We start from the raw sequence: 273,371 nt of genomic DNA, 5'->3' as shown, positions 1-273,371 counted from the left end.
AGGAAGCAACACTGATTGACAATAAATTTCACATGCTGTTGTGCAAATGGAATAGACAAAAGGTGGAAATTATAGGCAATTAGCAAGGGACCCCCAATAAAGGAGTGATTCTGCAGGTGGTGACCACAGACCACTTCTCAGTTCCTATGCTTCCTGGCTGATGTTTTGGTCACTTTTGAATGCTGGCGGTGCTCTCACTCTAGTGGTAGCATGAGACGGAGTCTACAACCCACACAAGTGGCTCAGGTAGTGCAGCTCATCCAGGATGGCACATCAATGCGAGCTGTGGCAAGAAGGTTTGCTGTGTCTGTCAGCGTAGTGTCCAGAGCATTGAGGCGCTACCAGGAGACAGGCCAGTACATCAGGAGACGTGGAGGAGGCCGTAGGAGGGCAACAACCCAGCAGCAGGACCGCTACCTCCGCCTTTGAGCAGGAGGAGCACTAAAAGAGCCCTGCAAAATGACCTCCAGCAGGCCACAAATGTGCATACCTGACCACTGAGTACCTGAGAGTACCTGACCACTGTGACTGACCCAAACTTAAGGAAAGCTTTGACTATGTACAGACTCGGTGAGCATAGCCTTGCTATTGAGAAAGGCCGCCGTAGGCAGACATGGCTCTCAAGAGAAGACAGGCTATGTGCTCACTGCCCACAAAATGAGGTGGAAACTGAGCTGCACTTCCTAACCTCCTGCCAAATGTATGACCATATTAGAGAGACATATTTCCCTCAGATTACACAGATCCACAAAGAATTCGAAAACAAATCCAATTTTGATAAACTCCCATATCTACTGGGTGAAATTCCACAGTGTTCCATCACAGCAGCAAGATTTGTGACCTGTTGCCACAAGAAAAGGGCAACCAGTGAAGAACAAACACCATTGTAAATACAACCCATATTTATGCTTATTTACTTTCCCTTGTGTACTTTAACCATTTGTAAATTGTTACAACACTGTATATATATATATATATATATTTAATATGACATTTGTAATGTATTTATTGTTTTGAAACTTACTTCTGTTTTGAAACATACTTCTGTATGTGTAATGTTTACTGTTCATTTTTATTGTTTATTTCACTTTTGTATATTATCTACCCCACTTGCTTTGGCAATGTTAACACATGTTTCCCATGCCAATAAAGCCCCTTGAATTGAATTGAATTGAATTGAGAGAGAGAGAGAGAGAGAGAGAGAGAGAGAGAGAGAGAGAGAGAGAGAGAGAGAGAGAGAGAGAGAGAGAGAGAGAGAGAGAGAGAGAGAGAGAGAGAGAGAGAGAGAGAGAGAGAGAGAGAGAGAGATGGTAGGGGAAGGAGAGAGAGCCACGGAGCAAGAGACAGAGATGGTAGGGGAAGGAGAGAGAGCCACGGAGCAAGAGACAGAGATGGTAGGGGAAGGAGAGAGAGCCACGGAGCAAGAGACAGAGATCGTAGGGGAAGGAGAAACACACACACACACACACACACACACACACAGGCCCCCAGAGAGGGAGTGTAGTGGCTGCCGTCCCAACACTGTGGGCTGATTACAATCTCAGGTGCAGTGCAGTGTGCTGTGCGCTTGGAGAAGTAAACACACAGCCATTCCCCTGGGCTGGGGGGTCTAGCCTAACAGTAGACAGTAGAGCCCATCAGTAGAGCAGGCGTACCTGCAGAGACTCAACAGTAGAGGGCGCTGTGAGGTGTGGCTGGGCTACAGGGAAGTCACATTGGGGAGGTGGGAGTGTGTCTAGGCATGTTAAGTGAAAGTGGTGAGCTAGCGCCAGTTATCACACCATGTATTGTATAGACGACCAAGATCTGTTTCAGGTGATTCTTAACTTGTGAATTACACAACATTAGTTAGATATTGCACAGTAAAAATAATAGTGTTAATTTAACTCGTATAGAGTTGAATTCAACACTGTTTCAGATAACATTTGGTCCCAGTCTACATAGTGTTACATTTACTCTACAGGTAGTGTCACATTTTCAGAGTTAATTTGACTCAAAATTGTGTTAAAATTCACACATAAACGTTTTTTCATACCACTGAATTGAGTTGAATTTACACTGCAATGACTGCATAATTGTACACTATGATTTATTTCCGACACTAGAGCTCATTTGACTTCTCACAATGTTGAAAATACTCATCCTGGGTTAAAATAAGTCAACACTGAAATTTTTACACCCCTTTTTTACTTTGTGAGGAATAAGTTTACCTGAAAATGGTTTGGATATGTGTTTTGCCTGAAAAAACAAAGCAGTATTTTGCTTTGACCCTGGCCTAGAATATAAGACAGAGAGTAGTGCTCTTCAGAGCCATAGATATACAGTAGTGCGTAGATATATGTCCAGTAGGTCTTACTGGAAGCACCTGGAGAAGTCCTCCAAGTCTACCTACGTGTCCTGTATCATGGGCTTCTCGGACACAAACACATTCTGAGACTTCAGCAGAGCTGGGCTGGGCTCCTAAGCCGATATGGGGCGCTCTGGGCAGGAGCAGGGGACGACTCACACACACTCCTTATCTGTAGAGAGGACAGGTCACACACTGATTGTCATTGAACTGTTAGAGAGCATCTCAAACTGTCACAGATCATGATGTGGAAGCTTTGAGAGCGATATAATTGATTTGTTAGCTGCTTGTGTTATACAGCACATGAGAGTTATCAATATACTGTACAGTAGATCAAACATAACCAATCCCTATAGAAATGGTTGTGGCTAGATGGTATACAGCTATGGTTAAAAAAAGTGAGAATTTTAGAATTGTAGCTAACCCTAACCCTTTTCCTAAGGCTAACCTTAACCTAATACTCCTAACCTGCTGCGCAAGTTCTACTGACCTCTTACAAAAAGTCACTTCTGTCCGAAACTGTATTCCATCTTGTCAAAACCCATTGAATCCTTTACAAATTAAACAAATTAAACACTAAGGGAATGAATCATCATCTTGAGAAGATAGGATATCAACTTATTTATTGCCCATTTTATGGCTGTGAGATAAAGTGTTGCTATTAAATATAAATAGCAGTGTTTTTCTCGTGACTCATAGGGAACTTGGTCTGTGCTGGTCTACAGTGGGTTGTGTGGGGTCTGGGGCTCACACATTAACATATATCCTGGAGACTGAGTTCAACACAGCTCACTCCCACATAATGCTTCCATCTAAACACATATCATTTATCATATATCAGTGAAGTTCCACTGAAAGAGAAGAACCACTGGGCACAGACATCAGTTCAACGTCTAGTTTTGATTTACAGGTGGTCGAGTTCTCAACTAAGGTGAATCCAACGTGAAACTAACATGAATCCACCATTTCATTGGATGCAGGTTAAAAGTTGGGTGAAAAAAATACAAAATGCCCTTAATGATGACTTTTTGAAAATCCAATTAGTTTCCAAGTTGATTTAACGTCGTCATATTGATTTTTGGGGTTGAAATGATGTGGAAACAACGTTGATTCAACCGGTTTTTGCCCAGTGATTCTTGTGGAGCCATGGAGCTACAGACAATGCCCTGTGCTGAGCAATGGTCGTCTTGTTACTCCAACCGCAGGTGTTACTAAGCAACTAAACGAGGGGAAGAGGGAGGCCGGATAATTGGCCTGGTTGTCATGAGGCATAATTCCAGACGCATCTTCAAAGTCTCAGCCAAAGAACAAAGGGAGGGGAGGAGAGAAAGGGGGGAAGAGGATGGAGAAAACAACACATCATTCCTAAACAAAGAAATAGATACACTTACTGTACCATTAATGAATATAGCTTGGTTCATAATACATGTTCTTGTCACTTTGAGTGATATTAAGATCGTCCCCTTTTTTTCAATTTTCCTTTTAAAGGGCATACCCAAATCTAACTGCATGTAGCTCAGGCCCTGAAGCAAGGATATGCATTTTCTTAGTACCATTTGAAAGGAAACACTTTGAAGTTTGAGGAAATATGAAAGGAATGTAGGAGAATATAACACATTAGATCTGGTAAAAGATAATACAAAGAAAAATACAACTGTTCTTTTGTATTTTTTTGTACCATCATCTTTGAAATACAAGAGAAAGGCCATAATGTATTATTCCAGCCCAGGTGCAATTTAGATATTGGCCACAAGATGGCAGCAGTGTATGTGCAAGGTTTTAGTGTGATCTAATGAACCATTATTTTTCTATAAAAAAATTTGAATTAAGACTGCCCAAATGTGCCTAATTTGTTTATTAATAACTTTTCATGTTCAAAACTGTGCACTCTCCTCTAACAATATCATGGTATTCTTTCACTGTAATAGCTACTGTAAATTGGACAGTGTAGTTAGATTAACAAGAATTTAAGCTTTCTGCCAATATCAGATATGTCTATGTCCTGGGAAATGTTTTGTTACTTACAGCTTCATGCTATTCGCATTAGCCTACGTTAGCTCAACCGTCCTGCAGGGGACCCACCAATCCTGAAGAAGTTTTAACCAGTTCCACAGCGGAGGAAAGTAACAGATTTACAAACAGGGATGGAGAGAGTGATAAGGAGATAGAAGCAGAGGCAGAGGGTCTGTACAGTCGCTGCCTATATTAGACAGACAGAGAGAGACAGAGACAGACAGAGACAGAGAGAGTGAGTGAGACAGAGACAGAGCGAGAGAGACAGAGAGAGAGACAGAGACAGAGAGCTATCTGTCATTGGAACACCAGGCAGACATGCCTTAATGTGGCAAGGTAAGGGGACTCCTTCCTCCCTAGCTAAATGAACACTGCATTGGGACTGTTATCATGAACTTAGCTAGTTAACGGTTACAGAGGGCAATGACTGTGTTGGGCTCTGGTCAAAAGTAGTGCACTATCTAGGGATTAGGGTGATACATCAGATGAAAACAGGATATGTATGACATCAAATCCTTCAAATGCCACCTTTTAACTATCCCCATAACAACAGACAAACAAGATGTATCGCAGTGCAAACCAACTCTGATACCATGGTAACAAAGGCAGAATACTGATTGTACCTAACTCATAAAGATTTTTTTCTGCCACCTTGATACGCAATCACACCACTTTAAATATATTCATAGGAAGGCAGGAGTTGCTTCAACTGAGCCAATTTAGTTGTGAATGTCAATTACAGGTTCTTTTGATGCAACTTCAGACCACAGCCTGCTATGTGTCACAGAGTGTGTGTGTGCATGTGTGTGTGTGAATCCCCACTCGTTTGGAAAAGAACGAGGGAACGAGACAAAGAGCTGGGCTTTGTGATGGGAGAGACACACTTGACCTCCTCCTCTCCTCCTCCGACCTAGAGCAGAGAGAGAGAGAGGATAATACAACAGCAGGCGGTGGAGTCCAGACGTGAAAGAAGTCACTCTGTCAAACACTTAGCATATCCTTTTCAACACAAAAGAAAACCATCCACTGACCACAGGGTCCAGACCAGTGTTTCTATGCTAGTAGTGTTCAACAGATACATCTATGTTATTTTCTCCTGGCAGTACAGCTGGCATGGGTACTGTTTTTTAATCCCATCCTTCATGGGGCCGACTCCAATCCAACCGTGAAGTGACTTTGCTTTATTTTCAACAGCGTGTATCAGCCAGACTTGGCCTGTCGTCTTAAGACATGCTTTTCAACCTTCAAGATTCCTACTGTAAGTGACTGCAATGAAAGACTTTATGAAAACTCTAGCGAACTCTAGATGCACTGTGTGAAATGTAGTTGATTGAAGTTCATTTATTGCTCTGTAGTTCAATGGGATCAGTAAGCACGTTTCCATCCACAGTCTTTAGTCAGGAAAGTAAAGGCATACTGTATAAAAGCAAAAAAAACAAAAGCTGTGAGGGATACAGGAACTTTCAGTACAATTTTATAAATGCAGACAGTTCATGTGTTTGTTTGACATGGATTTTTTTGTGTTAGTGAAATTAATCATGCGAGAAATGTTTATTAGGCTACAGATGAAATACAAGTAAATGATGATGAACTTCACAGGTTGGTGAAAGTGCATGGTGATGAGCTTGATGCTCCTTTACAATAAACATCTAGGGCTTGACTGTCGTTATCCATAATCAAATCAAATTGTATTTGTCACATGCGCCAAATACAACAGGGGTAGACCTTACCGTGAAATGCTTACTTACAAACCTTTAACAAACAGTTTTAAGAAAAAATAAGAGTTAAGAAAAGACTTACTAAATAAACTAAAGTAATAAAAAAGCAACGGAAATAAAATATCAATAATATACATGAGTTACCGGTATAGAGTCAATGTGTAGGGGTACAGGTTAGTCGAGGTAATTGAGGTAATATGTACACGTAACGAGTGCGCTGAGAGCCGGGAAGCAAGTTCAGGGAGTGAGTGTTTTAATAAATAAATAAATCAATAAACACGGAACACAAACAACACACCGACATGAAAACAGAGTCAATAACACCTGAGGAAAGAACCAAGGGGAGTGACAGATATAGGGAAGGTAATCAAGGAGGTGATGGAGTCAGGTGATGGAGTCATGAGGCGCTGGTGGGAGAGATGATGGTGACAGGTGTGCGGAATAATCAGCAGCCTGATGACCTAGAGGCCGGACAGGGAGTATAGGGGACAGTATATGTGCAGTACCAGTCAAACATTTGGACACACCTACTCATTCAAGGGTTTTTCTTTATTAACCTGTTGAGGATGGGGGCGCTGTTGTCACTATTTATGCTAATCGTGTAATTTTTGAAACGGCTTCCCACAAAATTCTTGATCGTACAATATGCATATTATTATTATTATTGGATAGAAAACAGTCTATAGTTTCTATAGGAGTTGAAATTTTGTCTCTAAGTGGAACAGAACCCATTCTACAGCAATTTCCCTGACATGGAGTCAGATTTCAGAAATGTTGGCCCCTGATCTGGAGTCAGTTAAAAGGTCACAGTTATTGCTATGAGTATACGGACACTGCTTACGTCTTCCCCTGGATGCCTTTACGTGATGACGATTTGAATGGGGTCGATTGCGCGTTCACAGGCACTACAAATTAAAAAACCCTGAGGCTAGTCACTCTTTTGGAGCTGCGTCATGCGCCTAGAGGACACCGACCCGCACCTGTTCCAAGCATTAGTGGAGGGAGTAATATTACTCTGGTCATGTTTCTACTCGTTATGGGAGTTAAAAACATCATAAGGTAGTTAATTTAAAGCGTTTTATAGCAATTTATATCCGTTTAGTGCGATTTTGGGACATTTATTTCTGAAACGCTGTGAATTGCTGGGCACGCTTCCAGTTCATCCCGAACGCAGTTGGCATTTCCACATGGCAAGAGGACAGCTTTCCACCAAAAGACGATTAGACCCAAGAAAGGATCCTTTGCCCAAGATACTGATGGAAGAACAGCTCAAAGTAGGACATTTTTATTATGATAAATCGTGTTTCTGTCGAAAAATGTTAGTGGCTTAGGACGCCATGTTTTTTGACGTAGCTTCGCTTGGCGCAAACTGTATTGAAAAGTAAGGATAAATAAAAAAATGTAATTCCGCGATTGTATTAAGAATTAAATTGTCTATCAATCCCTGTCCACCCTATATTTTTTAGTCACGTTTATGAGTATTTATGTATAAGAGTAGATCACTGTCTAATATGGCGCACGGACATTTTCTCACCAGCTGGGCTACATTTCACATTGTCTAACCATGATTTTGGTGGCTAAATATAAACATTTTCGATCAAACTCTATATGGATTGTGTAATATGATGTTACAGGAGTGTCATCTGAAGAATTCTGAGAAGGTTAGTGAAAAAATTAATATATTTTGGCGATGTTGACGTTATTGCTCACTTTGGCTAGAATCAATGCTGGGCTGCTATGTGCTATGTGCTATGCTAATATAACGATTTATTGTGTTTTCGCTGTAAGACACTTAGAAAATCTGAAATATTGTCTGTATTCACAGGATCTGTGTCTTTCGATTAGTGTATGCTGTGTATTTTTACGAAATGTTTGATGATTAGTAAGTAGGTAAACACGTTGCTCTATGTAGTTATTCTAGTCCATTTGTGACGGTGGGTGCAATTGTAACCTATGCCATCTACCTGAAATATGCACTTTTTTCTAACAAAACCTATCCCATACCATAAATATGTTATCAGACTGTCATCTGATGAGTTTTTTTCTTGGTTAGGGGCTATAAATATCTTAGTTTAGCCGAATTGGTGATAGCTACTGGTGTTGGTGGACAAATAAAAGATGGTGGATTATGTTAATGTCTTTTTAGGTAATAGATGTACATCTTTACATATTGTGTCTTCCCTGTAAAACATTTTAAAAATCGGACATGTTGGCTGGATTCACAAGATCTGTGTCTTTCATTAGCTGTATTGGACTTTAATGTGTGAAAGTTAAATATTAAAAAAAAAATTTTTTTTTGAATTTCGCGGCACTGGTTTTTCAGTGGGGGTGGGGGGGGAGTGCCGCTAGCGGCACCCTCATCCTAGACAGGTTAAATCAAATGGCTACCAGGACCATTTGCATTGATTATTACGCTGCTGCTACTCGCTGTTTATTATGTATGCATAGTCACTTTACCCCGATCTACAGTATCAGTCAAAAGTTTGGACACACCTACTCATTCAAGGGTTTTTCTTTATTTTTACTATTTTCTACATTGTAGAATTGTCACGCCCTGGCCTTAGTATTCTTTGTTTTTCTTTATTATTTTAGTTAGGTCAGGGTGTGACATGGGGAATGTTTGTGTTTTGTTGGTTTTGGGTGATTATATGGTAAAGGGGGTGTTGGGTGTAGTGTATGGGATTGTGTTGAGTGCATGTGTCTAGCATTGTCTATGTTGGTTTAGTTGTCTAGGAAAGTCTATGGTTGCCTGAATGAGTTCCCAATTAGAGACAGCTGATTTCTGTTGTCTCTGATTGGGAGCCATATTTAGGGTAGCCATAGGCTTTCATGTGATGTGGGTAATTGTCTATGTTATACGTTTGTAGCCTGTGTGTGCACTTCGTTATTAGCTTCACGATCGTTTTCTTGTTTTGTTTAGTGTGTAAATGTTTTTGTTTCGTTTTACCTTCGTATTCATTAAAAGGAATATGGCTTATTTTCCTACTGCTGCGTTTTGGTCCGTCAATCCTCCACACGATCGTGACAGAATTACCCACCAATACAGGACCAAGCGGCATGTAAAGCGGCAACAGGACCCACCTACACAGGATTCTTGGACATGGGAGGAGATACTGGATGGTAAGGGGCCGTGGGCACAACCGGGAGAATATCGCCTTCCTCGTGAAGAGCTGGAGGCAGCTAAAGCCGAGAGGAGGCGATATGAGGAGGCAGCACGGAGACAAGGCTGGAAGCCCGTGAGTACAACCCAAAAATTTATTGGGGGGGGGCCTTAAAGGGAGTGTGGCGAAGTCAGGTAGGAAACCTGCGCCTACTCCCTGTACTTACCGCGAGAGTACGGGCAGACACCGTGTTACGCAGTAGAGAGCACGGTGTCTCCTGTACGCGTGCATAGCCCGGTTCGGTACATTTCAGCTCCACGTATCGGCCGGGCTAGACTGAGCGTTGAGCCGTATGTCATGAAGCCGGCCCAACGCATCTGGTCACCAGTGCGTCTCCTCGGGCCGGCGTACATGGCACCAGCCTTACGCATGGTGTCCCCGGTTCGCCTACATAGGCCGGTGCGGGTTATTCCACCTCCCCGCACTGGTCAGGCGACGGGGAGCATACAACCAGGTAAGGTTGGGCAGGCTCGGCGCTCAAGGGAGCCAGTACGCATGCACGGTCCGGTATTTCCGGCGCCACCTCCCCGCCCCTACCCAGTACCACCAGTGCCTCCTCCACGCACTAGCCCTATGGTGCGTGTCTCCAGCCCTTTACCACCAGTGCATAAACCACGCACCAAGCCTCCTGTGTCCCCAGAGTCCTGTGCGTCCTGTTGCTGCTCCCCGCACTAGCCCTGAGATGCGTGTCCCCAGTCCGGTACCACCAGTTCCGGCACCACGCACTAGGCCTAATGTGCGCTCCCAGGGTCCAGTATGCCCTGTTCCTGCTCCCCTCACTAGCCCTGAGATGCGTGTCCCCAGCCCGGTACCACCAGTTCCGGCACCACGCACCAAGCCTACAGTGCGCCTCAGCCGGCAAGAGTCTGTCGTCTGCACAGCGATGCCTGAACTGCCCGTCTGCCAAGCGCCATCTGAGCCATCCGTCTACCCAGCGCCATCTGAGCCATCCGTCTACCCAGCGCCATCTGAGCCATCCGTCTACACAGCGCCATCTGAGCCATCCGTCTGCCCCGAGCCATTAGAGCCGCCCGTCTGTCCCGAGCCGTCAGAGCCGTTCGTCAGTCAGGAGCCGCTAGAGCCATTCGTCAGACAGGATCTGCCAGAGCCGCCAACCAGACAGGATCTGCCAGAGCCGCCAACCAGACAGGATCTGCCAGATCCGCCAACCAGACAGGATCTACCAGATCCGCCAGCCAGCCATGAGCAGCCAGATCCGTCAGCCAGCCATGAGCAGCCAGATCCGTCAGCCAGCCATGAGCAGCCAGATCCGTCAGCCAGCCATGAGCAGCCAGATCCGTCAGCCAGCCATGAGCAGCCAGATCCGTCCGCTAGCCATGAGCAGCCAGATCCGTCCGCTAGCCATGAGCAGCCAGATCCGTCAGCTAGCCATGAGCAGCCAGATCCGTCAGCCAGCCATGAGCAGCCAGATCCGTCAGCCAGCCATGAGCAGCCAGATCCGTCAGCCAGCCATGAGCAGCCAGATCCGTCAGCCAGCCATGAGCAGCCAGATCCGTCAGCCAGCCATGAGCAGCCAGATCCGTCAGCCAGCCATGAGCAGCCAGATCCGTCAGCCAGCCATGAGCAGCCAGACCTGTCAGCCAGCCATGGGCCGTCCCTCAGTCCGGAGCTGCAGTCCCTCAGTTCGGAGCTGCCGTTCCTCAGTCCGGAGTTGCCCCTTATCCTGGTGCTCTCCCTTATCCTGGTGCTGCCCCTTACCCTGGTACTGCCCCTTAGTCCGGAGCTGCCCCTTAGTCCGGAGCTGCCCCTTAGTCCGGAGCTGCCCCTTAGTCCGGAGCTGCCCCTTAGTCCGGAGCTGCCCCTTAGTCCGGAGCTGCCCCTTAGTCCGGAGCTGCCCCTTAATTCAGTGGGGTTAATGTGGAGGGGGGTCATTTGGAGGAAGCTAAGGAGGCGGTTAGTGACTGTGGTGGGGTGGGGACCACGACCAGTGCCGGAGCCGCCACCGTGGAAGGAAGCCCACCCAGACCCTCCCCTAGACTGTAATGGTAGTAGTTTATGTGTCGGGGGGCTAGGGTCAGTTGGTTATACCTGGAGTACTTCTCCTGTCTTATCCAGTGTCCTGTGTGAATTTAAGTATGCTCTCTCTAATTCTCTCGTTCTCTCTTTCTCTCGGAGGACCTGAGCCCTAGGACCATACGTCGGGACTACCGGCCGTGGTGACTCCTTGCTGCCCCCAGTCCGCCTGGCCTTGCTGCTATTCCAGTTTCAACTCTTCTGCCTGCGGTTATGGAACCCCTACCTGTCCCAGACCTGCTGTTTTCAACTCTTAATGATCGGCTATGAAAAGCCAACTGAGATTTATTCCTGATTATTATTTGACCATGCTTGTCATTTATGAACATTTTTGAAAATCTTGGCTCTCTCTAATTTTCTCCTTCTCTCTTTCTTTCTCTCGGAGGACCTGGGCCCTAGGACCATGCGTCGGGACTGCCACCCGTGGTGACTCCTTGCTGTCCCCAGTCCGCCTGGCCTTGCTGCTATTCCAGTTTCAGCTGTTCTGCCTGCGGTCATGGAACCGCCACCTGTCCCAGACCTGTTGTTTTTCAACTCTTAATGATCAGCTATGAAAAGCCAACTGAAAATTATTCATGATTATTATTTGACCATGCTTGTCACTTATGAACATTTTTGAACATCTTGGCATAGTTCTGTTATAATCTCCACCCGGCACAGCCAGAAGAGGACTGGCCACCCCTCATAGCCTGGTTCCTCTCTAGGTTTCTTCCTAGGTTTTGGCCTTTCTAGGGAGTTTTTCCTAGCCACCGTGCTTCTACACCTGCATTCTAGCTGTTTGGGGTTTTAGGCTGGGTTTCTGTACAGCACTTCGAGATATTATCTGATGTACGAAGGGCTATATAAAATAAAATTGATTGATTGATTGATTGGTGCGCCCGGAGTTCGCACCTTAAGGGGGGGGTTATGTCACGCCCTGGCCTTAGTATTCTTTGTTTTTCTTTATTATTTTAGTTAGGTCAGGGTTTGACATGGGGAATGTTTGTGTTTTGTTGGTTTTGGGTGATTATATGGTAAAGGGGGTGTTGGGTGTAGTGTATGGGATTGTGTTGAGTGCATGTGTCTAGCATTGTCTATGTTGGTTTAGTTGTCTAGGAGAGTCTATGGTTGCCTGAATGAGTTCCCAATTAGAGACAGCTGATTTCTGTTGTCTCTGATTGGGAGCCATATTTAGGGTAGCCATAGGCTTTCATGTGATGTGGGTAATTGTCTATGTTATACGTTTGTAGCCTGTGTGTGCACTTCGTTATTAGCTTCACGATCGTTTTCTTGTTTTGTTTAGTGTGTAAGTGTTTTTGTTTCGTTTTACCTTCGTATTCATTAAAAGGAATATGGCTTATTTTCCTACTGCTGCGTTTTGGTCCGTCAATCCTCCACACGATCGTGACAAGAATAATAGTGAAGACATCCAAACTCTGAAATAACACATGGAATCATGTAGTAACCAAAAAAGTGTTAACAACTCAAAATATGTTATATTTGAGATTCTTCAAAGTAGCCACCCTTTGCCTTGATGACAGTGCCGTGTCTTTGGCAATGCCGGATTAAGTGATATGACATGCTATTCTATAAAATCGTTTCTCCGTAATAACTATTACCTGTTTGAGCTAATCATCTAAATGTAATTAACTAGAAAGTCGGGGCACCACGAAATAATATTTATAGAGCTGTTATCTTCCGAATAAACTCTTACAGACCTAGTAATATTTGACATTAATACAGTCAATATTAATCGTCACCTTATTTCAGTCTCATCTGAAAGTTGTAAATTCTTGGTTATCTTCACGAACCCTGGCTAACAAGTTGAATCAGCAATACAAAATTGGGTTTAATTCTTTATTTACTAAATACCTTACTAATCACACAGAATTACATATACACAGAATGAATCATACCTTGATTACAAATTACGTCATAAAGGAAAACATCACTAGCAGGCGGAACAGCTGGTTACACAAAATAAAAGGGGGCTGGGTTTGAGTGAAAGAGCGGGAAGACTTGAGGAACAAAGAAAGAAGCCATGCTATTGTAAATACAGTATCTTATGCACTCTAAATTACCGCCCATTTGGAAAAGGAAAATGCAATAAATATTTACTCTGAGCTGCGATTCGGTAGGTTGGTGGTAGATGGAAGGCCGTGTTGCCCAACCGAGTCCTTTGTCCTTTGAAGAATGTCTCTGCTGGTCAATTGGATACGTTGTAGTAACGTCGGGGTGTGGTAGACGGGATACTCTGTCTGTCCTTTCTAATTTACGTTTGCAGCTGCTGTTGTTAACTCAACGTCTAGGAGGTATCCCTTCTATAGTCAATAAGAGTTCAAAGTTCATACCATTCGCAACCAAAGCTCACGCTGAGGTTGGCTTAGTTCTGTAGTTGACATGTTAGTCCCTTTTAACGCAGAGGCTGCAGACCTCACGTACTTGGAACAGGAAGGTTACATTTTCGTCAAGGGTTTATATAGTGGAGGGAGAAAAGGGGTGTGTTTCATAATTTACAACCTATGTCTCTTCACGTGGGCGGGCCACTGAGTCGGGCCTAATTCACTCATGAAAACCCAATTCTCACATTTTAGAAGCTAAAATCACATTTCATCCCATCACGAATAATTTCATATTCAAACATTTCAATTGAACAACAATTCCATGTGAATCCGATAACTCTGATGTGTAGACTTTCCACTGTAGAGTTTATGTCATTCTATCATTGATGAGAATGTGCCAGATGACAACCGAACTGACATAATATACATTAAGTACCACCGCATATGTTCAATTTGTCGGATTACCAGAATATAGTTAATTTCCCCCCAACTTCTGATGTTCCCAGAAACTCTATGTTAACCAAGGGGTTTTCTAATGTCACATCAGTAGAATAGAGAGAGGAAAAAGGGGGGAAGAGGTATTTATGACTGTCATAAACCTACCCCCAGGCCAACGTGATGACAACAGCTTTGCACACTCTTGGACTTCACCCACATGCTGAGCACTTATTGGCTTATTGGCTTCACTATTATTCTAAAATGTAGAATAGTAAAAATAAAGAAAAATAGTGAAAATAAAGAAAAACCCTTGAATGAGTAGGTGTGTCCAAACTTTTGACTGATACTGTAGGTCGGGGTAAAGTGACTATGCATAGATAATAAACAGTGAGTAGCAGCAGCGTAATAATCAATGCAAATGGTCCTGGTAGCCATTTGATTAACTGGTCAGCAGTCTTATGGCTTGGGGGTAGAAAGTGTTAAGAAGCCTTTTGGACCTCCGGTACCGCTTGCATGCGGTGACAGAGAGAACAGTCTATGTCTAGGGTGGCTGGAGTCTGACAGTTTTCAGGGCCTTCCTCTAACACCACCTGCTATAAAGGTCCTGGATGGCAGGAAACTTGGCCCCAGTGATTTACTCAGCCATACACACTACCCTCTGTAGCGCCTTGCGGTCGGAAGCTGAGCAGTTGCAATACCAGGTGGTGATGCAACCAGTCAGAATGCTCTCGATGGTGCAGCTGTAGAACTTTTTAAGGATCTGAGGACCCATGCCAAATCTTTTCAGTCTCTTGAGGGGGAATAGGAGTTGTCAAGTCCTCTTCACGACTATCTTGGTGTGTTCAGACCATGATAGTTTACTAGTGATGTGAACACCAGGGAACTTGAAGCTCTCAACCTGCTCCACTACAGACCTGTCGATGTGAATGGGGGCATGCGCGGCCCTCCTTTTCCTGTAGTCCGCGATCAGCTCCTTTGTCTTGATCACGTTGAGGGAGAGGTTGTTGTCCTGGCACCATACTGCCAGGTCTATGATCTCCTCCCTATAGGCTGTCTTATCGTTGTTGGCGATCAGGCTTACCACCGTTGTGTCATCGGCAAACTTGATGATGGTGTTGGAGTCGTTCCTGGCCATGCAGTCATTGGTGAACAAGGAGTACAGGAGGGGACTGAACACGCACCCTTGAGGGGCCCCCGTGTTGTGGATCAGTGTCGCAGATGTGTTGTTACTTACCCTTACCACCTGGGGGCGGCCCGACGGGGCGGCCCGTCAGGAAGATCCAGTTGCAGAGGGAGGTGTTTAGTGCCAGGGTCTTTCAAAGCACTTCATGGCTACAGACGTGAGTGCTGCAGGTCGGTAGTCATTTAGACACGTTGCCTACTGTCATGCATGCTTCAGGGTTGCTTGCCTCGAAGCACACATAGAAGTCATTTAGCTCCTCTGGGTTGCTTGTTTCACTGGGCAGCTCACGGCTGTGCTTCCCTTTGTAGTCATTAATAGTTTGAAAGCCCTGCCACATCCGACGAGTCTGAGATCCGGTGTAGTATAATTTAATCTTAGTCCTATATTGATGCTTTGTCTGTTTGATGGTTCGTCGGAGGGCACAGAGGGATTTCTTATAAACGTCAGGGTTAGTGTCCCGCTCCCTGAAAGCGGAAGCTCTACCCTTTAGCTCAGTTTTGATGTTGCATGTAATCCATGGCTTCTGGTTGGGCTATGTACGTACTGTCACTGTGGGGACAACGTCATCGATGCACTTATTGATGAAGCCAGTGACTGATGTTGTATACTCCTCAATGCCATCGGATGAATCCCAGAACATATTCTAGCCTGTGCTTGCAAAACAGTCCTGTAGCTTAGCATCTGCGTCATCTGGCCACTTCCGTATTGAGCGAGCTACTGGTACTTCCTGCTTTAGTTTCTGCTTGTTAGCAGGAATCAGGAGGATAGAATTATGGTCAGATTTGCCAAATGGAGGGTGAGGGAGAGCTTTATATGCATCTCTGTGTGTGGAGTAAAGGTGGTCTGGAGTTTTTTTCCCCTCTGAATGTACATGTGACATGCTGGTAGAAATGAGGTAAAACGGATTTACGTTTTCCTGAATTCAAGTTCCAAGTGCCGCCTCTGGGTGAGCATTTTGTTATTTGCTTATGGCCTTATACAGCTCGTTGAGTGTGGTCTTAGTGATAACATCGGTTTGTGGTGGTAAATAGACATCTACGAAAAATATAGATGGAAACTCTCTTGGTAGTGTGGTCTACAGTTTAATAATCTCATAATGTGGACTAGCCTACCCGCACAGTTTACCTGCACTGTATCTGCAATGGGCTGGAGTGCAGGTGCTAAGACCAGAGTGTGCACATTTGCTATTTACATGTTGTGTGCATCATGCACTGATTTTGATCAAAAAGTCTGTTTGGTGGTGGAAACATACCACCGGTGGGGAAATGCGCATATTTTTTAAATGCAGATGTTAGAATATTCGCATGAAAAGCTGTGGCCAATTTGATGGAAAACTAGCTAGTGACGTGGACCAAACTACAGGATCATGTGACCTGTAGTACTGAGAGGTCAGTTGAATTTTGGGATCTGTAGTAACGTAGTATTGCTGATCCTGTGTCACTGCAGTGGGTTTAGGTTTTGAACCGCCATTCTTAGCATTCCTGAGGCAAAAATAGCTCTTTGATAGGAGAGTCTAATTCTGCTCTCCTCTTAATTGGCTTAGTGGGCCCAGTACTCCAGAGCATTATGGAGATCATGTGATCGTTACCTTACTAAGGGAGATACAAAGGTTCACTTCACTCTGTTGGGCTGGGGTTGGGGTGGGAGGTTTAATATAGAAACACCCCCTTTATACTTCAAATGACGTATGGCCCTGAACACACAGGAACACACACACACATGCACACACACACACACACCAAATTACCCTGCCTATACAGTGCTAACCTCTCTATAACTGGCTATTGTTATGCAAGTGGGCAATTAATTATTATTTTTTTATTCTGCGGTGGCAGCAAGCAGCAGCTAGGAGTGGAGTGTAATGAACCCCCTAGGAGACAGACACTGATGGCTTACCATCTAATTGAGCTGCTTTTTTTATCGCCAGAGCACACGACCTCTCCCTTTACGTAATAACGTGTCGCTTTCACCACTGACTTTCTCTCTATATATATCTCTATCTCTCTCGATCTCCATCCATCAATTTTTTTCTCTCTATAGTACAGATTTCCCCTGGTCACTGGTCGCCCGGGAGACAGCAGAAGTGACATTGGGACGGTGGGACGTGAGTCTCGCGTTGTCGCTACGACTGAACGTTGCCCCGACGAGCCCTAAACAGACTAGCAGGATAAGAGGGAGAGAGATCGAGGGAGAAGAGAGGTGGAGAGAGTGAGCAAAATAGAGGAAGAGAGAGAAAGAGACAGAGAGAGAGAGAGAGACTGGCCTGAACAGACTAGAGGAGAGAGATATGTGACCCTCTGTAGGCCTAATGCTTTTGGTCAGTGTATGAATGTTTGTTTATTAACAGCAAGAGATCTGACAGGAGAGATCTCTGAGGGGGTTAGGGGGAACAAAGATTATGAGTTAGGTGTTGTCTTCTCTAGCATGCCATGTCAAGTGTAGCTGATTGGCTGTGGTGTCCACTCTATCTCAGCTGTTTCCACTCCATCCAGTGACTTGGTGCTGTGTTGTGCAGTGTCAGTCTCCTGGGTCTCTTGGCTCTCACTCTCCTCTGTCTCGACGAAGGCAGCATGGAGCTGCTAGCACGCTTCCTGTGATTGCTCTGCTGGGCCTCCCTGGGAACATCACACACACACGTCAAACACACGCATCATAACACATCCTACACATCATAACACATCCTACACACCATAACACGTTCTACACATCATAACATGTTCTACCTCATCATAACACGTTCTACACATCCTAACACGTTCTACACACCATAACACGTCCTGCACATCATACCACATCCTACACATCATAACACATTCTACACATCATACCACATCCTACACATCATAACACGTCATGCACATCATAACACGTCCTGCACATCATAACACATCCTACACACCATACCACATCCTACACACCATAACACATCCTACACATCATACCACATCCTACACATCATACCACATCCTACACATCATACCACATCCTACAAATCATAACACATCCTACACATCATAACACGTCCTGCACATCATACCACATCCTACACACCATAACACGTTCTACACACCATACCACATCCTGCACATCATACCACATCATAACACGTTCTACACATCATACCACATCCTACACACCATAACACGTTCTACACACCATACTACATCCTGCACATCATACCACATCCTACACACCCTAACACGTTCTACACACCATACCACATCCTACACACCATACCACATCCTGCACATCATACCACATCCTACACATCATAACACGTTCTACACATCATACCACATCCTACACACCATAACACGTTCTACACACCATACCACATCCTACACATCATACCACATCCTACACATCATACCACATCCTACACATCATACCACATCCTACACACCATAACACGTTCTACACACCATACCACATCCTGCACATCATACCACATCCTACACATCATAACACGTTCTACACATCATACCACATCCTACACATCATACCACATCCTACACATCATACCACATCCTACACACCATAACACGTTCTACACACCATACCACATCCTACACACCATACCACATCCTGCACATCATACCACATCCTACACATCATAACACGTTCTACACATCATACCACATCCTACACACCATAACACGTTCTACACACCATACCACATCCTACACATCATACCACATCCTACACATCATACCACATCCTACACATCATACCACATCCTACACACCATAACACGTTCTACACACCATACCACACCCTGCACATCATACCACATCCTACACATCATAACACGTTCTACACATCATACCACATCCTACACATCATACCACATCCTACACATCATACCACATCCTACACACCATAACACGTTCTACACACCATACCACATCCTGCACATCATACCACATCCTACACATCATACCACATCCTACACATCATACCACATCCTACACACCATAACACGTTCTACACACCATACCACATCCTGCACATCATACCACATCCTACACATCATAACACGTTCTACACATCATACCACATCCTACACACCATAACACGTTCTACACACCATAACACGTCTTGCACATAATACCACATCCTACACACCATAACACGTTCTACACACCATACCACATCCTACACATCATAACACATCCTGCACATCATACCACATCCTACACATCATAACACGTTCTACACACCATACCACATCCTACACATCATAACACATCCTACACACCATAACACGTCCTGCACATCATACCACATCCTACACATCATAACACGTTCTACACATCATACCACATCCTACACATCGTAACACGTTCTACACATCATACCACATCCTACACACCATAACACGTCCTGCACATCATACCACATCCTACACATCATAACACGTTCTACACATCATACCACATTCTACACATCATACCACATCCCACATAACACATATGGGAACATCCCACACACATCAAACACACACAGTATAGAAATCATACACATACACACACACATAACATCATGTACACGCATCATACACACACATCATACACATCAAACACAAGGGTATTGACACTAATACAAACAGTGAGAGACTATACTACAGTATATATACCATAACCACAGTGATAGGTCAGTGAACACTGTTACACACAAATAGAACAAACTATTCATGTGGGACCAATGAAAGTAGTTTGAGATATGGGCTGATTTAGAGCGTTGAGCATTGAAGCATTCAGCATAGATTATGTTTATGTGTGGGCTCTAGTTCATCTAGTAGATGTACAGTACACATGCACTCCTATCTGAGACCTACCGATAACTAGCTATGTCCAGCAGCATTTGTGTCTAAAGGCATTGACTACATACGCCCACGCTACTAAAGAGCCTAGCCAAGATGCTCTCATGCTACAGGTCATGTATACTGTATACATGTGCACACACACACACACCCACACACACACACACACACCCACACACACACACATACACACACATATATACACACCCCGGGGGCAGAGGAATCTGGTCTGTTGGGACTCCACTGACTGCCTCGTTCTGTCCATTCAGAATAAACCCACTGTGTGGTGTAGCTGTGTATAGTAAATACAGCTCTGGGGCAGCAGGCATGGTCAACAGCCTGTAGTTGAGGAAGGGGCTGGAGACCTAGATGAACTGTTCTGGTTTCACTACCGCTGGCTCTGTGCAGAGAACAACGTGTTAAGGACCCCCACATCCACCCAACTACCTAACTTAAACCCCTTCTTACCTCTTACCGTCCTTCCCTCGTCTGTCTCCGCCGTCCTCTCCCTTCACCCTCTCTCACCCCTCACTCTAGCCCACTGTTGCGCAGCATTATCATCCCCCCTCCCATCTACCTTACCCCTTGCACTCCCTCTTAACCAACCCTCACCCGTCCCTCTCCTCCCTCTCTCTCCTCCCTTCCTATTTCACCCTTCCTATTTCACCCTTCCTATTTTCTCTCCTCACCCTGCGGGATCGAACCAGGTGAGGGTACGGGTCACCAGTACCGGGTGGCTGTAGAGCCGAGACAGACCGTAGTGCCTCAGCCGCTCCGATGAATCCATCTGGAACACCACAGGAGATACAGGGTCAGATCTTTCTTTATGTCGCCAATGGTTAACGTCAGGATTGAGGATGTGTAAAATCTGACACTGGATCTGTGGTTGAGGGGGAAGTTCTCGAGAATATAGGGCTGGAAAACCAGGGATGAATCATAGAGTTATAATGGGTTAGTATGGTGTATAAATTATGGAAGACGCGTAGTAGAGGCTAATGATCCAAATAGAGCAGAAAATGCCCCAGCACAAGATCCTTCGTTGGCACGTTTCATCTCCACCGCCACCCGCTGGTTATGAGGCCTGGGTACATTGGTTTAGTGCCTTCAGAAAGTATTCACATCTCTTGACTTTGTCCACATTTTGTTGTGTTACAGCCTGAATTTAAAACTGCTTAAATTGAGATTTTGTGTCACTGGCCTACACACAATACCTTAAAATTGTACAAATTAATAAAAAACATAAAGCTAAAATGTCTTGAGTCAATAATTATTCAACCCCTTAGTTATAAAAAATAATATGTTTCATGGCCTCACTCTGTGTGCAATAACAGTGTTTAACCTGTCTAGGATCAGCGTGGCGCTAGCGGCACACCCCCCCCCCCCCCCCACTGAAAAACCAGTGCCGCGAAATTCAAAAAAAATATTTTTTTAAAATATTTAACTTTCACACATTAAAGTCCAATACAGCTAATGAAAGACACAGATCTTGTGAATCCAGTCAACATTTCCGATTTTTAAAATGTTTTACAGGGAAGACACAATATGTAAAGATGTACATCTATTACCTAAAAACACATTAGCATAATCCACCATCTTTTATTTGTCCACCAACACCAGTAGCCATCACCAATTCGGCTAAACTAAGATATTTATAGCCCCTAACCAACAAAAAAACTCATTAGATGACAGTCTGATAACATATTTATGGTATGGGATAGGTTTTGTTAGAAAAAAGTGCATATTTCAGGTATATGGCATAGTTTACAATTGCACCCACCGTCACAAATGGACTAGAATAATTACAATGAGCAACGTGTTTACCTAACTACTAATCATCAAACATTTCGTAAAAATACACAGCATACACGAATCGAAAGACACAGATCCTGTGAATACAGACAATATTTCAGATTTTCTAAGTGTCTTACAGCGAAAACACAATAAATCGTTATATTAGCTTAGCACATAGCAATTAGCAGCCCAGCATTGATTCTAGCCAAAGTGAGCGATAAAAGTCAACATCGCCAAAAGATATTAATTTTTTCACTAACCTTCTCAGAATTCTTCCGATGACACTCCTGTAACATCACATTACAACATGCATATACAGTTTGATCGAAAATGTTTATATTTAGCCACCAAAATCATGGTTAGACAATGTGAAATGTAGACAAGCTGGTAAAGAAAAAGTCCTTGCGCCACTTAGACAGTGATCTACTCTTATACATAAATACTCATAAACGTGACTAAAAAATATAGGGTGGACAGGGATTGATAGACAATTTAATTCTTAATACAATTGCGTTATTACATTTTTTAATTTATCCTTACTTTTCAATACAGTTTGCGCCAAGCGAAGCTACGTCAAAAAACATGGCGTCCTAAGCCACTAAAATGTTTCGACAGAAACACGATTTATCATAATAAAAATGTCCTACCTTGAGCTGTTCTTCCATCAGTATCTTGGGCAAAGGATCCTTTCTTGGGAGAAATCGTCTTTTGGTGGAAAGCTGTCCTCTTGCCATGTGGAAATGTCAACTGCGTTCGGGATGAACTGAAAAGCATGCCCAACTTTTCACATCGTTGCAAAAATAAATGTCCCAAAATCGCACTAAACGGATATAAATTGCTATAAAACGCTTTAAATTAACTACCTTATGATGTTTTTAACTCCCATAACGAGTAGAAACATGACCCGAGTAATATTACCCCCTTCACTAATGCTTGGAAAAGGTGCGGGCCGGTGTCCTCTAGGCGCATGACGCAGCTCCAAAAGAATGACTAGCTTCAGGGTTTTTTCATCTGTGGGGCCTGTGAACGCGCAATCGACCCCATTGGAATCGTCATCACGTAAAGGCATCCAGGGGAAGACGTAAGAAGTGTCCGTATAGTCATAGCAACGACAGTGCCCTTTTAACTGACTTCAGAAGAGTGGCCAACATTTCTCAAATCTGACTCCATGTCAGGGAAATTGCTGTAGAATGGGCTCTGTTCCACTTAGAGACAAAATTTCAACTCCTATAGAAACTATAGACTGTTTTCTATCCAATAATAATAATAATATGCATATTGTACGATCAAGGATTTTGTGGGAAGCCGTTTCAAAAATTAGCCAAATTAGCATAAATAGTCTAAACAGCGCCCCCATCCCCAACAGGTAACATGCTTTTTGAATGACTACCTCATCTCTGTACCCCCACACATACAATTATCTATAAGGTCCCTCAGTCGAGCAGGGAATTTAAAACACAGATTCAACCACAAAGACCAGGGAGGTTTTCCAATGCCTCGAGAAGGGTACCTATTGGTAGATGGGTAAAAATAAAAAGGAGACATTGAATATCCTTTTGAGAATGGTGAAGTTATTAATTACACTGTGGATGGTGTATCAATACACCCAGTCACTACAAAGATACAGGCGTCCTTCCTAACTAAGTTGCCGAGAGGAAGGAAACAGGGATTTCACCATGAAGCCAATGGTGACTTTAAAACAGTCAAGAGTTTAATGGCTGCAATAGGAGAAAACTGAGGATGGATTAACATTGTAGTTACTCCACAATACTAACCTAAATGACAGAGTGAAAAGAAGGAAATCTGTACAGAATAAAAATATTCCAAAACATGCATTCTGTTTGCAACAAAGCACTAAAGTACAACTGCAAAAAATTGGCAAATACATTTACTTTATGTCCTAAGTACCAACGTTCATATTTTCAAGCATGGTGGTGGCTGCATCATGTTACGGATATGCTTGTCATCGGCAAGGACTAGGGATTTTTTAACAGAATAGAGCTAAGCACAGGAAAAATCATAGAGGAAAACCTGGTTCAGTCTGCTGGATAATAACCTTTCAGCAGGACAATAACCTAAAACACAAATATACACTGGAGCTGCTTACTAAGACCAAATGTTATGTTTGAGTGGCCTAGTTACAGTTTTGACTTAAATCGGCTTTAGAATCTATGGCAAGACTTGAAAATAGCTGTCTAGAAATTATCAACAACCAACTTGACAAATGTTAATGTGCAAAAACATATTTTATATTGTACTGTATAATCCAGATGTGCAAAGCTCTTAAAGACTTACCCAGAAAGGCTCTCTGTGATTGCTGCCAAAGGTAATTCTAACACATATTGACTCAGGTGGTTGAATGATTTTGTAATCAAGATATATTAGTGTTTTATTTTCATAATGTTTATTACAAATGTTAGAATTTCTTACACTTTGAAATTACAAAGTTTTTTCTATAGATCATTGGCAAAAAATTCAAATTCAATCAATTTTAATCCCACCTTGTAACACAACAAAATGTAGAAAAAGTCAAGGGGTGTCAATACTTTCTGAATGCACTGTATAGGTTATTATGGATTGTTATTTACATGGATAGTGATCAGTTTCAGTGTAAAATGTTTAAAATGAGCAGGTCTTAGAGTTACAATGTGACAAGAACCTGGACGTGCTTTAAATGTAAAGAATTTAGACTGACCTAAAGGCTCATTTAATAAGAAATATTATTTAACCACCACAGCTGGATAGAGTGTACCATGTGTCCCAGTAAAGAGGTGTTCTGCTTCAGGTGTAGAGACAGAGACAGAGACAGAGAGAGAGAGAGAGAAGAGAGATTGGGGAATAGTATGTAGGTCTGGAAACATGGAAAATCAATTTGAGTAGTGCATTGTAAATACACAGACACTGGATCTGTGAGGGACGGATATACTGTAGAAGATGCACACACAGATAATTGAATGGAGAAGGAATGACGTGATGAATCAATGCAAGGTTAATAATACAATCTATATGAAAATGCAAGGTAAATGTATCTACTGTATAAATATTAATGTATAAATATAACATTTTAGTGTGTGTGTGTGTGTGTGTGTGTGTGTGTGTGTGTGTGTGTGTGTGTGTGTGTGTGTGTGTGTGTGTGTGTGTGTGTGTGTGTGTGTGTGTGTGTGTGTGTGTGTGTGTGTGTGTTTGCCTCTGGCACAAAAGATTTAGGGATCGGTGCCAAATGATGTAGTATCAGTCAAACGTTTGGACACACCTTCTCAAGGGTTTTTCTTTATTTTTACTATTTCCTACATTGTAGAATAACAGGGAAGACGTCAAAACTATGAAATAACACATATGGAATCATGTAATAACCAAGAAAGTGTTAAACAAATCAAAATATATTTGAGATTTGAGATTTTTTCAAAGTAGCCACCCTTTGCCTTGATGACAACTTTGCACACGCTTGGCATTCTCTCAACCAGCTTCATGAGGTAGTCACCTGGAATGCATTTCAATTAACAGGTGTGCCTTGTTAAAAGTTAATTTGTGGAATTTCTTTCCTTCTTATTGCGTTTGAGCCAATCAGTTGTGTTGTGACAAGGTAGGGGTGGTATACAGAAGATAGCCCTATTTGGCAAAAGACAAAGTCCATATTATGGCAAGAACAGCTCAAATTGTCACGCCCTGACCTTAGAGAGCCTTTTTATGTCGCTATTTAGTTTGGTCAGGGTGTGATTTGGGGTTGGCATTCTATGTTTTGTTTTTCTATCATTTTGTATTTCTATGTTTTGGCCGGGTATGGTTCTCAATCAGGGACAGCTGTCTATCGTTGTCTCTGATTGGGAACCATACTTAGGTAGCTATTTTCCCTCCTTTCTGTGTGGGAAGTGAACTTTGTTTGCGGCATTAGCCCTGTTAAGCTTCACGACGGTTTTTGTATGGTTTATTGTTTTGTTGGCAACATTCCATAATAAAAAGGAAAATGTACACTCACCACACTGCACTTTGGTCTTCTTCCAGCAACGGCCGTGACACAAATAAGCAAAAAGAAACGACAGTCCATCATTACCTTAAGACATAAAGGTCAGTCAATTTGGAAATATTCAAGAACTTTGAAAGTTTCTTCAAGTGCAGTCGCAAAGACGATCAAGTGCTATGATGAAACTGGCTCTCATGAGGACCGCCACAGGAAAGGAAGACCCAGAGTTAGCTCTGCTGCAGAGAATAAGTTCATTAGAGTTACCAACCTCAGAAATTGCGCCCCAAATAAATGCTTCACAGAGTTCAAGTAACACATCTCAACAACAACTCTTCAGAGGAGACGGCTTGAATCCGGCATTCATGGTCTAATTTCTGCAAAGAAACCACTACTAAAGGACACCAATAAGAAGAAGAGACTTGCTTGGGCCAAGAAACACAAGCATGTCACGCCTGCTCCTGCACTCCCTCTCTGGCGCTCGAGAGTGCCAGGCTGCCCTTCATTACATACACCTGCCACCATCATTACATACCTTAAGCGCTCACTGGACTCACCTGGACTCCTTTACTTTGTTGATTGCCCCATCTATATCTGTCTGTTCCTCCGTTGGTTCCCAGTGTCAGCATCAATGTCGTTATGTTTTCATGTCCAGACGCTATCCTGTCCTGTTCCATGTCCGTTGATAATAAAATGTTCACTCCCTGTACTTGCTTCTCGTCTACCAGAGAGACAGGCCTAGTCACTTTACCCCTACCAACACTACCGTTCAAAAGTGTGGGGTCACTTAGAAATGCCCTTGTTTTTCTCCATTAACCTGTTAGTGTGTAGGGGGCGCTATTTTCACTTTGGGAAAAAATCGTGCCCAATTTAAACGCCCTCGAACTCTATTCTAGATCGTACAATATGCATATTATTATTGCTATTGGATAGAAAACACTCTCAAGTTTCTAAAACCGTTTGAATTATATCTGTGAGTAAAACAGAACTCATTTTGCAGCAAACTTCCTGTCAGGAAGTGAAAAATCTGAAATCGAGGCTCTGTTCCAGGGCCTTCCTATTCATTTGCTTGAAATCTATGGATATACATGCACTTCATACGCCTTCCACTAGATGTCAACAGGCAGTGGGACGTGGAATGGGGTGTCTAGCTTGATCTGAGGTCGAACAAGAGCTCTTGGAATGACGTGACCTCAAATTTCCTTTGTCCAGCAAGGCGCGGGAAGGAATCCTGGATTGCCTTCTGAAAAGCTTTCGCTATAGACGGCTAATATCTCCGGCTTTGATTTTATTTGATACATGTGATAATATCATCGTAAAGTATGTTTTTTCAATATAGTTTTATCAGATTATTGAACGTTTATCGGGAGTTTTGGCGTTTTCCGTTCTCTGCGTTTGGTGAAGATGGACAACTTCGCGCCACTTGGCTAGCTTTGGTTGCTAAATCGACAGGAGAAGAGGACATTCTAAAACCAAACAACAATTTATTCTGGACAAAGGACTCCTTGTACAAGATTCTGATGGAAGCTCAGCAAAAGTAGGAACCATTTATGATGTTATTTCGTATTTCTGTGGAAAATGTTTAGTACTATTTTCCGCCCTCATTGCAGGCGCTGTCTCGCGATAACGTAAGCTGTATGTCGTACTAAAGTTATTTTTAGAATTCTAACAAAGTGATTGCATTAAGAACTAGTGTATCTTTTATTTGCTGAACAACATGTATTTTTTTGTAAAGTTTATGATGAGTTATTTGATTAGATTAGGTGAGTGTCAGAAATATATCCGGATAATTTTGTGCAGTTTGGCTACGTATTCACATTGTAAAACCACGATTTGTACCGCTAAATATGCACATTTTTGAACAAAACATATATGTATTGTGTAACATGATGTTATAGGACTGTCATCTGATGAAGTTTGTCAAGGTTAGTGAATAATTTTATATCTTTTGCTGTTTTTTTGCGATCGCTACTTTTGCTGTGAATGCATGCAGTTGTGTGGTTGGCTATTGTGGTATGCTAATATAATGCTATATTGTGTTTTCGCTGTAAAACACTTAAAAAATCTGAAATATTGGCTGGATTCACAAGATGTTTATCTTTCATTTGCTGTACTCCATGTATTTTTCATAAATGTTTTATGATGAGTATTTAGGTATTTCACGTTGCTCTCTGTAGTTATTCTTGCTGCTTCAGTGCTATTTGTGATTGTAGTTGCAATGTAAAACTATGATTTATACCTGAAATATGCACATTTTTCGAACAAAACATAGATTTATTGTGTAACATGTTATAAGACTGTCATCCGATGAAGTTGTTTCTTGGTTAGTGACTAATTCTATCTCTATTTGGGGGTTTTGTGCAAGCTACCTGTGCTGTGAAAGAAATGTCTGTGCTTTTTTGTATTTGGTGGTGAGCTAACATAAATATACGTGGTGTTTTCACTGTAAAACATTTAAAAAATTGGACATGTTGGCTGGATTCACAAGATGTTTATCTTTCGTTTGCTGTATTGGACTTGTTAATGTGTGAAAGTTAAATATTTCAAAAAAGTATTTTTTGAATTTCGCGCGCTGCCTTTTCAGTGGAATGTGGGGGGGACTAGAAAGGTTAAAATAACTTCACATTTATCAGAAATACAGTGAAGACATTGTTAATGTTGTAAATCACTATTGTAGCTGGAAACAACAGATTTTTTATGGAATATCTACAAAGGTGTACAGAGGCCCATTATCAGCAACCATCACTCATGTGTTCCAATGGCACGTTGTGTTAGCTAATCCAAGTTTATCATTTTAAAAGGCTAATTGATCATTAGAAAACCATTTTGGAATTCTGTTAGCACAGCTGAAAACGTTTGTCCTGATTAAAGAAGTAATAAAACTGTTCTTCTTTAGACTAGTTGAGTATCTGGAGCATCAGCATTTGTGGGTTCGATTACAGGCTTTAAATGGCAAGAAACAAAGACCTTTCTTCTAAAATTCGTCAGTCTATTCTTGTTCTGAGAAATTAAGGCTATTCCATGTGAGAAACTTCCAAGAAACTGAATATCGCATTGAAGCTGCCAGTTGAGGACTTGTGAGACATCGGTTTCTCAAACTAGACACTCTAGTGTACCTGTCCTCTTGCTCAGTTGTGCACCGGGGCCTCCCACTCCTCTTTCTATTCTGGTTAGAGACAGTTTGCGCTGTTCTGTGAAGGGAGTAGTACACAGAGTTGTGAGGCCATTTTGAGCCTGTATGTCACGTTGGTATAGGGTCGGGAGACAGGCGCAGGAATGCGTAATAGGGTTTTTTATTTACCCAAATTACAGCGTGCCATTTACAGGCACGGGGACAAAGACAAAACAAACACTATACAAAACACAGGGTTGAGACCCAAACAAAAGAGCGAGGAGTACCTCAAATGAATACACAAGCGCACAATGCTTCCACACAGGACAAGACCCGTAATCTTCTGCGCCATACACGCGGCACGAAAGCCAAAACAACACAGCACAAGTACTCACATGACCAACGGACATTGGAACAATAATCGACAGGACAATGGTGAACAAAGGGCAAAAAATATTTCCGATTTTTTAAGTGTTTTACATCGAAAACACAATATAGCATTATATTAGCTTAGCACAATAACCAAACACACAACCGTATTTATTCACCGCATAGATAGCATTCGCAAAAACCAGTAAAAGATATAAAATTAATCACTAACCTTGACCAACTTCATCAGATGACAGTCTTATAACATCAGGTTATACAATACACTTATGTTTTGTTCGAAAATGTGCATATTTAGAGCTGCAAACCGTAGTTATACATTGTGAATATGTAGCATCGATTCACCAGAAGGTCCGGAGCTATTTTGGACACTCACCTAATCTGACCAAAGAAGTCATCATAAACTTTGCATAAAAATACTTGTTGTATGGCAAATGAAAGATACACTGGTTCTCAATGCAACCGCCGTGTTAGATTTTTAAAAATAACTTTACCATAACAAACAGCTTGCGTTATTGCGAGACAGTGCCCGCAAAAACGGCAGAGAATAGGAATCAACATTTTCCACAGAAATACAAAATAACATCATAAATTGTTCTTACTTTTGTTGAGCTTCCATCAGAATCTTGTACAAGGAGTCCTAGGTCCAGAATAAATCGTTGTTTGGTTTTAGAATGTCCTTTTCTCCTGTCGAATTCGTGCCACAATGCTAGCCAATGTTGATGACGTTCCCAGTTTCTCTCGACGCAAAGAACGGAAAACTCCAAAAGTCCCAATAAACGTTGAATAATCTAATAAAACTCGGTTGAAAAAACATACTTTACGAAGTTATTATCACATGTATCAAATAAAATCAGAGCCGGAGATATCCGCCGTGTATACCGAACGCTTTTCAGAAGCCAATGTCGACGTACTTCGCGCGCCAGAGAAGACAAAGAAATTTCCAGACCTGTCACTCCAAAAGCTCTTGTTCGGCCTCAGATCAAGCTAGACACCCCATTCCACCTTCCACTGCCTGTTGACATCTAGTGGAAGGCGTATAAAGTTCATGCATATCGATAAATATTAGGCAATTGAATAGGCAGGCCCTGGAACAGAGCATCGTTTTCAGATTTTTCACTTCCTGTATGGAAGTTTGCTGCAAATGAGTTCTGTTTTACTCACAGATATAATTCAAACAGTTTTAGAAACTTGAGAGCGTTTTCTATCCAATAGTAATAATAATATGCATATTGTACGATCTAGAATAGAGTACGAGGCAGTTTAATTTGGGCACGATTTTTTCCAAAGTGAAAACAGCGCCCCCCTATTGACAAGAGAACAACAGTTTTCAGCTGTGCTAACATAATTGCAAAAGCGTTTTCTAATGATCAATTAGCCTTTTAAAATTATAAACCTGGATTAACTAACACAACGTGCCATTGGAACACAGGAGTGATGGTTGCTGATAATGGGCCTCTGTACGCCTATGTAGATATTCCATTAAAAATCTGCCGTTTCCAGCTACAATAGTAATTTACAACATTAACAATGTCTACACAGTATTTCTGATACATTTTATGCTATTTTAATGGACAAAAAATGTGCTTTTCTTTCAAAAACAAGGACATTTCTAAGTGACCCCAAACTTTTGAACGGTAGTGTATATGTTCAAACAGTACCTACCTCAATTACCTCGTACCCCAGCACATGGACTCGGTACTTGTACTCCGTGTAGATAGCCCAGTTATCATTACTCATTGTGTATTTCTTCCTAATTTATTACACAATACAATTTAATTTGATTTGTGTATTTGTATGCTTCAAAAGTAACACCAATGACTTCCCTTCATGTGTGTAAAACAAGAGAGACAGAAAAATAGAGAGGGGGCAGGAGCTAGAACAGCCGACAGAACAGTTCCAAACAAATCAACCAACTCAGCAGTGATTTAATGACTTCAATACACCTCTTCTGTATCATACTGTCCAACATGTATCTTCAAGCTAACATAAAACAAAAACCCTATATATTAAATGTAGTTACCACAGAAGTCATTACCTCAACAAGTGCTGCATTATTAGGGTGAATGTTTCTTCTGAGTGCTCTGTCAGACTTTAACCACCCTTGACTGGGGTAGATCTTTAGCCCTGCAGGCTCACCAAATAATTCAGCCTGCTCTGTGGCTCTGTGGCTCTGTGCTATGGCTTTCTCTGTCAGGGGCTGACTGGTTTATTCATGGCTGGGTGATAAACAGATCAAGCTACACTGGGCTGAGCTGGCTGGCTGCATGGATCCATATTGCATGAGAAGAAGGACTATAACAGGAAGTGATGCGTGAAAAAGCAGGCTGGGCCATTTCCTGCTACCTGGGGTGGAGAGGGTGTTTTACAGACCATGTAACCTGACCTTGACCTTGGTCAGGTCACATGTGGTCATGGGGATGGGGTGAGGGGTGAGGGGTGAGTTTTAGGGGTGGTCAATAAATTATTTAGGGTGTAAGGTTATTATTGCCACCATACAGGGTAGAAATATGAATGTGTGTTTTCAAAGAGAATATGGAGTGTTTCTTTATGACAATAAAATATTAATATTCACACTCCTTACTGTCTGAATTATGGATGGGGAAGAAAGCTGGAGCTTTGCACATATACATGTACACCCATACACAAACTAACACACACATAGTAAAACACACACATACACAAACTAACACACACATAGTAATACACACACATACACAAACTAACACACACATAGCAATACACACACATACACAAACTAACACACACATAGTAATACACACACATACACAAACTAACACACACATAGCAATACACACACATACACAAACTAACACACACATAGTAATACACACCCATACACAAACTAGCACACACATAGTAATACACACATACACATATAAACTCAGCAAAAAGAAACGTCCTCTCACTGTCAACTGTGTATATTTTCAGCAAACTTAGTATGTGTAAATATGTGTATGAACATAACAAGATTCAACAACTGAGACATAAACTGAACAAGTTCCACAGACATGTGACTAACAGAAATTGAACAATGTGTCCCTGAGCAAGGGGGGGTCAAAATCAAAAGTAACAGTCAGTATCTGGTGTGGCCACCAGCTGCATTAAGTACTGCAGTGCATCTCCTCCTCATGGACTGCACCAGATTTGCCAGTTCTTGCTGTGAGATGTTACATCACTCTTCCACCAAGGCACCTGCAAGTTCGCGCACATTTCTGGGGGGAATGGCCCTAGTCCTCACCCTCTGATCTAAAAAATCCAAAACATGCTCAATGGGATTGAGATCCGGGCTCTTCGCTGGCCATGGCAGAACACTGACATTCCTGTCTTGCAGGAAATCACACAGATTGAACAGTATGGCTGGTGGCATTGTCATGCTGGAGGGTCATGTCAGGATGAGCCTGCAGGAAGGGTACCACATGAGGAAGGAAGATGTCTTCCCTGTAATGCACAGCGTTGAGATTGCTTGCAATGACAACAAGCTCAATCCGATGATGCTGTGACACAACGCCCCAGACCATGACGGACCCTCCAGCTCCAAATCGATCCCCCTCCAGAGTACATTCCTCGGTGTAACGCTTATTCCTTCAACGATAAACTCGAATCCGACTATCACCCCTGGTGAGACAAAATCGCGACTCGTCAGTGAAGAGCACTTTTTGCCAGTCCTTTCTGGTCCAGCAATGGTGGGTTTGTGCCCATAGGCGACGTTGTTGCCGGTGATGTCTGGTGAGGACCTGCCTTACAACAGGCCTACAAGCCCTCAGTCCAGCCTCTCTCAGCCTATTGCGGACAGTCTGAGCACTGAGTGGAGGGATTGTGCGTTCCTGGTGTATCTTGGACAGTTGTTGTGGCCATCCTGCACCTGTCTTGCAGGTGTGACGTTCGGATGTACCGATCCTGTGCAGGTGTTGTTACACAGGCTCTGCCACTGCGAGGACGATCAGCTGTCCGTCCTGTCTCCCTGTAGCGCTGTCTAAGGCATCTCACAGTACGGACATTGCAATTTATTGCCCTGGCCACATCTGCAGTCCTCATGCCTCCTTGCAGCATGCCTAAGGCATGTTCATGCAGATGAGCAGGGACCCTGGACATCTTTCTTTTGGTGTTTTTCAGAGTCAGTAGAAAGGCCTCTTTAGTGTCCTAAGTTTTCAGAACTGTGACCTTAATTGCCTTCCGCCTGTAAGCTGTTAGTGTCTTAACAACTGTTCCACAGGTGCATGTTCATTAATTGTTGATGGTTCATTGAACAAGCATGGGAAACAGTGTTTAAACCCTTTACAATGAAGATCTGTGATTTTTTTTTTTTTTTTTTGAAAGACAGGGTCCTGAAAAAGGGACATTTCTTTTTTTGCTGAGTTTACATGCCTGACATACAAGCACACAGTCCCACATACACACACTGATGCATGCTTACCCATACACACCATATTTAGACTAAGAGACACTAGACAACAAAGGTTTTTGTATGTGTCTGTATGTACTGTATGTGTACGTGTTTGTATGCATGTGTATGTATGTGTATACAAGGGTGGAAGTAGACTCAATTTCTTCCCGGTGAGGGACCTATGATGAGGGACCTATAGTGAGGGACCTATGGTGAGAGACCTACTGTATGGTGAGAGACCTATGGTGAGAGACCTTGATGATAGAACTACATATAGAATCCCTACTAATTCAATAGGATCTCTGTGAGTCTTAAAGATTTGTCATTTAACTTTTAAAATGTATTACCTTTTACCGTAGCATCAACTCAACCAGTCATGATGTCTTCATCTGATTGTCAAACAATCACTTCAAAGGTCTCAGTGATGTTCATCCACTCACAACATATTTCCAACCTCTAAACAGTGGTGAATGGAAAGAGACATCTTCTACACAACACACCAAAAAGTCTAATGACATTTGGCGATTGTAATTAGGCCCGAATTAATACGCCCACGCTGTCAACGCGTGTCTCGGTGTCGGCGACTAATCTCTGCCATGGCAAAATGTCAGTGTTGTTGTTGAACCACATTGCATTTTGGAGCGTAGGCTTTCCTAATGTTGGAAACAAACATCATTATGTTGTCATCCAGTCACATGTACATTTAACCTTTATTTAACTAGCCAAGTCAGTTAAGAACAAATCCTTATTTTCAATGACTGTAACGGCGGTCCTCCTCCTCTTCGACCGAAAAGGAGGAGTATTGAGGGAACCAAGGCGCAGCGAAGTTTGAACACATATTTATTTAACAAAAGACACGAACTTGTATAAACTAACAAAAACAACAAAACGGTGTAGACAGACCTATACGACGAACTTACATAAAAACAAGAAGAACGCACGAATAGGACAATTAGACTACACAAACCGTAAAAGTCCCTTATGGTGCAAACAATTACACAGACACGGAAGACAATCACCCACAACGAACACTGTGACAACGCCTACCTAAATATGACTCTTAATTAGAGGAACGCCAAACACCTGCCTCTAATTAAGAGCCATACCAGGCAACCCAAAACCAACACAGAAACAGAAAACATAGAATGCCCACCCAACCTCACGTCCTGACCAACTAACACACATAACAAACTAACATAAATAGGTCAGGAACGTGACATAACCCCCCCCATAAGGTGCGAACTCCGGGCGCACCAGCACAAAGTCTAGGGGAGGGTCTGGGTGGGCATCTGACCACGGTGGTGGCTCAGGCTCCGGGCGAGGTCCCCACCCCACCATAGTCAATCCCAACCTCCATCTACCCCTAAAAATGTCCACCCATATCCCACAAAATCCTCTTTGTAACATCCATGACAGGGACAGCACCGGGACAGAGGGATAAATCAAGACAGAGGGATAGATAAGAATCAAGAGGTAGATCAAGATAGAGAGGGAGATCATAATAGAGGGGCAACTCCGGACTGAAAGGCAGCTCCGGACAGAGAGACAGCTCTGGACTGAGGGGCAGTTCTGGGTATATAGCCGTTTCTGGCTGAAGGGCAGCTCATGGCTGACTGACGAATCTGGACGCTCATGGCAGGCTGACGGCTCTCGACGCTCATGGCTGGCTGACGGCTCTCGACGCTCATGGCTGGCTGACGGCTCTCGACGCTCATGGCTGGCTGACGGCTCTCGACGCTCATGGCTGGCTGACGGCTCTCGACGCTCATGGCTGGCTGACGGCTCTCGACGCTCATGGCTGGCTGACGGCTCTCGACGCTCATGGCTCTCTGACGGCTCTGGCCGCTCATGGCTCGCTGGCGGCTCTGGCAGATCCTGTCTGGTTGGCGGCTCTGGCAGATCCTGTCTGGTTGGCGGCTCTGGCAGATCCTGTCTGGTTGGCGGCTCTGGTAGATCCTGTCTGGTTGGCGGCTCTGGCAGATCCTGTCTGGTTGGCGGCTCTGGCAGATCCTGTCTGGTTGGCGGCTCTGGCAGATCCTGTCTGGTTGGCGGCTCTGGCAGATCCTGTCTGGTTGGCGGCTCTGGCAGATCCTGTCTGGCGGGCGGCTCTAGCGGCTCCTGTCTGGCGGGCGGCTCTAGCGGCTCCTGTCTGGCGGACGGCTCTGTAGGCTCATGGCAGACGGGCGGCTTTGCAGGCTCATGGCAGACGGGCGGCTTTGCAGGCTCATGGCAGACGGATGGCTCAGACGGCGCTGGGGAGACAGATGGCTCAGATGGCGCTGGGGAGACGGATGGCTCAGATGACGCTGGGGAGACGAATGGCTCTGGCCGGATAAGGCGCACTGTAGACCTGGTGCGTGGTGCCGGAACTGGAGGCACCGGGCTAAGGACACGCAACTTCATGCTAGTGCGGGGAGCAGGGACAGGGCACACTGGACTCTCAAAGCCCACTCTATACCTGGTGCGTGGTACCGGCACTGGTGGCACCGGGCTGAGAACAAGCACATCAGGATTAGTAGGGGGAGAAGAAACAGTGTGTACAGGGCTCTGGATACGCACAGGAGGCTTAGTGCGTGGTGCCGGAACTGGAGGTACCGAACTGGATACACGCACTACAGGGAGAGTGCGTGGAGGAGGAACAGGGCTCAGGAGACGCACTGGTAGCCTAGTGCGTAGTGTAGGCACTGTAGGTACTAGGCTGGGGCGGGGAGGTGGCGCCGGAAATACCGGACCGTGGAGACGTACTGGCACTCTTGAGCATTGAGCCTGCCCAACCTTACCTGGTTGAATGCTCCCGGTCGCCCGACCAGTGCGGGGAGGTGGAATAACCCGCACCGGCCTATGTAGGCGAACCGGGGAAACCATGCGTAAGGCAGGTGCCATGTATGCCGGCCCGAGGAGACGCACTGGAGACCAGACGCGTTGAGCCGGCCTCATGACACCTGGCTCAATACCCAATCTAGCCCTACCAGTGCGGGGAGGTGGAATAACCCGCACTGGACTATGCACTCGTACAGGAGACACCGTGCGCTCTACTGCGTAACACGGCGCCTGCCCGTACTCCCGCTCTCCACGGTAAGCCTGGGAAGTGGGCGCAGGTCTCCTACCTGCCCTTGGCCCACTACCTCTTAGCCCCCCCCCAAGAAATGTTTGGGTGTTACTCACGGGCTTTTTGGGCTTCCGTGCCAGACGCGTTCCCTCATAACTCCGGTTCCTCTCTCCGGTAGCCTCTGCTCTCCTCAGTGCCTCCAGCTGTTCCCATGGGAGGCGATCCCTACCAGCCAGGATCTCCTCCCATGTGCAGCAACCTTTCCCGTCCAATATATCGTCCCAAGTCCATTCCTCCTTCTTTTCCTGTCCCTTACTCCATTTACTCCGCTGCTTGGTTCTGGAGATTTGGTGGGTGATTCTGTAACGGCGGTCCTCCTCCTCTTCGACCGAAAAGGAGGAGTATTGAGGGAACCAAGGCGCAGCGAAGTTTGAACACATATTTATTTAACAAAAGACACGAACTTGTATAAACTAACAAAAACAACAAAACGGTGTAGACAGACCTATACGACGAACTTACATAAAAACAAGAAGAACGCACGAATAGGACAATTAGACTACACAAACCGTAACAGTCCCGTATGGTGCAAACAATTACACAGACACGGAAGACAATCACCCACAACGAACACTGTGACAACGCCTACCTAAATATGACTCTTAATTAGAGGAACGCCAAACACCTGCCTCTAATTAAGAGCCATACCAGGCAACCCAAAACCAACACAGAAACAGAAAACATAGAATGCCCACCCAACCTCACGTCCTGACCAACTAACACACATAACAAACTAACATAAATAGGTCAGGAACGTGACAATGACGGCCTAGAAACAGTGGGTTAATATGGTTCTCAATCAGAGGAAACGTCAAACACCTGCCCCTAATTGAGAACCATATCAGGCAACACATTGAACCCAACATAGAAATACATAACATAGACTACCCACCCAGCTCACCACGCCCTGACCACACTAAACACATATAAAAACAACGGAAAACAGGTCAGGAACGTGACACACTTTCTGACTAATTAAAATGTTATTTGTGTCTTCTATGTAGCCACAATGATACAGAATACATGTAAAAATAGACGAGTGTTGTGAGTGGTGATCAATGTTATTTAGCTCTGGACATGTTCCATATTAATTAATTACAGGCTTTATTTAGAGACTTCCTGCTGGTGATTCCAACCCAGGCATTTTAATTAGGCTAACTGGATGATTTGGTTGTCATTATGTTTATGATGACTCATTGACAGTAAAATGCTGGTTATACAAAGCCTTTTGACTGTTGTCTCCTCCTGCCTTGGCTGCCTGCTCTGGAGTCGCTGTGAAGATGTGCCTGGAGTTAAAACAGCAACATTAGCTGGCAGTGTGTGTGTTAGGGCTGTCCCCAACTACCTATCCTAAAAATCTTGGTTGACTGAAAGTCGTCTGTCCATTGGTCGACATCTTTAAACGTGTATTTTTACATAGACAGACATTTTAATAAAATTATCTATACTGTACGTACTGTGCTTGTCTGATGCTTAAAGCTTACGGTTTGATGAAATAAGACAAATGCCTCAAGAGGGCGGCAGATACAGTATCTAGATAATCAGAAGAAAACAAACTTAACCTGACCCAACTATTCTCCTCCCGCTCCTGCTGGCTTTTGCAGATTCTACCATTACTCTCTTGAAGTTGCTGGTAATAGGCTACATGAGAAGTCAGCGAACTTTCATGTGGAATGCCAATTTATCTTACCATTTCTAACAATTTGCATGCCAGTTATGGTTTTCATATGCACATTTTTATGAAACAGTTTCATTTAATTTATTATAATGTCTTCATATCTGAAAATCATTGTCAAGTGATTAATCAAAATTCTATCCAAATCTCAATGAAAATTATACAAACTTAAAAAGTAACTTTTATTGCCATTGTCAACTATGTAAAAGTAGCCTACATAAAGCTAACAAATTATCAGAGATCAAGGTAAGACGCAGATACAGACTGTCGAAGAAACAATGTTTAATGTTCCAAAAGTGGCAAGCAGTAGACAGGTCAAGGCAGGCAGAGGTCGGTAATCCAGAGGGAGGCAGAGGTACAGGTCGACAGGCAGGCTCAGGGTCGGGGGCAGGCAGAGTGGTAAGGCAGGCGGGCTCAGAGACAGGACAGGCAGGGGTCAAAACTGAGAGGAATAGCAAAAGAGAATAGAAGCAGGAGTACGGGAAAACAGGCTGGTTGACTGGAAAAACGTACAAGACGAACTGGCAACAAACAGACAGAGAACACAGGAATAAATACACAGGGGATGATAGGGAAGATGGGAAACACCTGGAGGGGGGTGAAGACAAGCACAAGGACAGGTGAAACAGATCAGGGCGTGACACAAATAAAACATTGCAGCTTACAGGTAGAAAATAACCTGATAAAAATAAATATCCTATAAATCACATTGGCTATACATGGCCTGTCTGCAACGAACTTCAAACATTGTATCAACTATTAACTTGCAACATTGTATAAAATATTCTGGGCCCTCAGTTTCCTGCACCAGTGAGCTCGGGACAGACACAGCTGTAGGCTATTTGCACAAGGGATAAGAAGTCATGCTTGACTTGGGTAGGAGCTCACCGGAGCTGAATACCGGCACATCAAATGTTCTACTGCTGGAGCTCCTGTTCCTCATAGAATAGTAGAACACTTCCTCATAGAATACTTGAATGGGTTCCTGTCCGGGTTGGCGCCCCCCCTTGGGTTGTGCCGTGGGGGAGATCTTCGTGGGCTATACTCGGCCTTGTCTCAGGATGGTAAGTTGGTGGTTGAAGATATCCCTCTAGTGGTGTGGGGACTGTGCTTTGGCAATGTCGATGGGGTTATATCCTGCCTGTTTGGCCCTGTCCGGGGGCATTGTCGGACCGTGCCACAGTGTCTCCCGATCCTTCCTGTCTCAACCTCCAGTATTTATGCTGCAGTAGTTTATGTGTCGGGGGGCTAGGGTCAGCTTGTTATATCTGGAGTATTTCTCCTGTCTTTTCCGGTGTCCTGTGTGAATTTAAGTATGCTCTCTCTAATTCTCTCTCTTTCTCTCTCTCTTTCTCTCTTTCTTTCATTCTTTCTCTCCCTCGGAGGACCTGAACCCTAGAATCATGCCTCAGGACTACCTGGCCTGATGACACCTTGCTGTCCCCAGTCCACCTGGCCGTGCTGCTGCTCCAGTTTCAACTGTTCTGCCTGCGGCTATGGAACCCTGACCTGTTCACCGGACGCGCTACCTGTTCCAGACCTGCTGTTTTCAACTCTCTAGAGACAGCAGGAACGGTAGATACTCTGAATGATCGGCTATGAAAAGCCAACTGACATTTAATCCTGAGGTGCTGACCTGTTGCACCCTCGACAACCACTGTGATTATTATTATTTGACCCTGCTGGTCATTTACGAACATTTGAACATCTTGGCCATGTTCTGTAATAATCTCCACCCGGCACAGCCAGAAGAGGACTGGCCACTCCTCATAGCCTGGTTCCTCTCTAGGTTTCTTCCTAGGTTCTGGCCTTTCTAGGGAGTTTTTCCTAGCCACCGTGCTACTACACCTGCATTGCTTGCTGTTTGTGGTTTTAGGCTGGGTTTCTGTACAGCACTTTGTGACATCAGCTGATGTAAGAAGGGCTTTAGAAATACATTTGATTGATTTGATTGATATCTCAAAAGTATTGTGGAGCTCCTGCACCTTAAATATAAACAGTACCAGCACCCAAAATGAATACCGGAACCTATTTCAGTCCAAGTCAAGCACTGATAAGAAGTAATCAGGTAGGCCTATTTTATGACGTTTCTATTGGATCAGAGTATTACATTTTTCCCTTTCACGCTGTGGTTATCGAAAGGGAGAGAGCTGGAAGTACATTGAAGACCTATTGTAATTCTCAATAGATGTAAAAACAGACTTTGTTTGCTTGCTCTTTGAGGTGAAGAAAACATTACTTTGAGATGTTCCACAGGTCATTAGTTGTGGTGTGTTACGCCAATCAGAAATACTATCAGATCCCCAAATGGGCATATTTTTATGCCTACATTTGAGTGCAGGCCAGGTAGCCTAAAGGCCTACTTCTATGCATGCGCGTACTTACTCAAAATTGACAGGAGCACTCTGCAAACAATGTGTCCACTCTGACAATGAGAACGGGAAAACTGGAATAATAATATTGAATGCATTAAAAGAAATTACCTTAACCAAAGTAATGAACATTGTAGATTAGAAATTACAGGAATTAAAACCTCTTAAGGATACAGATCCATGTCCCACCCTCAGAACGGTTGAGCTAACGTAGGCTAATGTGATTAGCATGACATTGCAAGTAACAAGAACATTTCCCAGGACATAGACATATCTGATATTGGCAGAAAGCTTACATTCTTGTTAATCTAACCTCACTGTCCAATTTACAGTAGCTATCACAGTGAAAGAATAGCATGCTATTGTTTGAGGAGAGTGCACAGCTATGAACTTGAAACGTTATTAATAAACAAATTAGGCATATTTGGGCAGTCTTGATACAACATTTTGAACAGAACTGCAACGATTCATTGGATCTACAACTTTGCACATACACTGCTGCCATCTAGTGGCAAAAATGGAAACTGTGCCTGGGCTGGAATAATACGTTATGGCCATTCTCTTCCACTTCAAAGATGACGGTACAAAAACAATACAAAAAAACAGTTTTTTTTTTTCTTTGTATTATCTTTTACCAGATCTAATGTGTTATATTCTTCTATATTAATTTCACATTTCCACAAACTTCAAAGTGTTTCCTTTCAAATGGTATCAATAATGTGCATATCATTGCTTCAGGTCCTAAGCTACAGACAGTTAGATTTTGGTATCTCATTTTAGGCGAAAATTGAAATAAATGGGCAGATCCTTAAGAGGTTGGTAAATGTACTACTGGTGATATATGTAATGGGGAAATGATATACACTAACAATCAAACGCAAACAATTCTGGAGAGAGAAGGGCATTGTGCATCTGGGCACATGGTCAATCCGATGTCTGCATTGGCCATGCAGGATTTATGGTTATATGGCCTCAGCAGAAGTCAGGCCATTCAAACTTCTTGTGCTTCGCAGAGCAGTGCAGAGCTGTTGTCAAGGAAGTGAGTTTGTGTTTATACAAGATGTACCGCCCCCATCTACCGTCAAAAAATCATGTCAATGTGGTGCTCTACAGAGCCCTCTGCATTGTTACAGAAATGTCGGAGGGGAGCACGTTTTGGCCTCTGCAAGCCTCTGGAGGCTCCGCTATTGTGTCACACCCTCCATATGGAGCCTCCTACCACATTTTCGAATCAAGCATAAAATGTCTTTTAGTCTAGGCCTCCGAAATGGATTAGTTGACTGAGATGGGTGAAAAACAATCTATATATATGTGTGTGTGTGTATATATATATATATATTTCTTACTGCTCGACTAAAACAATCTCGGTCGACCAACAGCCAAACGACCAAACAATCGGCCAGTTGACTAATTGGAGTCAGCCCTAGTGTGTGTGCATGTGTGTGTCCTTGTGTACATGCACATGTCCCCAACCCCACAGTACTGTTAGCTGGCAGTGTGTCCCAAGCCCGAACCAGATTTAACATAGAGTAAATTACAATGGGACCTCCCACAGCCCCCTGTAGAGCTGCTGCACTAACATTCGCCTGGTGGGTGTCTGTTTGTCTGTCTGTGATAGAAGAAAGTGAGAGAGAAATTGTAATTATTTGGCTAATAATAATTGTGGCCTCAAGGAAAAAATGGGCCGGTGTCGGACCTCGAGGCAAAAAATGGGCCGGTGTGTTAGAAATGCCAGGGACAATTTCTGGTCCCAGTCCGCCCCTGCACACACCCACACCCTCTCTGACTGTGTTGGCTGATCGAGGCAGAGAGAACAACACCCTCCTAATTCCCCATACACAGTTTCTCCACTTTAAGTTAAGACTCACTGCATCCACTTTAGGCTGCAGGCACCAGGCCTTTGGATACCAGGCTTTAGGTACCAGGCATCATAGGGCAAAATGGACTACATGTTTTTTTAGCAACAACAGCAATAGTTGAGAAGACATTCAATTGTATAAAACAAGCGTCTAATGAAATATGGCTGTGAAAAAATAAAGCTGCAAGTGTGTCTCTTGATGTAGTGGCTATATGTCCTTGGATCTATCCGGTCAGAGCGTGGATGACAGTAAACTCTCCCAGCTCAGTCCTGACACGACACTGCAACACAAACACACACACATTACACCACAATATACATTACACACATTAGAGTAAATCACAATGGTACTACTGTAGTGCGCACCAACACACACACAGACACACACACACACACACACACACACACACACACACACACACACACACACACACACACACACACACACACACACACACACACACACACACACACACACACACACACACACACACACACACACGTGTGTGTGTGTACACGTGTGTGTGTGTGTCCTGGTAGTGTTCTTGTACTGAAACAGATGGTCATGGGTCTAATTGCACCTCGTGGGACACTGTGCCCAACCTGTCCAGTAGACGGTAATGAATCGCAAAATGGAAGTTGATCGATGTTTACCGTATGGCCTTACTCAATATCTAACACTGAAAACTATAAACCATCCAAAAACTCCATACTGTGCTTCACTGTGATTTCTATAAAAAAGAAACCAACCAAAACGGATATGGAAGATTCCAGATTTAGAGAATGCTTTTTATGAGGAGTTGTCCAGACAGACATGGTGAAAGTTCCTTCAGAGCTTTGTCTCCTCTGAACCTTCACTCTGAGCTATAAGATTTCCTGCCTGGGATTAAACGTTTATGTCCCAACCTTTGACATCCATACAACCACAACAACTACATACAGTCGTGGCCAAAAGTTTTGAGAATGACACAAATATTAATTTCCACAAAGTTTGCTGCTTCAGTGTCTTTAGATATTTTTGTCAGATGTTAGTATGGAATACTGAAGTATAATTACAAGCATTTTATAAGTGTCAAAGGCTTTTATTGACAATTACATGAAGTTGATGCAGAGTCAATATTTGCAGTGTTGACCCTTCTTTTTCAAGACCTCTGCAATCCGCCCTGGCATGCTGTCAATTAACCTTTCTCGCCCCGGGGTTCAGCTAGCGGAACACCCACAACATTCCGCTGCCTTCGCAGAGCGCGAAATTCAAAATATATATTTTTTTAATATTTAACTTGCACACATTAACAAGTCCAATACGGCAAATGAAAGATAAACATCTTGTGAATCCTGCCAACATGTCCGATTTTTAAAATGTTTTACAGCGAAAACACAATATGTATTTATGTTAGCTCACCACAATAGCCAAACACACAACGCTATTTATCCACCGCATAGGTAGCTTTCAAAAAAACGACAAAATATAGATATAATTAGTCACTAACCAACAAACAACTTCATCAGATGACAGTCTTATAACATGTTATTCAATAAATCTATGTTTTGTTCGAAAAAATTTGCATATTTCAGGTATAAATCATAGTTTACATTGCAGCTACAATCAGAAATTGCACCGAAAGCAGCCATAATAATTACAGACACCAACGTCAAATACCTAAATACTCATCATAAAACATTTCTGAAAAATACATGGTGTACAGCAAATTAAAGACAAACATCTTGTGAATACAGCCAATATTTCCAATTTTTTAAGTGTTTTACAGCGAAAACACAATATAGCATTATATTAGCTTACTACAATAGCCTACCACACTACCGCATTCATTCATCAAGGCACGTTAGCGATAGCAATAGGCATGTTAGCGATAGCGAATAAACCAGCAAGATATATAATTTTGACTAACCTTGATAAGCTTCATCAGATGACAGTCCTATAACATCAGGTTATACATACACTTATGTTTTGTTCAAAAATGTGCATATTTAGAGCTGAAATCAGTGGTTATACATTGTGCTAACGTCGTGCTAACGTAGCATCTTTTTCCCACAACGTCCGGATATTTTTCTGACACTTTTTCTGACACACATATTCTGACCAAATAGCTATTCATAAACATAACTAAAAAATACATGTTGTATAGGAAATGATAGATACACTAGTTCCTAATGCAATCGCCGTGTTAGAATTCTAAAAATAACTTCATTACGACATCCAGCTTAGGTATAGCGAGAGAGTACCCAAAAGCTGGGCGCAAACGACTAGTTCACATGTACGACAGATATATGAAATAACATCATAAAATGGGTCCTACTTTTGCTGATCTTTCATCAGAATGTTGTACAAGGGGTCCTTTGTCGAGAACAATCGTTGTTTGGATTTAGAACGGCCTTTTTCCCTCTCGATTTAGCAAGCACACTTGCCAAGTGGCACGAATCTCTCCATGTCAACAAACGGAAGAGAACGGAACACGGAAAAACTCCCGAAAAAATTTCAATAATCTGATTAAACTATATTGAAAAAAACATACTTTACGATGATATTGTCACATGTATCAAATAAAATCAAAGCCGGAGATATTAGTCGTCCATAACGGCAGCTTATCAGAAGGCAAATCCAGGTCCCTGCTCGCGCTCTCCAGAAAACAGGAAACTGGTGACACGTCATGCCAAGAGCTATAATTCGAGGCCAGATCAAGTTACACACTCAATTTCTTCTCTCACTGCTTGTCGACATCTAGTGGAAGACGTATGAAGTGCATCTAAACTACTAAACATCAAGGACTTTAATAGGCAGCCCCTAGAAGAGTGCATCGATTTCAGATTTTCCACTTCCTATCAGGAAGTTTGCTGTAAAAGGAGTTCTGTTTTACTCACAGATATAATTCAAACGGTTTTAGAAACTAGAGAGTGTTTTCTATCGAATAATAATAATAATATGCATATTGTATGAGCAAGAATTGAGTACGAGGCCGTTTAAATTGGGCACGATTTTCCCCCAAAGTGAAAACAGCGCCCTCTGTCCTCAACAGGTTAACCTTTATTTAACCAGGTAGGCAAGTTGAGAACAAGTTCTCATTTACAATTGCGACCTGGCCAAGATATCTATATACTAAGAACATGTGACAGATCATGTGACACTTAGATTGCACATAGGTGGACATTATTTAACTAATTATGTGACTTCTGAAGGTAATTGGTTGCACCTTTTTTTTTTTTAGGGGCTTCATAGCAAAGAGGGTGAACACATATGCATGCACCACTTTTCAGTTTTTATTTTTTTAGGAATTTTTTTAAAAAGTTATTTTTTTCATTTCACTTCACCAATTTAGACTATTTTGTGTATGTCCATTACATGAAATCCAAATAAAAATTTATTTAAATTACAGGTTGTAATGCAACAAAATAGGAAAAACGCCAAGGGGGTGAATACTTTTGCAAGACACTGCACTCATTCAAGGGTTTTTCTTTATTTTTAATATTATCTACACTGTATAATAATAGTGAAGACATCAAAAGTATTAAAATAGCACATATGGAATCATGTAGTAACAAAGAAAGTGTTAAACAAATCAAAATATATTTGAGATTTGAGATTCTTCAAATAGCCACCCTTTACCTTGATGAAGAAAAACCCTTGAATGAGTAGGTGTACTAAAACTTTTGACCAGTAGTGTACATCCAATAATCGCACACACAAGTCACTAAATTATAAAGTGACAGACTGGGAAATCGACCCGGTGTATCTGTTTTTGCAATGTTAGGAAAGGAGCCCAGCAGAGTGTGTATGTGTGACTAGACTGTCTGAGTATGTGCTGCTGTAGTGCTTTGTTAACGTTCCTTCCCCAGCATGTACAACAGGGGTTCTTAAACTTTTTCAGCCTGGGACCCAAATTAGAAATTCTTTGTTTTCCTGGGACCCAAGCGTATGAAAACATGCAACTATAAGTAAATATCGGTGTAACGATGTGCACTGAGAGTCGGGAAGCAAGTTCACGGAGTGAGTGTTTTAATAAAATAAGCGGAACATAATACAAAACAAGAAACACTAACAGCACACAGACAGGAAACAGAAACAATGACGCTTGGGGAAGGAACCCAAGGGAGTGACATATATAGGGAACGTAATCAGGGAAATGATGGAGTCCAGGTGAGTCTGATGACGTGCAGGTGCGCGTAACGATGGTGACAGGTGTGCGCCATAATGACCTAGAGGCCGGAGAAGGAGCACACGTGACAATCGGTACATTTCATTGCCCTGATGCTAGTCTAAAACAAATGCAATAAGGACAAATAACAATTCAATTAAATATAAATAGCTATTCATGTTATTTTACTCCATTAAAAACACTGTCTAGGTTGGAACTGTTGCTGTTAAAATATAATAAATAGTTTTCAGTTTTGACAGTGCAACCCTAAGTAACAGTACAGATGAAAAGGCCTGCTGTACATGTACATGTAAAATCTAGGTTGTAACTGTTGCTGTTAAAATACAATAAATAATTTGTATTCTGAATTGGAATAGAGTATTAAAGTCCTGTGTAAGCTAGTGATGGTGTAAAAAAATCTATACAGTTACATATCGCAATAACATTGTCAATGATATTATATCGATACTTTGACTCCAAGTCTAGATTTGTTTTTTGCTAGGTAGAGTTAGCTAGATCTAGTCAGCTGTACCTGTGCCAAAACGCCGGTATCTTCTTTTTAAATAGCGAGCCAACATGTTTTCAGCACTTTCCCTGACTTTCCCTGACTGATCAAGAAAAATGTATCATGGCTCTCTCTTGTCTCTCTACATATGATGAGAAATATGTTTGGAACATCGAATCGCAATAAAATCGCAATATCGGATTGTAATACATCGTGAGAATTTTGAGAATCGTAAAACATATCGGCACCTAATTATCTTGATTATATCGTATTGTGGTCAGATGACGCGGATGCTACGCTACAGGACTGTTTTGCTAGCAAAGACTGGAATATGTTCTGGGATTCATGCAATGGCATTGAGGAGTATACCACCTCAGTCACCGGCTTCATCAATAAGTGCATCGACGACGTCGTCCCCACAGAGACCATGTGTACATATCCCAACCAGAATCCATGGATTACAGGCAACATCTGCACCAGCTAAAGGCTAGAGTTGCAGCTTTAGAGGAGCACTAATCTGGACACTTATATTTAATCCTGCTTACTATGAATCGTCATACAGGCAAAGAGTCAATACAGGACTAATATTGAATCCTACTACACCGGCTCTGATGCTCGTCAGATGTGGCAGGGCTTGCAAACTATTACGGACTACAAAGGGAATCCCAGCCGCGAGCTGCCCGGTGACGCGAGCCTACCAGACGAGCTAAATATCTTTTACGCTCGCTTCGAGGCAAGAAACACAGAAACATGCATGAGAGCACCAGCTGTTCCGAACAACTGTGTGATCAAGCTCTCCAGAGCCGATGTGAGCAAGACCTTAAACAGATTCTACCCCCAGAACATAAGACAGCTGAACAATTAATCAAATGGCCACCTGGACTATTTACATTGACACCCCCCCTTGCTTTTACACAGCTGCTACTCGCTGTTTATTATCTATGCATAGTCACTTTACCCTACATGTACAAATTACCTTGACTAACCTGTACCCCACACATTGACTCAGTACCGGTACCCCCTGTATATAGCCTCGTTATTGTTATTTTATTGTGTTACTTTTTAGTCTATTTTTACTTTACTATTTCTTGAACTGCATTGTTGGTTAAGGGCTTGTAAGTAAGCATTTCACGGTAAGGTCTACACCTGTTGAATTCAGGGCATGTGAACAGAGAGATGCAGGAGGGGGAGAGAGAGGTAGGGGGGGAAGAGATAAAGAGAGATAACAGATTAGGAGAGAACAATAGAGAGAGAGAAAGAGAGAGACAGAGAGATTATCACGTTTCAGGAGAAGACCCAGATGCAGACAGTGTCGAAGTAACAAAATTTTATTACTAGAACAGGTGGCAGGCAAAACGACTGGTCAAGGGCAGGCAGAGGTCAGTGATCCAGATCAAAGTCCAAAAGGTACAGAACGGCAGGCAGTCTCGGGGTCAGGGCAGGCAGAGGTCAATAATCCAGGGTGGGTTGACAAAGTGCAGAGCGGCAGGCAGGCTCAGGGCAGGCAGAATTGTCAAACCTAGGAAAACTAGAAAAAGTGAACTAGAAAAAGACAGGAGCAAGGGGAAAACACCGGTAGGCTTGACAAACAAAATGAACTAGCAACAGACAAACAGAGAACACAGGTATAAATACACTGGGGATAATGGGGAGGATAGGCGGCACCTGGAGAGGGGTGGAGACAAGCACAAAGACAGGTGAAACAGATCAGGGTGTGACAAAGTGAGAGAGAGAGAGAGAGAGAGAGAGAGGAGAGAGAGAGAGAGAGAGAGAGAGGAGAGAGAGAGAGAGAGGAGAGAGAGAGAGAGAGAGAGAGAGGAGAGAGAGAGGAGAGAGAGAGAGAGAGAGAGAGAGAGAGAGAGAGAGAGGAGAGGAGAGAGAGAGAGAGAGAGAGAGAGAGAGAGAGAGAGAGAGAGAGAGAGAGAGAGGAGAGAGAGAGAGAGAGAGAGAGAGAGAGAGAGAGAGAGAGAGAGAGAGAGAGAGAGAGGAGAGAGAGAGAGAGAGAGAGAGAGAGAGAGAGAGAGAGAGAGAGTTAGGATCTGGCTAAAAATACTTGGTTGTGAGGTCTGGGGTCCGCTCACCAACCAAGAATTCACAAAGTGGGACAAACACCAAATTGAGACTGCATGCAGAATTATGCAAAATTATCCTCCGTGTACAACGTAAAACACCAAATAATGCATTCAGAGCAGAATTAGGCCGATACCCGCTAATTATCAATATCCAGAAAAGAGCCGTTAAATTCTACAACCACCTAAAAGAAAACGATTCCCAAACATTCCATAACAAAGCCATCACCTACAAAGAGATGAACCTGGAGAAGAGTCCCCTAAGCAAGCTGGTCCTGGGGCTCTGTTCACAAACACAAACAGACCTCACAGAGCCCCAGGGCAGCAACACAATTAGACCCAACCAAATCATGACAAAACTAAAAAATAATTACTTGACACATTGAAAAGAATTAACAAAAAACAAAGCAAACTAGAATGCTATTTGGCCCTAAACAGAGACTACACAATGGCAGAAAACCTGACTAATGTGACTGACCCAGACTTAAGGAAGCGCTGACTATGTACAGATACAGTGAGCATAGCCTTACTATTGAGAAAGGCCGCCATAGGCAGAACTGGCTCTCAAGAGAAGACAGGCTATGTGCACACTGCCCACAAAATGAGATGGAAACTGAGCTGCACTTTCTAACCTCCTGCCAAATGTATGACCATATTAGAGACACATATTTCCCTCAGATTACACAGATGCACAAAGAATTTGAAAACAAACCCGATTTTGATAAACTCCCATATCTACTGGGTGAAATACCACAGTGTGCCATCACAGCAGCAATATTTGTGACCTGTTGCCACAAGAAAAGAGCAACCAGTGAAGAACAAACACAATTGTAAATACAACCCATATTTATGTTTATTTATTTTCCCTTTTGTACTTTAACCATTTGCACATCATTACAACACTGTATATATATGTAATGTTTACTGTTCATTTTTATTGCTTATTTCACGTTGGTATATTATCTACTTCACTTGCTTTGGCAATGTTAACATATGTTTCACATGCCAATAAAGCCCCTTGAATTGAATTGAGAGGAGGGGAGTTAGAGAGCGAGGGAGAGATAGAGAGAAATTGGAAATTGACAAAGTGAGAACAGGGAGTGTCATTTCCCAGACCATTACAGGAGCAATACTTGCAATGTATCGTTCTTTATTTTTTTGATTAGTTTAGTAGCTACATATAATCTAATTTCCACTGGCCAGGCAGTTAACATTGAGACGCCGACATAATATGGAAGTGTTTACTTCAATAGATTTGCTGTTTAAAACATCAAGGACCAATAGTGACCTGCTCTGTAAGAGCGCTGTGTAAGCAATGCTTTTTGAAACGGAGCCCTATAAGCGGTCGTTATTACATCCACTGTCCATTTGTCATGTAAGTACTGTATTTGATTGCAGCACCCTTGAGTTTGATTCACACACACCTGAGAGCACCACCACAGTTACTAAATACAGAAGGGAAGAGATGAATAAGTGGTGGGCTGGGACTCTTTCGGACAGCACTGTTGCTAAGTGAAAATTGTCCTTTTTACCCCATATATTTTTCATTCCTATAGCTAGCCTATTAAATAGATGTTGATGAAGGAGATTCATACTCCCCCCATTCCATTTACCCTGCCTATCTGCTTCAAGGCATCCATATTTTCCCTTCCAACCAGTGGCAGACTGTCAGTGTATGTTCTCCATGTCCACTGCTTGTCTTTGGGAGTTACACAGTGTTATACAGTGATGTGCAGCTTCAGTCTTTAGACGCACACTGTAATTTGACTGACTGATCACAGCTGTGCCTCTCTCTCCCTCTCTTGCTCTCTCTGTCTCTCTCTCTCTCCTCCCCCCATCCTAATCATCACCCTAAGGAGCTGCTCAACCTCTCTGCAGATGAGACTGGACGTGCTGTGAAGGAGCTAACTTCATTAAAAGACAGGGAAAGATGCATAGGAGTAAAGGAGAGAAAGAGCGGGAGGGAAGTGAAGAGAGAGAGAGATAAACAAGAAGAGAGAGGGGGGGACGAGAGAGAGGGACAACATTAGAGAGAGAGAGGTTGCATATACACTGCATATATATAATATGACATTTGTAATGTCTTTATTGTTTTGAAACTTCTGTATGTGTAATGTTTACTGTTCATTTTTATTGTTTATTTGACTTTTGTATATTATCTACCTCACTTGCTTTGGCAATGTTAACACATGTTTCCCATGCCAATAAAGCCCCTTGAATTGAATTGAATTGAATTGAGAGGGAGAGAGAGAGAGAGAGGAGAAGAGGTAAAGAGAGAGGCAGAGGGAAAGAGAGAGGGGAATAGAGAAACATAGATTTACTGTATATATATAGAAAGAGAGAGAGAGCGAGAGAGAGCGAGAGCGAGAGAGAGAGAGAGAGAGAGAGAGAGAGGAGAGAGAGAGAGAGGGAGAGAGAGAGAGCGAGAGAGAGCGAGAGAGAGAGAGAGAGATAGAGAGGGAGAGAGAGAGAGAGAGAGAGAGAGAGAGAGAGAGAGAGAGAGAGAGAGAGAGAGAGAGAGAGAGAGAGAGATAGAGAGGGAGAGAGGGAGAGAGAGAGAGAGAGAGAGAGAGAGAGAGAGAGAAAGATGAAAAAGGAGCGAGGGGGGAGAAAGAGAGAGTACCCTAGGCCGTTTTGTGTCTCTATATCCATCTGTTGGCATGTCAGTGTTGCCACGAGAGCTGCTACTTCCAATCTTGTCATGCGTGTCAGTGAGTATAACTGTTAGGTTGTTTCTTCCTATATCTATATCTCACAATCTCTCTGTTATTACTGTGTTTGAGCATTGACATAGTCCAGTGTTTTCATTTTCAGAAACATCTACTTCACATCGAAAATCCAACAATTTGATAAGAATGGAATAGGCCTTTCTTCACCACTCAAAACCTGTAGAAAAGACAACACAAGTACAGGAAATAGATGACCATATTCCTAAATACCATTTGCAAATGCAGTCTGACAGAAGTGAGTTCCGTCACAGACCTAACAGAGCAAACAGTGTGTGTGGAAGGCCTATGTGTCATCATACCTTATTGACTACTGACATTGCTTTGGAATTATCCAATTCAGGACGCCCCATAGCAAGACTCAGAGTGCCACCACCTTGCTGTCTTAAAGGTGATATCCCGAGGCTGATGACTCCTGTAAAGCCCTATATATTCATCAGACGACGTGCGAAGCCTCTTCGCATTAGCACAGCTGCGAGACTGATTGATTCGTGCCTGAGTGGATAAGGCTGCCTGCAACTGCGTGCTCCATTCTATGTGCAGCCCACTGAAATGAATTATGGATTGTCTTTTTCTCCCAGTTGCACCGGTGGAAATTAGCTGACCGGTGGAGTTCAGAAGCGGCGAAGATGTCTTCAGGTATGGGGACGTTCCATGATTTAACATGGTATGAACATGAGGGTAAATTCAAACATCTGGAAGCAACAAATAGAGTAGCATTCACTGCATCTTGTAAAGCGATTTCACAGACCCAGATTCACAGACTAAAAATGTGGGTCTATGAAACTGGCTGAAAATGACATTTATGTTGGCTGTATTCATACTTGGTTACTGTATTCATACTAACCCTAGAGGACATCGCTATGACTCACCATCCAGTAAAGTTTGACCACGTACTCCCCATAGACCTTATTTACATTTAAGTCATTTAGCAGACACTCTTATCCAGAGCGATTTACAAATTGGTGCGTTCACCTTATGACATCCAGTGGAACAGCCACTTTACAATAGTGCATCTAAATATTTTAAGGGGGGGGGGGGGGTCAGAAGGATTACTTTATCCTATCCTAGGTATTCATTATAGAGAGGCTTGTGGCCCTTGACCACCTTACACAGTGAGTAGATGTGTTCCCAAGGCTTCCAGACGTCAGACACCTGCTCTACTGACGTCCATTACAGATCTTACACACCATGTAAATCTCACTCACTATCCACCTGAAGAGCTGGGGAGAGAGATAATGGAAAACACAAAGGAACAGAGACCTATAATGGTTTAATAACAAAACAATCAATTCATTAATAAATCAATGAATCAATTACTTGAATGAACCAAATCGATCAATCACTTAATCTATGAGTGTCCCTATCTCATTCATTGTTGTTCATCAGATATCACACAGGTAGAGTACAACAGTGTGTGGCGAGAGCTCACCTCATTGCAGGGCAGGTGCTCATTGGGCTCTGTGCAGTCGATGATGCTCTGAATGTTACTGAACTGCATAATCTGTTTCAAAATGCAACATGACACAGACAATCTTTGTCAAACGGCATTGGGAAGTTTACTAGATTACCCTCTGATAAACAGGCCACCTGTTTAAAATTGAAATATTCATGAAACTCAATAATCTTACTTTTCAAATATGCTTCTCTTAAAGAGTCTGCCAGAATCTATCCAGGACTCCTCAAGAGGGCATGTTTTCAATGAATATTTGATTAGGGAGTTAATAGACTCCAAAAGGCAACTAATCAAATATGAATTAAAGACCCCACCGATCACCTATCGCTTTGGGTCAAGGGGGATTTTTTATTTTAAAAAAATTCTCTCACACTCTCTCTCCCTTCATGGAGCGCCCTTCCATTGTCATGGCAACCGTACATAAAAGCCAAAACCTTGATTCATTCCGCCAATTAAGGGGTTCTAGAATGCGGCTCGTGGAAAGGGGAAGGAAGAGACAGAACAGTATCTGTGCCTGATTGCGTTTGTGATTATTCCTGTGCATTCCCTTTTAATAGGAAATTCATGAAACCCTTTTGACATCGCTGAGTGGAAGACGCCCCATGACCTGTGCTGGTAAGCACTAATTCAAAGAGCAGGAAGCTTAATTGCTTAGTGTTGCACAGAGAGAGAGGGAGAGAGAGAGAGAGAGAGAGAGAGAGAGAGAGAGAGAGAGAGAGAGAGAGAGAGAGAGAGAGAGAGAGAGAGAGAGAGAGAGAGAGAGAGAGAGAGAGAGAGAGAGAGAGAGAGAGAAAGAGGAAGAGAGAGAGAGAGAGAGAGAGAGAAAGAGGAAGAAAGAAAGAAAGAAAGAAAGAAAGAAAGAAAGAAAGAAAGAAAGAAAGAAAGAAAGAAAGAAAGAAAGAAAGAAAGAAAGAAAGAAAGAAAGAAAGAAAGAAAGAAAGAAAGAAAGAAAGAAAGAAAGAAAGAAAGAAAGAGAGGGGGTAAAGAGGAAAGTGGAGAGATGTCACTACAGTGGGACTACATTTGAGAGAGACAAAGAGAGAAGATTCTGTTAATTAGGCCATGTTACAGGGTGGGAAAGAATTACTCTTTGTTAACAGCCACACATTCCTGCTCACTACATGGTGGTGTGGCCTGGTTATCTATGGCATTCTGCTTGAGTAGTTTCAAGTTTCATGTCTTTAATGTCACATGCACAAGTACAGTGAAATGCCTTTCTTGCAAACTCAAAACCCAACAATGCAATAATCCATAACAATGTAATACTAGAAAAAACACAAGAAATATGAAGAACGCAATAGTAAGTAAGCATACTATGTACAGGGTCAGTTCCAATACCATATTAAAATGTGCAGTGATACTGGGGTGATGGAGGTAGATATGTATAGGGGTAAGGTGACTAGGAAACCGGATATAAACAGAGTGGCAGCAGCTTGTGTGTGTGTGTGTGTGTGTGTGTGTGTGTGTGTGTGTGTGTGTGTGTGTGTGTGTGTGTGTGTGTGTGTGTGTGTGTGTGTGTGTGTGTGTGTGTGTGTGTGTCTGTGTGTGTGTGTGTGTGTGTGTTTGTGTGTGTGTGTGTGTGTGTGTGTGTGTGTGTGTGTGTGTGTGTGTGTGTGTGTGTGTGTGTGTGTGTGTGTGTGTGTGTGTGTGTGTGTGTGTGTGTGTGTGTGTGTGTGAAGAGTCAGTATAAATGTATGTGCATATTATGTGTGAGTGAGCAGATAATGGAGTGAGTGTGTGTGTGAGTGTGTAGGGCCATATGAGTGTGCATATATATTATTAATAAAGATACAAGGTTAACTCAGATAGTCTTTGTTAGCTATTTATCAGTTGTGTTGCTATTTTGTTAGCCATTTATTAGTCTTATTGCTTGGGGATAGAGGCTGATCAAGAGCCTGTTGATGCCAGACTTGATGCACCGATACCGCTCGCCGTGCGGCAGCAGAGAGAATAGTCTATGCCTTGGGCGGTTGGAGTCTTTAACAATTTTCCAGGCCTTCCTTCCACACCGCCTGATATAGATGTCCTGGATGGCAGGGAGCTCGGCCTCTGTGATGTACCGGGCTGTCCGCATCACCCTCTGTAGCGCCATGCATTCGAGGGTTGTGCTATTGCCATACCAGGTAGTGATGCAGCCAGTCAATCTGCTCTCATTGGTACAGCTGTAGAACTTTTGAGGATTTGAGGGCCCATGCCAAACTTTTTCAACCTCATGAGGAGAAAGAGGTGCTGTCGCGCCTTCTTCACATGTTTGGACAAGTCTTCGGTGATTTGGACACCAAGGAACTTGAAGCTCTCGATCTGCTCCACTGTGGATGGGGGCGTGCTCACACCCCTGTTTCCTGTAGTCCACAATCAGGTCCTTGGTCTTACTGACGTTGAGGGAGAGGTTGTTGTCCTGGCACCACACTGCCAGGTCACCGACCACCTCCTTGTAGGCTGACCCATCGTCGCCGGTGATCAGGCCTACCACTGTAGTGTCATCAGCAAACTTGATGATGGTGTTGGAGTCGTGCGCAGCCACGCAGTCATGGGTGAACAGGGAGTACAGGAGGGAACTAAGCACACACCCCTGTGGGGCTCCTGTGTTGAAGGTCAGCGTTGGGGAGGGGATATTGCCTACCCTCACCACCTGGGGTCAGCCTGTCAGGAAGTCCAGGATCCAGTTGCAGAGGGAGGTGTTCAGACCCAGAGTCCTAAGCTTGGTGACGAACTTGGAGGGGACAATGGTGTTGAACACTGAGCTGTAGTCAATGAACAGCATTCTCACATAGGTGTTCCTCTTATCTAGGTGGGTGGGGGCATTGTCAAGAGCAAGTGAGACATCGTCATCTATGGAGCTGTTGGGGTGGAATACAAATTGGAGTAGGTTTAGGGTGTCTGGGATGGTGGAGTTAATGTGTGCCATAACCAAAGCTCTTCATGGGCAGTAGTCATTGTGGCATGAAACCTTAGAGTTATTGGTGACAGGAATGATGGTTGTCATCTTAAAACACGGGGACAAGGAGAGGTTAGAAAATGACTGTGAATATGCCTGCCAGCTGTTCTGCGCTATGAGAACACGCCCTGGAATACCAACGGGCCGTGCGGCCTTGTGGGTGCTGACCTGATTAAAGACCTTCCTCACGTCGGCCTTGGAGAGCAAGATCACCCAATCCTCTGGGTCGGTGACGTCCCTCACACCCGGCATGATGTTGTTGTTGTCAAAGCGTGCATAAAATGCATTGAGTTCATCTGGTAGAGAGACATCGTTGGGCGGATCACGGTTGGGTCTTCCTTTGTAATCTGTAATGGACTGTAGCCCCTGCCAAATGAGGTGGGCATCGGAGCCTGTGTAATATGATTCCACCTTATTCCTATGTTGTCCTTTTGCTCGTTTAATGACACTGCTGAGGTCATAGCGGGACTTCTTGTACTTATTACTTTCCTCGGCCGTAGCCTGAGGGTTGTCTACGATAGCTCTGTGTGTAGTAGTCCTGTCCTTTAGTTTAGCGCTAACCAGAAAAGCAGCCTCTGGATGTAGGTTTTCTTGTTGGATTATAGCCTTGTACAGTTCGTTAAGTGGTAGTTTGTTATTTTTCTTGTCCTGAGGTGGAATGTATACAACATTCACGATAACAGCTGAAAACTCCCTCGGGAGGTAGAAGGGTAAGCATTTGACCACCAGGTATTCCAAGACGGATGAACAGTGGGTCGACACTTCCAACATGCTGGAATTAGCACACCCCCCTCGATTTCCCTGACTCCACCGTCCTGTCCGCCTGGTGAATGGAGAATCCATTGAGATTAGCCATGGGCCATAGCCTTGGTACAGTGGAACATTTTGTTCTTGTGCAGTCTCTTTGCAGTGTGTTGAGCCATCACATCACCAAAACTTTGAAAGGGCAATACAGTATGTATGTTGAGAGGGATACTGAATGCCCTGGCCCTGAGTATATCTAGTACTGTGCATCCTCGTGTAACTGCCTAAATAAAGGAAACACTTGAGTTAATGAGTTATACAAAGTATATTGAAAGCAGGTGCTTCCACACAGTTGTGGTTACTGAGTTAATTAAGCAATTAACATCCCATCATGCTTAGAGTCAAGTACAAAAATGCCCAGTTACCCATTATTTTCGCGACCATGGTAAGAAGAAGAGATCTCAGTGACTTTGAAAGAGTGGTCTCAAAGGAGCATAGGGGTTTTAGTGTGTGTGTGGAGCATAGGGGTTTTAGTGTGTGTGTGTGTGTGTGTGTGTGTGTGTGTGTGTGTGTGTGTGTGTGTGTGTGTGTGTGTGTGTGTGTGTGTGTGTGTGTGTGTGTGTGTGTGTGTGTGTGTGTGTGTGTGTGTGTCAGGCCAGCCATGCTGTGGGATCCATAAACCCAAGATGAAAGAAAAGGGATGCCTATATTTATCCATCCTGCTCAAGTAACTCCTCTCTTCGCTGGCATAGGCCTCCAGTGCTTTGTGGAAGCAGGGCATAGGCCTATCTTCAACTGATGATGAATAGCTTTCCTCTGACCTCACAGTTGCTGAAATTCTACCCACAGCACTGTTTAGGCTATGCATATTACTTCTGATATAGACTGATACATTTTCCTTCGTGGTGGTATTGACACAATAATCTGACCCCTTCCCCACACAGTCAGTAGCTTGGATGGGAAGAGCCGATGGGCAGGGATTTCAAAGCAGAACCCTGGCAAGTTGCCCCCTGTACAGCTGGTGCATGAATTCAGTGGTTGGGCGTTTTGGAAATCGAGAGCAAAGTGAACCCTGAAGCTAGAGAAAACTAATGGCAGCTTGCAGGCTTGCTACATGTCCAAAATAACAAGAAGCAGTTATTTTAGAGCAAGCTACCTAGCTAGTGAGAAAGATGCTGAAAATTGTCTAAACTTGTTGTGTCTAAAATTACACAACTTTAACTACATTTCTTCTAGCAGAGGTTCAAATTTCAAGGGCTTAAGCGCAAAGAAGACGAAAGTGACGAATCACGTACAGCAGTAAGCATGGTTGGAGTCCCCACCCCGGTCGCCCCTCCCACACTACATTAACTGAGGGGGACATAATGATTGATTGACAAACGTTCCTCAATCGAGGGATGAAAAATGACTTGTACTCTGAATTGTCCTCATATCCTAACTGTTACACGAGCAGTTGAAATAATGCTAGTTTTACGTAAAATGGTCTTTTTCAAATAAAATAAAATTGTATTGGTCACATACACATGTTTTGCAGGTGTTGTTGCGGATATTGCGAAATGCTTGTGTTTCTAGCTCCAACAGTGCAGTAATATCTAACAAGTAATATCTAACAATTTCACAACAATACACACAATACATACAAATTTAAAGTAAAGGAATGGAATTAAGAATATATAAATATTTGGACGAGCAATATCGAAACGGCATAGACTAAAATACAGTAAAATAAAATATAATACAGTATATACGAGATGAGTAGTGCAAAATAAGTAAACATTATTAAAGTGACTAGTGTTCTAATTATTAAAGTGGCCAGTGATTTCAAGTCTATGTATATAGGGCAGCAGCCTCTAAGATGCTACTGGTGGCTATTTAACAGTCTGATGGCCTTGAGATAGAAGCTGTTTTTCAGTCTCTCAGTCCTAGCTTTGATGCACCTGTACTGACCTCGCCTTCTGGATGATAGCGCAGTGAACAGGCAGTGGCTCGGGTGGTTGTTGTCCTTGATGATCTTTTTGGCCTTCCTGTGACATGTAGGTGTCCTGGAGGGCAGGTAGTTGCCCGCGGTGATGTGTAGGGCAGACCGCACCACCTTCTGGAGAGCCCTGCTGTTACGGGCGGTGCAGTTGCCATACCAGGCTGTGATACAGTCCCACAAGACGTTCTCAATTGTGCATCTGTAAAAGTTTGTGAGGGTTTTAGGTGCCAAGCCAAATATCTTCAGTCTCCTGAGGTTGAAGAGGAGCTGTTGCGCCTTCTTCACCACACTGTCTGTGTGGGTGCACCATTTTCGTCCTCATACTATGTAGTAGGGCTGAGATTTGCCAGAAACTTCACAATGCGATCACAATACTTAGGTGCCGATACAATATGTATTGCAATTCTCACGATTCTATATGTACTGCGATTCAATACTGTGATTATATTGCGATTCAATGGTCCAAACATATTTCTCACCATATGTCTGCTGCAGAGTGACAAGAGAGAGCCATGAGAAAACTAGTTTTGATCAGTCATCAAAATAAAAGTGCTAGAAACAAATTGGCTCCCTAATTAAAAAGAAGAAGGAGAACAAGCTATGAAGGAAAAATACTGGAGTTTTGGTGCATGTTACAGCCAACTAAGGCAAAAACAATATTGAGATATTGTCAAAACGATACGATACATTGTCAAAAACAATATCCCGATACGTAACTGTATTGATTTTTTCCCCACATCACTACTAGGTAGCAGAAGCCAAAGCAGCCATTTTGGAATGGCAGTCAGCCAATCAACTAATTTATTGTTCAACACGAAGTGCCATTCCATAATCGATGCTGTGGCTAGTACTAGCTCATATGAGGACAAAAACAGCAGTTTACTTAAAAACTAGCAGTCATTAAATCTTCTAGGTGTAATAGTTTTGATAATGGGACAATTCGGAGTTCAACGCATTTCTGATCCCTGGATTAAGGTACATGTTTCAGAGCCTTGCGCCGGCTCCGCTGTGTCTTAATCTACACAGGAATGCTGTCTGACCATAGTGCAGTTGTAAGTAAGCGGGTCGGATCTGCTGGTTACCAGTGCTTGACTTATGCTGGAGCTGTCCAGAGCAGTACTGGCACCTCCAATTTTTTGGGGAACTGTGTACCAGCTCCTCTATAAAACAAAGTGACCTATCACTGGCCCTGATTCACACACAGCGTCAAAAACAGGTTGATCAATGCGGAATGAAGGCAGGATCTGCATTGAATAGCAATGGAGAGTGGGCATTCAAATCCTTATTCAAGTTGAATTTCCACTAGTCTGTGAATCTGGTCTATGCGCACAAGTAGACTGTTTGAGTTTGAGCATGTGCAGATTGAAAATGCGCAAGCCTGAATGTGTAGGATGCGCTGTTCCAAATTGTCAAATTAGGGATTTTATGGTTATGAAAATTAGGCCTATACCCTGTGTCTCTCTGTGTGTGCTGTGTATCATCTGTGTGTGTGCCAGTGCAAATGGGCCATTGTCAGAGGAGCGAGAGAGAGACGTTTCAGCAGCAGGTAGCCTATAAAATAATGATAGACTAATTATATAGCATAGCCTGTTAAAACGGCCAGCTTAAGTCAGCTGATTCTAGCCATCCCTTCAGGTTAGTTCTAGTCAGACAGTTTAGTCTCCCAATCAGAGGACCCCCACATTTGTTAGTGTCTTATTGGTCAAGGTCATGCCAAATAATTATCATGACATCTCCTTCAGCCTATCAGTGGTCTTGATTTACGGGACTACAATTTCAGTTAGTATATGACCCCAGCACGCTGTGTGGCCAGAAAACTGCTTTCCCCATGCTGATGAGCACTTCCGCAGTTTTCCCATCCTGCTGAACTTCCTCCTGTGGATTGAGTCCCTGTATGTTTGATGTTTAATTGTGCGTGCATCTAAACGTACGTGCCTTGCAATCTGTGTCATTATGTGGAGCTAAGTTTTTTGGTTTATTGTGTACAATTACCGTGTGTTGAGCTTGTTAGCTAGCTCGCGCTCCCTCTAGCGTTAGCACTATTGTTAGCATTTTGCATTGGAATGCATGAGCATTTTAGCATGACTGTTAGTGATTAGCCGTTTATTAGCATTGCTCATTTATGATGCTAGGCTATTTCCTATTCTATATATATCACGCATGCCCATTGCAATTATATTATGTTTACATTTCAACATGAATGTTTATTTGAGTGCATTTGCCTGAGTTCAATAGGTTGTTTAGTCTATTGCCATGTGACTAGGCCTTATGCCTGCTGTAGTGTATACCCCTTGCTGTTTTATAGTTACCTGTGCTAGCTTATACAGCGATGTCATTCATATTATAGAAGTGCTATGGCCTGTTTCACCTCTTTTCTTTCAGGACCACATAGTTTATGTCAGTTCTCACTGGACATGATTCTCAGTTATCTGAACCCTGAGTGGTCAGATGTGTGTGTGAATGTGGACATCTTATTCCATTAAACTTATCTTATAAAAAACAATCAATCTTCACATAATCACTAGTTAACTACACATGGTTGATGATATTACTACGATAACTAGCTTGTCCTGTGTTGCATATAATCAATGCAGTGCCTGTTAATTTATCATCGAATCACAGCATACTTCAACTTTGCCAAACGGGTGATGATTTAACCTGTCTAGGATGAGGGTGCCGCTAGCGGCACTCCCCCCTCACCCCCACTGAAAAACCAGTGCCGCGAAATTCAAAAAAAATATATTTTTTAAATATTTAACTTTCACACATTAAAGTCCAATACAGCTAATGAAAGACACAGATCTTGTGAATCCAGCCAACATGTCCGATTTTTAAAATGTTTTACAGGGAAGACACAATATGTAAAGATGTAAATCTATTAGGAAAAAACACATTAGCATAATCCACCATCTTTTATTTGTCCACCAACACCAGTAGCTATCACCAATTCGGCTAAACTAAGATATTTATAGCCCCTAACCAAGAAAAAAACTCATCAGATGACAGTCTGATAACATATTTATGGTATGGGATAGGTTTTGTTAGAAAAATGTGCATATTTCAGGTAGCTGGCATAGTTTACAGTTGCACCCACCGTCACAAATGGACTAGAATAATTACAATGAGCAACGTGTTTACCTAACTACTAATCATCAAACATTTCGTAAAAATACACAGCATACACTAATCGAAAGAAACAGATCCTGTGAATACAGACAATATTTCAGATTTTCTAAGTGTCTTACAGCGAAAACACAATAAATCGTTATATTAGCATAGCACATAGCAGCCCAGCATTGATTCTAGCCAAAGAGAGCGATAACGTAAACATCGCCAAAATATATTATTTTTTTCACTAACCTTCTCAGAATTCTTCAGATGACACCCCTGTAACATCACATTACAACATACATATACAGTTTGTTCGAAAATGTGCATATTTAGCCACCAAAATCATGGTTACACAATGACAAAAGTAGCCCAGCTGGTGAGAAAATGTTGGTGCGCCATATTAGACAGTGATCTACTCTTATACATAAATACTCATAAACGTGACTAAAAAATATAGGGTGGACAGCGATTGATAGACAATTTAATTCTTAATACAATCGCGGAATTACATTTTTTAAATTATCCTTACTTTTCAATACAGTTTGCGCCAAGCGAAGCTACGTCAAAAAACATGGCGTCCTAAGCCACTAACATTTTTCGACAGAAACACGATTTATCATAATAAAAATGTCCTACTTTGAGCTGTTCTTCCATCAGTATCTTGGGCAAAGGATCCTTTCTTGGGTCTAATCGTCTTTTGGTGGAAAGCTGTCCTCTTGCCATGTGGAAATGCCAACTGCGTTCGGGATGAACTGGAAGCGTGCCCAGCGATTCACAGCGTTTCAGAAATAAATGTCCCAAAATCGCACTAAACGGATATAAATTGCTATAAAACGCTTTAAATTAACTACCTTATGATGTTTTTAACTCCTATAACGAGTCTTAACATGACCGGAGAAAGATTACTCCCAACACTAATGCTTGGAACAGGTGCGGGTCGGTGTCCTCCCCGCGCATGACGCACCAAGAAAAGAGTTGCTAGCTACAGGGTTTTTTAATTTATAGTGCCTGTGAACGCGCAATCGACCCCATTCAAATCGTCATCACGTAAAGGCATCCAGGGGAAGACGTAAGCAGTGTCCGTATACTCATAGCAATAACAGTGGCCTTTTAACTGACTCCAGATCAGGGGCCAACATTTCTAAAATCTGACTCCATGTCAGGGAAATTGCTGTAGAATGGGTTCTGTTCCACTTAGAGACAAAATTTCAACTCCTATAGAAACTATCGACTGTTTTCTATCCAATAATAATAATAATATGCATATTGTACGATCAAGAATTTTGTGGGAAGTCGTTTCAAAAATTACACGATTAGCATAAATAGTGACAACAGCGCCCCCAGCCTCAACAGGTTAACAAAAGCGCATTTGTGAAAAAAGCACAATTGTTTCACAAATGTACCTAACCATAAACATCAATGCCTTTAAAAAAAAATCACTGCATAGAAGTATTTAGGGTTTTAAACCTGTATATTTAGTTAAAAGAAATTCATGTTAGCAGGCAATATTAACTAGGAAAATTGTGTCACTTCTCTTGCGTTCAGTGCAAGCAGAGTCAGGGAATTTCCAACTGGCTCGTTTGCGAAATGTGCGAAGACCGTAATTATTTTGCCAAAATGTTACATAATTGTGACATAACATTGAAGGTTGTGCAATGTAACAGCAATATTTAGACTTAGGGTTGCCACCCGTTTGATAAAATACTGTCAGCAGCACAGTTACAGTCACCAATGCTCTAGATATCATGAAAACAGCCTAACCAGCTCAGCTAGAGAAAGTAAAACGGTCAGAGTGAGGTGTTCTCTCATTTGTCTGGCATTAGCTACCAAGCTAGCCAACTTTAGCCGGTTAGCTTGGGTGCTTGACTGCCATTGTGAGGTCCGAACGCTTGGATCAACCCTACTCCTCCGCCAGTGTCCAGTGTGTGCTCTGAATGCTTCGAGAACGAAACGCTCTGAATTTATGAATAGACAAGCTGACAATACTCGGAATTTACAAACACACCCTCACTCTTTTTGGTGTCTGTCATTGTGTGATGTGACTCGGCCGGAGGACTACTCATTTTTCTTTGGTGGAGCTTTTGACATTCCGGCTGTCTCTCCTGAACTAGTACCTAAAATAAGTGACAGTGTTAGCTAGCTAGCTAATGTTAATGTTACATGACATGAGAGAGCAGTTTCTTTTGACTGGGAAGCTGGAGAAAGTTTGATATGTTTCTTAGCGACAAAGCCCCAGCCACAGAAGATCAAGGAGACCTTTGGCTGGATCCTCCCTGGTCCCTAGGTTGTCACTAGTTACCACAGCCACAATGCATTGGTCGCGTGTTGCAGGTTTTGGTGTACTTCTATGTGGCATCCCGGCCGCCATGGAATTTTCACTGTGCACTTCTGCTGCTATCAGGGAGTGAGTCAGCCTGTTTCTGAGTGAGTGAGTGAGTGAGTGAGTGAGTGAGTGAGTGAGTGAGTGAGTGAGTGAGTGAGTGAGTGAGTGAGTGAGTGAGTGAATGAGTGAGTGAGTGAGTGAGTGAGTGAGTGAGTGAGTGAGTGAGTGAGTGAGTGAGTGAGTGAGTGAGTGAGTGAGTGAGTGAGTGAGTGAGTGAGTGAGTGAGTGAGTGAGTGAGTGAGTGAGTGAGTGAGTGAGTGAGTGAGTGAGTGAGTGAGTGAGTGAGTGAGTGAGTGAGTGAGTGAGTGAGTGAGTGTGGAGGCCCGGACAGATGTGTGTGTTGAGACTGGGCTTGCAGCAGGCAGCTTAGTCTCGTGAGTGAAAGGAGACAGAAGCACGAGCGCACGTGGTGACAACCTTTTACCAAGTTGTAGGTAGGCTATTTAATGTCATTATGGAGAAACCTATTTCCAACCCTTTTTCGATAAAACATATTAATGCTCTAGAACTGATGCGCATCAAGAAATAACGGTGACAAAGCACAGAAAAGCGATTTTGGCACTCTAGAGCACATTACATAAATTCGCTTGGAGGTGGTTTAAACTGCATTCTAACATCGACTTTGCTTATGGAAACCATATCAAGCCATGGGTTTTACGCATGCTTAGTTCTTACGCTTCGAACACACCGACTGCGTCATTGCATCACTGCTGCATAACATTTTGCGCAGCTAGGCAACTATACTGATGCAGGTACCTTTTGCAAATGGTCGCATGCGGTTGGACACATGGAGGAGAGAATCATTTTCGCAGTATCCTCAAAACCGTGTCTTTTTACACAACTGCTGACAGCTACAGGGACATAAACACAAAAAATGCTGCTTGGAGACAAGTGTCCACGATAGTAGGATTGCCAGGTCAGTTTAGTAGTGAGCTTGTGCTAGATGTGGCTAGTTAGCGTTAGCTAGCTAGCTAACCTAGCTTGCTAACCTAGCCAATGAGGTGTGTGTGAAAGAAATAGTCATACACCTTCCTCAACGTTGGTCTCATTGTTGAAAGAGCCTACTCTGCCTATCTTGACTATTTATTATTGCATTTCGCTCCAAAACTGCATTTTGGAGGGAAATTATATTATAGGCTCTCACAATTAATTTGAGGATGTCATCGAATAAATAATATACTTGGCAAATAAATAAATAAAAAATGTAAAGAAATTATGCAATCAAACTGTTTTTATGTAATCCCACCTTTTTACTGAATATGTGCAAAAAAATAAAAATCTACATTCATATTTTGCTACTTTCTGTCAAGTCCACTCATACAATTTGATGCATACTTTCGATTTATCGAACGTATGCACCACACAGAACGCACTGCAACTGCCTCTGCAACGCAATGCTGCAAGGCAAATGCAGCGTTCCATTGGAAATGAATGTACTTCTGGTGTATCGAAACGCGATGTCGCAGTCGGTGTGTTCGAAGCGTTAGGCCTCGAGCGCTGCGCGAGTGGAAATTTAAAATAGAAGTTATAAAACTCCCTGTTATGGGGAAAAGTCCACAAGGAAACTGACATTAAATGTGGACATTTATACATTTACATCTGTTGTCCATCAATTATCCTATTAATTAATATGCTTATGTAGAGTACTGTAGTCTTCCATTTTATACAATAAATACGTTGAAATGACGATCACTGGAGTCATTGCATATCAATTTGTGCCACTTGTGTAGCCTACCTGGAGCTGGCAAACAGATTGAATAAAAAGCCTATAACTTCAGATTATTGTTCTTGTAGCCTTGTGTTATTAAGCAATTATTAATGGCCATGTTTAGTTAATGAAATTGGAAGTTAGAACTGTGACCTTGATCACAATTGATATCGCAATGTCCATCAGCTGCATGTAGTTCTGTCCTTGAGCTGTTCTTATCTATTGATGTTCTGTATTATGTAATTCTGTATTATGTTTCATGTTTTGTGTGGACCCCAGGAAGAGTAGCTGCTGCTTTTGCCACAGCTAATGGGGATCCTAATAAAATACCAAAAAATCTGTTGTTACAATGCTTTAGATTTAAGGTAACAGTCAATCAGATTAGGCCACAGGTATAAAATCGTTGAAATTGTTGCATGTTGTGTTTATATTTTTCACCTTGCTACAGTACATACATGCATACAGTCTACTACTCAACTGGGGGGGCAACAACAACACCAGGACACAGTGCCCTTCGCTCCCACTTGACAAGCACTACTGTCCGGAAACAGTGAGGGAAGTAGCTACCTTGTAGTAGCCCATAAGCAATATGGGTGACAGTCACAGTAAGCACATGCATACAACGCATGAAGCAACAGTAAACCCACCAGTAGTTTTTATTATTTTAAATTATATTGTCTGTTTTATGACTGGACATTTACAATTATGTGTGAAACTAACAGTACTCAGACTCATCCTCTCGTCTCTAGTCTCAAAAGAGATGACAAACTCTTGCAGTATGGTAAAAATAAATATAACACCACTCAATCCAAACCGTCTAGAACGCTTTTAACACACCCCCTCCTTTCCACACACCCACTACTACTTTCCTTTTAACACACCCCCTCCTTTCCACACACCCACTACTACTTTCCTTTTAACACACCCACTCCTTTCCACACGCCCACTACTACTTTCCTTTTAACACACCCACTCCTTTCCACACGCCCACTTCTACTTTCCTTTCAACACACCCACAACTTTCCTTTCGACACACCCACTTGTCCATACTCCGGTTGCCATATTAGGATGCAGTTACCCAGTCTTGTCAACTGACCTGCATCTGCCCTCATGCATATTTACATTTTTGTAAAACACAGCAATATCCCTTTCCACTCATCCCTTTACCATTTATGGGGGACTTTACTTTTCATACACTGACAATTAGATACACTGAGAAGAAAAGAAGTGTGCATTAAAATAAAATTGCTTTTTAAAATTCTGTATTTGAATCAGTTTTATATAGGCCTTTTGTACTTGTGTGCAGGCCTAATCTAATTTTCCATTTATGTTTGGCTCCTGCTGACTAAAGTAATGTCACTAGTCAAAATAGAAAGAGTGTTTCCTTGTCTGTTTCTGGGTATTGTCATTAATGAGATAAATTTGACTGTTGCTATTTCTTAAATAAAAAGTTAATTGGCTACTTAAAACAGATCCTATAAAGATAACCTTGACTATTTGAGTAGCCAAAGCTATGCATTCAAATCCCAACAGAAGGGAATGTAGCAACTTTTCCTTTTGTATACATTACATTGGGTAGTTAAAAACGTTATTTTTATTACTAAATTAAGGGACACTGCTGGAGTGTGTTTAAGTATCAGCCAACTTGGCATAATGTGAAAACAGCTTTACTGTATATGGGGGAAGTAGCAAGTAGACATACTGTACATTTTGCCTTTATTAAATTCCACTTGTGCCCACTTTATAAAAGTAATCAGTGGCTTAGTTTTGTTGAACTGGCACTGATAGACCAGTACTCAAATTGCATATTTATACTGTTTTACAGTATAAATGAGCGGAAGTCAGTAGTGTGAAAGTGAATGGGCAGTAGTAGACATTGCTGAGTGTGTCTGTGTCCTGGAGGCCTTTGTGATGTTGGTTTCTTTTCTGGTAATAATAGGAGCATGGGAGAGCACGAGCTGCAGCGGTGAGCAGAACAGTCTGATGACTATCACACACACAGCCTGACCTAAGTGATACCGCATGGCCATGCCTGACACACACACACACGAGACCAGGGAATTATGTTGTGAAACATTTTATAACGTGAATTTCCATTTCTCTGATCACATTCAGTTCCTCCTATGTTGAGCCTTGAGGGATCACCTCCTACTAGTGTTTTCATTAACACACTCAATTCCATTCTGTTAAATATTGTCACTAATAAAGGATTAAGCCAAGACGACAAAATATGCAATTAAAATGTTTTATTTTTTGTTCTTGTTCTTGTAGTAGATTCAATGTATATTGTCACATACATTTGATAGACCCAGCACTTTAAAAAAGCATGTACACTTGCCTATGATACTCAACTTCTTGGGCAGAGGGAGGGTTCACTCCCCCGCCTGATGCTTTTTATACATCACAAGGAATTATACATCCATGATCAAACACAATGTTTAAAAAAATACACCTCTTAATACGAAAGAGTACATCTATCACAAAGACATCAAGTGAAAATCCAGCAATTGCAGAAAGAGGAAATTAGGAATATATGTATAATTAGTTAACTACATGCACCATACATGTGAAAGCTGTAAGTAGCAGTAGAAGTATTGTTGAGCAGATAAAGTATTGTTGTCCGTTAGTTTACTCCAATCTGGGGAGGGATGGTAGTGTTGGGTAGAAATAAAGGGGATTAGAAATGACGCAAACTATTAGATTTTAGATTCTATCAAATTATCTGCAATATTAAAACTGATCTATCCTATGGTACCTTCTATGTTCTTTTTTTCTTTCAAGACTTATTTTTGTGTCCATGTCTGTGACTAGCATTGTCTAGAACACTCAAACAATAAACAGATCATCATGATAAAAAACAGACAAAAACGTATTAGTTATGGCACAGCCTTAGTCCCACCTTTGTTCACACCTTAACATATATATATTTTTAAACCTCTTGGCACCATTTATGAAACATGACAGTTACATGCGTGATTGTGACAACAGTGTGAGAACAATGAGAACATAGTGGTAACGGTAAGAGGGTAAGTTTCTATATCTAGTGTGTCACCTCCATCAGGGTGCTCCTCTGTCTTCCAAAACCAGAGCCTGATAACACAGGGCATCAGGGAGGGCACAAGATCACGTCTGGGGGAAAGGAGGGGGGAAACGTGGGGTGTTGGAATGGGGTTGGCAGGGTCCAGAGTCAGTGGGTTGGGGTCTGCTGGGACCCACTCCCTGGACAATACCCCTTCCGCATCGGGGGGTTAGAAGTTAGGAAGTCCATGGTAACGACAGCTTGGAGTGAGATATTGGGTTCAGAGTCACACCCTCCCTGAATAGCAGCCCCTGTTGTGATAGTAGAGACAGAAGATGGGGGCTACGGTGGGGTGGGGGCTCGGAGACCCAGTCCTTGACCTCTAGACCTTCTGTGTGAGGCGGGCTGTGGTGCGAGCCGGAGGGTGGACGCAGTAGGAGTCCTCACTGCTAGCAGCAGCCTGACTTACTCTCGGCAGCCATCGTCTCCTGGTCCAGTTTGATGCGGTCTCCGTTGCTCTCCTCGTACGGCAGGCCCTTGTCATTCAGCAGGATGTTCTCCACCAGGAACCGAGCTGCCTCATCCACGTTGATGTTGTCCTGGGAAAGGTTTTAAAAAATCAACAGGCTTAAGGTTAAAGGTCATTTCAATTCACATGAAAACACGATTACAGTTGCTGGGGGATATTGGTTTAGGCAGTTACCTAACGAGGTGCAACATTGGTGAAACCGGTTTGGCCGCACCCATTTGTTACACAGAACATTAGTCTATAAAAAATATATAAACCACTGGATATTTCTCTAGCTTTCTCCTCTACCCAAGCAAAAGAGGTTATGTTCTCAGCTGTCAACTCAAGATGACCGCCTTCCCCATGACATATGAATGAAGTTTATGGTAGAGGAAATGTAAAAATTATGGAACGATGCAGGGTCTCTCTCTAAGCTGTCCAACAGTTGATGTCCTGACCACAAGATGTCACAGAAAGTCATGTGACCTGTGTGCCTTCCCCAACCTTTAGGGAGCGTAGCCCGAGGCGTGCTTCTGAATGCTTGGCCAACGCTTCACATGGTGACCAATGTTCCCTCTAAGCTGTGCACGCACCCCCGGGACTGCCGCAGAGAAATATTAGCCCATAGAGCAGTGGCGGATTTAGGTATAGGCGACATGGGCAGCCGCCCAGGGTGGCATCTTGCCGGGGGCGGCACGGGGCGCCCGCACAAATAATTTGCTCGATCGGTTTTCTATTGCTCATTTGCACGTCACATCAATGATATCATGTCACCGTGTGGGACTGTGGATCAATTAACCTTGTCGGAGTTGGCGCCCTGATTCTAGTTTGTGAGCTAGGCAGGCTACTGCCTGGCAAGGTCTCCCACTCAGAAGTACGAGATGGGGAGGGGGGGTGGTGATAGGTTGACATTAGGTCTCCCCACTGGAAGCCCGAGGTGGGGGGCGGGGGAATCTATTAAATAGCGCACCTCTAACTTTGTACAGTACAAATGCAATTAGTAATCCAATTAGTTGTGCAATTTAGTTTGTGTTTCTTGTTTGAAGGGCAATAGTGTAATAATCAGGTTCTTTTTATAAGTGTGTTATTCTATTTGTGTTTTTGTGTGATATAGGATTTGTGCAATTTAGTTTTATTTGTGTGTTTTTTGTTAGCAATAGGGTAATAGTGTAATAATTCGATTTGCTTTTTTATTTGTATTTATATACTACAATTTGTTTCTATTTGTCTTTGATACTTCATTTTGATAGGAGTCTTTATGTATATATTTGTATCGTTTTAAATGTTATGATTATTTATTTGTGCTCCAAATGTCTGAATAAAAGTTATTTTTTTTTTGCGGGGGTGGGGGGTGCTGAAGGGGGGCTTTGCCCAGGGAGCCATACAAGTTAGAACTGCCACAGAGAGAAAGCACGAGATTGAACTTCACTCAACTTTCTAGAGCAGTGGTCACCAACCGGTCGATCACGCTAAAAACCATAAAATGCACATTCTTCCTATTTCCACTCAGCACTACAACAAGCACTGCAGCAGTAATGAAAGTAGTAAAGTGTATATTTTATGCTTGCATTGTTATTATTAGCGACTTGGGTCTTTTTTAATATGGAGGAATATTTAACTTTCTCTGTTCAATAGGAGGAGTTGCATGAATTTGTGCGACTCGAGTTTCACCATCATATGGAAGACGGTGTTCCATTTTGGTAAGGGAGAGCGGAGGGATGTTGAGAGGTGGACCCTCAGTCTGCTGCTCTCACCCTCTGCTGAGATACAGGCACAATCAGCCCAATAAAATAAAAAGCTAATTATTTAAATGTATGCTGACTCAGCTATGCTTCACAAGTAATACAACATCAGATCTATTACTGGTGTGATCATATAGCCTACCTCAAATGTTGTAATATAATTTTTTCAAAACCCCGAACAACTATGCATTGGCAGGGCAATTCAAGCAAAGCCAATATGCGGTGGTAATTTATTGTGCCTATAGGTTACTGCACAAACTTCATTGCAACAGTACTGTTATTAATCAGTTAATGTTGCATAGGCTTACGTTTTTAATCATGTTAAAAAAAATCTGAGTGGTAGATCTCAGCTTGCATTTTGACTCAGTGATCTTGACTCAGAAAAGGTTGGTGACCACTTCTATTTTTCCCTGTTACCACTAATCGGCGTTTCCCTTTACTGTGGCAATTGTGATCGAATCAGCGCAATATTAGCCACTTTCAATGCAACATACCAAGACAATTGAACTATGCAAGAGATTTTGTTGTAGGCAGAACGCATTGGAGTGGGATTCTATTGCATTGACATGCACTACTCAGCCCATACTCGTCTACACAGACCAGTGTGGCATAAACAGTTCAGAGCTGCAGTAGGCCTATATGCAAATAGACCATTGCCATATATGGATCTGTGCCATATACATTGAACTGGACTATGTTTACAGCATGAGCGGTTGTGAGTGGATGCACTTGTTTTAAGATCAAAGCGAGAGCTGCATGTAGCCACATGTGCAGATTTAGCTGATACCCTTTACTAGTTCGTGAGTTATTAGCCCAGTTATAGATCATTTGTAGTCAGCAATAGGCGAGTGATTGCTTCCTACAAGAACCTAAAACATATACATTTCTAGACATCTTCGAAAAGTGAGTCAGGTAAAGAGCTTTCTTTTCTTAAAAAGGGGCAGTGTTGTATTTTGAGACTGGCTACTTAGCTTATTCAAGCCTATGGGACGAGGTTAGCATAATTTGTCTGATTCTCTGTAATAATGGTATGGGAATAAAGCATTTTATTTTGTAAAGTGGTTTCTTGCATCAAACACAACATTTTGTCACCTTGTCTGAAAGACAAGTGGATAAACAGGTTAATGTCAAGCTCTGCATGTTTTTTTTCTTCAAAAGTCTCATGGGATGTAGGCCTACATTGAACACCACACATTGGCTGCTACTTTAGGCTGAATGAGAAGAGCTATTTCCATGTTAAAATGTTATGGGATGCATTTTAGGCATTGTTTTTGATGGTAGGCAACACTCTGGTAGGCCTACATTATAATCAAATAGCCACAGTCGCCTACTTGGCCACTGTTAAAACTGTAACTTAAAAGCGGGTACAGCCTCAGTGTTCATAGTAAACGCGCACTGGAAGTTACACAGAATTTTCACAATGTTCAAGGTAGCGAAATGCCTAACACTCAGAATTAGAGGTTATACCAGGTTTTATTCATCCTGATCAGACAGGTTTTTTACATTAATGATACATTGGAGACAATATATGACAACTACTAGAAAAATAAGAAGCCAGGCCTGGTATTCATAGAAGATTTTGAAAAGGCTTTTTATTAATGGATTTTATATATAAATGCCTGGATTTTTTCTAATCTTGGTGAGTCTCATCTTCAAATGTTTAGCAAACCCATGTGTAAAATAGTAAATAGCGGCTACTTCTCAGATAGTTTTGAACTGTGAAGAGGAGTTAAACAAGGGTGTCCGTGGTCACCATATCTATTCGTTATGGCCTTCAAAATGCTAGCTATTAAAATCAGATCAAATTACAATATTAGAGGATTAGAAAACAAAGGTGTCCATGTATACCGTTGACTGAAGTTCTATATTAAGTCTGCAAGTAAGATCTCTGAAATGTCTCATTGAAGAGATAACTTTTCTGGCCTCTCTAGACTAAAACCTAGTTATGATAAGTGCACCATATTATGTATTGTATCTTTAAAAAACACAACTTTTATATTACCCTGCAGCTTACCTATAAATGGGCTGACGGTGAAGTAGACGTACTTGCTATTCATATCACAAAAGCTATAAATAAGCTCTCTACAATAAATTTCAATAGAAAACTGGTAAAAATAGACAAGATCCTGAGGTAAATACCTGTCTATGGGAAAATTAAACAGATTAACTCCTTAGTCATATCTGTTTACTCACTTATGGCGCTGCCTACTCCTGATTAGTTTTTCAAATCATATTTAACTTTATCTGGGACGCTAAACCAGACAAGATGAAGCGTGCTTATCTATATAATGAATATGAACTGGGTGGGCTGAGATTATTAAATGTAAAAGCACTAAACCTCTAAAAGCTTCACATATACAAAAGTTTTACTTTAACCCAAAATGATTCTCAAGTAGATACTAAGAAAAGCTCATTCCTTGTTTAAAAATTGCCTTTGTGCAGATTGCTATGTCTCATTTTCGATTGATTGAAAATGAAACCTTGTTCAAAGTATCTCTTTTTCAAACCAGCAATGCAGAGCAATTTCATCCACCAGAAAATATATTTTAACAAATAATTATTTTGTTTTTAAATGATATTAGAATGGTAGAGTTCTGTCTTTCATGGAGCTATCAGAATTGTATGGGAAGGTCTGCTCAATCCAAGATTACAATCAACTGATTACAGTACTACCCCCCAAAAAACTGTCAGAGGAAAAAAAATATAATAAATAGGAAAGTATACCGGTTTCATTTTGAGGACCAGGATGTTGACGGCTGTGCCATACAAATTGCAAAATAGCTGGGAAGACATTTTTGATGTACCGATTTACATGGCACAGGGTGTATGAGTTGATATATAAAACGACACAAGATTCAAGACTTCGTGCTTTTCAGCTAAAACTATTGCTAGAAAATTCTTGAATATTTGGGGCATAGAATCATCGCAGTTCTGCAGAATTTGTTGTACTGAATCTATAGACCATTTGTCTGGTATTGCCCTCAGGTAGCCTGTTTCTGGTTTCAGGTTCAGGAATGACTGAAAAAGCATAATATTAAATGTAAAATTGACCGTAAAAATAGCATTGTTGGGAGATTTATTATTTGATAGATTCAAATTGTATGTTAAAAATCACAGCATTGTTGAAAGATACACTATATATACAAAAGTATGTGGACACCCCTTCAAATGAGTGGAATTGGCAATTTCAATCACACCCATTGTTGACAGGTGTATAAAATTGCACACTCATCCATGCAATCTCCATAGACAAACATTGGCAATAGAATGGCCTCACTGAAGAGCTCAGTGACTTTCAATGTGGCACCGTAATAGGATGCCACCTTTCCAACAAGTCAGTTTGTACAAGTCAGAATTTCTGCCCTGCTTGAGCTGCCCCGGTCAACTATAAGTACTGTTATTGTGAAGTGGAAACGTCTAGGAGCAACGCCGGCTCAGCCATGAAGTGGTAGGCCACACAAGCTCACAGGACTTGACCACCGAGTGCTGAAGCGAGTAAATATTGTCTGTCCTCAGTTGCAACACGCACTACCGAGTTCCAAACTGCCGCTGGAAGAAACGTCAGCACAAGAACTGTTCGTCAGGAGCTTCATGAAATGGGTTTCCATGACCGAGCAGCCGCACACAAGCCTAGGATCACCATGCGCAATGCCAAGCATCGGCTAGAGTGTTATAACGCTTGCTGCCATTGGACTCTGGAGCAGTGGAAACGCGTTCTCTGGAGTGATAAATCACACATCACCATCTGGCAGTCCGAAGGACGAATCTGGGTTTGGCGGATGCCAGGAGATCATTACCTTCTCCACTGCATAGTGCCAACTGTACAGAGTGGTAGAGTAGGAATAATGGTCTGGGCTGTTTTTCATGGTTCGGGCCCCTTGGTTCCTACAGCATACAATGACATGCTAGACGATTCTGTGCTTCCAACTTTGTGGCAACAGTTTGGGAAGGCCCTTTCTGCTTCAGCATGCCCCCGTGCACAAAGCGAGGTCCATATAGATATGGAGGGGGAGATTTTTTCGGGGGGGTCTCGGTGAACTGTGTGGGGGGGGGGGCACTTGACCCTGGTTGTGCCCTTGGGCGGGGCACTTGACCCTGGTTGCTCTTGTGGGTCGCTCTGAATGGGAGTGTCTGCTAGATGACTAAATGTAATTGTTGAGTGGCAGGCAGCTTGTATGTTTTGAAAATTCAATACAAAGTGTGAATGTCTAGGGCAAATGATTGTGCAAACTGCATGTGTGTCAATGAATGTGGGGTGGTATACTTTGTCTTGTAACAAGTTCAACTAGCGTTTTGTTTGTTGTTTTGAGTCTATTTTTCCTGGTTGCTACAGTATATCTGCTGTGTAGCTGGTCGGTTCCCTAGAGCCAAGTAGTTTTTTCAGAATTCCTCAGTAATTCAGAAACATGAGGCCGGTGAGCTCTTCAGAGAGCCTTTCATGTTAGAGCGGGAGAGAAAGAGAGCGAAAGAAAGAAAGCCGAGGAAGGGAAAGAGAAAGGGAGAGAAGGAGGGGGACCGATGGAGAGAGGTAAATAGAGAAAGACAGTGAGAATCAGAAAGAGAGTGATATTTCCTTTGAGTCTCATATTTAAGGAGATGGTTGTTAGAATAGAGGTTCAGCACAAAATAAGAGCAGACATATCTCTAAAACACACGTGTGGTACGTGCACACACACACCTTCACAGCCAGAGCTCCATGCCAACCATCTGAGTTATGTCCCCTAATAGAGTTATTTATCTCAGGAACATGTGCTGGTGCATGCTGGGTACTAGCACACCTTCTGTCACTCACATGAACACACACTCACATGCGTATGCACAGCTGCAGGTAATGACAGAAAAGTGAATCCAGCAGCGTTTCACGAAGGCTGAGATTTCCTGAAGGCTAATGTTTGCCATTCTGTTGAACTGTTTGACAGAAGTGCTCACTGCATACAATCCCACACACTAAAACACACACACACACACACACACAATTCTCAAGGCTTTGAACAAACATAGATAAAGTCTTTCTCACAATGAAGGTCAATAGGTGATCCTATGAGAAATTACACAGGAAATCAAGTTTAAAGCACAGAACCTTCTACAGTACATCAGTATTTGACCATCAAGCTGTTGCAACAATCAGGGTGGCTTTATGAAGGCCATTTTACATTGGATATGAATATGGATTGTGCTACAAGATTCAACACATGATGGCCTATTATGAGTATCTGTATAAGGTTGGACTTGACCGATTCTGCAGAGAGGAATTCTCTCCTATAGCAGAGATGGGGCTGAAATAGCAGTGGCCTGCTTTAGTTTCTAGTGGCACACGCTATGATCAGTCAAAGGACATGTCTATGCTCTTACAGGTCTAACAGCTCAGGATTAGAGCTGGGAAACGCTGAGGGTATCACATCCTCAAAGCTGATAAAGACACAGAGTTTGTGTGGCTCTAAAAGGTCTCCCCATGGGCTAGGGCAGTGGTTCCCAACCAGGACTACCTATCCACTGGGGGTACTTGAGAAGACTCATGAGGCCATAGACCTACTGGTAAAATGCACAGGAAGGGGTACTTCAGGGGTTCTCCATGCAGATAAAAACATCTGTTGGTGGTACAGTAACCTAAAAAGGTAGGAAACCACTGGGCTAGGGAATGGGGATGTCCCTGGTGTGTGTGTGTGTGTGTGTGTGTGTGTGTGTGTGTGTGTGTGTGTGTGTGTGTGTGTGTGTGTGTGTGTGTGTGTGTGTGTGTGTGTGTGTGTGTGTGTGTGTGTGTGTGTGTGTGTGTGTGTGTGTACATGCGTAAATGCTACAACTGTCTAAACAAACCCTGCTGAAACACATACACCATATTGTTTCATTGGTGTGTGTGACCCCTTGCTCAGACCTGGTACAGTGTCTGTCTGGAATGGTGCTACTGTGTGTAGGGGACAGGGGCACTGCAGGGGGACATGTGTGAGAGGTACCTGTCATTTACCCAGGGTTGGGGGCTCGTGGGGGCATTAGAATTGAGGTGACAGGGGTAGGCAGAAACCTAAAGACCCAGTGAATTGAGGTGCGCACACACAAACAGAGAGAGAGAGAGAGAGAGAGGGAGAGAGAGAGAGTTCCCTCCAATGCTTCATGACAGGCAGACCCCAGTTGACCTAATTTTCACACAGAGAGCCGATTGCAGTACATTCGGAAAGTATACAGACCCCTTTTTCCACATTTTGTTACATTACAGCCTTATTCTAATATGGATTAAATTATAATTTTTCCTTATCAATACACACAATACCCCATAATGGCAAAGTTAAAATGGATGGCATTGTGTTGTGCAACATTTTATTGTAACCAGCACAAGGTGTACCTGTGTAATGATCATGCTGTATAATCATCTTCTTTATATGCCACATGGATGGATATGCCAGGGGGATGGATTATCTTGGCAAAGGAGAAATGTTCTCTTACAGGGATGTAAAGAAATTTGTGCACAAAATCTGAGAGAAATAAGCTTTTTGTGCATATGGAACATTTCTGGGATCTTTTATTTCAGCTCATGAAACATGGGACCAACACTTTACATGTTGCGTTTATATTTTTGTTCAGCATACATACTGAACATACATACACAAACTAACTAAATCCTGCTCCCTAATTTAATTTCTCCATAAAGACCTTGCCTAACAACCTCCAATAAAAGAGGATAAACACTCAATTGAAGGCCTTTAACATATCTTGGAATGGCCTTGAAGACAGCTTCCATTTTCGTTGTTATTGTGATGCTGGCTGGAACTGTTGGCGAGCATGCTTCTGTCTCTCCTAACTAAAAGTGCTCAGAGTGGCACGGTGGGGTATGCTTGTGTTTCCCAACTCTGCTCCTTTCAACAGCACAATGACCCACAGGACAAATAGTTAGATTAGTAGCACGAGGAGTACTGCTACCAAATGTTTTGATTAAACTCCCCCCAGTCAGGGCTTAAATCACCAGTGACTTAACACGTGTGTTACATTACCTTTTCATGCTATTCTTGCCTTTGACTTTTCCCCATCTATTCAGTGTTCGATGTCCAACACTGCCTTTTCCCACCTGAACAAAAGGAAGGCCTATGTCAGAATGCTGTTCATTGACTACAGCTCAGCATTCAACATCATAGTGCCCACGAAGCTCATCACTAAGCTAAGGACCCTGGGACTAAACCCCTCCCTCTGCAACTGGATCCTGGACTTCCTGACGGACAGCCCCCAGGTGGTAAGGGTAGAAAACAACACATCTGCCATGCTGATCCTCAACACTTGGGCTCCTCAGGGGTGGGTGCTTAGTCCCCTCCTATACTCCCTGTTCACCCACGACTGCGTGGCCAAGAACAACTCAAACACCATCATTAAGTTTCCTGATGACAAAACAGTGGTAGGCCTGATCACAGACAACGATGAGACAGCCTATAGTGAGGAGGTGAAAACCTCTCCCTCAATGTGAGCAAGACAAAGGAGCTAATCGTGGACAATAGGAAAAGGACGGCCAAATACACCCCAATTAACATAGACGAGGCTGAAGTGGAGCGGGTCGAGAGTTTCAAGTTCCTTGGTGTCCACATCACCAACGAACTATCATGGTCCAAACACACCAAGACAGTTGTGAAGAGGGCACGACAACACCTTTTCCGCCTCAGGAGACTGAAAAGATTTGGCATGGGTCCCCAGATCCTCAAAAAGTTCTACAGCTGCACCATCGAGAGCATCCTGACTGATTGCATCACCGCCTGGTATGGAAACTGCTTGGCATCTGACTAAGGTGCTACAGAGGGTAGTACGTACAGCCCAGTACATCACTGGGGTCAAGCTTCCTGACATCCAGGACCTATATACTAGGCATGGTCAGAGGAAGGCCCAAAATGTGTCAGTCTCCAGTAACCCAAGTCATAGACTGTTCTCTCTGCTACCGCAAGGCAAGTGGTACCGGAGCGCCTAGGACCAAAAGGCTTCTTAACAGCTTCTACCACAAGCCATAAGACTGTGAACAATGAATCAAATGGCGACCTGGACTATTTACATCGACCCCACCCCCTTTTGTTTTTACACTGCTACTACTCGCTGTGTATTATCTATAAATAGTCACTTTACAAATGACCTTAACTAACCTGCACATTGACTCGGTACCGGTAGCCCCTGTATATAGCCTCCTTATTGTTATGTCATTTTCTTGTTACTTTTATTATTTTTTTTACTTTAGTTTATTTAGTAAATATTTTCTATATTTATTTCTAAGGTAAGTGGTACCGGAGCATGTGACCAATAAGACTTTATTTGACAATCAGCTGAAACAACCTACATTTACCTTCCATTCAAGCTGATAAAAAAAGCCTAATGCACACACTATCTATAATAGTATTTGTAGTACTATCACTGTAGTTAATGCTTCCTGATTAGGGGAGATCTAATGGCAACAAAAGCACACTGTTATAGCAGAGGAGGCTAGTGAGGGGAGGACAGCTCATAATAATGTCTGGAATGGAGTGAATGTAATAGTATCAAACAAATGGAAAGCAGGTGTTTGATGTGTTTGAAACCATTCCATTCCAGCCATTACTATGAGCCTGTCCTCCCCATTTAAAGTACCACCAGCCACCACTGTGTTATAGTCTTATGGTGTAGGCATATTTATTTGTGTGTGTGTGTGTGTGTGTGTGTGTGTGTGTGTGTGTGTGTGTGTGTGTGTGTGTGTGTGTGTGTGTGTGTGGTGTGTGTGTGTGGTGTGTGTGCGTGTGTGCGTGTGTGTGTGTGTGTGTGCGTGTGTGTGTGCGTGTGTGTGCGTGCGTGTCTTACCTTGGCCGAGGTCTCGAACCAGCCCAAAAAGCCAGTCTCTTTACAGAAGTTGTCCATGAGGGAAGTGTTGTTGGAGGTCTCATTTTTCTGGTCACACTTATTGGCCAGCAGCACCGAGGGGATAGGGCTCCCATTGGCCAGCTTCACCTTGCTGTCCAAATCGTGTTTCCATTTGGACACGGCCTCAAACGTGGAGCCCCTCGTCACGTCAAACACCACGAATGCCCCCACCGCCTCCTTGTAGTACACCCGTGTCATGTTCCCAAATCGCTCCTGACCTGCATGGGGACAGGGAAGCAACACAATCAGTAACTCAATGGTACAGTACACAATTAAACCTAGTAGGCCTGCGTCAAAGTAACTAAGGAGATGGACTAGTTAGTAAACAAAAGGCTGTTGGGTCAAATGCTCAATGGGTTACAGAGGCAGAGATTATGTTACAGCCCATAAGAGGACATCAGAAAGGGGTCAAGGAAAAACAAGACATCTGAATGTACAAAACACAGGAGCAGGCCTATAGAGGGGTGGAAGCGACTGAGCCTTTGAGTGTTGCTAATGAGACAGCAAAGCAGGGTCTGTTCCTTCTGTACACACACAGATAGGCCTGTGACAGGACATTCCACAAGCCCCATTACCCAGCGCAGTGAGTACAGCACAACAATGACCACTTGTGAGATCGATTACTCCACTAAATCACTCACCACACTCCCATTTGAGACATTTAAAGGTGCCAGTTTGGGGAGAATTATCCCAGTTTACCAGGAATATGTACATGATTTAGACATGGATATAAAACTGAGTGAGGATTAGCCAGTGTTTCATCAGATGACAGAGGAAGTTAAGTCTGTCTCAGGTAAAATAAATGTGTTATCTTGAGGCTGCATTCAGAAGACAAACATATTTTATTCTCCTGCTCTAAAGTGCTGTGTGAGAGTAGTGTTTTGCCTTAATTTTGGTTCCCCTTCCCCACCAAATGACAAAAACGGATCTTGACCCACTTTTTCTAATCTGTCATGACTCTAATCCAAAGACTCAAGCCAAGGAAGAAATCTGCCTCCTCGATAATGAACCCATTCTCCCCAGTCTTACAGGGAAACATCTGGAATGATGCTTTACAAAGTGAAAGCAAGGGGAATTACCACCAGGATCCTGGGTGTCACTATCAATCTAAGCAAGGCACTACTCATAATACAGTCACAACGATGGCAAGACTATTATTCCATAGCCATATTATCAGTCTGTGTATTAGCTATTAATCTCAGAAAGGAGTGAAAATGCAAACACTGATAATGAATGGCCAAAAGCCTGCGGCATTGATTAACAATTTGCATGCATAGGATTTCGATCTGCAAGCTTTAGTTGAGTACAACCCACCCATGCTCCATGTCAATAATATGAGGATGATTCTCCTATCTAAATCATACCCTTCGGTTTCTCACTTCATTTCTATGTATACCTTAATTTGTAGTTTGTTCAGTTCTATTTGTGTCAGATGACAAGTACAATAAAATTGATATTATGCTTTCAAGCATTTCCTCTATTGTATATGTGTCAATTTGTTTGAGATATTGCAACAAAATTTACCCTAACAATTTTTGGTATTTCTCACAGAGTTCCATCAAATTACATTAATGAGCACTGGACAAAACCTTTAGAGCAAACAGATTTGAGGTGGAGCCCCATCTTCCACAAACTATTTCCAGGACAAGAATTTATAGAACCTTCAAGACTGCTGAAATCAATCAACCTGTGAGTGATTGTTCACTGAGGCATACCTCAATTAAAGGTGAATCTTTGGTCGGGGGATTAATGGGAACTTTACCTCTGCTTTACCTATTTGGGGTCCAGGATCACACCCATGCAGCAATTCTCTCTCTCTCTCTGATCCAGCCCTCTTCTACATGTTACGTCATTTGCAGATCATAAGGCTTCCTACAGTTGTGTCAGGCAGGTTGTGTGAGAGACTGACAGCCATATCAGGGGATGAAAGAGCTTCTGCACTCCACTGAACCCTGAACACTGCTGCCTGCCCCACTGCCTCACAGACACAGTCCAAAAAGAGAGGAATAAAGTGGAACACACAGAGCTGTGATCATCCTCCCATATCTGAGCTCTTGCGAATCCACACCTCTGCCGTCTCTCAGCAGAATACTTAGTCGGAATGGAACATACAAGACTTCAGATTGTTCTGGGGTGTTCTGTTCAAGCATCCCAGAATGTTCAGGAATCATTTTTAGAATGCTAGAAGGCTCTCAGTTCCATGTCCACATGTCTGTAGGGATGTTTACAACCATGTCCAAGTGTCTGTACGGATGTTTAAAACCATGTCCAAGTGTCTGTATGGATGTTTAAAACAATGTGGGCACAGATGTAGAGACAGGCAGAGAGAGAGGAGACAGACAGAGATTATCTATTCTAATGAGATCACTCTGGGTTCTTTACCCTTTCACTATGACAAAAGAGTCTCATTAGAACATGACAGAGCACCCATGTTATGTTATTGAAGAGATCTGGCAGGCTGCGATGCTAATATGGCAACAGCTCAGTTGGTTTTGATACATCTAACTGAGCCTGGTGAATGATTGTTTTATGGTCTAATTGCCAGTTCCACAAACAACAAACCAGTATGTACCAGCTCTGAGAGCAGGTGGCCAATGCCAAGATATTTAAGGGGTTGCATGACTCATGGTTACCTACTCACCTAATTCTAAAATTACCATCCAAGAAATAACTTTGTGTTGGAATGTGGACATCAAATTAGAAGGATAATGCCGTGGCAGTGTTTAAAATGGTTGCACTGTCTGAACACATGTAAGTTACAACAGAAATGGACATTGCTGCTGCTGCAGCACACAATCCAATTAAAGAGTGAGGAGTAGCTCACCTCACTGCACAGCACTAGTCTCCACTGCATCCAAGTTAAACACTGAATAAAGAGAGCTGTTTCAGGAACCGTGACAGCAGTTTCTCCCCCTGCAGTTTCACTTCTTTACAGGTACTTACCCAGCTACGTATGGAAACTGAGTGGCGTGTCGCAGTGCGGGTGTGATTGAGGGAGTCAATACACTGAGGGGCCTACAGGCCTGCTCAGTAATTGCTCATAATTGACGGTCTAAATTTAGTCGGTTTAACTCCAGGTGAATTCACTGGGGACACGGCACAGTGGGAAGGCGAGATGATGGATTGAAATAAAGGCTTTCATTTCCAGGCCTTTTGGTGTCCAGAGATCCAAGAGAAGAAGTCTTAGAAGAGGAATACAGAAATAAAAAACACAGAAAAAACATAACCTCACTTTATTAAACGTTTTCCGAGCATGTTTCTTGGGTATCACTTTATTTTAAAGGGTAACTAACACAGGTGTCAAGCCCTCAGATGTCCTTTATAAAAGAAATATACTTTTTTTGTAAAAAATTGATCGTTTCTCTGTAATACCACTAGCCACCTAGCCATTTTATGAAGTTGGCTTTAGCTTTCCCAGAGACTCCCAATGTAGCAACCTCATAACTAGCTACCAAGAAGCCATTTCAGGCTATCAATCAAGTTAGAGTAGCTAGCCTGTCTAACTATTTTATTCACACTAACTATGCTGGCAACGACTTTAGAAAAGAAAGCAATTACTAAATAAGACTCACATTCCTTTCAATCTTTTACCCAGATTCAGAGAAGCAGATTCAGTTAAAAATATATATATGTTACACACACACACACACACACACACACACACACACACACACACACACACACACACGTCAGGTGGATACAGACGGCTCAAGAGGTATGCTTAGATATGCAGAAAAATAAACATTTTTTTACATAGAATTAAGCACGATGATTATGTCTCTAGATTGCAGTAAAAATGTGTTTCAGGTGTTCGAAAAATGCTAAATTCCTACAACTTCCAGACCTAGCCCCTCATCGAACCACCCTCCAGCCATCCTCACATACTTTGCGCACCCTCAGATTTTTGGGGTGCATGACACCCCTGGTACCTAATAAACCATTTATAAACACATTTATAAATTGTGTTCACCATTTATTAATCATTACTCCCACATTTGTAAAATGTCAGTAAGCTAGTTAGTCACCCATGTATATGCAGGAATGTATCCCAATGACATGCCCATCCTTTTGTGAGAAATCACACTGTTTAATCAAAACATTTATAAAGTATAAAGCACTCACTTTAGATTAGGGACTGCAAAAATACTTAAATGATTAGTAAATTGTTTGTGGGAGTACTGATTAATAAACGGTGAATAAACCATTTATATAGGCCTTATAAATGGTTAATTAGGTACCCTTAAAATAAAGTGTTACCATTTATTGGCTTTTATTCGATAGGCTCCACACACACTTAAGGCTCAGGCTCAGTCCGAGCTCGAAGGAAGAAATACTTTTCAGTGTGAATGGAATAAACTTGTAGTTTGGGTAGTCAATAGAGTCAAATATTGACAGAAGTGCTCTAATACTTTCAAAATGTCAGCTATTTGTTGATGAGAGACGAGAGAGGATTGGTACATTGAGAAGCTTCTGAAGGCTACTCTCTTATTATTACCTATCCTGATGCCTAGTCACTTTACCCCACCAATACCTCATACCCCTGCACATTGATCTGGTACTGCTACACCTCATAACCCTGCACATTGATCTGGTACTGCTACACCTCATACCCCTGCACATTGATCTGGTACTGCTACACCTCATACCCCTGCACATTGATCTGGTACTGCTACACCTCATAACCCTGCACATTGATCTGGTACTGCTACACCTCATACCCCTGCACATTGATCTGGTACTGCTACACCTCATACCCCTGCACATTGATCTGGTACTGCTACACCTCATACCCCTGCACATTGATCTGGTACTGCTACACCTCATAACCCTGCACATTGATCTGGTACTGCTACACCTCATACCCCTGCACATTGATCTGGTACTGCTACACCTCATACCCCTGCACATTGATCTGGTACTGCTACACCCTGTATAGTCCCATTCTTGTGAATGCTTTTCCTCTGAGTTACTATTTTTTGTCCTCTGCATTATTGGGAAGAGCACGTTGTATTCGGCGCATGTGACAAAACATTTTGATTTGATTTAATGTGGTTTTCACTCCCAACCTCGAAATATATACATACTGTACATACCGAACTTTAGAAGTCTGTTTTCGCAAAAACATAACTTTCTAAGTTTGGTATGTATAGTATGTGAACCTGTTTCCAGGTTGTGAGTGACAACAAAGCAGTGAAACTCCTTTTCATTGTTCTTCCTCTTTTCACCACTGTGCAAAAGTCAATTAAGATGTTATGAAATGTTCCCTGCACATGGCCTTGTCTCTCTCTATTCACTGTAGTCAGACTACAGTGAGCTCTCTGCTACTTTTAAAGTTCTGATACATTTTATGAGCACCACCAAAACAGTGAATGGGAAAATGGATTGTCTGATTCGTCCCAGAAACTGATGGGTTTGACCAGAGCCAGAACACACGTAAGTAAAGCAACGTTTAGAAAATTCTGATACTCTGATTGGTTAGACGATTCAAATCGCTGATGACTGTTTTGTACAACGCCCCTCGTCAACACAAACGACTTCAATGATGGCAGATGCAGCGATAGATGGAGCAGTGGAAGAATTCAGTGTGTCCTCAGACAAACTTGAATAATAAAAAAAAAAAAAAAAAAAAAGAGTGATACAAATGTAAAAAGCATGTTTAACATCCTGCCAACATGCAGTTGCCATCCTGTTCAAAAAAAGACACTCCTGACTTTATATCGAAACTACAAAGTATACCAGTTATTAATTAAGGAAATTTGCCAGTCATTCTGTGTCTCATCATTATACATACACATGGTTAGCAGATGTTAATGCGAGTGTTGCGAAATGCTTGTGCTTCTAATTCCGACAATGCAGTAATAACCAATGAGTAATCTAACCTAACAATTCCACAACTAGTACCTTATACACACAAGTGTAAAGGGATAAAGAATATGTACATAAAGATATATGAATGAGTGATGGCACAGAACGGCATAGGCAAGATGCAGTAGATGGTATCGAGTACAGTATATACATATGAGATGAGTAATGTAGGGTATGTAAACATAAAAGTGCATAGTTTAAAGTGGCTAGTGATACATAAAGATGGCAAGATGCAGCAGATGATAGAGTACAGTATATGCATATACATTATATTAAGTGGCATTGTTTAAAGTGGCTAGTGAAACATTTATGATCAATTTCCATCAATTTCCATTATTAAAGTGAGCTGGAGTTGAGTCAGTATGTTGGCAGCAGCTACTCGATGTTAGTGGTGGCTGTTTAACAGTCTGATGGCCTTGAGATAGAAGCTGTTTTTCAGTCTCTCGGTCCCTGCTTTGATGCACCTGTACTGACCTCGCCTTCTGGATGATAGCGAGGTGAACAGGCAGTGGCTCGGGTGGTTGTTGTCCTTGATGATCTTTATGGCCTTCCTGTGACAACGGGTGGTGTAGGTGTCCTGGAGGGCAGGTAGTTTGCCCCCGGTGATGCGTTGTGCAGACCTCACTACCCTCTGGAGAGCCTTACGGTTGTGGGCGGAGCAGTTGCCGTACCAGGCGGTGATACAGCCCAACAGGATGCTCTCGATTGTGCATCTGTAGAAGTTTGTGAGTGCTTTTGGTGACAAGCTGAATTTCTTCAGCCTCCTGAGGTTGAAGAGGTGCTGCTGTGCCTTCTTCACAACGCTGTCTGTGTGGGTGGACCAATTCAGTTTGTCCCTGATGTGTACGCAGAGGAACTTAAAACTTACTACCCTCTCCACTACTGTCCCATCGATGTGGATAGGGGGGTGCTCCCTCTGCTGTTTCCTGAAGTCCACAATCATCTCCTTTGTTTTGTTGACGTTGAGTGTGAGGTTATTATCCTGACACCACACTCCGAGGGCCTTCACCTCCTCCCTGTAGGCCGTCTCATTGTTGTTGGTAATCAAGCCTACCACTGTAGTGTCGTCCGCAAACTTGATGATTGAGTTGGAGGCGTGCATGGCCACGCAGTCGTGGGTGAACAGGGAGTACAGGAGAGGGCTCAGAACGCACCCTTGTGGGGCCCCAGTGTTGAGGATCAGCGGGGTGGAGATGTTGTTACCTACCGTCACCACCTGGGGGCGGCCCGTCAGGAAGTCCAGTACCCAGTAGCACAGGGCGGGGTCGAGACCCAGGGTCTCGAGCTTGATGACGAGTTGAGGGTACTATGGTGTTAAATGCTGAGCTGTAGTCGATTAACAGCACTCTCACATAGGTATTCCTCTTGTCCAGATGGGTTAGGGCAGTGTGCAGTGTGGTTGCGATTGCATCGTCTGTGGACAAATTGGGGCGGTAAGCAAATTGGAGTGGGTCTAGGGTGTCAGGTAGGTGGAGGGGATATGGTCCTTGACTAGTCTCTCAAAGCACTTCATGATGACGGAAGTGAGTGCTACGGGGCGGTAGTCGTTTAGCTCAGTTACCTTAGCTTTCTTGGGAACAGGAACAATGGTGGCCCTCTTGAAGCATGTGGGAACAGCAGACTGGGATAAGGATTGATTGAATATGTCCGTAAACACACCAGCCAGCTGGTCTGCGCATGCTCTGAGGACACGGCTGGGGATGCCGTCTGGGCCTGCAGCATTGCGAGGGTTAACACGTTTAAATGTTTTATTCACGTCGGCTGCAGTGAAGGAGAGTCCGCAGGTTTTGGTAGCGGGCCGTGTCAGTGGCACTGTATTGTCCTCAAAGTGAGCAAAGAAGTTATTTAGTCTATCTGGGAGCAAGACATCCTGGTCCGCGACGGGGCTGGTTTTCTTTTTGTAATCGTGATTGACTGTAGACCCTGCCACATACCTCTTGTGTCTGAGCCGTTGAATTGCAACTCTACTTTGTCACTATACTGACGCTTAGCTTGTTTGATTGCCTTGCGGAGGGAATAGCTACACTGTTTGTATTCAGTCATGTTTCCGGTCACCTTGCCCTAGTTAAAAGCAGTGGTTCGCGCTTTCAGTTTTGCGCGAATGCTGCCATCAATCCACATTCTGGTTTGGGAATATTTTAATAGTTGTTGAGGGTACGACATCGCCGATGCATTTTCTAATGAACTCGCTCACCGAATCAGCGTATTCGTCAATGTTGTTGTTGGACGCAATGCGGAACATATCCCAATCCACGTGATCGAAGCAGTCTTGAAGCGTGGAATCAGATTGGTCGGACCAGCGTTGAACAGACCTGAGCGCGGGAGCTTCTTGTTTTAGTTTCTGTCTGTAGGCTGGAAGCAACAAAATGGAGTCGTGGTCAGCTTTTCCGAAAGGAGGGCGGGGGAGGGAGGGCCTTATATGCGTCGCGGATCCAGGGTTTTCCCAGCCCTGGTTGCGCAATCGATATGCTGATAGAATTTAGGGAGTCTTGTTTTCAGATTAGCCTTGTTAAAATCCCCAGCTACAATGAATGCAGCCTCAGGATATGTGGTTTCCAGTTTACATAGAGTCAAATAAAGTTTGTTCAGTGCCATCGATTTGTCTGCTTGGGGGGGAATATATACGGCTGTGATTATAATCGAAGAGAATTCCCTTGGTAGATAATGCGGTCGACATTTGATTATGAGGAATTCTAAATCAGGTGAGCAGATGTTACGAATGATGGAGGCCCTCAAATTCTTCCTCTCCAACCACAGAAGCCTTGTGTCTTCAAATTATATATATACAGTGTGTGTGTGTGTGTGTGTGTGTGTGTGTGTGTGTGTGTGTGTGTGTGTGTGTGTGTGTGTGTGTGTGTGTATATATATATATACATACACACACACACACAGTGGGGAGAAGAAGTATTTGATACACTGCCGATTTTGCAGGTTTTCCTACTTACAAAGCATGTAGAGGTCTGTAATTTTTATCATAGGTACACTTCAAGTGTGAGAGACAGAATCTAAAACAAAAATCCAGAAAATCACATTGTATGATTTTTAAGTAATTAATTAGCATTTTATTGCATGACATAAGTATATTGCGCAACTAATGCTCACTAAAAATTATTTTGTATTTGACAAATATTACTGAAAAAGGTTTGTATCTACACACTGAAGGTGTCATGCTGGCATGGAATCAACCTGGAGCTGACTTAATAACCTTCACTTTATTGAAAGCCATGGGAAATTGATTTCTTCAATGCAATCATAAAATGAGGTAAGAAGCTTAGGGGAAGACGATGTCAGAAGGAAATGTCACTTTTTTCCTTCAACACCTGGCTCAATATTCAGTGCCACTCAGATGGTGTGTTCGATATGTAACCGTTGCTATTCTGCTGGAGTAGCCCTCTAGCCTTGCTGACACAACCCATGTGACCACACAGCGAGGAAGAGCTGTGACTCACTGGTCTGGACAGAAGGCTGTTTGTTAACGAAATATTTGTGCAGAAATTGAGCGGACGCATTGATTGGTTATCTCAAACATTTTTTTTTTTCTCGGATTGAGACCTCTCGTTGCTTGGAATTGAAAATCCAACCGTTGTAATGGAAAGGGGCAGCGCTTGGAGGCTGTATGTGGCTGTGCCTGTGGGTGTTTGATTGAGAAAGACACAAAGGAGAACCATCATGTAAAACCACAACCCCCTTTCATTATCAATGCATCATGCTGACAACATCAAAACAGCCTTTCAAAACTCTGAAGTCAGGAGGACTTCTAGTTAAGTGCTAGCCAGACTAGTAGCCCCCACCTTCCCAGGGGGGGAAAAGAGTCAAAACGCTTCATAGAGATTGATTAAAGCGTTCAATAAATCCAACACACACAACATAGTGATGATTTTAGTTTGTGCTGAGGTGTTAGGCCATTAGAGGCAGGATGAGATTCAATGGTTAGACAATAGACGGCTTGCTATCTATCTATTATACTGCAACCTCCAAGGCAGTCTTGTAAATAGCTCTAATCCCCAATGGCATTACTTCGATGTAGGCAGCAATTCAACATTGTTAAGGTAGAACAGGATAACACTTAGGGTTGCAAAGGGTCGGAAACTTTCCGGTAAATTTTCCATGGGAATTTGAGCCCAGGAATTTGGGGAATTTTGCTTAAATTCATCAAACATTAGCTTATTACAGTGAACCTTTTTTGTGGGATACAGATAAGGCAATTCTAGGTCTTGTGGCATATTTTAGTTAAATTATCCCCAATTCGATGGAATTGCAACCCTGCATGCACAGTGTATTCTTCCATCACACCTACAGCTGATTCTCAAGATCTTGCACACTAATGAGATGCTATTGAACCCACAATACTACACTGTCTGAGCCAAGAACTACATGCTTTCTGGTAAATTCTGATTACAATACTGGGTAGGGTGAATATATTTTATATGACATACATTTTATTTTAGTAAATAGTAGCCTACAGCAAAGTGTGTTTAAATATTTTCTAACTTTACTAATTTTTCTAATCTTTACAGGAAAATGCCACGGGCACTATCTGATGTGTGGAGACGTCTCACTGCAGCTAATGTTGAAGTAAAAGCTGTGTACATTTGCAAATACTGTGCCAAATAATGTGAAGAATGCAACAAAGATGCAGAATCATCTGGCCAAGGCATCAAGTTCCCTCCGCCCTCACAACAAGCAACCTCTGACAAAAGTCCCTCTACTTCTATTGGAGGTGAAAATGATGAATAAGACACCTTATCGATAGAAACAGCTGATGGTCCTCCTGTAATCAGAAGTGTTTTTGACTCAATGGAGGAACATAGTCAGAGAAATGCTGATGAATGTCTTGCTAGAGTTGTGTATGCAACTGGTTCACCTCTGATGCTCACAGGCAATGTGTATTGGAAGAGATTTCTGAATGTTCTTCGCCCAGCATACACCCCTCCAACCAGACATGCTTTATCTACTCATTTGCTGGATGCAGAGTTCAAGTGAAAGTCAAGCAAATCATAGAGAAAGCAGACTGTATTGCAATCATCTCTGATGGGTGGTTGTATGTTCGTGGACAAGAAATAATTAACTACATCATCTCCACCCCTCAACCAGTATTCTACAAGAGCACAGACACAAGGGACAACAGACACACTGTTCTCTACATTGCAGATGAGCTGAAGGCAGTCATCAATGACCTTGGACCACAGAAGGTATTTGCACTGGTGACAGACAATGCTGCGAACATGAAGGCTGCTTGGTCTAAAGTGGAGGAGTCCTACCCTCACATCACACTCATTGGCTGTGCTGCTCATGCATTGAATCTGCTCCTCAAGGACATAATGGCACTGAAAACAATGGATACACTCTACAAGAGAGCCAAGGAAATGGTTAGGTATGTGAAAGGTCATCAAGTCATAGCAGCAATCTACCTCACCAAGCAAAGTGAGAAGAATAAGAGCACCACATTGAAGCTGCCCAGCAAGCTGCCCTGTGTTGTCCTCATGTTTGACAGTCTCCTGGAGGGGAAGGAGTCTCTCCAAAAAAATTGCCATATCACAGTCTGCCGATATGGACAGCCCCATCAAGAGGATCCTCCTGGATGATGTGTTTTGGGAGAGAGTGGTAAGCAGTCTGAAAATCATGAATACCTATAGCAGTAGCAATTGCACGGATTGAGGGAGACAATGCCATCCTGTCTGATGTTCAGACTCTGTTTGCAGACCTAAGAGAAGAAATCCGTACTACCCTGCCCACTTCAATGTTGCTCCAAGCAGAGGAAACTGCAGTTCTGAAATAAATCAAAAAGCGTGAAGACTTCTGCCTGAAGCCCATACATGCTGCAGCGTACATGTTGGACCCCAAGTATGCTGGCAAGAGCATCCTGTCTGGTGCAGAGATCAACAAGGCCTATGGTGTCATCACTACTGCGTCTCGCCACCTTGGCCTGGATGATTGCAAGGTTCTTGGCAGTCTGACGAAGTACACTTCCAAGCAAGGGCTTTGGGATGGAGATGCAATGTGGCAGTTGTGCCAACATATCTCATCAGCCACCTGGTGGAAGGGACTTTGTGGATCTGAGGCTCTTTCCCCTGTTGCCTCCATCATCCTCCAAATCCCACCAATATCAGCCGCCTCAGAGCGCAACTGGTTGTTTGGGAACACATACACCAAAACACGCAACAGGATGACCAATACAAAGGTTGACAAATTGGTGGAAATCTGGGCAAACTTGAGGCTTTTAGAGCCTGACAATGAGCCATCCTCATCAAGGTTGGACAGTGACAGTGAAGATGAGGCCTCAGAGTCTGATGTTCAACAGGTGGACATTGAGGAGGTCCAGGGAGAAGACATGGAAGCCTGAGAGGAAGACAACCAAAGCCTTAGTTTCTAGACTATCATTTTACCAATGTGTTGAAAATGTTTTTGGGAGATGTGATGCTTCCATATACCCTTTCTTTGGTTGTTCAGTGAAATCATCCCATGTAAAGAGTCAACTCTTTTAATTAATGTTAAATTTTTAACTAAATAGTTATTTCTATTGGAAGGATTTAATCATTTGCAATTTTCTACTTATGATAAGGTAAAAGGTTTATGTTTCTTTCCATATATGGTAAATATATATACTGCAAAAAGCATCTACATTTAAATGGTATTAATATTAATTTGCATATATTTCCGTTAATTCCCATATATTCCAGGTAATACCCATATATTCCCTTTAATTCACACGGAAAGTTTCCACTTCTGAATTTTCCCCAAAATTCCCCCTAATAACACTGTGAGCTTATGGGGAGAAATAGGAATCATGTGCTGTAAGAGAAATTCTGTGTGTAATGTTAACTTAATTAGCATTCAACGGGCAAAGGGTATGAGTGGCTCGCTGTGTAGGCTACATTAAAGCTGGAGACAGTAATGACAATAGTGAGTTAAGACAGGTCGGCCATTTTGCCATTTACTAATAAAACACACACACACACTATGTTTATCACTTGCTGAAGTGAAGGAATGAATGCCAAGTCAACATACAGCGAGGAGAGAATATCATTAAGGAATTCAAACTGAAACTGCATTGCTTGGGAAATACTTGGGGCGGCAGGGTAGCCTAGTGGTTAGAGCGTTGGGCTAGTAACCGAAAGGTTGCAAGTTCAAATCCCCGAGCTGACAAGGTACAAATCTGTCGTTCTGCCCCTGAACAAGGCAGTTAACCCACTGTTCCTAGGCCGTCATTGAAAATAAGAGTTTATTCTTAACTGACTTGCCTAGTTAAATAAAAAATAAAAAGGTAAAATGTAAGTCGCTCTGGATAAGAGCGTCAGCGAAATGACTTAAATGTAAATGTAAAATGTAAAATACTACGAGATGATGGATATTAATAAACTCAAGCAAAATAAAATATCATTCATTGCTTAAGATCCTATGAGACCATTCTCATAAAACTTACACAATGTTAATTCCTAGCATCAATGTCAGTAATTTAATATATTTTATAGCGGAAATGACAGCGTTTTAACATATTTGCAGATATGAAACAAACAGATATTCATAATATTAGTAAAAAACATAAAATTCCCAGTTTATGCTTCAAAAACAACTTTATAAAAATAGGTTATATTTAGCTCAAAATTCCATGACGTACACTAAGGCATTGTTGGCAGAATAGATGGATGTAGTTCAATGCATGATTAATATAATTCACCAATACATTTCTTGATAGTCCAAAAAATATTACTATCAGGTTGCAAATCACAGCTGACCTGGTACACTTTTTGCTACCTCCACCCATTCAGGATGATGCACTGTTTCAGTTTTAATGACTCAATATTCAGAATAAAAACTGACAACTGTAACTAAGGCTGGGAATGTCAATACAATCAAACTAGCAAGGGCAAGGATCACAAGTCAGTCACAACATGGGTAATAGTCTAGTGCACGTGTCAAACACAAGGCGTGACACATTTCTATCCGGCCCGCACAATGATTTGGGTTGTCAATTCATTTTGGCCCCCTACCATAAAGCCAGCGTTGCACTACAGTCACAGCAAGCACTGCCAACATGCTGCACACCAACGGCAGTGTGTTGCCACACGCACAAACAACCCTTCTCCCAGAGCCACAAACACATGAGCAAGCCAGTGCACTGTATCATATCATCACGAATAGCACTGACCGAAAGTTCTACCGAACCGACAGTTTAAACATGCTGTAGGCTAAACGTCCATGCCAAGTTTCGTGTTCCAACAGCTCATTGCTGTAGCCTACAGAAAATGCAATAAAATCTAATTGTATGTCACATGTGCCAAATATAACAGGTGTAGCTAGACCTTACCGTGAAGTTCTTACCTACAAGCCCAACAATGCAGTTCAAGAAACAGAGTTAAGAAAATATTTACTAAATAAACTAAAAGTAGAAAATAAAATAAAAACACAAAATAACGAGGCTATATACAAGGGGTACCGAACCGAGTCAATGTGCAAAGGTACAGGTTGTAAATATGACATCAGTTTTTTTATTTATAAATTAAAACCAGTTCTTGCTTTGTCATCATGGGGTATTGTGTGTAGATTGAAAAAAACAATTTACTCAATTTTAGAATAAGGCTATAACGTAACAAAATGAGGGAAAAAAAATCAAGGAATCTGAATAATTTCTGAATGCATTGTAAATTACTACTAAAGGACAATAGGACACACAAGCCAGTATAAATTAGTCAAAGGTTTATGAAATTACAGCCTGATGTGGTGAATTCAACTTCAATTGTGATGCTTTCATGTGTCCCGTTTACAGCGCGAAGTAGAGGGAAAGTGTACATACCACAGTCCTAGCTAGGCTACTAAAATGTTGCAGTCTGGCTTCGGTTTGCTTGACAATTAATAACAACAAAAAAACTAAACCTGCATCAAAACACCATGCAAAGGAGAAATATGTAGGCCTATTACAGCGACAACTGAGCGGTAGCCTAGGCTGGCTACTCAACTACAGTACAAGACATCGAGTCCACCATACAGCAATGCTGTAGCCTAGTGGTTAGAGCGTTGGGCCAGTAACCGAAAGGTTGTTGGATCAAATCCACAAGCTGACAAGGTAAAAATCTGTTGTTCTACCCCTGAACAAGGCAGTTAACCCACTGATCATTGTAAATAAGAATTTGTTCTTAACCGACTTGCCTAGTTAAATAATTAATTAACTAGGCAAGCAAAAATTATTTTATATAATTATTTAGCAAGCTAAAAACACAGAGCCTAACATTAGCTAACTAGCTGCTAGGATGATGTCATGTCATTGGATTGTTGAGTGACCAACTTTTCCCCCTCAGATCATTTTTTTGGGAGCAACAGTTGAAGTCGGAAGTTTACATAAACTTAGGTTAGAGTCAATTAAACTTGTTTTTCAACCACTCCACAAATTTCTTGTTTACAAACTATAGTTTTGGCAAGTCGGTTAGGACATCTACTTTGTGCATGACAAGTAATTTTTCCAACAATTGCTTACAGAGAGATTATTTCACTTATAACTCACTGTATAACAATTCCAGTGGGTCAAAAGATTACATACACTAAATTGACTGTGCCTTTAAACAGCTTGGAAAATTCCTGAAAATGATGTCATGACTTTAGAAGCTTCTGATAGGCTAACTGACATCATTTGAGTCAATTGGAGGTGTACCTGTGGATGTATTTCAAGGCCTACCTTCAAACTCAGTGCCTTTTTCCTTGACATCATGGGAAAATCCAAATAAATCAGCCAAGACCTCAGAAAAAAATTGTAGACCTCCACAAGTCTAGTTCATCCTTGGGAGCAATTTTGAAATGCCTGAAGGTACCATGCTCATCTGTACAAACAATAATACACAAGTATAAACACCATGGGACGACGTAGCCGTCAAACCGCTCAGGAAGGAGACGCATTCTGATGAAACAAAAATACAACTGTTTGGCCATAATTGCCATCGTTATGTTTGGAGGAAAAAGGGGGAGGCTTGCAAGTCGAAGAACACCATTCCAACCGTGAAGCACGCGGGTGGCAGCATCATGTTGTGGGAGTGCTTTGCTGCAGGAGGGCTGGTGCACTTCACAAAATAGATGGCATCATGAGGGAGGACAATTATGTGGATATATTGAAGCAACATCTCAAGACATCAGTCTGGAAGTTAAAGCTTGGTCACAAATGGGTCTTCCAAATAGACAATGACCCCAAGCATACTTCCAAAGTTGTGGCAAAATGGCTTAAGGACAACAAAGTCAAGGTATTGGATTGGCCATCACAAAGCCCTGACCTCAATCCTATAGAACATTTGTGGGCAGAACTGAAAAACCGTGTGCGAGCAATAAGGCCTACGAACCTGACTCAGTTACACCAGCTCTGTCAGGGGGAATGGGCCAAAATTCACCCAACTTATTGTGGGAAGCTTGTGGAAGGCCATCACCAGCGCTTCTGCTTCTGGGTGAGCATTTACTTGTTGGCTTATGGCCCTATGCAGCTCATTGAGTGCAGTCTTAGTGCCAGCATCAGTTTGTGGTGGTAAATAGACAGCAAAAAAATATATAGATGAAAACACTTTTGGTAAATAATATGGTCTATGAGGTATTCTAACTCAGATGAGCAGAACCCTGATACTTCCTTAATATTAGAGATGGCGCGCCAACTGTTAACAAAGAGACGCACACCTTTCCCCTTGAGCTTACCCGACACTGATGTTCTGTCCTGACGATGCATAGAAAAAGCACCTAGATGTTTATTATCCATGTCCTTGTTCAGCCACGACTCCAAGAAACCTAGTATATTACAGTACTTCAGGTCCTGTTAAGAGAATGGCGGCCACGCTGAGGAAACAACATTGGTGAGTGCATAAACCGCCTCTACCCTCAGTTCTATTGGTGAACGTACAATCACTGGAGAACAAACTGGACGAGCTCCGTTCGAGATTATCCTATTAAAACGTATTTTTTTTTAGTCTACGGGATTAGGGCCTGGTCCGGGATGAGCAGTATGAAGTGCGCCTCCGCCTCGTTGAAGTAGAAATCTTCATCCAAATCAAGATTAGTGATTGCTGTTCTGATGTCCAGAAGCTCTTTCGGTCATGATGGAAACATTATGTCCCCCAAAAAATTTGATTAGCGCAAAAAAACACAAAACAGCAGAGTTGGTCAGGAGCCCATAAAATGGCTGCTTTCCATTACAGACCCTTTCTAGTTGTTTGGAGGCTCGGGGCTGTGAACCAACCCCCACAGAATTATATTCAAATGCCAGCCAAACATTTCTCTGGCGGAGATACTGTACATATGGTGGTTATTACGAGACAGCTAGGGCCAATAGGAAGTTGCTACATGCAGAGTGAGTTGCATAGGAGAAGCTGTAAAACAAAGACCATAACTAAACCACATGACTCACAGTCACATTCCACTATGGAGCATGCAAACCTAAGCATTACTCTCTACAGTCATTAAGACTATGAACATTGCCACATAATCCAATACTGGTAATACCCTTGTTGGACAATTGCCCCTCCCTCCCTTTCACCCATTCTGCTTTTCCTTCCTCACCTCCCCCCTTTAGTGAACCAGTGAGGTGCCCTTCTCAGGATGTCTAAATCCTTGGCACAAGGTGCTGGCTTATTTACTTCACCACCATCACCTCATGGTTGTAATTATCCTGTCCACAAGATCAGACAAGCCCAGAGAAGGGGCAGCTATTCTGGGCCACAGGGGCGGGCGAGGCCCTGGCTTCACGCTGACTTCCAACGTACATCCATCTTCCACTAGGCCCTGATTACCATCATTCCATCCCAGATTGTAATCATTATGGGAGAGTAAAGACGATGTTGGTTTGACTTTGGTTGGTCCTTATCGTTGCCATGAGGACAAGCCCACCCCTTTTTTCTGCACAATTAAAAGGCTTAACGACTGTTCTTAATGACACAGTTAACCCACTGTTCCCAGGCCATCATTGTAAATAAGAATTTGTTCTTAACTGACTTGCCTAGTTAAATAAAGGTAAAAAAAAAAAAAAACTCTCACTTTCTCTCCCTCATTCCTTCTCTTCTCTGACTCATTGTCATCCTCAATGTCTCCAGAGTAGGCCTTGGTGTATAGGTGTGTATATGTCTGTGTGCGGGAGGGTGTGTATAATGTATATAATTGTGTATGTGTGTGTGATCCCCCTCAGAGCTCATCCGATGTGATATCTGTGGGTGTGAGTTTGTTCTCTCTCACAGCTTGTCTCTAGCAATGATACAATCAGTAAATATGAATGAGGAAGTGTGTGTGTTTTGTGACAGGCCACCTTTCCCGGTACGTGCTAACACCCATGTCGGTGTGTATCTGCACGTTGTCCTACTCTCTCTCTGTGTCACCTCATTGTCTTACATCAGATAGCACATCTATTCTGCCTGCACTGTCTCGTATCTCGCAAAGGGTAATGGGATAGACAAAAAGTAGTCTGGCGACAATGGGCTGCCATAACATTAGAAAATATTACCTAGGTGACATCGTCTGCTGAACCCGATTTCTGCCTCAAAACTGTTTGAATGTATCTATGTTAAAACAATAAAAATGTCAATTATTATGTTTTTTGGGTGAGAAAGTGTCACCCCATTTTACATCTAGCTAAGGATTCAAATAGCAGTATTTCTGAAGTTTGACTATGGGTGCGGAAGTTAGCATAAACATGTCTAACAGCTGAGCCAGTCACTGAAATCATCTTTAACTGAAATGCTGCTACTGACCAACTAGCTACCTACTTAGTGCTGTACACACAATGTTGAATCTTCCAACAAAAGCTAACTAGCAAGCTACTGTACCTAGTAGTGCTAATGCTTACATTATTAGTGGTTTTCATGAAGCAGATGATCTTCTGCCACGAGGCATTACAGTAGCCTCCCGAGTCAACTGCTGTGCTCAGCTGACCCAACGATACGATCGTGGAGAAACATGCTGATCTACGGACTGATTTCTGAGAACTGCCCGTGCCTCTTAATTGTGCATGGGCTGCACGTCTACAACTTCAGGGTAATTTAAACAGGCTAAGCAAGCTTTTTATGTCAGTGAAGGAAGAGCTACCTAGCTATCTATGTCAGTAAGCTAGCTAGCTACAACAGTTAGCTACACAGCTGATCAAGCCACTGCACTGGCGACCAACGTCCCTGCACAGAATTTGTGCAGGAGATAGCCACTAGTTCGTTTTTATTTTCTCACAATTGCAAACTATTAAATCACATCATTTAGCAAGCTAGTTATTCTGCCTATTTCAAACGAGCGCAGTGATATCAACAATGTGGAACGATGTTTGCAATTTTTTAATGGTGGATGCTCAATATTTGAATGTCAGTTCAAAGTCTTAGAAGAAAGATCAGTTGAGGGACCAGCGTCACGGAGGAGTGACGCCATCTGATTTGAGACAATGGTGTCACCTATCAGAGCTAGTGACAGACGATGGTTGTCGTGACGACCTGTCTCATAGCGCTGCCAGTGTGTGATGAGATCAGAAAGACTGTTGAAGGCTGTTTTATTGTGAAGACTGTGTCCGGTCTGTCTCTGTCCATGTCAGTCTGCCACCCTACATGTCAGACTTGTCTTCTCAGAGTGGTTTTCCCTAGTCCTCTATCTAGTTTCAAATTCAGCCTCATTCATAGTAAATTTAACATCTGTCACAACAGAATTCACAAATTCAAATCATGACAGTTATAGACTACAGTGCATGTCCTGATCCCAATCCCACAACCTCATGATTGGCTATAAAACCAATAGATCACTCTCCCGTTATCTCTCTCTCACACACCCCTTTTTAAGACTGAATCACAGAGCTTTTACTCCTGGCCTGACCGTGACTGCTGGCTAATGATTAACTTGTAGCCTCTCTCTCAGCTGCTAGGTGTATAACAGAGTCAGCTGTGCCCATATGGCTGCCTGTATTCCTGCCTGGCCTAATAAATGACTCACATGTGACGCATAGTGGAAGCCAATACTAAATGTATCCATTCATTGAGAGTCCTGTTGGCAGATTGCATTATCGTAAGTTCGGAAGAGTCTTTGTATCTGGGACTGGGGGGGGAGAAATATGTGAGAAGAAATATAATTACATATAGGATCATGTGAGCTGTGTATTGGTCATGGTAGGAGGCTGAGGTTGGCCTTTAAGTCAAACTAATTGATTTATTGTGGTGATGATGGATGATGATTTCTTCCCATGAATCCCTGACCGAATGCCCCCCACTAGAAGTAAGGCCTCATATGGCAGTGAAGTGCCTTGAGGTCATAGAACCAAAACCCATTGTAAATGTTTGCAGAGTCACAACTCAAAAGTGTAATGAGGATCTTTTTAAACACAGTGTAAACAGTTTCAACTGGCCTGTGGCAATCTGCCTCCCAATCTAATTTTATAATCTTAATTCTAAGATCCTGAATGGAGGACTTGTCATGAGGTTTCCAAAATGGGTTTTCATAAGGTTGACAAAAGAAGAATGGAGGGTTAGAGAGACTGGAAAGAGAACAGAGAAAATGTGCTGGCATGCATGACTGAGTTTGGAAAACACCCCACAGACTAGATTGTAGGCTATTCTTAAGTTTCTCTCTCACTCTGTATGTGGACTGGGCCAACTGAAACTTATTCAACCTGTAGAAATATGATGCCAATTGGCAAAGGTTGGATTCCTCTCTCCTACTGGGTGGGCACTCAGGCGATCAGCCCATGACCTACATTGCGTTGTCAATTATATGCGCTAACCTGATCATCATACCACGGGGGGAACAAAACAGACCAGTCTATACAGGAATTTTAAATTCAATCGGAATGTTCTCCTACGTACTTAGGTAAAAAGTTAAACAAATACACGTATTGCGATTGTGCGAACATCGTGATTTCACAAGCGCCTGTGATTTACAAAACTTCCCCTTTAGAAGTGCGCAGTCACTGCACTCAATCACTTTTCAGTGCATAACATTTAATTCTAAAATGTTTGTAACATAATCTAAAAAATATTGATGAATGAAAATGTGCATCCATGTCCTACCTGCGATATCCCATAGTTGTAACCGCACCAACGTTTTGCTGTCCCAGTTGATCACTTTGAGTGCAAAATCTACCCCAATAGTCGCTCTGTAGTGTTGGGAGAATAGCTGGTGGACATATCGTTTGATGATGCTGGTTTTCCCCACACCTAACTCCCCGATGACTAGGACTTTGAACAAGTATTCCTTACACTCCGATACCGAGCCGCCTGCCATGGTGTAAACTCTGAGTGACAGTGACAACTTTCTCAAACTCAACAACTTCCTTTTTTTCTCACTAGATGAGGAAAATATGAAACTGTCCTCTCTGTTTCTGTGTTGTTTGGAAATATGGTAACTACAATGGAAAGCGCTCTACTTCCCTCCTCCTAGTTGCTCAAAACCACCTGATAAGTCATAGGACCCGGAAATGTTTATTTTCGGTTCAACTTTTTTTTCTCTACTCCAGTGTTTACATGGTAACCATGGCGAGTCTGACAGAGAGACGCACTTTCACTTTTATTTTTATTTTGTGCGGCTCTGCTCATGCTGATTCCTCAAACGCACTAATTGCTCGTAATATATGATGTTTTCTGTTCATGCACATTTGACCTGTAATCAAAACGTCCAAACAAATGGTAGGGACCTATTTGTACCAAATGCATTATAAAGTGCATCGGGACTGCCATTTAACTGGTGAAAAAATGCACCGATTAACCCAAATTAAAGCACAATGAAATCATGCAATCAACAGTCATCTTACTATAAAATATTTTTATTTTACAGCATTGTTCACCTTGCCAAAAACATGTAGGCCTATCTCATTCAAGCTGAGACTGTGTAAAACGTGATCTTTCTGTTACTTTACATTTAAGAAATGTTAAAATCTTCAATCAACTTACACTAATAGACTAAATATAACATTTTGTAATAACAATTACAATACTATAGTACTATACATACTGTATATTCATGTTTATATACTTTGGATTTTCATTCTTACAGATAAAGTACTAATAAACTTATGATCAAGTAAACCAACTGCAATTTTATAGTACAAGATCTAAGCGAGATTGAAGCGTGTATAATCTTACCACAAGAAGCAACTAACTACCCATTGGTAAGCTTTACATCTTAATATTTCCAAGTGGATACAGTTGACTTGTAAAGTTTATCTGAAAAGTTACCCAGAATCAATGTCAACACACAGCTCTTTCACAAGCATCTGTAAGACAAGTTTTAAAATGTATAAATAGTTTAACATTCTAAATATATAAACATTTACTGATATTACAAACATACCATCCGTGTGAAAAAAACGAGAGATGGCTCAACAGTATTACAAACTTTGAAAACATACACAAGTAGATTCCCATTACAATGACACAGCGACCTCAGAAAGAAAAAAAAAATCATCACACACACAGTATAGGGTGTCCAATCAGAAACGCATATTTTGACCAATGGGTGAAATGTGTTAATTGTGTAGATAATCCTCAAAGAAAACCAATGGTCCAAACCTCATATCTCTATCATAATCTGTTCAAATGTTATTGTAGTATTTACCCTTATAGGATGGCCAGAATTAGGGTGACTAAATCAATGGAGGCTAGAGAAAAAAGTGGTACAAAAATCAGGAAATGTACATTGTGTCAGATAGGCTGGATTATGTGCAAGAATTAAGGCTATGGTTACCTGACAGGTTCACTTTCCTGTTGAACTCGTCATTTTTCTTCTCGAATCTGCAGGGCTTTAAAAAAATATAGAGGTAAGATGGATATCGATTTTGAGACATGTCATGTAGTATTTTCATATTTTAGTATACGCTTTACATATTCATTCAAAATTCCTGTAATTTTTTAAGTTTGTTACCAAAACATGCTTATCTCTGTGAAATGTCAATGAAGCACATACCAAGCTTTTTATTTTCAATGCCCTTTACGTTTAATTCAGCTCGTCATGCATATTTTGCTTTTTGCGACCCGCGTAAACAACTTTGAAGACGACGACCACAAAATGTTAAATCCTCAAAAGTTGTTAGGAGAAACTTGCAACGTTACTGTATGTCAACGGAGCTCTGTGCTTATTATCGAATGTTTTAGGTTAAGAAATCCGGCTTTTTGGTAATAATGTTAATGATATGTTAGAGACAGACCCCACTGAATTATTCAGAACATGAAGAATAATATTTGTCTTGGTAAAATGTATTTTTTAACATAACGAAGTTAAATTTCATTGCCAAAACATGTTTTCAAACACTGTGGGCAATGTGGGTGGACACCCTACACAGTATGGTAAACAGAACCATATCTTCGTAGCGTTCTGTGTGAACCTAACATGTCTCAGGATTTCATAGAATATGTTTAAACCTGTATCATAACATTACTGTCGCCTACAATCAAACCCACCATATAATGTAGAATACTGTACACAATCTCAGAATCTCCTGAAGATGCCTTATCACCAGTCTCTGCAAAGTGCGATCAAAGAGCTATACAGTAAACATTAATGCAGAGAACTGGAAAACTACTTTCATTGGCACAATAACAAAACATGTTGCAAAGTATCTCACAGCGCAAATACTCCATCTCCAACTAAAGTATACTATGTTACAGTACCTTTGGGCCCTGTATGCAATGTCAGAGACACATAATACTGCATGAAAACATCAGTCTTATATAAAATACTGTAGCATATCCTGCGGTTCATAAAGAAAGTTTATTTCCTATCAGAGAGCAAATGTTTGAGCTGCAATGAGGTCAGTAGTAAAAGTACTGGTAAGCTGAGGTGAATGCTTCTTATTGACGACTAAGTCTATGAAAAAGGCAAAGAGTCTTGAAACAGCTGCGTCTGCTACACATAATATTATGAACTGCACAGGTACAGTATTGGACCAAACAGGCAGTGCATTCTGTGATCTGTAGTCTTTAGCCGGCTTTGTCCCTGTATCTCACTGAAATCATAGAAGTCCCAAGCACCTTATACACAGCAATAGGGCTTCCCTCCATTTGTCTCATAGGATATGTTAAATGCACAACAATAGCAAAACCAAACCATATAGCTACAGCCATCATTGTGATTGCCAATCCATTTGGCTCAAGAACCAAGTAGTTTGGGCACTGTTCCCAGTCTCAAAGTTTGCTGAAAGGCTGGTGGGGACTCACAGCCCTTCAAAACATGATTGCTACTATTCCATTTATTTATTTATTTCTCTCACTTAGACTCCCCCTTGATGTAAAAAGTATTGTATAATCCAAGCAAGCGAATGACAGAGCAAATGGAGAAATGTATAAATAAATAAATAATAAAATTGTTGATGTTACCTCTTAGTAACATGGTGTCTCTGTGTGTGAGTCTGTGTGTGTGTCAGTGCCTGGTAGCTCTCACAGTGTCGAGGAGCTCTGTCTGAAGTCCTGGAGGATGACGGAGGAGTAAACAGAGCTCGGGGGGCTGCTGAAGACCAACTCAGAGACAGGGGAGCCGGGAACCGACCCGGCAGAACACACTGAGTCCCTGAAGGGGGAGGGGGGAGTCAAAGCCAAGGAGTCTTCCAGAGTCAGCTTACTCTGAGCCAGCTCCTCCTTCTCATCGTCCTCTTCCTCCTCCTCTGTGTAGCTGTGTAGGAGGTCCAGTGCCTCCCCCTCAGCACCCTCCAGGGAGGAGATGAGGTCCTCCTCTCCAAAAGAAGCCATCCCTTGCAGGGGATGAGAAAGCTGAGAGAAGGTGAAGCTTTGGGGTTGGTTGGTGGAGCTGGCCTGAATGCCGGAGGCACCCTTTGTGTCATTAAATCCAGGGACATTGGAGCCGTGCGTGTCCACCATCGCCCCCTGCAAATGCTCAGTGGTACAGTCCGTTAAGTGAGAATAAGAGGGTGGCTCCTCCGACTCCTGCCCGTGGAGCATTCCATAGTGGGAGTGGGAGGGAGTACAGAGAGGGCGTGCTTCCCCCCCCCCGTCCTCCTCCTCCGCCAGGTTGTACAGAGCCTTGGTGCCGGGGTGGGGATGGGGGAGGTGGGGGTCTGTGCCAGGGCCATGGTGGTGGTTGTGGGGGTCGCAGCTGTGGGGGTCGACGGTGGCGTTAGTTAGGGGCCTGATGACCGCCGTCTGATTCGAGCCGGCTTCCTGTTTCCTCACATGCACAGACAGTCTGTGCCACACATTCCCCCCCCTCTGAGGGTGTCTTGCACCTGGTTCAGACCATGACACAGACTTGCCATTAGAACTATGAACGAGATAAAGACTGCAGTTACTAACTGAGACAACCCGGGGGAAGGGTTAGACAACAACAACAACAACAACATAGCACAATAGAACATAGCAGCAGCATTTCAACATTTCTCTATGCATGTTAAAATACTGTAAAGACTTTTTAACGACATTAATAAGCAACAATGCTGTGGGTCATTCATTCATTCTAAGAGCCAATGCTTTTAATAATCATTCTGCGCACTTAACTAAATACTTATTGATTCATCATTTCATAATGTTCTGTTTGAACAGAATTATGAACCCTAGATGGCTGAATTCAAAGTATTTTGAGCCATCCACCAAATGTAGACCTGTCTATCTACAGTAAGTGCTTATCAAGTTGAGATGGGCAACATGCACTTGCAAAATGTGGTGCCTGTACTGTCTGACACAAAGTAATGACACAAGGTTTTAGTGCTGTGCATAGGTTAGATTTGTCTCTCTTATGTGATTAGTGAGGGAGACAGAGAGGCATTCATGCTTCGACACTGGGATAAATGTGAGGGCAATTCAGGATAAACCTAAAGCACCTAAACCAGGGGTGTGCACATCTTCTTCCCTTGAAGGCTGCAGTGTCTACTGGATGTCATTCATACCTTGTAATCACCAACCAGTCTGGAGCTATAAAGAAAGATTAGTAGACCCTCCTACTAACCACTGATACCTTATTTTCCGAAGACACTGCAGCCCTCAAGGATAGGAGTTTGCCACGCCCTGTGTCTAAACATTAGCCTGTCAGAGTCAACCTCTGTCCGTTGGAAGAGTTTGAGAGGAGCATATTAGAGCAATGGTGAGAGACAACACTCAAAGACAACATTCTCTCATCTTCCGTCTCAATCCTTACTGTCAGTGTCTTTGTGGAACGCCTATTAGGAATCTACTTTAAATCTATACAATCTATTCTTTAATCATCACACATAAAGTATACGCTACCATTATTTAGTGCTAATCTTGCAATCGGACTTTGAAGATACGCCCAGTTCTGAGTTAAATCAACATATATTACCTAAAGATGACATATGTTAATATCTATCACATTCTGTTTATAATTGGCTAATCTACCAAAAAAATGTATAGTCAAACACTCATTATATGTCATCATATTTGGGCAGAAAACTGTGGAATGAAAGAGTAGGGTCTACAAAAAATTGTTAATTGTAGTCACAAGACAACTTTTGGATCTAAATACGTGCGCAGGCCCTATTCTATCCTTCTATATGCCCTCCTCTTTAGGCCCTGAGTTCTGACCGTCACTGAAGGTTACTCACTTGGTGCTTCCGTTTCTGTTCTTCTTCCTACGGAACATGTTGAGAATGCTCTTGCTCTGCTGAGCCGCCTGGCCATCTCCCACATGCATCCTGACTACATCGGACGTGGTGAAGGCGCTCCTCACGTTCCTCTCTGGCTTGGCGATGATGATATACATCTTAGGCGAGAACATGCACCCCAGCGCCACGGTGACGCTCAGGCTCACTGAGAAGGACGTGGTGATGATCTTGTAGTTGGAGCCGAAGTAGATGGGAACGAAGGCCAACCAGATGATACAGGTGGTGTACATGGTGAAGGCGATGTACTTGGCCTCGTTGAAGTTGGCCGGGACGTTGCGCGTCTTGAAGGCGTAGTAGGTACAGCTCATGATGAGCAGGCCATTGTAGCCCAGCGGGGCCACCATGCCCACCGTGCTGGTGTTGCAGATGAGGTAGACCTCGCGGATGCTGGGGTAGTACTTGACGGGCATGGGAGGCTCCAGGATGATCAGGGTTATTTCCAGGATGAGTTGCAGGCTGATGAGGAAGAAGGAAATGAATACCTGGGCCCAGGCCGACATGAAGCGGGGCTTCTTGGTGCAGATCTTCTTCTTGCTGCCAGCCAGGATGCGGGCGATGCGGTTGGTTTTGGTGACCAGGGCGGAGTAGCACATTGCGGCTGAGAGGCCGACTAGGAGGCGCTGCAGGTAGCAGGATGCCACAGTGGGATAGGCGATCAGGGTGAATGGGCAGATGTAGCCCAATAAGACGCCCACCAGGATGATGTAGCACAGCTCACGACTGGACGACTTGACCACGGGCGTGTCGCGGTACACCACAAAGATTAAGATGACCCAGAGGGTGACCAGGATGCCCACGCAGGACAAACACACTGCCACGATGGACTCCACGTCTGACCAGTCCAGGTAATTCAGAGGCAGGGGCACACAACCTGCAGATGACAGAGGAAAGGAGAGATGCTGTTGTCTATCTAATCATTGAAGCGTGTAAATTGTGGAAAAGAAATAGGAAGCTCTGTAAATGGAAAAGAGGGGAACATGGGTAGACTAAAGAATTACTCAAGAACACACACATACTCTCCAAATCTGTCAGATTTTCCTCCCATGCTTATGCTGCAGCGTAAATTGTGTGTGTGTGTGTGTGTATGTGTGTCTCTGGGTGTGTCTCTGGGTGTGTCTCTGGGTGTGTGGCTGTCCATCATGCCTCATTGGTGGTGATTTGTCATCGGACACACACTGAGAGTCGCAAGGGCTTAATGGGAGGAAAGTGACGTCCCCAGACTCAGCTTAAAACCCCTGTATTACACAGTGCTAAATACATTACAGCGCCACCACAGGCTAGGCCTGCCTACGTCTATGCCATCACAACCAGCATAATTTAGTCCTCAAACCCAAATCACAAGAACTTTAACATTTCTGGCCTCCAAGCTTAGTTAATCAGGCTCACACACCGCCAATGGAAAAGGGAGGAAAATATGAAATGCACTTATCATCATCCTCTCTCTCAAAAATCTTCAAATCCCATATTTCTCTTCCCTACACAATCCTGTCAGAGCTTTAAGAAGACCTTTGAATAATTCCAACATTACTTATAAAAGATTCACTCCCTCCTCGCTTCTCAAGTTCACAACACCTTCCCTTCTCTAAATGTTGGTTTCCCCAGTAAACAAGAATGACAGAGCTATGGGACCAAAACAACGAGTCATAAAAATATCCACCTTTCCACTTTTCCATTCGGATGTGGGAATGATATTCCCTATTAGTATTCCCCAGACATCCTTAGGAAATCACAGGAAAGGGAGCAATTTCATCTCAGACGACAAACTGTTGGAAATCTATCTGTGTCCTCTAAAATAGCTAATAAGATTTTTCCCCTAGCAGCTGTGAGAGAAGAGAGCTCCCCTCAGCCCGAATCGCTGACAAAACAACTCCTAGGTCAGGGAGAAGGCACAGAGGGGAAGGGGGAAGACAGTGGAGAGAGAGAGAGCTGAGAAGAGAAGGCAAGAGGGAGGGGAAGATGAGACAGACAGACAGACTGATAGAAAGCAGGTAAGAGAGCAGGAGGTGAGATGAAAGGAGTTGGGGAAGGCAGAGCACATGACGGAGAGAGTAATGTCTTTAGGTGATAACAGTATAGAAATTAGATATTAAAATATTTTCTAAAATTCTGTCATCCCTTCTTGAAACTTACTAACCCAAATTGGTAAAAAGCTATTGTTCTCAGAAACTCCGTTGTCTATTACATATAGACATGGGCAGTTCTATCTCTTGATGCAGAAAAAGCTTTTGATAGACTAGAATGTTCATATCTTTGGTTGGTTTTGGAACCTATGTGACTTGGCTTCAATTTCCTTAATATGATTAAAATACTATATACCAATCCCTCAGCCATAGAAATAATGGGCAATACCTGCTCTGTTCCGTTCAGAAAAACTAGAAGTAGCAGGCAAGGTGATCCCATCTCACCTCTGCTATTTTTTTTGTTTCTGGAGCCCCTGGCCCAGTTAATTCGACAATCAAAATATATTACACCAATATCTCTAAATTCTACAGATCACGTCATCTCATTATACGCTGACAATATCTTACTTCATCTAGACCTTAGATAAACCATTGTTAGAAACTTTAACAGAACGCTCAAATCAATTCAATCCCACCTCGGCAGATGGGGTAACATCCCAGTTGCTTTTACCGGCAGAATATCTATTGTCAAAATGAATATATTGCCACGGCTGAATTTCTGTAGTTCAATGTTTCCCTTGACTCCCCCTTCTGGCTATTGGGATAAAATCCATAGTTAGGTTTAAAAAATGTATATGTCAAAGTAAGTGATCCCGGATAAAATTAACAAACTTACAAAGAGGGAAAGACGTAGCCAAAATCCGTACCAACATTTTCAGTCTGTTTCCAGGCATTTAATCCCATCCTGAATTGGTTTAGACATGATCCTTCCACCCCCTGGCTGAGTATAGCAAGAAGTATGGTGTCTCCTATTGCCCTGGGAGCAGTGGTCTTCACTGATCTATTCCTTAAACAATGTAAACTACAGATTGGTTCTATTATTGCTTATACAATCTCTATTCGGTGGAAAATTTAAAAACAATGTAACTGGGGACCAAACGTATTGGGACAAATTTATTTGTGTGTACTAAAGTAGTAAAAGCGTAAGTATTTGGTCCCATATTCATAGCACACAATGACAACATCAAGCTTGTGACTCTACAAATTTGTTGAATGCATGTGCTGTTTGTTTTGGTTGTGTTTCAGATTATTTTGTACCCAAAATAAATTAATGGTAAATAATGTATTTTGTCATGAATAGAATGTCACTTTTTTTCTTTACATACTAAATGTATTGTTACTTTTTGGCTCTGTGGTATGATCATTTGTATTTGTGTACTTTTTAAAACTTCTTATTTTTGAGTGGCATTTCACGGGTGGGTGCAAGCTATGAAATTATATGAATTTGTGTATTGTCTGTAGCCCCCCCAACAAGAAAATGACTAAATTCAAAAATGTTTGGTCACAAAATAAATCAGTATATCAGCAAGGAATGGGGAAGAATAGACAGACATTGGCAGTCCCTTCACAGGGAGAAGAAAGCAGAGTGCAGGCTGCAGGGAGTTGGGGACTGGGTTTAAGCAGAAACCTGGGATATATTGTCAGTATGTTGTGGTGGATTGGGAGACTAGGGAGGTGGGTGTTAGAGTAGATGAGGGCGGGCCAAGGCTGGGGGAGGTATAGATAGAGGGGATAGTGACTGGGACGGACATACAGGTTAGAGAAGATGTTAGGGTTAGAGGGGGTAGGACCTGGAGGAGATACAGCCAGGTAGATCCATGTAGTCAGTCATCATGGCTCATAAATACATAGTTCCCAGTTAGTTAGTTACCTTCCAGCTCGTCATCGGGCCACCAGCCCAGGTCACAGGCTTGACAGGTAAACTCATCCCGGACAATCTCATTGTCCTTACAGGTAGTGCAGATCCAGCAGCAGCTCACCTCGCCCTTCCTGATCACCTGATCACACAGAGGTCAGGGGTCACAGGCTATCAGTCAAAACAGTAACAATACCCAAACCACAACAAATCACAACCCCCACACCACTAACCCCAATCAGATATAAAGACGGGTATTAGTGTCTAATATGGCCTTGATGGTGCAAGTTTAGGCCCTTTGCACCACTAGGAGCTAAAATGAATAAGTCAAGTCAGGTGCATAATTATTATTAGTATTTTATTTTTTTACCCTTTATTTAACTAGGCAAGTCAGTTAAGAACAAATTCTTATTTACAATGACGGCCTACCCCGGGCCAAACCCTAACCCAGACGATGCTAGGCCAATTGTGTGCTGCCCCATGGGACTCCCAATCACAGCAGGGTTGTGATACAGCCTGGAATCGAACCAGGGTCTGTAGTGATGCCTCTAGCACTGAGATGCAGTGCCTCAGACTGCTGCACCACTCGGGAGCCCATTTTATAAGAAGCTATATGGTATAACAGTTTTCCTTAGCGGTACACAAATTATATTCCAAAAGACAAGCTCAGCTGCATTTACCTTGTCCTGTTCCCAGAGTGTATGTTACCAGAGCAGTGATATGTAAAACAGGGTGATGCACAGCACAGGGCTGTAAACAAAGCTGTAGCAGGCCCAACTTAAACAGACAGGAGAGTGTGCATGCTCCCTATGGTGGGCTTATGGCCAGGCTGAATAATACTGGCCCTGGTTGAAGAGACTCAAGGTGTTTCTACACCTGCATTGCTTGCTGTTTGGGGTTTTAGGCTGGGTTTCTGTACAGCACTTTGAGATATCAGCTGATGTAAGAAGGGCTTTATAAATACATTTGGTTTGATTTGATTTGATTTGTGTTTCGTCAAGATAATATAGGCTCCACTGCATTTTGTTAATACACAATGAGACCTTTTCAACCAGGAATGGAATCTGCTCATCAATTCCTAAGCTAGGGATCAATTTACAGAGCAAACTTAGTTCAAATAAGATTAAACAAAAGCATTAAAGCAGAAAAATAGTCAAAGTAGTTGTGCACTAAACTGAGTTCTGGGTATTCCTGACTGACTGGTTCAGGACCTATCCCAATCCAGCCTGGCCAAGCCTGGCCCAGCCTGGCTCAGCATGGTTTTTCAGTGTATGTACCTTGATCTGTCCCCTGGAGCAGGGCTCGCTGCAGACGGAGCGGACCATGTCACTGTTGTTCATCCACAGCTTCCAGTCATCGATGTTCAGAATGCCCTCGTGCCACGAGCCCACCTGCTGGTAGTCATAGCTACCGTCTCCCACACTTTGCAGGTTCATGATGTCATACCTGAGGGGGAGAGGAGAGGGTGAATGGGTGAGAGAGAGAGGGAGTGAGGGGGGAGAGACATGGAGAGGGACAGGGAGAGAAAGAGAGAGAGAGAAAGACACAGAGCAAGGACAAAATGGAGAAAGAGAGAAATTAAGAAATTAAGAGTGAGTTAGTGGTAGGTGTTTTAATGATAACCCCTAAATACCTTGCTTAGAGCAGACCCCTTTATTCAAAATCACTAACAGTTTACAGACTATATAGTTGGAAGTTTTGCCAAGCAATTTCAGGTAAAGCCACTCAGAGGGGTACAGAACATCACCTTTGGGCTTAGAACCCAGATCTATTTTGATTATGAGGCCATGCCTAAGTACTAGCTCTGACCTCTGGCTGAAAAACAGATGACTGGGGGTGTTTTTCACCTGTCTTTTAGGGACTGTCTGTAGCTGGCTGGCAACAAGATCTCATATTCTCTCTTCGAAATTCAACGTATTATTTTCGATGCATTAATTCCACGTGGTTAAAGGGTTAAATCCGTGTGGTTACAGGGTTAAAATAAAAACAATTCAAAGGTTAACAGTTCATGCATTCATTCTGAGTGGTTAAGGTGTGTGTGTGTGTGTGTGTGTGTTTGTGTGTGTGTATGTGTGTGTGTGTGTGTGTGTGTGTGTGTGTGTGTGTGTGTGTGTGTGTGTGTGTGTGTGTGTGTGTGTGTGTGTGTGTGTGTGAGTGAATACAGCGTGTAGTGTGTACGTGTGCCCATGCATATGTTTTCATAGTTATTTCAAACAAAATCTGCTCGCCGACAATTCTCCATAGCAACCCCCATCCCCCTCTTCCTCCTCCTCCTTCTCCACCTCCCCTACATCCTTCTTCTCCTCCTCCTCTCCTCCTACTCCATCCATCGCCCTCACCTGCCCGGAGTGTCCCCGTTCTCGTCGAAGTACACATCCTCCCCTGATACCCCTCTGAAGGTGATCTTGAGCAGGTAATCCAGCAGCTTACTGCCATCGATGGGGTCCATGGCCTCACACAGGCCTGGCTGGCCAGGGCACAGCTCACTGTGCATGTCATGGAGACCGTGGGCCATGGCATAGATGGCATTAATGACGAAGCCCATCTTACTGTCTTGGACGTAGTTCTCATGAAGACTCTCGTTGCCTAGGGATTGGTGAGAAATTTACAGAAAGTCAAAATGGGGGATTGGTTGATGTTGTTTTTCTAAGAAGGCAAACATTTTGTTTGTTTGTGCTGGATTTATAGTGTCGTATCAATGTGAACATTTTATCACACAGAATATTGTACTACAAGAGAATTATACAACTTCTTTCTCCAACCCATGAAGAACTGAGTTTTGAATTATAATTGGATCAAAACGTACAACAAAAACATCTCTCTCTTTTGCAGCACAATAGAATTGGCACACACCATACAGTAAATCACAATAAGGTGTCCAAAGGCTTATTTTTTCCAAAGGATACAGAACTTGGAGGAATCTTGAGGGAGAAAGAGTTAAGTCTGTGGACACCATATTGTGTAACAGGCATTTTTGGTCAGCCAGCTGAAAGCATTGTCAGGCAATACAACTGGCAAATCAAAGGTGGACATTAACAAAGCACAGGGAATAGGGCAACCATAGCACTAATAGTGACATTTTTTTAAAGATACATTAATTCACCTTATAATCATACTGTACCTGAGGTGCTACTCCATGAAATGTTTAACTGCTTAAATCTCAAACAATTTTCTCGCCATATTTTCCTATTGTTTCTTTATTAATTTACAAAATGGCCGTATTTTGTCTGTGGTGATCATGCAGATAGGCAGCAATGGGGTATTCTATATAGAACACATCGCTCTCATACTCTGGTGTTCTACTGAAAGGGGTCGTGAACAGTGTGTTTCAGTGACTCATTCTTCCTTGTGCTCCCTCCACATTGCAGTACTTTCAAAAAACCGACCCAAGAGCTTGTACAGTAGAGTTTGACTGATTTCACCCTACCCTAGGCTCTCTCCAAACACAGCAGCCAATTTGAAGCTTTCTATTTATTTCACTGGTCTGGAGGTAGAACAAGGGGCCAACATGATCCTCAGAGATGGCACCAGTCAAACTCTACAAGTCTTGCCGAAGTGAAGTGATGTGTTTATACAGTACGATGCAAGTGCAGGAAAAGTCATCCTCTTCTTAATCCTGAAATATACACTTACCACCTTGGAGATCTTTAGGAAGAGAACATAACATGAGATACAGCAAACTATCATAGATCAACCCATATTGGTTTAATAAGTCTTCAGAGAGTCGGGTATTAGAAAGTAGTACATGTATAACACCTAAATGTTGAGGTGAATATACTCACAACAGCATCGATACTTGGAAAAGCTTTTCTAACAAAATGTTTGAAATCATGCTTATTGAGCATTGTTTCAGGTGATACATCTAATCGGGATGTTAATTGTGATTTGTTGTGAATAATATCCATTAAAAAATGTGTTAGTGATTTTGGTGGGGCAACAACTCAGTTTACCTAGATCACCTTTTGTTCGAAAGCAGAGAGAGTATTTGGAAAGGGGGAAAAAGGGAGACATCAATATCATTATCATACAATTGCTATTTCAAAACATTGAGATTAACTATTCATGTTATCCCGGCCTAACTCATCATGTATTGAAATTGCAGTCAATATATAACCTCCTTTTTGTGATGATTTTAGATAATTTTCTTCCGATTGCTTTCGTTGATTTAAAGATGTATTTCCTTCCTCCTCCCAATGTAAACCCTGCTAATTCCTCATGACTCTGGGTAATGTAGTTTATTAGTGATTCTCACCGGAGCAGACTTTCTTGTATTTCTTCATTTCCTGTGGATGTCCGGCCAGCCGGCACTGGAAGCGGTACTGCCAGAACTCTGGGAACCACGGGTTCCGTGAGTTGGTGTCCAAACGCAGCTTCAGGAAGTAGTCATCAAATGACTTCACTTCCTCTGACTGCAGCTTCATCGTGATCCCACCTTCAGCTTCCTGTTCATACCCCTCTACCACTTCATCACGATCTGCCCATCCATCACTGGAGAGAGAGAGGTAGAGAGGGAGAGAGAGAGACTTTGTAAAACAATGAAAATAGCGCTGATCGGGCACTTAGTGGTAAAACCCCATTTCACTTAACTCCCAATTACACTTAAATCGTGCATGGTTAACTAATCAATTATCAAGAAAGGCTATTTATACTACAGTATAATGAATGTTTAATGTAATAGTTCAATCAGGGCCCCGATACACAGTCAGTTCAATATTTTGGAGAGGGAAGAGAAAGTTCATTCTGAAGAAAAAAGCTTTCAACCCAACAGAAAACCAATAAAATAATTTACTAAAGAATTATGTCTGTGTTACATTTCCACATTAATTCATAAGGACGACTTCCGGCATTCATCCAGTGACACTGCTAGCCGTAGCAATCGTGTTGCTAAATTCTGGCTCCTTACAATTCTGAGGTGAACAATTAGAATAGTCTCACTGTCTTGTCATTGTTAAGTTCACTGACAATATCCTTTCAGACAAGGCCACATTAAGAGAGAAGGGGAAAAAAGTGTAGCAGAGCTTAGGCCATGTGTCAAATCTTCCCAACAATCAGATTCCACTGCAAAGATCCATCCTTTGCTCTTCAAGCTAATAGGCAGTGACCTTCAAGTCTACTATAGTTTCTATGGTCTCTGTAGGGATCACTAGCCCCTTAGCTTTAGCTCTGTGGCCATTGATTAACCCCAATGTGTAAGGACCGACGCCGGACAGGAGAAGTAGGTACGGGGAGTCAAACATTTATTCAGAAACGGACATAGAACACGGCAGGAACAGCGTCATCACACGGGAAAACAAGGACATATGACAAACAATCCCGAAGCAGGGAACAGAGCTAGGAAACAGACAGATATAGGGAAGGAAATTACACAAGTAATTGAGTCCACGTGAGTCCAATGAGCGCTGATGCGCGTGATGGGGAAAGGCAGGTGTGCGTACTGAAGGTGGCTTGAGTGCGTAATGTTGGGCAGTCTGGCGCCCTCGAGCACCAGAGGAAGGAAGAGCCGGCGCAGGCGTGACAGTACCCCCCCCCCCCCCCTCTAGGGGCGCCACCCGGCCTCCCACCTGGGCGAGCCGGCCGAGACATGGGAGCCGGGCAAGCTGGCTGGGGGTAAACTCCCAACGAACCGGCAGGGGCGTGGGAGCCATGCGAGCCGGCTGAGGCATGAACGCCTGTCGATCCCGCTGCGACGTGGAAGCCTGATGATCCGACGGAGACGTGACAGTCTGACGAGCCGGCTGGGAGATCAGGACCTGACAATCCGGCTGAGGCCCGACGTGGGATGGGCTCCTTCTGAGCCAACCGGGGCAAGGAAACCTCTTGAGCCAGCTAGGGAGTGGAAGCCCAACGAGCTGGCTAGGCACCCCCGGGTTTCATCGGCGGCAACCCAGAACCGACATCACCACCAAACGGAACGCCAGTACTCTCCGATGCTTTGTGTGATGGCTTCGGGATTCTGTAAGGAGTGACGCCGGACAGGAGAAGCAGGTACGGGGAGTCAAACATTTATTCAGGAACGGACATAGAACACGACAGGAACAGCATCAGCACACGGGAAAACAAGGACATATGACAAACAATCCCGAAGCAGGGAACAGAGCTAGGAAAGAGACAGATATAGGGAAGGAAATCTGGTGCCACCACCATGCTTCACCGTAGGGATGGTACCAGGTTTCCTCCAGACGTGATGATTGGGATTCAGGCCAAGAATTCAATCTTGGTTTCATCAGACCAGAGAATCTTGTTTCTCATGGTCTGAAAGTCTTTAGAGGCTTTTTGGGAAACTCCAAGCAGGCTGTTATGTGCATTTTACTGAGGAGTGGCTTCCGTCTGGCCCCTCTACCATAAAGACCTGATTGGTGGAGTGCTGCAGAGATGGTTGTCCTTCTGAAAGTTTATCCCATCTCCACAGAGGAACTCCAGAGCTCTGTCAGAGTCACCATCGGGTTCTTGGTCAACTCCCTGACCAAGGCCCTTCTCCCCCGATTGCTCAGCTTGGCTGGGCAGCCAGCTCTATCAAAAGTCTTGGTGGTTCCAAACTTCTTCCATTTAAGAATGATGGAGGCCACTGTTCTTGGGGACCTTCAATGCTGAAGAAATGTTTTGGTACCTTTCCCCAGATCTGTGCCTCAACACAATCCTGTCTCGGAGCTCTATGGACATTTCCTTTGACCTCATGGCTTGGGTTTTGCTCTGACATGCACTGTCAAATGTGGGACCTTATATAGACAGTTGTGTGCCTTTCAAAATCATGTCCAATCAATTGTGTTAACCACAGGTGGACTCCAATCAAATTGTAGAAACATCTCAAGGATGATTAATGGAAACAGGATGCACCTGAGCTCAATTTCGAGTCTCATAGCAAAGGGTCTGAATACTTATGTAAATAAGGTATTTCCTGTTTAACGTTAATACATTTGCAAACATTTAAAAAAAAACTGTTTTGCTTTGTCATTATGGGGTATTGTGTGTAGAATGCTAAGGAGATTTTTTTTTTTTATCCATTTTAGAATAAGGATGTACTGTCATTTTGGGGGGGGGGGGGGGGGGGTCAAGGGGTCTGAGTACTTCCCGAAGGCACTGTATACAACGACCTGTTTGTATGTGGTTGCTATGAAAGTTAACTTTGTGGGTGTGTGATCAGGGGTGTATTCATTGCGCCGATTTTGGTGAAAATTATTTTTTTGTTTGCAGCTGTTGGACTAATGATTGCACCCTAGATCACCTAGGTGCAGGCAAGTGTGTGCAAGGTGGTATTGAATGTTTCACTGTCACATTGATTACTCAAAATTCTCTCGACCTGTGCACCTACGTTGTAAACGTTTAGTCATAGGCTAGGTTGTAGCAACCTCATGATGGCTACAGGGGAAATTTGAGTGTCATGTAGTAGCCTAAACCTATCTTACATTGAACTGGGTGAATGGAATATGAATGTCAGTCATCCAACACGCTGTAATAGAAACAGGCCATGCTCATTAAAAATGTAATGTAATAATAATTAAAATGTAAAAATGTAATAATAATTAAACGGCACTGACCGCCACTGTCTACTACAGTCCCCCAATGTGCCTCTTTGTTTGTTTTCTTTCCCTCTGTGTTAGTTTCCCCATTAAATGAAGCTCATTTAGACATGCATCTGAAGCCTGGAGACCCTTAGAGGGATGAAGAAGAAATACTAGAGACAGAGACAAAGAAAATAAATGACTAGATATACAGTGCTCCTCTAAGCTGTGCTCTTCTCTTCTCTGGCGTGTTCGTTTTGGTGTGGCTGTCCGTGTTTGTGGGTGGTGGCTATACTGTCTCTCTCTCCATCTGTAATGTGGCTAGACTCATTGGCTCTTATTTTCTCTGTGCTGCTGGCTGCAGCATCCTTGAATACCTGTACTGTTGACAGCTATCCTCCAATTAGAGAGTGAGTCAGCCAGTAGCCAATTACCCCTGACAAGAGCAAACACTGAGTGTACAAAACATTAAGAACACCTGCTCTCTCCATGACATAGACTGACCAGGTGAATCCAGGTGAAAGATATGATCCCTTATGGGTGTAACTTGTTAAATCCACTTCAATCAGTGTAGATGAAGGGGAGGAGACAGGTTAAAGAAGGATTTTTAAACCTTGAGACATGGATTGTGTGTGTGTGTGCCATTCGGAAGGTGAATGGGCTAGACAAAAGATTTAAGTGTCTTTGAATGGGGTATGGTAGTAGGTGCGAGGTGCACCAGCTTGTGTCAAGAACTGCAACGCTGCTGGGTTTCTCACGCTCAACAGTTTCCAGTGTATCAAGAATGGTCCACCGCCCGAAGGACATCCAGCCAACTTGACACAACTGTGGAAAGCATTGAAGTCAACATGGGCCAGCATCCCTGTGGAATGCTTTTGACACATTGTAGAGTCCCTGCCCTGACAAATTGAGGCTGTTCTGAGAGCAAAAGGGGGTGCAACTCAATATTAAGAAGGTGTACCTAACGTTTGGTATACTCAGTGTGTATGTGTGTGTGTGTGATGAGTTTGTATGAGAGGAGTGTATGTGGATGCCATGTCAAACCATTTTAAGGGTCTATACCTACGAGAAAGGAAGCATAAGGAGTGATATAGTTGGCTGCTTGAATGTTTCGTAGTGTTATCGTTTTAAGCACTGATAGAGACACAGGGAAATGTCTCCCCATATTTTCGAGCTCACTTAGGTTCACCACACCAATATTGTTAACACCTAATTATCCTCCACTGACTCGCTTCTGAATTCTGGGTGTTTTTGTTCAATTTTTTAGAAAGGTTAGCCAACAAAATCCTATCTTCCCCTCTCTTAATTAAGTTCAGGCCAGAAACATGTGAAATTGATTAGTCACAGTTACTTTTGCCTCTGAGGCTCTATGTGCATTTCCATGCGTATCCCAAACCACCGTCATTCTTCCTCCCATCAGATATTCACAACCAAAACAACCATCATTACTGTGCACTGTGCCTTCCACCCCACCCTCAAACCCCTCCCTTCCTTCCACCCCACGCTCAAACCCCTCCCTCCCTTCCACCCCACCCTCAAACCCCTCCCTCCCTTCCACCCCACCCTCAAACCCCTCCCTCCCTTCCACCCAACCCTCAAACCCCTCCCTCGCTTCCACCCCACCCTCAAACCCCTCCCTCCCTTCCACCCCACCCTCAAACCCCTCCCTCCCTCCCTTCCACCCCACCCTCAAACCCCTCCCTCCCTTCCACCCAACCCTCAAACCCCTCCCTCGCTTCCACCCCACCCTCAAACCCCTCCCTCCCTTCCACCCCACCCTCAAACCCCTCCCTCCCTTCCACCCCACCCTCAAACCCCTCCCTCCCTTCCACCCCACCCTCAAACCCCTCCCTCCCTCCCTTCCACCCCACCCTCAAACCCCTCCCTCCCTTCCCCTCACCAGTCCATGCTCAGGGCCAAGGTAGCTAACTGCATTTGCAGTGCTATATTTGATACAGTGTTATACAGGGGCCTCCAATATGTGTCCAAACAGAGACGTGGATTAGTGCAACGGCAGGCTGTGGCAGAGACAGATTGGGTTTGGGAAATAGACTTGTGTGTGTGTGTGTGTGTACTTGTGTGCGTTTGGGAAATAGACTTGTGTGTGTGTGTGTACTTGTGTGCGTTTGGGAAATAGACTTGTGTGTGTGTGTGTGTACTTGTGTGCGTTTGGGAAATAGACTTGTGTGTGTGTGTACTTGTGTGCGTTTGGGAAATAGACTTGTGTGTGTGTGTGTACTTGTGTGCGTTTGGGAAATAGACTTGTGTGTGTGTGTACTTGTGTGCGTTTGGGAAATAGACTTGTGTGTGTGTGTACTTGTGTGCGTTTGGGAATTAGACTTGTGTGTGTGTGTACTTGTGTGCGTTTGGGAAATAGACTTGTGTGTGTGTGTACTTGTGTGCGTTTGGGAAATAGACTTGTTTGTGTGTGTGTGTACTTGTGTGCGTTTGGGAAATAGACTTGTGTGTGTGTGTGTACTTGTGTGCGTTTGGGAAATAGACTTGTGTGTGTGTGTACTTGTGTGCGTTTGGGAAATAGACTTGTGTGTGTGTGTGTACTTGTGTGCGTTTGGGAAATAGACTTGTGTGTGTGTGTACTTGTGTGCGTTTGGGAATTAGACTTGTGTGTGTGTGTACTTGTGTGCGTTTGGGAAATAGACTTGTGTGTGTGTGTACTTGTGTGCGTTTGGGAAATAGACTTGTGTGTGTGTGTACTTGTGTGCGTTTGGGAAATAGACTTTTGTGTGTGTGTACTTGTGTGCGTTTGGGAAATAGACTTGTGTGTGTGTGTACTTGTGTGCGTTTGGGAAATAGACTTGTGTGTGTGTGTGTGTACTTGTGTGCGTTTGGGAAATAGACTGAGTGTTAGGAGCATTTATTTAACGCCCCCATAAATTATTAATGAGCTGTTGCCAAGGTAGACATGCATTGCTATGTTCACATCAGAGTTTGCAATAAAGACAAAAATAACACTCTGTCTTCATGCTGTCGCTGTACCCTGCTGTACATACCTTTAAATACAGTGTATTCAAAAAGTATTCAGACCCCTTGACTTATTTCACATTTTGTTACATTACAACCTTATTCTAAAAAGGATAAAAAACTAAAATACAGTTGAAGTCGGATGTTTACATACACTTAGGTTGGAGTCATTAAAACTAGTTTTTCAACCACTCCACAAATTTCTTGTGAACAAACTATTGTTTTGGTAAGTCGGTTAGGACATCTACTTTGTGCATGACACAAGTAATTTTTCCTATAAACTATCAAAATAAAGAAAGTCGCACAATCCATGTATAATCTCCCAGCAATTTAATGGGTATTTACCAACGTTTCGGCATCACTGTGCCTTCCTCCTCCTTATTCTGGGTGTGTGCCAGCTCATGTTTTTTTATCTACAAGTCATTTTTCCAACAATTGTTTACAGACAGATTATTTCACTTATAATTTACTGTATCACAATTCCAGTGGGTCAAAAGTTTACATACACTAAGTTGACTGTGCCTTTAAACAGCTTGGAAAATTCAAAAAAATGATGTCATGGTTTTAGAAGCTTCTGATAGGCTAACTGACATCATTTGAGTCAATTGGAAGTGTACCTGTGGATGTATTTCAAGGCCTACCTTCAAACTCAGTGCCTCTTTGCTTGACATCATGGGAAAATCCAAATAAATCAGCCAAGACCTCAGAAAACAAATTGTAGACCTCCACAAGTCTGGTTCATCCTTGGCAGCAATTTCCAAACACCTGAAGGTACCACGTTCATCTATACAAACAATAGTATGCAAGTATAAACACCATGGGACAACGCAGCAGTCATACCGCTCAGGAAGGAGACACGTCCTGTCTCCTAGAGATGAATGTACTTTGGTGCGAAAAATGCAAACCAATTCCAGAACAACAGCACAGGACCTTGTGAAGATGTTGGAGGAAACAGGTACAAAAGTATCTATGTCCACAGTAAAACGAGTCCTATATCGACATAACCTGAAAGGCCACTCAGCAAGGAAGAAGCCACTGCTCCAAAACCACCATAAAAAGCTAGACTACGGTTTGCAACTCCACATGGGTACAAAGATCGTACTTTTTGGAGGAATATCCTCTGGTCTGATGAAACTAAAAGAGAACTGTTTGGCCATAATGACCATCGTTATGTTTGGAGGAAAAAGGGCGAGGCTTGCAAGCTGAAGAACACCATCCCAATCGTGAAGCACGGGGGTGGCAGCATCATGTTGTGTGCAAACTATGTCCCTCCTGCATGCTTTGCTGCAGGAGGGACTGGTGCACTTCACAAAATAGATGGCATCATGAGGGAGGACAATTATGTGGATATATTGAAGCAACATCTCAAGACATCAGTCAGGAAGTTAAAGCTTGGTCGCAAATGGGTCTTCCAAATGGACAATGACCCCAAGCATACTTCCAAAGTTGTGGCAAAATGGCTTAAGGACAACAAAGTCAAGGTATTGGATTGGCCATCACAAAGCCCTGACCTCAATCCTATAGAAAATTTGTGTGCAGAACTGAAAAAGTGTGTGCAAGCAAGAAAGCCTATAAACCTGACTCAGTTCCACCAGCTCTGTCAGGAGGAATGGGCCAAAATTCACCCAACTGGTGGAAGCTTGTGGAAGGCTACCTGAAACGTTTGACCCAAGTTAAACCATTTAAAGGCAATGCTACCAAACACTAATTTAGTGTATGTAAACTTCTGACCCACTGAGAATGTGATGAAAGAAATAAAAGCTGAAATATATATATATATATATTTTCACCTTTATTTAACCAGGTAGGCTAGTTGAGAACAAATTCTCATTTGCAACTGCGACCCGACAAGACAAAGCAAAGCAGTTCGACACATACAACAACACAGAGTTACACATGGAATAAACAAACATACAATCAATAATACAGTAGAAAAGTCTATATACAGCTTGTACAAATGAGGTAGGATAAGGGAGGTAAGGCAATAAATATGCTATGGTGGCGAAGTAATTACAATATAGCAATTAAACACTGGAATGGTAGCATGTGCAGTAGATGAATGTGCAAGTAGAGAAACTGGGGTGCAAAGGAGCAAGATAAATAAATAAATACAGTATGGGGATGAGGTAGATTGGATGGGCTATTTACAGATGGGTTATGTACAGGTGCAGTGATCTGTGAGCTGCTCTGACAGCTGGTGCTTAAAGCTAGTGAGGGAGGTAAGAGTCTCAGCTTTAGTGATTCTTGCAGTTTGTTCCAGTCATTGGCAGCCGAGAACTGGAAGGAGAGGAGGCCAAAGGAAGAATTGGCTTTGGGGGTGACCAGTGAGATATAGCTGCTGGAGTACGTGCTACAGGTGGATGCTGCTATGGTGACCAGTGAGCTGAGATAAGGCGCGGCTTTACCTAGCAGAGACTTGTAGATGACCTGGAGCCAGTGGGTTTGGTGACGAGTATGAAGCGAGGGCCAGCCAACGAGAGTGTACAGGTCGCAGTGGTGGGTAGTATATGGGGCTTTGGTGACAAAACGGATGGCACTGTGATAGACTGCATCCAATTTGTTGAGTAGAGTATTGGAGGCTATTTTGTAAATGACATCGCCGAAGTCGAGGATCGGTAGCATGGTCAGTTTTACGAGGGTATGTTTGGAAGCATGAGTGAAGGATGCTTTGGTGCAAAATATTGTGACATTTCACATTCTTAAAATAAAGTGGTGATCCTAGCTAACCTAAGACAGGGAATTTTTACTAGGATTAAATGTCAGGAATTGTGAAAAACTGAGTTTAAATGTACTTGGCTAAGGTGTATGTAAACTTCCGACTTCAACTGTATCATCAATCGACACACAATACCCCATAATGACAAAGCAGAAATGTTTGCAAATTGATTGCAAATAAAAAACTTTAATATTCAGACCCTTTACTCAGTATTTTGTTGAAGCACCTTTGGCAGCAGTTACAGCCTTAAGTCTTCTTGGTTATGACGGTACAAGCTTGAAACACCTGTATTTGAGTAGTTTCTGCTACAAGCGTGGTACATCTGTATTTGGGGAGTTTCTCCCGTTCTTCTCTGCAGATCCTCTCAAGCTCTGTCAGGTTGGATGGGGAGCATCGCTGCATAGTTATTTTCAGGTCTCTCCAGAGATGTTAGATCGAGTTCAAGTCCGGGCTCTGGCTGGGCCACTCAAGGACATTCATAGACTTGTCCCGAAGCTATTCCTGCAATGTCTTGGCTGTGTGTTTAGGGTTGTTGTCCTGTTGGAAGGTGAACCTTCGCCCTAGTCTGAGGTCCTGAACGCTATGGAGCAGATTTTCACCAGCTCTAGGAGGAGTCTTGGTGGTTCCAAACTTTTTCCATTTAAGAATGATGGAGACCACTTAATTTTTGAGGACCTTCAATGCTGCAGACATATTTTGGTACCCTTCCCCAGATCGGTTCTTCGACACAATCCTGTCTCGGAGCTCTACGGACAATTCCTTCGACCTCTTGGCTTTGTTTTTGCTCTGACATGCACTGTCAACTGTGGGACCTTATATAGACAGGTGTGTGCCTTTCTAAATCATGTAAAATCAATTGAATTTACCATAGGTGGACTCCAATCAAGTTGTAGAAACATCTCAAGGATGATCAATGGAAACAGGATGCACCTGAGCTCAATTTCAAGTCTCATAGCAAAGGGCCTGAATACTTATTTACATAAGGTATTTCAGTTTTTTCTATAAACCTGTTTTCACTTTGTCATTATTGGGTATTGTGTGTAGATTGATGATGAAAAGCAATCATTTACAGTTTTTTTGGATTGCTTACTCACAAAAATTAAAAGTAGTACACTATTAGCAAAACCTTACACTCAAGAAGCAAAACATCAGCCCATATTTGCACAACTATAAGCACATTGTCAACCTCACACTTGTTGCAAAACTCTACACACAGTGATTTGCAAAACACTAAACACACTTAACATACATTACACACAAAAATCTATCATGAAGTCACGTCCTTGCAATACCAAAGCACCGACTGTCAAATTACCACACCGTCCAACCAATTGGTTCAACACAGTCATCAGGTGTGCAAACACTCGTTTGCTTAATTGTAGACACACCAATCAGGTGTATAAGCACTATAAAAAGCAGCAGGTGAGTTCATCGGTCTTCAAGCACAATGGAAAGAGTCAGAGAAAGAGTAAGACGAGGAGGAGGAGGAGGAGGACGACGAGGAGAACGAGGAGGAGGACGAGGAGAACGAGGAGAACGAGGAGGAGATGAGGAGGACGAGGAAGAGGAAGAGGAAGACAAGAAGGTGCTCAAAGAGGACCGAATCTGACAAATGAGATCCGCGCAACACTGGTTGACCATGTTGTCAACCACGGCCTGACGCTGAGGGAGGCTGGACTGCGAGTACAGCCAAATCTAAGCCGATATACAGTGGCAAGTGTGATGAGAACATTTAGACTGGAAAATAGGTATTGTAAAAATATCATATCAAAAACATTTGCACGGTTTCAGTAACTGCTTACAGTGCTGTATTCTATGCACTATCAGCACTTCTGTTACCTTTTCCTGTGAAATTACTGTACTATTGTATACTGTTTTTTTTTCTACATAGGATTGAGGGTCAGGGACGACAAGGGGGAAGGCCTCCTATGTTCACAGAACAGCAAGAGAGGGAGATAGTAAACATGGTTTTGGCCAACAATGCTATAACACTCAAGCAGCTCCAAGCTAACATTGTCAATAACCACGCCATTTTCAACGATATCCATCAGGTCTCAACATCAACACTGGCACGCATTAAAAAAAAAAAAAACATATTCAAATGAAGGAAATTTATCGAGTGCCTTTCGAGCGCAATTCCGAAAGGGTGAAACGACTGCGGCATGATTATGCAGAGGTATGTATTCACTTTAGCAGTGTGATCTTGCATACTGTCTCATAATCTTTTACTGTACTGTAATATGTATACTAGATCTACACTGAACTACACAATTTTGCCTGACACTGTTTTTCAGAGAGTTTTACGAATGGATGGAGAGGAGATCCAGCATGAGTTCATTTACGTAGATGAGGCTGGGTTCAACCTGACGAGAACACGAAGGAGGGGAAGAAACATCATTGGCCACAGGGCTATAGTCAATGTCCCAGGGCAACGTGGGGGTAATATAACACTCTGTGCAGCCATTACACAGAATGGGGTCCTCCACCGCCATGCCCATATGGGCCCTTACAACACAGCACTCATACTTACATTCTTGGACCAATTGCACAACATAACAGCAGCAAATCAAATCGATCATATGCAATACATTGTTGTCTGGGACAATGTGTCTTTCCACCGCTCTGCTCTGGTTCAGAACTGGTTTCAGCAACATCCACATTTCACCGTCCTATATCTTCCACCATACTCTCTATTCCTCAACCCTATAGAAGAGTTTTTCTCGGCATGGCGGTGGAAGGTATATGATCTCCGTCTCCAGGCTGAGGTACCCCTCATCCAAGCCATGGAGGAGGCCTGTGACCAGATGGAGGTAGCAGCAATGCAAGGATGGATTCGTCATTCAAGACGTTTCTTTCCAAGGTGTCTTGCTAATGACAACATTGCCTGCGATGTTTGAAATTCTCTGGACAGATCCAGCTAGGCGAAGAGACAATGTCTATTTATTTTGTTTATTTTTTTTTAACTTACAATACGTAAAGTGACGTTTGGTTACAGTATTATGAATCTCCATGTCAACATTTTGGGCGTGTTGAGAAATAAATGAGTTTCTTCAGTATGCAACATTGGTCTTGTGTAGTGTTTGGTGAATTTACATTATATTTGTACTTTGTTGATAGTAGCCTACTCTAATCATAGGGAAGTAGAAGTGCTAAAAGTGTTTTAGGTTTATCACAGCAGAGTGTAACTCGTGCAAACAGAGTATAGTAATGTGAAATGTATGTGTTTCATATGGTAACAAAGTGTGGTTTGTAAAAAGAAGTGTATAGTTTTTACAAGAGTGTTTAATTTTGCAAAGGATCTGTAGTGTTTTGCTAATTGGGTGTGTGGTTGTGCTAATTGTGTGTAGTGTTTTGAAAACACGGGCCCTGTTTTGAAAATCGTGCTTAAGCAATCAAAAAAAACTGTAATACATTTTAGAATAAGGCTGTAACGTAACAAAATGTGGAGAAAGTCAATCGGTCTGACTACTGAATGCACTGTACCTCATCATGAAAGCACAGGCCTAACCACAGTTAGACTAAGACTGTTCAACACCTACCACTGCTACTACTATTAGTCCAACCACATCACAGCTAGGCTAGTTGAATCACTGGAGGCAGCCCCCTTTTTATTCTTACAGAAATATATTCACGTCCAAATTACCACATGCATCAAGTGGTCAATTAGAGATCCGTGTGTGTGTGAACACTGGCTAGGTGATTGACTGATCCTCAGTGTTGTGAGACATTGCTGTGGAGGAGCTGCGGAACCAACAGTTAGATAATTCATGTCTAAAACACAACAGAGCTTTCAGCCGAGTGCCAGGAGAGAGAACAAACGAACGAATCCCCTGACTATTTCAGATGATCTAGTTCCAGTTGGATAGCTAACACATTTGTATATTTATGAAGCCATGAATTAATTGGCGGGGTAGAATCTTAATCACATGCACCGTATCCTGAGGGAAAGAATGGATTTTACAAGAGTTTCCAAAAAAGTTCAAAAGTAAGAGATTCATTATGCGTTCCCTTGTTTTGATCCATTTGACACAAGCAGACAGCGGGCATGGCCAATGGCGCGGCTCCCACCAAAAATGTAAGAGTCTGTGTTCTTGGCCTAAGAGACAACATTTTGCTATTTTAAAGCTAATTTTCTGCAACTCTACACATTTCCCACATAAGGAGAGAACATTTTACAGTTAGCGTGTGTGTGTGTGTGTGTGTGTGTGTGTGTGTGTGTGTGTGTGTGTGTGTGTGTGTGTGTGTGTGTGTGTGTGTGTGTGTGTGTGTGTGTGTGTGTGTGTGTGTGTGTGTGTGTGTGTAACTGTGTGTGTGAAACTGTGTGTGTGTGTGTGTAACTGTGTGTGTGTGCAACTGTGTGTGTGTGTGTGTGTGTGTGTGTGTGTGTGTGTGTGTGTGTGTGTGTGTGTGTGTGTGTGTGTGTGTGTGTGTGTGTGTAACTGTGTGTAACTGTGTGTAACTGTGTGTAACTGTGTGTAATTGCTTAATTGTGTATGTGTGCAAATTATAAAAACAGAAAATAAGCAAGAGGGCCATCATAACAGGGACATTGTTTCAACCTCAGCGTGTTCTGTCACAACGACATCCAGATGCCAACCCATGGATGCTCTTCTGATCATTTCAATGTCCTTCACCAGTTCTAGAAAAAAAAGCACGGCATCCATGTTTTTCTACTTTCAATTAAAGTCTGTGATATGTTAAGAAAATTCAAATTCATCTTTTAAAGCCTCTTGTTCAGTGAAACATAAAGAGATGCAATTTAGATGCATAAGTCAATTGTAAAAGACTTTGTGGAACTACTATTGAGTATAATCACCCAGAAAAGCTGTAGACCTATCGTTGCCTTCTCTGTGACATTTTATGTGATATATGCTAGAATTAAAACTGTGGACATTCAGAGGATTGAGCTATTTTCCTTAGAGGCTATTGTTTGACTGACAGGTCTAGACTCAGAGCCAATCAGCCAAGCCTTCTAAGCCTCTCATCAAACAAGACCAAATCTCCATGGTGATTGTAACGTTAGCAACATGCTAACGTCAGGGAGCAAAATTGACTTTCTCTATAAAATCACAAATCCCAGTTATAACAGGAAAGGGACATGCTGTAGTGTACATATCTGTGCAGTATCACCCGACAAGCCAATGCCCCAGAACGTGCCCTAATAAACTGAATCTAGTATCACCCGACAAGCCAATGCCCCAGAACGTGCCCTAATAAACTGAATCTAGTATCACCCGACAAGCCAATGCCCCAGAACATGCACAAATAAACTGAATCTAGTATCACTCGACTAGCCAACGCCTCCACAACGTGCCCTAATAAACTGAATCTAGTATAACTCGACTAGCCAACGCCTCCACAACGTGCCCTAATAAACTGAATCTAGTATAACTCCACTAGCCAACGACTCCACAACGTGCCCTAATAAACTGAATCTAGTATCACCCGACAAGCCAATGCCCCAGAACGTGCCCTAATAAACTGAATCTAGTATCACTCGACTAGCCAACGCCTCCACAACGTGCCCTAATAAACTGAATCTAGTATAACTCGACTAGCCAACGCCTCCACAACGTGCCCTAATAAACTGAATCTAGTATAACTCGACTAGCCAACGCCTCCACAACGTGCCCTAATAAACTGAATCTAGTATAACTCCACTAGCCAACGACTCCACAACGTGCCCTAATAAACTGAATCTAGTATCACTCGACTAGCCAACGCCCCCACAACGTGCCCTAATAAACTGAATCTAGTATAACTCCACTAGCCAACGCCTCCACAACGTGCCCTAATAAACTGAATCTAGTATAACTCGACTAGCCAACGACTCCACAACGTGCCCTAATAAACTGAATCTAGTATAACTCGACTAGCCAACGCCCCCACAACGTGCCCTAATAAACTGAATCTAGTATAACTCGACTAGCCAACGCCTCCACAACGTGCCCTAATAAACTGAATCTAGTATAACTCGACTAGCCAACGCCCCCACAACGCGCCCTAATAAACTGAATCTAGTATAACTCGACTAGCCAACGCCTCCACAACGTGCCCTAATAAACTGAATCTAGTATAACTCCACTAGCCAACGCCCCCACAACGTGCCCTAATAAACTGAATCTAGTATCACTCGACTAGCCAACGCCTCCACAACGTGCCCTAATAAACTGAATCTAGTATAACTCCACTAGCCAACGACTCCACAATGTGCCCTAATAAACTGAATCTAGTATCACTCGACTAGCCAACGCCCCCACAACGTCCCCTAATAAACTGAATCTAGTATAACTCCACTAGCCAACGACTCCACAACGTGCCCTAATAAACTGAATCTAGTATAACTCCACTAGCCAACGCCTCCACAACGTGCCCTAATAAACTGAATCTAGTATAACTCGACTAGCCAACGCCTCCACAACGTGCCCTAATAAACTGAATATAGTATCACTCGACTAGCCAACGCCTCCACAAAGTGCCCTAAAAAACTGAATATAGTATCACTCGACTAGCCAACGCCTCCACAACGTGCCCTAATAAACTGAATCTAGTATAACTCGACTAGCCAACGCCCCCACAACGTGCCCTAATAAACTGAATCTAGTATAACTCGACTAGCCAACGCCTCCACAACGTGCCCTAATAAACTGAATCTAGTATAACTCCACTAGCCAACGCCTCCACAACGTGCCCTAATAAACTGAATCTGGTATCACTCGACTAGCCAACGCCTCCACAACGTGCCCTAATAAACTGAATCTAGTATAACTCGACTAGCCAACACCTCCACAACGTGCCCTAATAAACTGAATCTAGTATAACTCGACTAGCCAACGCCTCCACAACGTGCCCTAATAAACTGAATCTAGTATCACTCGACTAGCCAACGCCCCCACAACGTGCCCTAATAAACTGAATCTAGTATAACTCCACTAGCCAACGCCTCCACAACGTGCCCTAATAAACTGAATCGAGTATCACTCGACTAGCCAACGCCCCCACAACGTGCCCTAATAAACTGAATCTAGTATAACTCGACTAGCCAACGCCCCCACAACGTGCCCTAATAAACTGAATCTAGTGTAACTCGACTAGCCAACGCCTCCACAACGTGCCCTAATAAACTGAATCTGGTATCACTCGACTAGCCAACGCCCCCACAACGTGCCCTAATAAACTGAATCTGGTATCACTCGACTAGCCAACGCCTCCACAACGTGCCCTAATAAACTGAATCTAGTATAACTCCACTAGCCAACGCCTCCACAACGTCCCCTAATAAACTGAATCTAGTATAACTCCACTAGCCAACGCCTCCACAACGTGCCCTAATAAACTGAATCTAGTATAACTCGACTAGCCAACGCCCCCACAACGTGCCCTAATAAACTGAATCTAGTATAACTCCACTAGCCAACGCCCCCACAACGTGCCCTAATAAACTGAATCTGGTATCACTCGACTAGCCAACGCCTCCACAACGTGCCCTAATAAACTGAATCTAGTATCACTCGACTAGCCAACGCCCCCACAACCGTACAACTGGCGACCGTGTCAGTGTGCATGCTGCCGGCCCACGAGAGGAATCGCTAGAGCACGATGGGACAAGGACATCCAGGCCGGCCAAACCCTCCCCTAACCCGGACGATGCTGGGCCAATTGTTCGCCACCTCATGGGTCTCCCGGTCGTGGCCGGCTGTGACACCGCCCGGGATCGAACACGGATATGTAGTGATGCCTCAAGCATTGCAATGCAGTGCCTTAGTCCGCTGCACCACTCGGGGGGCCTGCTGAGTCTACCTTTAAAAAATGTTGGATTGTTAAATAAGTCTAGTTAATCTAGCCAGCTGTCTAAACTTGTAGTAATCATGGCCGAATTACCGACCGGGCACACAGGGCACATGCCCAGGGGCCTTAACCTCCAGGGGGCCCACATTGATTTTGTTAATCATTCTCACTCAGATAACATATTAACATGGCATAAGTCATGGCAAAATGTGTAGAGTTGTAGGAAAAACAGCACCCTTCACTTCGCAGCCTTTTCTGAGAAAAGGGTATAAATATAAGCTGTAAGGCAGGAATCGCAGGCTGGCCTCCTCTGTCCCACTATACTGACCTACTTCACTATAATGCACCCCATGCTGGTAGCCCAGGCTGTCCTAGGCTGTCCTAGGCAAACCCAAGCAACACTGGGGATGAGGGATGCCAGTACAGGAGTAAATCCACCAAGAAGGTGAGAAGTCTCCCTATCAAATGTTCATAATGTAGCCCTACATTACCTGACTACCTAGGTCCTTATTCAATCTGAACCATTATCAGTGATTGCAGAGTCAAGTCCTAATCTAGTGAGAAAGTAGCCTATTCATTTAGGGAGATAATGAATCTGCTCACTCCATTCTGTTCTGGCTGTACAATAATGGAAATGCAGGAATGACTTCCTGTTCTTTCATTCCTCAGAGATGGAGATAGGGAAGAGAAGAGATAAAAGCCTGTGAAAAGCAGGACACAGCTAAATATGTCGTCGTACTCCTCTCTCTCTCTCCCTCTCTCTGGCTCCTTAAATGTTTCATTTATTTAAGCTGGGAGAAAAACCAGAGTCCAGTCGTTAAGGAAATGGAAAATGCACTGCCTCACATAGAGAGAGGAGAAGAGAGAGAGGGGAGAGACAGAGGGAGAAGAGAGAGACAGAAAATACTGATTCACCTCCATCTCTCAGACACAAAAGTCCCTGGGCTGCTAATGTGCCTGTCTTCCTGTCTGTCTCATTGCCTGCCTATCTCCATTTTGCAAAATAAAATTGAAGTGAGTGAGGAATTTATGGTTGCCACACAAAATAGGAAACAGACAAAAATCTAAATGTAAAAAAAATTGGGGCTAAAATGAGTGAGTACAACAAGTGGAAAAGCAGCTTATGCAAATGTCTGTAGTAATAACAGCATTGAGGCAGGCAGCATTAGAGGGGTAGATATAGGAGATGAATGGTACTAATTGCGAGCAGGTGGGTGGGACGGACTCGGCTCCCCATACAGTCATTCTAATGGGGGGGGTTGGGTAATGGATGGAACAGGCGCTGGTGGTGATGACTAAAGGTAGATATGATGCGACTAACAGTCAACACTGTTGAGGGGAATAGTCTCTTAGCAGTGTTTCATCACCCCACTAATCACTACTTTGTGTGTCAATCATGATCAAACAGACAGATTCACCGCTGAGTTAACAGAACTGTACTTTACCCCATGGATAACGAAGTCAAATCAGTAAGAAGGTCAGGCATATTATTCCATACAAGAAAGAGATATACTATGAGTGAAAGGAGACAGCTCACAAGGGTTCTAGAGTCACAGATGTTCTTCTCTCCACAGCTCTCCACAGCTCCACAGACCAGTGTCTGCAGCTCACTCCGGGGTCAGAGCTCAACGTCCGTCCCTTCTCCCCAGATCTATGATTCCATCTACGGGACGTCCCCTGTCCTGACATGAGGTGTTTGTGCCTCCTTGTGATGCGACATCTGTTCAGTATTCACACACAACCACACCCTTGGTTCAAATATACAGTTCCTCTCACATGCCTCCCTCCAACACCACCCAAGACATCACGCCATCAGTCATCAAATCTAACGCCAAGTCACTAATCAGAACCCTAAACCCCCAAGGTCTGGTCTGAACCTGGGACCCATGTCTGTGATAGAACTACTACTGAACCATGCATCTCTTTAGACCAACCACACAGCAGGCAGCATCAAATTCATTACTTTTCTTTCTACTGACGGCCAGGGAACAAAATGTAATTGAATAAATAATAATGCAAGTAATATACTTTCATCCATTCAGCGAGAGAGGAGCATTCATTCTTGTTTAAGCTCAATGGAAACCTGTAAGCATCCTGAATGCTGCAATGGCCTGCAACTCACAAATTTCTTCCTCGCTTCAATATCGGCTCAAACTCACTAACCTCTGTGAGCGTTTTTGAGGATTGTGTTTTGTAAGATAGAGTTGTTTTGGTTCATTTTCTTTGAAGGAATCACTTGTTCATGCTATTGCTAGGCACAATGACAACCCAGACAACCCGCTTTTAATGGGAAATCCATGGGTGACACATTTTCAGCAAAAGCGCTGCATGTAAACGCTGCTCCACTAAACATTTTTTAAGAAAGTAAATACTTGAGTTACCGAAGATGATCCTGAGGAACGTTTTAATGTTCAGCCAAAAAGAAAGGGGGTGACTCATTTTCTGGGCTGTCGGATGTCATCAATGAAAAATTGCTAATTTATTGTGATCTAGTGCTGCATACGTGTATGACAGTCAGAAGAGAGAGATAGAAGGGGATATTAAGTACGTAACAAAGAGCTCCCAGACAATGAGAGACATTCACCATAGTGACATGGCATGCAACACCACACCCAACCTAACTACTTTCCACTTTTGCTTAGCTGTGCCTTGAAACATAATACAATTGCTTACAAATCACATTCTCTTTCTGAATACATTTATCTATCTATGCTGATATGAAACTGGCTGAAGTCATGAAAAACACTTTGATTCAAAGTACAGACCAAGGCATTTGTTTAATCCCCAGAGATCTCTACAGACAGACCTGTCATGCACAGATTGCGACAGGACTCAAAAGATTGACATAAATGGCCAGAGCAAAAGATACAACGCTCTGTAGTGAAACCATGGAGATGATCAATCTGCAACAGACTGATTCCTTCCCCCGCTAGCTACCCTCTGCAACATCACAGAGAGACGGAGACAAAGGACGAGCCATATGACTGAGAATAGAATAGAAGAGCAGAGGAGAGTGAGTTGCAGAGATAGGGTTGTGGGGCAGGCCTAGGGCTGCAGGAATAAAGTGTTCCCGTATGAGAGTGCACCTGGCCCTCGTCTGAAGAGCAGGCGAGTGTTCAACAGCAGAGATGTAAAACAAGAGTTCTCAGATTCTAAACCTGCCCATCTGCCTGTCTGTATCTCTCTCTGTCTGATTCTCCTTCTTTCTCTCGGGCCCTTTCTCTTTCTCACTCTGTGATTTGATGTATTACTGTCAGCCATAGAGAGAGATCATCTACCCCCTCACTCTCTCTGTCTCTCTCTCTCCATTTGTTGTCCTCTCTATGTCTCACTCAAGTCACTCTCCCTCTATCACACTCCCTATTTCGACTATGAGCCCTTCTAACCTTGTTTCATCTCTGTCTCTCTGCCCGTCTTTCACACTCCCTCTAAAACCCTAAGCTCTAAATTAAATCTCTCTCTCTCTCTCTCTCTCTCTCTCTCTCTCTCTCTCTCTCTCTCACACACAAACACACATACACATCAACAGCTTCTCACTCTGCTGGCAGGCGAGGGCACAAATTAGCATGGAATAGCAGGCTGTATTTTGATGAGCTAATATCTGTCAGCCAACCTCCAAGCCTGTGACTATGACACTGTAGCCAAGCTTTACACACACACACACACACATGGACACACACAGAATGTTTGGCGTATGTGATGCTCCACCAGTCTTTCTTTCTCTATCTATCTCTCTCTCTCACTCCTCTCCCTCTCTGTCCTCTCTCTCTCCACTCTCTCTCTCACTCACTCCTATCTCTCTCACTCCATTCTCCATCTCTTTCACACTCCTCTCTCTTTCTCTGTCTCTCCTTTCTCTCTCTCACTCTCTCCTCTCTCTCTCTCACTCCTCTCTCTATCTCGCTCACTCCACTCTCTCTCTCCACTCTCTCTCTCTCTCCTCTCTCACTCTTACTCCTAGCTCTCTCTTCCACTAATTTCTCTCTCTATCTCTCCCCTCTCTCCCACACTCCTCTCACTCCTTTCTCTATCTATTGCTCTCCTCTCTCTCTCACTCCTCTCTCTCTCACTCCTCCCTCTCACTATCACTTTCGCTGTATTTATCTCTCTCTCTCACTCCTCTCACTCCTCTTTCTCTCTCTCCTCTCTCTCTTACTCATCTCTCTCTCCAGTCTCTCTCACTCCTGTCTCTCTCTTTCACTTTATTTATCTCTCTCACTCCTCTTTCTCTCTCTCTCCTCTCTCTCTCAATCTATCTATTTCACTTTATTTCTCTCTCTCAAGGATCTCACTCCTCTTGCTCTCTCTCCTCTTTCTTTCACGCCTGTCACTCCTCTCTCACTCCCTTCTCTCTCACTTCTCATACTCCTCTCTCTCACCCCTCTCTCTCTCTCACTTTCTTTCTCTCTCGCACTCCTCTCTCTCTCTCTTTCACTTTGTTTATTTCTCTCTCTCACTCCTCTCTCTCTCTCTCTCTCACTCCTCTCTCTCACTTTATTTCTCTCTCACACACACTTTCTCTCTCTTTCCCACTCTCTCTCTCACTTTCTTTCTCTCTCTGACTCCTTTTTCTTTCTCTCTTCACTCTCACTCATCCCTCTCTCTCTCCTCTCTCACTCCTCTCTCTCTCTCCCTCTCTCTCTAACTCCTCTCTTTATCCCCTCTCTCTCTCTTTCACTTTATTTATCTCTCGCTCACTCCTCTCACTCCTCTTTCTCTGTCTCATCTCTCTCTCCCATCTCTCTCTCACTACTCTCTCACTCCCCTCTCTCTCTTTAACTATATTTCTCTCTCTCTCACTCCTCTTTCTCTCTCTCCTCTCTATCTCTCTCTTACTTATCTCTCTCCTGTCTCTCTCTCACTCCTCTCTCTCAGTCCTCTCTCTCTCACTCCTCCCACTCCTCTCTGTCTCCCCTCTCTCTCTCACTCCTCTCAATCCTCTTTCTCTCTCTCCTCTTGCTCTAACTCCTCTCACTCTCTCACTCTCTCACTCCTCTCACTCCTCTCTATCTCCCCTCTCTCGCTCACTCCTCTCTCTCTCAATCCTCTTTCTATCTCTCTCACTCCTCTCTTTCTTTCTTTCACTCTCTCTCTTCCTCTCTCACTCCTCGCTCTCTCTGACCCAGAAGCATGTGGAGCTAAGCCACCAGTTTCATTCCCTCCACATCAGTTAAAAAAAGACCCACTCTCCTATTGAGAGGAGAGAGAGAGAGCAAGGAAGGACTAGGGAAGGAGCGAGGAGAGAGAGTGGGAAACACTGGAGCTTCATTAGGATGGATAATTAATATGGAAAAGAGAGAGTGCCTCTGTTTCCCCTCCAAAAACAACTGAATTCCCATAGAATAGGATATGACACAAACAACACAAAGAGAACCTGACGAAGGCAACTGATTTCCCTTCATCCCAGCTTTTTAGACATAACAGCCTCCATCTCTAGAGCTGTGAGAGAAAAGAGGAGCAACAGAACGGCTCTCCACGAAGATGGCCCTGATGATGGAGCAGCGTTTGGGCAATGTTTTGAGAAGTGTTTGTCAAATCCACTAAGAACGGAACTTACCCTGGCTTAGAGTCTACTGCCCCCCCCCCCCCCCCCCCCGCCCTATCACTCTGCCTGCCTCATCAATGTCCTCCTCCTCAGACCTAAGCCTGACAGCTAGAAGAACCAATGTCCTACAACCAACCTCCACAACCCAAAAATCCCCAATAAATAGAGAGGATGTCATGCAACATGAAAGGAGACAGTGGAGGTCAGGTTTGAGACATCACTTTTGATGACAACAGAGGATTGTCCTTGTCCTTGAAGGTCTTGATTAGGGTTGCAAAGCTACCGGTAATATACCAAAGTTACCGGAATCTTCTGAAATGTTGGTAATTAACATGTAATCTATGGCAATCTATGGTAACTTTGGTAATTTAAACTTGAATAACTTTTAATAAATGTATTCATGGCTACGTTTTTTTTTAAATCATCTATTTTTACATGTAATAAGGCCACACAAAGGGACAGAGATAATTACAGACACCTGTGATCATCTGAAGTACCCCAAAAGACTACTAGATATCATCTTATAAAATTCCCCCCAAAAACCGTGAAAGTTACCAAAATTCGGGTACTTTACTGTTAAACTAAAGTTTTTAGTAATATACCCTCCCTTTGCAACCCTAGTCTTGAGGGTGTACTGGATGGTTTTCACACTGTGAGTGTATCTCTCCATTTCTCCCCTTCCTCTTCTTCTAATGGGAGAGATTACAGCTGGAGTCACCCAGCGTTGACACACAGAGAGCCTCTCAGACAACGATGGCTGTGCCCTCTGCCACCAGGATGGGCCCATCAGAAGAGAGAGAGGGTGGGGGAGGAATGAGAAAGTGGGAGGGAGAGAGAGGGGTAAGGATTGTTTTGACTTCAAAAGAGCAGCTGAAAGCCCTTTTGTCACATCTGCTCCTGCAACGCCCTCTACTGCCCATCCTGTGTCTCCTTGACCTGCCGCCACTCCCCCAGTACTCTATACCCCCCCCCCCCCCTCTCTCTCTCTCTCTCTCTCTCTCTCTATGTGTGTGATTGTGTGGGCAGAGACAGGTGTGCTGGAGTCAGAGCAGATCCCCACCAGCTGCAACCTGTTCCATAATCAAGACTTCTACAAATACTCAGCCCTGCCACTTCCACGCTGACAGATCGTAATCTCTGCTCAGTCAGTCTCTGTTTCCAGCTGTTTGTTACTATTCAGATCCTGTTGTGCCTGTTTTCCCTTGCCTGACGCTGTTTTCCTCTCCGCTACAGTTCTGCCCGCTCTGACTCTGGTCCCTGTCTCCAGTCCCACATCTCGTCATCCTCCTACTCTGTCCTGGCTTCCCCACTCTACTACTCCATTGGACTCCCCTCCGGACCTGCTTACCCTGTCTCAACCCCTCTCGCTCCAGCCTCAGCCTCCGCACCTGGTTTCCAGCAACCCGCCCGAGCTTCCCCTGACCTGCACTCCATCTCCCCCCTGTGTGTCAATAAATACCTGGGTTACTTCATCCCAGTCTCCTCATGTGAGTCTGCTCTTGGGTTCCCCTCTTCCACTCCGTGTAACACCTTGGAAGGCTTTGTGGATGTACTTGTAAAGATCACTTCAACAAATCATTATTTTCATACCGGTACGCATATAGCTACAGTATGTAGCTAGTATGTGATACTGGTAGTTCCTCGTAGTCTGTGGAATGTTTTATGTAGTGGATATAGGTGATTATCCTACAATGCCCTTGCCAATTCTTAAGGTCTCCAAAAGCTACACATTGAAACAACATATGAGGAGACAGCGCTTCTTCTCCAGTTTTGTGTCTTTAACAGATAAAAATTATTAATTACTGGTAAACAGTTCTCACTGACACTAGTGGTATCTGCTTTAATTCCACTTGGTTCCACTTAGTTTAATTCCACTCCAATTTGCATACCGCCCAAACAGATCCACAGATGATGCAATCTCTATTGCACTCCACACTGCCCTTTCCCACCTGGACAAAAGGAACACCTACGTGAGAATGCTATTCATTGACTACAGCTCAGTTCAACACCATAGTGCCCTCAAAGCTCATCACTAAGCTAAGGACCCTGGGACTAAACACCTCCCTCTGCAACTGGATCCTGGACTTCCTGACGGGCCACCCCCAGGTGATAAGGGTAGGTAGCAACATATCTGCCATGCTGACCCTCAACACAGGGGCCTCTCAGGGGGTGCATGCTCAGTCCCGTTCTGTACTCCCTGTTCACCCACGACTGCATGGTCAGGCACAACTCCAACTCCATCAAGTTTGCAGACGACACAACAATGGTAGGCCTGATCACAGACAACGAGGAGACAGCCTATAGGGAGAAGGTCAGAGAACTGGCCGGGTGGTGCCAGAATAGCAACCTATCCCTCAACGTAACCAAGATTAAGGAGATGAGTGTGGACTACAGGAAAAGGAGGACCGAGCACGCCCCCCATTCTCATCGACGGGGCTGTAGTGGAGCAGGTTGAGAGCTTCAAGTTCCTTGGTGTCCACATCACCAACAAACTAGAATGGTTCAAACACAACAAGACAGTTGTGAAGAGGGTACGACAAAGCCTATTCCCCCTCAGGAAACTAAAAAGATGTGGCATGGGTCCTGAGATCCTCAAAAGGTTCTACAGCTGCAACATCGAGAGCATCCTGACTGGTTGCATCACTGCCTGGTACGGCAATTGCTCGGTCTCTGACCGCAAGGCACTACAGAGGGTAGTGCGTACGGCCCAGTACATCACTAGTGCTAAGCTGCCTGCCATCCAGGACCTCTATACCAGGCGGTGTCAGAGGAAGGACCTAAAAATTGTCAGACCCCAGCCACCCCAGTCATAAACTGTTCTCTCTACTACCGCATGGCAAGCGGTACCAGAGTGCCAAGTCTTGGACAAAAAGGCTTCTCAACAGTTTTTACCCCAAAGCCATAAGACTGCTGAACAGGTAATAAAATGGCTACCCGGGCTATTTGCATTGTGTGCCCCCCCCAACCCCTCTTTTACGCTGCTGCTACTCTCTGTTTATCATATATGCATAGTCACTTTAACTATACATTCATGTACATACTACCTCAATTGGCCCGACCAACCAGTGCCCCCGCATATTGGCTAACCGGGTTATCTGCATTGTGTCCCGCCACCCACCAACCGCCAACCCCTCTTTTACACTACTGCCACTCTCTGTTTATCATATATGCATAGTCACTTTAACCATATCTACATGTACATACTACCACAATCAGCCCGACTAACCGGTGTCTGTATGTAGCCTCGCTACTGTTGTAGCCTCGCTACTGTATATATCCTCGCTACTGTTATTTTTCACTGTCATTTTACTGTTGTTTTTATTTCTTTACTTACCTATTGTTCACCTAATATCTTTTTTGCACTGTTGTTTAGACCCTGTAAGTAAGCATTTCACTGTAAGGTATTCGGCGCACGTGACAAATAAACTTTGGTTTGATTTAGTTGCCTTGGTGACATGCGTGTCTGGAAGCAGGCGGCACAAAGCCACCCTTCGCCCAAAACTACCCAGAAGTCAGTGCCTTAAAGGTTTGTGCCTTACCTGCCAATGAGGAGGAACTCTCCTCCAGCCACACCCAGACGTCTCATGGCCATTAGGAGGCCGCGTACAGTCATTCCCTCACAGAAACACACCACCACGCGAGCCTTGGGTAAACGATCACGGAGCTTCTTAAGCAGGCGGTCAAAGTGCTTCTCCCCAGCGTTGCTGTAGATCTTGTCAGAGTGGGCGATGCACAAACCCTCCTGGGTGGCCAGCTCCTTGAAGGCCTCCATGCCACTCTCCCCATAGTTTCCTAGGGTTCAGAGAGAAACAGAGGGGTAAGTCACCACTGCAGACACAAAATGGCCAACGAGGAGTCACCATTTTGGAACAGAAAATGCTCAAGTCCCTCCAGGCTGATAGTGACTGGATTCAGCCATACTAACAACTGTGGTAGTCTGATGACTTTGAGTCGTCAGGCCGTGAGTGTATTGTGACTGTGCTGCTGTCCTGATCCATCTTCTGATATAGCCAGATAGTCTAGTGCCTACTGATTGCAATCAGGGATGCTGAATGGGGTGGAGAGGACTGCGCTACATTTTCCCATGATAACATCCTAATCAGTTGTACAAGCTTTTGCAATGCTGTCTTATTTTACATACATAGACTGTGTCTGAAATGGCATCATGTTCCCTACGTAGTGCACTGCTTTTGACCAGAGCTGATGAAGCTCTGGCCAAAACAAGTGCACTGTAAATGAAGGGTGCCATTTGGGACATAGTCCTAGTAGTGCATAGAGGATGCTGCATAGAGGATGCTGCATAGAGGATGCTGCATAGAGGATTATGTATATTCAAAGTGCTGGCTTCAATCAAAGATGTGTCTGCAATGTTAATGCAGTGCCTTTGTTTACACAATCATTGTCCTCATACACACCTGTCTTATTCTGAAAAATGAGAAAGGGCTGAATTGGCAGCACACTAATGCATTACTCTGGCATGATATTATAGACTAGGCCCCAATTGTTAGTTTGCCAGTATAGCAGTTCTATCTGAACAGGTGAATTCACATAATGGTTGATCAATTATAAACCCCTTAGATTCATAGCATTTCAATGTAAGGATTTCAGTGTTGTATTTCAGTCAAATTTTTCATATCAATTAACACATTCACTTAATTTTCATCTCACTGCAGATACCACACTTTTAACCAATCCAAAAGCATTCCCAAAGTGCAGAAAGACCATTTACCCAATACACATAATATTCTAAACGTCAAATAGGCAAGTAGGCCTATAGTTCGAACTGAAGAGATGTGTTTAGTTAGATCCAATGAATCCAATGTCGTGGCCATCACATTGGGCAAAATCGTCCTTGTAGGAGATCAAAACAGTGGCCCTGTACTCTGACTGTGGCTACTACAAATACTGTTATCCTCCACTGTTTTCCTTCACATACAACACCCTTATTATGCCAACACTCCTATCTTTGTTCCCAGTGGACTGCTACCTACCGGGTCTGGTGACAGTCAGATACCTGGCACCCCCTAGCTGAGCCTCATGGCACTTCACCTCCACTCTCTTCTGGCCCTGCCTGCCCCTCAACCTGACCGTGACCTGTGAACTTTGTGACTCCCCTACAGGTTTCTAGTCTTGAAAAACCAGACCCTAGGTAACACAGTAACTAAGGTCTGGTTTCAATGATGGACTCTTTTGGCATAGAGGAACTACGTCACTGCCTCAATGCTACGCCAATAAGGGGAATAAAAACCTTCCGAGGAATCTCCAGACAAATCACGATGCAGACATGCCAGAACGTCATGATTCAAAAGCGACGTTTTCAGGCACAACCTTTACAGTGGTTTTGGTTAAGATAGTTGATGCATACTAGCCACTTGTGAAAAGCATTCATTAAAAATAACCTCTGTGATCTCCATCTTGCTAGCGACTATTTTGTATTTTATTCAAGCAGATAAAGTAGTAACGTAGGCAGTGACGTAGTTCCTCTATGCAAAAGAGTCCATCATTGAAACCAGACCTTAGTCACTGTGTTGCCTAGAGTCTGGTTTTCCAGACTAACTGGTTTCTAGGTTCCACCTTTACAAGCTGATCCAAAGTTCGACCCTCCCTTTAGGGACTGTCTATCACATATCCCTCTAACAACTCCCAGAATTCCTTAGTGGCCATACACTCCGCCTGTCAATCATTACCCACTCTCATCATTAGGTACATTTCATTGAGGTTTACGCTGAGGAGCCTTGGCTAATTGCTAATGGCAGAGATTTACTTGTAGTAACTACAGTTTAGCTATCTCCACATCTCATTCTACCCTCTTCCACTTACAATAGTGGTAAACTGGTTAAAGAGTTTTATGTGATTGAGTTACATGGTGTGTGTTTGCATTGTGGAGTACTCTACTGGTATATTAACAAGTTCAGCACCCTGGACAGCGCACTCACACACAGCCGATAACACCTTCAGACAGGTGCTGCTGAGAAGCTATGTGGGCTGCTGTATTGATGTGCTGGTATTTCAGGTATTGAGGGGCATTGCCAGAACCCCTTTGCAAGCTGTGCTTAGACTACACATCCCTCCCAACCAGGGGTTAGATAGGATGGAAACACACTCAACACAGTAATTCCGCTACATCTGAATAGCAATAACAGAGATGGGAGTTGATTTCTATCAATACACATGACAGGGGAATTTTGGATGTATTAGTTACACACATAGAATTAGAATTACTAGTATGGATGGACCAGCGGGATTCTATTTCTATGATTCCGCCCAGAGATACTTTAAATTACTATTTAATGATGTGGTTCCACCACCTGTAACCCCAGCCTGATAGTAGGATACACCGCACAGAGCAGAGGGGAAACAGTCCATTAGTGCCCCTGTTGAATATGGATAGGCTGATTGATTAATTAAGACATGCTTAGGAATAATGAAGACGATAGAGCATGCCTGTTATTTTCTAATGGAATAGAATTAGCATCAAATGTAACATCCTGGGAGACAGAACATCTAGCATCCCATCTAATTCCCTTTTAATATAAATAGATACAAATAGACACCAAAATGCATTTCCATTCTGATAACATTGACAACAATTTGACTGAATTGTGGCTTGAGAGATTGGATGTGTTGCTGGGGTGTGGGTGTGATGAACGGCTAAAGAACCAACTTTGCCAGTGGTGTGTGAATACTTATACTGCACCAGATGTATAGTTCTGTCTGGAGAGAGGGAATTCCATTACACAGCAAGTTTCCCTCCAATGCAATATTGCACATAGGAGCACACCCATAGGGAGGAGGACAGGGAGGAGGACACACATACTTGCTAGCAAGTACTTATCTGTGTACAAACCACATTAACAATTTATCCACCACCTCTATAGCTAGGCATATTTATCTTAAGCATTGATTTCTTATCTCAAACCCAAACACATACGAGACAAAATCAACTTGACAGCATGTAAAAACCCTCTCCAAAGCCGAGCCAGTCCTCCTATGCCAACTGGGCCTAATCCTATCCTACCCCACACACAGCTTTCAGGACCCCTGTGTTGAGTGGGTTGAGTGACTCACCCTCCGTGTGTACCGCAGACACGTAGGTCCAGTTGTAGCGTTTGACTATGTCCAGCATGGCCCGGGCCTGGAGCGTGTCAGAGGGCACGACCCGCAGGAAGTACTTAAACAGAGTCTTGTCGCTCAGGTCGATACTGGTCGCTGAGTAAGCAATCTGGGGAATGTTGAAGAGCTGTAGGAGGTTCTGTACCTGGATGGCAACAGAGCTGGAACCCGGCCCAATCACCCCCGCAATAGGCTTCTTGGAGGGCGGGGGTTGGTTGGACGGCGTGCCGTCTATGCACCACTTGGAGCCGTCCTTGTCATCCCGGATCGAGATGAGGGAATCCCGGATGAACTCAATGCTCTGCTCCAGGGCCACGGAGGAGTGCCAGCAGGAGTCCCGGATCTCACAGCCCAGGCTGATGTTGGGGAGCAGGAAAGGGTCGGCATTGATTCTGTCCAGGGTGTGGAACATGGCCTCTACCCGCTGGATGCCGTACTGCTCCCGAACATCCCCACACTTTCGGTCAGCCACTTTTTCAGCAGACGGCTGGTGGTGGACGGAGAAGAGGGCACCGATTATCACATCTCCATCCATCCGGGCCACGGAGCGGGGTGCGGCTCGCGGGACTGCCGACCTTTCATAGATGTTGCTTTTGTGGGACAGCACGAGGACGTCGAAGAACAGCGTCGGAAGACACAGGATCGCGAGGAAACCCATATTTACACGTGCCATATTCCACATCGCGTGAGCGGTGCCAGCTGCACGGGCATACTATTCGCTCCGGGCAGTTGAGCAGAAACGTTGACTGTCTCTCAGTATATCCACGTTTAACCCAGTGACCATAGTTTGGAAACACAGCGCCCTGAGCATATCCAAACAGACCTGGAGAGAGATCATAAAAGATCAAGCAAGATTGTGAAGGCAGCAACAGATATGCAACGTCTTACAGTTATCATATAGTCTCTAAATTACATGGTTTTGAAAATAATGGTGTCCCTCGCAATAAACACGAGCATATTCTTATTAAATTGACTAGGTTCATAGCCCAAACACAACATGCCTACTAGAAATAAGGCTAATTCAGTATCCCTTTGCAAACATGAACTGCAGAACATAAAACAAGAATTCGATTAAATTCAATATACTTTATTTATCCCACAGGGGGCAATTATCTTTACACGTTCATTGAGAATAACACTGAAGTCAATTTTTTTTGTCGTTCGATTGTCGCAGACAGGTAACATGAATTATAGCATACTTAAAATTCGAGACAGTTTATCATCGTTTCCCCCCATAAGAGCATATGGCATCGCTCCCTCCGTCCATTGACAAACCGAGTTGCCGAGAAGGCCCTTTCAGCACAATGGACAGCGCACTAACGAACTCATACGATAATTGAAGAAACGGCTTCGTACAGGTGCTGCTGATGTAGGCTACTGCCTAGTGAAGCTATGTGCTGGTATTTCCACGGTTTAGAAAGTATCTAATTGAGTTCCTAAACCAATCAATGTTAATTTATATTCCCTTCATTAGTCACTACTGAACAAATCCTTGATACCCAGTCTGATGACATGGAACATCGTTGCACTGAGTGGTGTGAAATTATATTTGAACATACATCAGATTTCCACGCTGTCTCTAGGTATATAAGCCATATATCATGCTCTGTACGATGCAACGCACAGCATGCAATATTTTTCAACCTCATCTGCCCGAATTCATTGCTCACAAACCTCAGTGGCCTGATTCCAAACATTCAATGATATTTCATTATCGAACAGGAGAGAAGCCCATACATAGTCCTTACACTTTAGCTGTCCTTGTCACGAGCATATCAAAACCGACACCTGCCCTAACCTGTACATCTCTTCTTTCATAAAATCATTTGGTAGAAAAACTTGGACGTACCTGAATCCGCGAGACATATCGCGTGTCTTGCTCGGTCTTCTGTGCAGCGCGGTCCTTGGCTTTGATAGTTGAGTTTGTATCGCTCGAACGGACGTTTTTTTCTTGCTCCTCCAGTGAGAGCACGAGAGCCCCCCACCCCTCCTCTTCTTCTTCTCTCGCTCTGACAGTTTCTCACCACATTTCATAAACCGGGTCATAAAAGCTGCAGCCTTAATAGGGCAAAACGCTGAACGTTTAAAACCCCACTACATGTCACTTATTCTAAGACAATAGACAATAGTATCATTCTTCACACGAGGGTTAATCAGCCTCAAACAGTGGTGCCGCATTGGAGAGTTGAGCGGTCCGCGAGCCGCCTAGACAGGTAAGATAAATGGTATTTGTCTACAGAATTGTGACCCTGCCATTACCCCATGCCACAACGGGACCCGTCTCACAGCAGAAACACATTCACAAAAACACACATTGAGAATACCCCAATGTTTTTGTAAATGGTTGACCAGGCAATGGAGGAATCATCAATCAAATGTAATTTTTTCTATTAAGGGTTGAGAGACCATCATCGTGGTCCACCCTAGCTAATCCACCTATAGGCTATACATTGTACATTTTGATCCACACTATCTGACCTTTAAAAGCGGGGGGGGGGGGGGGGGCACTGGATGGATGCCAGAAATGCCTGCTGGTTGCAGTCTGACTTAAATCGAAGTAGTAACCTTTTAAGCAAGCACCTCAAGGATCGAAAAATCTGGGCTTCCCACCTATATTTGAAGTTGAATACCTTAACTGGTAAAGCAGAAGAGGTAGATTTAGTTTATTGGTAAAAGTCAACTGGTATTTTGCAAATGCGAAAGTTCTGCCATTTTTGGAGGGGTGCTTGGTTTAGAGTTGGGTCATTTCTGTGCCCAAATGGGTTTGGGCGACAGCAGAGGAAGAACTGTACATAATATCAAACAGCGTTTGGAAAAATTATTAGAACTAACAAGGACTTCACGAAGCTAGAAAGGGGCTTGTTCCGTGGGCACGCGGGGAGCCAGTAGCAGAAGGCGTTTAATCAGTAAACAATCGGAACGTGTACTAGGACATGTCTCCCTGATACGCACCCCGTGGAGTGTGAATATGGAGACCGCGTATAATTATGTGTGTGTCTGAGAGAGAGAAAGAGAGAGCGAGAACACTTATTAGGAATGGTTGACACACGGCGTTAGTCTACTGTTGTAGCCTGCCTACCTCTTTGGTGGTTGTGACTAGCAACGACCGGAAGTTACTTTTCGTTGCAGGTTAGGAGAGCATTTTAGCTAACCCGTACCCTTTTCCTAACCTTAACCAAATTATCCTAACATACTATTCTAATTTTCCTAATCTGCTATGAAAAAGTCACTTCTGGTCGTAGCGATATACCACATAGTCAAAACCCTATTTGATAGCCTACCGAGAACAGTCAATGGGATCAGTGATGTAAAGTACTTATGTAAAAAATACTGTGAAGTACTATTTGTCGTTTTTTGGTGGTATCTATACTTCACTATTTATATTTTTGACAACGTTTACTTTTACCCCACTAGACGCATAAAGAAAATAATGTACTTTTTACTCCATACATTTTCCCTGACACCCAAAAGGACTCGTTACGTTTGTAATGCCTAGCAGGGCATGAAAATGGTCAAATTCATGCACTTATCAAGAGAACATCCCTGGTCATCTCCACTGCCTCTGATCTGACAGACTCACTAAACACAAATGCTTCGTCTGTAAATTATATCTGAGTGTTGGAGTGTGCCCCTGGGTATCCGTAAAAATGTTTTTAAAAATGGTGCCGTCTGGTTTGCTTAGTATGAGGAATTTGAAATGATTTATTCTTATACCTTCAATACTTAAGTATATTTAAAACCAAATACCTTTAGACTTCTACTCAAGTAGTAATTTACTGGGTGACATTCACTTTTACTTGAGTCATTTTCAATTAAGTTATCTTTACTTTTACTCAATAATGACAATTGGGTACTTTTTCCACCACTGAATGGAATTTAAGATACTGAAGGCTATAGCAGATGTTACCTGAGCACAATGACAAGCGTGACCATAGGCCAGACAGAACCGTGTGAAAATGCACTAAAATAACATTATAAGTCACTGACTGTCCCACTCAACCATATCCAAATATGCCTATCAGTCAAGACAACCTGAGGCCCTTACAGTACCAGTCAAAAGTTTGGGCACACCTACTCATTCCAATGTTTTTCTTTATTTTTACTATGTTCTACATTGTAGAATAATAGTGAAGACATCACAACTATGAAATAACACATGTAGAATCATGTATTAACCAATAAATTGTGAAACAATCAAAATATATTTTATATTTGTAGCCACCCTTTGTCTTGATGACAGCTTTGCACACTCTTGGCATTCTCTCAACGAGCTTCACGAGGTAGTCACCTGGAATGAATTTCAATTAACAGGTCCGCCTTGTTAAAAGTTAATATGTGGAATTTCTTGCCTTAATGCATTTGAGCCAATCAGTTGTGTTGTGACAAGGTAGGGGTGGTACACAGAAGATAGCACTATTTGGTAAAGGACCAAGTCCATTTTATGGCAAGAACAGCTCAGATAAGCAAAGAAAAACAACAGTCCATCATTATTTTAAGACATGAAGGTCAGTCAATCCGGAAATGTTAAGAACTTTGAAAGTTTCTTCAAGGGCGTCACAAAAACCATCAAGCGCTATCATGAAACTGGCTCTCATGAGGACCACCACAGGAAAGGAAGACCCAGAGATACCTCTGCTGCAGAGGATAAGTTCATTAGAATTAACTGCACCTCAGATTGCAGCCCAAATAAATGCTTCACAGAATTCAAGTAACAGACACATCACAACATCAACTGTTCAGAGGAGACTGCGTGAATCAGGCCTTCATGGTCGAATTGTTGCAAAGAAACCACTACTAAAGAACACCAATAAGAAGAGATTTGCTTGGGCCAAGAAACACGAGCAATGGACATTAGACCGGTGAAAATCTGTCCTTTGGTCTGAAGAGTCAAAATGTAGATTTTTGGTTCCAACCACCATGTCTTTGTGAGACACAGAGTAGGTGAATGGATGATCTCTGCATGTGTGGTTCTCACCATGAAGCATGGAGGAGGAGGTGTGATGGTGTGAAGGTGCTTTGCTGGTGACACTGTCTGTGATTTATTTAGAATTCGAGGCACACTTAACCAGCATGGCTCCACAGCATTCTGCAGCGATACGCCATCCCATCTAGTTTGCACTGTTTTTCAACAGGACAATGACCCAAAACACACCTCCAGGCTGTGTAAGGGCTATTTGACAAAGAAGGAGAGTGATGGAGTGCTGCATCAGATGACCTGACCTCCACAATCACCCAACCTCAACCCAATTGAGATGGTTTGGGATGAGTTGGACCTCAGAGTGAAGGAAAAGTAGCCACCAACTGCTCAGCATATGTGGGAACTCCTTCAAGACTGTTGGAAAAGCATTCCTCATGAAGTTGGTTGAGAGAATGCCAAAAGTTTGCAAAGCTGTCATAAGGCAAAGGGGTGGCTACTTTTAAGAATCTCAAATATAAAATATATTTTGATTTGTTTAACATGTTTTTGTTACATGATTCCATATGTGTTGTTTTATAGTTTTGATGTCTTCACTATTTCTCTCCAATGTAGAAAATAGTAAAAATAAAGAAAAACCTGTGAATGAGTAGGTGGGTCCAAATTTTTGACTGGTACTGTATGTTGAGCCAGAGAGCAATGTAGGCCTATTGCAACCCCCCTCAATCAGAAATAAATTCACATAGACTTGATGGGAAAATATAGCCTGCGTCAATGGTAAAATAATGAATTAATAAACATATCCACAAATTCAAATAAGTGGCACACAGCATCATGCGTTGGACAGCTTCAGCACCAAGGACAGTGACTCCAACCAACCTTCTTTTTTAAAGCAACAGACTGCCCTCTGGTGTTTGCCGAATATCTTTTTAAACATTCTTATAGTGCCTTCAGAAAGTATTTATACCCCTCGACCTATTATGACAAAGTGCCCCATAATGACAAAGTGAAAACATGTTTTTAGACATTTTTGCAAATTTATTGAAAATGAAATACAGAAATATCTAATTTACATAAGTATTCTCACCCCTGAGTTAATACATTGTAGAAGCATCTTTGGTAGCGATTGCAGCTGCGAGTCTTTCTGGGTAAATCAAGCTCTTTCAAATGAGTTGTTGATCATTGCTAGACAACCATTTTCAGGTCTTGCCATAGATTTTCAAGTAGATTTAAGTGAAATCTGTAGCTTTGTCACTCAGGAACATTCACTGTCTTCTTCATAAGCAACTCCAGTGCAGATTTGGCCTTGTGTTTTGGGTTATTGTCCTGCTGAAAGGTGAATTCAAATCATATCAAATTTTATTTGTCACATGCGCCGAATACAACATGTGTTGACCTTACAGCGAAATGCTTACTTACAAGCCATTAACCAACAATGCTTTAAGAAGTTTTAAGAACAATTTACATGTAGGTAGAGTTGATCTCCTAGTGTCTGGTGGAAAGCAGACTGAACCAGGTTTTCCTCTAGGATGTTGCTTGGGCTTAGCTCATTCTGTTTATTTTTTATCTTGAAAAACTACCCAGTCCTTAACGATAACAAGCATATCCATAACATGATGCAGCTCCCACTAGGCTTGAAAACATGGAGCGTTCTACTCAGTAATGTGTTGGATTAGATTTGCCCCAAAAATAAAACTTTGTATTCAGGACAAAAAGTGAATTGCTTTGACAAATTCTTTTGCAGTATTACTTTAGTGCCTTGTTGCAAACAGGATGCGTGTTTTGGAATATTTGTATTCTGTACAAGCTTCCATCTTTTCACCCTGTCTATTAGGTTAGTATTGTGGAATAACTACAATGTTGTTGATCCATTCTCTGTTTTCTCCGATCACAGCCATTAAACTCTGTTACTGTTTTAAAGTCACCATTGGCCTCATGGTGAAATCCCTGAGTGGTTTTCTTCCTCTCCATGAAACTGAGTTAGGAAGGACACCAGTATCTTTGTAGTGACTGGGTGTATTGATACACCATCCAAAGTGTAATGAATAACTTCATCATGATCAAAGGGATATTCAATGTCTGTTTTTTTATTTGTACCCTTCTACCAATAGGTGCCCTTCTTTGCGAGGCATTGGTAAACCACCTTGGTGTTTGTGGTTGAATCTGTGTTTAAAATTCACTGCTCATCTGAGGGACCTTACAGAAAATTCTATGAGTAGGGTAGAGAGATGAGGTAGTCATTCAAAAATCATGTTAAACACTATTATTGCACACAGAGTGAGTCCATGCAACGTATTCTTTGACTAATTAAGCACATTTTTACTCCTGAACTTATTTAGGCTTGCCATAACAAAAGGGCTCAATACTTATTGACATTTTAGCTTTCCATTTTTAATGAATTTGTAAAAAAATAACTAATTATGTGGTATTGTGTGTATGGCCAGTGACCAGAAAAATCTACATAATCCATTTTAAATTCAGGCTGTAACAACAAAATGTGGAAAAAGTCAAGTGGTGCACTTTCTGAAGGCTCTGTAGGTCTAGTAACTTTGTAGTGCAACTTGTCTGAGCAAAGAATCGTTTATGAAACAATTTCGCCCTCTTGTGGTTATAGCTTCAACCAGCATGATACTTGATAAAAAATCATCACAGGTCTCACTATCTGACATTGCAGGTGTTTAAGGCTTCATTTACACAGGCAGGATAATTCTGATATGTTTGCCACTAGTCTATGTTTGCTATGTTTGCCATTAGTCTTTTGACCTATCAGATCTGATATTTTGCCTATAATTGGGCAAAAAAACAGATCTGTGTTGCCTGTGTAAACACAGCCTATGTAGGCCTAGCCTATGAATGTCATGAAAATGTGTGAGGTCGAATTAAACCAGTTTTTACTGAAAAAGAAGGCCTACGCCTAAACATCAAATAGACTACATACAGATAGTTCTTTGCTTGCTAGTCCTTATTGATAAGTACTCTGGGTCTGTGGTTTGTCTCGACCAAGTTAACAAAGTAACTTTTAATATTTATATTTTTAGGCTACATCAGTACATCAGTCTGCATCCCGCGCGAGCATCCCACGCAGACTCTAGACAGATGCGACCCGGACCCTGGGGCATGACCGCGGCCTCTTTACATTATAGGGTCGAGGTGTGAGTCAACTCCGTCCGGCGCTCCACAACACAAATAAACATTTATGGAGACTAGACGCTATGAAACTGCCACTGCTGCTGCCCCAGGATCGTGAAGCTGATATTGATCCAGACTAACAGTGACATTTTGAGGGGTAGGGAGACGTCGTGCAGTAGGTGCTTGGGGGGACCTCAGTGTTTATCGTAGAGTTAATTTGAGATATAAGTCGGACGTAGCCTAGATACAGGTCCTATTATTTAGAAGGGTCTCCCTAAATATTCTCCTGCTATAGCTTGGGCTATATGCGGTCTCTGCAAGGTGCAAATTATGTCCAAGGATAATAGCTAAGAGTGCCTTCATCAGGGAATGCACAACTGAATGTTATTGCCAAGCCTTGGTAGTGTTTTATCCCTCTACAATATTGATGTCTCTATCATGACCGGACATTGTGACAAATGGTGTGATCTCAAAACGAGTTAAGGGTACTTTAGTTCCATCTCCAGAATAATAAATGCCCAAGTGACGGCCTGTTGCTCAAGTATCGTGGCCAGACAGAACACGTACTGTGCTAGCTGCACAAACAAGGAGTTGTTAGATCTAACCACCGTTTCGAAGTCGACCCCACTTACCGCTGTGTCCCTATGTAAGGCTGCAGTGACGTGTATTCATGGATGCCAAGGAAAGCCATGCTTCCACCCAAAAATGTCGAATAAAAAAAATAAACAAATAAAAAACGTATCTTTCGTCTCACTGCGTTTCATAATTTCCCTTCAATTCACAAGAGGCTGAATGTATCTCAACAGAGAAAGCATATGTCTCTGCATGTGTAGGCCATATATCTGATGCTGTCTGGTCAAAATAAGTATGGCATTGAACGCAAGGGAAGCCAGCGAGCATTTGGCCTCACTTTATAAAAAAGTGTAAAATAATAGCCAATCAGCATTGAGCTAAAATGAGTGCGCTCAGCTCTGTAAACAGTCCTGGAACACCAAAATAGTGTCAAGGGAAGACAGTTTGGGTTTGGCTTCACTCCAATCACATCAAGAGCCAAACATCATTGACAGAAACAACTTGAATTGTTGCACCTTGTTGTGTTGTTGTCCTCCGGTAGATAGCTAGCTAGCTAAAATAGGATATTTCCTAAATTAGCCATGGATGGAGATAGGGATTTGGACTTGTGGTTTCACTTCATTCTCCGTACTGGCCAATGATTATAATGGCGATTCTGGTCCAACCATAAATTCATACATTGTGCCCCTGGCCTGGTAGGATGGAAGTTCAATATGTAGCAAAATGTAGAAGGCTGATGTTAATTTAACTAGCTGACTCAACTTGTACTGTATGACAGAGTCATAGACCGTTTCATCAACATAAAAGAGAGGAGGATGGCATTGAAGTTTCTCTACAAGTAGGGTGAGTCAACATGTTTTTTTCTACTTGCACGAATGCACACACACACACACACACACACACACACACACACACACACACACACACACACACACACACACACACACACACACACACACACACACACACACACACACACACACACACACACACACTCACAGAGAGAAATCATAACCATGGACAGCCACATATTTACACTGAACAAAAATATAAACACAGTGTTGGTCCCATGTTTCATGAGCTGAAATAAAGCTGAAATAAAAGATCCCAGAAATGTTCCATATGCACAAAAATATGATTTCTTTCAAATGTTGCACTCAAATATGTTTATCTCCCTGTTAGTGAGCATTTCTCTTTGGTCAAGATAATCCATCCACCTGACAGGTGTGGCATATCAAGAAGTTGATTAAACAGCATGATCATTACACTGGTGCACCTTGTTCTGGGGACAATAAAAGGCCACTCTAAAATGTGCTGTTTTGTCACACAACACAATGCAACAGATGTCTCAAATTTTGAGGTAACGTACAATTGGCATGCTGACTGCCGTAATGTCCACCAGAGCTGTTGCCAGATAATTGAATGTTCATTTCGCTACCATAAGTCACCTCCAAAAGTTTTTTTGAGAATTTGGCAGTACGTCCAACCGGTCTCACAACCGCAGACCACGGATAACCACGCCAGCCCAGGACCTCCACATCCGGCTTCTTCACCTGCGGGATCATCTGAGACCAGACACCGGGACAGCTGTGGGTTTGCACAACTGAATAATTTCTGCACAAACTGTCAGAAACCGTCTCACGTAGCTCATCTGCATGCTCGTCATCCTCACCAGGGTCTTGACCTGACTGCAGTTCGACTTCGTAACCGACTTCAGTAGGCAAATGCTCACCTTCAATGGCCACTGGCACACTGGTGAAGTGTGCTCTTCATGGATGAATCCCAGTATCAACTGTAACAGGCAGATGGCAGACATGGTGTATGGTGTCAAATAGGCGAGCGGTTTGCTGATGGTGTTGTGGACAGAGTGCCCCCCCCCCCCCCCCCCCCCAAAAAAAAAAAAACTCTATGTGAAGATGTCGAGCTTCATGAGACAAATGGTGATCACACCAGATACTTACTTATTTTTTATAAAAGTATCTGTATGCCCAGTCATGTGAAATTCGTAGATTAGTGCCTTATTTCTTTATTTCAATTGACAGATTTCCCTATATGAACCAGTAAAATCTTTGAAATTGTTGCATGTTGTGTTTATATTTTTGATCAGCGTAGCTTACGTCAATTGGACTAAATAGTTTTCGGTATCTTTTAGTTGTCACTGTATTAGATTAAGCATTGGTGATTTGATGATGTTGAAATGTTGAAGTTGAAATGGTGCTGGAATAGTGGAGGCAGCTCCTATTTTCTTTGGGACTTGCGGTAACTCAGTGGTTCTAAATCAATAGTTATTTAGTAGTTGTGAAAATGTCGGAAACATTAACTTACTTGACCATGCTGTAGGTGTAACTGTTTGTTACATGCATGTTTGTTACATGCAATATGCTTTGTGGACTTCACTGGACAGAGTTTGCTCTACGGTTTTGTGATGAAATATAGGTGTGGTTGAATTTATTCTGCCACTGTGTCTCCTTATTGTCTCAGCCTTAGGCCTATATATCACGGTCGCAAGGCATTTGAACTAACAGGTAATAGAGCAAACAATGCAACTATCACAACACATAATTTGTCATATGGCTTTTTTTCTGGCTTCCCCACGCACCGCTACTGGTAGGCCTACCAGATACATTGTAACAGTGGATGAAATCAAATGGAGCAACTCCCCGCTGTGAAGTCATTATGCACGCGACCGCTGCAGTGATTACTGAAACGTAGCCTCCATCCGTCAGTGGCCTTAAAAGTCAACTGAAAACTCAGCAGACAATGAAATCAATGAAACGCTGTTGGCAAACCTAACATTTCAACAAAACCGTTCGAGTGCAAGTTTGCAGTTTGCATGAAGTGAAAACTTTAAAAAGTTGTTGGGAACTTTAGGAATTTCCTGTCAATGAGAATCTATAGGCTAGAGGCTATTTCAATCAAAGGCTATGTATATGAAAAGCACACACAAAAAGAGAAAAACCTATATGGACATTCTGTCTCATTCATGGTAGTTATGCACTGATATCATTGACAGCCTTCCCTGTTACTTTTGAATTAGCTGGCGGTGACAACATTCCATGCATTTTATAGTAGGCATACCACCTCTGCTTGCCATGCCAGAAAGTCCTCCAGAAGTACTGCCAGCTCTTTTGGTGAAACCGCCTTTCGTCCTAGTCAAGAGGACATGAGTTAAGCATTAAACATTTGTATTATCATATGCAAATGAAGAGTGAGTCAGTTTGCTCTTAGATTGGGAACATGGCGTCTGACGGCATGAAGAGAATGCGTCATCTTGTCATGGGAGGAGGGGGAGATGAAGGGAGAGCAAAGGAGCATTACTCCAAGCAGTGGGGCCTAAGGGAAGGGCTGCTGGGCAAGCTAATTGCCTTGTCTCATCTGCTGTACTTATCCACAACAAATCCAAATTGAGTCTCGAAAGGTGTCTTTTCCAGTTGATTAGTAAACATCTATAACATTCTGTGGATCACAATGAAAATTCACTCTGTGGGGATTTCTCTAAATCTTATTTGGGTAGTGCTTATAAATAATGCAATATGTGTACACTGTACAGTAGAGGAGCACCATAAACCAAATCAGTACACTACAATAAATACTTTATTTACAAAACTTAGGCAAGTAAAACAAATAATTTGTATGAAATTGTATAGTATTTAAACAGTCTGAACATGTATGTAAAAAATATCAATGAAAGGTCCAGGAAAGGCATATACAGGAATCCCAGAGTCTTTGTCACGATATCAACTATGTTTTCCTGAGATCATTGATTATAATGTTATCTGTCAAAGCTATGAATATGGCTTGATTAAAACCCTGTGTTGTAAAGAAATCCCCTCTTTCACTGTCTGCTTGATGATGTCCTTCTTGTTAGACAGGTTATACCGGGGGCACATCTCAAACACCTAAGAGAGATCACACAATGGAAGATAATGATCTACACAAAAATATTTTAAGGACAATTCCACCCTTTTTCAACATCAAATTCATCCTCTCCAGCACCACCCCACCATTAACATATCATATCCAGCACCACCCCACCATTAACATATCTCCAGCACCACCCCACCAATAACATATCTCCAGCACCACCCCACCATTAACAAATCATATCCAGCACCACCCCACCATTAACATATCTCCAGCACCGCCCCACCATTAACATATCATATCCAGCACCACCCCAACATTAACATATCTCCAGCACCACCCCACCATTAACATATCATATCCGGCACCACACCACCATTAACATATCATATCCAGCACCACCCCAACATTAACATATCACATCCAGCACCACCCCAACATTAACATATCACGTCCAGCACCACCCCAACATTAACATATCATATCCAGCACCACCCCACCATTAACATATCATATCCGGCACCACCCCACCATTACCATATCATATCTGGCACCACCCCACCATTAACATATCATATCCAGCACCACCCCAACATTAACATATCAACTCCAGCACCACCCCACCATTAACATATCAACTCCAGCACCACCCCACCATTAACATATCACGTCCAGCACCACCCCACCATTAACATATCATATCCAGCACCACCCCACCATTAACATATCATATCCAGCACCACCCCACCATTAACATATCATATCCAGCACCACCCCACAATTAACATATCATATCCAGCACCACCCCACCATTAACATTCATCTCCAGCACCACCCCAACATTAACATATCATTCCAGCACCACCCCACCATTAACATATCTTATCCAGCACCACCCCACCATTAACATATCATATCCAGCACCACCCCACCATTAACATATCTTATCCAGCACCACCCCAACATTAACACATCATATCCAGCACCACCCCACCATTAACATATCATCTCCAGCACCACCCCACCATTAACAAATCATATCCAGCACCACCCCACCATTAACATATCATATCCAGCACCACCCCACCATTAACATATCTCCAGCACCACCCCACCATTAACATATCTCCAGCACCACCCCACCATTAACATATCTCCAGCACCACCCCACCATTAACATATCTCCAGCACCACCCCACCATTAACATATAATATCCAGCACCACCCCACCATTAACATATCATATCCAGCACCACCCCACCATTAACATATCTTATCCAGCACCACCCCAACATTAACACATCATATCCAGCACCACCCCACCATTAACATATCATCTCCAGCACCACCCCACCATTAACAAATCATATCCAGCACCACCCCACCATTAACATATCATATCCAGCACCACCCCACCATTAACATATCTCCAGCACCACCCCACCATTAACATATCTCCAGCACCACCCCACCATTAACATATAATATCCAGCACCACCCCACCATTAACATATCATATCCAGCACCACCCCACCATTAACATATCATATCCAGCACCACCCCAACATTAACATATCGCATCCAGCACCACCCCACCATTAACATATCATATCCAGCACCACCCCACCATTAACATATCATATCCAGCACCACCCCACCATTAACATATCATCTCCAGCACCACCCCAACATTAACATATCTTATCCGGCACCACCCCAACATTAACATATCATATCCTGCACCACCCCACCATTAACATATCATATCCAGCACCACCCCAACATTAACATATCAGATTCAGCACCACCCCAACATTAACATACCATATCCAGCACCACCCCAACATTAACATATCTCCAGAACCACCCCACCATTAACATATCATATCCAGCACCACCCCAACATTAACATATCTTCAGCACCACCCCAACAGCGGATTTTTGTTTTGGAGTAAAAAATGATAGAAGATAAGTGTTTCCGATGACATCATCCGGAGAGAAGGATTACATCATCTGGTGTGCAGAATGTGATTTTAAGTCAAATCTGGACATTTGAATAACGTTGGATATATGTCCTCTTACTCTATTGTAGATGTGCTTCATTGTCACATCCGCCAGGTCTGTGTATTTCAGCAGTGTCTTCACTCTCTCGCTCAGCTGGCAGTCTGTTGGAGGCTTCCTGATCATCTTAACCAATGGCTCGTAGTCTGAGCTGTCACCAGACTCATCCACCAAGCCTGATTATCAAATTACATAATTACATCAAATTAGATTGCAAATTCATAAATTGTAACATAGTTTCTAAATCACAGGCCTAATCCTAATTCCTACAAAGCACGCCTGGCTCTGGCCTGGGACAAAGTCCCCTTATTTGAGATTACAAGGGGAAAATGTTAGATGGGATGTGCACTGTATTCTGACTGACACGGGGATATGTCAAGAGCTTGACATTAACTTTTTTAGCCACTTGTCCATCGGACAAGTAGGACAAAAGCTGAAGTTACTTGTCCCAAAGAAACAAAAGGTCTGTAATGCCAACGGCCAAAAGGGTGACTGAAAATTAGTGAAGTACATAGGAGGGATCTGAAATCATTTTTTGTGCTTGCTCATTGACGGTGTTATCGCCTCTAGCGGCCATTCCAATTTTATTTTATTTCTGTACAAAAAAAAGTTGAGCTCGCATGTTACGTACGCTATCCTGCCTCTCGTGGGCTCATGAAATACTCAACGAATTGTGTGATGGGTGGGAATGTGCAGATTTCACCATTCCTTTCTCCGGCCATTGTATTGGGCAGTTTAATGTCTCAGTCCCTGGAGCAAACACGTTGTGCTATCCATGAGCATGAGTACAGGACATCAATAAGCTGCTCCCAAACAATTTAAACCAGCGTCAGGAAATTGAGTCTATCATAGTTCCCGTGGGATTCAATGACATTATGAAGGGCAGCTCAGAACAGCTGAAAATTGATTTTAGAGAACTGATTGGGCCACTACTTGACACCAACAAATGGCCCATAATATCTGTCTCGCTGCCTAAATCGTGGCATTGAATGGTTCAGCAGACTTTTAGCCCTCCATAACTGGCTTCGAGACTAGTTGTCATAATGCTACAGCAAATGTACATTATCCCAGGGGCGTTGGAAGACACAATGTAAGTAACCTAATTTATTTCCCTCTTACTGCCCTGAATGCCTCTGCTGATCCCACAGCTTATGTATGCAGTAGTCATGTGCCTATGAACCAGAGTGATACTGTTAGCACTGAGGCAGTGTGCCCTAGTTGGAAGTCCACTGTGTGCAGCTCACCCTGCACTAACATAAATAACATGAGCATGTCTACCTCTGCTAAGCTTCCCAGTAAAGCAAGAAAAACAATCAAGCATCCAAGAAAAGTGCAACAAATAGCCCACGTTAACATATGTGCTGAAGAAACAAGGTTCATGAAATCAATAATTTGCTAGTAACAGGTGACATTCATATTATGACAATATCTGAAACTCACTTAGATGATACAGTGGTAGCAATACATGGTTATAAGAGCTACAGAAAATACGGAAATGCCAAAGTTGAAGCTGTGGCCGTTAATATTTAGAACCCCATTTCTGTAAAGCTGAGAGGATCTCATGTTAAATACTGTTGAAGTAATATGGCTACAGGTTCATCTGCCTCGCCTAAAGCCCATTCTGGTGGGAAGCTGCTATAGACCACCAAGTGCTAACAGTCAGTATCTGGATAACATATGTGAAATGCTTGATAAGGTATCTGATATCAACAGAGAGGTATATTATCTGGGTGATTTAAATATTGACTAGCTTACATCAGGCTACCCACTCAAGAGAAAGCTTCAAACTGTAACTGGTCCCGTGTGGCTCAGTTGGTAGAGCATGGCGCTTGCAACGCCAGGGTTGTGGGTTCGTTCCCCACGGGGGGACCAGGATGAATATGTATGAACTTTCCAATTTGTAAGTCGCTCTGGATAAGAGCGTCTGCTAAATAACTTAAATGTAAATGTAACTAGTGCTTGCAACCTGGTTTGGGTTATCAGTCAACCTACCAGGGCAGTTACGAACAGCACAGGAATGAAATCATCAACATTTATTGATCACATCTTTACTAACGCTGCAGAAATGTACTTTAAAGCAGCATCCAAATCCATCGGATGTTGTGGTCACAATATAGTAGCCATATCTATGAAAACCAAAGTTCCAAATACTGGGCCTAGTATAGTGTTTAAGAGGTCATACAAGTTTTGTAGTGATTCCTATGTTGTAGATGTAAAGAATATTTGTTGGTCTGTGGTGTGTAATGAAGAGCAACCAGACACTGCACTTGACACATTTATGAAATTGTCGTGAGGTTGTGTGTTCGAATCTCATCATGGACAACTTTAACATTTTAGCTAATTAGGAACTTTGTAACTCTACAAATACTTTTAAACTACTTTGCAACTATTTAACATGTTAGCTAACCCTTCCAATAACCATTTTAACTAACCCTTCCCCTAACCTTAACCCTATAATTAACCAAAGCAACAATAAATTGGAATTCGTAACATGTCCTACGTTTCACAAATTTATAGCAAAATGTATACGAATGTTACATATTGTACGAATTTCAATTCGTAACATATCCTACGAATTGCAATCACAAGTTAATACATACCATACGTAACATATCACACAAAATCAAATGTTTCGGATTTATGTACAGAATAATACAAAATGCTCTGAGACCAGGTTGCATTGGCTATCTGTGTGTATGTTTGCTGAAGAGGTCGCAGATGGAACGAGTGACTCACAGTCAACGAGCCTCGCTGGTTGTGTGTCTTATGGGTTGTAAATCATCGTGGGCTGCAGAGCAATTGTGCTGTCCTCAGAACTGGATAATTATAAATTGATTTACATTTTTGCCTAGGCTACTATATGCGTTGTAGGTTGCCCATTGACATAATATGAAAATTGGCCTAGCCCAACTACGCATTATTTATTTCATAACCTTTCGTCAGTTGTAGGCTAACTTTTCTTTTGACTCATTCGATTTTTCCATCTTGGTATCGTTTGCTCAATTTCACTTCTTGTGGCCTAAAATATTGCTCATTCAAAATAAATCTGATTGAGAATAGTATAGACTGCAACTTTAGGACATTAAACACTGTATTAGAATAGTTTGGAAAATACTCATCATTTTAATTGTCTTAATGATTTTATGATATTTTAATTAGTAAGATTAGGCTTTTGGTCGGTGGCAAAAGGAGAATTTCCTTCCCTGCCTCGCATGCATGTAATGCTTTGCTCAACTATACGGTTTGTTAAAATGTCTAATTTGATTTCTATATCTTGCTATTGTTTCTTATATCCCTTTCATTATTACCTTAGGCCTCCCATGTTTTGGGGTTATTCAAAAACAACTTAAAACTTGTTTGACCATGAACTAGCGCGGCAGGAAAAGTCTAGCATGCCTTAAACTGAAAGAGTGGCTTAATAGGCCAAGTCATGTTCATATCAAATGGAGAGAAAATATCAAATATGGGCTTCTATAACAATAAAACACCAGTGTGCGTTATAAAAATAGATTTTGGCTATTGGCCCAGATCATCCAACATTCTAGAGAGCGAAAAAACACAATATATTTTCTGACCGGATATTCTGCGCTGCTTTGATGAGACTCTTAGTATCTACATTCTTCTCTTGCTTTGTGTAAATATAACATATTTATTGAAATAGGCTATAGCAAATAGGAATATAAGCAATTTAGTGAGAATGTCAGAGCAGCTTACCGATCACTGTACCTGTACACAGCCAATCTGAAAATAGCACACCCAAATACCTCATCCCCATATTATTACTTACCCTCTTGCTCTTTTGCACCCCAGTATCTCTACTTGCACATCATCATCTGCACATCTATCACTCCAGTGTTAATGCTAAATTGTAATTATTTTCGCCTCTAGGGCCTATTTATTGCCTTACCTCCTTACATTTGCACACAATGCATATACATTTTTCTATTTTTCTTTTCTGTTATTGATTGTACGTCTGTTTATGTGTAACTCTGTGTTGTTGTTTTTGTCACACTGCTTTGCTTTATCTTGGCCAGATCGCAGTTGTAAATGAGAACTTGTTCTCAACTGGCCTACCTGGTTAAATAAATTAAAATAAAATTTAAAAAACATGCACTGCCCTGATGTGTGCTGCCTTTTCCAATTCTGATCAGAATTAAAAGCATTAAGAGTGTTTGATATTGTGATTTTTTTTACTTGTCCTTTCGGACAACTGAAATCTATATTCTGGTTGCCCAACAGGTTTTTTAAATTGCCCCGGAGAAGCCATAATGTCGAGCCCTGTATGTATTGTTTACTCACTTCTTGTCAGCATGAAAAATATATAATTGAAGCACAACTTAAATCTCTGTAGTAAAGGCATAGATGAGCTAAAAATTTAAATGAGACCATTCTAACCTGTGTTTCTGTGGTTAGACACTTAGATTGGGCCCAATAGTGCAATTAAAAATGTTTCACCATGAGGTGACTGTTTCTCTGGCAGCAGTGACTTTGAAGATGCTTTTCCTCTCACAGCTTGAGAAGTTTCAGGTAACTGCAGCAAAACAGAGATAAACACATGTGTATGAACAGAGGCTACATTCTCCACGTTTTACAATAGATTCTGATGTTGGTCTTAGAATTCTGTTCCATATCAGGCCAAATGATAAGTACCTCTTCTTCTTCGTCAACGTATTCTAAATCTGTTTGATGTCAAACAATTCATCAGGGCCATCTGATAAGTCTGAAGAATCGTCTGTTATCTCCTGTAACGCTTCCGATATATAGTCAGGACCCGAAGTCTCATCCCATCTCTCAATGGAGTCACGGCTGTGATTTCTTGGAAACTGCTGCAATGAAGTCATCAGAACAGAAAAATTATGAAGGCTTCAATGTAAAACTTCTAATTACAAACTGCTAACATAATAGAAATGACAAACACACTTCAATTGAACTATAACTGGCTCTTGTGATCTCCGTGGGTATATGAAAAGTGGAGCATGACAGTCTTTCCTTGATAATGGTCATCTAATGTTGATTATTGGCATTATTCAAAATATTTGGGTCTATTGCAGATATGTCTGACAACATTCAACTCCTCCTTAATTTCCTCCTATTTTTTTACCACATCTAATTTCTCCTCTTTCTTCACAACATACTCTGATGGCAGAGAAACTGGCAGAAACGACCAAGGCAGCACCGGTCTGGCGTCAGATTCCACCTGTAAATCATAAGATCAACATGTACCAATACAATGGTGACATGATGTTATATTAATTTTGTGTAAATTAATCACGGGATATTCCGAGACTCAAAGTAATTATTATAGAGAACTTGCCTTAAATGCAGACAGTCCTTCACGGGGAAAAAATAAATAAATGATACCACCCTTTGAAAAATGTTTTGTCCAAATCCCCAGTTTCAGATGAGTAGTGGAACACTTCATCAGGGTAAGCTGAATCAAATAAGTTGAGGTTAGACATTTGGTCTGACACTTTGAAGAAGACGCTGGATGGTATAGCATCTGCAGCAGCGTTGTAGCAGGCCATTAGTGAACATTTGCCCTGTCTGCTTGACCTCTGCCCATCTGGAGACAACATATTTTACAGCTATAGATTTGTCTGGGTTTAAGCTTTAAATTGTATGACTAGGGTCACATCAAGGAGTTTAAAGTAGCGGGTGACTAGAGGAGAGGTAAAGAGTGCTTCGTCCCTTGAGCTAACAGTAGTCACTATAGCACTTCCGGTCAACTTAAGATATTTCCTTTGGGTGCAGTGTGCTTTCTTTCTGTAATGTAACGTAAAGTCTATTAAAACAATAACCAACAACCCCAAGTCATAAAATAACCATATACCTCAAATACATAGCTAGGTTGGAGTTATAGAGGCGGCAGATAGCCTAGTGGTTAGAAAGGGTAGAAATGTTGCTGGATTGAATCCCCGAGCTGACAAGGTAAAAAATCTGTCGTTCTGCCCCTGAACAAGGCAGTTAACCCACTGTTCCCCGGTACGCCGCCATTGTAAATAAGAATTTGTTCTTAACTGACTTGCCTAGTTAAATAAAGGTTAAATAAATAAATCAAATAGAATGACTTGAAGAGATTTAATGCAGTGATTAAAAAAAGATATATATTTTTTTTTATTTCCCCTTTATTTAACCAGGTAGGCTAGTTGAGAACAAATTCTCATTTACAACTGCGACCAGGCCAATATAAAGCAAAGCAGTGCGACACAAACAATAACACAGTGTTACACATGGAATAAACAAGCTTACAGTCAATAACACAATACAAAAAAAAGAATGTCTATATACAGTGTGTGCAAATGGCGTGAGGAGGTAAGGCAATAAATAGGCAATAGTAGCAAGTAATTACAATTTAGCAAATTAACACTGGAGTGATAGATGTGCAGATGATGATGTGGAAGTAGAAATACTGGTGTGCAAAAGAGCAGAAAATTAAATAAAAACAATATGGGGATGAGGTAGGTAGATTGGATGGGCTATTTACAGATGGGCTATGTACAGCTGCAGCGATCGGTTAGCTGCTCGGATAGCTGATGTTTAAAGTTAGTGAGGGAAATATAAGTCACCAGCTTCAGCGATTTTTGCAATTCGTTCCAGTCATTGGGAGCAGAGAACTGGAAGGAAAGGAAGCCAAAGCGGATGGCACTGTGATAGACTGCTTCCAGTTTGTTGAGTTGAGTTCCTGTACTCCCTGATGAAGGCCATGCAGCCGAAACGCGTCGGTTTTTAAACAACTTTGTTTCTATTGAACATGCCATACTAATAAAGGCATTTTAATTTATTATATGAAGAGTGCCTTGGTCCTCCTTTCTTTTTGATGACCTATTTACACCTTTTACCAAAGAGGACCTTCTATCTACCAAAATATACTATAGTGTACCTTAGTAGCGCTTCCCTTCCTCCTCTTTCTACTTGTTGAGTAGAGTGTTGGAGGCTATTTTGTAAATGACATTGCCGAAGTCGAGGATCGGTAGGATAGTCAGTTTTACCAGGGAATGTTTGGCGGCGTGAGTGAAGGAGGCTTTGTTGCACAATAGAAAGCCAATCTAGATTTAATTTTGGATTGGAGATGTTTAATATGAGTCTGGAAGGAGAGTTTACAGTCTAGCCAGACACCTAGGTATTTGTAGTTGTCCCCATATTCTAAGTCAGAACCATCCAGAGTAGAACAGGAGGGCTTCTTAAAGAAAAACTAACAGGTCTGTGAGAGCCGGAATTCTTACTGGTTGGTAGGTGATCAAATACTTATGTCATGCAATAAAATGCAAATGAATTACTTCAAAATCATACAATGTGATTTTCTGGATTTTTGTTTTAGATTCCGTCTCTCACAGTTGAAGTGTACCTATGAAAAAAAATACAGACCTCTACATGCTTTGTAAGTAGGAAAACCTGCAAAATCGGCAGTGTATCAAATACTTGTTCTCCCCACTGTATATACAGAGAACAGAGTCGGCCCGAGAATTGAACCCTGTGGCACCCCCATAGAGACTGCCAGAGGTCCGGACAACAGGCCCTCCGATTTGACACACTGAACTCTGTCTGAGAAGTAGTTGGTGAACCAGGCGAGGCAGTCATTTGAGAAACCAAGGCTGTTGAGTCTGCAGATAAGAATACGGTGATTCACAGTCGAAAGCCTTGGCCAGGTCGATGAAGATGGCTGCACAGTACAATCTTTTATCGTTTAGTACCTTGAGCGTGGCTGAGGTGCACCCGTGACCAGCTCGGACACCGGATTGCACAGCGGAGAAGGTACGGTGGGATTCAAAATGGTCGGTGATCTGTTTGTTAAATTGGCTTTCGAAGACTTTAGAAAGGCAGGGTAGGATGGATATAGGTCTATAACAGTTTGGGTCTAGGGTGTCACACCCTTTGAAGAGGGGGATGACCGTGACAGCTTTCCAATCTTTAGGGATCTCGGACGATACGAAAGAGAGGTTGAACAGACTGGTAATATGGGTTGCAACAATGGCGGCGGATAATTTTAGAAAGAGAGGGTCCAGATTGTCTAGCCCAGCTGATTTGTACGGGTCCAGGTTTTGCAGCTCTTTCAGTACATCTGCTGTCTGGATTTGGGTGAAGGAGAAGCTGGGGAGGCTTGGGAAAGTAGCTGCGGGGGCTGCGGAGCTGTTGGCCGGGGTTGGGGTAGCCAGGAGGAAAGCATGGCCAGCCTTAGGGAAATGGTTATTGAAATTCTCTGTGGTTTATTTATCGGTGGTGACAGTGTTACCTAGCCTCAGTGCAGTGGGCAGCTGGGAGGAGGGGCTCTTGTTCTCCATGGACCTTACAGTGTCCCAAGATTTGGAGTTAGAGCTACAGGATGCAAATTTCAATTTGAAAAAGCTAGCCTTTGCTTTCCTGACTGACTGTGTGTATTGGTTCCTGACTTCCCTGAACAGTTGCATATCGCGGGGACTATTCGACGCTATTGCAGTCAGCCACAGGATGTTTTTGTGCTGGTCGAGGGCAGTCAGGTCTGGAGTGAACCAAGGGCTATATCTGTTCTTCTCTGGAGGTGGTATTGTCTATCACGTGGTCTGGTATACCGCTAGAAAAAAGAGAAAAAAAAGATAGTTGAGATGTTTTAAAATCCAATGGCTATTCTGTAGAGATTTGACTATGAAAGTCTGCAATTGGGCAGCTGGCTTTCCTGAATTGGCTCGCTCGACTAACGTTTAGCAGACAGACTCGTTCTCAAGACTATAGAAAGCTGCATTCATCACTATCGTATAGATCTAGCCTTTATTTTTTCTTAATCCTTCGAAATGAATTTATTTGTCGGTAGAATGATAGTTCGACATGCAATTATATTTGATTTTGCAATGTATAATTAATTGATCACTGTACTTACATTGCAAAAAGCCATGCCCGCTCCTGAATCTGTTGTTGACGATTTTATCATTACGTGCCTGCTGCGTGATGACGACATCAACTAGCGTCTCAGCTAACGATATCAAAATGATACAAGTTGCTAATTTCATGTTGCTAATCAAGAATCGCATTACTACCTAATATCAAAAAGTAGTATGAAGATATGGTATACGATTACTTAGAGATGTAATAAGAGTAGTTTTATGGAAACTTCACTGGCCAAACTTCCCAGGTTGAAGATGTATTAATTTTTTTGACCTATCTCGCAAACTTCTACAGGAAGGAAGGAACACCCCGACCCACATGACAACCATTGTCCAATGGGAACACACATCCCTAGGATCATCTCTCAGTTTAGAATAGAGGGAGAAGCAACAGCGGACAAAGCATAGGGAGGTTGATTGAAAGACAAGAGGAGAGATGTATAGGAAAAAAGTAGTTTACATCCATTTGTAACTTTAATATTAACGGACAAGTAGCTGGATTACTATAGTCGTGGAGTTTGAGCAATCGAGTCACGTCAACGCTACGGTAATTAGCCAAGAATTGAAGTTTCTTGCTGAGTTGTTGTTCTTGGGACAGCTGAAAGTTAGTGGCTCTTTCGTCACTCAGACTGCGACACGGTCTTCTTGCTATGTTAGGAGTTGTCTTAACAGCTACACAGAATCCTACCATCAGCATGACCAGTCTGTGAAATCAGTCCCTCAAATAGAATTTCTTCATTCATTAGGTTTGCTTTTGGTTTATCAAACTGAACCTTACTAGCTGGCTTGTTTTCCTTTGCTGACAAAGCTGGCTAGCTAGCGGCTAACTTAGGCTAAGTATCTGGTCAGCCAAGTTATTATTAGGCTATTGGTGTTACAAATGACTCAACATAGCTAAGCTAGCTTGCTCTTTAGCTTAGGTATTGAACTGAGCTAAGCTACTGTAGATAACCCATTTCCTATCCAAGTTATTACTTGCTACACTGTTGCTACTTGAGGAATGAATGGCTGGGTTTGATATTTTTCAACCAAATTGAAAGGACTAGTGTACTGTATTGTATGCATCCGCTTGTACACACGAATTAACATTCATTCCTGTGTATATTGTCTCCTTTTCCCTCTCAGTGTTGTGGACTCTCCCCTTCCCACCACTACACCCTCCTGCTCCACCTTACACCCCTCCAGAAACTCCACTGCCCATCTTCTTAAAGATGGAGCTGCAACATACCCACTGTGTGACCTGCCTGAGTCAGAGGTGTATGACCAGGCCTGAACCTGGTATCTCCTGTGACCTGGTCACCTGCCCCTTGCTCTGCGGGGCCATCTTCCACACCTGCAAAGGACCCGAGCACCGCCTCCTCTGCCCCCTGGAGAGGGTGCCCTGCCTGAACAGTGGCTTTGGCTGCCCTGCCACCCTGGTACGGACCCGGATTCCCGCGCACCTGGAGGTGTGCCCAGCGGGCGTGGTGTGCTGCACCATGGAGTGGAACAGGTGGCCGATCAGCTGCCTGGACTACACCTCATACGAGAGCCTGAGCTGGGGGGTAGAGGAGACAGAGCAGCTGGACATGGCGCTCGCCCTGCAGGACCAACACACGCTGATCGAGTCCCTCAAGGTGGTCGCCATGGCGCCCACGGCCGAAAGACAGCCAACGGTTGTCGCCGTAGAGAGCGAGAAGGACACTGCTTCGGACTCAGCTGTGCTGGTGGTGGCCGACCCTATAGCTGCCACTTCTGAGTCACCGCCACCATTGATGCCGCAGTCACCACCACCAATGACGACGCATTCACCACCACCATTGACACCACCGCTGGGCTCAGCGAATGATAAAATTGCTAACGGAATAAACGGTTTGAACGAGGAGCGGTATAGCAAGCTGTACGAGGCCACAGTGGAGACGGCGAGGAGCCTTGCCGCCGCATTGGACGTCCTCAACAGCGCTAACAGCACCTCTGACAACAACACAGAGCAACACATCAACGGAGGAGCAGTGCTGGAGCCTCAGCGTAGCGAGAACAGCAGTGACAGGAATGAGGAGCTGCTGCTTCACAACAGACTGGAGGTCAAAGGTCCTGTAGCTGAGGGTGTGAATTTGAAGGAGTGCTATGGACAGCTGCACCAACTCCACCAGGCTACAGTCCAGCTAAGGAGGAGCCTGGTCACAGCCCTGGGTGACCTCGGCAACACAGTCAAATACACAGACCCAATCAACGGAGCCCCCTCTCACCCTCAGGCGGAACCTAACAGCAGCTTCCATCAATTGGAAGATGCAGACTCAATGAATGTTGAGATGAAAGATGCTGAGGCAGGATCATCAGTCGGACCGCTGAGAGTGGTCAGCAGAACCGACAGTGAGGTTGCCATGAATGTTGTTGCTGATGGCAACATGCAGATGGAGCTTTTAGGTAGGGCCTCAAAGAGTGTTGAGGGGATGGATGGACAGAGCCTATGTAATGGTTGTTTGAGTGGGAAAGGCTCCCAGAAGAGGCCACAGGAGCAGGTCTTAGGTTCAGATTCAGCAGACCAGCAACAGCCTGGAACCAGTTGGTCCTCCAGTGAAACAGTATGCCTCGTCAAGGTGGAAGATGACTTGAATCTGTCACCTGTGCCTCAAGGGTCCTGTGTGTCTCAGTCACAGCCACAACCCCAGTCTCACCCAGACCCTCCACTAGCACCACCCCTGGATATCCACCAGGGTATTGCACACAGGGCCGGCCACGTGGTCCTAGAAGACAGAGGGCTGGAGAGGAAGTTCCAGAACCACCAGTTGCTCAGAGGCTTGGGCCAGTTTGCTCTGTCCAATGGACGAAGGGTTCGGGTTAGGTTTAGACCCAAAATGGAGGACAAGGCAGTAGATACGTCAGACCTGGAGCAGGAGGACGACCCCATGGGCCTGGGGGAGATCGACCTGATCACCGCAGCCCTCCTCTTCTGCCTGGAGGAGTCTCGCAAGTGCCGCAGGATCTCTGAAACTACCTATGTAGACGGCTTCCACGTCGACTTCGGCACGCAGACCTTCACTTTCCCAGCGGCCATCTTGGTGACCAGCACAAGGGTGGGCGACGTAGCGTCTGCGGCTGCCTGCGACCACGCGCCCCAACTATCCTACCCCAGCCCCTTCCGCACCCTCCGCCTGGACCTGGTTCTAGAGGAGGTTCCACAGATCCGGAACATGCCATGTAATCGTCTCCAGCAAATGTTCTCCTTCATTTGTGGCCAGCTGTTCCGCAGGGATGAGTACTCCTCCCACTTCAAGAATGTCCACGAGGACATCCACGCGGGCCTCAACGGTTGGATGGAGCACCGCTGTCCCCTGGCTTACTACGGCTGCACCTACTCCCAGCGCAGGTTCTGCCCCTCATCCCAAGGTTCAAAGGTCATCCATGACCGGAACCTTCGGTCATTTGGGGTGCAGCCAAGCCCCGTTGGGGGGGAACCGTTGGGCGAGTCCCAATCAGACCAGTTCAGTGGGCTTCCCTTTGAGGTGCTGGAACATGTGGCCCGCTTCCTAGACGGCTTCAGCCTGTGTCAGCTGTCCGTGGTGTCGCGGACCATGAGGGACGTGTGTGCTAGCCTGCTGCAGTCCCGGGGGATAGTGGAACTACGGTGGGAGAGGAGGCAGTACCCAAACGGAACCTTCTCATGGCAGATCAAAGACAGGGTAAATAACTCACATTTGTTGGCTGAAACTGGACCACCAGGTGTAAGATGTGCAAAAGTTAGATTTTTAGACCGCCAGTATTATAGTTTACAGACATATTTACAACCACATCTGAGGATTTACATTCCCAGTCTAGGATTTTAGCGTGCCACTGCCACGATAGGGTCTTATTTCGGCACTGACACATGTACAATAGCACTGATGTTAAATCCCTTACCCTATACCCCATTTAAATGTTTGCATGTATAGGCTAATACTACTGGATTGAACTCTCTTGCCCTCTTATCAATACTCTCTTGTTCTGTTTGGGCAGGTGTGGCGATTCAGCACTGCCTTCAGCCCCGTTAGTGAGTGGCGGTTTGCCGAAGTCTCCAGCATGTCCGACCACCTGAGGACGTGCCGCTACAACACCGTAGAGCGCAAGATGGAGGCCGTTCCACTGCCGTCCATGTGCACAGCCAGAGACAGATCCCTCCTCTCCATCTTGAAACTCCAGGAGCAACACATGACCTAACCTCTGTTAGCTACACTGTGTAATTTAATACCATAGGTTTTGATGTTACATGTATTTTTTATATTGAAAAGGAATGTGGGAGAATCTCAATTGCATACTACTCGTGTCCTCTCCTCGCCTTCTCAAAACCCATTGGAGGAGTAGGTCAGAGAGGAGGGACCTCTGGCTTTCTCATCCAATGGGTTTTGAGGAGGAGAGGGTGTCAGCAGTATGCAATTGAGGATCTCCCTGTGTCCCGTGTTGTATGACGGTTGAAGAAGAGCCTTAATGTATGAAATAATACTTGATCTGCTTGACACACGGTTACAGTAGGTTTCTTGACCTGCAGTGTATCCATACTAGATGTAAATTAGTACTATTTAACAATTTAACTTGCATGGGTTGTTGGTGTTTAAATTGTGTCCCTATTTTGGTAACATGATTTTCTTGGACAAATACTGAGTATACATAGAAAGAAATATAAATATTTTCACTGTCTTGCCTTTCAGCGAGTTATTTTCCATATAGCACTTTAATGAAATGTGCAAGGCCCTGGTCACTCTTACACCAATGTACCAAAAGCATCCTCATTTAAATGAATATGGTGGGGATCAATATGTGATATTTGCAAACTGGACTTGAAGGACCAGTGGGTTGGACCAGAAAGTGACCACAACACACAAAACAAAGGAAGAGAAGTCATGCGTGGTCACATGGAGCTGTCCCAACAATGCATGTGATTTTGTTGCTGTTTAATAAAATGAATCTTCAATAACACCTTTCATGATCTTCCTTGTGTTTGTCTAGCTCTTTGTTTTTTTTATCAGCACCCTAGAGCTTCAGTGAATCACACAAACTTTTATTTATTTGATAATTCAAAGTACATAAAGCTGCTCACTACCACATGTTAACTTGAGAGGAAGTGCAATAGAACATGTTCATTGAGATCAAAGAAGAAAAGATGGAGTCTATTTACATTCTCCATCTTTCCAAAGGTTAAATAAAATGTTCACTTGAATGCTCATAATTAGTAACAGATTTGCATAGCTCTGGTCATTGGCAGCAGGGTATACTGTATTCTTTGGACACACTACTACGCCCTGTACTACAGGGCTTGCAAGCATCTTTGCATGCTCAATCATTATGGTAACATGAACCGGCTCACATAGATACGCTATTCTCCATCTCGGCAGGGTTCAGGTAGTTATAAGGTGGTGTAAATGTGGAATTCCTCTCAGTGATTGACTCACTGAGGTAGGATAACTCTGCCTGGAAGTGCTTCATCATCTGCTTGGTCACGTCAAAGTATCCATCAGTCTCGTCAAAGTATTGATTTGGGTATGAGCCAAGGGGGATCTGAGGAAAACAGACGATATTCCAATTTATTACTTTGTGGGAGAAGAAAATCTCCAGATATAAGAAGCAAATGAGTGAGTCATGTATTTGTGATGATTAGGCCTGTTGGGTCATTGGAGCAGTGCTGTAAGTACTTAAGTAAGAATACTTTAAAGTACTACTTAAGTCGTTTTTTGGGGTATCTATACTTTACTTCACAATTCATCTTTTTGATAACTTTTACTTTTAGTCCACTACATTCCTAAAGAAAATAATCTACTTTTTACTCCATTATTTTCCCTGACACCCAAAAGTACTCGTTACATTTTGAATGCTTAACAGAACAGGAAAATGATCCAATTCACACACTTATAAAGAGAACATCCCTGGTCATAACTACTGCCTCTGACTTGGCGGACTCACTAAACACAAATACTTCATTTGTACATTATGTCTGACTGTTTGAGTATACCCCTGGCTATCACTAAATAAAAAAACAAGAAAATCGTGCCGTCTGGTTTGCCTATTATATTTAGCAATTACATTTACTTTTGATACTTAAGTATATTTAAAACCATATACTTTAAAATTCTTACTCAAGTAGTATTTTGCTGGGTGACTTTCACTTTTACTTGAGTCATTTTCGATTAAGGTATTTTTACTCAAGTATGACAATTCTACTTTTCCCACCACTTCATTGGTGTCGGGTATAGACTAGACTTGAGCAACAATGTCCCTGTTTGAATACTTTCAAAATGCACACTTCTTTTCTTATTTCCTTAAGGAAATAGCTGATCTGTAACTAAGATTGGTGAAAGCAATGGGGTGGAAACCAGGGGAGGCTGGTGGGAGGAGATAAAGGAGGACGGGGTCACTGTAATGGCTAGAATGGAATAATTGGAACAGTACCAAACACATCAAACATATGCAAACCACATGACTCCGTTCTATCCCCATTCCAGCCATTACGATGAGCCCATCCTCCTATAGCTCTTCCCACCAGCCTCCTCTGGTGGAGACAATGTTTTCACCTAACCCACACACAGACCTGTGATTACCTCAAGCAAATAGGGTGGGAAGGGAGAAAGGAAGAATGCAATTGTATTCGAACAGGGTCAATGACTGCAGCAACAGTGACCGCAGCATATCACAGACATGACTAAAAATACCATATCTAAGAGGGTCAAATCATTGAGGTCAAAACTCACAAAGTCTGAGTATTTCTTGCTGAGCAGCCATATGGAAGCCATTCCCCTCACTGTTGAGCCGACATCTGGCAGTGTCTCAAAAATGGTGCTCATGCTAGAGCACCCCTTAGTGGTGGGAGGAGCTTTGCAAAGAAATATGGGGCTGTTGGGTACCCAGCTGCAGTAGTCAAACTAGGAAAGAGAAAGAAGTAATATGTTTAAAAATATATATGTATACACTTATCAGTCCTGCAATGTAATTTGTTAACTTGTTTTGCTCTCTTCCTCATCTCACTTGTCCCATGCTGACAGCGGAATGTTGTGCTGACACAGTGAAGATCACCATGGTGATGAATTTGATGACCTCCTTCACTGTGTCAAATCGTTGAGGGATTCCTGGGAAGGAGACATCAGTGGACGAGGAGAAGGATCTTAAATAATAGAACTACAACAGTGACATTTCATCTGTTAATTTGATGAGTCATCATACCTGACTTTCCGTTTCCAAGGAACCCATGGATGAAGATCTCGTTGATCCAGTCCTGAAGCTCAGAGTCCCTGGACACTTCACTGTCAGAGGAGTAGAAGTGCTCCACCATCCCCTGGACAAAGCTTCACATCACAACAATCAAGCACTTATCTATGTTTGTGTTATTTTTACAATACAATTATTTAATTGGCCATTAAGGTTACTAAGGTATTACTGATACGTCCATCAGTGTAGCCATAGCTCCACCTGTTGATGACGTTCCACAGCTTCAGGCCGTCCTCCCTGTAGTAGAATTTGGGGATGGACTCCAGTCCTCGTGCAACAATGTTCTCCGGCAGACAGAGGGAGCTGTAGGTGATTTCTGAGTGTGCCCTTTTCAAGAGTTCCTTCAACCCCTCCAGTCCTAAAGTGGTGTCCTGGATAAATGTTTGCTTTTTTGTAATTTTTTGGGACACTTCAATAAAATATGCATTTGTTATCGTTAGGGTAGCAATGTCTATTGGATTAGCTTTTAAGCTGTTTATACTTTTTCTGTATTTAAATACCTTAGTTAAGCCTTCTTCGGGTCCAAAAAGTATTTCACGGCTAATGGTGTTTACCGGAAAGGTATAACGGAAGTGGGAAATCAGCAACTGGACCAAGTAAAGACAATTAGGAAGAGGGAAGTAAATAAAGTTACAAATATACATTGAAAAATCTTTGTTAAAAACTTATTCGGGATCGGTGTCCCTTCTACGGGACGGTTGAGCTAATGTAGGCTAATGCGATAAGCATGAGGTTGTAAGTAACAAGTACATTTCCCAGGACATAGACATATCTGGAATATATTCCGGAGACCTTCTACCTTACCTCACCTCGCTCATCAACTCATCCCTGACCGCTGGCTACGTCCCTTCCGTCTTCAAGAGAGCGAGAGTTGCACCCCTTCTGAAAAAACCTACACTCGATCCCTCCGATGTCAACAACTACAGACCAGTATCCCTTCTTTCTTTTCTCTCCAAAACTCTTGAACGTGCCGTCCTTGGCCAGCTCTCCTGCTATCTCTCTCAGAATGACCTTCTTGATCCAAATCAGTCAGGTTTCAAGACTAGTCACTCAACTGAGACTGCTCTTCTCTGTATCACGGAGGCGCTCCGCACTGCTAAAGCTAACTCTCTCTCCTCTGCTCTCATCCTTCTAGACCTATCGGCTGCCTTCGATACTGTGAACCATCAGATCCTCCTCTCCACCCTCTCCGAGTTGGGCATCTCCGGCGCGGCCCACGCTTGGATTGCGTCCTACCTGACAGGTCGCTCCTACCAGGTGGCGTGGCGAGAATCTGTCTCCTCACCACGCGCTCTCACCACTGGTGTCCCCCAGGGCTCTGTTCTAGGCCCTCTCCTATTCTCGCTATACACCAAGTCACTTGGCTCTGTCATAACCTCACATGGTCTCTCCTATCATTGCTATGCAGACGACACACAATTAATCTTCTCCTTTCCCCCTTCTGATGACCAGGTGGCGAATCGCATCTCTGCATGTCTGGCAGACATATCAGTGTGGATGACGGATCACCACCTCAAGCTGAACCTCGGCAAGACGGAGCTGCTCTTCCTCCCGGGGAAGGACTGTCCGTTCCATGATCTCGCCATCACGGTTGACAACTCCATTGTGTCCTCCTCCCAGAGCGCTAAGAACCTTGGCGTGATCCTGGACAACACCCTGTCGTTCTCCACCAACATCAAGGCGGTGGCCCGTTCCTGTAGGTTCATGCTCTACAACATCCGCAGAGTACGACCCTGCCTCACACAGGAAGCGGCGCAGGTCCTAATCCAGGCACTTGTCATCTCCCGTCTGGATTACTGCAACTCGCTGTTGGCTGGGCTCCCTGCCTGTGCCATTAAACCCCTACAACTCATCCAGAACGCCGCAGCCCGTCTGGTGTTCAACCTTCCCAAGTTCTCTCACGTCACCCCGCTCCTCCGCTCTCTCCACTGGCTTCCAGTTGAAGCTCGCATCCGCTACAAGACCATGGTGCTTGCCTACGGAGCTGTGAGGGGAACGGCACCTCAGTACCTTCAGGCTCTGATCAGGCCCTACACCCAAACAAGGGCACTGCGTTCATCCACCTCTGGCCTGCTCGCCTCCCTACCACTGAGGAAGTACAGTTCCCGCTCAGCCCAGTCAAAACTGTTCGCTGCTCTGGCACCCCAATGGTGGAACAAACTCCCTCACGACGCCAGGACAGCGGAGTCAATCACCACCTTCCGGAGACACCTGAAACCCCACCTCTTCAAGGAATACCTAGGATAAAGCAATCCTTCTGCCCCCCCCCCCCCCCCCCCTTAAAATGATCTAGATGCTCTATTGTAAAGTGGCTGTTCCACTGGATGTCATAAGGTGAATGCACCAATTTGTAAGTCGCTCTGGATAAGAGCGTCTGCTAAATGACTTAAATGTAAATGTAAATGTAAATATCTGGTATTGGCAGAAAGCTTAAATTCTTGTTAATCTAACTGCACTGTCCAATTTACAGTAGCTATTACAGTGAAAGAATACCATGCTATTGTTTGATGAGAGTGCACAATTTTGAACATAAAAAGTTATTAATAAACAAATTTGGCGTATTTGGGCAACCTTGATACAACATTTTGAACAGAAATTCAATGGTTCATTGGATCAGTCTAAAACTTTGCACATACACTGCTGCCATTTCCTGGCCAAAATGTATATTGCACCTGTGCTGGAATACTACATTATGGCCTTTCTCTTGCATTTCAAAGATGATGGTACAAAATAAATACAAAAGAACGTTTGTTTTTTCTTTGTATTACCTTTTACCAGATCTAATGTGTTATATTCTCCTACATTCCTTTCACATTTCCACAAACTTCAAAGTGTTTCCATTCAAATGGTACCAAGACTATGCATATCCTTGCCTCAGGGCCTGAGCTACAGGCAGTTAGATTTGAGTATGTAATTTCAGGTGAAATTTGAAAAAAAGGGGCGGATCCTTTTATTAACAGTCCAACGCAGCCATTTTATCTCAATATCAAATCATTTCTGGGTAACAATTACGTACCTTACTGTGATTGTTTCAATTAAAATGGTCAAAAAGAAACACAAGTAGCTTCTTAGCAAGGAGCAATTTCTCAAGCAAGAATTTTACTAGGACAGTCTGGGAGTGGTCTGAGTGGGGAGGGGGAAACTAAAAACTAAAAGGTTTGGAACGCTCTTTCTTATTGGTCTATTAATTAATTTACCACTTTATGATGTCACCAGGCAGGTCGAAACTCCTTCCCATCAAAACAAACTGAAATTTCAGTCTGTCTTTTCAAACACCTCTTACACTTAAAGAGCATTATCACTGTTTTCACGGTATTATTCCAACCTCATAGTTTCGAAATATATATAAAAGACAGGATAATCATGTTTTTGACTGGCCCCGGCCACATTTAACATATTGACATTCCATTATTCTAACATAGTAAATTGAAGTAAAAAATGTAATCATTAATGGTGAAACTGCCACATGCATTTGGGATATTATAACAACAAAGAAGTTACTGCAAACAACAAACACTGTGTTTTTCCCTCGAATATCATTGCACACGCGACATAACAGAAGAATATGTACTGCAATTTGTTTTTACCACACTGATCGACGCACTTCACGTCCGTTTCGTCCACAAAACAAAAACAATAACAAAGGTGCTGGGGCGGACATTGGTGCTATTTCCCCTAATGAGGATTCAATCTTGAAACAAGACACTTTGTGATAGTGTTATTGTTTGGTGGGGACCACAGTCTGTGTCAGGCTGTCATACCTTGTGGAGAGGGTGCATGATAGGAAGGCTCCGGAGGGTTGCCATGGCAAAGGCCTCAGCCAGTAAATGAGTGCCCAGCAGATGGTAGCTATTCTGGTGTTCAATGAAATCCGCGTTCCTCACAAACATCTTGGCTAGCAGCCAGTCGTGCTCAGAGTCGCTAGGCAGAAATATGGGGTTCTGCTGAGAGGGCTGCTGCTCCAGCTGTGAGGTCAGAGAAACCCAGAACCAAAGGAATAAAGGCAAGTTTCAACAAAAACAAAACTTTTGTGACAACATTGTTCAGGTACAATTCTCAGTACACAAACATGTAGCATTTTAGCAAATAAACATATTAATGTCATATCAACATTCAAATATGGATCCAAACATACTTCCCCTTCTCAGATCTATAATTTAAATAACTTTGAATACTGTAGATACATGATATTGATTAGGGGCTGTGATGTAATGATAACTGTGGAAAGTAGCTTTGTTTTGAGTAGAAGCGTTTTACATTTTTTTTCCTTTCTTTTCTGTTAACAAGACTTTCTTTCTCTTGTTTTTAAATAATTTTTTTATGGTTGTTTTATTCTTCTTTTTTTATAACGACATTTGGTTGAGTTTTGTGGAACAGTTAGGATGGTACTAGAGATGTAGGATCTTAATTTGAGCGAGTTTGCTGCAGGGAGGAAAATAATCCTTCAGCAACAGGAAATGTGAATTATTAAGTGGATTATAATTAATGGACATTTTTGTAGGGTTTGATACATTTTTGGTAAGGGAAAATCCAGTCTGAAATTTCAGAGTGGAAATTACAAACTTCAGAAGTCTTTTTAAACCTCAAATACACTAACAGTTTTCCTGCAACAGGGTGATCAAATTAAGATCCTATATCTGTATTTTTAGCTTTATGCTGAATTGTCTAAAAAAAAATCTGAAGACAGTTGCATGTTTTAGTTTACCATTTGACCCTAATGTCTATGTCACTTAAGTATGCCATTGGTGCAGGTGTATGTACCTGGATGGCGATAGGTGTCAGATTGTCCTCTGGGTTATTGTAGAACAGGCAGAGAGCAGCAGTGAGAGGCAGTGGTTCACCGTTTACCACCCGGGTTGGCACACCCTCAAGCCTCTTGTAGTCACAAATAAATATGTTTCCTTTCTGTAGGGAGGACAAAAGAAGATGGAAGTTAAGGCATTTGTGGTCTACATTTAATTTACTTAAAGTATTAAGGTATCAAGGGGTTGTATAAGGGAACAGCAGGGGCACAAGCAATGAACCCTGTGGAACACCAAATAAAATTTTACCACCAGTTTAGAGGAAGAAGCCCTTCCCCTAACTCCATTGTATTGTTAACTAGCACCACCCACCTGTGATAATATACAAATCTATACAGCATATATAGAGATACAAGGCGTGGCTATTACCAACTTGTTTTTCATACCTTCATCTCTGTCTCCAGGGAACTCCCGTCCTCCAGGGAGGGCTGTACCATCTCATCTGTGACAGGGAAGTTGGGGGGAAGCGTTGTGCAGCGCTGGATCACATTGGGGTTGGTTCCATTCAGAAATTGGGACCCAAAAAAGTCATCCTCCTTCCAGTGCTCAGAGACATATTCTAGGATGGAGGTATTATGTTCATGTAAGCTTAAACAAATCTCTAGATTGATTCAACAAACAAGTCTTACCAGGACAGAGTTATGGCAGTATGCACTAGCCTAATAAGTGTATGGTTTTGAAGAACAAGGACCTGGGTATCATTTTTAAGCTGGTAGGGCCCACTGTAAGAGCAAGTTGCTGTTTACTGCAATTACATCTAATAATGCACCCTATGTTTGATGTTGTAACTTGAGGGGTCTGCTCTTTTACCTGAGATGGGTGTCTTTCTGAACCAGAAAACCTTTTTCATCTTATCAAAGTCTTCCCACTGCTTGGTGGAGTCTGCAAGGCCCTTCAGTTTGAGCTCAAACATTCTGGAAGAGGGTAGATGGGGTTAAAGGGCGAAAGGTGAAAGGTTACAGGAATATTTCCTTCATGTTATGTTATTACCATCTCACAGTCTTAGGGATGGTTTTGTGTTTGCATCTTCAGATGGAAGAATGCTACCCTGGTGGGTTTTATATTAGTGGGTTTTATATTAGTGGGTTTTATGCACTGCTTTGAACCTACCCTGATTCTCTTGTGTAGATTGTCTCTACCTCTTTGGAAAAGGAAAAGAGAACTTCAGCAGGAAGGGCTGAGAGTTCTTTGGCACTGTTAATGTGGGGAAGTCCCTCAGCAAACTCACTCCACCTGAGGGTGGGACAAGAACACACACTTATTGAAACAAAGAAATGTGAACAGTTACACAGGCATGTGTACATATACTCACAGTAATCTACAGCATTATACAGATGGACAGGTATGTCAGTGTGTTGAGCTGGGAAGTAAAAACTTACTGGAACAGTTTCTTGTGACGCTCCAGCTCCTTTTTACGATGGTGCACCAGTAGAGGGAGCTCATCCTCAAAAACCTTACTGGCTGTGAAGTGGAGTGGCATAGGATGACAGAGGATGAGCAAAGAAGGTCAAAGTAGGCAAATGTATCACATCTTAATTACATTCTTGTAATGTAAGTTATACAGCTATGCAGAAGTTATATGATAAATAACATTGACGAGGGTATTTTATTCCCACACCTTTTCCCCCTCTCAGCTCCACAACCTCCCCTCTGGACACCCATTTGTAACAGGGGAAGTAGATGACATCATGCTCAGGTGTCGTCACGACAACCTTGGAGCAGAACCACTTGTTTTCTGGCAGGAACAGGTACTGCTCTTTCTCCAGCTTAACCAGGAGGAGGCGCCCCAGAGTTGAGGGGGTGGTCACAGTGTAGGTCCCTGTCTGTAGAGAATGGAGACGTGGCAGTTTAAGCCTACATCAGGCAAGTCATTTTGACCAAAATATTTTGTATTTTGCCCAAATGCCTGTTTGTCCCACATGCCATAATTTTACAGCAGAGCCAAAGAGTGTAAAAATCCACATGAGCAAAAAAGTTCACTTTTGTGGCTGTCAAGGTGGCACCTGGAAGTGAACTAACCTTTTAAAAATACTATAAAAATGTTTTAGGAGACTATCCTCCTTGAGGCCTGTCACATTGTACATGTCACTACTAGTATAGAATGCCATCATCCTCGAGACACTAAAATGATGGTGAGTGAATATGAAAAACACTCCAACTCACTTGCATGACAATCTTCATTTCCAGTCACGGTCCGAGAAAATGGCTGATGCAAATGTCCCACATGTGCTTAATAAGATACCCAAATGTCTCACCGTATCAATATTTGACATACATACTGCAGGCTACCTCTAATGAATGAACATAAATTATTTTACCAATTCTGTGAACATTTTCCTATCAACATTATGTATAATCCTGTATATTGTTTGAAGTTGCCAGTTTTGTTTTAGGTGAAATCACACTTTTAAAAGCAGCCTTGAAAGTGATATTTTAGGAAGGTCTGCCATCTCTATGGTGCCTCTACCACAATCAGTCGTCTATACTTTCAGTAAATGGTTATTACACATATTTGCAATTCTTAACTGCAACAACTCAGTTATTAATTCGCTTTTATATTTGTTTCACTGCAGGGTTTTAAAAAAAATATGCAAAAAAGACAGACAAAAAAAGACAATCTGTCACTGTCAAGCAACGTGAGGTACGCAAAGCTCATAACTCACCTTTCCAGTCATGAAATCTAGGACAGAGTTGGCCAAGTTTGTGCGCTCACTTGTCCAGTCCGTTCCAATCAGTGTGGCATATATACTGTCAGAGGTAGAAGAGTGCAGAAAGTCACCAGTATTCAGATCTATTTTGTACTGGTGTTGTACTAGTATTGCCATGGTGAGTCAACGGCAAAAACAAACAAACCTGAGATAGGCAAAAATGTACTAGAAAATATACCACTCTTTAGTGAATGTAGACAAGTGCAGGTGCATTATGTTTCTCTTTTGCTCTCTCTCTGAACATTCATTTGACTATTTTAAGGGGGTGTGTCTGAATCAAACAGGAGTATGGTTCCATGCAAGTGGACAGGGCAAATTATAGCATGAGGATTATCTATCAAAACTTTCCATATCTTCAATGTCCTTGGGCCTTAATCATCATTCATCTCAAATATGTGCTGCATTCTGATCAACAATACAATGCTACTCAGTATGGAATGAGATACAAAGAGGACAAATTTCATTTGTAATCCACTTTATTAATGCATTCTTTATAAAGACAATTAATTGCAAAGTTCCATTTTCTAAAGTTGGTAGCCACTTCTTGCGACTTTAATCCAGGACTCTGTGGTACTCAGTGACTTCAGGACTTCAGCTGCCTTCTAGATCTTCAATTTGGTTATCCATTTTGGCTATCATTGATGATTGAAGTGATGCTCCAGAGCCTGTGTATAATTTCAGCCAGTAGTTTTGAAAGAGGTGCTCATAAGAAAAAACAGGTCCCATTTTTCGTGTACTCCGTCATCAAATTGTTTACTACGCCATACATTTTTTATGATATGTTATGTTTTGTACAATTCGTATGATATGTTACGAATCCAATTCGTAAAAAGAAAGAAAGTCGCATACTCTATGCTCCCAAACATTTAATGGGTATAGCAACCAGTGCCTTCTTCAATAAAATGTGTACTGTTACATTCTAATTCTCTGAGTAAAAAACTATATGGACACTATGAAAGCTTAACCAAGTTTAATTCTTCCCAGAGGATCAATACAGCTGCATTAGACAAAAACATTTTCACACAAGCACTGATATTTAACACAAGCACTGATATTTAACACAAGCACTGATATTTAACCCTTCCTCCTGGGCTGAGTCTCCTCCTACACATCTGTACAAACATTGTATTTTTACTGTTAGGCAGGACACTATGTGATAAACTTGTATTTCTCCCTTTAAGTGACCTGACCTGACCTCGACCCCGCTTCATCACTAATCCATGGCTCTCTCCCCTTATCAATGCCTGCCACATGTGATCGCTTCCCTGCACTCAATATTTCAATAGGATACCTGATATAATGTTTACGTTATACATTAACCTCTCTCCCTCAGTGACATGAATAAGTATATTTCATTTTCTCAGAACCCAACAGCACAATATGTTAATAGTTTGTTTAAGTAAACAGTAATCATTTGAATACCCTGTTCAGTGCAGTTGTACATTCAATTTGCCCAGCAGGTTGCAATGATATGGGCATAAGATCAATCATATGGATACACTATTCTCCATCTCAGCAGGGTTCAGGTAGTTATAGGGTAGTGTAAGTGTGGCATTCCTCTTAATGATTGATTGACTGAGGTAGGACAACTTTGCTTGGAACTGCTTAATAATCTGCATTGGGATAGCCTCATCAAAGTGTTGATCTGGGTATGTACCAAGGGGAATCTAAGGAAGACAGAACAAACATGATTTAAGTGACGTATATTTTAGATTAGAAGTGAACAAATCAGACTCGTATTTATGAATGGGTTTGTCAAAAGCAACAGTGACTGCACCATATTACAGACATGACTCTAAAAACATAGCGGATCTTGACTTACAAGATTAAACAATTAGGGGACAAACTCACTATGTCTGAGTATCTCTTGCTGAGCAGCCATGCGGAAGCCATGTTGTTGACAGTAGTGCTGATGTTTGGCAGTACTTCCAAAATGGTTTTCATGCTAGATCTCCCCTTCATGGTGGGAGGAGCTTTGCGCAGTAACAGGGGGTTGTTGGGTACCCAACCACCGTAGTCAAACTAGGAAAGAGAGACATCCTTGTATAAACCAATGGTCAGAAGGCAAAATAAGTAACTTTGAGTTTAAGTAACAAAGCTTTATTAAAACAAAACATGAACTATGTGATTATAGCCTAAATTCACACTATAGTGTGTAGGTGGCTACTTTAATTGCTCTCTTCCTTAACTTACCTGCCCCATATTGAGGGCACAATGTTGAGCTGACACAGTGAAGATAATCATGGTAATGAATTTGACAACTTCCTCCACTTTGTCAAATCGCTTAGGGATTCCTGTGGAGGCAACATCAGTGGATGAGAAGGATAGGTAATACAACACGTCACAACAGCGTAGCTTTCTTGGTTTTATTGACTGATACTTCATAAGTAAAGTACCTGACTTGTTGTTTCCAAGGAACCCATGGATGAAGATCTCGTTGATCCAGTCCTGAAGCTCAGAGTCCCTGGACACTTCACTGTCAGAGGAGTAGAAGTGCTCCACCATCCCCTGGACAAAGCTTCACATCACAACACATTTTTAATGGCATGTTCAGTAAACCAAGCTAGCTACTAACAGTATTGATTTCAAGCTTCAGCCCATACTGTTGTGTTATTTAGAATAATAGAGAAGTGTTATTAAAACTTTTCCATTAGGGGTTATTCAAATAAATAGTGCAACCTGTTGATGATCTTCCACAGCTTCAGGCCGTCCTCCCTGTAGTAGAAGTTGGGGATGGACTCCAGTCCTCGTGCAACAATGTTCTCCGGCAGACAGAGGGAGCTGTAGGTGATTTCTGAGTGTGCCCTTTTCATGAGTTCCCTCAACCCCTCCTGTCCCATAGCACCCTAAAGAAAGGAAAAGTTTACGTCAATACAGCACGCCAAGTGGTAAACATGGAATTGTATCGGCTGAATCAATGCATTTAAGGTACGTACATTTGCTAAGGGTCCATCAGGACTAAACAGTCTTTTTCGCGCAAAAAGGTTGATCTGCAGGGTGTAACGGAAGTGGGGTATCAGCAACTATGCAGAAACAGAGGGGAAATAGAAAGAACAAAAGAAAAATAAGCAAAGAGAAGGTGAACAATTTGTTTCATGACTGAATTTACAGCTCAGGGATTATAACGTGCATTTTCTTGCTCTTCATTGTTTGGTGGGACCCCAGTCTGTGTCAGGCTGTCATACCTTGTGGAGAGGGTGTATGATAGGAAGGCTCCGGAAGGTTGCCATAGTGAAGGCCTCTGCCAGTAAATGAGTGCCCAGTAGATGGTAGCTGATCTGGTACTCGGAGAAATCTGCGTTCCTCACAAAGATCTTGGCTAGCAGCCAGTCGTGCTTCGAGTCGCTAGGCAGAAATATAGGGTTCTGCTGAGAGGGCTGCTGCTCCAGCTGTGAGATAATATATGCCATTTAGCAGACACTTTTATCCAAAGTGACTTACAGTCATGTGTGCATACATTTCACGTATGGGTGGCCCTGGGAATTGAACCCACAACCCTAGCGGTGCAAGCGCCATGCTCTACCAACTGAGCCATACAGGACCAAAACAGAGAAACCCAGAAGTCAGAAGTAATCATCACTTCTGAGGAACATATTTACTAAGCATTTGCAACATTGTAACTTCTGCCCCTGTTTCCAGGTATGTGTACTGTACCTGGATGGCGATAGGCAGCAGTTTGTCCTCTGGGTTCTTGTAGAACAGGCAGAGGGCAGCCGTGAGGGGCAATGGTTTACCATTGACCACCCGGGTTGGCACACCCTCAAGCCTCTTGTAGTTGCAAAGGAATATGTTTCCTTCCTGTAGGGAAGAAAGAAAACAGAGGTAAAGACTTTGTGGGAACATAGAATTTAAAGTACCCACTGGCCAAAAACTGGTTGAATAAATGTTGTTTCAACAAAAATATTCAGTGGGATGACACTGAACCAACGTGAAAAGTCATCAACATATGCTATTTTTGTATTTTTTCACCCAACTTGCAACTTAAATCCAATGACATGCTGAAATTGTTTGTTGATTTCATGTTAGTTGACAACTCAACCAAATGTAAATCAAAGGTAGAAGTTGAACTGACGTCTGTTCCCTGTGGGTAGTTAAGCAGTAGCTCATGCTATAACAGGACAAAGAAAAAAAAGAACGGATGTTCAGGGATGACGTTACAAAAGGGTAGCATGTATAAAGTGAACAGAAGGGATCCAAGCACTGAACCTTAGGGAACATCACATCCCACTTCAGAGTTGCAAGAGAACTTACAATCTAACTGTTCATAATTCATACCTGCATCTCCATCGCCAGGGAACTCCCGTCCTTCAGGAAGGGCTGTACCATCTCATCTGTGACAGGGAAGTTGGGAGGAAGCGTTGTGCAGCGCTGGATCACATTGGGGTTGGATCCAATCAGAAACTGGGACCCGAAAAAGTCATCCTCCTTCCAGTGCTCAGAAACATATTCTAGAAGGGAGGATTTTTTTTTTATCCCTTATTTTTGTAGGAGTTACTTTTTACTGATATCTCAAAATGACCCTTATAGTTGATATACAATTCAATGGATCAGGTCTCTTACCTGAAATGGGTGTTCTATTTTTCCAGAAAACAGTTTTCATCATCTCCAGGTCTTTCCACTGCTCGGTGGAGTTCACCAGGCATTTCAGTTTGAGCTCAGCTATACTGGTAGGGGAAGATGGGAAGAGACAGGTTATAGGCTATGCTTATTCCCTCACAGTCATAGGAAAGGTTCTGTGCATCTGGATGAGCATCAGCGGTGGCACTTAAAATCAAAGGACTGGCTCATAGTTATGGCTGGAATGGAATGAATCAAACACCTGGTTTCCATGTGTTTGATACATTCCATTCACTACATTTCAGCCATTATTATGAGCTGTCCTCCCCTCACCAGCCTCCTCTGTCAAACATACAGTATGTTACACTGGTACTGTTGTGGGAATTTAAACTGCTTTAGGTGTGCCGTCTGCTTTGAACTTACGCTGCAGCTTTGGTGTAGATAAACTCTGACATTTTGGAGAAAGAAAATTGAACTTCAGAAGGGAGGGCTGAGACTTCAGTGGCGTTATTGATGTGGGTGACTCCCTCGGCATACACAAGCCACCTAATGGTGAGACAAGAAGACACACACACAATCAATCTAAAAGTGTTGTACAGACAAGTTGACTGACTGTTGTCTGCTGTGTGTTGAGCTGTAGACAGTCCTACAAAAAACAACTGGTAAAAACACTCACTGGAACAGTTTCTTCTGAAGCTCCAGCTCCTTTTTACGATGGTCCACCAGTAGAGGGAGCTCATCCTCAAAAATCTTCCTGGCTGTGAAGAGGAGAGGACAAGATGTATTACACACTTATAGTAGCAGCAGGATTATAAATAACATTATCTGAGTATCCTCAGAACAAATGTGAATCAGGACACACCTTTTCCTCCTCTCAGCTCCACAACTTCCCCTCTGGACACCCATCTGTAACAAGGGAAAAGGATTACGTCACCCTCGGGCGTCGTCACGACAACCTTGGAGCAGAACAACTCATTTTCCGGCAGGAACAGGTACTGCTCTTTCTCCAGCTTGACCAGGAGGAGGCGCCCCAGAGACGAGGGGTTGGTCACAGTGTAGGTCCCTGTCTGTAGAGAATGGAGAAGTACAGGGTGTTGAATAGCCAGCTACTTGCTTGGGCTGAAGAGCAAGATCACATTCATTATGATTATCCCCTAAACATTAAATGGAATGTTTAGGGGGTAATGTACAGATAAGAACATATACAGGTAAGTTGACAGAAAGGATTTTAAGTGTATTTTTTAACAATCTGGACAAACGAATGTTCTTAAAAGGGAAACCAGTGAGCAGTGTAAACTGGTTCTGCTGGTCCTCAAAGATAAGCCATAGCACCTCAAGATAAGATCACTTCAAAATATCTATTCACATGTAAATATCCCTAGAATGTGCCCAGTGCTGACAGTAGCGCTGCCGCCCCAAAACAACATATTGCTCCTGGAGGCATAGGTTGAAACACAGACTGCACAACTTTCCATTCTTTCCATTATATGTTCCATTCTTTCCATTATACACTGCTCAAAAAAATAAAGGGAACACTTAAAAAACACAATGTAACTCCAAGTCAATCACACTTCTGTGAAATCAAACTGTCCACTTAGGAAGCAACACTGATTGACAATAAATTTCACATGCTGTTGTGCAAATGGAATAGACAAAAGGTGGAAATTATGGGCAATTAGCAAGACACCCCCCAAAACAGGAGTGATTCTGCAGGTGGTGACCACAGACCACTTCTCAGTTCCTATGCTTCCTGGCTGATGTTTTGGTCACTTTTGAATGCTGGCGGTGCTCTCACACTAGTGGTAGCATGAGACGGAGTCTACAACCCACACAAGTGGCTCAGGTAGTGCAGTTCATCCAGGATGGCACATCAATGCGAACTGTGGCAAAAAGGTTTGCTGTGTCTGTCAGCGTAGTGTCCAGAGCATGCAGGCGCTACCAGGAGACATGCCAGTACATCAGGAGACGTGGAGGAGGCCGTAGGAGGGCAACAACCCAGCAGCAGGACCGCTACCTCCGACTTTGTGCAAGGAGGTGCACTGCCAGCGCCCTGCAAAATGACCTCCAGCAGGCCACAAATGTGCATGTGTCAGCATATGGTCTCACAAGGGGTCTGAGGATCTCATCTCGGTACCTAATGGCAGTCAGGCTACCTCTGGCGAGCACATGGAGGGCTGTGCGGCCCCACAAAGAAATGCCACCCCACACCATGACTGACCCATCGCCAAACCGGTCATGCTGGAGGATGTTGCAGGCAGCAGAACGTTCTCCACGGCGTCTCCAGACTCTGTCACGTCTGTCACATGTGCTCATGTGCTCATGTGCTTTCATCTGTGAAGAGCACAGGGCGCCAGTGGCTAATTTGCCAATCTTGGTGTTCTCTGGCAAATGCCAAACGTCCTGCACGGTGTTGGGCTGTAAGCACAACCCCCACCTGTGGACGTCGGGCCATCATACCACCCTCATGGAGTCTGTTTCTGACCGTTTGAGCAGACACATGCACATTTGTGGCCTGCTGGAGGTCATTTTGCAGGGCGCTGGCAGTGCACCTCCTTGCACAAAGTCGGAGGTAGCGGTCCTGCTGCTGGGTTGTTGCCCTCCTACGGCCTCCTCCACGTCTCCTGATGTACTGGCCTGTCTCCTGGTAGCGCCTGCATGCTCTGGACACTACGCTGACAGACACAGCAAACCTTTTTGCCACAGTTCGCATTGATGTGCCATCCTGGATGAACTGCACTACCTGAGCCACTTGTGTGGGTTGTAGACTCCGTCTCATGCTACCACTAGAGTGAGAGCACCGCCAGCATTCAAAAGTGACCAAAACATCAGCCAGGAAGCATAGGAACTGAGAAGTGGTCTGTGGTCACCACCTGCAGAATCACTCCTGTTTTGGGGGGTGTCTTGCTAATTGCCTATAATTTCCACCTTTTGTCTATTCCATTTGCACAACAGCATGTGAAATTTATTGTCAATCAGTGTTGCTTCCTAAGTGGACAGTTTGATTTCACAGAAGTGTGATTGACTTGGAGTTACATTGTGTTTTTTAAGTGTTCCCTTTATTTTTTTGAGCAGTGTATGTTCCATTCTATGTTTCAGTCTGTTATATCTGGAGTATTTATCCTGTCTTATCCGGTGTCCTGTGTGAATTTAAGTAGGCTCTCTCTAATTCTATCTTTCTCTCTTTCTTTCTCTCTCGGAGGACCTGAGCCTTAGGACCATGCCTCAGGACTACCTAGCATGATGACTCCTTGCTGTCCCCAGTCCACCTGGCCGTGCTGCTGCTCCAGTTTCAACTGTTCTGCCTGCGGCTATGGAACCCTGACCTATTCACCGGACGTGCTACCTGTCTCAGACCTGCTGTTTTCAACTCTCTTGAGACAGAATATGTAAATATATATACAGTGCATTCGGAAAGTATTCAGACCCCTTGACTTTTACAAATTTTGTTGCGTTACAGCCTCATTCTAAAATGGATTAAATACAACATCTTGCTCATCAATCTACACACAATACCCCATAATGACAAAGCAAAAACAGGTTTTAAGAAATGTTTGCAGAAAAAACGTATTTACATCCACTACCCTTTTATTGCTCATTTAATAAGCACAACAGTTTACAGCTGTGCTAACATAATTGCAAAAGGGTTTTCTAATGATCAATTAGCCTTTTAAAATGACCAACTTCAATTAGCTAACACAACGTGCCATTGGACACAGGAGTGATGGTTGCTGATAATGGGCCTCTGTACGCCTATGTAGATATTCCAACTGTGCAACGGTGACAGCGCATTTTTCGCGAATGCACTTGTTAAATCGTCACTCGTTTGGCAAAGTAGGCTATGATTTCGATGATAAATTAACAGGCACCGCATTGATTATTTGCAACGCAGGACAAGCTAGTTAATCTAGTAATACCAGCAACCATGTGTAGTTAACAAGTGATTATTTTAAGATTGATTGTTTTTATAAGATAAGTTTAATGCTAGCTAGCAATTTATCTTGGCTCCTTGCTGCACTCCCGTAACAGGTGGTCTCCTCGTGGAGTGCAACGTAATCGGCCATAATCTGCGTCCAAAAAATGCAGATTACCGATTGTTATGAAAACTTGAAATCTGCCCTAATTAATCGGTCGACCTCTACTCCAGAGCGCTCAGGACCTTAGACTGGGGCGATGGTTCACCTTCCAACAGGACAACGACCCTAAGGACACAGCCAAGAAAACGCATGAGTGGCTTCGGGACAAGTCTCTGAATGTCCTTGAGTTGCCCAGCCAGAGCCCGAACTTGAACCCGATCGAACATCTCTGGAGAGACCTTAAAATAGCTGTGCAGCGACGCTACCCATCCAACCTGACAGAGTTTTTTAAAATGTATTTTTATTTTACCTTTATTTAACTAGGCAAGTCAGTTAAGAACAAATTCTTATTTTCAATGACGGCCTAGGAACAGTGGGTTAACTGCCTTGTTCAGGGGCAGAATGACAGATTTTTAGCTTGTCAGCTTGGGGATTTGATCTTGCAACCTTTCAGTTACTAGTCCAACACTCTAACCTGCTGCCCCAGCTTGAGAGGATTTGCAGAAAAGAAGGGGAGAAACTCCCCAAATACAGGTGTGCCAAGCTTGTAGCATCATACCCAATAAGACTCGAGGCTGTAATCGCTGACAAAGGTGCTTCAACAAAGTATTAAGTAAAGTGTCTGAATACTTATGTAAATTAGGTATTTGCAAAAATGTTCACTTCATCATCATTTTCACTTAATCATCATTCAAAAAAATCTATTTTCGAATAAGGCTGTAACGTAATAAAATGTGGAAAATGTGACGGGGTCTGAATACTTTAAGAATGCACTGTATATACAGTACCAGTCAAACTTTGGACACACCTACTCCTTCAAAGGTTTCTCTTTATTTTTACTATTTTCTACATTGTAGAATAATACTGAAGACAACAAAACTATGAAATAACACATATGGAATCATGTAGTTACCAAGAAAGTATTAAAGAAATCAAAATATATTTTATATTTGAGATTCTTCAAAGTAGCCACCTTTTGCCTTGATGACAGCTTTGCACACTCTTGGCATTAAAGAAGGTGTAACTTACCATCCCAGTCATGAAATCTAGGCCATAGTTGTCAAGGTTAGTGCGCTCACTTTCCCCCTCTGTTCCAATCAGTGTGACATAAATGTAGTCAGATGAGCCAGAGAATAGACCGTCCCCTGTAGTCACCTTTACTTTGTATTCAACCATGGTGAGCCAACGGGAAAACTGGAAAAGCCCAAAAAATACTTAACACAGACAAAGGGGTTCTATTGTTCAATGCAATAAACACTTTTTGCCAAACAATATAATCATTACAATATTTTCTGAGATACTGGAATTTGTGATTTCTGTTATAGAGTATACCACAAGCATTGTTTTCTAGATAATATCCAAATGAAGACGTTCTCGGAACCCCAAGACGTTTCACAATTTTATTGTAGCCCTGAACTAGCTCACCTGATTCCCTTAGTCAAGGACTTGATAATAAGTTGACAATTTTAATCAGATGTGTTAGCTCTGGAGTAGATCAAATACATGGGACGGCTGTGGGTCCTCAGGAGAAGTCTGAGAACCACTGGCCTATGGGATGGTTCTACATACAAGCTTTTAGCAATATGCAATATTTTAAAGTCAACATACCTTATCAACGAATGGAGATTATGGAGTCTCTCTCTCGCTCTCTGTATGGACTTTGTCTCACCGGTTACCTGTACTGTATTTTAAGGGCTGCCCCCTCACCTTGGTCTAACAGGTTCCTCGGTTATAACCAGCGGATCGCCTTGGTCTAACAGGTTCCTCGGTTATAACCAGCGGATCGCCTTGGTCTAACAGGTTCCTCAGTTAGAACCAGCGGACCGCATTGGTCTAACAGGTTCCTCGGTTAGAACCAGCGGATTTTGTGTGCAAATGTTGATAATGTACAAACAATCAACAATCCATCTATTTTTAAATCCAGAATGTAGCATATCACCAAGACCAGAACAGAAAAACAATGCGTATTGAGCTCATCACCAATACAGCATGTAATGATGGGTACAGCCAAATTCCTTTGGGGATGTGTCCTTCCCCTATTCCAGTATTTCCAAGGGTTTTAGGTCTTGCAGAAACAACTTCTTCTTGTCTGGGCAAGCGAGTTGTGTTAAGAGAATGCTTTAAATAATAGTGTTCAGTTTCCTGTACTAGCCTGCTGTTGTCACTTAATGCTGGTGGGTAAATCCTGAACAGGGGCTTGTGCAAGCATCATGAAACAATTACACTACCGTTCAAAAGTTTGGGGTCACTTAGAAATGTCCTTGTTTTTTAAAGAAATGCAAAAACATTGTCCATTAAAATAACATCACATTGATCAGAAATACAGTGTAGAAATGTTTAATGTTGTAAATGACTAGTGTAGCTGGAAACGGCAGATTTTATATGGAATATCTACATAGGCGTACAGAGGCCATTATCAGCAACCATCACTCATGTGTCCCAAAGGCACGTTGTGTTAGCTAATCCAAGTTTATAATTTTAGAAGGCTAATTGATCATTAGAAAACCCTTTTGCAATTATGTTAGCACAGCTGAAACTGTTGTCCTGATTAAATAAGCAATAAAACTGGCCTTCTTTAGACTAGTTGAGTATTTGGAGCATCAGCATTTGTGGGTTCGATTACAGGCTCAAAATGGCCAGAAACAAAGACCTTTCTTCTGAAACTCGCCAGTCTATTCTTGTTCTGAGAAATGAAGGCTATTCCATGTGAGAAATTGCCAAGAAACTGAATTTCAAACAGGCTCTAACCAGAATAGAAAGAGGAGTTGGAGGCCCCGGAGCACAACTGAGCAAGAGGACAAGCACACTACAGTAGGCTATGGTCCTTAGGGATAGGTTTCCTTACCCTGTTAGCAGTCTATGGACAAGTTATGACAGATGTCCATGCTCTAGTTTAGTGTCTTTGGCAATACGTGTTTCCACATGCTAATGGCACAAATCCCATTCAAGTCATGGGACCGAAATGAGCATTTTTCACACATCATGTTCAAAACAGTGACTTTGTTGAGCTTCACAATTCATTTGAGATACTTTCGGATGATTTAGACATGTGTAAAAAATGCTAACATCGGTCCCATGACTTGAATTAAATTTGTGCCACAAACAGTTTCAGGGGAACTAAAACAAAGCATGGATTACTGTCATAACTGCTTACAGGGTAAGGAAACCAAAGTGTCATTTTTGTAATTTGGGTGAACTATACCTTTAAGGACTATAGCCTATTGAAAATGGAAGCTAATGTAATACAAGTAGGTTAATTATTTTATACACTGCTCAAAAAAATAAAGGGAACACTTAAACAACACAATGTAACTCCAAGTCAATCACACTTCTGTGAAATCAAACTGTCCACTTAGGAAGCAACACTGATTGACAATAAATTTCACATGCTGTTGTGCAAATGGATTAGACAAAAGGTGGAAATTATAGGCAATTAGCAAGACACCCCCCAAAACAGGAGTGATTCTCCAGGTGGTGACCACAGACCACTTCTCAGTTCCTATGCTTCCTGGCTGATGTTTTGGTCACTTTTGAATACTGGCGGTGCTCTCACTCTAGTGGTAGCATGAGACGGAGTCTACAACCTACACAAGTGGCTCAGGTAGTGCAGTTCATCCAGGATGGCACATCAATGCGAACTGTGGCAAAAAGGTTTGCTGTGTCTGTCAGCATAGTGTCCAGAGCATGCAGGCGCTACCAGGAGACAGGCCAGTACATCAGGAGACGTGGAGGAGGCCGTAGGAGGGCAACAACCCAGCAGCAGGAACGGTACCTCCGCCTTAGTGCAAGGAGGTGCACTGCCAGCGCCCTGCAAAATGACCTCCAGCAGGCCACAAATGTGCATGTGTCTGCTCAAACGGTCAGAAACAGACTCCATGAGGGTGGTATGAGGGCCCGACGTCCACAGGTGGGGGTTGTGCTTACAGCCCAACACCGTGCAGGACGTTTGGCATTTGCCAGAGAACACCAAGATTGGCAAATTCGCCACTGGCGCCCTGTGCTCTTCACAGATGAAAGCAGGTTCACACTGAGCACATGAGCACATGTTACAGACGTGACAGAGTCTGGAGACGCCGTGGAGAACGTTCTGCTGCCTGCAACATCCTCCAGCATGACCGGTTTGGCGATGGGTCAGTCATGGTGTGGGGTGGCATTTCATTGTGGGGCCGCACAGCCCTCCATGTGCTCGCCAGAGGTAGCCTGACTGCCATTAGGTACCGAGATGAGATCCTCAGACCCCTTGTGAGACCATATGCTGACACAAGCACATTTGTGGCCTGCTGGAGGTCATTTTGCAGGGCTCTGGCAGTGCACCTCCTTGCACTAAGGCGGAGGTACCGTTCCTGCTGCTGGGTTGTTGCCCTCCTACGGCCTCCTCCACGTCTCCTGATGTACTGGCCTGTCTCCTGGTAGCGCCTGCATGCTCTGGACACTACGCTGACAGACACAGCAAACCTTTTTGCCACAGTTTGCATTGATGTGCCATCCTGGATGAACTGCACTACCTGAGCCACTTGTGTGGGTTGTAGACTCCGTATCATGCTACCACTAGAGTGAGAGCACCGCCAGCATTCAAAAGTGACCAAAACATCAGCCAGGAAGCATAGGAACTGAGAAGTGGTCTGTGGTCACCACCTGCAGAATCACTCCTGTTTTGGGGGGTGTCTTGCTAATTGCCTATAATTTCCACCTTTTGTCTATTCCATTTGCACAACAGCATGTGAAATTTATTGTCAATCAGTGTTGCTTCCTAAGTGAACAGTTTGATTTCACAGAAGTGTGATTGACTTGGAGTTACATTGTGTTGTTTAAGTGTTCCCTTTATTTTTTTGAGCAGTGTATATATACACACTGAGTGTACAAAACATTAGGAACACCTTCCTAATATTGAGTTGCACCCCCTTTTGCCCTCAGAACAGAATCAATTCGTTGGGGCATGGACTCTGCAAGGTGTCAAGAGTTCCACAGGGATGCTGGTCCATGTTGACTCCAATGCTTCCCACAGTTGTGTCAAGTTGGCTGGGTGTCCTTTGGGTGGTGGAACATTCTTGATACACATAGGAAACTTTTACGAGTGGGAAAACACAGCAGTGTTGCAGTTCTTAACACACCCTGGTGTGCCTGTTGTATCTTGCAAAAATATTCCCAGTGTGAAATAGTTCCCATCCAAACGACTGTTGTGATTATGACGTCATGTTGTAACTTTTCTCACAGCGTGAAAATGTTCCCAATTCAATAATTAATTGCACGCGCGACCGTTGTGTGGATGGCTGAGCTTGCACCCCATAAAATTGCAATCATTCGATATAATCTAGAACTATTATCAGAAATCACGCCAGGTTCAAATCAACGTTTCATAACGTGGTGTAGATGTACTGTATTGACTGACACAATCACGCGAGATCATATTTCCAGCTTGGCCGCCAATGGAAGCAAAACGGTAATAGATAAATAAGTGAGCATTGCATTTGCAGCTCCTAAATTAATAAAAACATGTCACCTCTGAATGAGATCCGGCAACTCGTGGCCCAGCTGGCTATCTTGACTGACATTGCTAGCCCTCCAGCGCGTTGCAGTTCAACATGGGTGCATTCATTGCTAGGCTGCGGGCGCGTTGCAGATTGCTTCTTAATTTATGCGTGTATTACAACGCTTGAAAATGTAACATATCATAAATCGTTCTGATTATTTGATGATCTATTGGCCTCTAATTTTATTTTTTACAAATCCCAAATCACTATTGCAGGGCTGACCAACTCTGTTCCTGGAGAACTACCATCCTGTAGATTTTTGCTCCAAACCCAGTAGCAACTAACGTGATTCAGTTTATCAACCAGTTAGTTAGGTGCGCTAGATAAAGGTTTGAACAAAAACCTACACTCTCATTCAAACCCAGAATCCTATACTGGATTTCTCCAGACTTCCAACACAATTCAATGAGACAAGATTTGGAAGGATGGCCACGCAAGGCTAGTGTTGAACATTTCAACTAACCACATACTGGTGGTGTACCTGCCCAGTGTTGCCAACTCATTTTCAGGGTAAGTTGCTAGAGGCAGGCTGATTTGTTGCTAAAAGTTGCTAAATAACGTTGTGATGTCATTACGTGATAACGTAAAACTACGTCATTACGTAGAATACACAATAATGTTACTCAAAGTGACTGGCCATCTCGGCAAAAAATATGATTTGTCCAGGTACAGACTCCCACTCTTTTCTGTACTTCTGGCTGTACAATTTTGATTGACTCATGTTGATTTATTTTGTAAGTTTTGTTCAAGATCAAACATTCGTGACCAACTATATTCATTGGGTTTGGCTCATCGAATCCGTACTACTGCTGCTGCAGTCAGCCAACAATGATTTGCAATTTGTTGAAATTGCTGCTGGCCTGCTGCTGCCTGTTTTTTGTGTATTTTTTTTATTAACATCAAATCAATACAGAAAGTACATGAGGGAACACAAGTGTATATATAGATTATATACAATTGACAATCGAGCTAGGGGGTACAATATCACATTACAATTACACAAGCACCTTAAGGGACATACATACACTTACAATTCTAACAGCTTTTTGTTAGTAGAGTATTTAACTGTCTTAAAATACAGTTCAATTTCTTTTTGTAGGGTAAGAAATGTGTTTTTTTGTTTGTAAATTTACATTTATGTATATGAAATTTGGCCAAAAGAATAATGAAATTAATTACATAAAAATGTTTCAGCTTATTTCTATCGCATGTAAAGAATCCAAGCAGTAAGCAGTACTCCACAATTGTCACGCGGGACTGGGTGGGTGAAGAAGGAATCAGGCGCAGAGAGTTCCACTGGGAAAAAGTGCTCTTTAATATGGCACAAAATAGACAAGCCCAAACAACACAGGGCGCAGACAGAAAATATGACTACCCAAAACACAGGGTGTCAAGTCCTGAAAATAACCACCTCTACCTAAACGCACACACGTAACAAAAGACAATCCCACACAAAACAAGGGCGGGTACACGTCCTTAAAATAAGGAAGCTCATTAAGAACATACAACAGGACACAGGTGAAACTAATAAGACAAAACAAACAGACAAACGAAAAAGGGATCGCTGGCGGCTAGTAGGCCGGTGACAACGACCGCCGAGCACCGCCCCAACAGGCAGGGGAGCCAACTTCGGCGGAAGTCGTGACAACAATAGTGTAAAATCTTCATAAATGTGTTCAATTATAAATCTACTGATGTCTTGCCACAGTTCTCTTACATGAATACAATGCCAAAAAAGATGCAACACTGTTTCTGGGTGGTCATTACAAAAGGATCAATTTGAGTTGATGTTTTCCTTAAACTTCTTCATATAGTGGTTGGCAGGATAGTATTTATGAATAATTTTAAAGGAAACTTCCTTAATTTTGTTAACAAGTAGGTATGTGTGTGGCAACATCCAAACTTTTTTCCAACAGATATTATCAATAAATCCATTCCAATAAGGCATGACATAAGGTATAGATACAACATTCTGCTGAAACAAGGTTCGTATCGAATCTGTTGTTGAATGGACCAAAAGAGAAACAAATCTTTCCTATTGATGAGTCAACAGGGTCAATAGAAGGTAGGCTCTGAGGCTCAGGTCTTGACACGTTCCTGAATAACAGAGCAACACCTGAGGGAATGGCATCTAAAACAATTGCAAAATCTTTAGGTGTTACAGGGACCTTGTAAAGTGATAAGAATTCCTTATAACTGAGTAAAAGACCATCTGCATTAACCAGTTGGCTCACCAATAGGATATTATTTCAGAACCAATATTCTAAAAACAAATTGTATTTTTATACAATATATCCCGATTATTCCATATATAATATCTGTGTGGAGAAAAATTGTGTTTATAAATTAAGGACCATGACAACCTGCCGATGAAAAGCAGAAAGTTTCACTGGAATTTTGTCAATATTATAATTGCAAAACAACATTAAGTTAAGGCCACCAAAAGTAGAGAAGACATGATGAGGAATAAAATTCCAGATAGAAGTGGGTCTTCTTAGGAATTGTTTTATCCAATTGATCTTAAAAGTATTATTTAAAGTAGTAAAGTCCAGAAAATTCAGTCCAGCATTCTCATAAATGTTCATTACAACAGTTTTCCTAATGTAATGGGTACGGTTTCTCCAAAGAAAGGTGAAAAGCATCTGGTCTATCTCCTTGCTTATTTTACTGTCAAGATATAAAGATAGAGCGCCATATGTTAGTCTAGAGATACCTTCGGCCTTGGTTATTAGGACTCTACCTTTTAAAGATAAGTCCCTCTGTAGCTATTGATTTAGCTTCTTCTGGGTATTTTTAATAAGAGGGTTAAAATTTAGTAAGCCTCTAGACTTCTGATCCTTTGTAATGGTTATACCTAAATATGTAAGTTCTTCTTTTACTGGAATACCATAATATGAAGGTGTCACACAATTTTTGACAGCTATGAGTTCACATTTATTAATATTACGATATAGACCAGACGCTTTGGAAAAGGATTGCATCACATTGATCGATATGGGAATTTGGTTAGCGTCTTTCAGAAAAAGTGTAGTATCATCAGCCAGCTGGCTTATAATAATTTATTTACCAGCTATGGAAATACCTTGTACAGGACTACTATTTAAAGAATTTGCAAGAAGTTGGGTGATTAATAAAAACAGGTACGGGGAGATAGGACAACCTTGCCTAATTCCTCTCTTTAACTCAAATAGGTGAGGTGCCATATTTCAATTTGATAGAGAGTTTACATAGAGTCTTTTGCATAGAGAGTCTTAATAGCCTTACAGAAAAAATCCCCAAAGCCAAGTCTCTCAAGGGAGTGGAAGAGAAACTGATGCTCTACTGTGTCAAATGCTTTATAAAAATCCAAAAATAACATGAAGCTCTCCTCAGTTATTAGGTCTCAGTAGTCAAGTATGTCTAATACTAGTCTGACATTGTTAGAAATATGTCTGTTCCTCATGAAGCCAGACTGTGTTTCATCAGTGATTGCATCCAGGACTTAAGGCTAATATCTTATAGTCATTATTAAAAAGACAAATTGGACGCCAGTTATCAATGAGCAGCACTTCTTTTTTAGGCTTAGGTATCAGTGTTATTAACCCCTGACTCATTTTAGGAGGGAGAACATTGTTTTTAATACTCTCTAAAAAGACTTCAAATAGGAAGGGAGCTACTTGTTCAGGAAATCATTTGTAAAATTCTGATGTAATTCCATCAACACCTGGTGATTTATTGTTCTTTAGATGTTTGATAGACTCTATAATCTCTTCAACTTTGATGGGTTCATCACACTATTTAGATTCTATATCACTGAGAGTGAACATTATTCAGTGACTTAAAAAACATATCTGTGGATTCCTGACAGTACGTAGAGCTATACAATTTTCTGTAAAAATTGCTACAGTATTTAGCGATTCATTTTTGGTCATCTGTAATAACACCATCAATGTTTAATTTATGGATAGTGTTATTTTTAGAATGACATTTCTCAAGTCTAAAGAAATAGGATGAATTCTGTTCTCCCTCCTCAATCAATTTTTTCCTAGATCTAGTAAAGGCTCCTTCTGCTTTTAATCTATATACACTGCTCAAAAAAATGAAGGGAACACTAAAATAACACATCCTATGTCACGACTTCCGCCGAAGTCGGCCCTTCTCCGTGTTCGGGTGGTGTTCGGCGGTCGACGTCACCGGCTTTCTAGTCACTACCGATCCATTTTTCTGTTTCGTTTTGTTTTGTCTGTATTACACACACCTGGTTTCAATTCCCCTATCATGTTCCCTATATAACCCTCTGGCATTCATTTCTGTTCTGTCCGTGATTGTTTATTTCATTAGTGGTTGTTGTTTGTGCTTGTGTGTTTATTATATTCCCATTGTGGAATTTTTGCTTAAGTTTTGAGTAAACGCCGTTAATTTTGCTCAACACTTGTGTCCTGCGATTGACTCCCCTACATCTCTGCACACAACCCTGACATCCTAGATCTGAATGAATGAAATATTCTTATTAAATACTTTTTTCTTTACATAGTTGAATGTGCTGACAACAAAATCACACAAAAATGATCAATGGAAATCAAATTTATCAACCCATGGAGGTCTGGATTTGGAGTCACAAATCTGGAAAACCACACTACAGGTTGATCCAACTTTGATGTAATGTCCTTAAAACAAGTCAAAATAAGGCTCAGTAGTGTGTGTGACCTCCACGTGCCTGTATGACCTCCCTACAATGCCTGGGCATGCTCCTGATGAGGTGGCGGATGGTCTCCTGAGGGACCTCCTCCCAGACCTGGACTAAAGCATCCGCCAACTCCTGGACAGTCTGTGGTGCAACGTGGCGTTGGTGGATGGAGCGAGACATGATGTCCCAGATGTGCTCAATTGGATTCAGGTCTGGGGAACGGGCGGGCCAGTCCATAGCATCAATGCCTTCCTCTTGCAGGAACTGCTGACACACTCCAGCCACATGAGGTCTAGCATTGTCTTGCATTAGGAGGAACCCAGGGCCAACCGCACCAGCATATGGTCTCACAAGGGGTCTGAGGATCTCATCTCGGTACCTAATGGCAGTCAGGCTACCTCTGGCGAGCACATGGAGGGCTGTGCGGCCCCCCAAAGAAATGCCACCCCACACCATGACTGACCCACCGCCAAACCGGTCATGCTGGAGGATGTTGCAGGCAGCAGAATGTTTTCCATGGCGTCTCCAGACTCTGTCACGTCTGTCACATGTGCTCAGTGTGAACCTGCTTTCATTTGTGAAGAGCACAGGGCGTCAGTGGCGAATTTGCCAATCTTGGTGTTCTCTGGCAAATGCCAAACGTCCTGCACGGTGTTGGGCTGTAAGCACAACCCCGACCTGAGGACGTCGGGCCCTCATACCACCCTCATGGAGTCTGTTTCTGACCGTTTGAGCAGACACATGCACATTTGTGGCCTGCTGGAGGTCATTTTGCAGGGCTCTGGCAGTGCTCCTCCTGCTCCTCCTTGCACAAAGGCGGAGGTAGCGGTCCTGCTGCTGGATTGTTGCCCTCCTACGGCCTCCTCCACGTCTCCTGATGTACTGGCCTGTCTTCTGGTAGCGCCTCCATGCTCTGGACACTACGCTGACAGACACAGCAAACCTTCTTGCCACAGCTCGCATTGATGTGCCATCCTGGATGAGCTGCACTACCTGAGCCACTTGTGTGGGTTGTAGACTCCGTCTCATGCTACCACTAGAGTGAAAGCACCGCCAGCATTCAAAAGTGACCAAAACATCAGCCAGGAAGCATAGGGACTGAGAAGTGGTCTGTGGTCACCACCTGCAGAACGACTCCTTTATTGGGGGTGTCTTGCTAATTGCCTATAATTTCCACCTGTTGTCTATTCCATTTGCACAACAGCATGTGAAATTTATTGTCAATCAGTGTTGCTTCCTAAGTGGACAGTTTGATTTCACAGAAGTGTGATTGACTTGGAGTTACATTGTGTTGTTTAATAAGTGTTCCCTTTATTTTTTTGAGCAGTGTATATTATCCAGTTTATTTTGTAACTCAATTTGTTCCATCTTCTCCTCCCCCGAGAGGCCGGCTGGGGACCTCTGAGAAAGGGAAGTTATCTTAATGATCACCTTTTCCTCCTCAGCTCTTCTGGTCTTAGCAAGATTACTACCTCAAATGTAAAGCGCTCCCAGTTCTTGCAATAAGATTTTTCTTCACAAGCCCTTTCCCAAAAGTGTGAGAGCAGATCTTTAACCTCAAATTTAACTATATCATTATTTAATAATGAGCTATTTAGCTTCCAGTAAGATGCTCTGCCAAGGTTAGTATCAGGGGTAAATATTTTGATACCAATGTAAATGGCCCTATGGTCTGTGAGGGGAGTAGTGCAGATATTTGTAGTAACACACTCACTATCAATACATTTGGATATAAGCCTGCTGCTGCCTGTGTAAGAGCTGAGCGCCTGCTGCTGACGTCACTCACAATGCACTTTTGCAGCCAGGCACGTGTGTTGTTACTGAATGTGTGACAGAGAAAATCGTTTTTGTGTCATTTAGAGGGAAAATGCATGCATTTTAGCGTTTGAGTCTCTTTTCAAAAGTTGCTAAAAGTTCCAAATACATTTTTAAAAGTAGCTAAATTTGTTGCTAGGTGCTGTTTGAAAAAAAGGTTGCCAGGGTAGTCTGAAAAGTTGCTAAATTGGCATCACTGTTCCTGCCTGATTACATTGAAGACGTTGCATTGCATCAACCAATTGTTGTGCGCCACGTCATTGACTATCGGGCATTACATCACTATATCATATGATGTGGTTAGCTGATATGTTATGTGATGTGTTGTGTGTTTTGTTCTATATTTTTATTTTTAATCCCAGCACCCGTCCCCGTAGTTTGCCTTTTGGTAGACCATCATTGTAAATAAGAATTTGTTCTTAACTCACTTGTCTAGTTAAATAAAGGTAAAATAAACACCTATCCAAGCTTTGCGAGATCTGGCAGGTGTCTGAAATGTAGTCTGGCAGGAATGCCACCCATATGATATAGCGGTATAGCAATCTAATGCTCGACTGCGCAGTCGATGACGTGGCATGCAAATTATGTACTTTGTAACTATTGGTTGATGCAATGCATTATCTGCAATTTGGTCAGGGCCTGGAACATGACCCTAGACTAGCTGAATCAGGTATGTTAGGTTAGGGTTGGACTGAATACCCACCGGATGGTAGATCTCCATGAAGAGGGTTAGGTAGCTCTATTGTAACTTATGGGGCGGCAGGTAACCTAGTGGTTAGAGCGTTGGACTTGTAACCGCAAGATCGAATCCCCGAGCTGACAAGGTAAAAATCTGTTGTTCTGCCCCTGAACAAGGCAGTTAAACCACTGTTCCTAGGCGTCATTGAAAATAAGAATTTGTTCTTAACTGACTTGCCTAGTTAAATAAAGGTAAAATCAAAAATAAATTATGTAAGTACTAGGTTGTATTTATTGGTGTGGACTGTAGCAAAACTCCCTTTTGCAATGGAAAACTAAAAACATATAGGACAAGTTCAGGTAGTCCCTTGCAGTTTCAGTCCGTTTTCATTCTGTTTAGTGCTTAGTGAATACAACCCTGTACTGCCTCCAACCAAGTCCCAGGCTTTTGCGGACACACTGCCCCACGACGGCTCATTTGCACTTCTATACTTTCAGTTTTGTTTTTGTGTAGAGAGCAGTCTCCCGCATTGGCCGTTGACCGACCCAGATTGAACTTTATGAATTCAGACAGACTGCCTCTGCTCACATGAAAGATAAAAAGGAATGATGTGACGGACTGGTTGTGGTATCCCATCTCGTCTGTGTGTAGTGTCTTTAGATTTGTCTGTTACACTGGTCGCAGCAATACTTTATTGCCAAACAGAGTTGGTGGTAATTACTTTTGGTATAGCATGATAGGCAAAAACTCCCACAAAGTTTGAATTTATTAGTAGACAAGTAGAACATTTTAAGGCACATTATGAATTGCATAGACTCTTGAGTTGCAAGAGACAAAACAATATAGAACAGCAACATGAAAAAAAAAACATTATACAGCTGTGCCAGGAAAATAACTTTTCTGTCAACAAAACAAAAGAGCTAATCGTGGAGTTCAGGAGACAGCAGAGGGAGCACGCTCCCATTCACAGACGAGACCGCAGTGGAGAAGGTGAAAAGCTTCAAGTTCCAAGGCGTACACCTCAGTGAAAATCTGAAATGGTCCACCCACACAGATGACGTGGTGAAGAATGCACAACAGAGCATCTTCAACCTCAGGAGGCTGAAGAAATTTGGCTTGGCCCCTAAGACTCAAACTTTTTCAGATGCACCATTGAGAGCATCCTGTCGGGCTTTATCAGTGCCTGGTACAGCAACTGCACCGCCCGCAACTGCCCAACGCATCACTCGGGGCACACTGCCTGCCCTCCAGGACACCGACAGCACCCAATGTCACATGAAGGCCAAAAAGATCATCAAGGACAACAACCACCCGAGCCATGGCCTGTTCACCCCCTATCATCCAGAAGGCAAGGTCAGTACAGGTGCATCAAAGCTGGGACCGAAAGACTGAAAAACAGCTTCCATCTCAAGGCCATCAGACTGTTATATAGCCATCACTAGCCGGCCTCCACCCAGTACCCTGCCCTGAACTTAGTCACTGTCGGTAGACGTCTACCACACGGTTACTCAACCCTGCACCTTAGAGGCTGCTACCCTATGTACATAGACAGGGAACACTGGTCACTTTAATACTGTTTTACTAATTTCATATGTATATACTGTATTCAATTCTACTGTATTTTAGTCAATGCCACTCCGACATTGCTAGTCCTAATATTTCTTAATTCCATAATTTTAATTAGATATTTGTGTGTATTGTTGTGAATGGTCAGATACTACTGCACTGTTGGAGCTAGGAACACAAACATTTCACTACACCTGCAATAACATCTGCTAAATATGTGTATGCAAACAATAACATTTGATTTGAATATATCATAGAATCATGTAGAAGTTAAATGTATCTCTACCAGTATAGTCTGATGGCAGAATATAGGAAATGGTTGGAATGGCTTTGTCCTATAGCAGGTGGAACTGAGAAGCTGTGAACTGTCAGTGCTCTCTGAGTGGAGGGAGGTCGTAAAGGTGGTGCGATGGATCTCACATGTCTTTGAGGAGTAAAATTGTGGCTTCATATCTACATTCCGTTAAAGTCAACATCCATTGTCAAAAATGTAAGGGTAGAGCTGGGGAGCAGGGTGGCAAAATATAGCCATCTGCATTGTACTCACTTAGATATTATTGCATGGTCGGAACTAGAAGCACAAGCATTTCGCTACCCTCGCATTAACATCTGCTAACCAGGTGTATGTGACCAATAAAATTTGATTTGATTTTCAAGCTCCTTCTCTAGCTCTTTGGTGCAACTCACAAGTTAAACATCACCCTACTCCAGTACAACATACTTGAATACATACGCCCTTGTAATATTGTTATAATGTTCTTATCATCTATATACTGTATATCAGCACCATGTCACCAGGTCAAATTTCTGTTTGTTCAATGTTCTGATTTTACAGCCCATTGTTACAAGGTTACTTACCAAAAGAAGCAAAATCACCATGTCAATAACAACACAGTAACAGAACAATAGTGTACCGCATAAGCCAACATATCATGGAAACTACCTCACTAGTAAGTCCTAACAATAATCAGTGGAGTAGGCTTTTAGTGTGTTAATGGCTAAGGGCACAAAGCTTATACTGAAACATGCCTTATTGCATCTATGACTGGATGTGAATAATGTGAAGTCAGTATCATCTGCCACAGGGCTTGCCTTGTGTGTAATCTTGTATTATGCCTTTGTGATTTCTTAGCTGATTATGGTCCACTTCTCATATGAAGTCTGTGATATGAATACTGATCCATATATAACACTGAATTAAGATACAGTACCAGTCAAAAGTTTGAACAAACCTACTCATTGAAGGGTTTCTCTTTATTTTTACTATTTTCTACATTGTAGAATAATAGTGAAGACATCAAAACTATGAAATAACACATATGGAATCATGTAGTAACCAAAAACAGTGTTAAACAAATCTAAATATACACTGCTCAAAAAAATAAAGGGAACACTTAAACAACACAATGTAACTCCAAGTCAATCACACTTCTGTGAAATCAAACTGTCCACTTAGGAAGCAACACTGATTGACAATAAATGTCACATGCTGTTGTGCAAATGGAATAGACAAAAGGTGGAAATTATAGGCAATTAGCAAGAGACCCCCAAAAAAGGAGTGATTCTGCAGGTGGTGATCACAGACCACTTCTCAGTTCCTATGCTTCCTGGCTGATGTTTTGGTCACTTTTGAATGCTGGTGGTGCTCTCACTCTAGTGGTAGCATGAGACGGAGTCTACAACCCACACAAGTGGCTCAGGTAGTGCAGTTCATCCAGGATGGCACATCAATGCGAGCTGTGGCAAAAAGGTTTGCTGTGTCTGTCAGCGTAGTGTCCAGAGCATGGAGGCGCTACCAGGAGACAGGCCAGTACATCAGGAGACGTGGAGGAGGCCGTAGGAGGGCAACAACCCAGCAGCAGGACCGCTACCTCCGCCTTTGTGCAAGGAGGTGCACTGCCAGTGTAACGGATGTGAAATGGCTAGCTAGTTAGCGGGTACGCGCTAGTAGCATTTCAATCAGTTACGTCACTTGCTCTGAGACTTAAGTAGGGTTTCCCCTTGCTCTGCAAGGGCCGCGGCTTTTGTGGAGCGATGGGTAACGACGCTTCGTGGGCGACTGTTGTTGATGTGTGCAGAGGGTCCCTGGTTCGCGCCCGTGTCGGGGCGAGGGGACGGTTTAAAGTTATACTGTTACACCAGCGCCCTGCAAAATGACCTCCAGCAGGCCACAAATGTGCATCTCTCAACCAGCTTCATGAAGTAGATAACTACTGGATATTAAGTACAGTGCAGTAGGTGCCAAAGCAGCAAAGATTCAGTTCAGTTTTCATCAACAGTCTTATGGCTTGGAGGGAGAAACTGTCTCTGAGCATGGTGCTGCTACACTTGATGCTCTGAGACAGTTTGCAAGATGTTAAAGGAGCCAGATGTCTGTTGTCTTTGGCATCATTAAACTGAAGATGAATCTTTATCAAAAATGCTCTGTAATTATTATTACGTGATTAAACTACTTAATCATGTAACTGTAATTAACTAGGAAGTCGGGGCACCAAGGAAAATATTCAGATTACAAAGTTATAATTTTCCTAATATAACTTTCAGGTATTTTAATATCTGATCACTTAGTCTTCTGATTAATGAATTATTCTTTACCTCACGTTAGTCTCATTCAAAACGTCGTAAATTGTTGGTTATCTGCACGAACCCAGTCTTCACTATGAGTCATCAATTGTCTTCAAATAATTTATTTGCTAACTAAGTACTCACAGAAATGCATAACACAAACAAAGTAGATATGGTTACAAAGAAATGATAGGGGGATGTGCCTTAGTGGGCTAAACCGGCATGGCTGCTTGTTAGACAGGGACTGATAAGGGCGCCAAAGATAAGAGACACTACAAAGTTGATAATTATAACAATTGAAATGCTAATCCTTTGCACATGAACGCTCACTCATTCGGGAATAATTGCAATCAATATATATATTTATGCTCAGTGTGTCGTCGGGATCTCTGTTGAAAAGTTTGTTTCTGTTGGAGAGTTTGTCCGCCCTCTCTCTGTCGTGGTTAGAATGGATAGTTCAGAGTGACATTCATTCATGTCGTTATAGAATAGATGTTTCAGCGGTTGTCGGTCTTCGCGTTCAATGATACCGAATTCCTAGCTGCAGACTAGTAATTAATATCAAAGACTTGTTCTTATTCTGTCGGTATCGATAGTCTAAGAGTTTAACCACATGGGATGGTTAACAGATTCAGAAATCTACATAAACCTTATTTACCTCTATGATAGAGGTACTGGTCTCGTCTCGAACCCTTAGCCCCCTCGAAACCTTGGCCCTCTCGTTATCGAGGTAAGCTGGTCTGATGATAGAAAACCCGGATGGGGGTTTTATTCGGGAAGAGCAGAAAAGGGCCTGTCCCATGACGCAAGACCATAACTGTGATCATGGGTGGTCCTCTGATTTAGTTAAACTCCAAAGGGAATTGGAGTTTCCTTCATTAAACAGTCCAAAATCACATTACACAATTTCACAAACAGTTCCATCCTCACTCATTCATTTTATACAACAATTAGATGTATTGTATAAACAGCGTTATGGTAATGTGGCCGTATTGTCTCATGAGTTTCGCAAAATTGTACCAAACGGACCAGTTCGTAGCTGGATTCTTCACCGATCTTTTATACATTCTCCAGAACATAAATACTGTTCGGACCTCCAGTTCTGTGAGGTGGAAGAAATTCCTTTGTTCTCTCTATTAAAACTCACTCTCTCTATACTGTCTGGCCATGAGGCAGGATCTTCCCTAGGAATTTGCGACCTCTTCTGACCACAGCAGCCTGGGTGTGGGAGACAGAGGTAGGGGGATGGTGAATAGAAAAGAGCTGGTGCAGAGGGAGGGGGGAATAGTGCTCGCTGTACCCAAAGAGGGCAACGTCATGACATGTCTTAGTTTACAATTTTGATATAAGGCCTACCTCTAAAGTCAACAACAGTCAGAAGACGGTTGTACTGGCTGTGACAGTCATGGTCATCTTGTCTCCCCCACTCCCATCGTAGGCCCACCGGGACACATGGGATGAAAATCCCTGACTAAGACAGACAGACACACAAAGTTGTTGTAGAACAGACTACAATAGCTGCAGATTTGAAACTACACTATCAAGGGGATATTTCATTGCAGAAGTTGTTAGAAAACCCCAAAACCAACTATGTGCTTGGCACAACAGATTTTGTCACATTTCCCTAACTTTTATAGAAACTGAACTGTATGTACATGATCAACATTTTTGACTGGGAAGCATGAAGTTGACAGGTTTGTTGACATGCATTACCATTCATAACTCCAACTAGTGGAGAATGTTAAGAGTGCTGTGTGTTCTCACAGAAATATTTATCTGAGCCACAATCCCCAAGGGCCATACAGTAGCTCAGCCTCTGCCAAAACTACACACACAATGGAGTTGGGTGGAGGACATTCCAGCTCCACTGCAGGCATGTACAGTAGCTCCCTCAACATTGCTGCCTTCCTTTAATTTATTTTTCTGATGGAGGAGGTGCATCACTGCAGCTGGGCACAACTTCTGCTGCAGAAGGAACCAGCTCTGTTCTCCCAGTACTCCCTAGACTAGAGAGTAGTGACAATTGTTACTGAGTGGACTATCCTGGTTAAATTAAGTTGAACAGAACTGAACAGAGCAACTTTCTCACCGATCCAAGTTGACGTGCTATCACGCCTCTAGTCAGGTCTCTGTAAACCAGCGTGGCTCTTTTTCTTCTAAAAGATGGCATCTGTAAAGACAAACAAGACAATAACAACTAAGTTTGATTCATTCTAAATTAAGATATAATATTAATTACATTTAAATGATCTGATTACATATGACACATATTTACCAACTGTATCATACTGCATGACTAGTGGAGTTACTTTGCTTAAATGCAATTATTTTCTTATAGGGAATCTAAAAGGCAGTTATGGGTAGGAAGTTGTGCTTCGCATGGACATTAAGTAGTCTGAAATGGCTCCAGACAGGTGATGACATCTTTTGGCTTCAACAAGCATGGGACAGGAATATATTGGGCATCTTGGCTCATGGATGATTATAGTTGGAATTGCTATCATGTACAATCTAATACCTGCCTAGTCCAGCGGTTCTCAACCTTTTGGGGTTATTGTAGGCCCAATCACATCTTGCTCTGCCCATAGTATCCCCCATATCATATAAAATTTGTCTTTCTAAGTACCCTCTTTGGATATTGGTTCCTGGTTATATGAATGGTGTAAGCATTGGCTGGAGAGTTTAAATCCATGCAAGAAAGTGAACTAGTGCTCACATCGGTAAAAGTATGGAGATTCATGAGACAGACAGGAGACGCAGCAAAATTATTTAGACGCAGTTTAGCACCGAAAACGGTAAATGACACCGTGCCATGGTAAGCCGAAAAGACTGCTAATGCAAAATTGCAAATCCTTTTAAATTGATTATATATTCAGATCGAATTGCACTCAATAAATATTCTCCCCTACTATTGGTCATATTTGCGGGCTATCCAGAGGTAAACACGTATTTTTAAAATCATTACATTAGCTTTGTAAATCATGTAGAATATCTTCTAGTTTTAGTTACACGTTTTAGTTGCAGCACAATAAAAATGATCATTACCGCCACCAACATATACGGGGGTGTAAAACAGCAGTGTTTTTTTGTTTACTCTGAAAGTACGATATGAAACGTTGATTTGAACCTTCTGACCAACTAGTGTGTCAAGCGGCGCCCCACTGTCTGATTCATATCTCGTGATTTCTGATAATAGTTATCGATTATATCGACTGATTGGTTCTGTATGCGGTGCATGCACCTTTACATGACACAGCGCACCAAGGAAAATTGTCCTCACCCAGCCACTGTAGGTAGTCCCAGCTGTTTTTTTTCCAACCTAGGTTTATTTTTAGGGCAAATGAATATGATAGTCTGCCCAAAATTCAACGCAGTGGTAATGTCAAGTAAAGATAGCCTACACGTTGGAAACTATTGTACGCAATGGCATTGCTGTGCAGACTTTATCGCAAAGGGAGTAGCGCCGCGATTTAGCCTAGTAATTTACCAGTAGGCTACTAAACCGCGACAATATTGTATCTCGTAGTGACCTTTTAGTTTAGGGGGATGTTATACAGGTTCGGCGTCATTCTCACTCCGGAGTGCCCGGACGTAGAGGTGTTTGTGTTAGGGTCCCGTCCGGAGATGGGTCACTGGGACCCAAACAATGCGGTTCTGATGAAACGGACGCAGGTGGTTTTGTCCATGCGCGAACCTTGCCTCTGGATCGCCGACGTGCATCTGGCAGAACCGTGCCAAGAGAGCCTGTGGTTGAAGTTCATCAAACGAGTGGGGGGCAATTTCATCTGGGAAGGTATTATAAAATTAATAGTTAAAATTTAGTCAGTGATTGGGTTTATAGCCAACAACTGTTTTTGATAATCGAATTACTTAGTTCAGCATTGAGCATGGCCTACAGTAGCCTATTTCAATCTGTTTCCATGCCATTTACCTAGACCGAGGTAAATTTTGTTTTATACTGGATATTTGCTGAATATTCGGTTCTCTCTCGTCAATAGCTATTGAACTAAGCTAGAGGGTAGCATACCTGCGGATATCATTGTAGCTCAGTCGGCTGCGAGACGATGTAGGGATGAAAATATTTTAGTTGTCCCTCAGATTATTTGGAAACTGTTGATTTTCTGCTTTGTATGCGTCAGCCTAAACCATTGTATTAAAAGTACATATTTGTTGCATAATTCACACACAATCAGAATTCGCTGCTTCAACTTCAGTATCCTCTTTCCTCCAAATGGAGTTTTCCTTACATCCACCAACAGCAGTTAGGGACCGTCAACATAGTGACAAATCAAATTTGTCAAATTTCAATAGGTCTTTAACCATTACTCCTAAAACTTTCTAAACTGGTTCTAGCTAACCCGATGGCATAGACACACATTACCGATGGCATAGACACACATTGCACACAATTTTTTGTCGATTTACATCTCACACAATTTTTTATTATTTCCATTTTTGAATTTCAATACCTCATTGGTCATATGACCTAATGACTTCAAACAAGGTTCAAAATGTCCACTGACTGCCCTTCTATATTGCACGCCCTTTAGTTTGTCAATTTTCAACTCACAAGATTTTACATAAATTTTTCAAAATGTAAAATTTCAATAGCTCCTTGGTCATGTCAATTACACACCTAAGAAGCATGCAGTGGATATACAGCCATATTGCATAACCTCTAGTCATGTATCTTCTATATTGTTGTACATTAATATTAGTTTGACAATTAGGGGGTTCAGTCCAGTGTTGTGTTTACCCTTTTCTTTAATATTTATCTATAATAATTGGTAGTTCTAAGTACTTATTTTCCCTGTTTTTTTTCCCCACCGTATTTAACAGGGCTACACAATAGGAGAGAAACAGATAATATCTCCTTTCGTCGTTAATATCAACCATAAAGGAAAAGGGCAAAGTACTAGTGTCATGTTATTAATTGTCCAAAGCAGGGATGGAGAGTGAGCTAGTGAGGTAGGCTGCAGTGGGTTTCCTGGTCAATACATATACTGAACATGTAACCACAGTAATGGTGGCCAGTAAATAAATGATTAAAAATGTAATATTGACAAATTAAACAGAAATTGTAGATTTTGTCTTGAATTAGCCATCCATTGTGTTATATCATAAATTGTCTTACATGTCGTCACTGTTGTCAAAAGATTATAAACATGTTAAATAAAGTTACTAACCCAGTCAGTCTTTGGGCCACATCCAGGTTCTTTATCAGTGGCACACCTGAAGCAGTTGTTGGCTCTGTTAAACTCTGAAATCATAGGCATGAACTGAACATATGGCTGTCCCACACAACTACATAAAAATAAAGAATTTACATTTACTTTGAATTAAATGTCATTACATACCAGACATTTTTAGTATATCCTCAGCCATTTCTTTTCGTAGTTGCTCCATGTGTTTTTGAAGGTTCCATATCAATTTGGGAGGAGTTTTTGACCTAATTGTCACATAACAGCTAACCCATTCATTATTGAAAAGATAACTATCAAACCTGCATTACAAAGTCCCTGCAGCTGAAGGTGTGTTATTTCCCCTCCTTTCCACTTTATGTCCACCCAGTCGTCTTTTCCATGGCAGGATCTTCTCATTTTGAAGTATTATTTTTTTTTAATGTAAACATAATGGAATTCTGATTAGTTATAGGCAAATGAATACACAGGCCAAATTTGTATGCTGTTTTCCTTATCACTATAATCTAGTAGTAATTTAGTAGTAGAGGTAATTTCCTTTATGCCCCATTCTACACACAGCCTAAATTATAGGCACTGACCCATTTACAGGACAATAATAAAAGTAGCATATAGGATCCAACCCTATCACAGAGTGAATAAATGTAGAGCGTTTGTAGACTTTAAGAAAAAAATATGAAGTGACAGTTTCATCAGTACTTGCTTAAAGAAAGTCACATCACAAAGATCACAGATGACAGTGCCCACCAAATCTATGACAACAGAGAATGAATTGTAAGCACCAAAGTGTTTGTCAAAATAATATCTGAAAATGTCAGTTGTTGAACATAACACTTCTATTTGCAATAGCAATTTATGATATATGCAGTTGAGGAATATTCCATGTACCAACACTACATGTAGGATGGACATAAGACATTCCCACATATAGTATTTTTTTATTTCACCTTTATTTAACCAGGTAAGCCAGGTGAGAACAAGTTCTCATTTACAACTGCGACCTGCCCAAGATAAAGCCAAGAGGTGGTACGCAAACAACAACAGAGTTACACATTGAATAAACAAACGTACAGTCAATAACACAATAGAAAAGTCTATATACAGTGTGTGCAAATGAAGTGAGATTAGGGAGGGGATCCAATAAATAGGCCATAGTTGCGAAATAATTACAATTTTGCAAATAAACACTTGAGTGATAGATGTGCAGAAGATGAATGTGCAAGTAGAGATACTGGGGTGCAAAATAAATAACAATATGGGGATGAGGTAGTTGGATGGGCTATTAACAGATGGGCTATGTACAGGTGCGAGTATCTGTAAGCTGCTCTGATAGCTGATGCTTAAAGATAGTGAGGGAGATATGAGTCTCCAGCTTCAGTGATTTTTGCAATTCGTTTCAGTCATTGGAGAACAGAGAACTGGAAGGAAAGGCGGCCAAAAGAGGAATTGGCTTTGGGGGTGACCAGTGAAATATACATGCTGGAGCGTGTGCTACGGGTGGGTGCTGCTATGGTGACCAGTGAGCTGAGATAAGGCGGGGCTTTACCTAGCAAGGACATATAGATGACCTGGAGCCAGTGGGTTTGGCGACGAATATGAAGTGAGGGCCAGCCAACGAGAGCATGCAGGTCGCAGTGGTGGGTAGTATATGGGGCTTTGGTGACGAAACGGATGGCACTGTGATAGGCTGCATTCAATTTGCTGAGTAGAGTGTTGGAGGCTATTTTGTAAATGACATCGCCGAAGTCGAGGATCAGTTTTATGAGGGTATGTTTGGCAGCATGAGTGAAGGATGCTTTGTTGCGAAATAAAAAGCAGATTCTCTATTTCATTTTGGATTGGAGATGCTTAATATGAGTCTGGAAGGAGAGTTTACAGTCTAACCAGACACCTAGCTATTTGTAGTTGTCCACATATTCTAAGTCAGAACCATCCAGAGTAGTGATGCTAGTCGGGCGGGCAGGTGCGGGCAGCGATCAGTTGAAGAGCATGCATTTACTTTTACTTGCATTTAAGAGCAGTTGGAGGCCACGAAAGGAGAGATGTATGGCATTGTAGCTCATCTGGAGGTTAGTTAACATAGTGTCCAAAGACGGGCCAGAAGTATACAGAATGGTGTCATCTGCGTAGAGGTGGATCAGAGAATCACCAGTCGCAAGAGCGATATCATTGATGTATACAGAGAAAAGAGTCGGCCTGAGAATTGAACCCTGTGGCACCCCCATAGACTGCCAGAGGTCCGGACAACAGGCCCTCCGATTTGACACACTGAACTCTATCTGAGAAGTAGTTGGTGAACCAGGCGAGGCAGTCATTTGAGAAACCAAGGTTGTTGAGTCTGCCGATAAGAATGCGGTGATTGACAGAGTCGAAAGCCTTGGCCAGGTCGATGAATACGGCTCCACAGTATTGTCTTTTGTCGATGGTGATTATAATATTGTTTAGGACCTTGAGCGTGGCTGAGGTGCACCCATGACCAGCTCGGAAACCAGATTGCATAACAGAGAAGGTACGGTGGGATTCGAAATGGTCGGTGATCTGTTTGTTAACTTGTCTTTCGAAGACCTTAGAAAGGCAGAGTAGGATAGATATAGGTCTGTAACAGTTTGGGTCTAGAATGTCTCCCCCTTTGAAAAGGGGCAGACACTCCGCGGCAGCTTTCCAATCTTTGGGGATCTCAGACGATACGAAAGAGGTTGAACAGGCTAGTAATAGGGGTTGTAACAATTGCGACGGATAATTTTAGAAAGAGAGAGTACAGATGTCTAGACCAGCTGATTTGTAGGGGTCCAGATTTTGCAGCTCTTTCAGAACATCAGCTATCTGGATTTGGGTGAAGGAGAAATGGGGAGGCTTGGCAAGTTGCTGTGGGGGGTGCAGAGCTGTTGACCGGGTAGGGGTGGCCAGGTGGAAAGCAAGGCCAGCCGTAGAAAAATGCTTATTGAAATTCTCGATAATCGTAGATTTATCGTTGGTGACAGTGTTTCCTAGTCTCAGTGCAGTGGTCAACTGGGAGGTGGTGCTCTTATTCTCCATGGAATTTACAGTGTCCCAGAACTTTTTGGAGTTTGTGCTACAGGATGCAAATTTCTGTTTGAAAAAGCTAGCCTTTGCTTTCCTAACTGCCTGTGTATTTTGGTTCCTAACTTCCCTGAAAAGTTGCATAGCGCGGGGGCTATTCGATGCTAATGCAGTAAGGCACAGGATGTTTTTGAGCTGGTCGAGGGCAGTCAGGTCTGGAGGGAACCAAGGGCTATATCTGTTCCTGGTTCTAAATTTTTTTGAAAGGGGCATGATTATTTAAGATTGTGAGGAAAGCACTTTTAAAGAATAACCAGGCATCCTCTACTGACGGAATGAGGTCGATATCTTTCCAGGATACCCGGGCCAGGTTGATTAGAAAGGCCTGCTCGCTGAAGTGTTTTAGGGAGCGTTTGACTGTGATGAGTGGTGGTCGTTTGACCGCGGACCCATTACGGATGCAGGCAATGAGGCAGTGGTTGCTGAGATTCTGGTTGACGACAGCAGAGGTGTATTTAGAGGACAGGTTGGTCAGGATGATATCTAAGAGGGTGCCCGAGTTTACGGATTTGGGGTTGTACCTGGTAGGTTCCATGATAATTTGGGTGAGATTGAGGGCATCTAGCTTAGATTGTATGACGATCGGGGTGTTAAGCATATCCCAGTTTAGGTCACCTAACAGTACAAACTCTGAAGATAAATGGGGGGCAAGTAATTCACTAATGGTGTCCAGGGCGCAGCTGGGGGCTGAGGGGGGTCTATAACAAGCGGCAACAGTGAGAGACTTATTTCTGGAAAGGTGGATTTTTAAAAGTAGAAGCTCGAACTGTTTGGGCACAGACCTGGATAGTATGACAGAACTCTGCAGGCTGTCTCTGCAGTAGATTGCAACTCCACTCCTTTGGCAGTTCTGTCTCGGGGGAAAATGTATACACATACAGAGGCATTTTTCAGCTATGATTTTACCACTTAGAATCCAGAATGGATATGACAATGGGACCAGCACAGTAATACACCCTTACAAAAATCTACTTTTTGATCTTCTTGACCACTTATCTGGTAAACTGCTACAGTGTGTCAAGAAAAGAGCCCCAATTAGGGGTTAGTGTACTCCAGTAAAAAAGGGCTGGTTTAGATTAAAAACTATTGCCCTGTGTCCCCGTTCATAGGGGCATGAGAGACTAGTCAGTGGTAGAATTGAGTTGACACTTTATTGGCCCAAACACCCATAGACCCACAAGGTTGAGGTTACTCATGGACAGTAATTATTATTATTATTATTTTTTTGCATTGATGCATTGTGTCTTCTAACTGTCCAAGAATAGGATCAGAAGTGTTAGGAAATATTTGTTCCCATAAATACAAAGGAGGATGTCTCTCCTCATACCTCTGGCACTTTAGTCAGACTGCCAGACTGTGCACAACAGAGCCAATCAGGAGAGAATACATACAGGTCAAGGGGTGTGTCTGTGCCTTTTGGATTACTCTCTCTTTACAGAGAACCACTGTGGTTCAAGTCAAGAGCTACCCTTCCCTTTTCAGTCTGCTCTGCACATCTGAAAGTGACATCTGAAAGTGACAGAGCCAGCAACCAAGATAGTTTTTCACAGTATGTCCTAAAAAATGATTACACTTATGAATGTATGTAAAAGGTATTAGATCCAGTACAATGGAATAACTAAGACCTGAATTTGAATGCAGCGTCTTAAGATTCCTCCTCTTTCTATTTCAACCAAAAACACTTGGCCTGGTGGTTCATGCAGATACTGGGGAAGCAATATAGAAATGTATTGATCCGTTAAATGATTTTACTATTAAATGACCCATATCACAACCCTCATACCTCTTCACAAAAATGTACATAAATCAATTTTGGAAAAAGGATTTTACTCACAAAAGACGTAGGAATTAATTTTTCCAGTTAGAAATAGTAGGCCATGCATCAAATAACTATTTTCATCAGAAAAACTAACCCTCAAATGCACTATTGCATTTTGTAAGTTGTCTGCAGGTGGCTTGTTGTGAATGCACTCAAATATCAAGTCATTATCAGGTTCTGTAAACTGCGTTCTAATACTCAACGTAGAAGGATTTGTCTTAATGTACAGTATATGAAAGTGATGCTATGAAAAGCATTCTTTCACCTTATCAAGCTCACTCTGACTGACAAACCACTGCCTATTACTGTGATTAAAAAGAGCATATGAAACAGTGTTTTTCATGAGGCCTACCTGTGCGCCTTCCTTTAAACACCTCTGTTCGAACACCTCTCCTGTCCTTGATCCATACCACATATAGCCATTTGCGGATCTTTTCAGTGTCCATGTGAAAGATAGTTATTGCGAGGCTGGAACGTTTGTTAACTTTAAAAAAAAAAAAGTTTAATACCCATGTAAAATGAAGGCCTGCAAGCTTACAGATTTAAGTCTAATAGCATGAGATGAAAGTAGACAAACATCAGAGTGTGCGATATGAAGGTATAGTCAGTGGACATTCTGAACCTTGTTTGAGGTAGGTCACATGACCAAGGAGCTATTGAAATTTTACATTTTGAAAAATACATATAAAATCTTGTGAGATGAAAATGGACAAACTAAAGTGTGTGCAATATAGAAGGGTAGTCAGTGGACATTCTGAACCTTGTTTGAAGTCATTAGGTCACATGACCAAGGAGCTATTGACCTTTTGAAAATTGTATGTAAGTGTGACATGAAAATGGACAAACTAAAGGGTATGCAATGTATAGGCCCACTCAGTGGACATTCTGAACCTTGTTTGAAGTTACTAGGTCACATGACCAAGGAGCTATTGAAATTTGAATGTAAAACAAGTTTGTACTTTCATCTAGGAATACAAAATGCTGCTCACATTTCCACGTGTTTATTAGCTTTGGAAAGCGAATGAATGTCCAAATCATGAAAATAAGACCTGTGCAATGTTGTGCGCAATTATTCTAACATCATGACACTTATTTGGAGACTGTGGTTTGAAAACGTGAATATCCTTTGAATATCCAACTTGAAACTGTCTTTACCTCAGTTCCGAATTGGGGGTGCGAGTTCAAGTGTGTCTATGTGTGGTCTCATTGAAATAGAGTAGGGCAGGCAATCACGTGGCAATTAACTGAAATATGAAATTAACTACAATATGTAAATACATATTGATAATAGAAAGAAGTGGTGGGCGCTCAACCAACGTGAGTTGAAGTGCAATCAAAAAGGAAATGGTACAATGCTTTTTAATTTTCAATAACTATTGATTACCTATTTGTCTCTGCCTGCAAATTGTCCACCTAAAAGGTAGGCTATATCCTATATGCAAAACATAGCAAGTGTCGCTGTCGTCATTCTTGCTGCTTCTTGTTCAGTAGCCATACCTGCCAGATCAGGTGTGCATGTGGTCTCAATGAAATAGAGTAGGCTATAGCCTATACATGGTTGCAGATGCAAGGGGCAGTTGTCTTTCCAAGAAAATGTACTCCCTAAATATGACTAGGCTATAGTTTACTACATTGCCTAAAAATAAATATTGATCACCCATATTTCTCTGTCTGAAATTTGTCCCACTACTAAAAGGTAGGCTATAAAAATAGCTCAAGAGAGTGCAAGTCTATCCAACTCTGCTCTCTTCAAACTACATCTAGTATATTGGCTGATATAGCCCAGTAATGCAAACAACCTAATATACAGCACATTCCGAGAGTATTCAGACCCCTTGATTTGCTCCACATTTTTTTATTTTACAGCCTTATTCTAAAATTGATTAAATTGATGAGGGAAAAAACTATCTATACACAATACCCTATAATGACAAAGCAAAAATAGTTTTTTTGAAATGTTTGCAAATGTACTAAACATAGAAAACGTATATCACATTTACATAAATATTCAGACCCTTTACTCAGTACTTTGTTGAAGCACCTTTGGCAGCAATTACAGCCTTGTGTCTTGGGTATGACGCTACAAGCTTGGCACAACCGGATAGGGGAGTTTCTCACATTTGTTGCTGCAGATCCTCTAAAGCTCTGCCAGGTTGGATGGGGAGCGTTGCTCCACAGCTATTTTCAGGTTTCTCCAGAGATATTTCATCGGGTTCAAGTCCGGGCTCTGGCTGGGCCAGTCAAGGACATTCAGAGACTTGTCCCGAAGCCACTCATGCGTTGTCTTGGCTGTGTGCTTAGGGTTGTTGTCCTGTTGGTGAACTTGTCCTGAAGGTGAACTTTCTCCCCAGTCTGAGGTTCTGAGCGCTCTGGAGCAAGTTTTAATCGAGGATCTCTCTGTACTTTGCTCCGTTCATCCTTCCCTCAATCCTGACTAGTCTCCCAGTCCCTGCCACTGAAGAACATCCCCAAAGCATAATGCTGCTAGCACCGTGCTTCACCATAGGGATGGTGCCAGGTTTCCTCCCGATGCGACGCTTGGCATTCAGGCCAAAGAGTTCAATCTTGGTTTCATCAGACCAGAGAATCTTGTTTCTCATGGTCTGAGAGTGCTTTAGGTGCCTTTTGCAAACTCCAAGCGGGCTGTCATGTGCCTTTTACTGAGGAGCGGCTTCCATCTGGCCACTCTACCATAAAGGCCTGATTGGTGGAGTGCTGCAGAGATGGCTTTCCTCCTTGAAGGTTTTCCCATCTCCACAGAAGAACTCTGGAGCTCTGTCAGACTGACCATCGGGTACTTTGTCACCTCCCTGACCAAGGCCCTTCTCTCCCGATTGCTCAGTTTGGCCGGGCGGTCAGCTCTAAGAAGAGTCTTGATAGTTCCAAACTTTTTTCATTTAAAAATGACAGAGACCACTGTGTTCTTGGGGACCTAAATGCAGGAGACATTTTTTGGTGCCCTTTCCCAGATCTGTGCCTCAACACGATCCTGTCTCGAAGCTCTACGGACAATTCCTTCGACCTCATGGCAGCACAGACCCCTAAACCAAGCCTGCAATGACTATGAAGATGGCATATTCTGAAACAGGAGTGGATGCAGAACAATCCACACGGAAAAATATATAATAGTAATAACAATAATGATAATATTTTGGATTTCAATCTTCAATATCTGTTACATAAAGTGTGCCAGGACTATGACAATTATATATTCTGAATCAGGGAAGGTTGGAGAAAAATCCAAGGCTTTTCTTGTTGTTTAAATTTCGATATATACAGTATATATATATAGTTGCTTGTTTATTACAACAGAAAAAAATCTCCATCCTTCCCTGATTCAGAATAATTTTCATAGTCATGGCATGCTTTGTGTAAGACCTATTGAAGATTGAAATCAAAATCAGTACCATTCAATTTACAGTACCATTCAAAAGTTTGGACACACCCACTCATTCAAGGTTTTTTTTTTATTTGGCACTATTTTCTACATTGTAGAATAATAGTGAAGATATCAAAACTATGAAATAACACATATGGAATCATGTAGTAACCAAAAAAGTGTTAAACAAATCTAAATATATTTTATATTTGAGATTCTTCAAAGTATCCACCCTTTGCCTTGATGACAGCTTTGCACACTCTTGGCATTTTCTCAACCAGCTTCACCTGGAATGCTTTGCTTGAGATGTGTCTGTTACTTGAACTCTGTGAAGCATTTATTTGGGCTGCAATCTGAGGTGCAGTTAACTCTAATGATCCTTGTGCAGCAGAGGTAACTCTGGGACTTCCTTTCCTGTGGCGGTCCTCATGAGAGCCAGTTTCATCATAGCGCTTGATGGTATTTGCGACTGCACTTGAAGAAACTTTCAAAGTTCTTGAAATTTTCCGGATTGACTGATCTTCATGTCTTAAAGTAATAATGGACTTAACTTATTTTAGCAGTTCTTGCGATGTGGTTTTTAACCAAATAGGGCTACCTTCTGTATACCACCCCTACCTCACAACACAACTGATTGGCTCAAACGCATTAAGAAAGAAAGAAATTCCACAAATTAACTTTTAACAAGGCACACCTGTTAATTGAAATGCATTCCAGGTGACTACCTCATGAAGCTGGTTGAGAGAATTCCAAAAGTGTGGGATGAGTGAAGGAAAAGCAGCCAAGTGCTCAGCATATGTGGGAACTCCTTCAAGAATGTTGGAAAAGCATTCCAGGTGAAGCTGTTTGAGATAATGCCAAGAGTGTGCAAAGCTGTCAAGGCAAAGGGTGCCTACTTTGCAGAATTTGTTTAACACTTTTTTGGTTACTACATTATTCCATGTGTGTTATTTCATAATGTTGATGTCTTCACTAATATTCTACAATATAGAAAATAGTAAAAATAAAGAAAAACCCTTGAATGAGTAGGTGTGTCCAAACATTTGATTGGTACCTTTTATATATACTCTTTATAATATATCATGTTTTTTTAGTTCTGGATTCTCCATCCACCCGATTCAGAATATACCATCTTCATAGTCATGGCATGATTGGTTAAATAGCTATTTTCGAGAGAACCAAATATCCAATGTAATTCTTTTTTACCAAGGTATTGCCTAGATGACTACAAGTTCAGTATGAATTATTCTGCCTCTCTTTCATCTGTAATAAGCCATTCAACCACTTGATGGTGGCAAAGGCACATCTTTGAATTGCACAGGCTCAGGGGTTTGGCACTTTTTGACAGAAAGGGCGGCGCACGGTGATTATAGCATGCTTGTCCCATTACTACATTAATGAATACCAGGACGGAAGGAACGTCTTACAATGGCCCACCAAATTGCAATATCTCGTCCATCATTCCCTGCAATCTCATTCATCTGCTGTATCTCCTTTAAATAAATATGTTTTGGGGAGGTATTTTGAAGTTTTGTTGAAAGATAGATTAGAATATGAGATGGATGAGAGGGACAGTTCAGAAAGTGAGTGGGGGATCTAACCGTTGCAGCACTACCAGTAGATCAGCCCCCGGCACCTGCTATATCTTCTTGATAAAGATACACATGTGAATGGTTTCCATGAAGCCTAGCTCGAAGTCCTCTAGGCCTATTTGCAAATGATTGGATTAACAGTGAATAGGACTAATAACTTCATGAATAACTTTTTTTATAAGCTTACTTGAAGGGCTATTACAGTACCTACCAGCACACATCACCTTAAAGTGAGAAGAGAATTTCCACCGCCTAAAATCTGTCTTCGTGATACAAGCCTGTTTTTGTATAGAGGTCTATTCTATGAGAGTGTCGAATTACATTAGGTTTATTTGATCGAATAGAAGTTTCGTAATGTTAAGCTGTTACAAATGTACTAATATAAGTGGATGCACGTGGTATTCTGGCAACTTTGAGAAAAACAACTTAGACTTTGTTCACACAGGTATCTGACCTCTCATTGGCTAAAATGGTCCCACCTGATCTCGACCTGCCTTCAATCATTAAGGACATGTATTTCCATTGTTAGAGCGGTCACTGGCTATCTTGTCAATATAATAGATCATCTTTGCCTTTAATACAAACATGCTTTATTTGCTTTATTCCCAGGCAACGGTTCCCACCACGACAGATGTTGTGTGTACGACCAGAGCAACCTGGTGGACGGGGTGTACTGCCACCCTATTGGCCACTGGATCGAGGAGACAGGTCATACGGACGAGATGAAGCACACGACTGACTTCTACTTTGGTGTGGCCGGCCAGCAGGCCATGCATTTCAACAGGTAACATAATACCTGACCCCATTGTCTTCCCACAGGTGGCATGACTCCTTTGCAACGCTCATGAGTGTTTGAGGTTGTCTGTAGCCATCCCACGTGCGAGAGAGTTGGCTATTTGCATTATTCAAATAATCAGTTTCCTCCTTCTTTTCTTTGAGGCATCAGTGGATAGCTGTGCCTCCAAGCAAACACTAGAGACAGACTTGTATCCTAGTGAGTTTAACTACAGCACCCCTTCCCCCAGTAATGAAATGAGATGATTGTTGTAAGTTATTGTTTGCCTGTCTTTTGTGATGTGAAAACTGGTGTGTACATAATTTGATAATGCTGTAAAAGTTAATGAGTTCCCCTGAGGGGGTGTGTTTCCCTGGTAAGTGGGAAGGCTTTTTTAATGGAGCTCTCTTCCACATTCTGCCAATTTAAGTTGCCCCTTTCAAAGCAAAAGAGCTTCTTTCAATAAGATGTAGATTTTATTTTGTCTTGGTATTATTTTGTCTTGGAATAATTTATGACTATTAACTTAATGTTCCCCAAAATGTGCTCCCTGTAACTTCAGTGCAGTAACTGCCAAAATAAAGGAAACACGTTGTAAATGAGTTATACAAACTATATTGAAAGCAGGTGCTTCCACACACGTGTGGTTCCTGAGTTAATTAAGCAATTAATATCCCCTCATGCTTAGGGACATGTATAAAAATGCCCAGTTGCCCATTATTTTAGCTACCATGGCTAGAAGAAGAGATCTCTGTGACTTTGAGAGGAGTCTCAAAGGATCATAGGGGGTTTAAAGGGTGTGTGTGTCTCAGTCACCAGATCTCAGCCCTATTGAACACTTATGGGAGATTCTGGAGCGGTGCTTGAGACAGCGTTTTCCACCACCATCAACAAAACACCAAATTATGGAATTTCTTGTTGAAGAATGGTGTTGCATCCCTTCAATAGAGTTCAAGACACTTGTAGAATCTATGCCAAGGCGCACTGAAGCTATTCTGGCAGCTTATGGTGCCCCAACACCCTATTAAGTACCCCAAGGCTCAATCCTAGGCCCCACACTCTTCTCAATTTACATCAACAACATAGCTCAGGCAGTAGGAATCTCTCTCATCCATTTATATGCAGATGATAGTCTTATACTCAGCTGGCTCCTCCCCAGATTTTGTGTTAAACTCTCTACAACAAATCTTTCTTAGTGTCCAACAAGCTTTCTCTACCCTTAACCTTGTTCTGAACACCTCCAAAACAAAGGTCATGTGGTTTGGTAAGAAGAAGGCCCCTCTCCCCACAGGTGTGATTACTACCTCTGAGGGTTTAGAGCTCAAGTTAGTCACCTCATACAAGTACTTGGGAGTATGGCTAGACAGTACACTGTCCTTCTCTCAGCACATATCAAAGCTGCAGGCTAAAGTTAAATCTAGACTTGGTTTCCTCTATCGTAATTGCTCCTCTTTCACCCCAGCTGCCAAACTAACCCTGATTCAGATGACCATCCTACTCATGCTAGATAATGGAGATCAGCAGGTAAGAGTGCTCTCGAGCGGCTAGATGTTCTTTACCACTCGGCCATAAGATTTTCCACCAATGCTCCTTATAGGACATATTACTGCACTCTATACTCCTCATCTCTGTATAGATGGTCATCTCTGTATACCCGTCGCAAGACTCACTGGTTAATGCTTATTTATAAAACCCTCTTAGGCCTCACTCCCCCCTATCTGAGATATCTACTGCAGTTCTCATCCTCCACATACAACACCCGTTCCGCCAGTCACATTCTGTTGAAGCTCCCCAAAGCGCACACATCCCTGGGTCGCTCCTCTTTTCAGTTCGCTGCAGCTAGCTACTGGAACGAGCTGCAACAAACACTCAAACTGAACAGTTTTATCTCAATCTCTTCATTCAAAGACTCAATCATGGACACTAACTGAGAGTTGTGGCTGCTTTGTGTGATGTATTGTCTCTACCTTCTTGCCCTTTGTGCTGTTGTCTGTGTACAATAATGTTTCTACCATGTTTTGTACTGGTACCATGTTGTTTTGCTACCGTGTTGTTGTCATGTTGTGTTGCTACCATGCTGTGTTGTCATGTGTTGCTGCCTTGCTATGTTGTTGTCTTAGGTCTCTCTTTATGTAGTGTTGTGTTGTCTCTCTTGTTGTGATGTGTGTTTTGTCCTATATTTATATGTTATTTATTTTTTATTTTTAATCCCAGCCCCTGTCCCCGCAGGAGGTCTTTTGCCTTTTGGTAGGCCGTCATTATAAATAAGAATTTGTTCTTAACTGACTTACCTAGTTAAATAATGGTTAAAATAAAAAAAATAAGACACTTTGTTGATGTTTCCTTTATTTTGTCAGTTACCTGTATTTATCCTGAGGTGAATGGCTCCTCCCACCACATCCTCATGTCATGAGTGTGATGCTTCACCCTCTTCAATCTCCAAGCAGCGACAGCCAGCCATGATTACTCTCCTCCTTCCTTTTTAAGCTTTGCTCTCTCACACACCATTTTAATTACTATGGGAACTGGGTTTTGTAAGGCACTCAGCAATTAATTCAGTGGGACAACGCATTCAAGGGCTCTTCAGAAGTTAAACCATTAGTGGTTGTATCGCATCAACCCCATGACCTTCTCTTTTCACTTGTTGGAGAGATGGGGAGGTCAATATTTAGTTATGTCCTCTGGGCACCTCATAGATAGCTCATTTCGTTAACGATAGCTCGCCAAATCCATTAGAGTAACGAAAGATTAAAAGTGTTAAAGACCTTAAATAGATTGTTGTAAAGAGGAGGGCAAAGCCTAGGGGAGGTCACTGATAATAATCCTTTCCAATGTGACAGCCAGACTGTCACCATCATTTATTTTCTTATTTCTGTTCCCTCCTTCTCTTCACAAACTGTGAGAGAGATGGCGAGTCATTTCATTTGGCTGTGTCATAACAATTCAGTGGCACGTTGGACTAAATTAAGTAATTTACTAACAGCAGATTGAGAGGTTGTATTCAGTGTAGTCATCCAATGTTCTGATTGGAAATAGAGTTGAGCAGTACATTTTTGTGCTGGATGTGTGATTCTTTGACTTTGATAATTATGGGTGAAAGGGAAAGGGGGGATACCTAGTCAGTTGTCCAACTGAATGTATTCGACTGAAATGTGTCTTCTGCATTTAACCCAACCCCTCTGAATACGGGCAATAGGAAAAAGTGGGGTGAAATAAATGGCAAAGACCCATTACAGTAGCAAATACGCACGCACACATTTGCCCTCTTTGCTCAGGTAACACACACACCCTGCGCTGAGCTGCAGGACACAGCAGAAATTAGCCTGGTCCCCCTGAAGCTCTGGACACACACCTTGCATGAAAATGAGAGAGAGGGTGGCCACTGGCTAGGTCCAGCTGGTTTTAATTTGTAATTTGTGGCCCATGACCTTACAAGATTTTGTCAAGGACCTCTGTGCTGCAGGAGGCAAATTAGCTTTTTAAATGAGAATTCCAGGCTGGTATCAGTGTAGTCACTGGTATCATGTACACCTCATTCTCTAATACATGTATCCTTGTTTATCTGAAAGAGAGGTTCATGCACTTTACAGGAGCATTGTCTGCTATGCATTGATCAGAGGTGACTCCCAATGACTTTACTGTTGTCTTGCTAATGACATTCAAACATGTTTGTACAGTTGGGCTTTTTCAATAGTTTAGATATGTTTGTTTCTGTTGTAATCTTCTGTTTACTGCCATGCCACGGCTGGCCAAGTTTACCCAGTGGGAAAGAAGATGATCTCACACCAGCCCACACCTTCATCTGTACCAAATGGGCCAGTTAAGCCTTTAAACCATGTTTTAAAGCTGATTCACAGTGAGGAGAACACGAAAACCTACTGTAGATGCTACTAAATACAAAACTACACACTTGGGATTTTTGAGAGAAGTTTACACTGTACCCTTGTGTTGAATCAATATGCCCATTTCTATGAGAGATGTGAATCACTCAATTCCACTGGATTTTAGCAGAACTGAATAGTGTTTCCGGATGTAGAGAGAGGCTTTCTTAGAAAAACAACCAGCTCTAAATCTAATGTGGAGGCAGAAGTTCCTGAATAATCTCCATTGAGCCTTTAATCAAATCAGCAGCATCTGTCTTTGAGTGCCACAGCCCTGGTTTTCCATTAAAACCCAGAGGTCTGTGGGCACCAGCCACCAGCTGCTGGCTCAACTAGAGCCATCCCTGTGATGTCATCAGAGACGAAAGAGGAAGCGAGACACCTCACTCTGTTTATTTCTGGTTCAATAAAAGTCAATGAACTAAGTAGACCAGACCAGCTGCTATTGCATTGGTGTCTATGGGAGGCACACCCAGTTAAGTAGACCAGAACTGACTTTTTCTTTCAATGGTTAACGGCCTGTGTGAACTATCTTCATTTATCCACCATCTTTGGTGTCACTCGAGAACATCACTCTGTGAAGCTGTCCATGCTTTTATGTGTCACCCCTTCCACTGACTGTTGATTTTAAGCATGCTAATGAGCTCTAAATGGAGTCTGGCTGAGAGTGACAGGGCAGAAAATGAAGGGAGGAGGTCAGGGGACAAAAACAGCTGGGGAAAATGACAGGAGAGGGACAGAGCGATGAGATGAAGGACAGAGATCGCTTGTCCGAGAAGTGGGGAATTTTTTTATCTTTTGTGTGGAGAAAGAAATTTGATGAGCGAAAACAGCTTTAGATCACTTGCCTGTGGTCTGTCTGGGAGAGTTTCTAAAAAATACCACCGCTCTCCCCAGGAATCAGACTAGTGCCTTTTAGCTCTCTCTCACCCCCTGGGCATATTACCTTCCACATTCCAACCCCTCAACCCTCTGCGCTTCTCTTACCTCCCCATACTACACTCCCTCAACCCCATCAACCCCACTCCCTCAACCACATCAACCCAACTCCATCAACCCCATTCCATCTACTCCATCAACCTCACCCCCTCAACCGCACTCCCTCAATCACATCAACCCCACTCCCTAACCCCACTTCCTCAACCTCATCAACCCCACTCCCTCAACCCCACTCCCTCAACCACATCAACCCCATCAACCCAACTCCCTCAACTCCATCAACCCCACTCCTTCAACCCATCAACCCCACTCCCTCAACCCCACTCCCTCAATCCCATCAACCCCACTCCCTCAACCCCATCAACCCAACTCCCTGAACTCCATCAACCCCACTCCATCAACCCCACTCCCTCAACCACACTCCCTCAACCACATCAACCCCACTCCCTAACCCCACTCCCTCAACCTCATCAACCCCACTCCCTCAACCACATCAACTCAATCAACCCCACTCCCTCAACTCCTGTGCCCCTATCTGCTACCAGGGTCCTTCACCGGGTATGGCTGAGCATCAAGCCAACTCTGTCACCCCCTCTTTGTCTCCCTCACCCCACTGTTCCCTCTGCTCGTTTTCCAGAGTCCTGCCCCGGGTGTTTCTGGGTAGCTGCCCTCGCCAGGTGGAGCATGTGACCCTCAAGCTGAAGGAAGAGCTGGGTGTTACCGCAGTGATGAACTTTCAGACGGAGGGGGATATGGTCAACAACTCGTCCGGCTGCCGCCGCGACCCCGGGCAAGAAATGACCCCAGAGACCATGATGCACCTGTACAGGGACTGTGGCCTGGCGTACGTGTGGATCCCAACACCAGACATGAGCACTGAAGGTGAGGAAGGAGAGGGGGGTCTGGGGTATGTTCAGGACTGCAACTGTGTCTCTCCAGGAGTGAAGTAGACAGTCATGAAGCCCTCATTTATGGATCCTTGTATGGATCTGGGAAATGTCCAGGATTAGTATAGAATAGTCAGAAAGCCCTCCTCTGACATATGTATGTCGCCCTCTGCAGGCCGGACTAGGGTGCTTCCCCAGGCTGTCTTCCTGCTGCACGGTCTCCTGGAGAACGGTCACACGGTCTACGTTCACTGTAACGCTGGCGTTGGGCGCTCCACCGCAGCCGTGTGCGGTCTTCTTATGTACGTCCTGGGCTGGAGCAAGAGGAAGGTGCAGTACTTTGTCACAGCCAGGAGGGCGGCGGTGTACATCGACGAGGAGGCACTGGTAAATGCCCAGGAGGACTTTATGCAGAAGTTTGGACGCCTGCGCACCTCTGTTTGCTACCCGCAAACATGAGGGTAGAGCCCCCTGTGGTGTGGAGTGTTGCTGCCTAGCTGTGCATGGCTGTCTGCCAGTCTGCCATAGAGACAGTGGAGAAAATATGTTTAGTTGAAGTACTGCATTAATCATCTGTACACCCGGCATGATTTGTGCGGAAGATGCCAGAAGGTGAAATAACTTAAGTGAATATCAACCTCTGCACTGATTTGATCCAATGCAAATTACCAGTTTAGTTGAGTGGCTGTCATAAACTGGCCAATGACGAGGAACCCGGAGGGAATTCTACTAGCTGCTGCCAACAGGTTCAGAAAGCTATTAATACTTGTGATGTGTTTGTTTTGTAGCTTTGCGGTTGTTTTTCATTTATTTATTGAAGGTATTATTTCTAATTGTGTCGTGAAAAGGCAGTTGAGTCCAGAACATTGTCTGTAGATTTCTGTTGTTGTCTGCTGGGGTTTTATAAGGACCTTTTGTTCAACCCTTGTTTTTATTAATCAATGAACAGAGCTGACATTTCAAAAAGGCACCTTGAAGCTGTTGTGGTGACTGCAGAGCTGCTAATGGAATACTTATGACTGACTGAGGCTTGTAGCTCCTGCAGGATCCAGCCTGAGTTGCGGATCCAGACAACAGTAAATATAAACTGGGTCAGGCACAAAGTCGGTGGCAAGGTGAGAATTTCACTGTCATGAGGGTGAGTTTAGGAAAGAAGAGAAATATAAACTGCTCCTCTTTTGCTCTCAGCCTATCTTCTCTCTACATTATACTCCTCAGTAAGAAGGGATTACTGCTGTGTCACCTCCGCTACCTTCTGAGAGAAATTGTGTCTTTTCATAGTCAATGGTGGCTCCCTGCAAATACAAATGATGGTTGCTTTTGTTATGTATAAGCCTTAATGCTGCTGCAAATAGGAAAATGTAATTTCCTGCAAAATAAAAATAAATAAAAAGCCAGCCTGCACTGTCTCTCTCTCCCTCTCCGTCTGAAGGAAGAGGCTGCTGCCAGAGGAAGAATAAGACTCCTCCAAACTTCTTTTTAGAAGTCATATTTGTTTACATATCCCAACAATGCAATATTATTCAGGTCCTTATGTGTAAGTAACAAAACAACATTTCCTCCAGACCACTTCTAATGCATGAATAATAAGAACTGAGTTCATGTGGAGACTCGCCTCTCTGTGGCCAACTTCAAAGGAGCTGAGAGTGCTGGATAGGTTTGAAGCAGCCAACTTTCTCCCATGATGCCGCCAGGGGCGGAATGTTGTTGTTTACCCATAATGCTCTGTGGTACAGAATGTTATTTTACTGAGTGGTTACTTGGTGCCCAGAACGCACAAACAACAGAGGTGCGTTGAGTTTGTTTGGACATTTTCTACGTTGCAGAACGGTTTGTATTGAACACCACGTTTTCCCAAAATGTTTTTTGGACGTTCTTGAACAGACTTTGAGGTATGTTTCTTCCCGTTTGGTGGGTCTGGCGAGATGTGGCTTGAAGCAATGAGTGGTGTATTAAATGGGCAGTGGCCATGCTGTCAGTGTTCCACAACCCAACCCATCCCCGTTTTTCAACTGGTTGTTCCATACAGCTTTCCTTTAATTGAACATTCCAGAACTTAAAAACATACTGAATACAGCCCAGGTGACCCTACCTAGACCATACCTTACCCATACCAAGCTATACAGTAAAACCTTAGACCAGTTGTTATAGGGCCATAAAGCATCGCTACTGTAGTGGTCAGAAGTGTGTGTGAGTGAGAACGAGAGCCAAGAGAAACATTTAGAATTTTAAAAGCTGTGTGTGTTTGTGAGGGCGAGAGCCAAGAGAAACATTTAGAATTTAAAAAGCTGTGTGTGTTTGTGAGGGCGAGAGCCAAGAGAAACATTTAGAATTTAAAAAGCTGTGTGTGTTTGTGAGGGCGAGAGACAAGAGAAACATTTAGAATTTAAAAAGCTGTGTGTGTTTGTGAGGGCGAGAGCCAAGAGAAACATTTAGAATTTAAAAAGCTGTGTGTGTTTGTGAGGGCGAGAGCCAAGAGAAACATTTAGAATTTAAAAAGCTGTGTGTGTTTGTGAGGGCGAGAGCCAAGAGAAACATTTAGAATTTAAAAAGCTGTGTGTGTTTGTGAGGGCGAGAGCCAAGAGAAACATTTTAGAATTTAAAAAGCTGTGTGTGTTTGTGAGGGCGAGAGACAGCGTGGAGCAAATCATAGTAATGCTTTTGTGAAATTTAATCCATAAATACCTTAAATTAAGAGTTTGTGTTTATCTTGTTTCTGTTGCCTGTTCTAGGCAGTTGTCCCTGGCAGCTATCAGCATGTATTTATTATTTCTGCATTAATTTATGTGATTTAATCCATAACACAGATCCATTCTTCTAATTCGCCTTCCAAATGATTTAGTGGTGGAGCCGCAGTGAAGATGGATCCTTTCCTGTTCGCGCTCCAGTAAAATGTTATTAAATCAAATTCAAGGCGGAAAACACCCACTGGGTCAAATACACAGTTTATGGACCAACCAAACCCTCCAGCAGCATTTACGGGGGCTTGGTGATATTTCCTAGGCGGGAGGGTAAGATAGAGGGTTGAAATTGACCTTTATTCTCAACGATAGCCCAAGGGAATCTTATGCATTTATATCACAACCATTAACATTTATAGGATGATCATGTTTATATTTCAATTTTGATCATTGGTCAAAATAGAACAAAACTTTTTCTTAAATGTGTCTACAGCAGAGGTTCACAATCCTCGTCCTAGGAACGCAAAGGGGTGCACATTTTTGTTTTTACCCTGCACTACACACTTGATTCAAATAATCCAAGCCTGATGATGAGTTGATGATTTGAATCAGGTGTGTACTGCTATCGCAAAAACGTGCACCCCTTTGGGTCCCCAGGACCAGGATTGAGGACCACTGGTCTAACAGGGTTGCATTTCTCAGACAGAACACAGACTGTGTTCAAAGTCGAGGATAATATTGTCATGTATCTTTAAATAGCCTAAATGTCATGTGAAACAAAACAACTTTGTCATCGACCGATGGTTTTCAGAAAACAAAACAAAAGTCTGTAGCACGGTTTGTAGTTTCGTGTGAGGCAGGCAAATTTATACAAATATATACGCCTTCACAGTAGGTCTATTTCAATTAAGGACTTCTCATCCCATGACAATTTCAATTTCACAAATTATATATCCATAGAATCATAACTACTTGGCCAGCGGATAGGCCTAGGCTATACAGTCATTACCTGCTGGTGAAGTATTCATTTCTTTCAAGCTGTAGACCGACCAGCAAATCAGAAAACTAATTCGCCTGAGGGGAACCACATTGCCTGTGTGTGAAAGAAAGGTACAGCCAGCCACTAACTTCAATGGCTCAGCAGCCCATAGTTTAACTTCTTATCTCATTCTTTCACCCTCTAGTCCTCAGTCCTTGTGAGATTGACAGGCAGACTAAATACAAGATGGATTTCAAAGGTTTTCTGTGACAAATCAATGATCTCTTAACCCACCAAATTAACATAATAGGCTATATGTCACACAGCAATGGCATAAGGTGCTGCCATACTATGAAACGGGAATGTTTCTTTCTAATTTTAACCTCAGTCTGACTTTAAGGAGAAAGGTATATTTTGTTGACAGGCATTTGGGTCATTTCAGCTGGGTAGTATGAGCTTTTCACAATCGTCTCATTCATCTTTCACTGGGCTCTTCTAGCTTGCGTCTGTCTTCTGTGGGACAGTCATTCATCATCACGAGAGGTAGAGCTTTCGTACCTGCAATGGCTCTTCCTTGCCTGTCGCTCAAAAAGCCATCCATGTTATATATTTATCACATTAACTTCTGGACTCCTGAATCGATTATAAAGCTGTCTTATTGCTTCAGTGATCCCACATGTATGTCCTATGGTGTGTGTTTGGAGAGCGGTGTTGTGGTGACCAACCTGGTCTCATTTTGTATTATTCTGTACGTAAATCTGAGACCCTCCATTTAGTGTGATATGTTACGTTTCATATGGTTACATAAGACCGATGGTTACTTCTGTAACGGTAGTCCTCCTCCTCTTCATCCGAAGAGGAGGAGCATGGATTGAACCAAAACGCAGCTTCTGAAGTTGACATATTTATTTACAGAAAAGACGAAAAAAGACGAACTTCACTATAACCTAACAAAACAACAAAACGGAGTAGACAAACCTGGACATGCGAACTCACATACAACGCAGAACTCACGAACAGGAAAATAGACTACACAAAAGAACGATATACAAAACAAACCGAACAGTCCCGTATGGTGCGACAAACACTGACACAGGAGACAACCACCCACAACGAACACTGTGAAACAACCTACCTAAATATGACTCTCAATTAGAGGAACGCCAAACACCTGCCTCTAATTAAGAGCCATACCAGGCAACCCTAAACCAACATAGAAACAGACAACATAGAATGCCCACCCAAACTCACGTCCTGACCAACTAACACATACAACAAACTAACAGAAATAGGTCAGGAACGTGACAACTTCAGGCAAAAACGAAATTAGGGTGGGTGGTTGACCGTATAATGCGAACGTCTGGCAACCCAAAGGTTGCAAGTTCGAATCTCATCACAGAGATTCGAACTTTAGTGAACTTTAATGAGTCCGACGCGAAGGATGTACTATTTCTCTGAGACCAAATCCCTGTCATTCACGTGAAGAAAAGATGGAGGTACAGGGGGCGGAGATCGGGGTGCCTTGTGAGAATTTTTCGGCGAGTGAGTAACCCGCCTCTACCATCTGTTCTATTGGCCAACGTGCAATCACTGGAGAATAAACTGGATGAGCTCCGATCGAGACTATCCTACCGACCAATAATATACAGTTGGCTGGACTTTCCGTGCATCAGCAGGACAGAACAGCTATGTCCGGTAAGACGAGGAAGTCTCAAGGTATTGATCGCCTGAGGTAGAGTACCTCATAAGAAGCTGTAGACCAGCGGTCACCAACCTTTTTTTCAACATGGACCAGTCTCATATAGACAATATTTTTCCGAACCGGCCGTCGGGGGGGTGGGGGTTCACGACACAGTCAGCGGTGACTTTTTTTCTGAAAGAAATCTCTGCAGTGGCTCTCGTAACTCAAACTCTCTGGCAAGCGATCTCCCCCTGGATAGCCGTCTGACTTCTGTGTATAAGAGAAGGCGTTTGTGTTCTGCATCCATTTCCTCACAAAGCTGCCCAAACAGACGCAAGTTAAGGGCGTGTGCTCTGATGTGATTTATAATTTTAATAACATCCATCAATACGAAGTTAAATTCAGGTGACATTTTTCGGCTAGCCAGCATTTCTCTGTGAATGACAGCGCGTAGACTCACATTCAGGCGCAACCTATTTAACCCAGGTAGTGAAACCAGACAGCCATTCAGTCATGGCAGCAGCCCCATCTGTGCTTACACCAACACAGAATGACTAATCCAATTTTCCTGACATGTAGTCATCCAAAGACTTGAATAGTTCTGTGGCCGTTGTGTTAGTAGGCAGGGAAGCACACACAACATATCCTCATGCACATCATCCTGAAATATATATCGTACATAAACAAGCAGTATTGCCTTGCTGTCGACGTCGGTATATTCGTCAACCTGGATTGCATACCACAGTGACTCGTTAAGCCTCTAACAATTATGCCTCAACGTCCTCCGCTATTTCATCAATTCGCCTAGTGACGGTGGTAGCCGAAAGAGGAACTTGTGCTATCTTTTTAGCTGCAGCCTCTCCTAAGAGTTCACGGCAAATGTCCTTAGCAGCAGGTAGAATCAACTCCCCGCTAATAGTGAAAGGCTTCTTGGCCTTAGCAATACGGCTAGCCACTAAGTATGACACTCTCAGTGCAGCCACATTTGTTGATGCGGTGGCTTTCAAGACTTGCTTCTGTTCTTCTTGTTCACGTTTTCTTCGTTCAAAGAATTCATCAGGTTTGTCGTTAAGTGCAGGGTGCTTGGATTCGATGTGCCGAAGCAGTTTTGAGGGCTTCATTGCCTCGTTAGATTGCCTATCTCCACATGCTACGCATAGGGGGCTTGGAGCATGCGAGTCACCTGTCGCAATAAAGCCATATTTTATGTAGGACTCATCATATTTGAATGAGGCTTTCTTTTTTTTGCAGTCTCTGGCTCTGCTGTCTCTGCATTATCAACATCGTTGTTGGGACTTTTATCTCCCTTACCCCTTCCTGTAGAAGCTCTCCAGTGACGTTTGTTTGTTTTTATTCATGTCAGCTAACATAGCTAGCTAGTACAAAGTTGTCGGGTAACACAGCTCACGCAGACCGTGATGAACTCGCGGCGTGCACATTACTCAAGTTCAAAATCTGTAAACTGTTGTGGGCGTGAGATATTAGAGTGGTGAGGAAAAACTGGCTAGGAAAAACTCCCTAGAAAGGCCAAAACCTAGGAAGAAACCTAGAGAGGAACCAGGCTATGAGGGGTGGCCAGTCCTCTTCTGGCTGTGCCGGGTGGAGATTATAACAGAACATGGCCAAGATGTTCAAAATGTTAATAAATGACAAGCATGGTGAAATAATAATCAGAAATAAATGTCAGTTGGCTTTTCATAGCCGATAATTAAGAGTTGAAAACAGCAGGTCTGAGACAGGTAGGTGTTCCATAACCGCAGGCAGAACAGTTGAAACTGGGACAGCAGCAAGGCCAGGTGGACTGGGGACAGCAAGGAGTCATCATGCCCGGTAGTCCTGACGTATGGTCCAAGGGGTCAGTTCCTCCGAGAGAGAGAAAGAAAGAGAGAAGGAGAGAATTAGAGAGAGCCAAGATGTTCAAAATGTTCATAAATGACAAGCATGGTCAAATAATAATCAGGAATAAATGTCAGTTGGCTTTTCATAGCCGATCATTAAGAGTTGAAAACAGCAGGTCTGGGACAGGTAGGGGTTCCATAACTGCAGGCAGAACAGTTCAAACTGGGACAGCAGCAAGGCCAGGTGGACTGGGGACAGCAAGGAGTCATCATGCCCAGTAGTCCTGACGTATGGTCCTAGGGCTCAGGTCCTCCGAGAGAGAGAAAGAAAGAGAGAAGGAGAGAATTAGAGAGAGCATACTTAAATTCACACAGGACACTGGATAAGACAGGAGAAGTACTCCAGATATAACCAACTGGCCCTAGCCCCCCGACACAAACTACTGCAGCATAAATACTGGAGGCTGAGACAGGAGGGGTCAGGAGACACTGTGGCCCCATCCGATGATACCCCCGGACAGGGCCAAACAGGAAGGATATAACCCCACCCACTTTGCCAAAGCACAGCCCCCGCACCACTAGAGGGATATCTTCAGCCACCAACTTACAATCCTGAGACAAGGCCGAGTATAGCCCACAAAGATCTCCACCACAGCACAAACCAAGGGGAGGTGCCAACCCAGACAGGAAGATCACGTCAGTAACTCAACCCACTCAAGTGACGCACCCCTCCTAGGGACGGCATGAAAGAGCACCAGTAAGCCAGTGACTCAGCCCCTGTAATAGGGTTTGAGGTAGAGAATCCCAGTGGAGGGGAACCGGCCAGGCAGAGACAGCAAGGGCGGTTTGTTGCTCCAGAGCCTTTCCGTTCACCTTCACACTCCTGGGCCAGACTACACTCAATCATATGACCTACTGAAGAGATAAGTCTTCAGTAAAGACTTAACCTGTCTAGGATCAGCGTGGCGCTAGCGGCACACCCCCCCCCCCCCCCACTGAAAAACCAGTGCCGCGAAATTCAAAAAAAATATTTTTTTAAAATATTTAACTTTCACACATTAAAGTCCAATACAGCTAATGAAAGACACAGATCTTGTGAATCCAGTCAACATTTCCGATTTTTAAAATGTTTTACAGGGAAGACACAATATGTAAAGATGTACATCTATTACCTAAAAACACATTAGCATAATACACCATCTTTTATTTGTCCACCAACACCAGTAGCCATCACCAATTCGGCTAAACTAAGATATTTATAGCCCCTAACCAACAAAAAAACTCATTAGATGACAGTCTGATAACATATTTATGGTATGGGATAGGTTTTGTTAGAAAAAAGTGCATATTTCAGGTAGATGGCATAGTTTACAATTGCACCCACCGTCACAAATGGACTAGAATAATTACAATGAGCAACGTGTTTACCTAACTACTAATCATCAAACATTTCGTAAAAATACACAGCATACACGAATCGAAAGACACAGATCCTGTGAATACAGACAATATTTCAGATTTTCTAAGTGTCTTACAGCGAAAACACAATAAATCGTTATATTAGCTTAGCACATAGCAATTAGCAGCCCAGCATTGATTCTAGCCAAAGTGAGCGATAAAAGTCAACATCGCCAAAAGATATTAATTTTTTCACTAACCTTCTCAGAATTCTTCCGATGACACTCCTGTAACATCACATTACAACATGCATATACAGTTTGATCGAAAATGTTTATATTTAGCCACCAAAATCATGGTTAGACAATGTGAAATGTAACTCAGCTGGTCAGAATTTGTCCTTGCGCCACTTAGACAGTGATCTACTCTTATACATAAATACTCATAAACGTGACTAAAAAATATAGGGTGGACAGGGATTGATAGACAATTTAATTCTTAATACAATTGCGTTATTACATTTTTTAATTTATCCTTACTTTTCAATACAGTTTGCGCCAAGCGAAGCTACGTCAAAAAACATGGCGTCCTAAGCCACTAAAATGTTTCGACAGAAACACGATTTATCATAATAAAAATGTCCTACCTTGAGCTGTTCTTCCATCAGTATCTTGGGCAAAGGATCCTTTCTTGGGAGAAATCGTCTTTTGGTGGAAAGCTGTCCTCTTGCCATGTGGAAATGTCAACTGCGTTCGGGATGAACTGAAAAGCGTGCCCAACTTTTCACATCGTTGCAAAAATAAATGTCCCAAAATCGCACTAAACGGATATAAATTGCTATAAAACGCTTTAAATTAACTACCTTATGATGTTTTTAACTCCTATAACGAGTGAAAAGATGACCGGAGAAATATAACAGGCTAAACTAACGCTTGGAACAGGTGCGCGCCGGTGTCCTCTAGGCTCATGACGCAGCTCCAAAAGAATGACTAGCTTCAGGGTTTTTTCATTTGTAGGGCCTGTGAACGCGCAATCGACCCCATTGGAATCGTCATCACGTAAAGGCATCCAGGGGAAGACGTAAGAAGTGTCCGTATAGTCATAGCAATGACAGTGCCCTTTTAACTGACTTCAGAAGAGTGGCCAACATTTCTCAAATCTGACTCCATGTCAGGGAAATTGCTGTAGAATGGGCTCTGTTCCACTTAGAGACAAAATTTCAACTCCTATAGAAACTATAGACTGTTTTCTATCCAATAATAATAATAATATGCATATTGTACGATCAAGGATTTTGTGGGAAGCCGTTTAAAAAATTAGCCAAATTAGCATAAATAGTCTAAACAGCGCCCCCATCCCCAACAGGTTAAAGGTTGAGACCGAGTCTGCGTCTCTCACATGGGTAGGCAGACCATTCCATAAAAATGGAGATCTATAGGAGAAAGCCCTGCCTCCAGCTGTTTGCTTAGAAATTCTAGGGACAATTAGGAGGCCTGCGTCTTGTGACCGTAGCGTACGTGTAGGTATGTACGGCAGGACTAACTCGGAAAGATAGGTAGGAGCAAGCCCATGTAACGCTTTATAGGTTAACAGTAAAACCTTGAAATCAGCCCTTGCCTTAACAGGAAGCCAGTGTAGGGAAGCTAGCACTGGAGTAATATGATCAAATTTCTTGGTTCTAGTCAGGATTCTAGCAGCCGTATTTATCACTAACTGGAGTTTATTTCGTGCTTTATCCGGGTAGCCGGAAAGTAGAGCATTGCAGTAGTCTAGCCTAGAAGTAACAAATGCATGGATTAATTTTTCTGCATCATTTTTGGACAGAAAATTTCAGATTTTTGCAATGTTACGTAGATGGAAAAAAGCTGTCCTTGAAACAGTCTTGATATGTTCGTCAAAAGAGAGATCGGGGTCAAGAGTAACGCCGAGGTCCTTCACAGTTTTATTTGAGACGACTTTACAACCATCAAGATTAATTGTCAGATTTAACAGAAGATCTCTTTGTTTCTTGGGACCTAGAACAAGCATCTCTGTTTTGTCCGAGTTTAAAAGTAGAACGTTTTCAGCCATCCACTTCCTTATGTCGGAAGCACAGGCTTCTAGCGAGGGCAATTTTGGGGCTTCACCATGTTTCATTGAAATGTACAGCTGTGTGTCATCCGCATAGCAGTGAAAGTTAACATTATGTTTTCGAATAACATCCCCAAGAGGTAAAGTATATAGTGAAAACAATAGTGGTCCTAAAACGGAACCTTGAGGAACACCGAAATGTACAGTTGATTTGTAAGAGGACAAACCATTCACAGAGACAAACTGATATCTTTCCGACAGATAAGATCTAAACCAGGCCAGAACTTGTCCGTGTAGACCAATTTGGGTTTCCAGTCTCTCCAAAAGAATGTGGTGATCGATGGTGTCAAAGGCAGCACTAAGGTCTAGTAGCACGAGGACAGATGCAGAGCCTCGGTCTGACGCCATTAAAAGGTCATTTACCACCTTCACAAGTGCAGTCTCAGTGCTATGATGGGGTCTAAAACCAGACTGAAGCATTTCGTATACATTGTTTGTCTTCAGGAAGGCAGTGAGTTGCTGCGCAACAGCTTTTTCTAAAATTTTTGAGAGGAATGGAAGATTCGATATAGGCCGATAGTTTTTTATATTTTCCGGGTCAAGGTTTGGCTTTTTCAAGAGAGGCTTTATTACTGCCACTTTTAGTGAGTTTGGTACACATCCGGTGGATAGAGAGCCGTTTATTATGTTCAACATAGGAGGGCCAAGCACAGGAAGCAGCTCTTCCAGTAGTTTAGTAGGAATAGGATGATTATTTTCATCATTGTGTCAAGAGATATAGTACTAAAACACTTAAGTGTCTCTCCCGATCCCAGGCCCTGGCAGAGCTGTGCAGATCCAGGACAGCTAAGCCCTGGAGGAATACGCAGATTTAAAGAGGAGTCCGTAATTTGCTTTCTAATGATCATGATCTTTTCCTCAAAGAAGTTCATGAATTTATTACTGCTGAAGTGAAAGCCATCCTCTCTTGGGGAATGCTGCTTTTTAGTTAGCTTTGCAACAGTATCAAAAATACATTTTGGATTGTTCTTATTTTCCTCAATTAAGTTGGAAAAGTAGGATGATCGAGCAGCAGTGAGGGCTCTTCGATACTGCACGGTACTGTCTTTCCAAGCTAGTCGGAAGACTTCCAGTTTGGTGTGGCGCCATTTCCGTTCCAATTTTCTGGAAGCTTGCTTCAGAGCTCGGGTATTTTCTGTATACCAGGGAGCTAGATTCTTATGACAAATGTTTTTCGTTTTTAGGGGTGCAACTGCATCTAGGGTATTGCGCAAGGTAAAATTGAGTTCCTCAGTTAGGTGGTTAACTGATTTTTGTCCTCTGACGTCCTTGGGTAGGCAGAAGGAGTCTGGAAGGGCATCAAGGAATTTTTGTGTTGTCTGAGAATTTATAGCACGACTTTTGAGGCTCCTTGGTTGGAGTCTGAGCAGATTATTTGTTGCGATTTCAAACGTAATAAAATGGTGGTCCGATAGTCCAGGATTATGAGGAAAAGCATTAAGATCTACAACATTTATTCCATGGGACAAAACTAGGTCCAGAGTATGACTGTGGCAGTGAGTAGGTCCAGTGACATGTTGGACAAAACCCACTGAGTCGATGTGATGGCTCCGAAAGCCTTTTGGAGTGGGTCTGTGGACTTTTCCATATGAATATTAAAATCACCAAAAATTAGAATATTATCTGCTATGACTACAAGGTCCGATAGGAATTCAGGGAACTCGTCTTTTGAACTGTAAACAGTAGCTATAAAAAGTGATTGAGTAGGCTGCATAGATTTCATGACTAGAAGCTCAAAAGACGAAAACGTCATGTTCTTTTTTGTAAATTGAAATTTGCTATCGTAAATGTTAGCAACACCTCCGCCTTTGCGGGATGCACGGGGGATATGGTCACTAGTGTAACCAGGAGGAGAGGCCTCATTTAACACAGTAAATTCATCAGGCTTAAGCCATGTTTCAGTCAGGCCAATCACATCAAGATTGTGATCAGTGATTAGTTCATTGACTATAACTGCCTTTGAAGTGAGGGATCTAACATTAAGTAACCCTATTTTGAGATGTGAGGTATCACGATCTTTTTCAATAATGGCAGGAATGGAGGAGGTCTTTATCCTAATGAGATTGCTAAGGCGAACACCGCCATGTTTAGTTTTGCCCAACCTAGGTCGAGGCACAGACACAGTCTCAATGGGGATGGCTGAGCTGACTACACTGACTATGCTAGTGGCAGACTCCACTAAGCTGGCAGGTTGGCTAACAGCCTGCTGCCTGGCCTGCACCCTATTTCATTGTGGAGTTAGAGCCCTGTCTATGTTGGTAGATAAGATGAGAGCACCCCTCCAGCTAGGATGGAGAGCACCCCTCCAGCTCCGTCACTCCTCAGCAGGTCAGGCTTGGTCCTGTTTGTGGGTGAGTCCCAGAAAGAGGGCCAATTATCTACAAATTCTATCTTTTGGGAGGGGCAGAAAACAGTTTTCAACCAGCGATTGAGTTGTGAGACTCTGCTGTAGATCTCGTCACTCCCCCTAACTGGGAGGGGGCCAGAGACAATTACTCGATGCCGACACATCTTTCTAGCTGATTTACACGCTGAAGCTATATTGCGCTTGGTGACCTCTGACTGTTTCATCCTAACATCGTTGGTGCCGACGTGGATAACAATATCTCTATACTCTCTACACTCGCCAGTTTTAGCTTTAGCCAGCACCATCTTCAGATTAGCCTTAACGTTGGTAGCCCTGCCCCCTGGTAAACAGTGTATGATCGCTGGGTGATTAGTTTTAAGTCTAATACTGCGGGTAATGGAGTCGCCAATGACTAGGGTTTTCAATTTGTCAGAGCTAATGGTGGGAGCCTTCGGCGTCTCAGACCCCGTAACGGGAGGAGTATATATATATATATTTATCCTTTCCGTGCGGCCTGGCAGATAATGTGGTTGGGGACCGCTGCTGTAGACCACACTATCTACCGAGAGAGCTGTCTATTTAGCTGTCTATTTAACACCACAAACCGATGCTGGCACTAAAACCACACTCAACGAGTTGTATAAGGCCATAAGCAAACGAGGAAATGCTCATCCAGAAACGGCAGCGCTCCTAGTGGCTGAGGACTTTGTGCTTCTACATCTGCATTGCTTGCTGTTTGGGGTTTTAGGCTTGGTTTCTGTACAGCACTTTGTGACATCGACTGATGTAAAAAAGGCTTTATAAATACATTTGATTGATTGATTTAATGCATGCAAACTTAAATCTGTTTTACCTAATTTATACCATCATGTCAAGACCACCTTTACACCACACACAGACACATACAAAGCTCTCCCTCACCCTCCATTTGGCAAATCTGACCATAATTATATTCTCCTTATTCCTGCTTACCAGCAAAAACTAAAGCAGAAAGTAGGTACGTTAGCCTCTGCGGTAGTTAGGTACCTAGCTAGCTAACAGTTTGCTAATGTAACCTAACGAAGCTAACGTTAGCTTGCAAACTTACAAATCACATCCCCAGATAGCAGCTGGCTAATTACATTGATATGCTTTGGAATGTCTAGCCAGCATATTATGAAAGCTAGCTAGCTAGATTTTGGTTTAGATAGGTAACATTAGCTACATTACCTCAGCTTGACTTATTTTCTGTTGTTCTGATGTTGGCTGATTGGATGCCTTCCTCTAATTAATTAATTGTTTGGTGAATTAAGGTCAGTAATTAGTAAGGAACCCCTCACCTGGTCGTCTAGGTCTTAATTAAAGAAAAAACCTGCAGACACTTGGCCCTCCATGGAATGAGTTTGACACCCCTGATCTAGACACTTGTGTGTTTGTAAATTCACATACACATTACACTCAAAATACACATTTAAGCCAACACTGTGACGACCCTCCCACTCTGTCTGCCGTATTCTCTCTTTGTTCTTGTTTCCTTATTAGGATGCCGGTGGGCGGAGTTGGGAGGGTCGTCAGCTACATGGGAAACACCTGGGCCCGCTGTGTCATAGAATAAATACACCACTTCCCCATTCATGGAAGAGACTCTCTCCAAGCAGACACCTTCATAGATTTTGTTGTGTATCTTGGTGGTTTTTGGTTGTTTGCTTTGGCACCTTTCAACACCCTGCATTATCACATTCATGCATGCTAAACACTCACTTACACTACTGATTACACACACCATTGTATATTGTACTTAGTTTACTTTATTTAATAAATATATGTTTTGGTATTCCTTATCTCCACGTTGTCTCCCTTTTGTTACGGGCTTTGAGCCGGTTCGTGACAACACATAAAGAATCTCTCTCCTAAAAACACACAAACACGCACACATTCTCACACACCTACCCTTACGTAGGCACAACACAAACAAACTAGTCACTGCAAACTGCAGGGATCAGTCAGTCGCCTCTCACGTCCATATAGGACATTTTGTGTAAGACGAAGAGGACCACAGACAGCTATTGAACCACACACAGCTATTGACAAGACAGATTCTCCACAGGAGCCTAGCTGGGACTGACAGCAGTCAGCCACTGATTGGGGGTAGAAAATAACTTGCTCTATCTATTTATCCCCCCATTCTACCACACTCTTTCATTTTCCTTAGATGAACAGTTATGTATTTCAAACGAGCTGAGCACTTGAGCAATGAAAATAATCTTGGCAGCATAAAAATTCTGAAAACCTGAAAGAAAAGGTATTTTTCAACAATGGATCCTTTGTGTTGGACTTTTTGCTGTAATATTTTTCACAAATGGTCCTCTTTAGAAAACAGGTCCTGGGATTTGATATGCAGAAGAGAAATGCATTTTGAAGTTCCTAGGCAGAAAGACAGAATATTATGTGCCTGGGCCCAGTTTCCCAAAAGCATCTTGAGGTTAAGTTAATCTTAGAACCATATGTTTCTAAAATGAATTTAGAGGCTTTTGGGAAACCGGGCCCTGAACTTGTCATCTCCAGCTGTCCACATTAAAAAAAATAAGTATTTGGATCTACTTAGTTCAGTTTTGGACCGCAGTTACCAGAGGTGTGGACTCGAGTCACATGACTTGGACTCGAGTCAGACTCGAGTCGCAAATATGATGATTTGCAACTCGACTTTGACGTTAACACCAATGACTCGTGACTTGACTTGGACTTGAGCCTTATGACTCGACCTGACTTGATACCCTCCCCAAGCCCAAATATAAAAAATTATGCTATTAAAAAAACTGTAGTAGTCACAAGGGTGGAGCGCAGACATTTGGAACTCCGTGGAATGAGTTTGACACGTGTTCTAGATTTAGATAAATCACCCTTCCCCTGCTGTATACAGTTTGCATGAGAAATGAAATTATGCTATGTTGAATCACATTCACATTCACTCTGGCTGACATGTCATTTGTCCTCACCAAGCCAGATTAGACAGCACTCTCACTTTGCAGGTTGTGCTGCAGTTCATTGACCTTGGTCTCTAAAAATAAAGATGTGTCAAGAATCGATGAATTCCATTTCTTACCTGGGAGCCATAACTGTATTTGGCATCATCCAATAAGTGTACTAGCTCTTCCTCTCCCTGTACAGTTTATACGACCCAGAGTCCTCTGTTTATTATTGTCTTATGTTACATCTTCTGCTCCCTGTGGATCGTAAGGCCGCCCGGTGTTTATCAAAGCTATTGAATTTCTCCTGTAAAAGAAGGGCCATAAACTGATGAAAGCTTGCTGCTGATGTTGTTGACTATGGCACCTCTGAGTCACTGCTCTCTCTCTGTGACCTGAGTGGTGGAAAAGGCTAAATAGCCAATCAGAGACAGACAGGGAAGTAAAGATAAAGGGTGACCTCAGAAATTATTACCTTGACCTCCAGTTGACCTTAATGGAGTGTTCAGAGAGAACTGAGACCTGTAAGGGCAACTGTGGAACACACTGACACTCAATGGCACTCAATCTTCTATCAAAGATCTGTCTTTGGATGTTATGCAGTCCATGCTTTTGTAATCAATTAAATGAATGAAACAGGTAACACATTAAAAACAAAGTTTATATGCGTCCTCAAAGTGCTTTGGGATTTGATTTCTTAGGTAATCATCATCAGTTATTTACTTGAAACAAATACAAATTTCAAGCTTGGGATGATGGTGTTTTATTTTTGAAAAGCGACGCGTTTTGTTCCTATAAGAATTTTGAAGTGAATTATTCATTGTTTTTTATTTTGAAAGCGAGCAGCTCAGTAGCCAGAGTGTAGCGGAAATGGTGCCGACTGGAACATTGGCTTGAGAGAAAAACATTAGCTGAGGGAGGAGAAGGTAATTATTTTAATGAAATACTCTGTTGCTTTTATCTCATACTGTGTTTCAGAGAACAAAACATTGGGCTCCAGTGAAGGGCAATTTGACAAAATTACAGCAAACCACGTGCATTGTTTTCTGCATTTTAATCCAACTAAAAGCTGGCTTTAAATTACAGTAATGTTAATCAAATAGGGCTGCTTTAAAGATGTTTTAATGAATCAGGTGCTAGCTCTCTATAGGCCTTTTGGATTTACTACTGTGTAAATCCCAAGCCCTGGATGTGTCACGCCCTGACCATAGAGAGCTTTTTATTCTCTATGTTGGTTAGGTCGGGGTGTGACTAGGATGGGTCATCTAGGTGATTATATTTCTATATTGGCCTGGTATGGTTCCCAATCAGAGGCAGCTGTTTATCTGATTGGGGATCATGTTTAGTCAGCCATTTCCCCTTTGTGCTTTGTGGGATCTTGACTATGTATAGTTAGTTGCCTGTGAGCACTACAGCGGCTTCACGTTTTGTTGTTGCATTTGTTTGTTTTCTTTGAGTTTCAATTCCAAATAAAGAGGAGGGAACCATACCACGCTGCATCTTGGTCCACTCATTATACCGATCGTGACAGGATGCTATAAGTTGGTATCATTAAACTGTTATTGCTGCTACCAATCCAAACAACTCCTCGCCTCATCCGCCCCGGCGAGAGAGAGAGGCGGACGTTTGACAGGTTTATCAAAACACATCAGTCATGTTTCTCTAAATCATTTCTCGCATTTTAATTTTGCACTTAATTTTGGTATATTGTGGCCTGTCTGTCCCGCTGATCCTCACACTACTTCCTGGGAAGGAACACAATGGCTGGGAACATCACACAGGATCTTAATGATATATTAAACATGTCTCAAGGGTGTGGGTGGGCTCACTCTTGCTTTCTCTCTCGCTTTCTTGAGCAAGGCACTTAACTCATTGCTCTTGTAAGTCGCTCTGGATAAAAGCTTCTGCTAAATGACTAAAATGCTAGTGTGTGTGTGTGTTTCTTTCCACATCATTGTTCAATGTTCAGCTAGGCCCTACCATAGTTTAAAAATGAAAGTGTGAACATTACAATTGGACAGGCATGTATTCTGGGAGCATTAGCCTGTTTTTACCAGGTAATTGAGCTGGCTGAGGTATAGAAACAGAGAAGAGGAAGGAGAGAGGCTGCATGGCTGTGTTTACCTCTCTTCTTTCTTTCTCCCTGGCTGAATCACTGTAAACTCTAGCTAACCACCATATACTAAAATATCCACACAAGCCACTAGCGATATATGATGAGTTAGAAGATGATGACTATGAAGTTATTAATTAAGAGCATTGAAGATAAATCACAATCAGTTTTTTTTTAAACGAGCTAGCTAACTAGCGGATTTACATCACTCATGAACATCAATGATCAACTGACAGCCTACCCCCTTTTCCTGATGTCAATCATGTCTTTAGAAAGCACCATATCTAGCTTACTTACAATTTGTGATGAGTGAGTGTGTTGTTGCATAAATAAATAGGCCTATGTTAAAAAAGTATAACATGTTCACTACAGAGGCAGTTAGTGTGTTATGAATTTCGTTTTGAGCACCTGCCCTCTGAAAGTTGTGCACGGCCCTGCACTGACGCCAGATGCCAGAGCTGACAGCTCGGTTAATATGGTAATCATGAGATCAATGGGAGCTAAACAATTCAATGAGAGAGACGTCCATCATCCTGCTATAGTTCCATAGGGGATAGCTAAAATAAGATACACAGTGCATTTGGAAACTATTCAGACCTCTTGACTTTTTCCACATTAAGTTACGTTGCAGCCTTCTTCTAAAATGGATAATATAAAACATTTACCCCATCAATCTACACACAATACAACATAATGACAAAGTGAAAACAAGTTCTTAGACATTTTTGCAAATGTATTAAAAATGAAAACAGAATACCTTATTTACATAAGTATTCAGACCCTTTGTAATGAGCCTTGAAATTAAGGTCAAGTGCATCCTCTTTCCATTGATCATCCTTAAGATGATTCTACAACTTTTTTGGAGTCCACCTGTGGTAAATTCAATTGGTTGGACTGTCCAATACTTCTAAATACTTATGTATATGTGATATTTCTGTTTTCATGTTTTCATGTTTTCATATTTTTTTAATAAAAACCTGTTTTTGCTAGGGGGAAAAAACAAGTTAATCAATTTTAGAATAAGGATGTAATGTAACAAAATGTGGAAAAAGTCAAGGGGTCTGAATACTTCCAAAATGCACTGTATATCATAGTCAGCATGGAGACTTTTAAAACACTAGCTTTAAAAGTACCACTGGTTAGGAGGAGCTTATGTTAAGTGATTGAATGTTCATAATAAACTAATAATAGTTACTATGAAGTGTACACACATCCTATTGAATGTTCATAATAAACTAATAATAGTTACTATAAAGTCTACACACATCCTATTGAATGAAAGGAGCATTGACCTCTGATCCTGGTTAGATTTGAAAAGTGCATTTATCTATCCAATATTCTGTCATATTCTTATCCAGAGTCTAATCTCACACACAAAACAAAGTGTAGTCTCTCTTCCCTCAACACCTACCTACTTCCTGTCAAGCAGGATGTGTGTCAAACAGAGATAGAGCCTCAGGGAACTAAGATGCCCACCTTATGACCCCAGTCAGTCTGATGTCCCAATGTTCTCCCTGCTGTCCTGTCAGTGATGGAGTTGGGAGGCCGCGGAGACAGTGAGATGTAAGGAACCCTGACAGGGACAGAGAGTGGACTTGGAGCTTCCTCACCCTCCCTCCTCCTCCTTACCCTACTCACCCCCCTCTTTCACCCTACTCGCCATCAGTGTGTTAAACACAGAGACCCTGCCAATGCTGATAACACTCTGCACAGTAGAGATGAGCACAGCACCGCTTCACAGGAGGTAGCACTGTCAATATTGTTTTCTGGACCACTGACACATAAGCCCTGTTTATACTTGGTGCTAACATGCAAACTTTGTCTTGATTTTGTCCACATTCTGATTGTGCCCTCATTTTTACACAGGTTTAGATGATACAGAGACGCATTGTCATCTGATTGTGATCAGATCTTCCTGACCACCTCTGGAGGTAGTTAGGCACGCATTGTGTGTAGATGGATCTGAACAGCAAAACAATTTAAATCGTCATTACCCCGCCCTCTAAAATCGTTGGCAGGTGACACCATTGACTTATGAGAATCAATATGTGTTTTGAGATAAATAATTAAACATTATTATGAAAGAATAGCTGTCAAATAATTTGCATACAAGGAAGGACCAGGAAATATGGTCACGGTGCAGACACAATGGACGGATATGAGACACATGTTAATGCCATGTGTAGACACATTTCTGAAAATGTGGGCACAATCAGAATGTGGACAAGATCAGAACACAGGACGTGTGTTGGCACCAGGTATAAATGAGGCTATAGACATCAGCACAGAGAAATCCCAAACCTGATGCTGTGCAGCTAACCATCTCCATGGTATGCAAGGGGCTAAATAGATAATGAACCACTGAACATAATGGGAGAAATATTGAGAGTGGTCCCAGCTGAATGGGCTTCTTCAGGTGTAATGTGATAACTACATTAACATGATCTGATACAAAGCTGGCGGACGCTCAACACAGAAAAGGGAAAAGGCAGTTTTTGTGTTGCAGTTTGGGAAGTGCAATAGGCCCAGAGAATTGCTACACATAGCTTATTTGCTTCCAAATCATCATATTGTGGGTTTTGCTAGGTGAGCAATGTCGGATGAGTCAGGAGAGAAACTGAGGAATATTTGGTAGTCAATGCCATTAAAAGGTCATTTGGAGTATTTAATGTGTCTTTGGATGATGCATCCAATAATCAAAGAGGTCCCAGTGTGGGGACATTGGGATTGGCAATTTCTTTGTCATGTGTTTTTGTTTTTATAATATTTTGACTATGTTTTACTGTTAGTTCGCAAGTGCACGTCATGTACTCTCTCTCTCTCTCTCTCTCTCTCTCTCTCTCTCTCTTCTCCTTATTTTTGAAAGAAATGTGTTTGTTGGAAACTGTTCAACTATTGTCTTCCTCTCTCCTCAAGATTCCTCCAGAAGTTGTCATAATTACTGTGTAAGTCTTTGGAAGGGGGTGAGAACCATGAGCCATGAGGTTTTGTATTGAAGTCAATGTACGCAGAGGAGGACGGAAATTAGCTGTCCTCCGCCCACACCATGGTGCTACCCTACAGACTGCTTCTGAGGCTTCTATAGACCTTCATGGCAAAACAGTGTGTTTTAATCAATTATTTGGTGACGTGAATATATTTAGTTTAATCTAAAAATTATAACTTTTTTTTAATGTTTCCCTATTTTTATGAAATTCACTGAGGATGGTCCTCCCCTTCCTCATCTGAGGAGCCTCCACTATTGTATCATTATCAAACAAGACGATTGGTATTCTTATTTTTGTCCTGTCTACTGTATCCATGTGGAAGAGAGGAGTTGGTGCATAGGGGCAGCACAACATTTCATTTATGGATGATGTTTGTTTCTTTATCAGAGAATAAAAGATTAACACCAACCCTGATCCTTTGGTCATACAGTATGTACGCCGATCAAAACACAATGCAGAGGCAATCTACACCGGTTACACTGCTTTGTTGACAACTCCAACCACCTCGCGTCCCGGGTATTCAGCCAATCAGCAGCTGCCACTGCTTAATAGGTAACATTATCAAGGTCAGGAATAGGAACAAATTGGGGTAGGGATATGGTTGCCTGTCAAGGAAACTCTGGTCTCTAAAGTTGTGTCTACACTTGACACTTACAGTACATGCGACTTCTGCTATCAGAATACTATCAGAACAGAATACGAAGACGGGTCTAGATGCACAAAAGTTGCTTTGTGGTCTGATTGTGGAAGGGGTCAGGGATGCATTGGGTGCAGATTTCTCCTTAGTCTTGGCGCAATCAGGAAACCGAAAGTGCAAACAGTGGGCGACGTCATCAGCACTCCTCCCACAAGTCTCCAGAAAACGTGTGTTTTAGGATCGAAAGACACCTTTTCATTATAACGTTGGAGGAAATACATTCCTAGCGTGCGGGGAACATGTTTGCTAGCTGGCTAGCATTTTTTTTTAAATGATACAAAAATGTTTGGTTAGACTTTTGCTAAATCGTTTGCAATCCCTTTAGCAATGCTTGCTAGCTAGCTACAGAGCTACAGTAGTCATTTACATTTAAATGTAAATGTAGATGTATGACGTGTTTGGAATTCCATGATCAGAACTCCATTATCAGCAATACAAAAACTGCATGAACTATCAAGTCTAGACACCGCCTAATTTTATGCATCAACAGTGCATTCACAATGTATTCAGTCCCCTTGACTTTTCCCACATTTTGTTACGTTACGTTCCCCTCATCAATCTACACACGTTACCCCATTATGACAGCGCAAAAACAGATTTTTGCAAATTTCTTTAAAAAAAACGGAAATATCACATTTACATAAGTGTTGAGACCCTTTACTCAGTACTTTGTTGAAGCAACTTTGGCAGTGATTACAGCCTTGAGTCTTCTTGGGTATGACGTTACAAGCTTGGCACACCTGTATTTTGGGAGCTTCTCCCATTCTTCGCTGCAGAACCTCTCAAGCTCTGTCAGGTTGAATGGGGAGCGTTGCTGCACAGCTATTTTCAGGTCTCTAGAGATGTTCGATCGGGTTCAAGTCCGGGCTCTGGCTGGACCACTCAAGGACATTCAGAGACTTGTTCCAAAGCCACTCCTGCCTTGTTTTGGCTGTGTGCTTAGGGTCGTTGTCCTGTTGGAAGATGAACCTTCACCCCAGTCTGAGGTCCTGAGCGCTCTGGAGCAGATTTTCATCAAGGATCTCTCTGTACTTTGCTCCGCTCATCTTTCCCTCAATCCTGACTAGTCTCCCAGTTCCTACCGCTGAAAGACATCCCCACATCATGATGCTGCCACAGCCATGCTTCACCGTAGGCACGGTGCCAGGTTTCCTCCAGACGTGACGCTTGGATTTCGGGCCAAAGAGTTCAACTTGGTTTCATCAGACCAGAGAATCTTGTTTCTCATTGTCTGAGAGTCCTTTAGCTGCCTTTTGGCAAACTCCAAGCGGACTGTCATGTACCTTTTACTGAGGAGTGGCTTCCGTCTGGCCACTCTACCATAAAGGCCTGATTGGTGGAGTGCTGTAGAGATGGTTGTCCTTCTGGAAGGTTCTCCCATCTCCACAGAGGAACTCTGGAGCTCTGTCTGAGTGACCATTGGATTCTTGGTTACCTCCCTGACCAAGGCCCTTCTCTCCCGATTGCTCAGTTTGGCCGGGCGGCCAGCTCTAGAAGTAGTCTTGGTGGTTCCAAACGTCTTCAATTTAAGAATGATGGAGGCCGCTGTGTTCTTGGGGACCTTCAATGCTGAGGGAATGTTTTGGTAGCCTTTCCCAGACCCATGCCTTGACACGATCCTGTCTTGGAGCTCTACGGACAATTCCTTTGAACTCATGGCTTGGTTTTTGCACCGGCATGCACTGTCAACTGTGGGACGTTATATAGACAGGTGTGTGCCTTTCCAAAATGATGTCCAATTAGTTGAATGTACCACAGGTGGACTCCAATCAAATTGTAGAAACATCTCAAGGATGGTAAATGGAAACAGGATGCACTTGAGCTCAATTTCGAGTCTCATAGCAAAGAGTCTGAAAACTAATGTAAATAAGGTCTTTCTGTTGTCTATTTTAAATCAATTAGAAAAATGTATAAAAATCTGTTTTCGCTTTGTCATTATGGGGTATTGTGTGTAGATTGATGAGTGAAAAAACAATTTCATTTATTTTAGAATAAGGCTGCAACGTAACAAAATGTGGAAAAAGTTAAGCGGTCTGAATACTTTCCGAAAGCACTGTATCTCTCTGGGGGCCTCTGTTGCCAAGCTATCTCTCTATCTGTCCTACCCTTCATAATCATTCATCCACAGCACATCTGGCCTGTCACACATAGACATATGAAAGGAGATGAGGCTCATCCAGAGGCTGGGGAGCAGTTGTATTTTTTGTAGTATCTGTACTTTACTATTTATATTTTTTACTACTTTTAATTTTACTTCACTACATTCATAATAAAAATTACTTACTTTTTACTCCATGTATTTTCCCTGACACCCAAAAGTACTCTTTGTATTTTGAATGCTTAGCAGGACAGGAAATTAACCAATTCGTGCAGTTATCAAGAGAACTTCCTTTGTCATCCCTACTGCCTTTAATCTGGCGAACTCACTAAACACAGATGCTTCGTTTGTAAATGATGTCTGAGTGTTGGAGATAGCCTGTGGCTATCAAATAAACAAGAAAATGGTGCCGTCTGGCTTGCTTAATATAAGGAATTTGAAATGATTTATACTTTTACTTTTGATACATATGTATATTTAAAACCAAATACTTTTAGACTTTTTCTCACATAGTATTTTACTTGAGTAATTTTCTATTAAGGTATCTTTACTTTTAGTATGACAATTGGGTACTTTTTCCTCCACTGCTGGGGACCAAGCATGTCTTCAATACCCAGTCACAACACAAACTCATCCATCCCCTCCATGCCCAAAGGACACCAGTCAATGTCTTTCAAGCTTCTGTGGTGGAAGTAGCTTACTGGGCAATGTTCTCTTGATATGACAACCATACCTGAGTCCTGAAACGTGTAAGCTTCTAGAGGCTTTAGCTCAACAGGCTTGATACCCGGGTCAGCTATACTTCCACCATGGATAGTGTGATGCTTTCTGTCAGACTAAGTTGAGAGAGTAAATCTGTTCTCAAAGTTCATAAAGTATTTAATAAAAGTACAAGTTACTTACCCTGCCAATCACTCTGCAAATATGTAAGGAGTCCATTACCCCCTTGCAAATCAGCCTGTAAAGAGAGGTCTGATGTTATGCTCAATCACTCCAGAGAGAATGTTCCATTCCTTGCTGACTTTTAAAGTCAGTTCATCACTGCATGAACATAGGGGAGGGTATACCATCACACACACAATGGGCCTCAATGGGTATCTCTGTGCATTCAAATTGCCATTGAGCAAATGCTATTGGGGCCTGCCAGTGGTCTAAGGCACAGCATCGCAGTGCTAGCTGTGCCACCAGAGATTCTGGGTTCGAGCCTAGGCTCTGTCGCAGCCGGCCGCGACCGGGAGGTCCATGGGGCGACGCACAATTGGCCCAGCGTCGTCCGGGTTAGGGAGGGTTTGGCCGGCAGGGATATCCTTGTCTCATCGCGCACTAGCAACTCCTGTGGCGGGCCGGGTGCAGTGCACGCTGACCAGGTCGCCAGGTGTACGGTGTTTCCTCCGACACATTGGTGCGGCTGGCTTCCGGGTTGGATGTGCGTTGTGTCAAGAAGCAGTGCGGCTTGGTTGGGTTGTGTTTCGGAGGACGCATGGCTCTCGACCTTCGCCTCTCCCGAGTCCGTACAGGAGTTGCAGCGATGAGACAAGACTGTAACTACTACCAATTGGATACCATGAATTTGGGGAGGGAAAAAAATGATAAAATGCTATTGTGTTCGTTGCCGTAGCTTATGCCTGTCCATCCCATAACCAAAACCACCATGAGGCACTCTGTTCTCAACGTTGACATCAGTAAACCGCTCGCTCACACAACTCCATACATGCTGTCTGCCATCTGCCCGGTACAGTTGAAACCGGTAAGAGCACACTTTGCTAGCGTGCCAGTGGCCATTGAAGGTGAGCATTTGTCCACTGAAGTCGGTTATGACGCCGAACTTCAGTCAGTTCAAGATGCTGGTGAGGACGACAAGCACTCAGATGAGCTTCCCTGAGACGGTTTCTGACAGTTTGTGCAAACATTCTTCGATTGCGCAAACTCATAGTTTCATCAGCTTCCCGGGTGGCTGATCTCAGACGATCCCACAGGTGAAGAAGCCGGATGTGGAGGTCCTGGGCTAGCGTAGTTACACATGATCTGCGGGTGTGAGGCCGGTTGGACATTCTGCCAAATTCTCTAAAACGATGTTGGAGATGGCTTAAGGTAGAGAAATTAACATTAAATCCTCTGACAACAGCTCTGGTGGACATTTCTGCAGTCAGCATGCAATTTGACCTTTTATTGTCCCCAGCACAAGGTGCACCTGTGTAATGACCATGCTGTTTAATCAGCTTCTTGATATGCCACATCTGTCAGGTGGATGGATTATCTTGACAAAGGAGAAATGCTCACTAACAAGGATGTAAACAAATTTGTGCACACAATTTAAGAAAAATAAGCTTTTTGTGCATATGGAACATTTCTGGGATATTTTATTTTAGCTCATGAAATATGAGATCAACACTTTACATGTTGACTTTATATTTTTTGTTCAGTGTAATTTTTTTAATCGCAAATTTGCTTAGAGATATTTAGATTTGTTTCACGTTCAACAAATCTGAATACGAGGTAGGAAATTACACCTTTCTCTGAATTCCACAGCTTTTTGTTGTACTGGCTTGACTGTTTCAGCCACATTAGCCAATAACACACTGTCACTACATCTTGAGCCTTGTATGGATTACTTTGTGTACATTTAGACAACATTTTTTATGACTATCTAATAGGGGTGAATGGAATCTTTCTCTGTGGTGTTTTTGTGTCCTTGGGTCACCTTGAGGGGAAATAAAAGCTTTTAGCTTTTGGGCTAGGTGTTCCGCTAGCGTCCCATCTCGACAACATCCGTTGAAATTGCAGAGCGCAAAATTCAAAATTCGTAATATTAAACATTCATGAAAATACAAATGTCTTACATCGTTTAAAAGTTTAACTTCTTGTTAATCCAACCGCATTGTCAGATTTCAAAAAGGCTTTATGGCGTAAGCATACCATGCGATTATCTGACGACAGCGCCCAGCATACACCAGCATTAAAAAAAAAATCTAACTAGCAGAGGTGTCACAAAAATCAGAAATAGCGATAAAACAAATCACTTACCTTTGAAGATCCTCCTCTGTTTGCAATCCCAAGGGTCCCAGCTACATAACAAATGGTCGTTTTGTTCAACAAAGTCCTTCTTTATATCACAAAAAAAGTCTGTTTATTTGGCGCGTTAGATTCATTAATCCACCGTTCCACTCGTTCAACATGCAGACAAAGGAATACCAAAAGTTACCAGTAAACTTCATCCAAACAAGTCAAACAACGTTTCTAATCAATCCTCAGGTACCCTAATATGTAAATAAATTATACAATTTAAGACGGAATGTAGTATGTTCAATACCGGAGGTCAATAACGAAGTGCGCGCCCTCATCCACGTGCGCCACAAGACTAGAGTCCTAATGAGGACACCTTGAAAAACTACAACTAATTGCTATTTTTTTTTAAAGTAAGCTTGAAACCCTTTCTAAAGACTGTTGACATCTAGTGGAAGCCATAGGAACTGCAATCTGGGAGGAATTCCTTTGAATATCCCATAGACAAGCATTGAAATTGCCTGTGACCTCAAAAACAAAATTTTCCAGATGGATTCTATATCAGTTCTGTTATACTCACAGACATTATCTTAAAACTTCTTATGGCTGCAATCCCGTTAACGGGATCGATATGACAACAGCCAGTGAAAGTGCAGGGCGCCAAATTCAAACAACAGAAATCTCATAATTAAAATTCCTCAAGCATACAAGTATTTCACACCATTTTAAAGATACAGTTCTTGTTAATCCCACCACAGTGTCCGATTTCAAAAAGGCTTTACAGCGAAAGCACCACAAACGATTATGTTAGGTCACCGCAAAATCACAGAAAAACACAGCCATTTTTCCAGCCAAAGACAGGAGTCACAAAAAGCAGAAATAGAGATAAAATGAATCACTAACCTTTGATGATCTTCATCAGATGACACTCATAGGACTTCATGTTACACAATACATATATGTTTTGTTCGATAAAGTTCATATTTATATCCAAAAACCTCAGTTTACATTGGCGCCATGTTCAGAAATGCCTCCAAAATATCCGGAGAAATTGCAAATAACAGAAATAACAGAAATACTCATCATAAACTTTGATGAAAGATACATGTTTTACATAGAATTAAAGATAAACTTGTTCTTAATACAACCGTTGTGTCAGATTTCAAAAAGCTTTACGGCAAAAGCACAATATTCAATAATCTGAGAACAGCGTTCAGCCACAAAAGGAAGTCATACAGTTACCCGCCAAATTGTGGAGTCAACAAAAGTCATAAATAGCATTATAAATCTTCACTTACTTTTGCTGATCTTCGTCGGAATGCACTCCCAGGACTCCCACTTCCACAAGAAATGTTTGTTTTGTTCTGTAATGTCCATCATTTATGTGCAAATAGCTACTTTTGTTAGTGTGTTTGGTTAAACAAGTCCAAAGTCAGGAAGCGCGTTCACTAAAAGCATACGAAATGTCAAAAAGTTCTGTAACAGTCAGTAGAAACATGTCAAACGATGTATTGAATCAATCTTTAGGATGTTTTTAACATAAATCTTCAATAATGTTCCAACTGGAGAACTCCATTGTCTTCAGAAGTGCGATGGAACAGAGCTCCCTCTCATGTGAACGCGCATGGTCAGAGCATGGTCAGCTCATGGCAGACCTTACTCATTCCTGTCTCCTTCGGCCCCACTTCACAGTAGAAGCATCAGACAAGGTTCTACAGACTTTTGACATCTAGTGGAAGCCGTAGGAAGTGCAAACTGACCCATATCCCACTGTGTATTCGATAGGCGATGAGTTGAAAACCTACAAACCTCAGATTTCCCACTTCCTGTTTGGATTTTCTTCTCAGGTTTTTGCCTGCCATATGAGTTCTGTTATACTCACAGACATAATTCAAACAGTTTTAGAAATTTCAGAGTGTTTTCTATCCAATACTAATAATAATATGCATATATTAGCAACTGGGACTGAGGAGCAGGCAGTTTACTATGGGCACCGCTGTGCACATTTTCATCCAAGCTACTCAATACTGCCCCTGCAGCCATAAGAAGTTAACAGTTTTAGAAACGTCAGAGTGTTTTCGATCCAATGCTACCAATTATATGCATATCCTAGCTTCTGGGCCTGAGTAAAAGGCAGTTTACTTTGGGCACGTTAGTCATCCAAACTTCCGAATTCTGCCCCCTAGCCCAAAGAGGTTAAATAAAAGCTGTAGTGTTGAAAGTTCAGTCCATCTCCTCTTGTCTGTCTGGATGTTTGTAGTTGGGCTCAGAGAGACATGGTCACATAACAGAATCTCTAGATCTAGAGGCTAGATCTCCCTGGCCAAACTGGACACCAGACCAAACCAGACCAAGGCTCATTTAAAAACGCATTAACCAGTCCAAACCGGGCAGAGACCAAACCTGACTTATTAATGGCCAAACTGGACACCAGACCAAACCAAACCAAGGCTCATTTAAAAACGCATTAACCAGTCCAAACCGGGCAGAGACCAAACCTGACTTATTAACCATCCGTGGACCAAAACCCAGACTGCATAAACGGTCAGCTTACATCAAGTTATCGTCAAGGTAGCACATGGTCTACCACCATGTGAGTCTCTTTCCAGAACAGATTTGGCATGTCATAATTAAACCTGTCCTCCCAAAAAATCCACTTCTCTTCTCCTCGCCCCATTTTCCTCCTCTCACCCTCATCCTACTCTTCCTCTGCATCCTTTCTTACTTCCTTCTCTGCTCATTTTCCATCTCTAGTTCCTCTCTTCTCTCTGTCACCTCCCTCTTCCCTTGTTTAATTTAGTATTGTGTACTGTCTCTCTGGTCACATTTCAGATCGCTCAGATGAGACTCTCGTTTCCCTCTGCAGAATCAATGATCTAATCTGAGCCTCTAGCATCTTAGAACACGTTTCATTCTCCACTCTCTTCTCTCTTTTTCTCCCCACTGTTTTCTACTCATTCCCTCTCTCTCCTCATCCTCTCTCTCCTCTAATCTAATGTCTTCCTCATTCTCCTTCTCTTCACTCTCCTTATCTCTTATTCCCAACTCACTGTTTCTGTTTTCCCTCTTTTTAGTCTCTCTCCTCTTTTCTACTCATTCTCTCCTTTGCCACGCTCTTTTCCTCCTCCCCAATTATTTACCCTCATCCTCTCTAACCTCTTTCCCCTTCACATCACCTCATCCGCTCTAACTTCTCCTTCCTCTTCACATCCTCTCATCCTCTCTAACCTCTCCTTCCTCTTCACTCCTAACATCACCTCATCCTCTCTAACATCTCCTTCCCCTTCACATCACCTCATGCTCTCTAACCTCTCCTTCCCCTTCACTCTTAACATCCTCTCATCCTCTCTTCCCCTTCACATCCCCTCATCCTCTCCAACCTCTCCTTCCCCTTCACTCTTAACATCCCCTCATCCGCTCTAACCTCTCCTTCCCCTTCACATCACCTCATGCTCTCTAACCTCTCCTTCCCCTTCACTCTTAACATCCTCTCATCCTCTCTTCCCCTTCACATCCCCTCATCCTCTCCAACCTCTCCTCCCCCTTCACTCTTAACATCCCTTCATCCTCTCTAACCTCTCCTCCCCCTTCACTCTTAACATCCCTTCATCCTCTCTAACCTCTCCTCCCCCTTCACTCTTAACATCCCTTCATCCTCTCTAACCTCTCCTCCCCCTTCACTCTTAACATCCCCTCAAACCTCTCCTTCCCCTTCACATCATCTCATCCTATCTAACCTCTCCTTCCCCTTAACATCCCTTCATTCTCTCTAACCTCTCCTCCCCCTTCACTCTTAACATCCCTTCATCCTCTCTAACCTCTCCTCCCCCTTCACTCTTAACACCCCCTCAAACCTCTCCTTCCCCTTCACATCATCTCATCCTATCTAACCTCTCCTTCCCCTTAACATCCCCTCATTCTCTCTAACCTCTCCTCCCCCTTCACTCTTAACATCCCTTCATCCTCTCTAACCTCTCCTCCCCCTTCACTCTTAACATCCCCTCAAACCTCTCCTTCCCCTTCACATCATCTCATCCTATCTAACCTCTCCTTCCCGTTAACATCCCATCATCCCCTCAAACATCTCCTTCCTCTTCACTCTTAACATCCCCTCATCCTCTCTAACCTCTCCTTCCCCTTAACATCCCCTCATCCTCTCTAACCTCTCCTCCCCCTTCACTCTTAACATCCCCTCATCCTCTCTAACCTCTCCTTCCCCTTCACTCTTAACATCCCTTCATCCTCTCTAACCTCTCCTTCCCCTTCACATCATCTCATCCTCTCTAACCTCTCCTTCCCGTTAACATCCCCTCATCCTCTCTAACCTCTCCTCCCCCTTCACTCTTAACATCCCCTCATCCTATCTAACCTCTCCTTCCCCTTCACTCTTAACATCCCCTCAAACATCTCCTTCCTCTTCACTCTTAACATCCCCTCATCCTCTCTAACCTCTCCTTCCCCTTAACATCCCCTCATCCTCTCTAACCTCTCCTTCCCCTTCACTCTTAACATCCCTTCATCCTCTATAACCCCTCCTTCCCCCTCACTCTTAACATCCCCTCATCCTCTATAATCTCTCCTTCCCCCTCACTCTTAACATCCCCTCATCCTCTCTAACCTCTCCTTCCCCTTCACTCTTAACATCCCCTCATCCTCTCTAACCTCTCCTTCCCCTTCACTCTTAACATCCCCTCATCCTCTCTAACCTCTCCTTCCCCTTCACTCTTAACATCCCCTCATCCTCTCTAACCTCTCCTTCCCCTTCACTCTTAACATCCCCTCATCCTCTCTAACCTCTCCTTCCCCCTCACTCTTAACATCCCCTCATCCTCTCTCACCTCTCCTTCCCCTTCACATCCCCTCATCATCTCTTCTTCTTCTCACTCTCTCTATCCTGGCTCTCCTTTTAAGTCCTTCTCTCACTCCTTCTTTCCTCTCCATCTCTGGTGTACTTCACTCCATCTTCTACTCTGAATGTTTGGCTGTTGGCTTCTCTGTTCTCAGAGTGTATTCTGAAAACAACCATGATTTATAAAGCATATTAGTGATGAGCAGAGCCACAAAGAGGAAACACAACAACGCTGGTAGCTTTAGAAAATGGCTCGGCTGATGACTGTCTTGTTTTGTGTATTTGCGGTTAATTTAGTTTGGCATCGCCACAGGCATGAAAATTAGAATGTGTTTGGTGCCATGCTTCAGCGGGCACGATAAATGGCACATCTTCCTCACAAAATGGGCCGTAGGACACATGTGATCGTAGAAGCCGATAAAGCCTTTACGCTTTGGCACACTCAGAAAAGAAAGGGCTGTGACACAAAAAAACTATTGCAATTTTGCCAAGAGAGAGGCTGTGTTTGAACTCGTTAACTAATGGGGGGGAAGAGAGAGATTAAAACAGTGATGTGCAGCAAATTAAAGGAGTATGAATAGAGACCTCAGCTCAGTGTTCGGATATGAAACCATGAGTGTGGGAGCCCCGTTGTTCTTTCATGGTGGACGAATAACACAAATACTATTTTAGGGGGTAGATCAGCTTTAATATTACAGATAGATTGTGGCTTCCATCAATGTAATTATCTGCATCATTTCCTATCCCCCATATATATATATATATATTTCCCCCTAACCCTACCACCCCTCCCCTAATTGGAGTAAACTAATGGAAAACAATACTTAGAATTCTACTTCCAGCTTGTACATACAATTTTGATATTCCACCAATATCAATCAGTCCCAAACATTTCAACATCAATAAACATGTTTTCCTTTCCTTGTCTCTTATGCAATGTTTTGGCACAATATCCTATCCCTTTCTGAGGGCTAGATATATCCGCTGTGTTTCTTTATAAAAGCCTGCCTGTCAATCTTTGGTACCCAAAAATAATTTGCACCCAACTGAAGCTCCCTGACAAGAACTGTAAGAAAATAGATGTGTTTACTTCAGCCATGAATGATCGTTCTTAGCAGAAGACCTTTGAGAGCCAAGTTTAAGAAGACTCAAAGTACTCTCAGAACACTCTCTGTCCAAAATCCTCTCTCTTCCAAACTACCAATAGGAACATTAAGCTTTTGCACCAGTCCAAAGTTTGTTTTCAGAGATGAAAAATAGTGAAAAAACAAAGCCAAACCATTCTTTAGTCTTACCTCCATTTGAGGTCTCAATCCTTCTCTTAGCCTTAATATATCATTTTAGAATGACACATTTGATATATTTCCAACCGAAAAATCCAGGTGAGAACTTTGCCCAGTGTAAACACGTAGTAAATCTGTCTCTTATAATTTGAACAGTCATCCCTGTGAGGACCCCGGAGCGTCCTGTGAGTGGGCCTGACTATAAAGGCCAGTAAACACTTCAGCCCTGCTGCACGCCTGTCACAGTTCAGCAGTGACCTGGCACTTATTCACTCTAATAGCCATCTCCTTTCCAGCGCTGAGGAATGGTTTGGCTGGTTCAGTGCTCTGCTCTGACAGCCACTTCTTTTTCTCATCCTCTCTCTGCTCACCAATGGCCCTTCTTCCAGCTCCTCCAATCTAACGCCCCCACCCCGAGAGAGAGAGACAGAGACAGAGAGAGAGTTTGTGACAACGTCACAAACACATTAGAGGGAGACGCTCCTCAGCCCTTTACAGCCCAGAGCCCTGGGCACTTAAACAAGAGCTCTGGAGATCCAAGCCCTTATATAACCATCCTGAACAGGCCTCTACTCCGTCTCTCTTTATGTAATAAACAGCCGAATGTAACCAGACCAGCCGCCTATGCAGCCCCATGCTTCAGACCCAGACAGCACTGTAAGTGATTGTATTTCCCATGCTGCTGTATTTCTTAACTGTATTCAGAAGCACAATGGAGGGTTGTCGTCGGAACTGAGGATGGTCTTTAATCACAACTATATGTCTCTAAAAGAGGGATGTAGAGAAAAGGAACAGAGCAGCGTTCGATAAGAAACAACGTTTTAGGCTATATTAAATGCATGCTGCCTCTGTCGCCTCCTCTTTCCAATTAGATATACACCTTAGATGTAGAGTGGGGGAGCTGAGCACAGATCTTTATCTGGAGTTTACAGCTGAAGCCTGTTGACTACTTTCTATGAAGCTTTCAATTACTTAATGTATTGTGCGGGGAGAGAGATTGATGGGAGATACACTCAAGACGTCACAACTCGAGAGTTTATCAGAAGTTCTGTTGATGTACGTAGGATGACATCTCTCATAACAAATATGCCACTATAAAAGTGTCAAAAAGTATTACACAGTTATGAATTACCACACTTGAACATGTATTTATTGACTTGAACAGCAACATGTATCTGTGGGATGGTTCATATAGAGATACACAGTAAGGTAATATAGAAAAAGTGAGACCCATCTGTGTGGTGGTGGTGGTGATAGTGGTATGAGTCCAGAGAGGAGATCTCTTGAACAAGCCCCCTGATTGATTTCAGTAATCTGGACGAGAGGAGAGACAAGATGGGCCATGATTAGACAAGGGAGTGGGAGCAAGAGGGTGGGAGAAAGAGACGGTGGGCAGGCCTCTGCACTCTGGATATGAATGTGTCTCCCTCTCTATTTTATGATACACTGAGAGCAACTGGAGGCAAAATAACTGTGTTCTCTTTCACTCCAAGGGTTGGTGGTTATCGAGGGGGAGTGTTGGAAAGATTTTTCGCATTGAGATAGAAGCTGTTGTCATTCACAATGGATGTAAAAAGAAAAAACAGACTTGATTGACTTTCTGTGTAATGAACAGAAAATGTGTCTCCTTACCATTGTAATAAACGTACTTGGGAAACTGAACGAACTGAACACAAACATGCAGGGCAAATACAAAAACATTCTACAGATGAGTGACCAAATCATGCATCTAGATGAAAGAATTATTATTGGAGAGAGTCTTCAAAAGCGACCTATGCCCCCTTCCCTCGGCTGTGCATGTTTCTAACAGATAACAGCATCAGTAAGTGTCCCACACCAGTGATGACGGCTCACCTCCAACGCTTGGAAGAGCACTACTACTTCCCAAACCAAAATCGGATTGTTTTGATTTGTTTGACTGTGATCCTGGCTCAGTTGACATAGCGGTAAGTGAAATCGAAAAGCTGATCGAGCTGTCATGTGACCAAATGAATTCAAGGGTCACTGCGGAGGATTTTTGGTTCCTTACTCAAAGGGAATAATACCCTGCCTTTTCCCTCTGAGCATTAATGCTGCCTTTAAAACAACTGGGAACTTGGAAATCTCAGACTTTCAACTTCAGTGCGTTCGAGACAACTGGGCACTCGTTTTGAACGGCCATCCAACTCGGAATTCCAACTCGGGAACTCAGGCCTCTTTCTAGAGCGCCAACTTTCCGACCTGAAGATCACTCATGTTATAATTTGACCTCGTATTTTTCAGAGTTCCCAGTTGTATTGAAAGCACCCTCGGTGCTCTCGTCTGCATTAAAACCAAATATCGAACCAGGTTGGATGTGACAGCAGATATGAGGTGCGCACTGTCAACCACGCCCCCTGACTTAGAGAAGCTCTGAAGTGACATGGATCAAACACACCCATCTCATTAGTGGTGGTGAGATAAGATATACCATGTCAGACTAATTTGCAATTGATTGTCATAGCCCCACATTAAAAGCATGTGATGGTGAGTTGAGAAGACAGTCAGAAATGCTGTTAGAAGGGTTTTCAATTGACTGCCATAACACCAAATAAGAAATTTAACATGGGCTGTTAATTACATTATTTTTTTCACATGGTTGCGGTTGCAAGAATTTTCAGATGTCAAAATGGGGTCGTGGGCCCCAAAAATCTGGAAACCCCTGTTATAGAGCAAACAACGCAATTATCACAACACTCGTTGTAATATGGCTTTTTCTTCTGCCTTGGCATCCCAAGTGATTTTACCCACGCTACTGACCTTCAGAACTTCCGACTTCAGAGTCCCATGTCACTTGTGGTGAGCAAAACAAAGAACACCATTGTGTTTGTGACAGTCTCATCTTTCCATAGAGTGGTCATATTAGTGTGTAGCCCAAACCGTTCAGATGTTACAGAGGTTTTCATGAGAAGGGAAGTTTCCGGGAAGTGTACTGATCTGACAAACGGAGCTCCAGGCTAGCTCTGCCACCTTCCACCACAGACATGGTAGGCCAACATAGGCCTTGAGATGCACCCTATACAAACAAACGTATCTCTAGCTTAATCAGACGGATTTCAATGGGGAGTTTTGTAATTATGTTCATTAGATTGACTTGCGGGCTGGTCAATCAACTCTTTAAAACAGTGTAACGTGCATAAAAGAGATTAAAGTGTAGATTGAACAACATGTGCAGTCATTGGTCAGCATATATTACTCCATACCAGAACAAGTGACAGCCAGCCAGCCAGACAGACAGCCAGACAGACAGTCCATGTCTGATACAGTTATTGCAGTGTGATGTAGACTACCTTCCCACTGGGCACAGACAATTCAACTTCTATTCCACGTTGGTTCAACCAGTGTGTGCCCAGTGGGTTGTACCCAAAGGTATGTATGAATATTATTATTTTCAAATTAGATCATTTAGAGATAATTCTATATTTAGCAACCTGGGGACTGTTTCCTTATTAATACAATACCAGGGTTAACGAGTGTTTATGCTCTAAATGTAAATAACCATCAGTGGTTGGTATGTCTTTGAATAGCTCTTAGAATAGGAAGACCAACAACAAACCCCCATTTAACATTGTTCAGCAGCTCTACAACAAACACCCATTTAACATTGCTCAGCAGCTCTACAACAAACACCCATTTAACATTGTTCAGCAGCTCTACAACAAACACCCATTTAACATTGTTCAGCAGCTCTACAACAAACACCCATTTAACATTGCTCAGCAGCTCTACAACAAACACCCATTTAACATTGCTCAGCAGCTCTACAACAAACACCCATTTAACATTGTTCAGCAGCTCTACAACAAACACCCATTTAACATTGTTCAGCAGCTCTACAACAAACACCCATTTAACATTGTTCAGCAGCTCTACAACAAACACCCATTTAACATTGTTCAGCAGCTCTACAACAAACACCCATTTAACATTGTTCAGCAGCTCTACAACAAACACCCATTTAACATTGTTCAGCAGCTCTACAACAAACACCCATTTAACATTGCTCAGCAGCTCTACAACAAACACCCATTTAACATTGTTCAGCAGCTCTACAACAAACACCCATTTAACATTGCTCAGCAGCTCTACAACAAACACCCATTTAACATTGCTCAGCAGCTCTACAACAAACACCCATTTAACATTGTTCAGCAGCTCTACAACAAACACCCATTTAACATTGTTCAGCAGCTCTACAACAAACACCCATTTAACATTGCTCAGCAGCTCTACAACAAACACCCATTTAACATTGCTCAGCAGCTCTACAACAAACACCCATTTAACATTGCTCAGCAGCTCTACAACAAACACCCATTTAACATTGCTCAGCAGCTCTACAACAAACACCCATTTAACATTGCTCAGCAGCTCTACAACAAACACCCATTTAACATTGTTCAGCAGCTCTACAACAAACACCCATTTAACATTGTTCAGCAGCTCTACAACAAACACCCATTTAACATTGTTCAGCAGCTCTACAACAAACACCCATTTAACATTGTTCAGCAGCTCTACAACAAACACCCATTTAACATTGTTCAGCAGCTCTACAACAAACACCCATTTAACATTGTTCAGCAGCTCTACAACAAACACCCATTTAACATTGCTCAGCAGCTCTACAACAAACACCCATTTAACATTGTTCAGCAGCTCTACAACAAACACCCATTTAACATTGTTCAGCAGCTCTACAACAAACACCCATTTAACATTGTTCAGCAGCTCTACAACAAACACCCATTTAACATTGCTCAGCAGCTCTACAACAAACACCCATTTAACATTGCTCAGCAGCTCTACAACAAACACCCATTTAACATTGTTCAGCAGCTCTACAACAAACACCCATTTAACATTGTTCAGCAGCTCTACAACAAACACCCATTTAACATTGCTCAGCAGCTCTACAACAAACACCCATTTAACATTGCTCAGCAGCTCTACAACAAACACCCATTTAACATTGCTCAGCAGCTCTACAACAAACACCCATTTAACATTGTTCAGCAGCTCTACAACAAACACCCATTTAACATTGTTCAGCAGCTCTACAACAAACACCCATTTAACATTGCTCAGCAGCTCTACAACAAACACCCATTTAACATTGCTCAGCAGCTCTACAACAAACACCCATTTAACATTGCTCAGCAGCTCTACAACAAACACCCATTTAGCATTGTTCAGCAGCTCTACAACAAACACCTATTTAACATTGCTCAGCAGCTCTATAACAAACACCCATTTAACATTGTTCAGCAGCTCTACAACAAACACCCATTTAACATTGTTCAGCAGCTCTACAACAAACACCCATTTAACATTGTTCAGCAGCTCTACAACAAACACCCATTTAACATTGCTCAGCAGCTCTACAACAAACACCCATTTAACATTGCTCAGCAGCTCTACAACAAACACCCATTTAACATTGCTCAGCAGCTCTACAACAAACACCCATTTAACATTGTTCAGCAGCTCTACAACAAACACCCATTTAACATTGCTCAGCAGCTCTACAACAAACACCCATTTAACATTGCTCAGCAGCTCTACAACAAACATCCATTTAACATTGCTCAGCAGCTCTACAACAAACACCCATTTAACATTGCTCAGCAGCTCTACAACAAACACCCATTTAACATTGCTCAGCAGCTCTACAACAAACACCCATTTAACATTGCTCAGCAGCTCTACAACAAACACCCATTTAACATTGTTCAGCAGCTCTACAACAAACACCCATTTAACATTGCTCAGCAGCTCTACAACAAACACCCATTTAACATTGCTCAGCAGCTCAACAACAAACACCCATTTAACATTGCTCAGCAGCTCTACAACAAACACCCATTTAACATTGTTCAGCAGCTCTACAACAAACACCCATTTAACATTGTTCAGCAGCTCTACAACAAACACCCATTTAACATTGTTCAGCACCTCTACAACAAACCCCCATTTAACATTGTTCAGCAGCTCTACAACAAACACCCATTTAACATTGCTCAGCAGCTCTACAACAAACACCCATTTAACATTGTTCAGCAGCTCTACAACAAACACCCATTTAACATTGCTCAGCAGCTCTACAACAAACACCCATTTAACATTGTTCAGCAGCTCTACAACAAACACCCATTTAACATTGTTCAGCAGCTCTACAACAAACACCCATTTAACATTGCTCAGCAGCTCTACAACAAACACCCATTTAACATTGCTCAGCACCTCTACAACAAACACCCATTTAACATTGTTCAGCAGCTCTACAACAAACACCCATTTAACATTGTTCAGCAGCTCAACAACAAACACCCATTTAACATTGCTCAGCAGCTCTACAACAAACACCCATTTAACATTGCTCAGCAGCTCAACAACAAACACCCATTTAACATTGCTCAGCAGCTCTACAACAAACACTAAGATGACTTTACTAGTCAATTGCACACAGGTCCAAACAAAATGTGACTTCCGCTTCTAACCCAACCCCTCCGAAAGACACAGATACATACAGATACATTCTGTTTTTTTGGAGAGGTACGGAGGGCTGCCACACTGGGCACCCAGGGAGCTGTGGTTGGGGTCGTGGAAATGTTCAGAAATAAAAATGGGGTCGTAGGCCAAAAAAGTCTGGGAACCCCTGTTACAGATCAAACAACGCAATTATCACAACACATACACTACCGGTCAAAACACCTAATCCTTCAAGGGTTTTTCTTTATTTTTACTGTTTTCTACATTGTAGAATAATAGTGAAGACATCAACACTATGAAATAACACATGTAGTAACCAAAAAATAATGCTGTGGTAGCCATGCTGGTAAAGTGTGCCGGTCTAATGTCCATTGCTCATGTTTCTTGCCCCAAGCAATTCTCTTCTTATTATTGGTGTCCTTTAGGAGTGGTTTCTTTGCAGCAATTGAAGGCCTGATTCACTCTTATCACGCCCTGACCTTAGAGAGCCTTTTTATGTCTCTATTTGGTTTGGTCAGGGTGTGATTTGGGTGGGCATTCTATGTTCTTTATTTCTAGGTTTTGTGATTCTATGTTTTGGCCGGGTATGGTTCTTAATCAGGGACAGCTGTCTATCGTTGTCTCTGATTGGGAATCATACTTATGCAGCCTGTTTTGGCACTTTAGGTTGTGGGATGTTGTTTTTTGTTAGGTCTGTGTAGCGTTCAAGACGTGACGTTCGTTGTTCTTTTGTTGTTTGGTGTTCAGTTTTAATAAAGAATCATGAACACGTACAACGCTGCACCTTGGTCTCATCCTTCCGACGAGCGTCACACCTCTGAACAGTTGATGTTGAGATGTGTCTGTTACTTGAACTCTGTGAAACATTTATTTGGGCTGCAGTTTCTGAGACTGGTAACTCTAATGAACTTATCCTCTGCAGCAGAGGTAACTCTGGGTCTTCCATTCCTGTGGCGATCCTAATGAGAGCCAGTTTGCCATGAACCACAATCTTGGTTCATGGCATTGTTTAGTTCAAACGACCAGCACATAGTAATCTCATAATTTCTCTAAGCAATTTATTTTGAAAATGTTTGTTTTTCACTAATGTTTGTCATCATGCCTGTGTGGTGTTCTGTTTGGCTGTGCTAATTATAAACAATGACAGCTGAGAAGTGATGCAATTCTCAGTTAGATGTAACATGTTAGCTGGACTAGGTAAATTAGATATGTTAGCTGACGTTACAGTTCTGGTAGTCACTGCCAGACTGGTACAGTAGCTACCTTCAGCAGAGTAAACATGTTTGTCTGTTCGTTATAACTTTGACTAACGTTAGCTCAAGTAAGCTGGTTAATTTTAACAAATATGAGTAACTCATTCTGGTAGCCATTGAAAACCACACCCGGCCAAACACACAGAAATAGAAAACATAGAACACAAAACATAGAATACCCACCCCAACTCACACCCTGACCAAACCAAAATAGAGACATAAAAAGGATCTCTAAGGTCAGGGAGTGACAGGAGGGGGATGGAGACAAGCACAAAGACAGGTGAAACAGTTCAGGGTGTGACACTCTCGGTGTGACGGTAGTAATGATGAATCTGTATATATTGTCTATGGTTGGTTAGTTGGTTCTCAGCTACCTAGCAATCTTGCTGCCAATTTAATGACGCTAACTAGCTAAGAGCAAGCTGAAAATATTGAAATGTCCATGTTAAATATGCTAAGGGGTGCTTAAATTGTGTATTGTTGTGTGTTTTGTTGTATTGGAAGTGGTACATAATCTGATTCAACCAACATGCGTTTCCAACCTGAAGCTCTGCACAAGGTGAAGGTAAGTTGGTAAAATGTTTTCAAGCTGACGGTTAAAATAGCTAAATTTACTGTAAGCATGGCTTAAACGTGATGTGGGTAGTATTTGTAAGTTGTTGTTTTGTGTTATGGGGTTACAGGTGGTTAGATGTAGCCTGAGGACCACAGAGTACCTTCCAGAACATGTAATCAATTTAGTCTACATCTTTTCTCTTCTTACCTTTTCCCTTTGTAACACTCAGGTTATCTGGAGTCCTTCCACAGGCCCTGCTGAAAAATACCCCAAAGTGGCGGCATGAGGGAGGGGACCCAACTTGCGGTTATGGAGCACAACACAATTGTGAGTCAAAAACAAGTGAGACACCAAAAGGTATAAAATCAAGACACAGCAATGACACAACCACCTCATTATTTGCTCTGCAGATTCTCAAAATACAATAGGAAGACATGTCTACAAATATCCCCTGCTACTATTGATAAGAAGGATCTGTCAAAGTCAATGAGCTGGGGGAGATTTACAGATAGGTCTTTGAGATAAGGAATGGGGTTGTACTTAAAGATAGATGTCACGACTTCCGCCGAAGTCGGCTCCTCTCCTTGTTCGGGCGGCGATCGACGTCACCGGCTTTCTAGCCATCGCCGCTCCATTTCTCATATGTCCATTTGTTTTGTCTTGTTCCATACACACTTGGTTTTCATTCCATAATCACACTGCATGTATTTAGTCCTCTGTTCCCCTCCATGTCTTTGTGCGTAATTGTTTATTGTTAGGTGGATATTGTCAGGCGCCATACTTTTTTGTGTTTTTTGGCACGTTTATGTTTTTATGTGCTGTCGTTTTTGGAACGGAATTAAAGTGTGCCTGTTTACTACACTCTGCTCTCCTGCACCTGACTTTGCCTCCCGTACACACCCCTAACAATAGTAAATGTATTGTTGTCTATGAGAACAATTTAAAGGTGCCATTTCATCTAAAATTTCCATACACAGCAATACATCATGTGTAAGAACGGCCCTCCTAAGACTTTTCATGACTTCTGCAGTCCCCCAGCCCATTCGCTTTGTTGACTAATCTTTCCTCTCAAAGCAGCTCCCAATTTCCCTCAACAATGCACTAGTCTATCTAAACACGTAGGTACCAATCGGTTGACATCTTTACCAACAAAGGTGTTTTGCCCTACTACCCTTCCACAAAAAGTGTAAAATGGTAACACAACAACCATGTCTTTCCAGGACACGTGCAGTACCAGCAAATCTTCTGGAAGAGATCCAAACAGTTGGTGGTTAAGGTCTACGAGCCCTACACCGGTTTCGGCAGTCTTATCCAGTTGGCCGTACACCTCAGACGGGACACTCTGCTTCCACAGCCCACCCTTGGCCGAAAAAGGAGCAAAGAAATGTATATGGATATTTTCGATCAATACTCAAAATGTGTCTGCCTTTATGGATTTACAGAAGATATTTATAGAAGCCGGACAGGGTTCTGTAGCATCAAACAGATGTTAGCCATGCAGAGATATCCAAAGAATGTGTATCTACAATATTTAATGCCAACTGAAAAATAACTGGGTACTCAACAAGGATGTTACATGGTAAAAGTAACATACAAAAATACAGTATGAACTGTGCAGTACAGTTCAGTGCGTCTCAGGTGTAGTAAAGTGCAGAGAACTGTAGCTACAGATTGTTACAAAAGATAATGTAATTCAACCTAAGATTTTTAGTATCCATTAACTTCTCTAGGGTAGGGGGCAGCATTCGGAAGTTTGGATGAAAAGCATGCCCAAATTAAACTGCCAGCTACTCATCCCCAGAAGATAAGATATGCATATTATTAGTAGGTTTTGATACAAAACACTCTGAAGTTTCTAAAACTGTTTGAATCATGTCCGTGAGTATAACAGAACTTATTTAGCAGGCGAAAACCCGAGGACAAACCATTCAGAATTTGTTTTTTGAAGTCACTCTCTTTTCAATGGATTTTCATTGGGAATCCAGATTTCTAAGGGACCTTCTTGCAGTTCCTACCGCTTCCACTGGATGTCAACAGTCTTTAGAAATTGGTTGAGGTTATTCCTTTGTGTAATGAAGAAGTACGGCCATCTTGAACGAGGGTCACTCAAAGTGTCCTGTTTGTTAGAGGCGCATGACCAGAAAGCTAGCTACAGTTTGTTTTAATCCTGTATTGAACACAGATCATCCCGTCTTCAATTTTATCCATTATTTACGTAAAAAATACCTAAAGTTGTATTACAAAAGTAGTTCGAAATGTTTTGGCAAAGTTTACAGGTAACCTTTGAGGTATTTTGTAGTCACGTTTCACAAGTTGGAACCGGTGTTTTTCTGGATCAAACGCAACAAATAAATGGACATTTTGGATATATATCGACGGAATTAATCGAACAAAAGGACCATTTGTGATGTTTATGGGACATATTGGAGTGCCAACA

General features: G+C 42.7%; 6 protein-coding genes, 2 long non-coding RNA genes and 1 pseudogene across 13 annotated transcripts; 2 read left to right on the top strand and 7 right to left on the bottom strand.

Moving 5' to 3' along the window:
* Positions 1-31,025, bottom strand: part of LOC129825650 (uncharacterized) — a 92,332-nt pseudogene extending 61,307 nt beyond the window's left edge.
* A 22,226-nt stretch (positions 31,026-53,251) lies between these two features.
* LOC129825295 (ras-related protein Rab-32-like) lies at positions 53,252-101,842 on the bottom strand. Of its 3 annotated transcripts, XM_055885278.1 has the most exons (4): positions 101,451-101,842; positions 80,539-80,816; positions 53,591-53,662; positions 53,252-53,381 (listed from the first exon to the last, which is right to left on the bottom strand). In XM_055885278.1, the coding sequence occupies exons 1-4, from the start codon at positions 101,662-101,664 to the stop codon at positions 53,319-53,321; spliced, it is 627 nt and encodes a 208-aa protein (XP_055741253.1). In that variant the 5' UTR covers positions 101,665-101,842; the 3' UTR covers positions 53,252-53,318. The 3 variants fall into 3 exon arrangements, with proteins under 3 accessions (XP_055741253.1, XP_055741251.1, XP_055741254.1); XM_055885276.1 differs by lacking the exons at positions 53,252-53,381; positions 53,591-53,662 and adding an exon at positions 68,708-70,094; XM_055885279.1 differs by lacking the exons at positions 53,252-53,381; positions 53,591-53,662 and adding an exon at positions 70,101-78,802.
* Positions 101,843-102,186: 344 nt separating this feature from the next.
* On the bottom strand, positions 102,187-146,640 carry LOC129825294 (metabotropic glutamate receptor 1-like). 2 transcript variants are annotated; one of them, XM_055885274.1, is made up of 9 exons: positions 146,311-146,640; positions 144,417-145,284; positions 140,888-141,140; positions 115,071-115,306; positions 113,158-113,404; positions 112,096-112,264; positions 110,834-110,960; positions 106,943-107,873; positions 102,187-105,648 (listed from the first exon to the last, which is right to left on the bottom strand). In XM_055885274.1, exons 2-9 carry the CDS (start codon positions 145,141-145,143, stop codon positions 104,811-104,813), a joined length of 3,528 nt encoding a protein of 1,175 aa, XP_055741249.1. In that variant the 5' UTR covers positions 145,144-145,284; positions 146,311-146,640; the 3' UTR covers positions 102,187-104,810. The 2 variants fall into 2 exon arrangements, with proteins under 2 accessions (XP_055741249.1, XP_055741250.1); XM_055885275.1 differs by having other exon boundaries at positions 105,412-105,613; positions 146,311-146,639.
* Positions 146,641-156,654: 10,014 nt separating this feature from the next.
* Positions 156,655-167,959, bottom strand: LOC129825293 (uncharacterized). 2 transcript variants are annotated; one of them, XR_008754845.1, is made up of 6 exons: positions 167,855-167,959; positions 164,105-167,551; positions 163,654-163,829; positions 163,399-163,534; positions 159,025-159,179; positions 156,655-156,977 (listed from the first exon to the last, which is right to left on the bottom strand). It is a non-coding gene; the product is annotated as an uncharacterized LOC129825293 (long non-coding RNA). The 2 variants fall into 2 exon arrangements; XR_008754846.1 differs by having other exon boundaries at positions 164,139-167,551.
* Positions 167,960-168,195: 236 nt separating this feature from the next.
* On the top strand, positions 168,196-172,795 carry LOC129825289 (F-box only protein 30-like). Its single transcript, XM_055885271.1, has 3 exons — positions 168,196-168,405; positions 168,984-171,520; positions 171,834-172,795. Exons 2-3 carry the CDS (start codon positions 169,070-169,072, stop codon positions 172,032-172,034), a joined length of 2,652 nt encoding a protein of 883 aa, XP_055741246.1. The 5' UTR covers positions 168,196-168,405; positions 168,984-169,069; the 3' UTR covers positions 172,035-172,795.
* Positions 172,769-182,736, bottom strand: LOC129825291 (hydroperoxide isomerase ALOXE3-like). Its single transcript, XM_055885273.1, has 14 exons — positions 182,532-182,736; positions 181,491-181,691; positions 181,252-181,333; positions 180,983-181,105; positions 180,683-180,786; positions 180,259-180,431; positions 179,832-179,975; positions 178,832-179,035; positions 175,571-175,657; positions 175,272-175,441; positions 175,026-175,147; positions 174,831-174,931; positions 174,557-174,727; positions 172,769-173,369 (listed from the first exon to the last, which is right to left on the bottom strand). The coding sequence occupies exons 1-14, from the start codon at positions 182,695-182,697 to the stop codon at positions 173,175-173,177; spliced, it is 2,043 nt and encodes a 680-aa protein (XP_055741248.1). The 5' UTR covers positions 182,698-182,736; the 3' UTR covers positions 172,769-173,174.
* A 302-nt stretch (positions 182,737-183,038) lies between these two features.
* On the bottom strand, positions 183,039-194,629 carry LOC129825290 (hydroperoxide isomerase ALOXE3-like). The gene is made up of 15 exons (XM_055885272.1): positions 192,819-194,629; positions 192,240-192,404; positions 188,000-188,204; positions 187,814-187,895; positions 187,561-187,683; positions 187,141-187,244; positions 186,856-187,028; positions 186,235-186,378; positions 185,766-185,969; positions 185,517-185,603; positions 185,260-185,426; positions 184,977-185,098; positions 184,774-184,874; positions 184,432-184,602; positions 183,039-184,247 (listed from the first exon to the last, which is right to left on the bottom strand). Exons 2-15 carry the CDS (start codon positions 192,384-192,386, stop codon positions 184,068-184,070), a joined length of 2,010 nt encoding a protein of 669 aa, XP_055741247.1. The 5' UTR covers positions 192,387-192,404; positions 192,819-194,629; the 3' UTR covers positions 183,039-184,067.
* Positions 194,630-196,041: 1,412 nt separating this feature from the next.
* LOC129825288 (uncharacterized) lies at positions 196,042-212,294 on the bottom strand. Of its 2 annotated transcripts, XR_008754844.1 has the most exons (4): positions 212,060-212,294; positions 210,122-210,202; positions 209,389-209,503; positions 196,042-209,250 (listed from the first exon to the last, which is right to left on the bottom strand). It is a non-coding gene; the product is annotated as an uncharacterized LOC129825288 (long non-coding RNA). The 2 variants fall into 2 exon arrangements; XR_008754842.1 differs by having other exon boundaries at positions 196,042-209,503.
* Positions 211,293-230,983, top strand: epm2a (EPM2A glucan phosphatase, laforin). The gene is made up of 4 exons (XM_055885270.1): positions 211,293-211,825; positions 223,714-223,888; positions 229,337-229,581; positions 229,762-230,983. The coding sequence occupies exons 1-4, from the start codon at positions 211,579-211,581 to the stop codon at positions 230,043-230,045; spliced, it is 951 nt and encodes a 316-aa protein (XP_055741245.1). The 5' UTR covers positions 211,293-211,578; the 3' UTR covers positions 230,046-230,983.
* The last annotated feature ends 42,388 nt before the right edge of the window (positions 230,984-273,371 follow it).

Source organism: Salvelinus fontinalis, chromosome 27 (assembly GCF_029448725.1).
Source record: "Salvelinus fontinalis isolate EN_2023a chromosome 27, ASM2944872v1, whole genome shotgun sequence".
Taxonomy (NCBI): Eukaryota; Metazoa; Chordata; class Actinopteri; order Salmoniformes; family Salmonidae; genus Salvelinus; species Salvelinus fontinalis.
Note: the sequence above shows the minus strand (reverse complement) of the source record. Positions and strands in the feature narration are given on the sequence as shown.

Excerpts from the sequence above, each read along its gene's own strand:
- epm2a (XM_055885270.1), top strand. The coding sequence starts at position 211,579 with ATGTTATACAGGTTCGGCGTCATTCTCACTCCGGAGTGCCCGGACGTA. Across the intron at positions 223,889-229,336 it reads CAGGCCATGCATTTCAACAG|AGTCCTGCCCCGGGTGTTTC; the intron begins GTAACATAATAC and ends CTCGTTTTCCAG. Across the intron at positions 229,582-229,761 it reads ACCAGACATGAGCACTGAAG|GCCGGACTAGGGTGCTTCCC; the intron begins GTGAGGAAGGAG and ends CGCCCTCTGCAG.
- LOC129825295 (XM_055885276.1), bottom strand. The coding sequence starts at position 101,664 with ATGGCAGGCGGCTCGGTATCGGAGTGTAAGGAATACTTGTTCAAAGTC. Across the intron at positions 80,817-101,450 it reads ACAACTATGGGATATCGCAG|GTCAGGAGCGATTTGGGAAC; the intron begins GTAGGACATGGA and ends GTCCCCATGCAG. Across the intron at positions 70,095-80,538 it reads GGTTCGAGACCTCGGCCAAG|GACAACATCAACGTGGATGA; the intron begins GTAAGACACGCA and ends AACCTTTCCCAG.
- LOC129825294 (XM_055885274.1), bottom strand. The coding sequence starts at position 145,143 with ATGTGGAATATGGCACGTGTAAATATGGGTTTCCTCGCGATCCTGTGT. Across the intron at positions 115,307-140,887 it reads GAGTTCCTCCTCATTGGCAG|TGATGGATGGGCAGATCGTG; the intron begins GTAAGGCACAAA and ends CTCTCTCTCCAG. Across the intron at positions 107,874-110,833 it reads GCCCGATGACGAGCTGGAAG|GTTGTGTGCCCCTGCCTCTG; the intron begins GTAACTAACTAA and ends TGTCATCTGCAG.
- LOC129825290 (XM_055885272.1), bottom strand. The coding sequence starts at position 192,386 with ATGGTTGAATACAAAGTAAAGGTGACTACAGGGGACGGTCTATTCTCT. Across the intron at positions 187,029-187,140 it reads AAATAGAACACCCATTTCAG|AATATGTTTCTGAGCACTGG; the intron begins GTAAGAGACCTG and ends CCTCCCTTCTAG. Across the intron at positions 185,099-185,259 it reads CTGTGGAAGATCATCAACAG|CTTTGTCCAGGGGATGGTGG; the intron begins GTTGCACTATTT and ends TGTGATGTGAAG.
- LOC129825291 (XM_055885273.1), bottom strand. The coding sequence starts at position 182,697 with ATGGCAATACTAGTACAACACCAGTACAAAATAGATCTGAATACTGGT. Across the intron at positions 181,334-181,490 it reads GGAGCTGAGAGGGGGAAAAG|CCAGTAAGGTTTTTGAGGAT; the intron begins GTGTGGGAATAA and ends TCCACTTCACAG. Across the intron at positions 179,036-179,831 it reads TGACACCTATCGCCATCCAG|CTGGAGCAGCAGCCCTCTCA; the intron begins GTACATACACCT and ends CTGACCTCACAG.
- LOC129825289 (XM_055885271.1), top strand. The coding sequence starts at position 169,070 with ATGGAGCTGCAACATACCCACTGTGTGACCTGCCTGAGTCAGAGGTGT. Across the intron at positions 171,521-171,833 it reads CATGGCAGATCAAAGACAGG|GTGTGGCGATTCAGCACTGC; the intron begins GTAAATAACTCA and ends CTGTTTGGGCAG.